This window comes from Stegostoma tigrinum, chromosome 20 (assembly GCF_030684315.1).
Source record: "Stegostoma tigrinum isolate sSteTig4 chromosome 20, sSteTig4.hap1, whole genome shotgun sequence".
Classification (NCBI taxonomy): domain Eukaryota; kingdom Metazoa; phylum Chordata; class Chondrichthyes; order Orectolobiformes; family Stegostomatidae; genus Stegostoma; species Stegostoma tigrinum.
This window is the reverse complement of record NC_081373.1, coordinates 57,161,123-57,425,151: the sequence shown is the minus strand read 5'-3', so window position 1 is coordinate 57,425,151 and position 264,029 is coordinate 57,161,123. Positions and strand designations below refer to the sequence as shown.

Sequence of the window (264,029 nt, the reverse complement as noted above, 5' to 3'; positions counted from 1 at the left end):
TGAAACATCTGCTGGAATATATCTCTGATCACAATTTTAACCTCACTGCGAAGCCTCTTCCAGGATGCCTAACCTGAAGAAGTTACCCTCCGGACCAACCTCAGGGGATCTCTCTCCTCTCCACCTATCTTCTCCTCTATCCATCTTCGGTCTGCCTCCCCCTCTCTCCCTATTTATTTCAGAATTCTTTCCCCATCCCCCTTTTCTGATGAAGGGTCTAGGCCCGAAACGTCAGCTTTTGTGCTCCTAAGATGCTGCTTGGCCTGCTGTGTTCATCCAGCTCCACACTTTGTTATCTTGGATTCTCCAGCATCTGCAGTTCCCATGATCTCCCTTCCATACCTGCCAGGACCAATTCCAAGGTAGTGACCTCTGCTTTCTGTTATTTTACCATGAGGTTTTAATTTCAACAACAACCACTTATGTGGCACTTTATCAAACGGCTTCTGGAAATCTGTACAATACAGTCTGCTTCCCCATTATCCACAGCACAAGTTATTTCTTCAAAAGAACTTTAACAAATTAGTTAAAAGTGACTTCCTTTTGAGAAAATTATATTGCCTCTTCCTGATAACAGGGTACTAAAATAAGTTCAAGGTAATGACATCTTTAATTATATCTTCTAACAGTTTCCCTCTGTCAAATGCTAACCCAATTGATGCGCTGGTTCCTGCTTTCTGCCCTTTTCGAGTAAATAAGTTTTTGCCAGTCTGAGGAAAACTTCTCTGAATCTAGTGAACTTTGGAAAAGTAAAAGAAATGCAACTAACTCACTCTTCTTTTAAGATTTTAGAATGAAATCCATTAGGACCTGGAGAATTGTTTGTGTGCAATTTCTACAATTTATTCTATACTGCTTCCCTGGTAATTGTAGTTTTCTTGAGTTCCTCCTTCCTTATCAATTTCTGATTTACAGCTATTTCTGGGATGCTACTTGTATCCTCTCTAATGAAGACCAATGCAAAATATCCATTCATTTTGCTGCCGTCTCTTAATATTCCATTACTAATTTGCCAGACTCATTTTCTTTTGGACCAACCCTTACTTTCAAAGAACAGAATCCCTACAGTGTGGGAAAAGGCCATTCGGCCCAACAAGCCCACAACGACTCTGAACAGCATCCCACCCACACTCACCCCACCACCCTATCCCTGCATTTCCCTTGGCCAATCCAAGGGAATTGGATTGGCCAATTCTAATTGGCCAATCTACAAGCCCTGGACACTATGGACAATTTAGCATGGCCAATCCACCTAACCTGCGCATCTTTGGACTATGGGAGGACCCAGAGGAAACCCACGCAGACACAGGGAGAATGAGTAGAGTTTGCACAGTCGCCTGAGGCTGAAATTGAACCTGGGTCCCTGGCACTGAGAGGCGGCAGTGCCAGCCACTGAGCCACTGTGCCGTCCCAACTTTCTTGTTAACTGTCTTTTTAAATGTGTTATGGACCAGACCATGCTCCCTCAAAATGTTTTAAGAAGGTAACCCAGACCCTAACTTTTTCTTATTTTAAAGATAAATGTGAAGTGTGTATTCCAGATATGATGTAATACACAATCTATTTAAACACTATTGTTAAAATACAAACAAACGAAAGTGGAATTTAGGATAACTTAACTATTGGAAAATTTAACTAAATAATAGATACAGTACTTATTACTAATTAACTGATCCAGTATGGTAACATCTCATAAACACACTCCTTGGCAAAAAGGCAAGTTTGGATACAGATTCTTACATGCAGTTCTCAAATCCAGGAGGAAAAAAAGCATCAAGGAAAATTCCAGAGAAAATAGCAGCTAGGAATCATTCATTGGAGATTCCAACTCTTCTAAGACTCCAAATAATTTCTGATGCTCCAGCTAAAAACAAGTAGAAAGCAGAGTTTCAGACAGCTGGCCACATCCATTCCAGTTGCTTCCATTGTTCTAACAATTAAAAAAATACCTAACGGCCTCACACGTTATTTACTGTAGTGGGTCTGTTAGATTGCTTGGTGCCTCTACCTTACAAACTTATTTCAAAACAAAACCAGGACACAATCATCTTTTAAGGTGACAGCATCATCACACCTCCCGCCTTTAAAAAACCCATCAATATACAAAGATGGCTTCACATTAAAACCCTTAGTCTTAATCTACTAGTCCACGACAACGCATATAACGTTACACTTACTCTAAGCAGGCAAACATTCACTACTACATTCTATTTCAGTCCATTTACTCCCACCACTGAACGCCTCTGTTTTCTTCATCAAAGACACATTGATGCATCAGCAATAGTGTTTTCCCGTCCTGCCACATATATAATTTTCAAAATTAAGGCTGCAATAATAAGCTTGCCGATGTACTGGCCGAGGTTACCATGAAGATCCTGCAACTCAACCTTAACCCTCATCTGAAGCATGATGATCCTCAGGCTTAATTCACCACCAGTAGTCTTTCTTATGAGCTGTCTATGACAAGTTTACCTTTCAACACTTTTGAGGTTCTGCATCTTAATTTGATGTCTTGGTCCTTATCCAGGCGACACAAAACCTCTTTATGTGTCATTAGTGCTTACATGGACCACAACAACTGGATCCTCTCACTGCAAATTCTTCTCTAGCCCTAAGCAAATTAGGTTGAATTGAACTGAAATGAATTGAATTAGAATTAGAATTGAATTAGTGTTTATTATCACATATATTCAATGACTATTGTGAAAAGCTTATACGTCGCTACTTACAGCGTCATTTTGGTAAAAAGTGCCTAAGTACAGCTTCTTTAGTTACAAGATCTTACAAAACAGAGAAATAGAAAGTCCAACATTGCAGAAATAAATGTTCAGAACAATGGTCTTCCAGCCCAAATCACACCAGTGTTTGCGATTGTGTTTGCGTTTGTGTTTTTTTTTGTTCTAGTTTGTGATCAGTAATTTGCTGATTTTTGGATGATTTGAAACATCCCCAGATCCCTGGTACTGACGCTGAACTTAATTAGGAATGTGAAGTGAAGAAGGTATTAGACAAGTAGTTCAGGGGCAAAAGAATCTCTGTGTTTATTAAATACAAATGGTGAGTATATTACAAGAAATAAAAGGCAAATACAAAACAGTGAAATTGACACGAGGAAAAAGAAGATAGTACTTAAATACACTATTATATTAAACACAGGTTTAATACTATTAGAAGCTAAACAGTACTTTTAATCACAGAAACTTGAATCAGACTTCCTAACCTTGGGGTTCCCTGCACTGTCCCCACCCACCTTCCCCTCTCCGATAGCTAGGTGGGATACTTTGGGGTCTCGAGGAATTAAGTTCTCCAATAGATGCCATTTTGAATTACAGCTGACCGTTCCTGCTTGCCATAGCCAGTGCTTCAATGAGGACTTCAGATAGTGTAGGCTTTCAGTCTGGGTAGAGCCGCTAATGCAGTAAAATGTGTTGTGGATTTATCGGGTGAATACTTTGGTTTTCATGCTTATGGTGGTTTTTGCATGCCAGTTTTTACCTCAGGATGTGTCTGAGGCTTTGTTGATTATGTCGGTGGCTTTTTGAAGTAGTCAGGTCTGCTGGTCGAGGTCAGTCAATGGTGATTCGAGCTGGCTGTACAGATTGCTCTCAGGGCGGTAGCTCTCTGGAGTCAAACCCCTGCTGGGATAGCTCTCACGGAGAAAGCTCTTGGGTGGCTCCCCCCGCCCCCCAATCTCGGAAGACCTTTGTTGCAATGATGATCTTGGTTTGTGTTCCCGATTCAGCTTCTCTGTTCAGCCTCTGTTGTTCTTGATCGTGAAGCTGCTTGTTGGGGCTGGAGCCTGTGGCAAAGCTGTTTCTGCAGAAGTGATAATGGGAACTGCAGATGCTGGAGAATCCAAGATAATGAAACGTGAGGCTGGATGAACACAGCAGGCCCAGCAGCATCTCAGGAGCACAAAAGCTGACGTTTCGGGCCTAGACCCTTGCTGTGTTCATCCAGCCTCACGTTTCATTATCCTGTTTCTGCAGAAGCTTGCTGTGGAAAAGACTCTCCCTCTGTCTCATATCAGGGCTAGCAGTTATACAGACTGTGTGATCCGTTATCTCTTCTCACATCTGTATCATCCATTGTGTTCTGCTGCCCCCTTTTGAGGCAGTTGGGTTCCTGATAGTTCAGAGTAAGTGTAAATGTATTTTGATTAAGCAGAATGTCTGGTATTTCTTTGAATGAATATTAATTGAAGTTAAACATCTTGGTAACTATAAAGGCTTCATAATGTCCAGGTTAAGTTGGTTTCTTAGGTCTGGCTAATTGTTCTTTTAGAGTTGAGGTGTGAATTGGATTTTCAGGCTGAACAATGTTTCAGAGCAGCTATCTCTGTCTGTGTAATTTTCCCACAGCATAGCCCAGCTTTTAAAAGTTCAAGATTTTGGTCCAGTATTTCAGAATATGGGGATCTTTGCCCAATTCTACACTGGCCCAAGATGGCGGCAGAGTCGGATGCTTGAGGCAGAGCTCATCTGCTCTGCCTATTCTTCTTTTGCTTTTTGCTCTTAGTGTTTTTTCTTCTTCTCTCTTGGCTTCCAGCTCCAATTCCTGGCCGTCGATTGGCACAGCAGCCTCCCAGCCTGGCATGGCAGCCTTCCAATGTGGCACCCTCTCAACCCGGCACAGATCTCCAGCATTGGGTAAGCAACACAGTCAACTGGGTGCACTTTTTGTGTAGAGAAAAAGAAAAATCAATCTTCCAACTGTGCTATTGCCAAGTACCGCTACAATGTTTTTGCTTCCCCCCCCCCCCGCCAAATAGCTTGCAGTCCCATGATTGAACTTTTCCTAAATCCAAATGGTCAGTTCTGCTTTAAGATCATAAAAAATAGGAGCAGGAGTAGGCCATCTGGCCTGTTGAGCCTGCTCTGCCATTCAATAAGATTGTGGCTGATTTTATTTTTGGATTCAGTTCCATGTACCTGCCCGCTCACTATAACCTTTAATTGCTTTACTGTTCAAAATTTAACTTTACCTTGCAAACATTCAAAGAGGTAGCCTCAACTGCTTCACTGAGCATGGAATTCCACAGATTCACACTCTTTGGGTAAAGAGATTCTTCCTCAACTCAGTCATAAATCTGTTCCCACTTATTTTGAGGCTTTGACTCCAAGTTCTCATTTTACCCACCATGGGAAAAACTTCCCTGCTTCTATCTTATCTATTCCTTTCATAACTTTATACTTTTCTGTAAGATTCCAACTTCATTCTTCTAAATTCCAATGAGTATAGTCCCAGTCTACTCCATCTCTCCTTATAAGTCAACCCTCTCAACTCTGGAATAAACCTAGTGAACCTCCTCTGCACCCCTTCCAGTCCCAGTACACCCTTTCCCAAGTAAGGAAACCAAAACTGTACACAGTGCTCCAGGAGTGGTCTCAGCAGCACCCTGTACAGCTGCAGCATAAGCTCTCTGTTTTTAAATTCCATCCCTCTAGCAATGAACGACAATATTCCATTTGCCTTCTTACCTGCTGCACCTGCAAACCAACATTTTTTATTATTCATGCACAACAACATCCAGGTCCCCCTGTACAGCAGCATGCTACAATTTTTCACTATTGAATAATAGTCCATTTTGCTGTTATTCCTACCAAAAAGGATGACCTCACGTTTACCAACATTGTACTCCATCTGCCTTTCAATGTCCTCTGCACACTTTGCTCTACCACTCATTTTAGTATCATCTGCAAACTTTGACACTATACTTGGTCCCAACTCTAAATCATAAGACCATAAGACATAGGAGTGGAAGTTTCATCTATGTGAATTGTAAACAACTGCAGTTTCAACACTGATCCCTGAGGCACACCAACTCTTCATTAATCACCAACCAGAAAAACACCCATTTATCCCTACTCTTTGCTTTCTGTTAGTTATCCCTTTTTCTATCCATGCTAATACATTATTCGTAACACCAAGTATTTTTATCTTATGCGGCAGTCTTTTGTATGGCATCTTGCTGGATGCATTCTGGAAATCCAGATACATCACATCCACTGGTTCCCCATTGTCCATAATGTCCTCAAAGCATTCTAGTAAATTAGTTAAACATGACCTACCATTAATAATCCCATGTTGTGTCTGCCCAATGGGGCAATTTCAAGCTAGATATCTCTTTTTTTCTCTTGATTATAGATTTGAGCGTTTTCCCCATGACAGAAGTTAAGCTAATGGAATTATTGTTACCTGTCTTATGTCTACTTCCTTTCTTAAACAGTAGCATTACATTTTCTGTTTTCCAATCTGCCAGAACCGCCCAGAGTCTATCAAATTTTAGTAAAATACCACGAGTGTATTTGCTATTTCCTCCACCATCTCTTTTAGTACCTTAGGATGCATTCCATCAGGGCCAGGAGACTTCTCTACCTTTAGCCCCATTAACTTGTCCAACACTACCTCTTTAGTGATAATGATTGTTTCTAAGTCCTCACATGCCATAGCCTCCTTGTCATCAACTACTGGCATGTTATTCGTGTCTTCAACTGTGAGGACTGACAAAATACTGGCTCAATGCTTTGCCTATTCCCTCAATTCCCATTATTAAATTCACTTTCTCATCCTCTAAAGGATTATTGTTTAACTTAGACACTTTTTTGTTTTATGTATTTGCTATCTGTTTTTATATTCTGAGCTGGTTTACTTTCATAATCAATCCTGCTTCTCCTTATAGCTTTTCTCATGGCTTTGTTGGCCTTTAAAGATTTCCAAATCCCCTAGTTTTCCATTAATCTTTACCACTTTATACACATTTGCTTTCAATGTTATACTGTCCTTTATTTCCACAGTTATCCATGGCTTATAACCCTTTTCCTACAGCCCTTCCTTCTCACTAGTATATATTTGTGTTGACCACTGTGAAAAATCGCTTTGAAAATCCTTCACTGTTCCTCTATTGTGCCATCATATAGTTTTTGCTCCCAGTCTACCTTAGCCAACTCCTCCCTCATCCCATTGTAGTCCAATGTGTTTCAGCACAAGACATGGGTATTGGAGTTTACCTTCTCATCCTCCATCAGTACTTTAAATTCAACCATACTGTGATCGATCCTTCCAAGAGGATCCCTAACTAAGAGAGCAATTATTCCTGTCTAATTATGCAGGACCAGGTCTAGGATAGCTTGATCTCTCATAGGTTTCATTAACATTTGAGGAAACTTTTGTGATTACATTCCATGAATTCTTCCTTAAGGCTGTCTTGACCAACTTGGTTTGACCAATCAATACGTCAATTAAAACACCCCACAATAATTGTCGTACCATGTTTACATACATCAGTTATTTCTTTATTGCCCACCCGACCATGATGTTATTTAGTGGCCTATATGACAATGCATATCAGTGACTTTTTCACCTTACTATTTCTAATTTCTACACACATTGATTCATCTTTTTCTCTATAGAACCTATATTGTCTCTCACTACCGCCCTGATGTTGTCCCTAAATATCAGAGCTATGCCACCTTTCCTCCCTGTCTGTCCTTCTGAATAGTCTGATAACCCTGGATACTTAACTCCCAGTTGTGACCACCATGTCTCTGTAACAGCCACTAAATCATACTGATTTGCGATAATTTGTGCCATCAGCTCATTTATCTTGTTTTGAATTCTGTGAACATTTAGATAAAGTACGGGTATGCTAGTTTTTACACCTTTTTGAATTCTAACACCTCCACCAGAAGAACTGTTTTCCAACATTCTCACTTTTTCTGTTGCTACCTGGCTTCCACTCATCTTATTGCTACACTGCTCAGCTGATGCTTGCTTTTTATTCACTGTATTGATTCTCTTTCTCCTTAAGCCCTCATCCACTCTAGCTAACTCAGAGCCTCCCCTTAGGTTCCCATCCCCGCCAAACTAGTTTCAAGTCCACACAACAGTGCCAGCAGAACCACTCGCAGAATATTGCATCACTGCTTGGCTGAAGACCGTCCTTCTTGAACAGGTCTCACCTTCCCCAGAAATGGTCATGGTTATTCAGAAATAAAGGCTCCCTCCTACACATCTCCTCCAGTCATGTATTAAACTGTCTAATTTGCCAATTCCTAGTTTCACCGGCATGTGGCACAAGTAGTAATCCAAAGATTATCACCTGGGAGGTCCTGGCTTTCAATCTGATTCCTCACTCCCTAAATTAAGCCTTCCTATCTCATCCTTCATCTTACCTATGTCATTGGCAACAACATGTACCACAACCACTGGTTGGTTGCCTTCCCCCCTACAAAATGCCCTGCAGCCATTCAGCAACCTGCAGGACCCTTCCACCATGGAGGCACCACACCATCCTGCTGTCTCTACTTAGTTGTAGAAGTGCCTCTCTGTTCCCCTAATGATTCAGTCTCCTTTCACTACAGTCCTAACTGCCTTTTTCTCCCTTCTTTGCAACTGAGTGACCAGCAGTGCTACTGGGTTTGCTTTGGCTGCAATTCCCTGAGGCATTTTCATCATCACCAGAGCTCAGCACAGAGTACCAGCTGGCTATCAGCGTGGCCTTAGGAGACTCCTGCACTACCTGCCTTGTCTTATGCTTGCTCGTGATGGTCACCCATTACCTACCCTCCTGCATGCTTTTATATTATGGGGTGACCATCACCTTGTACTCATTATCCATGTATCTCTCACTTCCCCAGATGATCCTCAGTGCCTCCAGACCTCGCTCAAGCTTCATGACCCAGTGCAAGTTGGAGGTATTGACAGCACCTCCCACACATGTGTTGTTCACCGATGCAACCAGCATCTAAGAACTTCCATGCAATCGTTACTACTCTTGTTTAATTTCAAAACCTTAGTCTTGGACCCATACTTTTCTTCATTAAACCGTATGCAAAATTCAGTCACATTACGGTCATTGACTTTAGAGTCACTTTCAATATAAGGCCAATAATTAATTTCATCTTGTTGGTCAAAATCAGATTGAGTATAGCCTGCTGCCCGGTTAGCGCCATATCATGCTTGTTGAAGAAACTCTCTTTCAAACATTCGATGAATTCCTCATCCAGACCACATTTTCCCCATCTGATTTTTCCCATTTTGTATATAATTGTCATGGTCATGGTCATTTGGCTCATCCATCCCACAGTTCCAACTCTCATCCTAACAAGCTGAGAAACCCTCAAACCTAGTGGGAAATTGCAAAGGGTGACAGACCTGCATTCTGGTCCTCTGATAACAAAGTGTGAAGCTGGATGAACACAGCAGGGCAAGCAGCATCTCAGGAGCACATGGTTCTGTTATCTATTTTCATTGGCAGAAAGATCAAGAACCAGAGGGAACAAATTCAAGGTGACTGGCAACAGAGGGAATGGCAACACCAAGTAAAACCTGTTTAGGCAACTACGGGCTAGGAGCTACAATGTGCAGCTGAAGAATGTGCTGGGGGCAAATCAATCTCGGATTTCAATAGGGAATTGGATCATTATCAGAAAAGAAACAAAATCTAAGGCCTATTGCGGTAGCAGGTTAATTGCACTTGCAGAGGGCCATCATAAAAAAGATTAGCCAAATGACCTCCTGATAAGGTCCAATTATTCTAAGATTCTGCAACCTGTTGAACTCAGCCGTGCCAGCAGTATGGCAGTACAACTGGGTGTGAGTTAGCTGAAAAATCAGCTATAAGTACCACGCCCAAATACATTCTCAAAGCCAAGTTTGTAAATGTGCAGAATCATCCTTATTATGATTTCTTTCCTGTGATCAAATAATTTGTTTTCTCTGCCAAGATTCAGGAGATAATCCCTGTATTTATATACAAGAGGCTAACCATTCAGAATGAGAGCATACTGTTGAGAAAAAAAATGTTTTGCACATCTAACTGCAGTTTCACGTCACCAACTCAGCAGAAGAAGCAACCCAAGGCAGACCACATAAAAAAGCCAGTTCATCAAAGCTTACTTCAACAAATTACCCTTTTGTCATTGGTGCTATAGAGCTGTTAACTTCATAAATTGTTTGGCCAAAGCTAGCCGTGTACTTCTGTACACACAGTCCTTTAGACAGACGGTTCAAGAATTGTTTGCAGAATCTGCAGGGTCAGAAATGGCTGACTGTTAAATCTCTCAGAACCTCTTACACTCAATCTGTTCTTCCTAAACCTACTGTCCCAGTTGACAGGCTAGGGCTAGATGTACAACTATCTAATCGGAAGACCTTGGAGCAGAAATAGGCCATTCAGCCCATCAAGTCTGCACTGCCATCTAATGACATCATAGTTGTTCTGATAATCCCCAACTCCACTTTGCCCATAACCCTTGATTCCCTTACAGATTAAAAATCTGACTCTCAGCCTTGAATAAACCTAACCAACCAGTCTCAACCACTCAAAAAAAAATCTAAATTCACAACGTGCAGCAGAGAAATTCCTCTTCATTTCTGTCCCTTATTCTTCAGATTACGTCCTCTGGTCTTAGGCTGTCCCACAAGGAGAAACAACCTTTCTGCATCTACCCTGTTAAATCCCTGAAGAACCTTTCATGTTTTTTTTAAGTTATAGAGCTTTGTTTGTATTCCAATGAGTAGAGGCCCAATCTACTCAACCTCTCCTCACAAGATGATTCAGCACAGTGAGCCTTCCCCGAACTATTTCCAATGCCAGTATCTTGCCTTAGATGGAGGGGACCAAAATTGTTTCACAGAACCTCAACTGTGGTCTGATTAAAGATCTGAATACTTTCAGCAAAACCCCTTTTTTTGTTATACACCATGCCATTTGAAATAAAAGCCAACAGTCCATTTGCTTTCCTTGTTACTCGATGAACATGGATACTAGCTATTTGTGATTCATGAAAAAGGAGTCTAAAATCCTTCTGTTCTGTAGCTTTTTGCCAACTTTCTCTATTTAAGTAATATTCAGCTCCTCTATTCTTCCTGCCATAGTGCAAAGCCTCAAATTTTCCCACATTGTAGTCCACCTGCCTGATTTTTGCCCACATACTGAACTTGCCTATAACTTTCTCCAGACTCTTTGCCTTCCCAACTAGTTTTGCATCAGCTGCAAAACTTTGGTATACTACATTCACTTTCCTAATCCAAGTCATTAATGCACGCAGTTCTCCCTCCTCCAGCCCGTCAGCTTTCAGTTTCAGCACAGCACACAAATGGAAGAATTACTTATTAAAGAAAGGCAAAGGTACATAGTTAACCTCCCTGACTGACACATGATCAGCCATTAGAGAAGTTGTTGACAAAGTGCAGCAATCAACCAACTATTCCACCAAATACTCAGGCAAAATACAAGAAAACTCCAGTTGGTACAGTTCTTTGTGAACCATAGGCCTCAAGTTAGCAGATCCTCCCAAGCATGTTACACTCACCTTATCATGTGTCAAATTATCACAGAGTATTCTCAAAGGTGGTGGAGGAGTGTTGATTTTCAGACTGGAGGCCTGTGACCAGCAGTGTGCCACAAGGATCGGTGTTGAGTCCACTGCTTTTCATCATTTATAAAAATGATTTGGATGTGGACATAGGAGGTAATGATAAGTAAGATTGCAAATGGCATCAAAATTGGAGACTAGTGGACAGCAAAGAAGGTGACCTCAGAGTACAAGGGAATCTTGATCAGATGGAGTTTAATTTAGATAAATGTGACGTGTCCCATTTTGGAAATGCAAATCAGGGCAGGACTTATACACTTAATGGTAAGGTCCCAGGGAGTGTTGCTGAACAAAGAGAGCTTGCAGTGCAGGTTCATAATTCCTTGATAGTGGAGTCTCACGAAGACAGGATAGTGAAGAAGGCATTTGGTACACTTGCCTTTATTGGTCAGTGAATTGAGTTTGGGAGTTGGGAGGTCATGTTGTGGTTGAACAGGACACTGGTTGGACCACTTGTGGAATACTGTGCACAATTCTGATCTCCCTGCTATAGGAAGGATGTTGTGAAACTTGAAAGGATTAAGAAAAGATTTACAAGGATACTGCTAGGTTTGGACAGTTTGAGCTATAAGGGAGAGGATGAATAGGCTGGGGCTTCCCCCCCCCCAAGCATTGGATGCTGAGTGATGACTTTCTCGAGGTCTATAAAAGTCATGACGGGCATGGATAGGATAAATCGACAAGGTCTTTTCCTCGGGGGGGGGGGGAGGGAAAGTCCAACACTAGCGAGCATAGGTTCAAGGTAAGAGTGGTAAGATTTAAAGGGACCCAAGGGACAACTTTTTCAAACAGAGAGTGGTGTGTGTGTGTATAGAGAATGAGCTGCAAGAGGAAATGGGGAGGCTGGTTACAGTTACAACATTTAAAAGTCATCTGGATGACTACATGAATAGGGAAGGTGTAGAAGGATATGAGCTAAATGCTGGATAATGGTACTAGATTAAATTTAGGATATCAAGAGGGAGGCAATGGCCTCATGGCATTGTTGCTGAACTGTTAATCCAGAGACCCAGATAACATTCTGGGGACCTGGGTCTGTATCCTGCCACAGCAGATGGTGGAATTTGCATTTAATAAATATCTGGAATTAGAAATCTAATGATGACCATGAATCCATTGTCAATTGTCAGAAACAACCCCATCTGGTTCACTAATGCCCTTTAGGTAAGGAAACTGCCATCCTGTGACTCCTGACCCATGGTAATGTGGTTGAGTCTGAACTACCCTCTAGGCAATCAGGGATGGGCAGTAAATGCTGCCTAGCCAGCAACATCCTCATCTCGTAAATGAATAAAGGAAAAGAAAGTCAGCCTGGTCAAGTTGGACCAAAAGGTCTGTTTCTATGCTGTATATCTGTAAGACTGCTCTTCTTTAAAAGAAACCAATATGATTCCTTATAAATATGTCAACATGATTTCCCTCCACAATTTCTTTACACAGATTTTCTCCAGCATAGCATGCCTTCCTGCCATGACCTCTCCATGCCCTACAACCCTCAGGGCCATTTGCTTCTTAAGCCTTCCCCCACTTCCTTGTCTTTATCTCAGCCCAGTGCCATCCACTGATCACCTACCAACAGGGCTTTCTTCTTCTAATACTAGCTCAACAAGACCTCATTGATCTCCAGTAATCTTCTTTCTTTCCCTAGTCCTCCAGCTTCTCTGTTACCAGCCCCTTGACTCACCTCCCCCAATCCTCCCCACAGGGCAAACCTTACCATCACCTGAATACAACTTCACATACATTCCTCCACCCCATGTCAAGTACAAGACACCCTCAATCTGGTATTGTGGCTGGTGAGAGTTTGGACAGCATTTCCCAATGTTACACAGAGCATCCCAAGGGACAGAGGAGTGTTCCTGACTGTTAACTCTCCAGCAGAATCTAAATCCAGCTGGTAGTTCAGAGCCTGTACCTCAAGCCCAAGGCTTCAAGCAAAATCATTGAGCTTTACAGCAAGCAAAAGGCCATTTGGCACATTATCTTTAAGACAGTGCCTGTCACCTACCAAATCTTATCCTAATTTCCACATTTTTTTGAAGCTCTGTTACTGTAAACCATCTGAATTCTTCCTAAATGTTGTGATCATTCACCAACCTTTCAGCAGAGATGTCCAAATACTCACTTCCTTTTATACCCTGAAACCCCTCCTGCTCCCAGTAGGGGAATAGAGTCCTCCCATTGTTCACCTTTTTGTTGAGGGAAGGGGAGCGGCAAGGGGCGGGGGTTTCCGGATCACGTGTGATGGGCGGGGCCAGTTCAGTATCACATGGCGACGGGCGCGAAGAGCCGGTTCCCTGTGCTGTCGATGTGGGAGGAGGGAGAGGGCTCGGGTGGGGTCTGGGGCGCCCGCAGGCCCTGTGCCAATTTCAGGAGGATCTTGAAACAAGCTACCGTCTACAGAAGGTGAGGAAATACCAGTGGAATTGGGACCTGGCGTCGGGTAAGCATGACCACACCTCGTCTCGTGATGGGCTTACACAGTTTCAAATTGATAGGGCAGTTGTCAGTTAGTGTTTCCTGTCCATCATTCTGTTTGTAAACCTGTGAAATCGCATTGCGATGTATACACGTGTGCCTTTTAGCCACAAATAAAAACATAAACTGCTGAGAAGACTCAGCAGGCCTGCCAGCATCTGTGGAGAGAAGACTTGCGTTTTCTTGTGGCCCAGTGGCCCTTCTTCAGATCTGACCAGCCACTGAGTTTGTGTCTCTGAATGATCATGTATTTTGTGTTAAGTTTCAAACCTCATCTCAGCCCCCTTCCCCTCTTCTTTCCCCTCCTCTGTAATATTTAGGAATAATGAATGTTCTTATTCAGTTTCCTATACCCTTAAAATTGTTGGATGGACACAACTGTAATGTAGAATCAGGGTGAGTAGAGCTGGGCAATAAATGCTAACCCAGTCAATGAAGTCCTCATCCCATGAAGAAACTTTAAAAGATTTTTCTGTTGAATATTTTTTGTTGTCAAATTTCAACTTTTGGGAAGATGATGTGGATGATCCCGATGGAGTCTTTCCTCAGTCTTCACTAGATATGTGAAAGCATGTAGGTTTAAGGTGAGACAGGATAGATTTCAGAAGGACCTGAGGGGCAGCAACTTCACCCAGAGAGTGGTGCATATATGGAATGAGGTGTCAGAGAAAGTGGTTGAGGCAGATACAATGGCAACATTTTTTAAAAATTGGATAAGTAAGTGGGTGGCAAGAGTTTAGAGGGATATGGACCAAATGTGGGCAATTGGAACTAGCTGAATGGGCAGCATGGACCAGTTTGGTCTGAAGGGCCTGTTTCTATTCTGTATAACTCTGACTCTGACCTATTCTCTTTACAACAGCTTCTTTCACATCCTTCTCCTTGTCACCTCTCTAGCTATCCACCGTGAACTTGTTACCAGCAATGGACTGTGAACACTAGTTTTTTTTGCCTTTGTTTCATGACTGATCATTATAAGTTTAGGAACAGCAGTAGGCCACTAACTCTGCGCTGTCTTTTTCACAATCATGGCTAATCAAACATTTCAATGTCTCTTAGCCACACTAACAGCATATTTTTTTTCTCTTACTTTCTTATTGGTATCAATCTTAACAAAACCAAACGTGTCCTCTCCCTCTAAGCTGTGTGATGCCACTATAATGAGACTGAATTGCAGCATCAAATTCCAGTTCCAGAAATCACTGCTGCATATGCCCTTGGAGATCAAATGAAATTAGAAGGAATTCTGCGTCACAATGCATTTAATCATCAATACATAAGATGAGCAACAGGTTGTGAACTACGGGGTCATTTGTAATCGAACAGAGAATTGTCTAGCCTGTTCTGAAGAGAAACAACAATTACTGCCTAGATTGTCATTGAGCAATTATTTATGCAAAGACCTCTCAAAATCTGTGTAGTTCTTTCTGCAGTATATATTGATGTTGGGTGATGTCCGTTTGTTCAGAAATACTGTATTTGTAGCTCTTCAAGTAAATGGTGGAGTGCTGTTTGACAGCAACACTTCTGTTCACCCAAAAAGTAGAAACTAGCTTCTCAATCCTCAATTATAATTATGATTTCTGAAGGGCCCTGATCTGAAACGTCAACTTTCCTGTTCCTCCAGCTCCACACTGTGTTATCTCTGACTCCAGCATTTGCAGTTCTTGCTATGTCTCAATCTTCACCTGTTTTTATTCACAAAAATATGTCCTAGAGGAACCCAGCAGGTCGGGCAGTGTCTGTGAAGAGAGAAATGAAGTTATAACGTTTCCAATCAAATATAACCGTTCTTTGGAACTGAGTCAATTTGACATTTGTGGTATTCAGCATAGAATTAACATTTTTTCACTTTTATGATAAGAATAGCCTAAACTAAAGTATTCTGTGCCTTCCAGTACAAAAAAGTTGATCTGTGTTCATTTCATTCCTTTCTTAAATGTGACCTTGGTTTGATAATTTCATGTTCTAAGACATAGTTCCTATCTTTCCCTTAACTTTGGAAACCAAAATAATTTTCTGTTGCAGCCTTCATACAATTACTTGTTGAAATGTGGGACCCTTAAACACCCAGGAGATAATCTTAGACCATAAGATATAGGAGCAAAACTAGACTACCTGGCCCATCAATTCTGCTGCATCATTTGAGCTTTCTCAACCTCATTCTCCAGCCTTCTCCCAGTAACCTTTGCTTACCTTACCAATCAAGAACCTAGCTATCTCTGTCTCAGACACAGCCTTATGTGGCAGAGAGTTCCACAATCAGTCTTGGTCTTGTTTCATTTATGCGTTTGAGATACTCCTGCAGCTTTTTAATATCACACTTTTTATGCCATTCATAACATAATTCCGCGCTTTATCTTGTATCACTTCCGTGCAGATGTCTTCCCTAATTTCAATGACAGACTTTGGCTTTTTTTTTGCATGTGAAGTCATTCCTGGGTAACTCAGTCTGCATGGGAAATCTTGAAAGAACATCCATCTTTGCAGGATTCATTAATTTAGGACACTTACTGGCTAATTTTATCATTCAGACCACTTTGTCTTATCTTAGCACTTCCTGCATGTCAAACATGTGTAGTAACTCCTGCTATAAATAATTGGGCCTTGTTTAACTGTAATTAATAAAGCCAATTTCTTTCCATCAGGGGAACTTTGTTGCCCCTACTACATTCAATGGCAAATAAAAAGATGTCATTGTATTGCACGACAATGCAAAATTAGCTTTGTAGCAATTTTGCATAAGCGAATCGACTCTGGGAACTTGTGTACAACTGAGCCCTAGAGAAACAACCTCTCTGCATTTATCCTGTTAAACCCCTAATTATCCTGTGTGTTTCAATAAAAACAGAGAACATACAGCACAGGAACAGATCCTTCAGCCCTCCAAGCCTGCTCTGATATATTTTGCCCTTCCACATTAAAACCCTCTTCACTTAGAGGATCTGTATCCCTCGGTTCCTTTACTATTTCATGTACTCGTCTAGGTGTTTCTTGAATGCTACTGTTGTGTCTGCTTCCTCTGGTAGCAGGTTCCAGGTAATCAGTACCCTTGCTGTGAAAAACCTGTTTCTCTTATCTGTTTTAAATGTCCCCCCAACTAGCCAGGCATTTTGAAACTGTGTCCACTTCTAATTGCCCCCTCCAACCTAGAAAAAGCCTCATACTTTCTGCCCTATCCATGCGATTCACATTCTTTTAAACTTCTATTAGGCCACCCCTTCAGCCTCCTGCATTCCAGTGAAAACAAACGCAGTCTATCAAACCTTTCTTCATAGCTAAAATTCCCGACACCAGGCAAACTCCTGGTAGATGTTTACTGTACTCTCGCCAAACTCTCCCAAGCATCCACATGCTTCTAGTGTGGTGATCAGAACTGTACACAAAATTCCAAATTTGGCCTAACGAAAGTTCTATAAATCTGCAGCATAGTTTGTCTATCCTTTTATACTCTTATGAAAGTGAGAATGCCATAGGCCTTTGTTACTACCTTATCTGCCTGTGCTGCCACCTTCAGTGATCTGTGGATCTACACACCAAGATCTCTCTGCGCATCAATACTCCTTAGGGTTCTGCCATTCACTGTTTAATTTCCACCTGTACTTGACCTTCCAAAATGCATTACCTCACATTTGTCCAGTAAAACTCTATCTGCCATTTTTCTGCCCATGCCTCCAACTGATCTATATCCTGCTATATCTTCTAACAATCCTCCTCATTATCTGCAACTCCACCAATCTTTGTATCATTTGCAAACCTACTCATCAGACCAGCTACCTTTTTCCTCCAAATCATTTACATCGACTGTGAACAGCAAAGGTCCCAGCACTGATCCCTGTGGAATACCACTAGTCACAACCCTCCAATCTGAAAAGCATCCTTCCACTGCTACCCCCTCTCCTATGACTAAGCCAGTTCTGTGTCCATCTTGCCAGCTCATGCCTGATATTATGCGACTTCAAGGTCTCCTGTCATTTCTCCTAAACTCCAATGAGTATAAGCCCAACCCAGTTAGTCCATCCTCAAGAATATCCCATATCTGAATCAACTTATTGAATTTTGTCTTGATTACCTCCAGTGCTAGCGTATCTTTCCCTGTTTAAAGGAACCAAACTATTCACAATATTCTAGTTGTGATCTGACTACTGCCTTGTATAGTTTCAAGACCTCCCTACTCCCGTACTCCATTCCCTTTGAAATAAAGGCCACCAGTCAGTTTTTAAAATTTATATGCTCATGGGACATAGTCGTCACCAGCTAGCCAGTATTTATTGCCTCTCGTCACTTGCCCTTGAGAGATGAAAGGTGTGCTGCTTTCATGAATCACTGCAGCCCATGTGCTGTAACTGGATTTACTATGCCTTTAAAGAAGCAACTCCAGGATTTTAAACCAGCAACACTGAAGAAATGGTGATATGTTTCCAAGTCAGGATGGTGAGTGGCTTGGAGAGGAACTTTCAGGTGGTGGTACTCACTTCTAACTGCTGTCATCCTCCTTCTAGATGGAGGTGGTCATGGGTTTGGAAGGAGCTATCTAAGGATCCTTGGTGAATTTCTGCAGTCCATCTTGTTGGCAGTACATACTACTACCACTGAACATCAGTGGTAGAGGAAGTGGGTGCTTATGGATGTGTCCCAATCAAGCGTGCTGCTTTATCCTGGATGGTGTTGACTTCCTTGAGTGTTGTTGGAGCTGCACTCATCCATGGAAGTCGTGAATATTCCATCCCTGTCCTGACTTGTACCTTACAGACAGGGTTTGTGGAGTCAGGAGGTGATTTATTTGTGCAGTATTCCCAACCTCTGACTTACTCTTGTAGCCACTGTATTTATAAGCAATAGTAACCCTCAGGAAGTTGATAATGAAGGATTCATTGACAGTAACACCACTGAATGACGAGGCGGTGGTCAGATATTCTCTTATTAGAAATGAACATTGTCTGACATTTGTGTGTGTAAATACTACTTGCCAGTTGTCAACCCAAGGCTGGATATTGTTCTGATTTTGTTGCTTATGAACATAATTGCTTCAGTCTGACAAGACTGCAGAGACAGCGATGGACCATCCACTCAAACAGCTGGCTGAAGGTAGATAACAAGTGCTTTAGAATTGCCTTTTGGAATAATTTTCTAGGCATCATCATTATTATGGATAGGAATATTTGTGTGGTCACCTATCGGATGCTTGTCAGTCACCATTTGTGGAAGGACTGCAGAGTTTTAATGTGATCTAACCTGCTCATTGTCCACTGTAGTTTACAAGAGGCATTCCATTTCTAGGTATGCCTTATGCTACACTTGACGGGTTCCTCATTGACCCTTGGTCCATTGTGGCAGTTTAAGAATATGAGTTAACATGTGGAAGTAAGAAACCACAAAGCTGTTGAGCAAAATTTTGGCTGGTACTGTTGGAAATCTACTAGTCTTGCCTCACATACGTGGTCAACAGCCCTATGAAATGGACAAGTAAGCTACTCAGTTATATCAAAGTGCTGCAAGTCTTTCAGCAAATGGATGCAGCAGTTTGAAAGGGCAACCCATCACTACTTGCTACAGAGCTGAATTGTAAATCTGGCTTTATTAGCAATCCTATATCCTCAGAATTGAGAAAATTCCAGTAAGATGGCAGCAAAGTAGGCTGCTCCAGCCGGAGCGCATTTGCCTCAACTGTTCTCTTTATATTTTTCTCCCTCTTTTCCTCCCTTCTCTCAGCCTTGAACACCTGGCCCTGTCCTCCGGAGCAGGGATTCCAGCAAACAGCCTGGTGTGGAGAGTGACAGCAGCTTGTCGGACCATGTGAAGGCCCTGTGTGCTGATCTGGGGAGAGCTCTTGGAGAGAGACTGAGATTTTTTTAAGCGTTGCTTTTTGTTTTCTGATCTGATTGTACTGTGTTTTGCTGTAATATAACTCTCTTTTTGTTTTCTCTTTTCTGTAACTAAGGAATTTACCATGGAACTCTGTACCTAAGATGGTGACATTGTAACAGTAATGTTTTTCGTAAAAGATATCTTTGTAGACATACATCACCCCAAATGCAAGTCAGTTCTATACAGTAGCATATCAATGAAACAAATGTTGGAGTTTGATTCAATCTAAACAAACCAAAGACCCCTCTTATATAAAAACAAGAGCATATTTAGATGCATTTGAGGCACTAAGAGGATCTGATAACTGAATGGATTCCAAACTAACTTCAGCAGGAAGATCTCAGATAGTGGCCTTTCCCCAGTACACCTTGGCAGCAGCTGCCCAAGCTTTAGTGTACCCCTGTGCATGTAGTCTTGGACCTTAGAATGTGCCATTCTGCAATACATTGGGAGTCAATTTGATGGTCTTCAGAACAAGAAGTTTCAGGCAAAACAAAGAGTGTCTTTCATAGAGTAGATGATCCTTCAGGCACAGTTGAGGTTTGCCTATTTGTGCGTCTTGGTGAATAGATTGTAGAGCTGAGTCCCACATCACAGCTGCTTAGGATGAACTGCCACAAATCACTTCATCTTCCTCCAGACGTTCTTCTCAAAGGCATACTGCAGAAAGAGAGTTAAGACAGCCTCTACCCCTGCATCTGCATCCCCATACCCACCCCACTGCGTGTGGTGGCGCAGATCAGCTAGGCATATATGAGAGTTCACAGGTAGTGCCCTTCTCACCACCAACCATCTGATGTCTTGGTGCTTGTGAGAAAGTTCTAGTGATGAGGCATTCTGCCAAATGACTGTCAGTCTGCTCAGGGAGCCACGCGACAAGATCCACCATCTCCTTTTCCTGCAGGGTCTAGAGGATGCTGTGTACTGACCACTTCTGATGGACTGCTGGTCAAAGGTGTTTCTGTTTGCAAATTTCTTGACGAAGGATAGATATGGAACAGTCTGACTACTTGAAGCATTCTGTGGCAGAGAGGCCAGACCCATCCTTCACAACACCAGGGACAGAAAGAACGTCAGTACTTAGTGACACTTAGTGTTTGTGTACCAAGGTCTACACACAGCTTGACGCAGCTGCACAGAAATGTGTCCATCAGGTTGAGGTCAACATTGGGAATGTCATTACTTCCCCTGACCCCGCCAACCCAAAGTTTTGTCGATGGAGCTTCTGTAGGTCTGGTCTGTCTTCGGCTTCTTGTCACAGTCTGGCATAAAAGGATTTGCTGATCCTTAGTACGTCAGGTTGAGATGATGTTACCAACCTGTCGTCTTACTTTAGGCTGCTGTGTACAGAGCTTTCATTGTGCACCTTCTGGAGGAAGAAACACAAGCATGTTTCATTTCCTCTTGCTACACATTGTGGACTCTGGACCAGAAGATTATTTTGGATCCATCTGAGGCAAAGAGGGAGGCTTTCTGGCTCTTCACCTCCTGGAGATCCTCTGTGAAACTGACCCCCATCGTCTGCATCAGGAGTAGGTTCTGCATGCTTTTCTGGGGTTTGGACAGTTTTGGATGCCTCTTTCTTGCCTTCTGAACACCTTTTTGAGGATGAAAAACCTCTTCATGTTCACTTTGCTTCCCACCAGTCCACTGGAGACTCAGGAGTTTCATGGATCTCTAACCTATGCAGTCCTTTTTGAGTTACTTGATGTTTTGAGGTCAACAATTTTACATTCAGCTTCCACTTTCCTTTGCCAGCCCACAGGCATCCTGTATGTGAGAGTTGGCCAGCAGGAGGCAGTGGTCAGAGAAGAACACCATCTCTTTGAGGGCAGCATGTGGTGAAGCCGTACTTTAGGCACCTTTTGTACCTAAGGTGGCGATGTAAATAGCAACTTACTTTTCAATGCTGCACCCCCATTTCCTATCTACTAACCTCATCCTGCACCCTTGACCTGTCTGACCTATCCCCTCCCTACCACCCCACCTATACTCACCTCTACTGGCTTCATCCCCGCCTTTTTAACTTTTCTGTCTCCTCTCCACCTACCTCCTCCATCCATCTTTGATCCGCCTCCCCCTCTCTCCCTATTTATTTCAGAACCCTCTCCCTCTTCCCCTCCCCGATTTCTGATGAATGGTTTAGTGCCGAAATGTCAGCTTCTGTGCTCCTAAGATGCTGCTGTGTTCATCTAGCTCCACGCCTTGTTATCTTGGATTCTCCAGCATCTGCAGTTCCTATTATCTCTGATACAGTTTTAACCTCACTGCGAAGCCTCTTCTAGGAATGCCTAACCTGAAGAAGTTACCCTCCTCCCTCCAGACAAACTTCAGGGGATCTCTCTCCCACTGCGACTCTCTTGTAATCACTTCGGCTTTGAAGCAAACCAGGTACGACAGCCGCATCACCTTTCTTAGTACCTGCCTACAGAACCAGATCATCCCCAATGGACTACAGTCCACATTCAAGTCTTCCCCAAGTTGGCCCCAACCATGACAATATTGACATCCAGAACATTGAGACCCTTCGGAAATGTTTCTCCCTGCGACTCCTGAAACACACATTTGCAGCAATGCATTGGCATCTCCAGGCACTGCAATCAAGCCTACCCCAGCTCAGAGCCTCTCTCTCCCAGACCTGCAAAGGACCTCTCCTGTTTTTATTCTTCGTAGGAGCCACAACCTGAACTCTCCATTCTACTCAAGCTTTATTGGACACTAAAAACAGTAAGTACAGTAAACTCACTGGAGCCTGCCACCCAAAACAGGATTCTTCCACCTCCCAAATCCCCAGCTGTACCCAGGACCTTCCCCACAATGTATCCAGCACCATTGGCCATGAGGCCACTGTCTGAATACCCACACGTTATGTCACATCTGCCACTGCTGGGAACACCACTTCTGGGACAGCGAATGCCATCGCTGCTGAAGCCACCACCACCACTTGTTCTAAAACCAACACCATAGACATTACTGGCACTGCTGCCACCGCCGCTCTGTTCATCCCAGATGGGGATGTAACTCCGCCTACAGCTGATGCCGGTGCAACCCCGCCCACAGCCAGCAGCTGCAGAGCAGACGGCAACACTGAGCCCTGCTGAATCTTCACCATTCTTCCCCCCCCCCCCCCCCCCCCCCACACCCCCAACCTCCCCCTTACTGAGGGTGAACGGTCAATCCTTAGTAAATGGCTCACCTTTGTTCTCTCTCCTCCCTCCCCCTTCCCCACCCCCACCCACACATCAACGAATACCGGTCACGTTTGGATACAGCAGTTTTTCCTCCGCCTTTGCCTCCACGCTTACTACTTTTAACTGGGAGCCTAACCCTCCTTCCTCTGACCCCTTCACCAGCCTCCAACACAAGTCCTCCTCCTGGACACCACCCCGGGCCTCCTACCCTCCCTTGACCTCTGCATCTCTAACTGCCATCGAGATATTAATTGCCTCAATCTCACCACCCCTCACCCACTCCAGTATCTATCCCCGCAAAACGTGCAGTCCTCCGCTCCCAACCCAACCCAGCCATAAAACCCGTGGACGAGGGAGGTGCAGTTGTATATGGCGCATTGACCTCTACGTTGCTGAGGCCATATACCAACTCTCGGACACCACCTCCTACCACCCCCTGGATCATGACCCAACCCCCGAGCACCAAACCATCCACAACCTCATCACCTCAAGTGACCTCCCACCCACAGCCTCCAACCTCATTGTTCGCCAACCCCACACTGCCCACTTCTACCTCCTTCCCAATATCCACAAACCTGCTTGCCCTGGTCGACCCATTGTCTCCACCTGCTCCTGCCCCACCGAACTCATCTCCACCTATCTGGACTCCATTTTCTCCCCCTTTAGTCCAGGAGCTCCCTACCTACGCCTGTGACACCACTTATGCCCTCCAACTCCTCCAGAACTTCCAATTCCCTGGTCCCCAGCACCTCAGTTTTACGATATACGTCCAGTCCTTATACACCTGCATTCCCCATGCAGATGGCCTAAAGGCCCTCCGCTTCTTCCTGTCCCGCAGGCCTGACCATTCCCCCCACACTGACACCCTCATCTGCTTGGCTGAACTCGACGGCACCCTCAACAACTTCTCTTTCAATTCCTCTCACTTCCTACAGACAAAGGGGGTGGCCATGGGTACCCACATGGGCCCAAGCTATGCTTGCCTCTTTGTAGGTTACGTGGAACAATCTCTTCCGTACCTACACTGGCCCTAAACCTCTTCCTCTGTTACATTGATTGATTTGGCGCCGCCTCATGCTCCCACGAGGAGCTTGAATAGTTCATCCACTTCACCAACACCTTGCACCCCAACTTCAAGTTCACCTGGACTATCCCTAACATCTCCCTTACCTTCCTGGACCTGTCTACCTCCATCTCAGGCAACTACCTAGAAACCGATATCCATTTCAAGCCCATGGACTCCCACGGCTACCTAGAATACACCTCCTCCCTCCCTCCCTCCCTCCTTCCTTCCTTCCTGCAAAAATGCCATCCCCTATTTCCAATTCCTTTGCCTCCGCCACATCTGGTCCCAGGATGAGGCATTCCACTCCCATACATCTCAGACATACTTTTTTTTTTCAAGGACCGCAACTCTTCCACCCCCCCCAACCCCCCGCAGTGGTCGAGAACACCCTCAACCGTGTATCCAGCATTTCCCACAACTCATCTCTCTCACCCCGTCCCCACAATAACAACCAAAAGAGAATCCCCTTTGTTCTCACGTACCACCCCGCCATCCTCGGGACCCAACGTATCATCCTCCGACACTTCCACCATCTGCAATCCGACCCCACCACCAAAGACAATTTTCCTTCCCCACCTTTGTCTCCCTTCCGGAGGGACCGTTCTCTTTGTGACTCCCTTGTCCGCTCCACACTCCCCTTCAACCCTACCACACCTGGCACTTTCCCCTGCAACCGCAGAAAGAGCTACATTTGCCCCCATACCTCCTCACTTACCCCCTTCCCAGGCCCCAAGAAGCCTTTCCATATCAAGCAGATGTTCACCTGTACATCTGCCAATGTGGTATACTGTGTCTGCTGTACACGTGGCCTCCTCTACATCGGGGAAACCAAGCGGAGGCTTGGGGACTCCTTTGCAGAACACCTGCACTCGGTTTGCTGCACTTCGCAGTTGCGAACCATTTCAGCTCCCCCTCCCATTCCATAGAAGACATGTCCATCCTAGGCCTCCTGCATTGCCACAATGCTGTTCCTGCAACCTTCGGGTGGCATCAACTCGTATTCTGCTTGGGAACCCTGTAGACCAATGGTATCAATGTGGATTTCACAAGCTTCAAAATCTCTTCTCCCCCGCCCCCCCCCCCCCCCCCATCCCAAAACCTGCCCAGCTTGTCCCTGTGTCCCGAACCTGTTCTTTCTCTCACTTATCCCCTCCTCTCATCTCAAGCTACACCCCCATTTCCTATCTACTAACCTCCTCCCACCCCCTTGACCTGTCCGTCCTCCCCGGAGTGAACTATCACCTCCCCACCTACACTAACCTCCACTGGCCCCATTTCCGCCCCTTAACTTGTCTGTCTCCTCTCCACCTATTTTCTCCTCCTATCCATCTTCGATCCACCTCCCCCTCTCTCCCTATTTATTTCAGAACCCTTCTCTTTCCCCGCTCCCCCCCCCAAAAAAAATTTCTGATGAAGGGTCCAGGCCCGAAACGTCAGCTTTTGTGCTCCTCAAGATGCTGCTTGGCCAGCTGTGTTCATCCAGCTGTACTCTGTTATCTTGGATTCTCCAGCATCTGCAGTTCCTTCAGGCGGCACGGTGGCTGTGGTTAGCACTGCAGCCCCACAGCGCCAGGGACCCGGGTTCGATTCCAGCCTTTGATAACTGTGTCTGTGCGGAGTTTGCACGTTCTCCCGTGTCTGTGTGGGTTTCCTCTGGGTGCTCCGGTTTCCTCCCACAGTCCAAATATGTGCAGGCTAGGTGGATCAGCCATGCTAAATTGCCCGTAGCATTCAGGAGTGTTTGGTTTCTAGGGGGATGGGCCTGGGTAGGACGCTCCAAGGGGCGGTATGGACTTGTCGGGCCGAAGGGCCTGTTGCCACACTGTAGGGAATCTAATCTAATCTATTATCTCTGATACTTTTCAATGTATTCATTTGAGTACTTGCGTCAATAAAAGCAATTCAATTCATTCAGATTTGAAGGAAATATCTGCAGTTTCAGCAATTTATGAAACCAGTGCTCTGGTTCTGATTTTCCAAGAACTGGGTGCTGTACTGTCAAAATTGGAGCTAAGGCAGGGCAATCATCAGGTGGCTCTTGATTTGACAAGTAAGCTTCCATTAGGTACAAGTATGTGCTCCAGCCAGTCATTTCGGGACCATGGCCAAAACAGCAGAAGCTGAAGTGCCTGTGTAAATAGAGTGACAATCAATCCAACTATGACCCAACCTTAAATCACTTATTGAGAAACCATGTGCATGCAGGCTTTGTCCTGCATTGGCACCAGCTGGGTGTGTTAGCTGTAACTTTTGTTGGTGGGGGTGGGGGTGGTAGCACAGCAGGGAAAGACCGATGCCTGAGATCTTCCTGCCAAAGCTAAATGGGAGTCTGTTCAGTTCAGGCATCAAGAGGGCCCAATAAATGTGTGTAAATATAATCTTGTACAAATAACAGATGCGTTGGATTTGTTTGTTAGATGGCTAAATTTCAATGTTTGCTTGTTTTCACATAAGCTACTATACAGAACCGAACTGCTTCTGTGACACTATGTAAAGATATTTTTTATAAATAAAGTATATTTTTGAAATAGTGATATTTGAAGTGCATTTGTCAGTTAGCAACAAAGGGGGCTGTGCAACTTGAGTATTTGTGCGTCTCAAGTAGTCAGAAGAGTTTTACATTCCGTTTCAATGAAGCGGCGTGGAGTGTGAACTCTTATTGTTATTCATCGTATACTCCTGTAGTAAAAATAGGCCACGTGTGTAATGTTGCCTTGGCAACCTTTCTCAATTCAAAAACTTTCTTATCTAATCCTATGACCTGCAGATGTGGGAATTTGTATTTGTTCACCTCCATTCATGCATTTCCAACAGACCTTCTGTGTTCCCTGGAATAGAGGCAGTCCTTTTTTTTTGCAGTAGCCCTGCAACAGGACATATTCACTTTCTTATCCTTGTATTCTTCAATTTTTGACTGCAAGATTGTACATTTTTGCCTGTATGTTGTGCCTTTAACTCTGGTCAGGGCCGTGAGACACTGTTAATTTGCTGAGATCAGTCTTGCATTCTTTGCACATTTATGATATAATGCATTTTTCTACTACTGGCATCATGACTTAATCAGCTTATGCAGGATGATATATATATTGCATTTTTAATGTAGTTAAATGTCACAGCATGCTCCACTGGAGTGTTTTTACTGGCCCTTAGATGACTAAGAAATTACAACATCCAGTTAGTAGCAGGGAGGATAACATAATGATTTTTACAGTAACAAACTAGAAGGATCATTTGATTTAGCATTATTTCAGTGTGCAACTTATGTTCTAACCTAGAGAATAGAACTTATTCTTTATTCACAACAGAAAATCTCACTCCGTGGTTAGAACATAGAACATTACAGCACAGTACAGGCCCTTCAGCCCTCGGTGTTGCGCCAACCTCTGAAACCAAACTGAAGCCCATCTAACCTACACTATTCCATTATCATCTATATATTTATCCAATGACCATTTTAAATGCCCTTAAACTTGACGAGTCTACTACTGTTGCAGGCAGGGCATTCTGCGCCCTTACTACTCTGAGTAAAGATCCTATCTCTGACTTCTGTCCTATATCTGTCACCCCTCAATTTAAAGCTATGTCCCTTCGTGCCTGCCATCTCCATCGAAGGAGAAAGGCTCTCACTGTCCACCCCATCTAATCCTCTGATCATCTTGTATGTCTCTTATTAAGTCACCTCTTAACCTTCTTTTCTCTAACAAAAACAGCCTCAAGTCCTTCAGCCGTTCCTCATAAGACCTTCCCTCCATACCAGACAACATCCTGGTAAATCTCCTCTGCACCCTTTCCAATGCTTCCACATCCTTCCTATAATGTGGTGACCAGAACTATATGCAATACTCCAAGTGTGGCCACACCAGAGTTTTGTATGGCTGCAACATGACCTCATGGCTCCGAAACTCAGGTTCTACTGGTAGAGGGACTAACACGCCGTACACCACCTTAACAACCCTATCAACCTGGGTGGCAACTTTCAGGGATCTACGTACATGGACACAGATCTTTTTGCTCATCCACACTACCAAGAATCTTACTGTTACCCCGGCACTCTGTATTCCTGTTAGTCCTTCCAATGTGAATCACTCTCATTTTTCCGCATTAAACTCCATTTGCCACCTTTCAGCCCAGCTCTGCAGCTTATCTATGTCCCTCTGTAACCTGCAACATCCCTCCGCAGTATTCACAACTCCACTGAATTTAGTGTCATCTGCAAATTTACTAACCCATCCTTCTACGCCCTCATCCAGGTCATTTATAAAAATGACGAACAGCAGTGGCCCCAAAACAGATCCTTGCGGTACACCATTAGTAACTGAACTCCAAGATGAACATTTCCCATCAACCACCGCCCTCTGTCTTCTTCCAACTAGCCAATTTTTCATCCAGTTTTTGGTATATTTTATACCTATCCAGGAAACGTTAACTTTCTCTGACCCAGTCCATAATGATCCTTCATTACTAATGATTCAATTTCATTCTTTTTCTTTCCAAGCCTAGTGACTTTATTTATTTTGATAGTGTGGAGCTGGAGGAACACAGCAGGCCTGAAGGGTCCCAACACGAAACGTCAAATTTCTTGCTTCTCTGACGCTGCCTGACCTGTGTTGCTCCAGCTTCACACTGTATCGACTCTGACTTCCAGCAACCGCAATTCTCGCTATCACCCAATTTTTTAATTTATTTGCAGGGAGTACCATATGACTGGAGAAGAGCAAAACTTTGTGGATCTCAACAGGAGGCAGTCAGTTCATGTTGCTTGTACTATTGAAATATGGTGTAACAACATGGTGTATATGCATGCCTCTTCCATTTCTCTCTGTTATTTGGATTTGTATAATGCTTTTTGCAACATTAATCTGCCCAAAATCCTATTACAGCCAATGAAGCACTTTTGACATTTTTGTACAGCAGCCACTTTGCATACAGCTCGATCACAGTAACAAGCAATGTGATGGCAATCAGAAAATCTGTTTTACAACTAAATATAGAGGGCCAGTGTAGACAGGATATCTGTTCTGCTCCAACATTTCCTCAGTTTGTTTAGAAGACACTTGGACAGGTACATGAATAGGAAATGTTTCGAGAGATATGGACCAAAAGCGGGCAAATAATTAGTTCGGGAAACCTGGTTGGCATGTACAAGTTGGTCTGCACGGTCTGTTTCTGTGCTGTGTATCTATCTGTGTGGCTCTATGACTTGAACTCCAGTGTCAACTTTGTTTCTGTCTATCCAGAGATGCTGCCAGACCTAATGCATTTCTCCAGCAGTTTGTTTTTATATTAAATCTCTAACTGCCTCCCGTTCAAAAGGACCAATAAGATGAATTGTTCATTCTCTCTCTACACTTGCTACCTTGGTTTGCCAATTCCGGTTGGCTGTATTCCTGCAAGCTTTATCACTTGACCCCTTGCCTCTGGACAAAGTCAGAAATCACATGACACCAGGTTAGTCCAACAGGTTTATTTGAAATCACACAAGCTTTTGGAGCGCAGACCCTTTGGCAAGTGCAGTGAGAGAGCCGAGCATACAGACCCAGAGTTTATAGGCAGAGAAATCAAAAGATCAAACAACTGGTGTGAGTGGAGTGTCAGATGTGAAGTCCTTGCAGTTGACCAAGAATGTTTAAACAGTTAGTCAAATGTCAACAGCTGTATAACCAGCAAAGGGATGACCTATAATCCAATTATGTTAGGTAGAGATAATTACAAAAAAAAAGGTGGTGCTGGAGACAAACTAAATGACTGAAATTGCATGCCGAATTCAAAACTGTAAAAAAATTAGTTAAGGTAGAGTGATCATAATTTTTCAAGATGATGCTGTCAAAACATGTGTGTGATTCAATGTTGATGTCTGTCTTGAAGTCTGCTTTGGAGGATGCTTACCCAAAGATTGGAAGCTGAATCCCTTTGACTGCTGAAGTGTTCCCTGCCTAGTGGGGAACAGCCTCCATTCTTTGGGTAAGTGTCCTCTGAGGTGGACTTTGAGATGCACAACGTAGAATCACCAAGCAGAGACTGACAGCCAAGTTCTGTACCCTTGAAGATGGCCTCAACCATGATCCTGGGTTCAAATTGCGCTACAGGTGACTCCACTATTCTGCATCTGTCAAATCTTCCTTGCTAACACGTCAGCTTTTGTGCTCCTAAGATGCTGCTTAGCCTGCTGTGTTCATCCAGCTTCACACTTTGTTATCGTAAATCTTCCTTACTGTCCTGTTTTGACAGCGCCACCTTGATAAATTGTTATGATCTCTCTACCTTGACTAAGTTGTAGTTTTGAATTCAGCATGCAATTCCAGTCATTTAGGTTGTCTCCATACCACCATATTTTTAAAATTTTTGTAATTCTCTCTGCCTCACTTAATCAGATTATAGGTCATCCCTTTGCTGGTTATTCAGGTGTTGACTCTTGACTCACTGTCTAATACTATCGGTCACCTGAAGAGATTTATCATCTGATATGCCGCACACACTAGTTGTATGATCTTTTGGTCTCGCATAATCTCCTGGGTCTGTACTCTGCTCTCTCACTGCACCTATAACTAGGGGGCTGTGCTCCAGAAGCGTGTGTAATTTCAAATAAACCTGTTGGATGCAACTTGGTGTCATGTGACTTCTGACTTTGTTCACCCCAGTCCAACATTGGCACATCCACATTAGACCATATAGACCGTAAGACTATAAGACATAGGAGTGGAAGTAAGGACATTCGGCCCATCAAGTCCACTCTGCCATTTAAATCATGGCTGATGGGCATTTCAACACCACTTCCCTGCACTCTCCCCGTAGCCCTTGATTCCTTTTGAGATCAAGAATTTGTCGATCCCTGCCTTGAAGGCATCCAACGTCCTGGCCTCCACTGCACTCTGCGGCAATGAATTCCACAAGCCCACCACTCTCTGGCTGAAGAAATGTTGTCTCATTTCAGTTTTAAATTTACCCCCTCTAATTTTAAGGCGGTGCCCACGGGCCCTAGTCTCCCCGCCTAACGGAAACAACTTCCTAGCATCCACCCCTTCTAAACCATACATTATCTTGTAAGTTTCTATTTGATCTCCCCTCAACCTTCTAAACCCTAATGAGTACAATCCCAGGATCCTTAGCCATTCATCATACATTAAAACTACCATTCCAGGGATCATCCATGTGAATCTCCGCTGGATATGCTCCAGGGCTAGTATGTCCTTCCTGAGGTGTGGGGGCCCAAGATTGGACACAGTATTCTAAATGGGGCCTAACTAGAGCCTTATAAAGCCTCAGAAGCACATCGCTGCTTTTATATTCCAACCCTCTTGAGATAAATGACATTACATTCGCTTTCTTAATTACAGACTCTACCTGCAAGTTAACCTTTAGAGAATCCTGGACCAACACTCCCAGATCCCTTTGCACTTCTGATTTGCGAATTTTCTCACCGTTTAGAAAATAGTCCATGCCTGTATTCTTTTTTCCAAAGTGCAAAACCTCACATTTACGCACATTGAATTTCATCAGCCATTTCCTGGACCACGCTCCTAAACTGTCTAAATCTTTCTGCAGCTTCCCCACCTCCTCAGTACTACCTGCCTGTCCACCTATCTTTGTATCATCGGCAAACTTTGCCAGAATGCCCCCAGTCCCTTCATCCAGATCATTAATATATAAGGTGAACAGCTGTGGTCCCAACAGTGAACCCTGTGGGACACCACTCGTCACCGGTTGCCATTCCGAAAAAGAGCCTTTTATCTCAACTGTCTGCCTTCTGTCAGCCAGCCAATCCTCAATCCAAGCCAGTAGCTCAAATAAACCTGTTGGATGCAACTTGGTGTCATGTGACTTCTGACTTTGTCCACCCCGGTCCAACATTGGCACATCCACGTTACTCGTGCCTCAGAACGATCTTAACCTGTCAAATAGCCTTTTCTATTGCTAATAATTTAATAACTAACAATCAAAATTTATCAAAGAGAACAGAAGCACCATGTCACTGATTTCTTAGTGCCTTAAATATTTTGGGCATTTTCCTTGAGATTATTCTCCTAGCCAATCCTGAAGGTTAGGAACATTATTGTTGCCTTAACTAAATTTTCAATTTAATTTTGGATTTCCAGCATTTACAGTAGTTTTCTCTGTTCTTTGATCATTTTGTAATTAATTTTCAAATGACAATTCATGGTTTTTACCATCTCAGGTTCATAGGAATACACAGCAAACATTGTAGGTAGGGACCAGTGTGATAGGGAGGTTTTAAGAACGTGAAACACATTCTATTTGACCCTCTGATCATATTTTGTGGAATGATTGGATAAAGGTTGCTATGGTAATTTGCCAGAAGTGCTTGGTGTTGGATTGTAGGAAGGCATAAATGTTTAATTTATTTCTTTGTAGTAAGAGGCCTGTTTAAATTTGGGTAGCTTGAACACTGCTGATTATATATTGAACCTTTTTTTGGTATAAAGCCATGTATTAAGGTGTTTAAATTTGGGTATCTTGAACACTGCTGATTATATATTGAACCTTTTTTTGGTAGAAAGCCATGTATTAAGGTGGCAGTTTGACAGAGTACAAAGCTGTGGTCACAGTGTGTCTCTTCAGTGCATTGAGATAGGATTATGGGGGAGGGGAGGATTGGAGATTAACAATGAGAGTCAAAACAGAAGTTGGTTGACTGGTCACATGAGAATGAATTAGACCTGGGGTATGCTCAAATTACGGTGTGCTAGTTTTTAGTCCATGATGCACTTTATATTATAAATAATGGGTTAGTTTAATGTTGCAATCTCTGAGATGTTCTATATACTGCAGGAAAACATCTTCTAAAACACTCAATAAGATATCCTTCCCAGAATAGACATCATTTAGAACGAGGTAGAAGGAGTAACACAAATTATTTATGAAATGTTCTTCTATTCAAAGTATGTGTCAGGCGCATAGAAAAAATACTATTAATATATAAAAAAGAAGTGCTTGTGGCTGCGTCAAGTTCATTTTATTTCTTAAAATTCAAAGAATGTAATTAAATTGAATGACTTCTGCATCTCTTACTGCATGAATTAGAGGTCAAATCATTGATTTGAAGATGTGAAGAGCGTGCTATGATGCATCAGTTACATCCAGGACTCCCCACACCCACACAGCTTCCTGTATGTGGAAGGTGGGTACAGCCAGTCAGAGCTCAAGGGTTCTGCTCCTTTCCTTATGCAGCAAAGGCTGTCCCAGTAAGCTGATTACAACACAGGAAGTGGGCTGGCTCTACTGCATTACCGTATCATACTGAAAAGGTTACTGCATCACTCAACTTGTACACGAGGAGTAGCCCTGATGAGTATAGATTTTAGTTTAATTTTTTGAAAAGAGAAGTAAGTACATTCTCTTCAGGAGAGGTTAGAAGGATTGTATACTTACACAAATCTTCACAGAATTAACTGTAGCTACAGCCACCACTCTCTTTGAAGCTTCTGTGTGTGATTTATTTCCTGAATTCCAGGCAGGATGATAGCTGCACAGGTTTTGGCCTACTTCTTTACAGAATTAAAGGCTGATCAAGTCAAAAAGGTGAGCTTCTTTGTTCACATGTAGTTCGTTGATACTGTGTTATATAGATTGTTGGTGCTTTTTAAAATTTTAAACAGCTTGTGTAACATCCACTAAACTCAAATACACCGTTAGAAGCGAACAATTAAGGGACAAGTACAAAAGAGTTAAGGAGGTATACCTAGTGTGCAAAATGGGCCTCATGTTCTATCTGTGTGTCCTGATCTATAAATACATTTCTGAAAGGATTTGTAATGGCTTCCTTAATCTCTTACTGCAATGTCCTTCAAAACAGTACTGCAGTGTCATTCATATATTGTGTTTTTTATATTTGTGGATGTTTTGTTTAGTCTGGGAAGTGATGATACTCAATATTAATGTTGTGTCCATTATTATTTATTGAAATTTAAAATCTCTAAGATTTTTCTTCATTTTGGCTTTTGCTATCTCATCATTCTCAATTTTGTCTGTGCCCTGGGCACAGGCCTGACTGGATCCTGTTAGAGTTTAAAAGGAACCAAAATTATTTCAGCACTGGGTATGCAAGTAAGCATTTATTATCAACTAAATTAATTAATTGATTAATAAGCAATCTGATATAATACAACACAGGCTGATTTTTCCATGGCAAAGACATTATAGTCAGTAGTAGTAGTTAGTTTCACAATTTATGCTATAAACCTGAGTGTGAAATGCAGCTAGTCATTTATTTGAGAACTGCATTTACGAAGTACTACAACATAATAGGGAATATTATAAATTCGCAAAATGAGGTTCTCTGTTAACCAGCTGTTGGAGCAAGAAACCTTAATGGAATAGGTTTTCCTGATCTTTTTGCCATGGTTTCCTTTCCGCTGAACGATTACTTCAGTCAGCATCTCACTGCCAGATATAGAACATAGAACATAGAACAGTACAGCACAGAACAGGCCCTTCAGCCCACAATGTTGTACCGACCATTGATCCTCATCACTCTTTCAGGCCTAGCAGTCTCTTTGAAAATGAAGTTCTGTTTATGCATTATTCTGTGAAAGATTTAACAAAAATCCTTTTCCAATGTCCAGTAACAAGGTTACATTTATCAAAATCAGACAATTGTTAGTACTTCTATACAGAGCAGAATAGGGCTGTTTGGTTTAATAAACCAGTTCACATATGGAGAAAGGATTCGTCTCTAGTGTTTTAAACAGAAGTTTGGATTCAGATTTGTTACTCGGCCCTATTAGCCAACCCAACTGGTATACCTTGGCTTCTTCATCTCTCCATATCTCCCTGTAAAATAGCAGATTGCTTCAGCTTTCATTTAGCCTTTAAATGATATGTAGCCCCTATGCATAAAAAATTAAGCTACTTGAACTTTAACCTTGTTGGTACCCGAACTTGTCTGAATCAGTGCGTTCTGAATATGCAAAATCCAGTTGTGTTAACAAACATTTATATGTACAGTGTCAGTTCTAAGTAATTGTTTGTCCAGCTTTATATTACCCTGCCAACAACTGTTTGAGAGAGTGATGGTTTAAATCTGATTCTGGACTATGTGTAAATGCTTATGTTGGCAAAAATGGCAGAAATGAATGATCAGATAATCTGCCCTTGGAAGTGTTGATTAAACGTACTATGCTGGTCAGGTTAACAGTGTACTTACATGGAAAGTTTTTAACAAAATAAAACCTTGGAGGTATTTAACAGGCAAATAAAACAAACTGAAATACCAAGCCAAGGTCAACAAAAATGTAGGTAAAGGACAGTTTCTAAAACTTAGGAGAGAATTCAAGAACTTAAGGGTTGAGGCAGCAATCACTGCTGGTCAAGTGAATTAAAATCAAACGCCCAAGAGGCATCCACACCTTTTGAGGTGTGGGGTGGATGGAATTACAAAGGTAGGGAGGACATGGATGGTTTTGAAGACAGTTGTGTGAATTTTAAGATGAAGTGTTATTTTACCGGGACTCAGAATAGACCATTCAGTTATGTGGGTGATATTTTTAGGCTAAAGGGTGACAGATTTAAAACAATGATTATTTCTCTCGACCAGTTGTGACTGAGGAATTCACTACCCGACAGTGTGATGGATACCAGGACGCTAAATACATTTTAAAGAGGAGGTAGACTTTTAATTAGTAATGGGTTAAAGGTTTATGGGGAATGGGTAGGAAAGTGGCATTGAGGTCAAGGTGAGATCAGCCATGATTGTGTTAAATGGCAGAGAAGGCTCAAGGGGCTGAGTTGCCTACTCCTAGTTCTTGTGCCCTTACAAGAAAATAAAGATTTGCTTTGCATGCTGAATGACATGAGTGACAGTATTGAATGAGTAGAGAGGTGGCAGGATGGAATTACGGAGTTTGGCACTTGTATGTCTCCATGATTGGTGTTGATAGTGGAGTGATGAAAATGACAGAAACACAAGTGGCCTGGATTGGAAAAGCACAGAAATCTGCAATTTAGAGGGCTGGAGGAGTTCAGAAATGTTGAAGAATGAGTCTGTAAGGAATTTTACAAACAGAGAATTTTGCAATTGAGGCCTTGTTATGGGAGCCAATTTGTCAACAGCGAGTTGGCACTTCGACTGGATTTTTACACAGTTGTGAGAATCTCTGCATCTTTCAAAGTTGTGGCAAGACCTGGCTGCAGAAGTCTCCTTCTCATTTCTAACAGACCCTGTTTCTGTCAGGGGAAAAAGAGTGCTGTACATAACACACCCTTCATGATAACGGGAGTGCTAAATCTTGTTGGAATGATGAGTTGATATTGATGGCGTGAGGATTTAAGGACCCATTGAGCAGGTTGGGAGTTTGGGTGGATGGTAGTGTCAGGGCTGGAGGGCCTAGCAACCTGAATGAATGATTTATTGTCACATCTATGTATAGAGATACATCGTTTTGTCACCACAATCTGGCACCTTTAAGTTACAAAGAAAATAAAAAGAAAGCACTTAAATAGAGTTCATCTTCATTTGACTGGTGTCCCAAGCACTGCTTCAGGGCTTCTGCAATATCTATACAGGGTTGTCCTTAAGGAGTCCCTGCTCTGGGTACAGCAATGATGATGCCGATGCCTCAGGAGACCCTGGCTCCTCCTGCTGCCACTGTATCATCAACATCGCCAAGAGTTCACGCTCTGGCATTGACACAATTGCGACCTGTCACCCACCTCCAAGTTCCTTGCTACAGACCTATCAATGTCAAAAGTCCCTGCTCTGGGCACTGACACCGCAGTTGATGACCTGACACTGCTGCCAAGAGTAAAGATAACAAAGTGTGGAGCTGGATGAACACAGCAGGCCAAGCAGCATCTCAGGAGCACAAAAGCTGGCGTTTCGGGCCTAGACCCTTCATCGGAAAAGGGTCGAGGCCCGAAACGTCAGCTTTTGTGCTCCTGAGATGCTGCTTGCCCCGTTGTGTTCATCCAGCTCCACACTTTGTTATCTTGGATTCTCCAGCATCTGCAGTTCCCAATATCACTGCTGCCAAGAGTCCCTGTTCTTAGCCTACTGCAGCCAGGAGTCCCTGCTCCTCCACTGTTGCAGCTGCTGCCAAGAGTCCAGCCTGCAGGCCAGCTGTCGCAGTGTTATCTGTCTATCAAGAGTCCTGGGCACCTCCACAACAACAGGAAGATAAAGAGAAGAAAAAGACAAAGAGGGAGAGAATAGATGTAGCCAGCCTGGAGTAAGTGGGTTCAGTCGCCCAAACACTACCTATCATGATTTATTAAAGGGAGTCAGCATGGCTTTGTGAGGGGCAGGTCATGCCTTACAAATCTTATTGAGTTCTTTGAGGAGGTCACGAGACAGGTTGACGAGGGTCGAGCAGTGGATGTGGTGTACATGGATTTCAGCAAGGCATTTGATAAGGTTCCCCATGGCAGGCTCATTCATAAAGTCAGGAGGTATGGGATACAGGGTGATTTGGCTGCCTGGATTCAGTAATGCTTGGCTGACAGGAGGCAGAGAGTGGTTGTAGATGGTAAGTACTCTGCCTGGAGGTCAGTGCTAAGTGGTGTCACGCAGGGCTCTGTTCTTGGGCCTCGGCTCTTTGTAGTTTTTATAAATGACTTCGATGAGGATGTTGAGGGGTAGGTTAGTATGTTTGTGGATGACACAAAGGTTGAAGGTGCCCTTGATAGTATCGAGGGCTATTGCAGGCTTCAGCGAGACATTGACAGAATGCAGAGCTGGGCTAAGAAATGGCAGTTAGAGTTCAACCTGGATAAATGCAAAGTGATGCATTTTGGAAGGTTGAACTTAAATGCTGAATATAGGATTAAAGGCAGGATTCTCGGCAGTGTGGAGGAACAGCAGGATCTTGGTGTTCAAGTGCATAGCTCCCTCAAAGTTGCCACCCAGGTAGATAAAGTTGTTAAGAAAGCATGTGGTGTTTTGGCTTTCATTAACCGGGGGGAATCGAGTTTAAGAGCCGTGAGGTTGTGCTGCAGCTCTACAAAACCCTGGTGAGACCACACTTGGAATATTGTATCCAGTTCTGGTCACCCTATTATAGAAATATGTGGAGGCTTTGGAGAGGGTGCAAAGGAGGTTTACCAGGATGCTGCCTGAACTGGAGGGCTTGTCTTACGAGGAGAGGTTGACTGAGCTCGGACTTTTCTCTTTGGAGAGAAGGAGGAAGAGAGGTGTCCTGATTGAGGTGTACAAGGTAATGAGAGGCATGGATTGAGTCGATAGCCAGAGACTTTTCCCCAGGGCAGGATTGACTGCCACAAGGGGTCATAGTTTTAAGGTGTTTGGAGGAAGGTATAGAGGAGACGTCAGAGGGAGGTTCTTCACCCAGAGAGTTGTGAACGCATGGAATAGTTTACCAGTGGTAGTCGTGGAAGCGGAGTCAGTAGTGACATTTAAGCAACTGCTGGACGTGCACATGGACAGCAGTGAATTGAGGGGAATGTAGGTTAGGTTATTTTATTTTTGGATTAGGATTATTCCATGGCACAACATCGTGGACCGAAGGGCCTGTACTGTGCTGGACTTTTCTATGTTCTATGTTCTGTGCAGGCTGTGAAATGTCTGTTGCCAGCTTTGACAGACAGACTTTGACCAAACCTCCAGCCTCGTGAAGTTAACATCACATAGTTTATGATTTAGACTGGTCTGGTGATCAGAATTGAATGGAGATAGTCAAGATTTGGATTGTTATCTTAGCCAGCTGAATGAGCAGCCTTTGAGGTCTGCCACCTCTGATAATATGGCATCATTTCATTACTGTTCTGAAGTACAGTAATGAGCTCAAATTTACTGATTGGAACCAGAATCCTCACTAATGCTTGCTAAGAGTGACAATGGAAATGGAGCCCTTTCTCCCAGCTTTTCTACTCCAGTTTCTCAAATGAATTTTTCTGTTCTTTGTCAGTTTTCTGCCTTCCAGATTTGGTAACTTGGGGCTGTACAAAAGCTGTGTCACTTCTCCAATATCATATAAATGACCCATCATCGTTGAATCGCCTAGTTATGAACATTATAGTATTCAACTGTGAGGCATCATATCACCTGATGCTAACTATATAGCCCTTATCAACAAAGCTCTGCTGTCTTACTGAGATGGTTAAATAAAATGAATTAACATAAAGATGAGGGTTGCATGATTACTTTGCTATTGCATTCATCACAGTTAAGGGTGAAGTCACAGATATCCTCATGTACTGACTTCCAGATGGCTTACCTATTGAATTTTGAGGTTTTTAACATCACGCAACCTTGCCTGTAAGGTAAATGAATGCTGTTGTAACCCAGTGCTCAATAGGGCTGGCCCACTGTCATAATGTTCTTTGAGCAATCTTGAAGAGGCGAGGGTCAAACATCCACCCCTCTGTGGGGGAGTTCCTGCTCTCGAAAGCTGCTGGGAAATCTGATATTTTACAACTTTAGTAATCCTAGCCATGTCAGAATTGAGTAGTGGGCACTGCTGAGACTGAAGATTGAACCAAGAGAAAGACAGAAGAGATTGAACAATCTGTGTTATTGTGGGTTTCTGAGGCCAGGTGAGGAGGAGAAATCTCTCCTCAACTGGGGGGAAAAAATAGGCTACATTTTTGTAGAGAGCTATGAATCTGCACATTGTACACATGAGCATTCAATTCATATCTTAAACCTCGTGCCCTTCATACTGAGGGTCACAGTGAATACCTGTACAAAACATGTTGGCTGGATGCAAAAACAGAACTTGCTGAAGAAACTCAGATCTGGCAGTATTTGTGCAAAGAAAAAAAACCTGAGTTGATTCAGGCCCAGTGACCCTTCAGCAGATCATCCAGCCAGATCTGTGCTTAACTGCCTGGCTGGCAAGATGGACTGATTCATGTGGAGGTCATTGACTGTGTGTTGTATTTGCAGTCACTTGTTACTTCCATGTAGGGTTTCATCAACATTTGAAAATAAAGTTGATGCTATAATTTGGATTAAAGTTTACTTCCAGTTGCCATTTGTGCCTCAGAGATAGCAGATATTCATGAATTCAAGTCCTACTCCAGGGACTGATGCTTCTGCTCATTGCTGAGGGAGTGCTGTGTTGCTGGACATATCACCATTCCAGTGAAACATTAAACTGAGGCCTCCTTTACTACTGCAGTTAAATGTAAAGGATCCCATGGAATTATTTCAAAGAATTCAAAAGAATTTAATCCCGATAAGACTGAGCTGATGCACTTTGGGACGTCTTACAACGGAAGGATTTATACGATGACTGGTAAGTCCTGGGCAGTATTGAGGAACAAAAATCCTTAATGAACAAGCCCATAGATTCTTGAAGATGTCAGCACAGGTCGATAGAGAAGTGAAGAAAGCATAAGGGATGTTTGCCTTTATTGGCTGGGGTGTAAAGTACACAAGCAGGGAAGTCTTGCTGCAACTTTATATAGTATTGGTTAGGCCACAGATAGAATATTGTATGCACTTCTGATTGCAGCAGTTCTGATTGCAACACATCCGTCTGACAGTGATTGCACTAGAGACGGTGCAGAGGATATTCATCAGAATGTTGCCAGGGAAGGAAAGTCTCCGTTATGGAGAGAGACTGGATTGGTTGGGTTTGTTGTCCCTGGAGCAGAGGGGGCATAGGCGGGGTAGATCATGAGAATCTTTTCCCTACGGTAGACATGTATAAGACCAGAGAGCACAAGTTTAAGATGAGGAATAAGTGGTTTAGAGAGTTTCTGAGGAAAGATTTGTTTACCCAGGGGGTGGTAAAAATATGAATGCACTGCCTGAAAGGGGTCATGGGGGCAGGTAGTCATGCAACATTTAAGAAGCTAGGATACAGTAGGCTATGGACCAAGTGCAGCTTACTGGAATTAGTTTAGTTTGGTAATTGTTAGTTGGCAAACAGTTTCTTTGATGTATGACTCTGTCTATCTGTATCATTCTCTGTCCCACGCATGTTCTGTGAAGGAGCATTGAAATTTGTCACCAGTGTCTCAGGCAATATTTATTGGGAAATCTGCATTACTAGGAGCATGATCTGGCCATTATCGTATTGCCATTAGTAAGAACTTGCTGGTGAACAAAGATTTCCATGTTTCCTAAACTACAAAAGGTGTTTTTCCTCAAACTTTTTGATGTATCCATGTATGCAATAAAACAGAAAACAACAACCATAAGAAATAGGAACAAGAGTTGGCTGTTTGGCCCTTTCCTGCTCTTTTCCCATAACCCTTGATTCCCCTACTTATCAAGAATCTATCTCAGCCTTGAATATACACAAGGATTCTGCCTCTGCAGCTCTTTGTGGCAAGGAATTCTAAAGAGACTCAACTCTCAGAAGAAATTCTTCCTCATCTCAGTTTTAAATTTGCACCATTTAATTCTGAGACTACGGGGAGCCTGGATAGGCTGGGGCATTTTATCTTGGAGCATTAGTGTTTAAGGGGTGGCCTTATAGAGGTTTACAAAATCACGAGAGGCATAGATAAGGTGAATAGCTAAGGTCTTTGTCCCCAGGGTAGCAGGCCCAAAACTAGAGGGCACGGGTTTAAGGTGAAAGGGGAAAAGGGTACAGAACGGTGGTGCAAATATGGAGTGAGCTGCCAGAGGAAGTGGTAGAGGTGAGTACAATTACAGCATTGAAGAAACATAGAACATAGAACATTACAGCACAGTACAGGCCCTTTGGCCCTCGATGTTGTGCCGACCTGTCATACCGATCTGAAGCCCATCTAACCTACACTATTCCATGTACGTCCATATGCCTGTCCAATGATGACTTAAAGTTGGCGAATCTACTACTGTTGCAGGCAAAGCATTCCATTCCCTTACTACTCTCTGAGTAAAGAAACTACCTCTGACATCTGTCCTATATCTTTCACCCCTCAATTTAAAGCTATGCCCCCTTGTGCTCGCTGTCACCATCCTAGGAAAAAGGCTCTCCCTATCCACCCTATCTAACCCTCTGATTATTTTATATGTTTCAATTAAGTCACCTCTCAACCTTCTCTCTAACGTAAACAGCCTCAAGTCCCTCAGCCTTTCCTTGTAAGACCTTCCCCCCCCATACCAGGCAACATCCTAGTAAATCTCCTCTGCACCCTTTCCAAAGCTTCCACATCCTTCTTGTAATGCGGTGACCAGAACTGTACGCAATACTCAAGTGCGGCCGCACCAGAGTTTTGTACAGCTGCAGCATAACCTCTTGGTTCCGGAACTCGAAAAGGTGCATTGTTTGGGTCCAGAACAATTTGGAAGGGGATATTGGTCCTGGGTGTGCAGTGTACATTCAGCAGAATGATACCAGGGGCAGGAGCTTTTGGATCATGGCTTTTCCTGCTCCTACACTTGAAGAGTCAAGTAGGGAATAGATTCCTGCCAATGCAGGCTTCCTCATAGGAGCCCCTCGTTCAAGGGGAGGTGCTGCCTCCAAGAGTACTTTAGTCCCATTGTACAATGGCCAGGTCTGGAGCTACAAACCATTCCCTGATTCAAAGCCCAGGACACTCTGCATTCTGAGGAAGGGTCACTGGACCTGAAATGTTAACTCTGACTTTTTTTCTTCACAGATGTTGCCATACCTGCTGAACTTTTCCAGCAGTTCTCTTTTTGTTCCTGATTTACAGCATACACTGGTTCTTTTGTTTTTTACTATATATAAGCATTGGCCTCACGGTAGGAGGGAAGGTGAGGTGCAAGGCTTGGGGTCTTAATAGGGTGGAAGGAGCAATTATGAGCAGACATTTTGGATTACATGCATGTTAAATGTGGAAAGAGGGCTATTGCAGGAGGTTTCCTCATTTCTTGCTCTAGACATTAGCAGAGTCATTTTCTGGGCCTCTCCCTGCTCCTGAACTCTGCCTGTCAATGCACAAGTGGTGTCCAGTTAAGGGCCTCAGTTGGAACAGAGCTGAGTCAGTTGCAGTAGCAGGCTCTGTCAATGGACAAGAACCTTTTTTCAAACTTCCTCTTCTGTCAGTGTTTTCCACTATGAAACAACTCTTCACAGAAAATTTCACCTTTCTTCTCAACAGATTGATAAATATCTATATGCAGCTCGCCTCTCAGATGAAACACTGCTTGATGTTATGGCACGGTTCAGAACTGAGATGGAGAAAGGACTAGGACGGGACACTAATCCAACAGCAACACTTAAAATGCTGCCTACTTTTGTTCGATCAACTCCAGATGGAACAGGTGAGATATTCTGCATTTTGAACACATTTTACCAGTATGTTCAGTTGTTGTGTCAGCATTACTTTCATTTTTTTGTTGGAACTGAGGAAATTCAAAATTGACAATAGAATAAGGCCATTCAGAACAGTCTGTTATAAAACAGGATTTTCAGGTTACATTACCTTCACGTTTGCTGCTGAGAACCACTCCCACGAGTGAAACGTCCGTGTTTGTACTTGACATCTGGCATAATAATCATATTCTGATAAGAATATCATTAGTAATTTATTTGCATACTAGCTCCTTCCCCTTTGTTAGGCCATGATCCTTGTATTTAAGATAACAAGATGTAGAGCTGGATGAACACAGCAGGCCAGTCAGCATCATAGGATCAGGAAGGTTGACGTTTTGGGCCTAGAGAAGGGTCTAGGCCCAAAACATCAGCCTTCCTGATCCTATGATGCTGCTTGGCCTGCTGTGTTCATCCAGCTGTACACCTTGTTATCTCAGATTCTCTGGCGTCTGCCGTTCCTGTTATCTCTGATGCAATTATATTTGTATTTCATCAGTTCATCTTATATATTTAAAAGTAATCAGCACAGCAGATTTTGTCAAATTATAACACTTACATCATTGAAATTATACTTCTCAAGTCCAAGTACAATAAAACTTGGATATGTTTTCAGCTTTCTTTCCTGGTGGAACACTATGTAAGAACTAATATTTAGCTGTTTGTTTTTCAAATCAAGTTGATTTTTATTTCCGTGTGGAAGTTAAAGTTGGGATGTTTTGTAAGAATTTGTTTTGACTGTACTCAGCATGCAGTTAACACCACCTGATGAGGGTACTGAAAATGCCAACAGAAAACTCGGTGTTGTTGACCCCAGCAAGGTCTTCATCACAAAGATCTGGGGCTTTAGCTGACAGATTAGGCTCACAGACTGGTCCCCCCACCACACCAAACACAGGGTGACGAGGGTGCAGAATAAAGACTTAAGTGGCAATCATTAAGAGTGACTTGGCCACAGTGCTACAGAGCAAGCTGGTACATTCAAAATGACATAGGCACTAGACTGAATCTGTAGAAAGTAGCAGCAGAACCCACCAGGGGAGAAACTTACTTGGCCTAATCCTCAGCAATCTGTCTGCCACAGATCAATCTGCCCATGACATTATTGGTAGGAGTCACCAGCATCCAGTCCTTATGGAAACAAAATCCCATCTTCGCATTGAGAACACCCTCCATCATGTTAAAAACAGAACAGTTTAGCACTAGAACAGGCCCTTCAGCCCACCATGTGTGCTGACTGTGGTGCCATTCTGAGCTGACTGTGGTGCCATTCTGAGCTATCTGTGAACAAGATAAGTTTTGAACAGATTTAGCTACTCAAGACTGCACATTCATGAAGCACCGTGGGCCACAAGTAGCTGCAGAATTATATTTCAACGCTATCTGCAATCTCATGGTCATGCATGTCCCCCATTCTGTCAGTACGATCAAGCTAGGGGATCAGACCTAGTTCAGTGAAGAGTAGAGGATGTCGTGCCATACCTAGATATGAGGTGTCAACCTGCAGAAGCTGCAGAACTACTTGTGTGCTAAACAGCATAATAGTAAATGACGGACCAGGCTAAGTATTTCACAACAAAAAGATGATTTCTGCATTCTGTGGTAACCAATCCTAAATAATGGTGGACACTTAACTCACTGGAAGAGGAGGCTCCACCATCCTTATTGGGAGAGCCCGCCACATCAGTGCAAAAGACAAGCCTGAAACACTTGAAACAGTCTTCAGCCAGAAGTGTTGAGGGAATAGAACATAGAACATAGAACAGTACAGCACAGAACAGGCCCTTCAGCCCACAATGTTGTGCCGACCATTGATCCTCATGTATGCACCCTCAAATTTCTGTGACCATCTCGGCCTCCTCTGGAAGTGCCTAGTATCACAGATGGCAGGCTGCAGCCAATACAGTTCACTCCATGAGGTTAAGAAACAACTGAAAGCAGTGGATACTGCATAGGCTTTGGGGCCTGACAATAGTACTGAAGACTTGTACTTCAGAACTCTGAGCCTTTGGGGTGGCACGGTGGCTCAGTGGTTAGCACTGCAACCTCACAGTGCCAGGGACCTGGGTTCGATTCCAGCCTCAGGTAACTCTGTGCGGAGTTTGCACATTCTCCCTGTGTCTGCGTGGGTTTCCTCCGGGTGCTCCGGTTTCCTCCCACAGTCCAAAGATGTGCAGGCTAGGTGGATTGGCCATGCTAAATTGCCCGTAGTGTTCAGGGGTATGAGGGTTATGGGGGGATGGGTCTGGGTGGGATGTTCCAAGTGGCGGTGTGGACTTGTTGGGCTGAAGGGCCTGTTTCCACACTGTAAGTAGTCTAATCTTTAGCCAGACTGCTTCAGCACAGCTACGACACTGGCACTTATCTGACAGTGTGCAAGAGAAGTGCAACTTGGCCAGTTCCCACCCCATAATTTCTACTCTTGATCATCAGTAGAATATTTGAAGGATTTGTCAGCAACTCTGTAGACCAGCACTTGCATAGCAATAAACTGCTGACTGATACTCAGAATGGGTTCTGCTGCTGCCCCTTGGCTCCTGACCTCATTGCAGCTTTGATTCAAACTTGAACCAAAAAACTGAACTTGAGATCAGAAGTGAGAGCGACTACCCTTGACGTTAATGCTGTATTTGATTGAATATCACATCAAGAAGGTCTAGAAAAGTTAGCGGGAAATGGGAAAGCTCTCTTGTTGGAATAATACCCAGCACAAAGGGAGATGGTTGTGGTTATTGGAGACCAGTCATCTTTGACAGAGGAAATCTCTGCAGAAGTTCCTCAGGGAGTGGTGTCCTAGGCCTAACTGTCTGCTTCATTAATGGCCTTGCTCCATCATGAGATCAGAATTGGGAATATTTGCTGATGATTCATCACTATTTCTAACTCCTCTGCTACTGAACAAGCCTATGTTCAAATGTGGCAAGACCAGAACATATTTAAGCTTGGATTGACAAGTAGCAAGGAGCATTTCTGTCACCACAAGTGCCAGGCAATGACCAACAAGAGAGAATGTGACCATCACCCTTGACAATTAGTGCCATTACCACAGTTGAGTTCCCAACTTTGAACATCCAGAAACTGAACTGGGCTATGCATATAAAAACTGGAGCTACATGTGCAGGTAAGAGACTAGGAATTCCACAGTGAGTAACTCATTGCCTAACTCTCTCAAAACGTATTCGCTATTTACAATGCAAGAGTCAGCAGTATGATGGAATATCCCCATTTGCCTGGATGAGTGCAGTTCAAATAATACTCAAGCTTAACACCATCCAGGACAGATCTCCTCTTCCTTATCCACAAATGTTCACTCCCTTCCCCACTGACACACAACAGCAGAAGTGTGTGAACCATCTATAAGATGCATGACAGCAATTCACCAAGATTTCTTAGACAGTAGCTTCTAAACCCAAGTCCACTACCATGTAGAAGTATGAGGGCAACACATATAATAAATGAATAAAGAATATAAAGGTGGTATTATTCAGGAGACCCAGAATTCTGAAATAGTAACAATGGAGAAAGTGATGCTATTATATCTAAATGTGGATGGAATATGATTTAGATTTGATGACATTCCCATTACAATATTATTCAATTTTGTGACTGGTAGGGTCACATGGTTCAGTGCAATTGTTGTCATGTCTCCGGTAGATTGATCATACTGCAGTCACAACCTGCTGGCAATGGAGGGGGTGGCTATTTGACTCCAGTGAAAGGAGAATAGGTCTGTCCTGGATGGTGTTATTCTTCTTTGGTATTGGTGCAATTGCCTGCATCTAGCCAAGTACTCAGACTTGTCTGTTTTCACTGATTTGTGGTGCAGTAGTGATGGATCTGATTATCTTGTTGGAAGAACACAGGCAGCATTGGGGCTGTATGGTGAATAAGTTTGCCTCTTAGTGCTAGAGACATGGATTCATTTCCACCCTCTTGCATCTGTGTGGAGTTTGCACATTCTCCCCATGTTTGCAGGAGTTTCCGCTGTGTGCCCTGGCTGTGGAAACATAGGAATAGGAGAAGTAGGAGCAGGGGTAGTTTATTCGATCTTCAAGCTTGTTCTGTCATTTTGATATGATGACTGCTGATCATTGAACTCAATAACCTGTTTTTGCTTCTCACCCATGTGCTTTTGATCCCTTTAGTCCCAAGTGCTATATCCAACACCTTCTTGAAATCTTAGTGTTTTGTCCCCGACTGCTTTGTGTGCTAGCAAATTCCATAGGTGTACCATTCTCTGAGTGAAAAATATTCTCTCATCGCAGTCCTAAACGGCTTACCACATATCCTTTAGACTGTGACTCTGATTCTGGACTACCCTGTCATCAGGAACATCCTGCATGCACCTTGCTCTGTAAGAATTTTATAGGTTTCTACGAGATCACCTCTCATTCTCCTGCACTCTAGTGAAAAGATTTTGAGAAGTCAGGAGGCAAGAAGCTCACTGCAGACAACATAGTTGTAGCTGCAAGCTGGCATTAGCTGTTTTAGGAGCTATGAATACTGGCATCATCAGCTCATCTTAAAGCTGAGGGGAAAATCTGCAATGAAAAACTGAAGATGGCTGTATATTTTCTCTGAACAATTCTTGGATTTGTGCCCATGGGTAGTGATGGTTAGTCTCTGAAGCTATGACCGTTCTCTTTTATATCAATTCAGAAGCGCCTGCAGAGTTTTTTCATACATTCTCATGCACCTGAACTTTGCCTATGTTCCTTTGAGCCTTAATGCTGAAGGCAGCTTTCTCAATCTAATTCCCAGTGTGGACCAATGCAAGCAGACATTACATTCCAAATATATCAGCATTGGAGGGCGTATAGGATTTTAACATTATGCAACAAAACTATACTTAGACCGAAGTGTTGGCGCTTGATACATAGCTTGGATCGGGTACCGACTCAGTCAGCTGTAATGTGGAGATGGTGAGAGTTGACCTACTTTGCAGACAAGGGCAGTCAATTGATGCAACGTACAGAGTCCTAATACCTCAAAGTCTGTTGGACAGAAGTGCAAAAGTGGAGAGTGTTGACAATATTATTCAGTACTCATCTACTGATTATTCCATTTTCACTGATTTGTGGTATAGCAGTGATGAAACTGGTTATCTTGTTTAAATAACATGGGCTGCGTGGTGGCTCAGTGGTTAGCACTGCTGCCTGACAGTGCTAAGGATCTGGGTTTGATTCTACCCTCAGGTGTCTGTTTGGATTTTGAATGTTCTCTCCCTGTCTGTGCGAGTTTCCACTGGGTGCTGTAGTCTTTTTCCACAGTCCCGAGTTGTGCAGGTTCGGTGGATCGGCCATGCTAAATTGCCTGTAAAGTCTGGGGATGTGCAGGCTGGGTTGCCTGGAATTCTGTGACTCTTTGGAGTCTTGGCTATATTTGCAAGTTCCAATTCAGAGACTTTGACGTGTAATTTAGCTGGCAGCTTGGTGCTATATTGAGGGAGTGCTGCACTGTTGCAAATGCTATCTTTATCAGCTGGATGTAAATTTCTGATATCACCAACAAATTTTTGTGCCACATTCTACTTTGCAGTTATAATGCCATCACTCAATTTCTGTATTTACCTATAATAATTATTTTAATGTTTCTTTTCATCTGAAACATCAGAGCACCAGTTGTCTCTTGTGACCTTAATTCAACTTTTCCTGAAATGGCCTGCTTCCTTGCACCTTGTCACTAGGTGGTGAAGTAAGTGGGTAATGTATATACAGTCAAGTGGAGATTGAGTTTGGTCTGTCCTCCTCCCAAAAGGACAACTAATGTCTCATTCCATCTGACACTCCTCTTAAAGTCATGTAATTCAACTTATTTGGTTTTCACTACAGCTCTATTTGGACCATAGTTCAACAGTTGTTATCCTTCTGTCATCATCTTTTCTCAGACAACTGGCATCCATAGAGTGCAATGCCCCACAATAATGACTGGACTAGATGTTTTCTCAGCTTGATGCTGATGCTTTTGGTTGTTACTTAAATCAGAGATTACACTTCTTGACATAAATAATCTAAGTTGGATTTTATTTTTAAGTGTAACTGTTTGGTGTTAATCATTGAGCCAAAATAGTTTAGTGTGTCCGTTATCTCTACCTTGATTTTTGTTTAAAATTAACTTTAAGAACCATAACATTGGTCTTTGCCTCCTTTATCATAGATTCTTGCAGCATGGAAGCAGGCCAATTGGCCCATCAAGTCCATCCAGACCTACCCCGTAACCTTGCATTTCCTATAGCTAATGCACATAGCCTGTACATCCCTGGACACTATGGCTAAACCATCTAACCTGCACAGCTTTGACTGTGGGAGGAAGCTGGAGTGCACAGAGGAAACCCACCCAGAAATGGGGAGAATGTGCAAACTCAACATGCAGATGCTCAAGGGTAGAATCGAACCTGGGTCCCTGGTGCTGTGAGACAGTAATGCTAACCACTGAGCCACCATACCGTCCTTTATGTTCAGTCCAGGTGATTCACTGTGTCTTTTGACTCGGTCTGTCACAGTTTCCAGCTCTTCCTTTTTGTGCAGGTTTTGTGTATGGTGTTGTGTGCATATAATTTGACTCCTTGTTATGCTGTCACATCTCTCTAATAACAAGTCCTGCACCACCACAATTGTCTTCTTTCGCACAGCATTAAACAGCGTAGATTAATTTGTTCCAGACCAGAAGGCAAGCCTAGGATCAAGTTGTTTGTATTACTCAGTACCACGAAAGATGGTCCTTTGATTCCAGTATTAATAATGATGTTGTGATAAATCTAAACTTGATTTGGTTGCTTTCTGTAGAAATTGCTAAATGCCAAATTGAAAAGTAGGTAATTGAGAGTAGGGATAATGGATCTGTAACTAAATTGGTGGAATGTGACTGGAGGTGTGCCTCTAAGGGTCCAAACTAGAGTCCCAGATTATCACTAAATAAATGTCTTTGAAGGAATGGTGATCTGTGCATCTATACTTACTGGCAATATTTAAGTAAGGAGGTTCAGTAAATAGCGTGGATGGGAGACAGATGTTGCAAGATAATGTTGGAATAAATACCTGTACACCAGATCTGCAGCAGAAGGAATTCACTGTAGGGATGTAAGAGATGTTCCACTTTGAACCCAAAAAGACTAGATGGAGAATGTTCTATGTAAATTAAATTGTTAGAAGCCAGGAGCTGTTAAAGAGCAGATTTATTAAGAGCAAGGGGACGGTAACAAAATAATTAGGCTAATGGAATGCCTAGCTTTTATCTCTGGCTGAACAAGGCATTAAAGTTACATGATAGTTTTACAGATCTTTGTTCTTGACACAAACACGTCTCCTCCTGAACAATTTATTGACTGTGGAGTGCTAAATCTCCAGAATGTTACCACATCGAAAGTGTTGTGAGAACCGATTGCATAAATAAGGCGCGATTTTCTTGAGTGTAGAAGATTACAGGACGATCTAATTGAGTTTCAGATAGAAGGATTTAACAGGCTAATATTTCCCCTATAGGGAAGTCCTAAGGGGCCACAGCTTAACATTAGAGCAGGCTATTCGGGAGCGACTTAAGAATGCATGTTTCCACACACAGGACATTGGAAATCTTGAAGCCTCTCATAAGGTTGTTGAGGCTGGATCAGCTGAAAAGATCAAAACTACATGTATGCATACTTTAATAGAGGGATACGGATCCTGTAAGTGAAGACAGTTTTAGTATTGAAGGGCGGAATGTGTCAGCGCAGGTTTGAAGGGCCAAAGGACTTGTTCCTGTGCTATTTTGTTCTTTGTACTCTGTTCCAATGTGAGGAGAAGCACTGAAAATACATGTATATGGAGTGTCTGTAGAGGGATTGATGTGGCTGAGGGTGAGACAACATTTGAAACATGGAGTAAGTGAGCTGTAGGTTAAGGGGGAGAGGTGGCAAGAAGAGAAGCAAAGCATATGACTTACAGAAAGGGGAAGAAAGACTGTGCAAGAGAAGATCAAAACATGAGACTATGAGCAGACGTTAGGTTGTTTAACCATAGAGCCATATGGTGTGGAAATAGACTCCCAATCCAACTTGTCCACTATGTTCCCAAACTAAATTAGTCCCGCCTGTCTGCATTTAGCCCGTATCCCTCCAAACCTTTCCTTGTTACGTACTTCTCCAAATGTCTTGTAAGCATTGTAATTGTACCTGCATCGACCACTTTCTCTTGCAGTTCTTTCTACACGCTAACCACTTTGTGTTTTTTTAAAACATTTGCCCCTCAAGTCATTTTTAAATCTTTCTCCTCTCAACTTAAAAATATGCCCTGAAGTTTTGAACTCTTCCCATCTTCGGGGAAAAAACATTTGCCATTCATAATTTTATAAATCTCAATATGACCACCTCTCGACTTCCTATACTCCAATGAAAAAAGTCCCAGCCTAGTTTATAACTCAAAACCTCCTTTACTGGCAACACCTTGGTAAATCTTTTCTGAACCCTCTCCAGTTTAATAATAATCTGCCTGTAACATGGCGAGCAGAACTGCACACGGCTGACTAGAAGAGGTCTCACCAACTCCCTATACAACTTCAACATGGCGTCATAACTCTATACTCAAAGGACTGAGCAATAAAGGCAACAATGCTAAATGGATTCTTAACCATCCTGTCTATGTGTTATGCAAATTTCAAAGAAAATGTACCTGAACCCCGAGGACTTTTTTTTGCTCCATAACACTACCCAGAGCCCTAACATTAATTGTATAAGTCCTACCCTTGTTTGTTTTACCAAAATGCAATTTCTCACATTCACTTAAATTAAACACCATTTGCCACTCCTCCGCCCATTGACCCAGTTGATCAAGATCTCTTTGAAATCTTAGATAACCCTCTTCACTGTCCACTATACACCAATTTTGGTGTCATTTACAAACTTACTAACCATGCCTCCTATATTCTCATCCTAACCATTTGTGTAAATGACAACCAAAAGTGGACGCTGCTGGTCACAGGCCTGCAGCCTGAAAAACAACCCTGCACTCCTGACCCGAAATGTCAGCTTTCCTGCTTGTCTGATGCTGCCTGGCCTGCTGTGTTCCTCCAGCTCCACACTTTATCTCAGACTCCAGCATTGGCAGTTCTTACTATCTCTGAATAAAGCCAATACTGTTTGAATTCACTTCATCCTTCGTCAAAATCAAGACTGAGCTTTTTCCTAAACCCCACTTTCCAGGATTATTCTTAATCATGGAATCACGGAATTGTTAAGCAGAGAAGGCCACAGTGTCTGCACTGGTTCTATTACCTAGCGCCTATCTTCTGCCTCATCCCAATATCCCCGCACACTAATTCTATCTAAATAATCATCCAAAGCCCTCTTGAATGCCTCAATTGAAACTGCTTCACCAAATTTCTAGGTAGTACATTCCATACCCTCACTACGCATTGTGTAAGACAGTTTTTCTCATGTTACCATTGCTTCATTTGCGCATCCTCGGTCACCTCATTTTCTTTTATGAGCTTCTTCCTATCTATTCTGTCCAACCTACTCAATTTAGAAAACCCTCATCAGATCTTTGTGAGGCTTTGTGAGGGGTAGGTCATGCCTTACAAACCTTATCGAGTTTTTTGAGGATGTGACTAGAAAGGTTGATGAGGGTCGAGCTGTGGATGTGGTGTATATGGACTTCAGTAAGGCATTTGATAAGGTTCCCCATGGTAGGCTCATTCAGAAGGTCAGGAGGAATGGGATACAGGGGAACTTAGCTGCTTGGATACAGAATTGGCTGGCCAACAGAAGACAGTGAGTGGTAGTAGAAGGAAAATATTCTGCCTGGAAGTCAGTGGTGAGTGGAGTTCCACAGGGCTCTGTCCTTGGGCCTCTACTGTTTGTAATTTTTATTAATGACTTGGACGAGGGAATTGAAGGATGGGTCAGCAAGTTTGCAGACGACACAAAGGTCGGAGGTGTCGTTGACAGTGTAGAGGGCTGTTGTAGGCTGCAGCGGGACATTGACAGGATGCAGAGATGGGCTGAGAGGTGGCAGATGGAGTTCAACCTGGATAAATGCGAGGTGATGCATTTTGGAAGGTCGAATTTGAAAGCTGAGTACAGGATTAAGGATAGGATTCTTGGCAGCGTGGAGGAACAGAGGGATCTTGGTGTGCAGATACATAGATCCCTTAAAATGGCCACCCAAGTGGACAGGGTTGTTAAGAAAGCATATGGTGTTTTGGCTTTCATTAACAGGGGGATTGAGTTTAAGAGTCGTGAGATCTTGTTGCAGCTCTATAAAACTTTGGTTAGACCGCACTTGGAATACTGCGTCCAGTTCTGGGAGCCCTATTATAGGAAAGATGTGGATGCTTTGGAGAGGGTTCAGAGGAGGTTTACCAGGATGCTGCCTGGACTGGAGGGCTTATCTTATGAAGAGATGTTGACTGAGCTCGGTCTCTTTTCATTGGAGAAAAGGAGGAGGAGAGGGGACCTAATTGAGGTATACAAGATAATGAGAGGCATAGATAGAGTTGATAGCCAGAGACTATTTCCCAGGGCAGAAATGGCTAGCACGAGGGGTCATAGTTTTAAGTTGGTTGGTGGAAAGTATAGAGGGGATGTCAGAGGCAGGTTCTTTACGCAGAGAGTTGTGAGAGCATGGAATGCGTTGCCAGCAGCAGTTGTGGAAGCAAGGTCATTGGGGTCATTTAAGAGACTGCTGGACATGTATATGGTCACAGAAATTTGAGGGTGCATACATGAGGATCAATGGTCGGCACAACATTGTGGGCTGAAGGGCCTGTTCTGTGCTGTACTGTTCTATGTTCTATGTTCTATCTCCTCTGGGCCGCCTTCTCTCCAAAGAGAACAGTCCCAACTTCTTCAATCTATCATTATAACTGAAGTTTCTCATTTCTGGAACCATTCTAGTAAATCGCCTCTTCACTTTCTCCAATGCATTTACATCCTTCCAGAAATGTGGTGCCCACAATTATACATAATATTATCGTTGAAGTCTAATAAATGTTGTGTACAATTTCACCATCACCTCCTTGCTTTTGTACTCTATGCTCCCATTTTATGAAGCCAAGAATATCCTAAGCTTTATTAACCTGTCCTGCCACCTTCAATGATCTGTGTACGCATACATGTAGTCCCTCTGTTGCAAATCCCCTTTAGAATTGGACCCTTTATTTCTGAAGAAGGGAAACTGGACCTGAAGTGTTCACACTGCTTTCTCTCCACAGATGCTGCCAGACTTGCTGAGTTTTTCCAGCAATTTCTGTTCTTGTCCCTTTTTGTTTCTTATTGTCTTTTAGTGTTCTTTTGGCCAAAGTATATAACCTCACACTTCTCTGCATTGAACCCTGTGTCCACTCAACCAATTTGCTAGTGTTGCATTGGAGTTCCATGTTGCTCCCATCATAATTTGCAATTCTTTCATGTTTAGTGCCATCTGCACTATTCCCTAGAATCTATCCATCAGTCGCTGTCCTGAACATACTCCAATGAATGAGCATTCACTGCTCTCTGGCCAGAGCCCTGCTCTAAATGACAAACTTATAATTTGAAACTGTTGCCTGTATTTTCAGATCCTCCCAGCCAAGGGAAATATTCTAACATCATCTACCCTGTCAGGCTTCTTAAGGATTTTGTACGTTTGTTGGATCACCCTCGTTCTTCTAATTTCCAGAAAATACAGCCTCAGTGTACTCAACCTCTACTCAAAGGACAATTTCTTTGTCCCAAAAACAGAATGACCAAACAAGAATGAACAGGTTAGGGCTGTTTTTATTTTCTCTCGAAAGCTGTAGAGTTGAGCTGATAGAGCTTTAAAATGCAAGGAGTTGATAGGAATGCATTAGAAAATGTATTACAGCTTCTGGACAGATTAACACCAGTGACTAGAAGTATAAAATTAGCCACGAATAAATCCATTAAGGAATCAGGAAAAACCTTTGGAAGAAATGGGTGTGGAACTGGCTACCACCAGCAGTGACTGAGGTGAATAGTATGGATGCATTTACAGGATTACAAAATAAATATGAATAAGAAATATGCAGAAGGTTTGCTGTGAGAGTGGAAGACGTTTGATGGAGCTCAAGCAGCAGCATTCACTAGTTGTGCTGTAATTTAAGATAGACATTTTAATTTGGTAACAGTATTCTGGGAGATGAAGCCAAAGTGGATATTAGAATAGAATCCCTACAGTGTGGAAGCAGGCCATGTGGCTCATCAAGTCCACACTTACCCTCTGAAGAGCATCTGACCCAGAAACACCCCTCCACCCCGTCCCTGTAACCCTGCATTTCCTGTGGTCAGTCCGCCTAACCTGCACGGTCTTTGGACTGTCAGGGGAAGCTGGAGCACCCGGAGGAGACCCACACAGACATGGGGTGAATGTGCAAACTCCACACAAACAGTTGTTTGAAGTGGGATTCGAACGCAGGTCCCTATCATTGTAAGGCAGCAGTGCTAACCAATGAGCCACCATGCCACCAAAGCAGATAATTTGAATGGTTAAATAAACTCAAGTGGTTCGAAGACCTACTTCTATATCTGTTCCAAACAGCATAAGGAAGCAAACAAATCAAGATATCCTTCTTATTGTAAGACTAAGGAATTGTATCCCTGTATTATTAGATTCCCTACAGTGTAGAAACAGGCCCTTCAGCCCAACAAGTCCATACCACCCCTTGGAGCATCCCGCCTAGACCCATCCCTCTATAACCCACACACCCCTGAACACTATGGGCAATTTAGCATGGCCATTCCACCTAGCCTGCACATCTTTGGACTGTGGGAGGAAACCGGAGCACCCGGAGGAAACCCACGCAGACACTGGGAGAATGTGCAAACTCCACACAGACAGTTACCCAAGGCTGGAATCGAACCTGGGTCCCTGGCACTGTGAGGCTGTAGTGCCGCCATTCAAATGTCCTGCTGTTGGAAGGTTGATTTTACAGTGAAGGACTGTGTCAAACTGTTCAGACTTGTTTCCAACATTAGGTCTGACACTGGGCTGAAGCTTTGGGCCCTGCTGAGGGCAACAAAGGATGGAGATGGAGTCTGAAATACTGGTATTAGCCAGCATATTGGATTCTCAACCCTGTTCCTGGTAATGGCCACTTTTGATGAGGCAGGTTTAAGGTCAGAGGCTACCAAGAGGTAAGAAACAAAATGAGCTAATTCAAACCCTTGTTAGTTACAGTTAAAGGAGGCTGGGTCATATTTTGCAGTCTCCAGTTTCCTGACTTTCAAAGAGGCAGTTTAATTATCTGGATGCACGCAACATAGTGGTAGGCTGATTGATGACAGCACGTTGAGCAGGATTACAGATAGACCCTCCCTCCCTTCCCAAGTGCATGTGCTGCCAGTGGGTACCCTGCAGAGAAATGCCTGTCCACCATTGGTGGCCTGGCTGCTGACTGTTTTCTAAAGATTTAACAAAGTCCTTGAAGAAGACCTTCCATATTGAAGTGACCTCTGAGTTACTTAGCTTCCACTGTAGCCTTCTGCTCTCGAGCTGAAAGTCTCTGATTGGCCTTCCAACTTTGAGAGTTTCCCTGGTACCCTTAATTGAGCAGAACTCCTGTCTCTGTGCCAACCAAAGCAATGCCCCAGTCCACGTCAAAAGAATGACTTTGTTTTTCCAGGAGTGGACTGAGATCCAGGAAACAGTCTTTACTCCTGCTAACCACTCTGAGACACAAAATACAGGCCACTATCTCTTCCTGATACTGCTGAAATCTAGACAGACAGCTTTAACAGATGGACCATGCTCAGAGTTTGGTTTTAAAATATCCATTTTCAAGGGTGTGCAGTGCATACCAACTAATGTAGTCTCAAGTGAGTGTTTGATGTATATTATTATCTATCCACAATACGAAATGTTCGTCTGGTAATCTGATGGCTTCTGCATGCAGGTCTGCATGATGAAGCTACTTTGTGATCATTGGATGTGTAATCTATCTGTTACAAGTGTTGCAATACATGTACATATACATATACATATTTTTCATCACTTTCACACTTAGTTGTTTTCTAGTATATTTTCATTTTAAAGAGGATTTTCTCTTGTACAGTCAGATGGAGAACAGAAAAGGACTGAATCCCTGCAGCTTGCTGCTGTCTGAATGGCACAGCATTTTGACAATATGTTGCTTGAAGTGTTTACCTGACTAATTTGATAAAAGATTGACTGATATTGCTTGTCTACCTCTATCCTAAGGGTCGAGAGCTATATTTAAGTCATTAGCCTTCTAATCATATCCATGTTGTGCTTGTGCAAACAAATCAAGGATATCTGAGTTAGCTGCTGATTTTGTTCACTGATGCCCTCCACAGAAGGTTATAACTGAGTTAATCATTGACCATTCAGCATGGATTTTGAAAAGGAAGAGTAGATTCCTACAATCTTAAAATGATAGCTGTCTCCAGCACTGAAGGGAGAATGAGAGAATATACCAATTAGTCCCACTCCTTGGCTGTTTCCTCCTAGCCCTGCAATTTTTTCTCCATTTAAGTATATATCCAATTGTCCTTTAAAGTCAGTATCAAAGCTCCAACCATCACCCTCACTTAGGCAGTGAATAACCAAATACATAAAATAAATTCTCAGCTCATTTCTGAATATTTTCAATTCTTATAGAATTCTCCCAAAAAAGTGATTAAATAAATGTGGTTAAGTATTTTTTAAATCATGTCATATGATGTTCCATGTTGGAGCTGTATGTACATCAGACAAAACATTAACTAATGACATAGATTTGGCAGAGACAGATTATGTCTAACAAATCATCTGGTTGAATTTTTTGAGGTGACAAAGTGTGTGCATGAGGATTAATGTGAGTTACTTGGATTTCAGTTAGGCCTTTGACAAGATCTCACATGGGATATAGGTAAGAAGATAAAAGCATGTGGAACTAGGGTAACTTGAAAAATTGGATCTAAAATTGACGTACTGGCAGGAGACAGAGGGTGGAGGTAGAAAGTTGTTGTGTGACTGGAGCCCAATTTGAAGTGGTGTTCCACAAGGATCTGCACTGGGTACCTTGCTTGTGATATTTGCAAATGATGTAGAAGGGAATGTAGGGGAATGATAAGTAAGTTGCAGAAGACAAAGATCGATTGGATGGTTGACCTAAGATGATGACTTTAGGTTACATGAAGATACAGACAGATTGGTCAGATGGAAAGATCAGTGGCAAATGGAATTTAACCCTCATAAGAATATAGAACAATACAGCAGAGAAGTGAGAGGTTTTGCAATCTGGAAGAAGGAACAAGACAAGGGAGTACTTTATAAATGGCAAGACCCTAGAGGTTTAGAGGGATCTTGGGATGCTTGTACACACGTCCCTGAAGGTGGCAGGGCAGATTAACTGGATAATTATGCATACGGGACACTTGCCTTTATCAGTCATGACATAGATTATAAGAGGAGGGAGGTTATGTTGGTACTGTATAGTATTTTGGTTAGGCCACAGCTGGAGTGCAGTGTGCATTCCTGGTTACTGCACGATAGGAAAGATGTGATTATAGAAGCGGAAACTTGATAGAGGTGTATAAGATTGAGGGGAGTGGACAAGAATAATAGAAAACAGCTATTCTCCTTTGTCGAAGGGCCAATAACAAGGGGCCATAGTTTTAAGGTGGAGGGCAGGAGATTTAGGGGGATGGTAGGGGTCTGGAATGCACTACATAGGGAATAGGTGAAACCTTTTTGAAAAGTACTTGAATGAGCACATGAAGTGTCATTATAGTCAAGGCCGTTCTGCTTCTCCCAACTAGAAAGTGTAGATTGTGTATTTGTGGCAGTGCAGATTTGATGGTCTGAAAGGCTTGTTCTGTACTGTAAATCTGTGATACCTTTTGCCATTACCTTAATAGTTGATTACCAAGACAGTGCTTAGACGGTATTAATCAGGCTAGCTAATTTGAGTGGTTTTGGAACACTTTCTTGGGCTTACTTGCTTGGGGATGCTTTCTGTTTGCTGTACCTGCCCTTGCAGTTACAGTACTGTTATAATGTATTGAACTCTCTCATAGACAGTCATACAGCTCAGAATCAGACCCTTTGATCCAAATGTTCCTTTATTTAATGCTCATTTCTGAAGGACATTGAAATATTCAAATGTGATCGCAAGAGGATCTTTGATCAGGGCAGTTTATTGTGCGTTTCCTTCCGAAAAGAAGTTAATATGAATTCTGATAGAATTAACAACCACCAGATGTAGCAGCCACATGTTGTTAGCATGAAGGTAGCTGTTTTATGGTGTGCAGTATGTACTAATAAGTGAATTGGGTTTAGGAAATGATAGATCAAGAACTTCACTAATAACACCAAATTGCATATATGGCAAATTGTACGCTAGCCGGATGGATGGAGACATGACAGTTGTAAAGTAAGATAGAAAGGTGTAAAGTAATATATTTTGGAAGTGTGGTTAGAGAAAGCTTACAACAGTGGAACCTCGCTGTGTGGCTGCACAAGTAAATGTGGTAGCGCAAATAGGTACAGACTTAATTAGGGTACAGATGCTGTACAGTATTGGGCATACTGTTAGATAAATGATTTGAAATTGGGGACATAAATTCACTGGGGCATTTACAAAGATGATGAATTACTATTGTAAGTAACAATGCTGTTATTTATATTAATAACTTTAACATGACAAAATGTCCCAAGTGACCTTGTACAAGCATTATAAGTAAGCTGCAACACTAGGCCACATGAAGGGATGATAGAATGATGACTGAAAGCTTAATCAAAGATGTAGGCTTTAAGGAGTAGCTTAATAGAGGAAAGCAAGGCAGGGACAGGGCCGGTTGTATGTAAGGAATTCCTAAACCTGGATCTTGTCATCGGACAGTGTTAAATTTTATGATGGTGTGATTAATACTAGGAATTCTTAAAGTTAGAATTAATTCTGAGGAACATGAAAATCTCTCAGGACTGAGAGTCTGGTGGAGACTACAGAGAAGGCTGGGGTAGGTTGAGGGAGTGAGGACATGGAGGAATTTTGAAATTTCAGAATTTTACGAATTTAAAAGCAAGATGTTGCTTGCTTGGGTGCCAGTGTAGATCAGTGGTGACAGAAATGACAGATGAATAGAACTTGAATTATTTCAAGTTTAAGGAGTGTAGAATTGGGGAGTTTGGTCAGGAAATTATTGGAATAGTCATGTGTAAAGGAAACAAAAGTGTGAATGAGAATTTTAGCAAATGAATGGAGACAGAAATGAAGCCCTTAAATGGTACAAAGGTGGAAATAGGCAATTCTAGTGATCTCTTGAGTGGGCGGTGGTTTACCTCCGACAGATATGATACCAAGGTTTTAAACAGACTGGCATCTTATCAGACAGTTGTTCGGGAGAGGAATGAAGTCAGTAGGGAGAAAACTAAATTTGGAGTGTGAACCGAAAACAAGGATATCAAATTTTCCCAATATGTAACCGGAGAGAATTTCTACTGATCCAATAGGATTCGAGATGAAGAGTCTAATAATATAGAAACATAGAAAATAGGAGCAGGAGTAAACCCTTCAATCCTTCTCTTCATTCAGTATGATCATGCCTGCTCATTGAGCCCATGACTTGAGGGAAACTTCTGACGTCTTGGCATTTTCATAAGAGCTACAAAGATTGAACAACACTTGAGGAGATAAGTCAGAAAGGTTCAAAGCCTCAGAGGGACTTGTGGATTAGCTGTTTTAGGAGATGATGTATGCAGTAAGGCACTGATAAAGAGAACTTTGTCCAAACCTGGAACAGATGAAGAAATGATGACAGTAAAGCTAACCTATATTGTGGTAATGTGACTGAACAGTTGAAGGTACTGAAATCATGTTCTAGTCTCTGAGGAAGCTGTCGACTTTTAAATAGTGGTTAGATAGTGACATAGTGGTAATTTCACTGGGCAAGTGATTGAGAGATCAATGATTTGCATCCCACCTCACAGCCGGTGGAATTTAAATTCAGTTCTTTCATTTAAGAAGTCTGGCATTGAAAAGCTTGGTGATAATGAAACTGTCGTCAGTTGTTGATCACCTGATTCACTAATGTCTGAACTACAAATGTCATGTGTAGAGTTGTTTGCCATGGGTGTTAGAACAGAATCCATGCATTTTCTGAAAAGAGACTAGAGCCTTGCTTCAGGCAGAGGAGTATCAATGAGCAGGAAAATGGGATTAGATTAATCAAAACCTTGGAAAAGTACTGGCCCAAGTCTCCTGTTTCTCTGCTGTTACACAGCATGATTCTGTGATTAGCATATTCCCTCTCACTGTGACACAGGAGAGGCGTCCACCATTGTAGGCACCTACAGTACGAGGTCCCTCATTAAACTTATATTTTATCAGTAGCTTTTGGTTCCGTATAGTCCCCAAGAACAAACCTGTCTTTTTTTGTCTAATTTCTATTTTAAGGACTGGTACTGGTAGCGACCATGGATGATACTCACCTGGTAACTTAGCTATTTAAACACACCCTAATTATGTAATGAATCATTTTAATTAATCAGTGGCCTCATAAAATCATAGCTGTCTTCTGTTTGTTTATCCTTTTTAACTCACTTCACTCCATGTGTTATCTTTGTGGAACCCAGTCCCACTGACATACAACCGGAATTCAGTCTTTGAAACATTTTGGAATCTCAACTAATTATTTAAAGCCAAAGTAATGAGAAAATACTGCCATCTTATAAATCATCACTCTGTTTAGAAAACTTTGTACAGTCCTGGTCCCCAGATTCCCCGACAAGAAGTAAGGGTTTTGTTAGCTCCGTTGAATTGATGCCAACAGTATGGATTTGATTTGTGCACTGACTGAGGTTACTACCAATCCACAGACCTCCACCTTGGAGAGAACAGCGCTGTGGTCCTCTGAAGACTATGGTGACTTCTATTACAAAAGGAGTTATTGAAAAGATATATAAAAGAGTGGATGATTGAGTGGCTTGGGGAATTAGTTTGAGTAGCATTGATAGAAATTGGGCACGATCTCATTGGAACAGAGGAGATTGAGTGGTGATATAAATGCTAAAGAGATCTGTAATGTTTTATCTTGTCCAGATGAGTAGATTGAGGGGACAGAAGGGAGGTGAATTGGAACTGAAGCTTTAGAACTATTTTGATGAGAGGTCAGTCTATGGAAAAATTCCCTAAAGAAATAGTGGAGGGAGATAGTGTTGAGTTAATTAAAAGAAATTAAACAGGTTTCTTTAGAAAAGAGCAATTGATACTATATGTGATGATTTGAGGCATGACTGGGTGAGTGTAATGTGCTTGGGAGGAACTACTAGTTAGGGGCCTATAGCTGCCAAAGCACTGTACCACTGGTGCTTTTAATTCTTGTGTAAGTATTCTGTAGAATAACTGATAGTTGATTGCTTCAATTAGTCAAACTTGGCAGCTGTGGGAAACTGTGAAGTTGCGCACTTTGGCAAGAAGGGCAGGTGAATTGAATATTATGTGGGGAAAGTCTACAAAAACTACAGAACAGGAATTTGGGAGTCTTTGTCCATGAATCACAAAAAGCGAGCATCCAAATTCAGCAGGTAACAGGGACGGCAAATGGGATTTAGGGCTTTATTTCAAAGAGAATGGAATATAAAAATAGGGAAGTTTTTGCTAAAACTATAGAAGATATTAGTCAGATCACAGCTGGAATACTCTGGTCAGTTTTGGGCCCTTTATCTAAGACGTACTGAAATTAGGGGCAATCTCAAGTAGAGAAGAATTGCTAGGCTGATCCTTGGTATGGAGGGATTCCTTTATGAGGGAAGGTTGACTACTCTGGGCCTATACTCAGAAGAAGATAGACTAAGAGACAACCTTACTGAAACACATAGAATTATTAGAGGACTTTTCACAATAGATGCGGAAAAGTTATCTCGCCTTGTGGGAGATCCTAGGACCAGAGAGTGAAATCTCAGAATAAAGAGTCACACATTTGAGACAGAGATGAGGAATTATTCTGTCAGGGTTGTGAATCTGTGGAATTCTTTACCACAATGGCCTGTTGAGACTGGTGTCATTGAATATATTCAAGTTTGAAATGGACTGATTTTTATATTAGTAAGGGAATTGAGGATTGTGGGGGAGAAAAACAGGAAAGTGTAGTTAAAGATTATCAGATTGGCAATTATCTCATTGAATGGCAGAGCAGACTCCATGGGCTGAATGGCCTACCTTTCCTTCTATGTTTTATGGTTTTATCTTGCTGTGAGGCCTAGCCCTGTGAATTCGGTATAATAAATATTTCAGCAAGGTTTCAAAGAATAGCTAGACTATATTAATAACTGAAATAAATCTAAACACATTCTCGCCACACAACCAGATTGGACTAATTGCCCTTCGTGGCAATGTAGTAAGGCAGTCCGTTCCCACTTATCTATGTGAATTGAACCTTGTTTCCATAAGTCAAACTTAAATGGGTAGCACATTTCCTGCCCTTTCTTGATTCACTTTGTGATCTAATGTTGCAGCAAGCTTCCAATACTCCTCAGGAAATATCCTGAGAAAGACTGGTCACCAGTCAGCACTTAGGTTTTGGGATTTGTTACTGTAATGGGTTGTGGGAGTATTGGTTTCTCCTGTTTTGCTTGCAACCGTTGCACATTTGGTAGCACTCCCACCTGAGACTGAACCTTGTGAGTTTGTCCCACTACTGAACTTGAGAACCAACCTGTAATCTAATAACTTTCAGTACAGTACTGAGGGGTTGCACACTGACGAAAGTTCCATATTTCAAATGAGACTTTAAAACCAAGGTCCTGTCTGCCCTTACAGATGGACATTAAAAGATCCAATTATATCATCTCGAAGAAGAACAGGTGTTCTGACTGGTATCCAAACCAAAATGTACCCCAAAATAAAGGTTTGTGGAAACTTGCAGCATGCAGTTAGGAAATTTAGGTTGTGAAAGCCGTTTTTTTTTCCCTTTTATCGTTGTGGAGATGCTGCCACTCACCCCACACCTTGAAAACCATGGGATGAGGAGTTCGAATACCATCACATCTAAGAATTAGCCTGAGAGGCGCATTATCATTATGGAAAATAAAGAAACTTCTTCCAGTCTTGTTTACTCTTTGGCCAGATGAATTACATGTAATTTGTGTTTTAGTTGGACTGTAATGAAGTATTTAAATATAGTTTATGTCCTTGCATTATGTATGTTTAACTAGAAAAAAACATTTTAATGAACATGCTGTCCTTCTAGTTTATAGATACGCAGGCAATAATTGTTTATATTTCATTTGAGCAGGCTTGCATAGTGCACAGAAAGAAGCCACGCAGACTCAATTATAGCCTCACTAAATGTGTGGTCTTCAATTCACTGATCAATTATGTTCATTTGTTTACAGCTCAGTTTGGGATGGTGATTTTCGTAAATCACTTTTACTATTTTATATGAAATGCTGATGGCTTAGACATTACTATGTGTGAAATGAAAAATACTTAAAATGCTGAGTCACTATGCTGTTAGTCCTTTGAAGGAAATTTGAAAGAAAGTGTTTGAGTTCAGAAGAGGACAATTGGCTCACTGTCTGCTTTCCTTAATTCATGGGAAGCTGATGCGATTAAAATTACTGCTACCATAGATTCTTGAAGTGGCTGTCGAATTAATAACTGGAACCTTTGTCATTTGCACTATTACATGCTTGGGTACTGTTGGTTCTTCTGAGCGCTGACTTGTGTAATGATCTACGTTTGCTGCAGTGTTCTTTTTTCCTCCAACTATTAACAAGGTGTGTTTTTAGTAGCAAGCCATTAAAATCTGTGATCAATGAGGAAAGCAACAGTTTAGGGAAGAATGACCTATAGTCTGACTCTTGTAGCCATATTTCTCATTTTATAACTAAATATTCTGGGTACTGCACTGTGGTTATCCTTTCATAAAGTCGTGCCTTAGAAATGTATGTACAATACATCTATTCCGTTATGTTTCCAGAGTAATTCCTTGTAGTATCTTTTGAGGCAAGTCGTCTTCAAAGAACTCCAGTACGTTTGTTTGACAAACTATCCCTAGCATAAGTTTAAGCGAGCTCCCATTGCCATTGCACACATCATTAAATCGTTATGCTCCTCTTTATACCAATGTTATATCCACAGACATCAAGCATGAGATTTATGTTGCTGTTTTCTGTTGTGTTGATTTTTGGGATTGGAAAGATTGCAAAAGGCATTTATGTGAATAATAAGAGCTTTGTTATAAGGAGGCACATGAGAAGTCTCCATATAGCAGTGAAGATAGGTCATTAAATACAGGCATCTGATAAGAGTGCAACGTACTGCCACTGTGCTAATTGATTTCTGGTCAGGCAAAGTCTTGACTTTACACTTTCTTGTTTGTTTTCAAGCCCCCCCCATGATCTCATCCCTCCCTATCTCAAATCTTCTCATGCCCCAAAAACTTCAGAATTCAGCTGCCCGTGACATCAAGGAGCCTGAGCAAAACTGGAATCAATGGGGATTAGGTGTAAACTCTCCGCTGTTTGGGGTCATTCCTGGCAACGTCGGAAGATGGTTGTAGTTGTTGGAGATCCGTCATCTCAGCTCCAGGATGGGTGGCACAGTGACTCAGTGGGTAGCACTGCTGCCTCACACTGTCTACATGGGTTTCCTCCGGGTACTCCAGTTTCCTCTCACAGACGAAAGATGTGCAGGCTAAGTGGATTGGCCATACTAAATTGCCCGTAGTGTTTGGGGATGAGTAGATTAGGTGGGTTATAGGGGGATAGATGTGGTGGGATGCTGTGAGGGTCAGTGTGGACTTGTTGGGCCGAAAGGCCTGTTCCCACAATGTGGGGATTCTGTGATGACTCTGATGTCTCTGCAGGAGTTTCTCAGGACAGTGTCCTCGGTCCAGCCATCTTCAGCTGCTTCATTAATGACCTTCCCTCCATCGTAAGGCCAGAAGTGGGGATATTCGCTGATTGTGCAGTACAGGCTAGGGCTGACAAATGACAATTAACATACAAATACCAGACAATGACTACTTCCAATAAGAAAGAATCTAACTCCCATCTCGAGGTTCAAGTTATCAGTGTCACCATCACTGAATCCCCACTGACAATATCTTTGAGGTTATCATTGATCAGCAACTCAACTGGACTCACTACATAAACACAGTGGCTACAAGAACAAGGTAGAGACTAGGAATACTGAAATCAGTCACTCAGCCTTCTGATTTGCTAAAGCCTGTCCATCAACTACAAGGCACAAGTCAGGAGTATGATGGAATACTCCTTGCTTGCCTGGAGGATGCAGCCCCAACAACACTCAAGCTTGACCACCACTCAGGAAAAAACAATTACTTGACGGGCACAGATCAACAAACATCCACTGTCTCCACTACTGATGCTCAGTAGCAATGGTGTTTACTATCTACAAGATGCACTGCAGGAATTCACCAGAGATCTTTAGACAGTACCTTCCAAACCCACAACCACTTCCATCTAGATAGGAGATGGCAGCAACACGTGTAAACACTACCACCTGTAAGTTCCCCTCCAAGGCATTCACCATCCTGCCTTGGAAATATATCACTTTTCCTTCAGTGTTGTTGGACGAAAATCTTGGAATTCTTTCCCTGATGACATTGTGGCTCAGCCTACAGCATGTGGACCTCGGTGATTCAAAAAGGCAGCTCACCACCCACCTTCTCAAGCGCACCTAGGAATGGACAACAAATGCTAGCAATACTCACATCTTTAAAATGTATCATGGAATTATTGCAGCACAGAAGGGGGCCATTCAGCCCATCATACCTAGGTTCTATTAGTTAATGCCAATCTCGTGTCTTTTCCCTTTTTCATGAAGGCTCTCGAATGCTTCCATTGAACCTGCCTCCACCACATTTCCAGCCATTGCTTTCCATAACCTAAATACTGTGCGGATAAGTTTTTTTTCCTCATCTCACCCTTTCTTTGTTTGCACAACACTTTAAATCCGTGTCCTGCTATTCTTCTTCATTTGTGAGTGGGAACAGCTTTCCCAGCCTATGCTATCTATGTGAGCTCCCTCATGATTTTATTCCTTATTTTTCCCTCTGCCTGATTCTAATCTTTGGTTCATGACTTAATAAAAGATTTTGAACATTTCTATCAAATCTCCACTTAATCTTCCCTTCTCCAAAAAGAACAGACCTAATTTCTCCAGTCTGCCTACAGGACTTAAGCCCCCCATCCCAAGAATAATTCCTATGAATCTTTTCTGCACCTTCTCTAATGGTTCCCATCCACCTGACCTGAGCCCCTGGCCAAACCTTTGGTCTTGAAGTTGCTAGTTTTTGAGACACTACTTGTATTGTGCCCTTAAGCGCAAGTGAGTTGGAAACATGATTTTCCCTATACAAATTATTCTGGCTTTCTTTAATTAGTTTACTTTTGTCCAAATGACTGTGTTAATTTTATCCTGAATTCTAGTTTCTAAAGGTTTAAAAGTTGACAGACACTTCCTTCAAAGGATTGCTAAAATTTAACGTGAAATGCAGCTATTTTGTGAGCACGTAGGATGCTGTAAGTTCAAAGATATTCATTTCTCTTTCATTGAAATAGACTTTGATGCCTCAGCCTTTTAAGGAGAACATAGCTGATCTGTGACCTTATTCTGTATAACACCATTTGCTATATTCCTTAATATCTTTGGATGACACAGATAGCATCAATCTTTGATTTAATTTAGCAATTGGTCAGGATTAAATTGCTGTTTTGAAGAAGAGAGTCCCAGCCTATGTCCACCCTAGTTCGAAAATGCCTGATCTCATCTGATCTCAGAAGCTAAGCAGACACAGGCCTGGTTAGTACTTAGCTGGGAGTTGCCTGAGAATACCACGTGCCTCCCAATCCAGTTGTGTTCTGCTACACAATCCAGCAGCAGACTGTTTAGGTCTATATGGCACAGTGGTAGTATCCCTATCCCTGGGTTGGGAGGCCTGGGTTCAAGTCCCACCTGCTCCAGCAGTGTGTTGATTAGATGAATAAGTTAAATAACAATTTAAGAGTTCTAAACTTGTACCAGTCTTTGTATTTCCTTCCAATACATTTAGCATATTAAATTTGAAAAGGAGAACATGTGGAGGCAGTTTTGGTTTGCTGGCATGGATATTTGGTTCTTTCCTGTAAGAAAATTGCAGGGGGAGAGAATCTATTAGAGAGGATGTGATTGTTAGTAATTGTAATTGTCTGAGGGAGCAGAATTAACATGTATATACGAAGGGCAAATCATGTTTGAACTGGAGTTTTTTTGAGAATGTTACTAGCAGAGTCAATAAGTAGATGAAAAGGCTTCTGAAAATCCCACAGCGTGTTCGTAAACACAAATAAAGCACATAGGATTGGGAGTAATAAACTAGGATTGAAGACTCCTTATTGGGCAGAAAGCAGGAACTAGGAATAAATAGGTCATTTCAGGATGAAAAGCTGTGATTAGTGATTTACCAAAGAGATCAGTGCTTTATCCCTACTATTGACAATCTGTGGTTGGATGTTGGGGTGAATGCAAGATTGCCAAGCTTGCAGATGACACAAAATGTGGTGAGAATGAGAGTTGTGAAGAGGATGGAGAGAGGCAAGAAGGCATTTTAGACACAGACTGAGTGGGCAAGAGCATGGTAAGTGGACGATAATGTGGAGAATTGTAAACATATCTACTTTGTAAGAAGAATGAAGGTGCAGAATGTTTCTTAAATGATGTGAGATTGGAAATTGATTTCCAAAGGGACCGAAGTATCTTTGTTCATTAATCACTGAAATTGCAGCAATGAATGTTAGCCTAATCACAAGAGGATTTGAGTACAGAATTAAATGTCTTGCTTCAATTGTATCGAATGCTGTTAGATTGTACCTGGAGTATTGTGTGCAGTTCTAGTCCCCTTGCCTAATGAACGATATAGTTGCAAGTGAGGGAGTAGAGTAATGTTCACTAGTCTGATTCTTGAGGAGCGGTTAAAGAATCTGGGTCTATATTCTCACGTTTAGAAGAATGAAAAAAGATCTCAGAAATGTGCACAGTTCTTAAAGGGTTGAACAAAATAGATAGAGAAATGTTTTCCCACACTGGGAAAGAGGGGTTTAGAACAGGGCACACAGAGCCTGAGAATTAAAGGTAAGCTATTTAGCCCTAAAGTGGGGAGGAACCTCTTCACTCAAAGTGAATTCTGTACTCCAGAAATGGAAGTTCTATCATTTAAGTAAATTCAAGAGAGATTGATAGATATCTAGATACTAATGAAAACAAGGCGTATGGGAAAGCAGAAGGAATTATGGCATTGAAGTACATTATCAGCAATGATTTAGAAAGGCAGAACAGGTGTATGGAGTTGTGTCTTGCTGCTATTCTGTGTGCCCCCTGGATTTTCTTATAACAATTTCCTCTTAAAACTTCTAACTGGTAGCCACTCTAACCATGGATGTTATTTCTGATATTTACTGCAGAAAAGGGAGACTTTCTTGCACTGGATTTAGGAGGCTCCAGTTTTCGCATTCTACGTGTAAAAGTGTCTTGTGAGCGACAGCAGAAGGTGGAGATGGAATCCCAGATCTACCCTACACCAGAGGATATCATGCACGGCAGTGGTGCACGGGTATGAATTATTGCATTCATTTTTATAAATTTATTTGAAATGTTACTTTAAGGGAGAAACCAGTCATAGAATAAATTGTTTTCAGTTGTAACATTTCACAGCTGAATGCCCATCTTTGGAAAAAGCCATCTATTTAACCCCTGATATTGTCTAATTAAGTCACTCCTACACAGTTCAGGTAATGATCACATACACAATTTACTAAAACAAAACAAAAGAACCGCAGATGTTGAAAATCTGAAACAAAAACAGAAATTGCTGGATAATCTGGGGCGGCACGGTGGCTCAATGGTTAGCACTGCAGCTTCACAGCACCAGGGACCCAGGTACAGTTCCACCCTCAGGCAGCCATCTGTGTGGAGTTTGCACGTTCTCCCCATGTCTGCGCGGGTTTCCTCCGGGTGCTCCAGTTTCCTCCCACAGTCTAAAGATGTGCAGGCTAGGTGGACCAGCCATGCTAAATTGCCCGTACTGTTCAGGGGTGTGTGGGTTATAGCGGGGTGGGTCTGGGTGGGATGCTTCAAGGGGCAGTGTGGACTTGTTGGGCTGAAGGGCCTGTTTCCAAACTGTAGGGAATCTAATCTCAGCATGTCTGGCAGCATCAGTGGAGAGAAATCAGAAATAATTTTTTGGATCCAGTGACCCTCCTTCAGAACATTAACTTATGCCTTTCACTGATGTGACTGCCTTTAAAGTGTGTGAATAGCAGAAGTAGTTTAAATAAGGAGTACCTTAATGGGGATGGAAGCGCCATCAATTTAAAGTTGCTGTTGAGAAGTCAAGTTTGAGATGAATCTTTTATACATTTATTTGAGCATTAAACGATGGTTGAGATAGAAATCATAGCTATTTTTCTTCTTAAAAAGATGCAAAATGTTTGAGAGAAAGAAAGACATCAGGAGAGGGTGGGGTTAGTTGTGGATTGCTGTACTGTAGAATGAACGCTGCCATAATGAATCTGAAATGCCTCCCTAAATGCAAATCATAATTGGCAGTGAGAAAACCGAGAAGGAGAACCTGGGAAGCAAAACTCATGCTGCTGACATTTCATAGAAAAACTGTGTGTATAATTCTTTTATTTGGATGTCCCAGTCAGCTGGATGCGCAGTGACATAGGTAAACAGTTATCACTGGCAGTACTTGGTCCAGGAGCATGGCTTAATAAGCTTGAGCGGCCAGACAGACTTCACCCTAGATTGACAACAGTCGTGGAGGGTCCCAGTCTGCCTAATTACTTTCATTTTCTAATGAATCCATTCAAAGATATTATTTTGCACCTCTGGCGTAGGTGAGACTTGAACCTGGAAATATGGATTCTACCACTGCACTGCATGATCCCTTCTGATTGATCAGAGTTAAACCCTTCTATTGAGAACAGGTGCATAACAGACAAAGCTTACTGTTTCTAAAAATACAGTGTGTTGAAAAAACGTCTGTGGGTAGGTGATTGTTCATTTGCATAACATTGTTTTGCAAGCCTTCACTAGTTACAACTTTGTTCCAACAGCCCTCTGATATGTTACCTAAATAGTCATTCTTTGTCTGAGAGTTCGTGAGTATTCTAGGGCTCAAGCCCCACTTTCTCCAGTGGTGTATAATAACAGAATTGGTTAGAAATGCAGGTCAGTTGACATTAAAGAGCCTACACCTGCATATGACAGGGAAAAAAATACAGACAGAACTCTGGTATTTTTTGTTCCATTACTCGGCTGTATGGAGACTAATTATGTTGCTTTGACTGGTCCATTTCAGGATGTGGCTAATATGGTACAGGCTTGGGGTTGCTCTGTTCAATCCCTGAATTTAATGATATTGAAGGCAGTAATGATGGGAACTGCCAGGTGAATGCCCTGTTCAACTGAAGTTCCTGGAGTGTTAGAGTAATTTGCCCTCTAGATCTTCTAAGCAGCTAGAACTCCCCCTGACTATCACTCAGCGATCTAAGGCCACATCCACCTCAGTCTGTGTCCCCCTTTCAACAGTTGGAGCATCCATTCCTTTCGGTATAATTTGGACTAGGCTCCCTCAATCTGCAATACAGCTGGAACTGGTTCCAACACCAGCATCCATGTCTGTAGTGTAGAGGAGACATACCATAGAAAAATAGAAAGGTTATGTGCAGAAAGAGGCCATTCATCCCATGTGCTTGCTCTGGATGGGAGGGAAAAAGAAGTACTAGCTACCTATTCTATTCCCACCTTGCAGCACATAGCAATTCAGGTGCAGGCCCAGGTATCTTTTTAATTGAGCTTTCCCAGTGATTCACAAAATTCATAGAAGAATCTCATTAAAAATTTTAATTGACTTTATTGCCCAGGTTTTGCAGTCAGCAGAAGAGGGATAGTGCTTGCAATTAATCATGCCGACAGCTGCCCTGAGTTTTCACTTTGAGCATAGACTTGGTGTAATTGGTTATCTGATCCAGTGAAATACTTTCAACATTGGATCTGCAAAATTAGAAACCCAGCCTAACAACATGAATTTTCAACCATTAGATTTACTTTCTCATTTTATGCCACTTGCATACCACCACCACCACCATCACCCCCGTGCCCAACATAAAAAATGACTTGGGTTCTGTGGAGGTACATGAGTTTTGATACACTTGGTTGACCAACCCACTTCCAATTGCTGCGTTGCAATGTAAATATCACAGTGCAGCTGTCTTCCAAGTTTTATTTTGGCCAGAGAGATAAAGGGAGGTACAAAAAACTTTAGGAAAAGCCAAGTGTCTGACAAATCTACTTACGGGCAAGCTCTCTCATATTTCACCACACCTCTTCCAAACCATCATCCTGACTCCCAAGCTCACCACTTTTCCAGTCCATGGACAACACCACCTAAACCAAATGGCACCTTCCCTTTTCCCCAAGTTCCTAAACTCCAAATCCAGTTCACCCTCCCTGTAATGCAGAAACAGGCTCCCAAATTGCTGTTGGGGCCTTGTCCAGAACATTTCCCACACAATGGAGAGTCAGGCATGTGAACCAGCTAGATTTCAGGCACAAATTTTATTCACAGGCCTGATCAAAATTCCTCCTCTAGCAATTATAATACCTATTCTGGTTAATTTGAGGTCAGTTAGAATTCAGATTTCCAGCTGGTTCTTTGTATATTTATAAGTTTAATTTTACAAGTCCTGAATTCGTACCCTTCCAACCAACAAAAACACATTGATTATGCTTCTGTAGAAATTTTTAATTCAACTTATTCAGAAATCTTGTGACACTCCTGTGGAGCAGACAGAGTTTGAATTTAGGCCTTCTCATCCAGAGGTAGGAAATACTACTAATGAATTGCAGAGTCATTGTGCCTTGCTCCTGTAAATTCATATAGATGAATGCAAAAGAATTTTGTAATGAACTCTTTAGCTGACTACTTTTTCAAACGTATTTTCCAAATTAACCTGTTCAGAGATGTCATTTCACACCTCTGGAATAGGTGAGACTTGAATTTAGGCGTTTTCGTTCAGAGGTGGGGACATTACCATTGTACCATGAGTCCTAGCTAAGTACACAGAGAGAGATGTTTTTAATCAGCCTGCTCAGAGATGTTATGACGTGTCAAGATCAGGTGGACCTTGAAGCCAGGCTCTCTGGCTCAGAAGTTGGGACACTATTGCTGTGCCACAAGACCCTTTAGGCTTGGTCTGCTTTATATACTTCCTGATCATCCTGCTCAGTGTTATGACAGACCTCTGGACCAAGTGGGACGAGAACCCAGGTGTTCTGGCTTGAACATTAATACTTTGCCACTGTGCCTATAGATGAGTATAGCTTTCTTTCCCCCCTAAAAAATCTGCTGAGGTTTGCTATCATACATTTTTGGAGCAGGTGAGACTTGATCCTAGGCCTCCTAGTCCATTGTTAGGTACTCTAGCACTGCTTCACAAGAGACCCCTACATCAGTACAGATAAGTCCTCAATTAATGCCCAGCACCTGAGTACAATTAAACACTAAGACTCCCTCATCAACAACTTCCAAACTCATGACCTCTAACACCCAGAAAGATAAGGGCAGTAGATATTTGGGAACAAGTTCCCCTCCAAACCACAACATTCTGGGTCAGAAATATATCACTGTTACTTCGATGTTGCTGAGCCAGAATCCTTCCTACCAGCACATGTGCTATACATACACTACGTGGATGATAAGGGTTGAAGATGGCGACTCATCTCAGGGCAATTAGGAATGAACAATAAATGCTGTCAAGACGACAACACCCATTACCTGGGACTGTAGAGTTTAAATCAGGAATTGTATATTAGAGATAATTCATGTGCAGTAAACAAAATAAAGATTGAAGAAGAAAGATGAGACTGAGAGGTAATAAAAGCAATCAGTAAATGTTAAAATATAACCATTATTTTCTTTTAACATGTACAATTCCAATTAAATTATCAATGAGTGAAATTTCACCCACAGAATTGAAGCTTTCACATATTTTGCACTATGATTTATCTTTGTGCTGAAAATTCACTTACACCTGAATGCCTCAATTCCAATCTTTTGTGGAGAGTTTAGAGGAGATAGTGGATAAGAATCACAATTTCACATTCTTCTATTGATTACAGTGATGAATCAATCAGAGATTTACTGGTAATAGCGCTGCTTGTGCAGAATTTGGGTACTTAGACCACACATTTAGGACTTTCAGAATTTCATAGAATCCATGCAGTGTGGAAGCAGGCCGTTCAGCCCATTGAGCTCACACTGCCCCTCTGAAGAGCAACCCACCCTACCCTATCTGTAAATTTCCCACCCCAGATGCTATGGGCAATTTAGTATGGGCAATCCACCTAATCTGCACATCTTTGGATTGTGGGAGGAAACCCATGCAGACATGGGGAGAATGTGCAAACTTCATACAGACCTGAGTCATCTAAGGCTGGAATTGAACTCGGGTCCTTGGTGCTGTGAGGCAGCAGTGTTAACCACTGAGCTACCATGCTGCTGTAGAAGATGTTATCCTTAGTCTCTGTCATTCTAAATGGGAGGAGATGGTGTGATAGTATCCCAGGATTAGTGATTCAGAACCTTGAGCTAATTTTCTGGAGTCATGAATTCAAATCTCATTATGACAAACTTTTTGCATTTGGCATAAAGGAATAAAAAGATAGCCTGTTTGCAGCCTAGTAGCGACTGTCAATTATTGTAAAACCTTATCTGGTCCATTAATGCCCTTGGAAAATCCGCCATCCTTAACATAATCTGGCCTAAATGTGACTCCAGACTTTTGGGTTAACAGGTATGGGCAGTAAATGCTTGCTTTAGTCAGTGACAGCTGCATTAATTATTCCTTCAAGAACACCTTATGAACCTGACTGAAGTAAGAATCTGGGTCGTTATTTTCATAGCACTTAGTTTATCAATTGCAATGCTAAATTTAAGTTATAGCGAAATGCTGGAAATGGGAGAAATGCTTAGCAAAATGAAAGTATATTCTGAAGAAAATTATAAGCTGTAACTTTTTCGCTTGTATGCGATTGTGACGCTTTAGCCACTTCAAATACTTGACTATAAAAATAAAAAAATTACACAATTTTTTTGACTGTGTAAGACAGGAAAATTGTAAAGTCATATTTTGTTTCTCCTTCTGCCTTACAGCTTTTTGATCATGTTGCTGAATGCCTGGGAGATTTCATTGAGAAACAAGAAATCAAGGATAAGAAGCTTCCACTTGGCTTCACTTTTTCCTTTCCTTGCAGACAGAGCAGATTGGATGAGGTGAGAGTGAATGGACAAAGGCAGATATAGGATGATAGTACAATCTTCGGGACTAATGTCCTGGCAAATTGAATAACTGGGCACTGACAAATGTGACAAATGTATTGGAACTCTTTGAGGAGGTATCAGTTAGAATAATTATTAGGAAAAAAAAATTCATCTAGCAAGCAACAATTTGATTGGACTTAGTCAGCATGGATTCGTCAAGGGCAGGTCGTGTCTCACAAACCTTATTGAGTTTTTTGAGAAGGTGACCAAGCTTGTGGATGAGGGTAGGGCAGTTGATGTGGTGTACATGGACTTACAATAAAGCCTTTGATAAGGTTCCACATGGTAGGCTATTGGAGCAAATACAGGGGCACAGGATTGAGGGAGATTTAGCAGTTTGGATTAGAAACTGGCTTTCTGTAAGAAGGGAACGAGTGGTGGTTGATGGAAAATATTCAGCCTGGAGTCTGGTTACTAGTGGTGTGCCTCAAGGATCTGTTTTGGGACCACTGCGGTTTGTCATTTCTGTAAATGACTTGGACGCAGGCATGGGTGGATGGGTTAGTAAGTTTGCAAATGACACTAAAGTCGGTGGAATGGTGGACAGTGTGGAAGAATGTTGCAGGTTGCAGGGAGACTTGGATAAACTGCAGAATTGGGCTGAAAGGTGGCAAATGGAGTTCAGTGCGGATAAATGTGAGGTGATTCACTTTGGGAAGAATAATAGGAAGGCAGAATATTGGGTCAATGGAAAGATTCTTGGTAGTGTGGATGTGCAGAGGGATCTTGGTGTCCATGTACATAGATCCCTGAAAATTGCCACTCAGGTTGATAGTGCTGTTAAGAAGGCTTATGGTGTTTAAGGTTTTATTGGTAGAGGGATTGAGTTCCGGAGCCGTGACGTCATGCTGCAACTGTACAAAACGCTAGTGCGGCCTCATTTGGAATATTGTGTGCAGTTCTGGTCACCCCGTTACAGGAAGGATGTGGAAGCATTGGAGAAGGAGCAGAGGAGATTTACCAGGAAGTTGCCTGGTCTGGAGCGCATGCCCTATGAAGAAAGGCTGAGGGACTTGGGTCTGTTCTCATTGGAGAGAAGGAGGCTAAGAGGGGATTTAATAGAGACATACAAGATGATCAGAGGATTAGATAGGGTGGACAGTGAGAGTCTTTTTCCAAGGATGCTGACTTCAGCTTGTACAAGGGGGCATAGCTACACATTGAGGGGTGATAGATTTAAGACAGATGTCAGAGGCAGGTTCTTTACTCAGAGAGTGGTAAGGGCATGGAACGCCCTGCCTGCCAATGTCGTGAACTCAGCCACATTAGGGGCATTTAAACAGTCCTTAGATAAGCATATGGATGATGATGGGCTAATGTAGGGGGAGGGGCTTAGATTAGTTCACAGGTCGGCGCAACATTGAGGGCCAAAGGGCCTGCTCTGCACTGTATTGTTCTATGTTCTGCAGACTCTGCTACACTTGAGGCAGGTGGTGGTAACAGGAACAGCTGGGTGGGGCATTGCTGTGGCAGCACTTTGTTATTTCTGCCTGGCTTCCACTCTTCTTTTTTCCCCCCAACAGCGAGTCTTGAGGTGCTCAGTGCCTTCCTTAATGCACCCCTTTCACTTTGGATGCTCTTGGGTGAGTAATTCCCAGGCATCTGTGGGAATGCTACACTTCGCCAGGAAGGTCTTGAAGTGCTTCATCTGTCCACCTGGGCCTGCCTGCTATTTTGGAGCTGGAGTAGAGTGCCAGCTTAGGGAGTCTCGTGTCAATCATGCAGATGATGTGCCCAGGTCATTGTAGCCAATCAAGGGTGGTCAATGCCTCAATACTTGAGTTTTTGGCCTGGTCGAGAATGTTGGTGTTGGTGCATCTCTCTTTTGAGTGGATTAGCAGGATCGTATACAGGCAGCGTTGATGGTACTGCTCCAGTGCCTTGAGATGTCTGCTGTAGACTGTCCATGGCTCAGAACCCTACAGGAGGGCAGGAACCATCACATTTTTCTATACATGAGCTTGGTGTCAGATCTGATGTTGTCCTCGAACACCCTTTTTCTAGGCAGCCAAAGAGTATGCTAGTACATCGAGGCAGTGCTGGATCTCTTTGTCAATAACTGCTTTGGTTGACTGGATGCTGCATGGTCAGAGTTCTGTATGGTTTCCCCTTGGATCTTGATGATTGAGGGTTCACTCCACAATGCCAGGCCAGGCTAGTGGAGAACCTTCATCTTGCAGATAATCATATACTTCTGTAAAAGCCCTTATGGTGGTCTGGAGTTCGTCCTCTAAGTTTGCACATATGCAACCATTGTCTGCATACTGCAGCTTGATGACACAGGAGTGACCTTGGTTTTGGCTTGAACGTCGTGGAATTTGAATAATTTTCCACTGGGTCTGTAAGTTAGCTGCATTTCAATGGGGACCTTGTTGGCTATGAGTTGAAGCATTCTAGCGAGATAGATTGAGAACAGATCAAATAACCTGTTACTATGGCATTCCCACACTTATTCATGCTCTCCTCAGCTGCAGTGCTAACAGTGATGAAACAGATTTTGCTGTTGTTACTTTCCTTTAAAGAGGCCATTACCCCCGTCAGTATCCAAAGTATCTGTTTTGCAGCAGTATGTCCAGAGGGGCTGCACTACCTGCTGAGTCTGCTTTGTCCACCTGGTGGTCATCCATTCCCTCCCTGCATCTGGAGTGACCACTTCGCTGTACATGCTATCCATGATATTGTCATCATTGTGGATGCTCCACAGTGTCAGCCCTGCTGCTTCAGCTCCAAGCTCTGGTTTCCAGGAGCTGCAGCCGGAAACAATTCCTGCACAAATTCTGGTCCCAAGTACTGGAAATATGTTTGACTTCCCACGTAGACAAGGAGCTGCATGCCACGGCTTTGAGCTCTCTGTCCTTGAATTACACCATTAAGTTAAACCCTTAAGATTGTCTGTAAAATCAAATAACATAATTTCCCATAGGACCTTGCTTCACTAGATTTTTGACTATTGCCCTTAGAAACTATAAACTAAAAATGAAGACTTTATAAGCGATATAAGTAGTATAAATACTCACTTGGACCTTATTCACTTAATCAGTTGTTTCCCCGAGCCCGCCATCACATCTTGACACGCCTCCTGGACTGCCCCACCGCGACGCTGCCACAGGAGTCACCTCCCGGACTGCCCTACCGTGACACTAGTTGTATGGTGTTTTTCTGAATTAGAAGTTTTACACACAAGATGCAAGGAATCATCTCTTATCTGCTTCTAACCACCTGTCACCGTTGAGTTGCATACAATCAACAAACTTGCCCTTTTGTTCTTTGAATGGATGATACACATTGTTTCTACAGGGCCAACGCATTGATAGTGGTCATTGCAGGACATACCGGAGGGTAAAAGGGAACAGCCAGTGGTCATTGTGCATATTGGTACTAATATAGCTAAAAAAAAACGGATAAGGTCCTAAAAACAACACAGAAGAAGAAAGAAAGTTGAAATGTAGGTCTTCAAAGGCAGTTATCTCAGGATTACTACCATTGTCACAAGTTGGTCATAGGAGAAACAGCAATATATATAGGATGAATACATGTTTGTCATTTTTATAAATGACCTGGATGAGGGCGTAGAAGGATGGATTAGTAAATTTGCAGACGACACTAAGGTCGGTGGAGTTGTGGATAGTGACGAAGGATGCTGTAGGTTGCAGAGAGACATAGATAAACTGCAGAGCTGGGCTGAGAGACAAATTAAGTTTAATGCGGACAAGTGTGAGGTGATGCACTTTGGTAGGAGTAACTGGAAGGCAAAGTACAGGGCTAATGGTAAGATTCTTAGTAGTGTAGATGAGCAGAGAGATCTCGGTGTCCATGTACACAGATCCTTGAAAGTTGCCACCCAGGTTGACAGGGCTGTTAAGAAGGCATACAGTGTTTTAGCTTTTATTAATAGAGGGATCGAGTTCCAGAACCAAGAGGTTATGCTGCAGCTGTACAAAACTCTGGTGCGACCGCAATTGGAGTATGGCGTACAGTTCTGGTCACCGCATTATAAGAAGGATGTGGAAGCTTTGGAAAGGGTGCAGAGGAGATTCACTAGGATGTTGCCTGGTATGGAGGGAAGGTCTTATGAGGAAAGGCTGAGGGACTTGAGGCTGTTTTCATTAGAGAGGTGACATAATTGAGGCATATAAGATAATCAGAGGGTTAGATAGGGTGGATAGGAAGAGTCTTTTTCCTAGGATGGTGACGGCAAGCACAAGGGGGCATAGCTTTAAATTGAGGGCTGAAAGAATAGGACAGATGTCAGAGGTAGTTTCTTTACTCAGAGAGTAGTAAGGGAATGGAACACTTTGCCTGCAACGGTAGCAGATTTGCCAACTTTTTGTACATTTAAGTTGTCATTGGATAAGCATATGGACGTACATGGAATATTGTAGGTTAGATGGGCTTGAGATCGGTATGACAGGTCGGCACAACATCGAGGGCCAAGGGGCCTGTACTGTGCTGTAATGTTCTATGTTCTATGTTCTATGGCTGAAAAGATGGTGAGGGGCTAGAGTTTCTAATTTGTGAGGCATTGGATGAGTTCTGGGGGAGGTGGGACCTGTACAAACTAGATGGTTTACACCTGGGGAGGACAAGGACTGATGACCTTATGGCGGTGATTGGGGGGTGGGTACTTGGCCGAGTGTTTGGGGAGGGTTTAAACTAACGTGGCAAGGGGTTAGGAGCCGGAGGAATAAGGCAGTACGTGCAGAAACTGAGGAAGACGTAGAAACGAAAGTGAATGTGACTAAAAACAAGAATAGGTAGGGAAACGCTGCTGAAGAGATCGGGGAGGTGGTCTGAGATGCATGTGTTTCAATATGAGAAGTACCATAAGCAAGGCAGATGAACGTAGAGCTGTAGTTAGTGCTTGGAACTATGACATTGCAATTTGAGAGACTTGGTTGAAAGAGGGACAGGACTGGCAGCTGAGTGTCGCAGGATTTGTGGGTTTTGGATGTGATAGAAAGGGATGCAAAAGCGGGTGGGCAGAGTTGCATTAATGGTAAAGGAGTATCTCAGTTGTATTGAGGAAGGATACAACAGAGGACACATGCAGTAAGGCAAACTGGGTGGAAAGTTGAAATCACAATGCTGGGGGTATACTATAGGCCTCCCAATAGTCAGCAGGAGAGAGAGGAGAAATATGTAGACACATTTTGGAAAGATGTAAAAATAATAGGGCTGTTGTGGTGGGTGATTTTAACTTCTATGTTGACTGGGACTCACTTTGTGCTAGGGTCTTGGATGGTGCAGAATTTGTAAGCACCATTCAGGAGGATTTCTTGACACACTATGTGAACAGCCCAACCAGGGAAGGGTTATACTGGACCTGGTTTTGGGAAATGAGCCCAGTCAGATGAGTGAAATTCCAGTGGGTTCAGGAGTAGTGATCATAATACCATGAGATTTTAAGATACTCATAGTTAGGGATAACAGCCATCCTCGGGTAGTAGTGTTAAACTGGGAGAAGGTGAACCACTACAACATTTGGCAGGAACTGGAGAATATTGATTGGAGGCTGCTGTTTAAGGGTAAATCTACATCGGACATATGGGAGTATTTCAAACAGCAGTTGATAAGAGTTCCGGAGTGGCACGTTCCTGTGAAAATGAGGGATAGGTATGACAAGTTATGTGAACCTTGGATGACCAAGGATGTTGTGACCTTGGTCAAAAAGGAAAGGTAAGTATACATCAGATCTAAGGGATTGGAACTGACAAAACCATTGAAGCATGTCAGGAAAGTAGGAAAGAACGTAAATGAGGAATTAGAAGGGCTAAAAGGGATCATGTAAAGTTATTAGTAAACAGGATTAAGGAGAGTTTGAAGGCTTTTTATACATTTAAAAAGCAAGAGGGTAACTATGGAAAGGATTGACCCACTCAAGGACAGAGGAGGGAATCTGTGGAACCAACTGATGTAGGTGAGGTCCTAAACGAATACTTTGTCAGTATTTACTAAAGAGAAGGAATTGGTGGATGATGATCTCAGTGAAGGGAGTGATGCATCTATTAAAAAGGAAGCATTATGCATCGTAAAGCATCAAGGTAGAGAAGTCCCCAGGTTCTGAGGATCTATCCCAGAATATTGAGGGAGGCAAGATGACAAATTGCTAGAGCATTGACAGACATCTTTGTATCCTCTTTGGCCACAGGTGAGGTCCCAGAGGCCTGGAGAATACGCAATGTTGTCTCATTGTTTAAGAAGGGTAACAGGGGCAATTCTGGAAACTGTAGGCCTATGAGTCTCACGGCAGTAGAGAAATTATTGGAAAAGATTCACGGGGACAAGATCTTTACGCATTTAAAAGCAAATTGACTTTGGGGAAGGTCGTGTTTCACTAACTTGATGAGTTTTTGAGGTGGTGATGGGATGATTGAGGGAAAAGCAGTTGATGTTGTCTACAAGGACTTCAGTAAAGCCTTGACAAGTTCCCCCAGTGGCAGTCTTGTACAAAAGGTGAAGTCACATGGTATCAGATGTGAACTGGCAAGATGGATGTAGAACTGGCTTAGTCATAGGAGTCAGAAGGTAGTGGCGGAAGAATGTTTTTCAGAATGGAGGGCTGTGACAAGTGGTGTTCCACAAGGATCAGTGCTGAGACCTCTACTGTTTGTGGCCCATATAAATGATTTGGAGGAAAATGTAGCTGGTCTAATTAATAAGTTTGCAGACGATACAAAGATTGGTGCTGTGGATAGTTAGGTGGATTGTCAAAGGATACAACTGGATACAGATCATTTTGAGATGTGGGCAGAAAAATTGAGGATAGAGTTTAATCCAGACAAATGTGATGTGGTGCATTTTTGAAGGTAATGTATAAATGGAAGTTATACAGTGAGTGCAGAACCTTTACAATTATTGATATGCAGATGGACCTGGGTGTGAGGGTCCACAGATCACTGAAGGTAGTAGAGCAGGCCTGTGGTATGTTTGCTTTCATTCAAAGGGATGTTGAGTATAAAGATAGACGGATTAAATTGCAGCTTTATAGAAACTTAGTTAGGCTACGTTTGGAATATTGTGTGCAGTTCTGGCCACCACAATACCGGAATGATATGGATGCTTTGGAGAGGGTACCAGGAGAGATTCGCTAGGATATTGCCTGGTATGGGGGATTTTAGCTATGAGGAAGGTTGGTTGCACTGGGTTTGTTTTCACGAACATAGGAGGTTGAGGGGCAACCTGATAGCTGTTTATAAATTTGTTGAATGGCTTTGATAGAACATAGAACAATACAGCACAGAACAGGCCCTTCGGCCCTCAATGTTGCGCTGACCTGTGAACTAATCTAAGCCCCTCCCCCTACACTATCCCATCATTATCCATATGCTTATCCAAGGACTATTTTAAATGCCCCTAATGTGGCTGAGTTCACTACATTTGCAGGCAGGGCGTTCCACGCCCTTACCACTCTCTGAGTAAAGAACCTGCCTCTGACATCTGTCTTAAATCTATCACCCCTCAATTTGTAGCTATGCCCCCTTCTACAAGCTGAAGTCAGCATCCTTGGAAAAAGACTCTCACTGTCTACCCTATCTAATCCTCTGATCATCTTGTATGTCTCCATTAAATCCCCTCTTAGCCTCCTCTCCAATGAGAACAGACCCAAGTCCCTCAGCCTTTCTTCATAGGGCATGCGCTGCAGACCAGGCAACTTCCTGGTAAATCTCCTCTGCTCCTTCTCCAATGCTTCCACATCCTTCCTGTAACGGGGTGACCAGAACTGTGCACAATATTCCAAATGAGGCCGCACTAGCGTTTTGACCAGTTGCAGCATGACGTCACGGCTCCGGAACTCAATCCCTCTACCAATAAAACCTTAAACACCATAAGCCTTCTTAACAGCACTATCAACCTAAGTGGCAACTTTCAGGGATCTACGTACATGGACACCAAGATCCCTCTGCACATCCACACTACCAAGAATCTTTCCATTGACCCATTATTCTGCCTTCCTATTATTTTTCCCAAAGTGAATCACCTCACATTTATCCGCACTGAACTTCATTTGCCACCTTTCAGCCCAATTCTGCAGTTTATCCAAGTCAACCTGCAACATTCTTCCACACTCCACCACTCCACTGACTTTAGTGTCATCTGCAAACTTACTAACCCATCCACCTATGCCTGCATCCAAGTCATTTATAAAAGTGACAAACAGCAGTGGTCCCAAAACAGACCCTTGAGGAACACCACTAGCAACTGGACTCCAGGCTGAATATTTTCCATCAACCACCACTCGTTCCCTTCTTACAGAAAGCCAGTTTCTAATCCAAACTGCTAAATCTCCTTCAATCCCGTGCCTTTGTATTTTCTCCAATAGCCTACCATGTGGTACCTCATCAAAGGCTTTACTGAAGTCCATGTACACCACATCAACTGCCCTTCCCTCATCCCCATGCTTGGTCATCTTCTCAAAAAACCCAATGAGGTTTGTGAGACATGACCTGCCCTTGATGAATCCATGTTGATTATCTCCGATCAAATTGTTGCTTGCTAGATGATTATAAATCCGATCTCTTATAATCCTTTCCAAAATTATTCCTACAACAGACGTAAGGCTCACAGGTCTATAATTTCCTGGGTCATCTCCACTGCCCTTCTTGAACAAGGACACAACATTTGCAAACCTCCGGTCCTCTGGTACTAAACCTGTAGACAATGAGGACTCAGAGATCAAGGCCAAAGGCTCCGCCACCTCTTCCCTAACTTCCCAGATAATCCTCGGAAAAATTCGATCTGGCCCAGGGGATTTATCTGCCTTTCACACCTTCTAGAATTGATAACACCTCCTCCTTACTAATGTTAATCCTTTCAATTCTAGTAGCCCGTAACTCAGTCATCTCCTTTACAATATTCTCCTGTTCCTCAGTGAAAACAGATGAGAAATAATCATTTAGCACCTCTCTAATCTCCATAGGGTCCACACACAACTTCCCACTTCTGTCTTTGACTGGCCCTATTCTTCCCCTAGTCATCCTCTTATTCCTCACATACCTATAGAAAGCTTTAGGATTCTCCTTTATTCTGCCTGCCAATGTCTGCTCATGTCCCCTCCTTGCTCTTCTTAAATTTCCCACCTAGGATATTAGTGCCCCTCTGGTTCAAGTGGAGAGTGGAAAATGTGAGAGATTTTTTTTTCCCCGTGGTGGAGGGGCCAATTACTAGGGGACACAGGTTCACAGTGCAGGGGAGAAGTTTAAAAGAGCTGTGTGAAGCTGGTTTTTCACAGAAAGGGTGGTGAGTGCCTAGAACATGCTGCCAAAGGAGGTGGTGGAAGCAGGCACAACAGAAACACTCAAAAAACATCTGGATGAATACATGAATAGGAAGGGAATAGGGGAATATGGATCCTGTAAATGAAGACAGTCTTAGTATGGAAAGGCAAAATATGTTGGTGCAGGCTTGAGGGCTCAAGGGCCCCCTGTGTTGTAGTGTTCTTCGTTCTTTATACACAACACTCCAACTTGTGATTAAACTGCCACTTCCGTCTGAAAACATCCCCAGATCTTCCGAATAATCAAAAACAGGACATCAGCCTGAAAGATGTGTGTCAGGATCCTTTGGAAATTCTAGTGCATTGACTAAGGGGGGATTTTCCTGGGAAATTGAAACTTTCAATGGGCAATTTACTGCTAGCTGGACAGTTCGAGAAAGTCCCCAACTCTAATTTAGAGTCAGAGACTTCAGAGAGTTTGAATTACTTGCATTAATGTTTGATCAGGAAAAGCTAGAAGTTATAGACCCTGCTTAATTATTGGTTAACTATTAGTGTGTTCCCCGTCCACACTTGCCACACATCTCCAAATCATTTTTAATAGCTTCCCCAGGATCCAAGTAAGACTTGACCTATGTGCGCTCTCCCAATCCTGAACCCAACGCAAACCTCTGACCCTTTGACTAGTCCCCAGCCAGCTACCCACTCATCCATGTCATTGACCACTTACACTCATGTTACACATCCCTGCCCTTTACCCAATTCTTTAACTCAAACTTCATTCAGTAACGTACTATAAAACTGCTCAAATGCCCTTTACCTGTTTGGTGTGTAAGTAGATGAGTGACTGTACCAGAATATAGCAGTGATGGACAAATGGGGCATGGCCTGCTCTGTTTGCCATACCCTGAAAGGATTGAGGATGGTCTTGCACGTTTCTGCTGCCTGTAGCGCCAGAGATTAGTGCCAGAAATACAGATGATGGATACAGCGTATGAAAGCACTTGCAAGAGCAGCATTCTGATGAGCAGCTGCTGCTCTGGAAGATGCAGCCCATGATTAAACCTATCCTGAGATAACAAGGTGCAGAGCTGGATAAACACAGCAGACCAAGCCGCATCAGAGGAGCAAGAAAGCTGATGTTTTGGGCCGAGACCCTTCTTCATCCAGCTCTACACCTTGTTATATCAGATTCTCCAGCGTCTGCAGTTCCTACTATCTCTGAAACAATTATACCTAGCCTGCCTTCTTTCAAGGAGCAACATAGTGAGACGTGGTTGTAAAATAGCACATACTGAGTGAAGTACAGCAACATTTTAATGTGACACTAACATTCTGTGGCAGCAAGCCATGTAAATAGAGTCCATGGATGGAGGGTTGGCTTCTGTGAAGGCCTGGGCTGTGCACACCACCTTCTGTAGTTTCTTACAGTCCTGGGCAGAGCAGTTGCCATACCAGGCCATTATGCACCCTGACAGTATGCTTTCAGTGGTGCATCTGTAGAAGTTGGTGAGGGACCTTATAAACATGCCAAATATCTTGAGCTGCCCGAGGAAGAAGTGTTGATGTGTTGCCTTGACAGTTGTATGTATGGGTGAAGCCCAGGACAGGTGGTCGGTTATCATCACTCCAAGGAACCTGATGCTCTTCACCTTCTCAACCTGTGTTCTGTTGATGTAGATGGGGGCGTATTCTTCTCTCTTCTTTCTGAAATCAGTGAAAATTCTTCAGTTTTGCCAATGTTGAGAGAGAGGTTATTTTGTACAAGGTCACCAAACTATCTATCTCCCTTCTGTATTTTAACTCGTCATTGTTAGATATACATCCCACTATGGTGGTGTCGTCAATGAACTTGTAGATTGTGTTACCAAATTCCAAACAAATACAGTCATAGGTGTAAAGGGAGTACAGTAGGAAGCTGTGGATGCGTTCTAGCGGAGGTCTCCAGTGTTGAGTGTTATTGTGAGGAGGTGCAGTAGCCTACGGGTCAGAAAGCTGAGGATCCAATTGTAGAGGGCGGAACAGAGACCAAGATCCCGCAGTTTTGAGATCAGTCTGGAGGGGATAATGATGTTGAAGACAGAGCTGCAGTCAACGAGCAGGAGCCTGATGTAGGTGTCTTTTGTTGTTCAGATGTTCCAGGGATGAGTGCAGGGCTAGCGATATGGCACCCTCTATGGACCTGTTATGTCAGTAGGCAAACAAGAGATCAAGGGAGGCTGGAGTTGATATGGGCCGTGACCAGTGCCTTGAAGCGCTCATTGAAGCCAGAGCTATTAGGCAGTAATCATTAAGGCACACTGCATGTGTTGTCTTGGGTGCAAGGATGATGGATCCCCAACATTGCACATGTGATCATGGTGACATCCTGTGTTAGTGCCACGCTTGCATGGGTCAGGGTATATAAGGCTACTACACCACTGCTCCTTAGAGATTGGGTCTCCGGCAAGAGACTGGAGGACTTCTGAAAACTCTTGGCAGTGAGTCGTAAAGCACCCATGTATGACAAGCTGCATCTTACATATACTCGCAGTGCATGGTAGCTCCCACTTGCATCCTTTTGAAGTGACAACCTTTTGCTAGTCCACTGCAACTGTGAGATTGTGGTGCTAGTTATAATCCACACGATTGTGCTGACACTAAGCGTCCAGGATTGCCTGACCATTAGACGGAGCATTGCACTTGCTTACCAAAGTATGGCAAAGGCTATGATGTGAATAGGTTCCTGCATCACATGTCCTTCTCAGCTGAAGTCCTCAGGCAGCTCGGCCTTGCCAAATTCAACAGGTGAACGTTAGCCCCCACTGGTCAAGCCTCTGTCTGGGATGGAATTCTTAAAGTCATCATTGGTCTACCAGTTGCCTCAGCGGTCACTGTCTTCCTATGTGCAACTACATGAGTGCACTGCTCACCAAATTGAGACTCTGGATATGTGCTTGGTGCATTGTTGAAGCAGGCAGTTGTACCACTGCATTCTCATGCATTTAGACTGTTGTCCTCCAAAGTGTCAAGTAGAACAGAGGTGTCTCTGCAGCAATCAACCCTTACTGGAGTGATGATGTTAAAGGTGCAACAGACTGCTATGATAACTAGAGATGAGGGGTAAATGCAGTCCTTCACACTTCTCGCTTGCGCGCTGTCTCTGTATGTTAGCAAGAGTTGGTGTAGGAGGATTTGACAGATGAATGTGTGGTTTCAGAGCTGGTGCAAGGGGCAGGGATTCATATTCTTGGATCATTGGGATCTCTTCTTGGGTAGAGGTCTCCTGTATAAAAGGAACGGGAGATTAGTATCCTGGTGGGGAGATTTGCTAGACCCACGCAGGAGGGTTTAAATTAATCTGGCAGGAGGGAGACCCTCTTTGAGAAGGTGACCAAACAGGTAGATGAGAGTAAACCGGTTGATGTGGTGTATATGGATTTCAGCAAGGCGTTCGATAAGGTTCCCCACAATAAGCTATTGTACAAAATGCGGAGGAATGGAATTGTGGGAGATATAGCAGTTTGGATCGGAAATTGACTTGCTGAAAGAAGACAGAGGGTGGTAGTTGATGGGAAATGTTCATCCTGGAGACCAGTTACTAGTGGTGTACTGCAAGGGTCGGTGTTGGGTCCACTGCTGGTTGTCATTTTTATAAATGACCTGGATGAGGGCATAGAAGGATGGGTTAGTAAATTTGCAGACGACACTAAGGTTGGTGGAGTTGTGGATAGTGACGAAGGATGCTGTAGGTTGCAGAGAGACATATATAAGCTGCAGAGCTGGGCTGAGAGGTGGCAAATGGAGTTTAATGCAGACAAGTGTGAGGTGATGCACTTTGGTCGGAGTAACCGGAAGGCAAAGTACAGGGCTAATGGTAATATTCTTAGTAGTGTAGCAGAGAGATCTCGGTGTCCATGTACACAGATCCTTGAAAGTTGCCACCCAGGTTGACAGGGCTGTTAAGAAGGCATACAGTGTTTTAGCTTTTATTAATAGAGGGATCGAGTTCCGGAACCAAGAGGTTATGGTGAAGCTGTACAAAACTCTGGTGCAGCTGCACTTGGAGTATTTTGTAAAGTTCTAGTCACCGCATTATAAGAAGAATGTGGAAGCTTTGGAAAGGGTGCAGAGGAGATTTACTCAGATGTTGCCTGGTATGGAGGGAAGGTCTTATGAGGAAAGGCTGAGGGACTTGAGGCTGTTTTGATTAGAGAGAAGAAGGTTGAGAGGTGACTTAATTGAGACATATAAAATAATCAGAGGGTGAGATAGGGTGGATAGGGAGAGCCTTTTTCCTAGGATGGTGATGGCGAGCACGAGGGGGCATAGCTTTAAATTGAGGGGTGAAAGATACAGGACAGATGTCAGAGGTAGTTTCTTTACTCAAAGAGTAGTAAGGGAATGGAACGCTTTGCCTGCAACGGTAGTAGATTCGCCAACTTTAGTCGTCATTGGATAAGCATATGGACGTACGTGGAATAGTGTAGGTTAGATGGGCTTGAGATTGGTATGACAGGTCGGCACAACATCGAGGGCTGAAGGCCCTGTACTGTGCTGTAATGTACTACGTTCAATGAAAAAGGTTGTGAACAGTGCAAAGGTCATTGAGAACAAGTTAAATACTAAAGGCAATGTCAGTAATCGTAGTACTAGACAGGGCAAGCAAGAGAATGGCAAGAAGCAAGGGTAGTCTTGGTTAAATTGCATTTATTTCAATGCAAGAGGCCTGAGGGGTAAGCACATGATCTCAGGGCACGGTTGGGTACATGGGACTGGGATATTAAAGCTATTACAGAAATATGGCTGGGGGAGGGACAGGATTGGGCAGCTCAATGTTCCGGGGTACAATTGCAATACAGAGGATACAAGAGGAGGTGAGAGAGGAGGGGGAATTGTGATTTTCTTTTTTAGGGAGAACATTATAGCAGTTCTGAGAGAAGGCATTCTTAAGGGTTTATCCATTGGTTCTGTATGGGTAGAACTGAGAAAGGGGGAGATCACTTTGACAGCATTTTACTACAGAACCCTCAATAGCCAGCGGGACATTGAGGAGCATATGTGTAAGGAGATTGCAGATAGCTGCAAAAATAATAGGGTTGTAATATAGTGGATAATAATTGTGGCTTTTAACTTTCCTAACATTGTCTGGGACTGCCATAGTGTTAAGGGCTTGGCTGGAGAGAAATTTAAGTGTGTTAGGAAGAATTTTTCAGGCAGTTATGTAGAGGGGGCCTACTAGAGAATAGGCAAAACCTCACCACTTCTTGGGAAGTAAGGCGAGGCAAGTTATGGAAGTGTTAGTAGGGGACGGTTTTGGGACCAGTGACTATAACTCCATTAGTTTTAAGAAGCAATGGAAAAGGATAGGTCTGGTCCACAAGCTAAAGTTCTAATTGGAGACAAGGCCCATTTTGATGGTCTTAAGCAGGATCTTCCAAATCTAAGAAGGTTTATTAGACTAATACCTGGAATGGGTGGTGATAATGGGAACTGCAAATGCTGGAGAATCTAAGATAACAAAGTGTGGAGCTGGATGAACACAGCAGGCCAAGCAGCATCTCAGGAGCACAAAAGCTGACGTTTCGGACCTAGACCCTTCTTCAGAGAGGGGGATGGGGAGAGGGTTCTGGAATAAATAGGGAGAGAGGGGGAGGCGGACCGAAGATGGAGAGAAAAGAAGATAGGTGGAAAGGAGAGTAGAGGTAGGGAGGAGATAGGTCAGTCTGGGGAAGACAGACAGGTCAAGGGGGTGGGATGAGGTAGTAGTTAGGAAATGGAGGTGCGGCTTGAGGTGGGAGAAAGGGACGGGTGAGAGGAAGAACAAGTTAGGGAAGCAGAGACAGGCTAGGCTGGTTTTGGGATGCAGTGGGGGGAGGGGACGAGCTGGGCTGGTTTTGGGATGCAGTGGGGGAAGGGGAGATTTTGAAGCTTGTGAAGTCCAAATTGATACCGTTGGGCTGCGGGGTTCCCAAGCGGAATATGAGTTGCCGTTCTTGCAACCTTCGGGTGGCATCATTGTGGCACTGCAGGAGGCCCATGATGGACATGTCGTCTGAAGAATGGGAGGGGGGAGTTAAAATGGTTCGCGACTGGGAGGTGCAGTTGTTTATTGTGAACCGAGCGGAGGTGTTCTGCAAAGCGGTCCCCAAACCTCCGCTTGGTTTCCCCAATGTAGAGGAACCCACACCTGGAATGAGTGGGTTGTCTTGGGGAGAAAGATACAAGCCTAGCCCATCTAATCTCCCGGAATTTAGAAGAGCAAAATACAACTTGATTGTAATACGTGCGATCCTGAATGATCTTGATGGAGTGGATGTGGAAAGGATCCTATGTCTCTTGAAGGAAACAAGAACTAGATTTAAGACACAGATGAGGATTTTTTTTTGTCAGAGAATTGAGAGATTTTGAATTTCTTCCTCAATAGGTGATGGCAGCAAGTTCCTTGAATATATTTTAAAAGCAGGTTCCTGCTCCTAACTTATATGTTTGTCTGTTGAATTTGTATATCAGAACCCTTGTGCCACTTGTCTTTTTATTATTAATGAGGACAATTGCTCCATCTGTATTTGTAATTTCCTCCTCAAATCTGTCAATTCTCAGCAATAAATGCCACAATTTTATTAAGCAATTTTTATACAATAATAGAAGAATTCAGTTTGAAACCAGATAGCATGAAGCAGGGATTTATCAAAAGGATGCTTCAAAAATGAAACTGTCATAGTTTACTAAGGCTAACAGGCCTTCAGTTATTTATTTTTAAATTTATTTCACTATTTCACTTTATAAAGTTTGATTTTAGTGTGCATTGCTGTTCCATGAAACTTAAGTATTAGCCACAGAATTTTTAGATAATGTTCACGTAGTCAATTTTCTGTTACAGAGTGTTCTGATCACATGGACAAAAGGTTTCAAAGCGAGTGGAGTGGAGGGTTCAGATGTGGTGAAGCTACTTCGCAAGGCTATTGACAAGAGAGGGGTATGTTTAAGAGTGAATAAGATCAGATAAACTATTGTGCCCTTATTGTGATTTCTATTTCCAACATTTGCATTGATCTGGATATTGCAGCATGAATTTTAAGAAACACGTAATAACAAGGTCATTATATTCATTGAATGATGTAACTGCTTATTACTTTTTTGCAGTACTATTCAATGGACACATGTCATGTTCTGATCCCTGGGCAAATCTTGAACTCTGGCCCTAGAAGCTTTTTAATTGTGAGAGTGCCTTAGAGTCTCAGAATGATTACAGTAAAGAAAGGTATCAGTTAGCATTTGTCTTTGCTGGCTCTCCAAAGAAGCAGTTCACCCTGTGCCACTCCTCAGCATCTCATTACAACCTTGCACTTTCTTTTTTAGCTGAATTCAGATCATTCATGAAAGCCTCAATCAGAACTGTCTCCATCATGTTTTCAGACAGTCCATCCTAGATTAGGTGAGATTACCTACAGTGTGGAAACAGGCCCTTCAGCCCAATAAGTCAATACCACCCCTTGGAGCATCCCACCCAGACCCATCCCCCTATAACCCACACACCCCTGAACACTATGGGCAATTTAGCATGGCCAATCCACCTAGCCTGCACGTCTTTGGACTTGGGAGGAAACCGGAACACCCAGAGGAAACTCATGCAGACGCAGGGAGAATGTGCAAACTCCACACAGACAGTTGCCCGTGTCTGGAATCGAACCCAGGCCCCTGGTGCTGGGAGGCTGCAGTGCTAATCACTGAGCCACCGTTCCGCCCCGTAACTCTGAGGAATGTTTCTTGGTTCACCATTACCTTCGTCAGTTGCCTTACATCTGTGCTCTTTCATTTTTTGGTCCTTTAACCAATGGCAACAGTTTCCCTTTCACTTCTGTCCATAAGCTTCATGATTTTGAATACCTCTGTCAAATCTCCTGTCAATCTTTTCCAAGGGCAACAGTCTAGAATTCTCAAATTTGTCAATGTAACTGAAGTTTTGCATACCTGGTACCATTCCTATGAACTTTCTCTGCATCCCCTCTAATGGTACCTCACCATTTCCAAAATTATAGCAGTCGGATCCGGACATAATGTTCCAATTAAAGCCACACCAGTTTACAACTTTATCCAAGTTTTAACATAACTTCCTCGCTTTTGCATTGTCGACCTATTAATGAAGCCTAGGATAGTGTATGCTTTGTTAACTAGCTCTCAACCTGTTGATGCACCTTCTGACTTATGCACCTGCACACTTAGATCAGTATGCTCCCATCAACCTGTCACTGCTCCTCACACTTCTCAACACTTCTAAGCTTTGTAACGTCTCCACATTTCCAGGTTGTTCCCTCTACAGCAATGATTCACGTCATTAATGTGGAAAGAACAGGACTTCTAACAGCAACACCTGGGGAACTCAACTCACTCCGCAACATCCTTCCTCAGTTCAAAAAAAGTCCACTAACCATTGCACTCTGCTTCCTGCCACTGGGTTTAAAAAAAATCACTCAACCAATTTCATGTCACTGTTGCTCCCATTTCTTTTATGCTATCTCTTTTATTTAAAGTTGCACATAAATCTGTTGTATGGCATTGTATCAAATACCTTTTGGAAGAGCCCATGTACATCACACCAATAGCTTTACCTTCCCACCCCTTTTTATTGCTTCAACAAAAAGCACACAATTTGCCTCTGACGGATGGTGTGGTTTTCTGTAATTAACATCCACTTTCCTAAGTAGCTTTTAGTTTTGACCCATATTATTGCTTGATGTTTCTCTACCGCCGTAGTTAAACTGATTGGGCTTTAATCACTTCGTTTATCTTTGTACCCTCCCTTTTTTTCCCACAAAAATGTGTAATACACAGATTTCTTCAGTCTTCCTGCACCATTAATGCGTCCAAATTATGGACAATGCCTACACAACTTCCCCTGTTACCTCTGTTTCCTTAGATACATTTCTTCTGGTCTTAGTACCATATCAACTTTAAGTATAGGCAACTTCTCCGATAGCACCATCTCGTCAGTTTAAACCCTTCAGTGTCTTGGCCTGAGCAGCAAATGTTTGATTAAGACAGATGTAAGGAATTTATTTAATACCTCAGTTCTGCATTATTCCTCCAATAAATAAATCTCTTTTTAGTCCCTTATCAGTCCTTGTAGTCTTCTTGCTGGCTTTTTGCTGTCAGTGTGCTTGTAAAAGACTTTTGAATTTCATTTTGTTAGCTGCCAGTTACTTCTGATACTTTGTCTTCATTGCTCCCTATTTTTTATTTTGTCAACTCCCCTCTGAACTTCATGTTCGGTCTGGTTTTCAGTAGCATTATTCCATCTCACTCCGGAGTGAGTTAAGAACTATACTGACAACCAAGTTAATTTTGGCACTCTTCCAGTATTGTGCAGTTGAGCATACTGGAATTTGCATATATTAATACACAGAGCCCTGTTCTTTGCAAAAGAAAAAGTATTGGACTCGATGGGCCAAATGACCTTACTTTCACTCCTATGTCTTATGGTCTTATACATAATGCACTGTGTTTCACCATAGTAAAATAGTTGATAACCATTCTTTGTTGGTATAAACCTGGTGGGCTGAGGGCCCTATTCTGTGCTTTATGGTTCTGTGATTCCCGAGAGCAATGCCTTGCCTGGTTTAAATTTGTACAAAGCTTAGAAGTTAACTGTTAATCATCATCTAATTAATACGTATACTTAATGGCAACACACCTACCAATCAGCACTCATTTCTAATACTGTGTGAAATGTTTTGGGTGATATTCCTATGATTGTTATGGTGAGGGCAAGATGAAACACTTCAGCAAAATGTGTCTTTTTCCATCAATACTCAAATTCTTGTCTATAGTAATACAGGATTAGAGTAGGAATGTAAGGAAGTGGTACTAAATCTTAGTTTGTCCAATGGACATTCTTTACCTGCGTTTCGAGTGTTGCTGGAATATGATTGGGAGCAGGATGCTGAATGGATTTTAGTCACTGGGATATTGGAGCTGCTTCTCCCGGCTGGGATCCACGTAGGTCAAGAGCAGGATACTTTACTCCAATCCTCTGTCAGGGAGCTGTGGAACCTTTACTGCTGGTGCATTCTCATGAGTGAGTCGTAGACACAGTATTAATGTTTAATTTGCTTCATTTCAATGCTGAAGGCAACAGCATCACTTTTTTTTTAAAGAATCTCTGGCCGGGTAGTACAATTAACTTCATCTTAGCCCAAGACATTTTGGGAATATGCATAGGGTTGGATGAGATTTCCTAAATTAGAATGATTCATTTTGAGGGGCAGATCGAATGATTTAAAAATAAATGGACTGGATGACCTCCTTTTGCGCTCTCATGGGCAGTCAGGAAATATGTTTTCATTCAGTGGTTCCCTTTGATGTATAGGGATCACTATTCTGAGCTCATTTAGGTCTAGTCCGGACCTTGAGCTATGCGCCCAATGTTTGTGAAGCCTCAGAGATTTACCCTGGGAGTACGAGAAGCTGTCAGATCCATGCAAACTTCAAATCCGTAAGTTGAGGGCCCGTGCCGTATCAATGTCCGCTATGTTCAATTTATCCATAAATTGTTTATTTTCCTGAATGTCTGTGGCTAAGAGTTGCTTTCTTTCTTAAGGACTATGATGTGGACATTATGGCTGTGGTGAATGACACTGTTGGCACTATGATGACCTGTGGATTTGATGACCAGCGCTGTGAAGTTGGTCTTATTATAGGTAGAGACTTTTTATTTAATAACTGTCAATTGTAACTGTCAAACTCTTTGCCCAATGTGAGAAATACTGGAAAATCCAAGGGTCAGTTCCTAAGTTACTCCACTATTTAAGATACAAAAGCTATGAACTGATGTCATGCAGTTTTGAGATAATATTAGCCATGAGGCTTGGGGATCCCACACTTCACAGCTACAGAAATGTGGCTGGTGATTGGCGAAGGCAACATAAAAATTTTTTTGTTTTCGCTTCCTTGAGACGTAGCAGTTGCCACACCCCCCCACCCACTGATCACGAGGCAATCACCAGCCCTGATCATATTAATTTTCATACCTCCCTCCCACCAACCCCCATCACAGACCATTGCAGAATGCACTCAAATTCCTGACCAAATTGGAATTACTCCATTCCACTCCACTCCATCCACCCTCTCCCCAGTCCTAAGCACATGGGAAATCTATTCCCTAACCTCCCATTGAACCCCAGGCATGAGGAAGTGCTCCTCTTCTCTGAACAGCAACACCGTTTCACCCTGGAGCCCTTTCTTCCCACGGAGTGCAAAAGATCCTTCTCAAATGTCTCCAGTTTTGTTTACCTGCTATCAAATCTCTGCTGCTATCTGTCAGTTGCTGAAATTGTTAGAGGCCTAAATTTATCAGAGGCCTAATCGCCAAGTCACTTGAGCCTTATGTGTTTTACCCCCTACCAAGCTAGTGTGCACCCTTGCCGCTACTGATCAGGGCTCCCGCAGAGAGAATGATATGTGTTAGCTGTTGGAAGTCAGCCTGTGGTTTGTACCCCATCCAGAGCCAGCATTGGGAGGGGAACAGAAACTTGAAATTTTGTTTTTAAAAAAATTTGCTTCTGAACTGAGAATACTTATCTTTGGATTGATGTGCAGGTACCGGCACTAATGCTTGTTACATGGAGGAGCTGAGACATATAGACTTGATGGAAGGTGACGAAGGACGGATGTGCATAAACATTGAGTGGGGAGGTTTTGGAGATGATGGGTCACTTGAGTCTATCAGAACAGAATTTGATCGGGAAATAGACCGTGGTTCCCTCAATCCAGGAAAGCAATTGTAAGTTCACATTTTGTTTGTTTATTAACAGAATAGCTACATTTTCAAGGTGGCACTTCTGAATGGTAGGAATGTACCTCCAACTTATTAGTTGCCTGACCACCTGGTACTGTCATTTACCAAATAGACGATTAGGCATCGTGTTATCGAGTGAAAGTTGGCCCCATTCTTTGAAGGCAGTGCTTCATTTTTGGGCATCCTGAGAAAAGTGCTGTAGAAAATTTCAGGCTGTATCTTAGCAGAGATTCCTAGCTGGAGTTATACAATGAAAGCTGCTACACTCTGCCCTTGAGCAAGTTGGAATGCTGGCCATTTTAATGCTGAGGTTGAATTTAGTTTGCTGTTTGCCAGTACCTCAGATTTAAAGTGCTGAATACCACAATAACGAAATGGAATTATTTGAAAGCTTATGATTATTGCAAGAGCAGAGAATTTACATATTTTACTGATGCCCAACCAGAAAAGAATTGATACTTAGTTATTAGAAAGTGAAACTAATGAGCTTATATCTATATAAATTAATTGTGCAGGTTTGAGAAAATGATCAGTGGAATGTATATGGGAGAACTTGTGAGGCTCATTCTTGTCAAGATGGCCAAGGAAGGACTGATCTTTGAAGGAAACATCACGCCAGAACTGCTTACCAAAGGAAAATTGGAAACAAAGCACGTATCTGCCATTGAGAAGTAAGTAACACTTGGAGCTGTGCTAATTCTATAACAGCATTTTCTTGCACAGCCTTTGCCTCAGTCTCAAATTGTGAGGATGGCATGTCATTTTTATCCTTCCCACTTCCTTCTGAATATTACTTGTCTACAGCTGCACAGGAATTGATGCTGTTTTCACTTCAGGAAGAGTTTCCTTTGGCATAAGGCTAATAACTTGATTGAGATCAGTATTCTAAGTAGTATTCTGAGATCAGGCAGCTGCTGGAGCCTTGTAGATTAGGCAATCACATTTCAAGTGATACGTGTTATTCATCTGGCATTCACCAGAATGCAGAGGCTCATACAGGAAGATTGAGCTCTGACCTTTTGAGAATGATCCCCTAGATGTAATTTTTTTGAAAATTCACTCGTTGCATGTGAATGTTGCTGGCTGGCCAGTATTTACACCTGTCCCTAGTTACCCTTTAGAAGGCAGTGGTGAACTGCCTTCTTGAACCACTACAGTCTAAGCGTAGTACTGATTAATGCTTCTCAGAGATGAATTAAATGCAGTTTATTTCATAAAATATGGTAAAGTACATTCCAACTCATTTAATCCAAAATTACTTACCAATTTTCACAACTCTTTCCTCCAAGGTGATTTGGTTGCAAAAAAATTAACCAATAATATATATGCTTTTGAACATAACTTTAAATTGTTAAACTAAAATTTTAAATCGTGAATAATGGAGGCATTTTGGGAAATTGGTCAGCACCCTGGAAGTAAATACAGTTTTACAAGATTGGAGTGGGTTGCATTTATAATCATAAAATCATACGATACGGCCCATTGTATCAATGACACCGAAAACATACCACCACCTATACCAGACCCATTTTCTCACATTAGGCCCATAGCCCTGAATATAATGGCATTTCAAGAGCTCATCCAAAAGGTTTATTTTCTTTAAGGTTGTGAGGCTTCTCATCTCCAACTACCTTCCCAGGCAGAGCATTCCAGACCCCCAACATTCTCTGGGTGAAAACATTGTTCTTCAAATCCTGTCTGAGCCTCTTGCTGTTCGTCTGAAATTTATGCTCCCTTGTTATTAGATTAGATCAGATTAGATTATCTACAGTGTGGAAACAGACCCTTCGGCCCAACAAGTCCACACTGCCCTTGAAACATCCCACCCAGACCCAGCCCCCTTATAACCCACACACCCCTGAACACTACGGGCAATTTAGCATGGCCGATCCATCTAGCCTGCACATCTTTGGACTTTGGGAGGAAACTGGAGCACCGGGAGGAAACCCACGCAGACACTGGGAGAATATGCAAATTCCACACAGACAGTCGCCTGTGGCTGGAATCTAACCCGGGTCCCAGGTGCTGTGAGGCTGCAGTGCTAGCCACTGAGCCACCGTGCCGCCCCCTTGTTGACCCTTAGACTAAGCAGAACAGCTGCTTTCCATTCACCCTGTTCGTGCCCCTCATAATCTTGTACAGGATCCCTCCTCAATCTTCTCTGCTGCAAAGAAAACAACCTGAACTAAACTGCTGAGATTATCCAGCTTCATAGCTGAAATGCTCCATTCCAGGCAACATCTTGGTGAATCTCCTTTACACCCCTTCCAGTGCAATAATATCCTTCCTATACTGTGATGGCCAAAAGTGCACACAGTACTTCAGCTGTGAGTTAACCAAAGTTCTGGACACTTCCAACATGTGAGCAGTTCCCTGCTCTTATAATCTGTGCCATGACTGATAAAGACAAGCATCCACTGTGCTGCTTTTACTATCCTGTTAACCTGTCCTGCCACCTTCAGGAATCTGTGGACTAGCACCCCTAGATACCAGTGTTCCTCTAAGCATTGTAATGTCGGACCATTCATTAAATAATGTGGTCTCTATTGGTCTTGTAAGATCCAAGTTGCCAGTGAGAACACTCGATTGATGAACAATCCATCGCTAAACTTGTTGTGGAGTGTCAGGATTTGAAGGGAGAGCAGATACACTCAATAGAAATCTAAATTATTCTTATAGGTTGCAAAATCAAGATGTGCTGAAAGTGAAATGGTTTTTATTTCTTTTTCAACATGCATCACTCTGTCATAAGAATAGGCATTTTGGGCAGTGCCTTGATTAGTTTTATTTTGCTACCAGAGGTAGGCAGTTCAATTTGGATTTTGAGAGGAAAAGGTAGCTGGAAGGTTGCTGCAGCTTGTAAGTCATGGATGAAATTGCCAATGGTCCCCTCAACATAATTAGCTTGGGAGGAGCTGTACAGAATCTGTGGGTGCAGAATAGAATAAAGAAGCCTAGGTACTTCTAAGGCTAGGCTAAACTGTTAAGGAGTCCACAGTCATGAGGTTTTTAAAGAAAATTGCAGGATTCCCTAATTGAAAGTTAATGGAAGGACCCCCACATAATTTATACCTTGAGAAATAACTGGAATGGTGAAGAAAATTTAAGTATGTTCAGGAGGACAGTTTCCAAGGAAATGTGAATGAACCTTCAAGATTTCATAAGATGAGGGAATCCTGTCAGGATGAAGTAAAGCTTAGCTTACAAAGTTGTGTTATAAATTAGTGTTAAGTCAGTTATGCTTGCTTTTGTAGAATCCCTACAGTCCAAACAGCCTATTGAATCCGCACTGGCCCTATCCCTGTCACTCTGTACTTCCCATGGCTAATCCACCTAGCTTACACATCCCTGGACACAATGGGCAACTTAACATGGTCAATCAACCTAACCAGCACATCTTTGCACTGTGGAAGGAAACCTAAGCATCCAGCTGCAACAGCAGGAATGTACAAGTGCCACAAACGGTCACCCGAGGATGGAATTGAACCTGGGGCCTTGGTGCTGTGAGGAAGCAATGCTCATCACTGAGCCACTGTTCTTTGGTAATTTTTGCTTGAAAAGTGTAATTTTGAGGCTGCTCCGGTGATTATTTGCTACAATTTCAAATCTTTTCTAAAGGTCCACCAAAGATCCTTAACAGATTGATAATAGAACTGAAGTCTCTTGGCATATCTTTGAATCCTTAAACTTGAATAAGATTGAAGCTAACGAGATTATTAGGTAGTCTTTTATTATACATAAAAGGAGAAGTAACAATTATTCAAAGAGATAGCATGAACTGAATATGAGAGTCTGCCAGAGTCCTGATGAAAGATGTAAATCCAAAACATTGACTTTCTTGCTCCTCTGATGCTGCCTGACCTGCTGTGTTCCTCCAGCTCCACACTATTGACTCTAACAATTATCCAAAATTAGATTAATAGAATTAGCTTAAGCATTAACTTGGAGATAGATTAACTTGCAGAAGCCAGAATATTTGTTGCAATTGTATTGCATTTGGAATTAGAAGGAAGAAAGGTTAAGCCAGGTAAAATATAAACCAAAAACAGAAGTTGCTGAAAATGCTTAGCAGATCTGGCAGCATCTGTGAAGAAAAATCAAGAGTTAACATTTTGAGTCTAGTGACACTTCGTCAGAACATATTTTGGGGGGAAATTCTGAGGAAGGAACACCGGATCCGAAACATTAACTGTGATTTTTTTTCTTCTTCACAAATACTGCCAGACAGTCTGAACCTTTTAAGCATCTTCTGTTTTTGTTGCTGATTTACAGCATCTGCAGTTCTTTTGGCTGTTATAAAATATAGATCAAATTGTCTAGGATTCAGATGCAGATGAAGCAGTATGAATTTGAAGAGAAGCAAGAGAACTGAAATTTCAAACTAGAAAGCGAAAAGAAGTATACAAAATGGGGAGGAAAAGTAAAAACTAGAAACAAAAGCAGAAGAAAAATCTGGAAAAGCTTAGCAGGTCTGGCAGCATCCATGAAGAGCAATCAAAGTTAACATTTGGGTCTAGTGACTCTTCCTCAGAACCCCAGGCCACTAGTGCTAGGGATATTTAAAGCCAGAAAATGGACCTTAAAGTCCACAATCATGAGCTGTTTAAAGAAAACTGAAGGAAGGATCCCCACAAAATTTATACCTTGAGGAATAACCAGCATTCTGAGGAGAATTAAATGACATACCTGAAGGGCTGTGGTACATTTTCTGAGTTGCTACCAGGAGAAGTGAATAAACTTTGAAGATTTCATAAGAGGTGAGAATTCTTGGGGTAGAGGTAAATGTTGACAGCTCTAGCCAGGATTTAGCAATTCTATGACCTTTGTTTTACAGAAGCAAAGGTGGTTTGCTGAAAGCCAAGGAAATTCTGACACGCCTGGGCCTGGAGCCATCAGATGAGGATTGCATTGCTGTACAGCATGTTTGTACAATTGTTTCCTTCCGTTCGGCCAATCTGTGTGCTGCTGCCCTTGGAGCCATCCTGACCCGACTTCGTGATAATAAAGGAGTGCCAAGACTCCGCACCACAGTGGGAGTGGATGGATCACTCTACAAGATGCATCCACAGTAAGTCATTGCCATCAATTGCCTTACTTAATTTTAAAATAGACCATCAAATTGAACTGCGCAGTCTGCTTTCAAGAATGACCAGCTGACAGTTTAAAGGAATGAAAAGCCAGCTGCTTTCCAACTACTGAATTTAACACCCAGCTCTGTGCACATGTAGGTAGGACAATTTTATTTGAGAGAGTGAATCAATCCTACATGTTTGTTGAATTATTGTATAAATACTTGAGTGAAATCAGATTTCTGTTTTACATCTTTCCTCCAAAGTGTGTAATTATGATACTGGCTATAATCCCAGGGGAAGGTTTCAAATTTTGGTCTAGGACGAGGTGCTGTGGGCGTTAGAAACAGGAATAGGCCATTTGGCCCCTCAGGCCTACTGCATCACTCAGTATGATCATGGCTTATCTGGTAGTATTCTCATCTCCACTTTCTTGCTGCACATCGGAATCCTGCAATGTCCTCTAATTTTTGTATTTCCCTCAAGGTTTAATAAAGTCTCTTTTCTCATTCTTCTAAATGCCAATAGATGTAACCATTCAACTTTTTTGTAGTAAGATAAGCCTTTATGTCCCAGAAATAAATTGAGTGAAGCTTCCTTGAATTACTTCTAAAAGAGTTATTCTTTTTCAAATTAGGAGACCAAAACTGCACACAGTACAGATGTGGTATCAACAGTACTCTCTATTGCTGCAATAAAACTTCCATAGTTTTATAATCCATTCCTCTTGGAAAAAACACCAACATTATATTTACCTTCCTTAATCACTTGTTGTAACTGCACATTCTCTGTCTGATTCATGTACCAGATAACACAGATCCTGTATCACCAATTCTGCAATTTCTCTCCTTTTTGAACAGTGGACTCTGTTCTATACACGCAATATCCTGGCATACTAAAAGACCTCTTGCAAGTCATTGCAGCAACTGAATTTGCTGGGATGTATCCGGAGGACTGATGTCTCCGTGCATATCAAATTTCTAGATGTGGTGACTGCACAGCTTAAGATGTGCACACAGACAGAATGGCTGATTGCTGAACAATCCCCAGGAGCAACAAGTTACTCATGTAGCAGTCCCCACAGTGCAACATGTTCAATTATTAGTGAGAATGATGGTTCCTCTCAGAAGTGCAGCCAGAGCTACTTGGCACTATCTGGTTCAGCTATATTAGAAGGCAGAGGAAGATACGTGGACGGCGCTTCTGAATTATGAAAAGAACAGAAGTTGAGACCACCCATTGACTCACCAACACCATACTTGCAGGGATCAAATTTACAAGAGAAGAGGAAAACAACAACAAACTTCCATTCCTGGACGTGATGGTGGGAAGAAAAGAGAACAGTGACCTCACTACAGAAGTATACAGGAAATCCACACATATTGACCAGGTCTTAAACTATCACAGCAGCTACCCCAAATCACACAAGAAAAGCTGCATTAGGATCCTGTTCAAAAGGACCCACTGCAGCACACCTGATCTGCAGGAGCAAGAAGAACACCTCAACGAGGTCTTTACCAGGAATGGATACCCCCTCAGCTTCATCCACAGATGCCTGGCCAACAGGCACACAACCAGGACACACTAAAACCTGAAACAGTAGCCACCATACCATAGATAAAAAAACATCCTTAGAACTGCCAGCGAGACTACTCAGAGATAATGGGAACTGCAGATGCTGGAGAATCCAAGATAACAAAGTGTGAAGCTGGATGAACACAGCAGGCCAAGCAGCATCTCAGGAGCTCAAAGGCTGATGTTTCGGGCCTAGACCCTTCATCTAAGAGGGGGATGGGGAGAGGACCGCAACTTTCCCCCTGCAGTGGTCGAGAACGCCCTTGACCGCATTTCCCGCAACACATCCCTCACACCCCGCCTCCGCCACAACTGCCCTAAGAGGATCCCCCTCGTTCTCACATACCACCCCACCAACCTCCGGATACAACACATCATCCTCCGACACTTCTGCCATCTACAATCCGACCCCACAACCCAAGACATTTTTCAATCCCCACCCTTGTCTGCCTTCCGGAGAGACCACTCTCTCCATGACTCCCTTGTCCGCTCCACACTCCCCTCCAACTTCACACCTGGCACCTTCCCCTGCAACCGCAGGAAGTGCTACAATTGCCCCCACACCACCTCCCACACCCCCATCCCAGACCCCAAGATGACTTTCCGTATTAAGCAGATGTTCACCTGTACTTCTGCCAATGTGATATACTGTATCCACTGTACCCGGTGTGGCGTCCTCTACATTGGGGAAACCAAGCGGAGGCTTGGGGACCACTTTGCAGAACACCTCCACTCGGTTCGCAATAAACATCTGCACATCCCAGTCGCGAACCATTTTAACTCCACCTCCCATTCCTTAGACGACATGTCCATCATGGGCCTCCTGCAGTGCCACAATGATGCCACCTGAAGGTTGCAGGAACAGCAACTCATATTCTGCTTGGGAACCCTGCAGCCCAATGGTATCAATGTGGACTTCACAAGCTTCAAAATCTCCCCTTCCCCCATTGCATCCCAAAACCAGCCCAGCTTGTCCCCACCTCCCTAACATGTTCTTCCTCTCACCTATCCCCCCCTCCCACCTCAAGCCACACCTCCATTTCCTACCTACTAACCTCATCCCACCTCCTTAACCTGTCCGTCCTCCCTGGACTGACATATCCCCTCCCTACTTACCCACCCATACTCTCCTCTCCACCTATCTTCTTTTCTCTCCATCTTTGGTTCGCCTCCCCCCTCTCCCTATTTATTTCAGAACCCTCTCCCCATCCCGCTCTCTGATGAAGGATCTAGGCCCGAAACGTCAGCTTTTATGCTCCTGAGATGCTACTTGGCCTGCTGTGTTCATCCTGCTTCACACTTCGTTATCTAGCGAGACTACTCGGACAGCTAGGAATCATGACAGCACACAAACCAGCAGCCACACTAAGACAGCAACTGACCAGGGTTAAAGACCCAGTAGATACCATGGACAGAACGAATGTGGTTTACAAGATACCACGCAGAGGCTGCACGAAACACTACATGGAGCAAACAGGCAGACAACTAGCAACCTGCATCTGAGAACTCCAGCTAGCAATGAAACAACACGACCAGATGTCCTTGGTTTCAATACACGCAGATGAGAAAAACCACTTTCAACAAGGATAACAATATCATTGAACAAGCCATACAGAGGACAGCCAGGTTGCCTTGGGTTGGCATTCATCCATGGACTCCATCAACAAACACATTGTATTAGACCCAATATACCAACGATTACAGCACAATCGGAACTGGCACCTACCGGAAAGCAAAAACCAGATCGTATAAATCAAACTGGCACAAGACAGCAGCGCTTTTCACACCAGGTTCCACAGCACGGAGAACATCACCTAGTAAGGCGACAAAATGTTTGCTATCAAACCTCCCAGCAGAGCAAACGCACCAACGTCTATGAAAAGCAATAGGGATGAATGTTTCATAGTTAGGACAATAGACATTCATATCTGAAACAGTGGACCTAAATCTAAAATGGTATCTTAGTTGCTATGGTACTATGGTCAGGCAATGTGATGGAAGGTGGACAGCCAAAGGTAATTGTTCATATTAATGTAACAACATTGAGCATAACATTTAAAAAATAGTAGACAATTTGGCCCATCATTCGTGTTGCATCATTCGTGTTGCATCATTCGTGTTGCACCTTTCCATATGATCCTAGTCGATTTGATTATTCAGCCTTAATTTCATCTATGTGTTCCTCCATAATCCATCACTCCCATGCAGATCAAAAAGAGCCTAACTCAGCCTTTAGCATATTTAATAACTCAGTTCCCACTGCTTCCTGACAGCATAGGGGTGGCACAGTGGCTCAGTGGTTAGCATTGCTGCCTCAGCTCCAGGGACCCAAGTTCGGTTCCACACTTAGGCGATCTTCTGTGTGGAGTTTGCACATTTTCATTGTCTCCATGGGTTTTCTCGTACAGTCCAATGATATGTAGGCTAGGTGGATGAACAATGGAAAATGTAGGCTTACAGGGATAGGATAGGGATATGGGTCTGGATGGGATGGTCTTTGGAGAGTCAGTGTGGAGTAAGTGGCCTCCTTCCACACTGTAGGGACTCTATGGTTCGTATTAGAAATTTCATTAGAGGCAGAATGCTCACAGTACCTATCCTGTCAAGTCCCCTCATAATCCCTAAATAAGATCACCACTCATTCCTTTGAATTTTAATAAATAGGACGTTTCATCCCACAAGTAAACAAAGTGAATGTTCTGGGAATTGCTTCCAATGCAAGTGTATATCTCCTTTAAAAAGGAGATCAAAACTATACACAGTACTCCAGTGTGTATTCCCACAATACCTTGTACAGTTAACGTAAGAATTTTTGTTTATGTTCCATTCCCTCTTGTGTTTCAGGCCAACACGTGCCTTCCTACTTGCAATTACTTGCTTCACATGCATGTTAACTCTCATTGTGCAACCTCTCCCCAGGGGGAGACGTGGTGACAGAGTGGTTAGCACTGCTACCTCACAGCACTGAGGACCCAGGTTCAATTCCAGCCTTGGGTGACTGTTGGTGTGGAGTTTGCACATTCTCCCTGCGTCTGTGTGGGTTCTTGCCAGGTGATCAGGTTCCCCCCCCCCACAGTCCAAACGTGTGTTTTAGGTGGAGTTGCAGATAGTGAGGAGGATTGTCAGAATACAGCTGGATACAGATCAGTTGGAGGCATGGGTAAAAAAATGGCAGATGGAGTTTAATCTGGACGAATGTGAGAGAATGCATTTTGGAAGGTCAAGTACAACTGGAAATTATGCAATGAATGGCAGAACCCTTAAGATTATTGATATGCAGAGAGTTCTGGGTGTGTGGGTCCACAGATCACTGCAAGTGGCAGCACAGTAGGTAAGGTTGTAAAAAAAGGCTTATGGCAAGCTTGCTTTCATTGGAAGGGCATTCTGTATAAGAATAGACAAGTTATGCTGCAACTTTATAGAACTTTTATTAGGCCGCACTTGCAATGTTGTGTACAGTTCTGGTCACCACACTATCAGAAGGATGTGGATGCTTTGGAGTGGGTACAGAAACGGTTTACCAGGATGTTGCCTGTTACGAGGGATTTTAACTATGAAGTAAATTTGAATAGACTGGATTTATTTTCACAGGAAATCAGGAGGTTGAGCGACAACCTAATAGAAGTTTATAAGATCATGAATGGCATGGATAAGGTGGAAAGTATGAGGCTTTTTCCCAGGGCAGAGGGTTCAATTACTAGGGGACACAGGTTCAGAGCTGGGCGGGGGGTGGGGGTGGGGGGGCGGGGGGGTGGTGGGTTTAAAAGGGATGTGCGAGGCGCATTTTTTTTTTGCACAAAAAAGTGGTGAGGGCCTGGAACGCGTTGCCAGAGGAGGTAATGAAAGCAAACACAATAGCAGCAGTCAAGAAGCACTTGGACAAGTACATGAATAGGAAGGGAATAGAGGGATACGAATCCTGTAAGTCAGTTTCAATATGGAAGGGCAAAATGTGTAAGCATAGGCTTGTAGGGATGAAGGGTCTGTTTCTGTGCTGTATTGTTCTTAATGCAAAGAACAAAGTTTTGCCCAGTCAAGCTATCTATATCCATTTGACTTGATGTGTTTTTGTCATGTACCCAAGCACAGTGGAAAATTTTATATTGTATGCAGTACAGGCAGATCATAACATAAAAGGACATATAGATTGCAGGTTGTTTAGACAGCGTGAGGCATACCAGGTTACAGCTGCACGGAAAGTTGAACATTAGATTTGAAATTACAGATGTCTATTCAGCAGTCTTATAACAGTGAGGAAAAAGCTGCTCCTGAATCTGTTTAAGCTTCTATATCTTCTGCTTAACTGAAGAGGTTAGAAGAATGGTATTTGCAAGAGTGTCCTCCTCCCTATTCTTGTATAATCATATTTGGCTTCAGTACAATCTATCTTTTTAAACAAGTTTTTGCTAAGGTTCTAGCACTGATCCTGTGATACTCCACTTTTTACAGCTAATAGACCATTTATCTGAATCCTCAGTTTCCTATTAGTTAAATAATCTTTCCATCCTAATATTTTGACCAACTATATGAATTCTTAGGTTGTGCAGTAAATTTTTGAGGCGCCTTTTTGAATGTCTTTTTGGGTTTACCAAATTACAATATCTACTGGTTTCCATACATCTATGTAAATCCTTAATGAACTCAAATATATATGTCAACCACTTTCTCTTTCACTGTCAATGTGGATTATGACTTCATAGAATCCCTACAGTGTGGAAACAGGCCCTTTGGCCCAAGAAGCCCACATTGACCCTCAAAGCATCCCACCCAGACCCATACCCCTAAAACCCATGTAATCTACACATCCCTGAACACTATGGGCAATTTAGCATGGCTGTAGGAGGTAACTGGAACACTTGGAGGAAACCCACACAGACATCAGGATGATGTGCAAACTCCACACGGACAGTCACCCGAGGGTTGAATCGAGCCCAGGTTTCTGGCACTGTGAGGCTGCAGTGCTAACTACTGGGCCACCATGCCACCCCTTTCTTGTTCTTTGCTCGTGACAGGGAGCTATTTGGCAAGGCAGCAAACACAACAGCATCTCAGTCTGCATCAACATCATTATCTTGTTGCCAGCACTTTGAGGTCCTAATCTGTTTACGCTCTAGTTGAACCTTTTTGGTTATATCATCCTCTATAAAGCAGACCTAAGCTGTTCTTTCCCCTTGGCTTGACTACAGCTCACTTGTGTCAGGTGAGTTTGAGTCAGTCTCCTGCACACTAAACTTTAACACCAGTACTGTGCCAGAATCTGAGGAGCTGCCTCAGAAAGTCAGATCAAGTCTTGAGGCCTCTTCTTAAGAACTCTGTTTCCTTTTTCTCCTCTACTGAGTGTACTGTGGCTGGGCACATTGCAGTTCCTCATTATCTGAAAGCTAAGAAGGGTTGGGATAAGAGGAGGAAAACAAGACTTTCATGGTAATTATTTACAGCTGGCATATTATGCCATGCAACAGGACTGTGGGTGTGTCGTAGTGAAGTAAAATCATCTGGCAATTAACAAATATGTCAGTACCAAAGGGTTAACCAGTACTGTTTCACTTCAGTGATATGTAATATCCCAGTGTCACTGCATGCCACAACTGTCATAGTTGAGTTATGATGCATGACAGGCATGTGGAGGTGCATAGAACCTATGGGAACTGGGTGTGAGACCACCAGCATTTGTATAAGGGAAGAGTGGTGAAGTGTCTGGATGTCAGATATGGAACTTGATTGCCAGGGGTTAATGATGGCGGCGTGGTGATTGAGTAGCGTAAGATTTTGGTTTGGTGGCTAGATGTTAGTTGAAGATGTATTTGCTGTGAAATCATTAAACACCTTGTAATGCTGCTGCTGAGTTCTCAAGGCTGTATATGAGAATTAACCACTTTCTTTCACTTCTCACGTTCCCTTTTGAGGGTGCTGTTGGCAGCTTTCTGACTAGAAAGTAAGGCAGTACCTCTATCCAATGTACTACTGCATCCATGAACCCAAGTGCTGTCTTCCCGTTCCTGATTTTAACGGCACATCATGGCTGTCCTGAATTTAACAGTAGTCTTCTCTGATTCAATGCAACTTTACTTTATAAGGGCCAGAGCTCCTTTAAGAGGGGCACACTGTCTGTGATTTGTACTCATTGAATTGTGCTCAGTGCCTAGTTGAACTGACAGGCAAACAGCAACTTGTACTGCACTGAAACCAACAATACAACAGGTATGACAACAACTGCTGCCTACCTCCACATCACCAACTAGGGCACAAAACACAACTTTCTACCCCAAAAAAAGATTACTAAAGCTTATTAATGCTTAAGATATGAACTAGTGCTCCGCATAAAATTCTGTTTCACAGAAAATATGAAAAACTTAGGCCTGAGCTAAAGTGTAATAAACAGATTGACCCATCAGTTTAGAGGATAGGACTTGGATCAAAAATCATAATCCCCAAAACTTCAACTTTCGTCAATTGGTCATTGATCCCAATAAGCTTTTCTTTATGTAACCACTCAACATTTTAAATGAACTAGATGTTTTCTGTCATGTTGCTCGATCTTTGATAATTGTAGATCATTAAAATTTAAGACCTAATTTTGCTTTATTTAACCAAGTGAGAAAGTACCGGTAAAGGAGTCAAAAACCCCGCAATCTGAATGTTAAGCAGTGAATACACCTTGTATACTTTCCTTGTGTTCCACTTTATTGTAAGGGATGATTCATTCTGAGTGCTGCAGCCTCAAATTCCAAACAAACTGGGATTTAATCAACTCCATACCTTTAAATATCCTGAATGCAGTTTACAGGGCTTCTCAGATTTGAATTGTTGTTGGACCCTTCGCTTGAATCTCATGTGCAAATGAATAAAACATCGTCCCTGTTCTAAAGTAGCTGAATCCCTCCCTCGCACTGAAGAGAACCAACATAACTTACATTTGTATCAAGTTAAGCTCGCAAAGGTTCTGGGTGTTCTGTGTAAGAGGGACACTCCTTATAAGTCAACAAATAGTACAGTTCTTTCAGCGAATTAATCCTATCAGTTGTGTTTCTGTTCTTTAGGAAACATTGATACAAAAGTATATAATGACATCAGTAAGTATGGGCAAATCTTTGTGGGCTACACAAGTATAATCTTTCAAACTGAGCAGAATTCTGAACAATTAGTAGCAAGAACATTGGGTGATCATAGCCACCCTGACAGAAATCAGCTAAAGCACCAGGAGTTCAATCTGGGATTTGTATTTTACAGCTGGTTGCCCAACAGAAGTACAGGGCAGCAGTAAGCATTTTTCTTATGTTCATGTTCGTTAAAATTATGATGGTAACATTCCTTTGTGTGCAGAAGGATTCTTAGTTGATCTGTATCTGATCTCTTTTACAGATTTGCCAGACGCCTCCAGAAAACAGTGAGACGCCTGGTTCCCGACTGTGAGGTCCGATTTCTCCTTTCGGAAAGTGGCAGTGGAAAAGGTGCTGCCATGGTTACTGCAGTGGCCGCAAGGCTTGCTTCGCAACGCAAAGAAATAGATGAAACATTGGCTTCGTTCACACTCACGCAAGAACAACTGTTTGAGGTGAAGAAGAGAATGAGAACAGAGATGGAGCTTGGTTTAAAGAAGAAATCTCATGAGGCTGCAACAGTGAAAATGTTGCCAACCTTTGTTCGTAGCACCCCAGATGGGACAGGTACTCAAGTTGTACCTAAAATTTTAGTCTGTGTACTTACTTTTGACTAATATTCCAACAGCCAATATGTATTTATCCAGGCCTAACAGAGTAAGACATCCTAAGACATTCTAAATGAGAGTCATAAAGCAGTATTTGATACAAATGAGAGCTGTAAAGCACTACATATTAGATAACCTTGGAAAAAGATGTAGGTTTAAAGGAACCGATTTAAACGAAGAGATTTTGGGAAGAAATTCTGGCGTTTAGGGCTTGGCCGTTTAAGGCATGGCCAACAACCTTGGCGGGATTTAATTTTCAGACTTTTGAAACTTTAAAGTAAGATTTGGTATGCATATACACCAGGCCATTAAGCTATCAGGCTAGATGGATAAAGTGGTAAAGACGATTTAAGGTAAAATTGCCGTTGTTAGTCAAAACATTGTTTGAGAGCAGAGAGGTAATTGCTGGAACTGTATAAAACATTGGCTGGCCGCAGCTAGAGAAATTATGTGGATTTCAGAACCGCACATTTTGGAGGGGTGTGATAGCATTGGAGAGGAGATTTACCCAGGATATTGCCAAGACTTCAGGGCTTCAGTTATGAAAAGAAATTAGACAGACTGGAGTGGTTTTCCCTACACTAGAGGAAATTAAGAGGGGGAATGATTGAGAGAGAGATAATTGAGGGGTATAGCTAGGGTAGACAGAAACTTTCCCCTGATGGAGACATCATTGACCAGAGCATAGATTTATGGTAAGGAACAGTAGGTTTAGAAGAGAGGTGAGGAAAATCTTTTTTCACTGATGAGTGATGGGCACCTAGAACTCTGTCTGTTCAGTGTGGTAGAGGCAGAAACCCCAACATTTAAGAGCTATTTAGATGTGCCCTTATGATTCCAAAGCAAACAAGGCAATGGGCTAAGTACTGGAAAATGGGATTAGAATAAATAAGTGGTTATTTTTGATTGGCATTGGCATGGTATGCTGAAAGCCCTTTTTCTACGCTGTAGATCTCAATGTCTGTGAAATGAGCACAGATATTTCCAAGGTTGTGTTGTTGGAAAGAAAAAATAGGGAGGAATGAAGCCACAGAAGGATTTAAAAACAAGAATAATAATCTTAAAATAGAGGCATTGTTGAACTGGGAGTCAATGTAGATCAGGGAAAGTGGGTGAGCAGGATATAGCGAGAATTAGAACGCAGGCAACAGAGGTTTGCTTGACCTCTGGGTTCCAAAGGGTGGGATGTGGGAAATCAGCCAGGAGTATGTCGGAACAGTCAAGTTTAGAGATTGTGAAGGTACAGAAGACGGTTTTAACAGCAGGTGCAATGTGGCAGCAGTGTAGTCAGGCGATCTTTTAGAGGTGGAAATAGTTGGTCATAGGTGACGTAAAGGTTTCGTTGGAGGCTCATCTTGGATGAAATGTCACAGACTGGCTCAGCTTCAGACGTAAAACAGGGTGAGAGAGAATCGTTTGTCGGGGATTAAATTTTGTCACAGGGATCAAAGAAACGTCTGGTTCAATTCTGGATGTCAGGAAATTATTCTGCAAATTTAAAGAGTAATTGTGAGTTGGTGGTGTCAGCCTGTGTGGATGATGACAGCACATAAATGAGAAATAAAGCTCCAAGGATAGAACCATGAGGGACATCAGAGGTATGGGAATGGGGGAGAAACCACTTAACCAGTTACATCGTCTTAAGATATTCTTGGGTCACATCCAAAGCAGTGCCATGTCTCTCTAAAGAAAAACTAAGTTCAAAGCCTGTCTTCCCAGGCCTCCTCCAGATTTTACAGACTTGGGCTCCAAAAATCCAACTTGAGTTGAGGCACCTGACTTGAATTTCTGGCTGCCACTGTGACCCTAATATGCATGAGAAAAAGTCAACAGGCATTTGGAAAGGTTTGAGTTTAATGAAGAGAACCAATATGGATTTATGGAAGGGCAATCATGCTTTGCTAATTACACGTTTGGTAAAGTTACAGAGAAGGTTAATGGAGAGTGTGTGGTGGGATATAGATTTTAAGAATGTAAGCTTATTTTCAAAAACTACATATTGATAATAGAGATAACACGGTGTGGAGCCGGATGAGCACAGCAGGCCAAGCAACATCAGAGGAGCAGGCAGGCTGACATTTGGGGTCTAGGCCCAAAAAATCAGTCTTCCTGCTCCTCTGATGCTGCTTGGTCTGCTGTGTTCATCCAGCTCCACACCTTGTTATCTCAGCTTCTCCAGCATCTGCAGTTCCTACTATCACTGAAACATTGATAAACTGGACCACCAAGCAGAAACCCACACAGACACAAGGAGAATATGCAAGCTCTATACAGTCACCTAAGACTGGAATTGAACCAGGTCCCTGACACTGTAAGGCAACAGTGCTAAACACAATGCTACCTTGGTGCCCAAAAACAAACAGCAGCTGTTGGGATGCTCGTCTGACTTTTAGTTCGTCTGCATTTTAACATCCGCCATGGTTATTGTAATAATGCCTTTCTGACATGTCTTTTTTCTGTCCTGATCTATTTTCTTCCCCAGAACCTGACTACTGCTAGAAGGCCTACACATAACTCCCTATCAAGGTCTTTATTTAATTTTGCAGTTCCTCTACTCTACCTGCACCGATTCCGCATATTTCAACCCTGTATTTCTTTTTATTCCTAATTGTTTGCGGTATGTGGGTGTCGCTGGCTGGCTAGCTTTTCTTGCTTAGCCCTGGTTGTCCTTGAGAAGATGGTCGTGTGCTACCTTCTTGAATCGCTGCAGACATCTGTTGTAGTTTGACCCACAATGCTATTAGGGAGTGAATTCCAGGATTTTGATCCAGCAACAGAAAAAGCAACAGCAATATATTTCCAAGTCAGGATGGTGAATGGCTTGGAGGGGAACCTGAAGGTTGTGGTGTTCCCATATGTCTGCTGCCCTTGTCCTTCTAGATGGAGTTGGTTGTGGATTTGGAAGGACCTATCTGAGGATCTTTGAATTTCTGCAGTACATCTTGTAGATAGGACACACTGCTATTACTTAGTGTCAGTGGTGGAGGGAGTGGATGCTTGTGGATGTAGTGCCAATCAAGCGGGCTGCTTTGTCCTGGATGGTGTCAAGCTTCTTGAGTATAATTGGGGCTACACTTGTCCATGCAAGTGGGAAGTATTCCATCACACTCCTGATTTATGCCATGTAGATGGTGGGCACTCTTTGAGGAGTCAGGTGAGTTACCCGCCATACCAAGCTTCTGGCCTGCTCCTGTAGCCGCTGTTTGTGTTGAGTCTGGTTGAGTTTCAGGTCACTGATTTACACCCCCCCCCCCCCCCCCCCCCCCAAGGATGTGGATAGTGTACTGCACTGTAATGTTCTATGTTCTATAGCAAATTTCCTGAGCTACCTGAGGAAGAAGAGGTTGTGTCGTGCCTTCTTGACTGTCTCATCTACCTTTTTGAATGCCTCCTGTGTTGTAAACTGAGTGTAGAATCTAGATAGCCTTTATAATATACAATTTTTGTCAATCCGCATTGTCTGATTGGTATGTGGGTTGATTTTGTGAGTGATGATGATGGCCGTGGTAACAGTGGCATGGAGGGGGGCAGGGGGTACCAATTTCTGTTGTTCTGTTAATGTCACTCCAAGGAGTTTGATGCACTCCACCCTCTCAACATCAGTTTTGTTGATGTGGATGAGTGATAGGTGTTCTCCTCCTTTCTTTCTGAAGTCAATGATCAGTTCTCTAGTTTTGCCATCGTTGGGAGATTGTTCTCATTGCACCAAGCCCTCCATCTGTCTTCTGTATTTTGACTCACTGTTGTTAGACATCCGTCCTAATATAATGGTGTCGTTTGTACAGGGATACAGTAGGGTGCTGAGGGGACATCCTTGGGGGGTCCAGTGTTGTGTATTTGTGGAGGAGGTACAGTTGACTATCTTCACTGATTTGCGGTCTGTGGGTTGGAAAGTTAAGGACCCAGTTGCCGAGGGCAGAGCCAAGATCGTGGTCATGGAGTTTTGAGATCGGTCTGGCGGGGATAATAGTGTTGACTACAGCTCCGCCTTCAATGAGCAGGAGTCTGATGTAGGTGTCCTTGTTGTACAGATGTTCCAGGGATGAGTGCAGGGCTAGGGATATGGATTCCACTAAGGACCTGTTATGTCGATAGTCAAATTGTAGGGGTTTGTGGGATCTAGGGATAGAACAGTTGCAAAAACACTCTCAACTACATTCCCAAGGTTACCTACCTTGCTTGTCTTAACAGTCCCAGCTGTTATCTGTTTACATTTTCAGTCTGACATGTTATTATTTTTGCTAAATCAAGGGAGACATCCAATTCATGATCAGCTTCATCATCGAAAACTGGTTTGTCCTGTCACAACCCTGGGTCTACCCGCAGCTTTTTCTTCACATTATGCATAATAGGCACGTTACAGTCCTGCTGGTAATCATTTTTACCCTGCTGACTTTTTATCAGTTCCTACAGCTCTTAATTTTCCTTACCTAGGTATAAAACATACAAATGGGGACTTTTTCTGGATTCTTTCTAAATAGATTGTTCCTTTCATAACCCCTTTCGAAAGCCTATCAAGGACACTCATAATTACCATTGCGTATTTGTATAATTTCTAGTACAGCTCTAGTCGATAATCCTAATTTTTCCCATTAAACTATCTATTGGCCGCATTTTAGAATATCTCAGTGATGTGGTAACTTCAGTCAAAGGCTGCTGCTGCTTCTTCCAACTTCTTAAACCTAAGGTTAATTAGACCCTAACTGCTGTCGTCCATCATCCTTCTCAGTTGTTTATTTTATGGGTTTATGATTGTTTAGTCAATTATTTGAGTTATTTTCCGACTGTTTATTGAGTCAGCAATTACTGTTATATTGTAATTCTAGGGGCAGGTAACTTGCACTGTGTAAGACTTAGAATATCCCAGCGATATGGTATCCTTTTTATCTATGGGACAGCCATTCATGACGTGGGTTACCCATTATCCTCTTGCCATCTTCATCTAAGAGTTAGTTTACATTCTTTCTCAGAACGAGACCTTATTTTTGAAAACAACACACTGATATCAAAGTGCCAGGGAAAAGGGACACATTTTATTTATTAAGATTTTTGGCAAGAGACACAAAGACAGTATGAGGAAGAACTTCTTTAAGCAGCGACTGCTAAAATGATAATTACCTGGAACTTGCTGCCCATTAGTGTGGTGGGAGTGAGAGACAATCAGTGATTCAAGTAGATTGTGCACTTGAGGGAAAGAAATCTGAAGGGCTTTGGAGACCAAATGTGTGGGTGGGACTGACTGGATTACGCCTCAGAAAGCCAGCATAGACATGATGTGCTGAATGCCTCCTGTGTTGTAAACTGAGTGTAAGAATCTAGATAGCCTTTATAATATACTATTTTTGTCAATCCGCATTGTCTGATTGGTATGTGGGTTGATTTTGTGAGTGATGATGATGGCCGTGGTAGCAGTGGCATAGAGTGGGGAGGGGGTACCAATTTCACCACCACCATCTCTTGTATACACTATAGACCACTATAAAAATGGAGTTTTGAATTTTTTGTGCCAGAAATCATGGGGTTAGCTTTACCATGGTGATGTTTTGGGAGGGGAGGATGCTTGATGTGTTTGATTTGGGCCCAAGTGAAATCCAAATAAAACTATAATAAATTGTAGGAATTAAAAATGAACCATAAGGATAATTAGTAAGTAACTAATTATTACAACACAATTTCTCATTTTGATCTGATCATTTATTATAATTTGAATAAATAGACAAAACATAAATGCTGGTGGATTTTAAATCACTTATTTACTAGTACTTCATTTTCGTTAGTATTTATACATTTACAGATTTGCTGAGCCTCTGCTTCCTCACCTTACCCCATGTTTGTGGAATTACTCTCAAACTGTAACTGATCAATTGTTTCAACCTAATAGGAAAATATGGTTATGGCCCCTTTTGTGGACTATAGCTTCTTAATAGACGCATTTACAATAAAGTCTGATCAGTAATGTTCCCTGTGTTATACAGGTGCATTGATCCCTGTAACATGAATGTTAACTATTACTGCAAAGTCTTTTTTGCTTAGACCAGGTGTTACAGGGTTTAATTTTGCATGGGCTCAACTTCTATGTGAATGTTTAATGAGGTATATAAACACAAGATAGCATGAAAACAGAAGCATGAAATAATTTTCAAAAGCAATATGACTAAGAACCTACCTAATCATAGAATCCTCACAGTGTGAAAACAGGCCATTTGACTCAACAAGTCCTTGCAGACTTTCTGAAGGCCATCCCACCTAGACCCATCCCCTAACTCTCTTCCTGTGTTTCCTATTGCTAATGCACCTAACCTGCACGTCCCTGAATACTTTGGCAATTTACCATAGCCAATCTACCTAACTTGCACATCTTTGGACTGTGGGAGGAAACCAGAGCACGTGGCGGAAACCCATGCAGACATGGAAAGACCATGCAAACATCACACAGACAGCTGGAATCAAACCTGGATCCCTGGTGCTGTGAGGCAGCATTGCTCACCACCATGCCACCGCTCACGCGCACGCACCACTGTGCCACCCATACAACTGCATGCCTGCTACAACCACCGGTTGCTGCGTTAGCTTTGACGATGCGACCGAAGCCGTAATTAGTTCATAAACAACCAGTTGGATCCTACAATAAGCAGGTGTGAAGGCATATGCAGTTTGTAGTCTGCTCATCCCTAAGAAATACGTTGGTGTTGGCTCCACCAAAATGGGTTCCTACTTTAGGAGCATGTCAGAAAAGCTAGTCAAGGATGTTTCAGGGCAGTGTTTATGAAAGTACACGAACTATGCAACAGGTGACTTGAAATAATTCTGTGTCAAATGTCACAGATTTGCATGATGGGCCTTCCACTTTTTTAATGAGGTCATTAACATCTACTTTGAATGAATGACATTGTTTTGAAAGGAGATGAAATGCAGCCTCGGTTAGAACATAGAACAGTTCAGGACCTTCATTCCACGATGTTGTGCTGAACTTTTACCCCAAACCAAGGGTCCATCTAACCTCTAGCTATCTAATACTATCATCCATATGCCTTTCTAATAGCTGCTTAAATGCCCCCAATGGGGCTGACTCCACTACCCTCTCCAGCAATGCATTCCACGCCCCGATCACTTTCTGAGTAAAGAATCTAACTCTGACATCTCCCCTATAATTTACCTTCACTCACTTTGAAACTATGCCCCCTCGTAATAGCTACCTCCACCTTAGGAAAACGTCTCTGGCTGTCCACTCTATGTATACCTCTGATCACTTGGTACACCTCTACCAAGCCAAGTTCTTAATTATCTTCTGACTTGACTTGGGAAATCACTCTGTGGTCACGTTGTCAATCTGCTACAAAGTGACCAGTGAAAAGTCAAATAAGAATTCAAGAGAATAGAGTACCCAACATTAAACTAGGTACTGGATGTGATATAAGCAGCCCCCACTGTAAACCTGCAAATCCCTCCTCACCAACCTGAAAAAGACAAAAAGTGAAAGTAGATTTCCCAGCATCAACCTTCTGCTGAACTAAACTTTTGCTGTCGCACTGCCATTTCAAAACCTAAATTGTAAATCAGGTTTGAAAACACTAACCACCAGACCCACACTAAATACCTAACAGATGTTTGTTTCAAGTAAGTAGATAAATGAGCATTATAAATTGTGCATTCTTCCATCACTAGAAAATTAAATAAAGTAACTCTTCTACTATGCTTTAAAACAAGCTGAATTATAAAGCCTAGTTCAATTTCTGTACAGCTGTCTGGTGATAGTGTTCCCATGCACATGGTACCCTTGTTCTTCTGGTAAAGATTATGGATTTGGAAAGTGCAAAAGAGGAGCTGCTGCAGTGTATCTCATAGATGGTACAAACTGCTGCCACTATACATTAGTGGAGGGGGGAAGGTATGATTCTGAGAATACTGGTGTCAGGCTGTTGTTATCTAGTCTATGTGACAGTTTTTCCCCAGTTTTGTTACGATATTTTGACTGGCTTTTAGGAATGAATGAAAGCTTTTTTTTCAGTATGAGGTATATTTGAATGACAACTCTGTTAGATTGTCAGTTTGTAGCACAGAGCGTAGTATTGCTGAATAAAGAGACATTGGGCCAAAGCTTTGGGTATTCCACTCGTCAGGACAGGTGCAGGAATACCACCTTTCAGGGACAACAACAATTTATCTGCATAAAAGCAGGATGTTGATTAGATGGCAAGTGGAAGCTATTTGATCAAGGCATTGCCGCAGAGAATGTAGCAGGAAGCACCTATCCCAAAACTTTTATTTAAAATCAAAGAAGACGAGTCAACCCTGTTCCCTATTGCATTCCCCATGATACATCTCGATGAACCAGAGTCCCCTGTGTTATTTCCTTTTGTGAGATGATATTCTTGTGTCTGTCTTGATGAGTGCAAGATGTGAAACTTCAGAAAAGTCTCTGTATTTTTCCAGCAACTGGAGCTCCTTTGAAACAAAAACAGAAATTGCTGGAAAAGCTAGCAGTTCTGGCAGCATGTGTGAAGAGAAATCAAAGTTACCTTTTCGGGTCCAGTGACCCTTCCTCAGAACTTCAGATCACCAGACCCGAAACATTAACTTTAGTTTCTCTTCACAGATGCTGCCAGACCCGCTGAGCTTCTCCAACAGCTTTTTAAAATTCTGATTTTAACGCATCTACAGTTCTCTAGTTTTATTTTATAGATTCATTGAAGTTTTTAATGTCAATTTCAATTTATTTCTGCTATTTGTGAATTCCGGCCAGGTTTTGAAAGTTAACAATGGTCCTGACTTGCAAATTCCTTGCCTGCCACAATAATCCAGGTTAAAACTGGATAAAACATAAAACGGGTTAAAGTAGAATTGGATCATTAATTGAGAAGGGGACAAAATGAGAACGGAATGGCAGTAGGGCGGACAGCTGTAGTGGGAGAGCTGGATGACTGACTTTTGAACCATTACAAGGTATTTTATAAATGTCCTCCTGTCTGTCTGTCTTTATTGTCATGTGATGTGTGCATTGTCGGCAAGCAGTTTTGCTAATTGCCCTTGACCCGAGTGTGACTCGAGGACTACTTCTGAAGACAGTTAAGAGTCAGCGACATTACTAATTGTGTGGAGTCACATCTAGGTCAGAATAGCAGATTTTCTTCCCTGAAGGACATTGACAACTACCATTACTCCACCATCTCTCTCAATAATGTGGGTATTGAGAATCATTGGATATTACTTTGAAATGCAGTGAAAATATCTGATTACCAATCCAAGATAATAACCAAATAAATACTGAGATTATTTTTAATACTAGTAATGTAAATCTATATTTTTATGATAGCAATGATCAAAAGTATTTACTTGGTATCTTCAATTTTTGTTTACAGAAAATGGGGATTTTGTAGCCCTTGACCTCGGTGGAACCAACTTCCGTGTTCTACTTGTGAAGATTCGTAGTGGCAAGAGACGAACAGTTGAAATGCACAACAAAATCTATGCTATTCCCTTGGAGATAATGCAAGGGACCGGCGAAGAGGTAAGTAATTTTCTTGGGTGTTTAGTGTGTTTCTCGAGGTACATCAATAGGAAATAAATGGTAAGAGGTGGGTGGGAGCAATTAGGAATCAAATGTCTGATTTACACAAAGCAGGGCATTTTTGAGATATGAAGAAGATAAAAGAACAATACAGTACAGGAACAGGCCCTTCGACTCACCAAGTCTGTGTCAATGCATGATACTCTTAAATTAAAAAACCTTTTGTCATTACGTGGCCTGTTTCCCTCTATTCCCTGTCCATGTATCTGTCAAAATGTCTGTTAAACATTGCTATTGTATTTGCTACTCCCACCTTCGCTGGCAGTGCGTCCCAGGCATTTAACTTGAGTCTCTCATCTTTCCCTTTTTTACCTTAAACTTATGTCCCCGACTAATTAACACTTTCTTACCCTGGTTAAAAGACTCTGACTTTCCATTCTAACTATATCTCTCAAAATTCGGTAAACTTAATCAAGTTTGTCCAATCTCTCCTTATAGCTAATACCCTCCAAGCTAGGCAATATTCTGGTAAACCTTTTTCTGTACCGTCTCCAAAGCCTCCACATCCATCTGCTAGTATAGCAACCAGAACTATGCACAATTCAAAATGTTGCCTAACTAGAGTTCTATATGGCTGCAAAATGACTTGCTGATTTCTATACTGTATGCCCCGACTGATTGAAGGCAAGCCTTCCTGACCACCACCTCCAGTTGTGTTGCTACTTTCAGAGAACTGTGGACCACTATGCCTAGATTTGTCTGTATGTTAATGCATCTAAGGGTTCTGCCATTTACTGTATATTCCCCTCCTGCATTAGATCTTCCAAAATGCATCACCTGGAATTTGTATTGATCAAATCAATGGTTTATATTTGCCTTGGAGTCATACAGAACAGAAGCAGACCATTCAGTCCAACCAGCTTGTGCCAAATACAAACCCAAACTAAACTAGTCCCACCTGCCTGCTCCTGACCCACATCCCTCCAAACCTTTCCTTTTCATGTTCTTATGCAAGTGTCCTTTAAACATTGCAATTTCTACCCAGAGGTGGCCAAGATATTTGAAGGGCTTAAAATTGATATTGGATTGCTTTCTGCATGTGAACTTAAGACAGCTGGATCAGATGTGATCCATCCAAGAATTCTGAAGGAAGCATGAGTAGAAATTACAGGAATAGTTGGGACCTGTCTTCAGAAATGTTATCTGGAAATTATGGAGGTTCTTCCAATCTTCCTTAAAGACTGGTGGTGCCAGAGGACTGGAAAAATGCAAACATTACACCCTTGTTCAGAAAAAGAGTACAAAGATAATCCCAGCAACTACTGACCAGACAGTTTAGTCTTAGTGATAATGGGAACTGCAGATGCTGGAGAATCCAAATAATAAAGTGTGAAGCTGGATGAACACAGCAGGCCAAGTAGCATCTCAGGAGCACAAAAGCTGATGTTTCGGGCCTAGACCCTTCATTAGACCCTTCATCACCTCTCTGATGAAGGGTCTAGGCCCGAAACGTCAGCTTTTGTGCTCTTGAGATGCTGCTTGGCCTGCTGTGTTCATCCAGCTTCACACTTTGTTATCTTAGTTTCGTCTTAGTGATGGGTAAGTTTTTTGGAAACAATTAACAGTACCCAAAATGCCTGATCCTAGATACTTTAAGAGAAGTGAATTTCACCTTATCAGATGGATAAGATACAGCTATAACATTCCTTTGAAATATTTGGCAGTTTCGAACTTGAATATTGCTGATAAAAAGGCACATTTTGTCAAAGGTTTTCATCTTGCACTCATTAAGAGGCAATTCACAAGAAATACCAATTTGAGAGAAACTAACATTTATACCACATGCTTTTCCTCAAATGCAGTCTGAATGTTAGTTTTCCATTGACTTGGTAGTTTTTGCAAATCTTGGAATGGAGCAGACATTCTCCAGGTGCATGCCTATTGCAGATATCTTCCTGATGCATTGGGAGAGAGCAGAGGAAAAACAAGTGTTGCTGAGGATTGAGAGCCCATTGAGGTGGGTTGGCCCAAGAGTACCTGTGGTGATGCTCATTGTTGACCTGAGTTGCATACTGATAATTTTGGTGTCACCTGATTAGTCTGCCACAGTTCTGCAGTTCAGTACGTGCTGCAAGAGCCAGAGATCTTTAGGGTCTTGGCCTGAGATTTCCATGAGGGACGGGCCAATTTATTAAGGTGATGGTTGTGGGTTTTAATTTATTCTGCAGCCTCAAATAGTGGTTGGCTGTATGTGAGGGTTCTGTCAAGGGTGACCCCAAGTTAAACAAGGTGGGGATTGTGCCTCAGTTCCATCTTTACAGATTGTGGAAGTGGAAAATTCTAGAGGCTGTTTTATTGGCGCTCATATTTAATTATGTGCTGATAACCTACCAATAATATAGTAATTATGATTTTCTTTTGATTTTCAGCTGTTTGACCACATTGTTCATTGCATCTCTGATTTCCTCGATTACATGGGAATGAAAGGTGCTCGGCTCCCTCTTGGTTTCACCTTTTCCTTCCCTTGTGAGCAGAAGAGTTTAGATGAGGTAAGCTCAGTTACATATAAATTTTCTTTAAAAAATTCAGTGTTTCTTGTCCTAATTAATATTATCACAGCGTAAAGCTGGAGGAACACAGCAGGTCAGGCAACATCAGAGGAGCAGGAAAGCTGACGTTTAGGGTCAGAACCTGCTGTGTTCCTCCACCTCCATGCTGTGTTCCTCCACCTCCACACTGTGTTATCGTTGACTCCAGCATTGGCAGTTCTTAGTATCTCTAATTAATATTAACATTTGTTTAATATTAATATGTAATGCATATTGTTTGTAACAGTACGCTGTTATTTTAAGTGCTTTTCTGTCAATCTGTGTACTTATTGAATTTTTTTTTCCTCCTCAGGGTATTCTTCTTACATGGACCAAAGGTTTTAAAGCAACTGATTGTGAGGGAGAGGATGTAGTTACTATGTTAAGGGATGCCATTAAAAGAAGAGATGTAAGTTGTAGTTTTGTCATGTTTTCTATATCATTATTTGATTATTATGTGGGCCATGATGACATTGAAATGGGAATAAATCTTCAGTACTCATCCAACCGTTTGTGTCACCTTTAAAATTCTTTCTCCCGTACATGTTAGTCTTGTTTCCTTTTATATGCATTCACACTAGTCACCTTAATGACTTTCAGTGGCAGCAGATTTTCCATTCTAACATCTCCTGTTTTTAAAAAAAATGTTTGTTCTGATTTTTAAATGATTTCTTGTTACCTGTCTTCTACATTATTTTTGTTAGTGAACTGGAAATAGAAGACCATTCCCATCAATGTTTTCTTTTTCCCAACAGTATTACAAATGTCTGAAGAATTTATCTCTCTTTAAAGCATTTTCACTTGGCCCATGGCCTTGAACATTATGACATTTCAAAAATTCTTCCAGATACTTTCTAAAAGTTCTGAGGATTCCCACCATCTTGTATTTTCACTACCTTCTCAGGTGGTGCATTCCAGATTCTCACTGTCCTCATGCATACTGAAAGCATTTGGGGATCTAAGGTTTTAGAGTAGATCTCTAGCTCGGGTTGTGGGTCTTGAGGTTGGTTGGCTCGCTGAGCTGGTTTGTTGTTCCACAGATGTTTCATTACCATACTTGGTAACATCCTCAGTGCAGCCTCTGATGAAGTGTTGATGTGTTTTCCAGCCTGGTTTTTAAACTCTGGGGTCCATTGTGATGGATTACCTCACTTCCGGGTTTCCTCCGTTGTGGAATGTGTATGGAGTCGAGTTCAACATGTTTATTAATAGCATGCTTCGTGGAGTGCCGTGCTTCCAGGAATTCTTGTGCTTGTCTCTGCCTAGCCTGTCCCAGGATCTTGGTGTTGTCCCAGTTGAAGTGGTGGTTCTCCTTGTCCATGTGGATTGAGATGAGTGAGTATTGGTCAAGCAAATCAATGGAACACCCATGGGATCGCCTATCTCTGGACTCATGGCAGAAGTCGTGATGCAAAGACCGGAAAGGACTGCCCTTCCGCAAATCCAACCTAAACTATAAATACGCTACGTAGACGACACCTTTGTCATCATTAAACGGACCAAATTAGAAGAGACACATGAACTCATAAATAGCACCTTCACCAGAATAAAATTCACCGGAGAGCAGAAGAACAAACAGCACCCATTCCTGGACGTCATGGTAGATCATAAGACAAATGGGGAACTGCAAATGAAAGTACACCGAAAAGCCCCACACACAGACCAGGTACTGAACTTCAATAGTAACCATTCTAGCGCACACAAACGAAGCTGCGTGTGAACCCTATTTAAAAGGCAACAACACGCTGCAGCAACATGGAACTACACCAAGAAGAGGAGGAATACCTCTTCCAAGTGTTCAAGGATAATGGATATCCAAAGAACTGGCTCAGGAGATGCCTACAGGAACCACATCAGAAAGATTCTACACGCCCTGACACACTCATCCCCCTACCCTACATCAGGAACATGTCAGAACTCACCACAAGACTCCTACAGCTGCTGGGCATCAGAGTAGCACACAAGCCCACATCAACCCTATGACAAGTACCCCCAAAACTAAAGACCCACTCCCTGCCATGGACAGGACCAATGCCATCTACAAGATCCCCTGCAGAGACTGCAAGAAACACTACATCAGACAAACAGGAAGGAAACTAACAACAAGAGTACATGAACTCCAACTGGCTACAAAAAGACACAACCAATACTCACTCACTACACAGCTGTTGAAGGTTCTTGGAATATCCCCACTTGCCTATTTTAAATCCAGTTGATAGACAACAATTAATCCTTCCCATGATTCTTGAGTCTTTAAAATTAATATCACAAGGAAGATCTAGAAATATTTTATTCTAGACCTCAAAGAATTCCAGAACGTACAGAGCATTTCAACTCTGACAAATGATACACAAATGAAATACAGCTTGGATTTTCACACTAAAAGTGCTCATGGCATTTTCAAAACTTCACTTTTATCTTTTTTACTTTAGTTAAGGGCTTTAGGGTGTATGATGAATAAACGTGTTTAATCCAAACCCAGCTTGTTAGCACACTCAAGTCAGAAGATGATAAATGACGAAAAGTCAGATAAGAGATCCCAGCAGAACGAAGTAGCATCAATCACCATCAGGCCAACGCTGTTCACCTGTACTAACTGTGGACAGGAATGCAACTCCTGTTTAGGGTTCTACAGCAGCAGTACACTTTGATTAATCCAGAGCAACATGCTCAGCAAGTGCAGCCCGTAGTCTTCTGAGACAGACAGAAGGCAGCGCTAAGCCAAGGAAAGCTAATGCTGAGTCAGTGCAAGCAGTTCCCTTAAGGGTCGCACCCCCGCCCCCCCACAACCACTGTAGAGCTGCTTCAGTGGGTTTTTTTATGACTGACAAATAATACTGAAGGTTTCTAACATATTGAAGAAAAACTATTTGCTTTAGTAAACCTTACAATCTTGCAGTAAACTGTCAACGCCTTACTTTCTCTTGCCTAGTTGGGGGGGAAAGCCAGCATGGACCACAGATTCTGGTTGTTCTCTGATAAAGCACTCACCCTGATGCAGTGTGTAACATGGGATAGTGACCCAAAGATCATTTGTTAACAGTCAGAAGTTGAAACTTTTGTTGGCTTGACCTTGGCCAGACTAATAAGGAAGCATATCTCCTTTCCTAATGGATATTAGTGAGCCAGATGGGTTTTTATAACTATTGTTCATAATTATGGCAACTTTACTGAGGGTAGTTTCCAATTCCAGATTTTAAATTCTACTAACTGCTGTTTTGGGATTTCAAGCAAACCTTGTCAGCCGCCTGGGTCTCTGAATTAAGTAGTTCAGTGACAGTATCACTATGTCACCATCTCATAGTCGTAGTCCCCCACAGGCTTGGGGAGATTCCCTTCAATACTGTGGGATTCAAAGCAGAATTTCAAAAGTCGAATTGGAACTAGTGAATCCATAGTGCAGGATGGAACAGCTAACTTTACCTGAAGCAAGTTCTTTTTTTCAAAGCATTTGTTAAAGTTACAACCTGCAGATGTTATATTTCAGAGCTGATCATTTCCATCTAACTGACACAGTTTAAACAATGTGTTGTCAAGTTTGATACTCTAGTTCCTGCGTAAATTGTTAAACTCTTCAAGTCTGTTAACTGGTTCCCTGTTCATGTATGATTTCTTAAATGCTCCCCTAGGAGTTTGAACTTGATGTTGTATCAATTGTGAATGACACCGTTGGGACAATGATGACGTGTGCTTATGAAGATCCACATTGTGAAGTTGGAATGATTGTAGGTGAGTACTGTGCTGAACTTCCTAAAACTTGCCATATACAGCTGGTTTACAGCCCCTGTGTTTGATGAAAACTTGAAGTGGTTCTGAAACCTTGAATGAAATGTTAAAATGTAACAGCCATGATTGGAGCTGTGCACAGTGCTCAATAAACTAATAAGCATCACCATTGTACCTAGTGACTTGTCCGAGAATGTCATCAGTATGCATATACAAAATGCTCATATGCAGTACCCTTGCCAGTATTGTCAGTGATGTCATTCTACCCCATTCACTCATTCATTGTGCTTATGTGAGCGCCACCATGTATTTTACTGGCAAAGTGTTTCACAGGGTGTGTATACACAATCTTTCACGTGTAATGGGAACAATTTGGGGTGTCAGGAGACAATATATTTATCTCAGTGATTTTCAGTGAATAACATTTATGATTAGAACATTAGAAAGCTTGCAAGTTGTCAACAATGAAAAGCTGTAAAGTGTTGTCATGTGATGGAGATCTTGTGATTTTTTTTATTTGCTTTGTGTTTTTGGTAGGTGCCTGGTCTGCCAGGTGCAGAAAACTTGCCAGTCCTCACTCAAGCTTCTGGTATCCCCAACATAAAAAGAGCAGAGTTACAAATGAATTTATGTAGTCCACAAGTCATAGTATTCATCCTGTGAAATTAAATGGAATCTAGTTTTGTCAAAAGAGAACAAATTTAAATGAACTCAAAGTACTAATTGATATTAATTGTCATTCTGCCATATCTCCATCTCCCTCCTCCTGCTCCCCTCACCCCCTCAGATCCACCACAGCTGTCGGGTAGTAAAATCTCATCTGAGTCAGAAGTCTTCAAGCTTAGTCACAGTTATGACCATAAAATAAGGGAGTAGGAATAGCTCTCCAGCAGGTCGTGCTCACTCAATAATGATTGTCTGATCTGACTGAGTGGCCTTGACTCCATTTTCCTGCCTGAACGTTTAACTTCTGATTATCAATGTCTATCCAGCTCCGCTCTAAATATATATTTTAAAACATCTTTTTTCACGCATGGGATGTGATCATTGCTGGCTGGTCAGCATATACTTCCTGTCCCTAGGTGCCCTTAAGGTGATGGTGAGCAGTTTTCTTGAACTGCTGTAGGTAGACCCACAATGTCTTCAAGGGGGGGATTTCCAAGATTCTGCAATGGTGAAGGAACAGTGATGTATTTCCAAACCAGGATGGGGAGTGTTTTGGAGGGGAACTTGGAGTTGGTGGTGCTTTCATGTATCTTCTGCCCTCTTTATCCTTCTAGATGGCGATGGTTGTGCATTTGGAACATAATATCAATGGGCCTGATCACCACTGCTCCACTGCACCACTGCAAAAATTAGTGACCTCAGAGAGGATCTGCCTCATGATCTCCATGTTAAATAGGAATCCCTTTATTCTGAAACTATGCCCCTTAGTTCTTAGATTCCCCCAAAAGGGGAAACATCCTCTCAGCATCCAGTCCCCTCAGTCATTTTTTTTAAAAGGTTACCTGTCATGCTTCTGATGAATATGGGCCCTAACCTAATCAATATTCCTGATGTGGAGATGCTGGTTTTGGCCTGGGTGGACAAGGTCAGAAATCTCGCAACACTAGGTTATAGTCCAACAGGTTTATATGTGTTTTCAAATAAATCTGTTGGACTATAGCCTGGTGTGGTGTTATTTCTAACCTTACTCAATATTTCCTCATTAGAAAGTCCCTACATCCCAATAATCAGCCAAGTGAATGATCCCTGAGCAGCTTTCAGTGCAACCATGCTGGTTCTCCACCAACCCCTATCCTTTTAAGTAAGGGGACTAAACCCATACATAATAATCTACGTGTGGTTTTCACCAATACCCTGTACAGTTGTAGCAGACTTCACTAATTTTGTACTCCATCCCTGGTCTCTCATACCACATTTTATACTCACCTAACCTATTTATTTCTTTTTGAAGAATCTGTGTCCTTATCATTTTTTCCTGTCTATCTTTGTATTGTCAGCAAATTTGGCTGCAATACAGTTTGTCATACTATCCAGATCATTAATATAAGCCATAATTGAAGTCCATACTGATTCCTGTGGTACTTCATTTGTTACAGTTTGTCAGTTCAATACAACCCCATTGGTCGTAATTTTGTTTCCTGTTGGTTAGCCAGTCCTGTATTCATGCTGATGGATCACTCCCAACAAAGACTTTAATGTGAAATCTAGTCTAATATTCCAATATACTGTCAGAGATTAACCTTTAGATAAAATTTAAACCAGTCCCTGCCTGTTCTCTCTGCAAACAAAGGAAAAAAAGTCCCATGGGCTAAATCTTGCATTACTTTGAGTCCACGTTACATGGAGTTCTTTGGAGGGTTTTGCTTGGCCTATGAGCCAAGTGCATGGAGAAGTATGCAGGGACAGCTGATTATGTGCTCTTAAGATTAATGACAAGTAAGGAAAATTAAATCTAAGAGGAAAAGAATATTTATCTGAATATATAAAAATCTTCTGAGGAAAGGGCAAGAGAAGAAAACTAAGCAGAATGTTGTGCCCAAAGCAGGGCACTGGCTCATCTCTGTAACCAAACTTATCTCTATCTGTCAAAGCATGTGTGATTCACCCCCAACTACTCAACATCACAACTATATGGCTGTAGCAACTCCATTTCCTCAAGCTGTCCCATTGCTACTGCCCTGGCTTCTCTGTTAGCAGCAGGACCCACTCTGACCATTAGCCAAATGGGCCTGAAACCCTGATTGCTGTCTCCATCCCAAATCCCTGTTACTTCCTTTCCAAGATCTCAGCACTAAGTACTCAGCATGTGCTGTTATTTGCCTGCTGTCCGAACAAATTCCCCACTTCTTCCCATTCGGCTCTGACAATCATTCCCTTAAAGTCGCACCATTTTGTTACTTCAGATTTAAATCAGCACTTAGTTCACATTGTTCTGCTTAATCTAAATCCTGTCCCCTTCATCTTTTTCCTTAGAGCTGCTCTCTTCACTTCTGAGTCCTGTGCTATATCAAATTCAAAATCCCCCATAGCACAGGTCTTCAACCTTGTTGTGAGTAACTCTCAACTGTTTGCATGTTGACAACACTTCAAAGGTATTTATTAGCTGCTTCTGAGAAATCAAAGGCTACTAAATGTGCTACATACATTGAAGTTCTTTCTTTCCAATTGCTCTGGAGATACATTCTGCTCCCTTGGGCATCTCATGACATTTTTAAATTTCAAAATTTCTGCTTTCCAAATGTTGTGTTCTCCGAATCCAAGGTGGAATTCTGAAAGTGAATTCCGAAACTTGTGCTTCATATATATTTGATAAATTTAATTTTAAAACTACAAGGCTATTTGTTACATTATATTTTGATGCAGCTTTTGACATTCCTGTTTGTGCACAGGGACTGGCAGTAATACTTGCTACATGGAAGAAGCAAGAAACACTGAGCTTGTAGAGGGAGACGAAGGGCTCATGTGCGTTAATATGGAGTGGGGTGCCTTTGGTGACAATGGATGCCTTGATGATATCAGGACAGAGTACGACAATGCTGTGGATGATCTGTCATTAAACCAAGGGAAACAAACGTGAGTTGATGGATTGGAGGTACACTGGCCTGAAATATTTGAAATACAATGGGTCGCAGATGCTGAAATTGTTTCATTTTTGACTTAACATTCAGGAAGTTTTGTTTATGTTTAAGATAAACAACACAGGCATCAGGCTGGAGTTTCATTGCTATTAAGCTTCCTAGAGCAGTGGTCAGCTGCTACTGTTCGTACAGTAAGCTGTATCGGTATCTGTGAGGTTTGTGTTGTACATACTAAGTGCACCGTTTTCAATTATTGAATTTACTTTTGTGGAGTAAATATTTATTGGGATATAGCAGAAACAGATTACCCAGATTTTCCGGTCAGTGTGAAGTTGGGACAATTAGCCTGACTGCAGTCATTGTTACACATCGTCATTACATCCTTCCAACCTGATCTTTCTATCCTAGCTATAGTATTGATGCTTCTGCACAGTCATCTATAGAGAACACAGGAGCCATGTAGAGCATATGATGCAGTCAGTAAAGTGTTTAAAGATCTTATTGAGTGGAAGAGACGGGTGTACTTAAGGGATTTTGGACAGTGTGGTTGATGGGAGAGTGGAAGGTAGAAGGCTGTGGGAGTGCAGATTTGGACTGTACGGCCATTGGAGATGTGATTGGGGATTACTTGGACGATGAGTTAAGTTCTGCTATTCATCATTGAGTTACACCAGCGACCAAATGGTGTAATATTTATAAGGTAAATATCTTAGGATATTAAATTAGGAGGTATTATTGATAGCAAAGAAGGTTATCAAAAATTAGAGATATCTTGATCAGATGGGGAAGTGGGCTGAGGATTAGCAAGTGCAATTCAGTACAGATAAGTGTGAGGTGTTGCACTTTGCAAACCAAGGTAGGACTTGTACAGTAAATGGTATAGTCCTGAGCAGTGTTGTGGAACAGAGGGACCTAGAAGTACAAGTACAAAGTTTGTTGAAAGCGGTATCATAGGTGGACGGATGGTGAAGAAGGCATTTAGCATGCTGGCCTTTGTTGGTCGAGGCATTGAGAATAAGTGTTGGGATGTTATTTTAGTTGTGTAAGTTGGTAGCCACAAATGGAATTTTGTGTACAATTTTGGTCGCTCTGTTATAGGAAAGACCATTGTTAAACTGGAAAGTGTGCAAAGAAGACTTACAAGGATGTTGCCAGGCATGTGTTATAGGGAGAATTTGGACAGGATAGGACTTTATTCCTTGGAACGTAGGAGATTGAGAGATTACCTTTATTGATGTATATAAAATCATGAGGGGCATAGATAGGTTGAATGCATATAGTTTTTTTTTCCCCCAGGGATGGGCAATTGAAAACTAGAGGGCATAGGTTTAAGGTGAGAGGGGAAAGATTTAAGAAGGACCTGAGGGGCAACTTCTTCACTCAGAGTAGTGCATATGTGGAATGGATTGCCAGAGAAAGTGGTTGAGGCAGGTACAGTAAGCAACATTCCAAAAACATTTGGATAGGTACATGGATAGGAAGAGTTGAGGGATAAGGACCACATGCTGGCAGTTGAAACTACCAGAGTGGGCACCATGTTCAGCATGGACTAGTTTGGGCTGAAGGGCCTGTTTCCATGCTGTATTACTCTGTGACTCTCAATGACTATAAATAGTGTGTTTCGAACTCAAGTTTGCAACACTGATATCAGTATAAAAGTTATCTGCAGAGGGTTGCGAAGGCTGTGCGAATTAGACCATCAGCAGGTTAAACTTCCTGAGATAGCACAATGCACATCCATGTGTCACCAATTTTATTGATTCCTAAATTGCAACTGCAACAGCAACAGATATGTCAAGATTCACACTATTGACATCAGACCATCTAGGCCAATGTCTAGCAATAATTGGGGTATAGATGGGCTTTAAATGAAAGATGTTGCACAAATAAACAAGGGTTTCTTGATTTTTTTTGTCATGGCAGATATGAAAAAATGATCAGTGGGATGTATTTGGGTGAAATTGTGCGAAATGTGGTCATCGATTTCACCAGACGAGGATTCCTGTTCAGAGGACAGATCTCTGAGAGACTAAAGACAAGAAGCATCTTTGAAACCAAGTTCCTGTCCCAGATAGAAAGGTATGCAGCTTTTTCTTTAGTTTACTCATCCAGTTTGACAATGCTGACATTTGTGGTTGACATCCCATTTTATTTCTATTTGTGAACAGTGACCGCCTAGCTCTGCTCCAAGTCCGTGCAATCCTTCAGCAACTTGGCTTGGACAGCACTTGTGATGACAGTATCATCGTTAAGGAGGTCTGCGGAGCTGTTTCTAAGAGAGCAGCCCAGCTCTGTGGTGCAGGAATGGCTGCTGTTGTTGACAAAATAAGGGAGAACCGGGATTTAGATCACCTGGAGATTACTGTTGGTGTAGATGGAACTCTCTACAAACTTCACCCACAGTAAGTGGTTTAACTTGGTAAAGTTATTTTTGTGATGATTAAGATTAAGGGTAATGTGCTGAAGAATGGAACACTTATCAGTTCAGGCCCAATCTCTAGAATATTTAATGAAAGTTGAGGAATGCAAGCAGATGTAAAATAAAAGTACCGCTATGTTGCTCCAACAGTTTACCTCAGTAGATATCCAATATTGAACCACTAATCCTTTTATACGATGGTCTTAAATGGAAACATCCTCTCCATATACACTCTGTCAAGGCCCCTCAGGATTTTGTATGGTTCAGTCAAGTCACCTGTTAGACTTCTAATATCCAGCAGCCACAAGCCCAACTTGTCCAACCTTTCCTCATAAGATGACTTGCCCATTCCTGATATTAGTCTGATAAGTCTCCTGCTCTGAACAGCCTCCAAAACATTTACATCTGCCTTTAAATAAGGTGATGTATATTATGCACTGTAATCCTGATCCACCTCACCAGTATCTTGTATCACTGAAGCATAACCTCCCTACTTTTGTATTCAATTCTCATTGCAATAAATGGTAACATTTTAATAGTTTTCGATTTAATTGCTGGACCTGCATACTAACTTTTTATGATTCATGCACAAAACAAATCTGGCTGCATCTAAAAGCTATGGGAGCCCTCACCATTTCGATAAAATGCCTTGTTTTTTCAATTTTTCTGGCCAAAATGGATAGTTTTTCACGTTTTCATGTTATATTCCATTTTCCACATCTCAGCACTCATCTAACGTATCGATATATTTTGGAAATATTTACGTCTGCTTTACAACTCATTTCCCTGCAAATCTTGTGGCATCAGCAAATTTGGCAACCATCTTTTTTGTTCCTTCATAGAACATAGAACTCTAGGGCATTTTAAAATTTTATAAAGAGTTGATTCCCCAGCACCAGTTACTGTGTGGCACCACTCATTGGATCTTGCCAACTTCAAAATTACACATTAATAGGGCTCTTCTAGGTTACAAAGAGACATTGATAGGATGCAGAGTTGGGCTGAGAAGTGGCAGATGGAGTTTAAAGCTGAAAAGTGTAAGGTGATTTTTGGAAGGACAGATTTGAAAGCAGAATACAAGGTTCAGGGAAAGATTCTTGGCAGTGTGGAGGAGCAGATGGATCTTGGGGTTCATGTCCACATTTCCCTGAAAGCTGCCACCCAGGTGGATAGAATTGTTAAGAAGGCGTATGTTGTGTTAGCTTTCATTAATAGAAGAATTGAGTTCAAGAACCCGTGAAGTTATGCACCACCTATTACAAAAGCCTGGTTCGGCAACATCTGGAGTATTGTATCCAGTTCTGGTTGCCTCATTACAGGAAAGATGTACAAGCATTAGTAAAGGTGCAGAGGAGATTTACCAGGATGTTGCCTGGAATGGAGGGAAGGTTTTATGAGGAAAGGTTGAGAGAGCTAGGGCATTTCTCTTTAGAATGACAAAGGATGAGACTTGATAGAGGTGTACAAAATGATCAGAGGTATAGATAGTGGATAGCCAGAGACTTTTTCCTAGGATGGAGGTAGGTATTAGGAGGGGCATAGTTTTAAAGTGAGTGGAGGTAGATATAGGGGAGACATCAGAGGTAGGTTCTTTACTCAGAGTGGTTGGGACGTGGAATGCGTTGACAGAGAGGGAATTGGAGTCGGTCTCATTAGGGGCATTTAAGCGGCTATTAGATAGGTGTATTGGATGATAGCATAAGGTAGGGGTGGAGGTTAGATAGTCCTTAGGTTTAGAGTAAAAGTTCGGCACATCATGGGCCGAAGAGCTGTACAACACAGTTACAGTCCTTATATTCTAATACCTACTCACTGCTTCATTGCGTGGCTGACAATCTTCTATTCATGCAAATATGTTAAACCCTGTACGCCATCAGCATTTAATGTCTATCCATAATGCCATGATGGTGAGCAGCCTTCTTGGATTGCTGCAGTTCACGTGTAGGGACAACAGTGTGATGAGGAAAGTGTTCCAAGATTTTGAGCCAGCCATAGTGAAGTAATGGTGATATTCCAAGTCAAAATAGTTTGAGAGTTGTAGGAGAGAGCCAGTAGGTAGTGGTGCTCCTATGTATCTGTCGTCTTCAGTCCGTTTTAGAAGGAGAATTCGAAGGAGCCTTGATAAGCGAGTGCATCTAATAGATGGTATACACAGCAGCTACTCTGTGTGCTACTGTGAAAGGGACTAATGTGTTCATAAGAGTACTCTGCAAGCAGGTGCTCTTGGGTGCGGATCAGGTGTAATTCCAGATAACAAAGTGTGGAGCTGGATGACCGCAGCAGGCTGAGCACAAAAGCTGACGTTTCGGGCCTAGACCCTTCATCAGAGAGGGGGATGGGGAGAGGAAATGGAGGTGCGGCTTGAGGTGGGAGGAAGGGATGGGTGAGAGGAAGAACAGGTTAGGGAAGCAGAGACCGGCTGGGCTGGTTTTGGGATGCAGTGGGGGGAGGGGACGAGCTGGGCTGGTTTTGTGATGCAGTGGTGGGAGGGGAAGAACTGGGCTGGTTTTGGGATGCAGTAGGGATCCCAAGCGGAATATGAGTTGTGGTTCCTGCAACCTTAGGGTGGCATCGTTGTGGCACTGCAGGAGGCCCATGATGGACATGTCGTCTGAGCAATGGGAGGGGGAGTTGAAATGGTTCGCGATTGGGAGGTGCAGTTGTTTGTTGCGAACCGAGCGGAGGTGCTCTGCAAAGCGGTCCCCAAGCCGCCGCTTGGTTTCCCCAATGTAGAGGAAGCCACACCAGGTGCAATGGATACAATATACCACATTGGCAGATGTGCAGGTGAACATCTGTTTGATATGGAAGGTCGTCCTGGGGCCTGGGATGGGGATGAGGGTGGAGGTGTGGGGGCAAGTGTAGCACTTCCTGCGGTTGCAGGGGAAGGTTCACCTGGGCCATCTCCAACACATCCCTCACCTTCCTGGACCTCTCAGTCTCCATCTTAGGTAACCAGCTAGAAACTGATGTCCATTTCAAGCCCACTGACTCCCACAGCTACCTAGAATACACCTCCTCCCACCCACCCTCCTGCAAAAATTCCATCACCTATTCCCAATTCCTCCGCCTCCGCCGCATCTGCTCCCAGGATGAGGCAATCCACTCACGCACATCCCAGATGTCCACGTTCTTCCAGGACCGCAACTTTCCCCCTGCAGTGGTCGAGAATGCCCTTGACCGTGTCTCCCACATTTCCCGCAACACATCCCTCACACCCCACCCCGCCACAACCGCCCCCAGAGGATCCCCCTCGTCCTCACATACCACCCCACCAACCTCACATACCACCCCACCAACCTCCGGATACAACGTATCATCCTCTGACACTTCCGCCATCTACAATCCGACCCCACCAACCAAGCCATTTTTCCATCCCCACCCTTGTCTGCCTTCCAGAGAGACCACTCTCTCCGCGACTCCCTTGTCCGCTCCACACTCCCCTCCAACCCCACCACACCCGGCACCTTCCCCTGCAACCGCAGGAAGTGCTACACTTGCCCCCACACCTCCACCCTCATCTCCATCCCAGGACCCAGGATGACCTTCCATATCAAACAGATGTTCACCTGCACATCTGCCAATGTGGTATATTGTATCCGTTGTACCCGGTGTGGCTTCCTCTACATTGGGGAAACCAAGCGGCGGCTTGGGGACCGCTTTGCAGAGCACCTCCGCTCGGTTCGCAACAAACAACTGCACCTCCCAATCGCGAACCATTTCAACTCCCCTTCCCATTCCTCAGACGACATGTCCATCATGGGCCTCCTGCAGTGCCATAATGATGCCACCCGAAGATTGCAGGAACCGCAACTCATATTCCGCTTGGGAACCCTGCAGCCCAATGGTATCAATGTGGACTTCACAAGCTTCAAAATCTCCCCTTCCCCTACTGCATCCCAAAACCAGCCCAGTTCTTCTCCTCCCCCCACTGCATCACAAAACCAGCCCAGCTCGACCCCTCCCACCACTGCATCCCAAAACCAGCCCAGCCTGTCTCTGCCTCCCTAACCTGTTCTTCCTCTCACCCATCCCTTCCTCCCACCTCAAGCCGCACCTCCATTTCCTACCTACCACCTCATCCTGCCTCCTTGACCTGTCCATCTTCCTTGGACTGACCTATCCCCTCCCTGCCTCCCCACCTCTACTCTCCTCTCTACCTATCTTGTTTTCTCTCCATCTTCAGTCCGCCTCCCCCTCTCTCCCTATTTATTCCAGTTCCCTCTCCCCATCCCCCTCTCTGATGAAGGGTCTAGGCCCGAAGCGTCAGCTTTTGTGCTCCTGAGATGCTGCTTGGCCTGCTGTGTTCATCCAGCTCCACACTTTGTTATCTTGGATTCTCCAGCATCCGCAGTTCCCATTATCACAGGTGTAATTCCATACAGGTTTTAGGAACTTGTGCTTGCTACAGCGTATATCAGAAAATAAAACATCTGCTCATGATTGAAATGAGTGAATAGTGCTTGGAGAAGGTGAATCTGAATAAACAAAGCACAAATTTAAAAAAACATTTTAAATAAGACAAAAGTGTGAACTGCTTTTTGATGCTTTGATGTTCTTACCTGAGATCAGTAAGTGAGTCAAGACTGTAGGACTACCTTAGTTCCCATTCCCAACCAATTGCTTGAACCTTCCTTCTACTTGCAGTCAGAGGGGGTTTGTAATGGGCTGTAATCCTTAGTTTATTGTATGTCCTGTCAACTAACCCATGCTCCTCATTTCTTGCTGTGTTTTATGGGACAAGAACTAGACAATGTGTGCTCTTACAATAACACAGATATTGTTTCTTTGCTCTCAACAGTTTTTCAAAGATCATGCACAAAACGGTAAAAGAACTGGCCCCAAAATGCAATGTGACGTTCCTGTTATCAGAAGATGGTAGTGGAAAGGGCGCTGCTCTTATTACAGCAGTGGCATGTAGACTTCGTGAATCTGGACAGTAAGAACTCTCGTGAACAGCGCCAACTCCTGGGACAGGGGTAGTATTGCATATTCCCTGCACTTTCCTTTTTAAAACAGCTATGGCTCCATTGTCATAGTTGAGGTTTTCAGTGTGTTCTGCTGAGCCCTGCATAGATAAACGTGCAAAAAAACTTCCATATGAAATGCCAAAAAGACCAGTAGCAACACACAGGTTAACTAGAAACTGCTGGATTTGCAAAAGTCCTGATTCCAAAATTACTGTGCTCTGTCAGTTCCAGTTTTGTGCTTTCTGTCATCACATACACTAGCTTCTAAACTGTCTGTTCATGATTTTCTTAAGGCTGTTGAAGGAGATAAAACTGGATTCAAGCTCCATCTAGCCTGTTTTGTTGTAGTGGTACAGCATTCTCTCAGTAAAAAGGGTATCCTGATTTACCCGTCTGTTACATAATTTTGTGAAGTATTGTGTCGTGTCTTAACAAAGGTATATATATTTGGTAACTTAAAATTCCCCTGAAAAATGAAAACAGCTGTTAAAATCTGAACTGCATTTTCAGAAAATATAGTTGTTTGTTGTGTTACACATTGCTGTCACCTCTTGTAGATGAGTTTAAGATCTATGTAAAATGCATGCCTTATTGACAAAGCAGAACCTTTAATTTTATACTCTCGTAGAGGCGCACGTGTTTTAAAGTGACTTTGTGAATACATTAAACTTGATCTAATGTGCTTCATTTAGAACACAGAGTTCTTTGGCAGAATTTGCTAGGGAAGAAACCTGTTTGCAAAATGTGGGCAAGGGTGTGGGGGAGGTGGGTGGCAATAAATCGATTATTGAGGTGGGCTGAGGTCTGAAATGGCGATTATAGTAGGACTGAACATGGGAATGGCCGGTGCTCTAATGAAGCTGATAGAAATGATATGTAGCTTACACAACAATGAATTTTTAAATTCTGAACACTGTACTTGACAACCCAGGAAATCAAATTTTACTTATTAGCCTCAATGCAAGTTATCTTCTCATTAAAAAAAGTGTTCTTGAAGTGGCACCAATGAAAACTTCATCTGCTTCATCAATGACATGCCTTCCATCAAACAACCAGAATCCACTGATGACTGCACAGTGTTTAACAACATCTGAGATATATCACATCTGAACCAATCCCTGCCTAAGTGCAGCAAAACCTGGACAAAATCCAGGCTCGGTTTGACAAGTGGCAAGTAAAATTCACACCAAACAAGTACCAGACAATGACCATCTCCAACAAGAGAATCTAACCATCGTCACTTGGTATTTTGTGGGAACTCCATCAGTCACTGTTAACGTCCTGAGGTTATTACCATTGTCCAGTAACTGAACTGGTCCAGCAATACATACGTACAATGGTTATAAGAACAGGTCTGAGGTTAGGAAACCTGCAGCAAATAACTCCCCTCCTGACTCCCTGAGCTTGTATACCATCTACAGTGTTCAAATCAGAGGGTTGATGGAGTACTCCCCCACTTGCCTGGATAAGTTGCAGCTCCAACAACACTCGAAGTTTGGCACTATCCCAGGACAAAACATCCCACTTAATTGGCACCACACCCTCAAACATTCTCTTCCTCTACCACCAATGCTCAGCACTGTAATATCTACAAGATGCACTACAGAAATTCACCAGACTCCTTATACAGCACTTTCAACCTTTTCAAGATCGCTACCCTCTAAAGAGGGGAATAGATGCAACGGGAACACCACCAATTGCAGGTTCTCTATAAACTACTCACCACCCTGACTTGGAAATGTGGGCTAGATTGTCTAAGGAGTGGCAAGTTTACTACTTCTGTCCATTTTATTTTTTCCTACAAGTGATTTGATCTTCATGTAGGGTAGTTTGAGGAATGCAAGTCACATCTTATTCACAAGTCAGTTGTCATATTCTGTAATGTAAATGTCTAGCTACACAGCCTTTGTAACAGGGTATGTCAGGTAAGAGTCACATTAGACAGTAGGTAGAATGCCAAGCTGCAAGCTGGAGAGTCCCAGGTAAGTGACTGAGTGTTTAGGATGGTCAGAACAGGTGAGGAGATATTGGTCTTTGGGGACAGGGTGAGGACAGCCTCAGGTCCAGCAGTGAGGATAAGTAGTATCAGGTCAGCATCTGAGGGCTGTAAGGAGTCTAGAAATGTGTAATTTGCAGTTGTTTGGTACATTGGGGAATACTAGGGTGATAGTTACCCAGGGGCTATACTAGATATTTAAATGCCTGACTTCTCCTCCATAACTGCTTACTTAACTGCAGCAGAACTCAAATTCTCTGACTTAAATAGATACTTGCAAGGGGTTCAGGTTATAAGGAAGCTGCTCATCAAAGTCTTCAACTTTCTTGGCAATTCCTTTAGTATTGGAAATTCTAGTTTTCCATGTGCAACTCCCAGCTGTGTTGCAGAAATAATCTGGCCATTGGAAAACCCAGGCCTTTATTGCAGTTCCTTCTCTGTCCTGGAGCTCCCTCCCCAACTTACACCAAATGGACACAACGGTTCAAGAAGGCAGCCACCACCATCTTGCGGGCACTTAGAGGTGGGTAATAAATATTGGCCCTGTTGGTCACGCCCATTTCCCATGAATGAATGAAACAAAAATGTTGTCATTGAAATCTGTTCTTCACATTGCTACCTGTGAATGCTCAGCTTGTAATTGAAGGAAGTAAGATCATAATGAAAGCATACACTACAGAACACTAATTCCAACAAATCACCACATGTAAGCAAGTCAGAAGTTTACAAAGATCTGCCTATCCCACTTGATTTTTTGATTTATTGTTGTCACATACCTAAGTACAGTGAAAAGCTTTGTTTTGCAAGCAGTACAGGCAGACCATAACAAACAAAGACATGCAGCTCACAGAGTAAAGTGCAGAATGGCTGTAAGAAATGTGAGAATAAGATCTACTGTAGGAAGCTAGCAGAGTCACCAGGTGTCAGCACTGTCTTGAATATGTTTGCTGATCCTCGACCGAATAGCCAACAGGAGCTGCACTCGGAGGTTCTGTGAAAGCAACTCTGTTATGCTTTGCTATAATTCTTGTCATGAAGCTTTTAATAACAATGGAAATTGCATTGTCAGTTTGGTTCACACCCTCTAATTGGATGTTTGGCCACCACAGACATGCCTGTACAGTGGAAGTGGAGCAGAATCTCTGGGAGATAGAAAAGGGGGTAAGGAAGACTATGGTAATAAAATGTGAGGCTGGATGAACACAGCAGGCCAAGCAGCATCTCAGGAGCACAAAAGCTGACGTTTCGGGCCTAGACCCTTCATCAGAGAGGGGGATGGGGGGAGGGAACTGGAATAAATAGGGAGAGAGGGGGAGGCAGACCGAAGATGGAGAGTAAAGAAGATAGGTGGAGAGGGTGTAGGTGGGGAGGTAGGGAGGGGATAGGTCAGTCCAGGGAAGACGGACAGGTCAAGGAGGTGGGATGAGGTTAGTAGGTAGCTGGGGGTGCGGCTTGGGGTGGGAGGAAGGGATGGGTGAGAGGAAGAACCGGTTAGGGAGGCAGAGACAGGTTGGACTGGTTTTGGGATGCAGTGGGTGGGGGGGAAGAGCTGGGCTGGTTGTGTGGTGCAGTGGGGGGAGGGGATGAACTGGGCTGGTTTAGGGATGCAGTGGGGGAAGGGGAGATTTTGAAACTGGTGAAGTCCACATTGATACCATATGGCTGCAGGGTTCCCAGGCGGAATATGAGTTGCTGTTCCTGCAACCTTCGGGTGGCATCATTGTGGCAGTGCAGGAGGCCCATGATGGACATGTCATCAAGAGAATGGGAGGGGGAGTGGAAATGGTTTGCGACTGGGAGGTGCAGTTGTTTGTTGCGAACTGAGCGGAGGTGTTCTGCAAAGCGGTCCCCAAGCCTCCGCTTGGTTTCCCCAATGTAGAGGAAGCCGCACCGGGTACAGTGGATGCAGTATACCACATTGGCAGATGTGCAGGTGAACCTCTGCTTAATGTGGAATGTCATCTTGGGGCCTGGGATGGGGGTGAGGGAGGAGGTGTGGGGACAAGTGTAGCATTTCCTGCGGTTGCAGGGGAAGGTGCCGGGTGTGGTGGGGTTGGAGGGCAGTGTGGAGCGAACAAGGGAGTCACGGAGAGAGTGGTCTCTCCGGAAAGCAGACAGGGGAGGGGATGGAAAAATGTCTTGGGTGGTGGGGTCGGATTGTAAATGGCGGAAGTGTCGGAGGATAATGCGTTGTATCCGGAGGTTGGTAGGGTGGTGTGTGAGAACGAGGGGGATCCTCTTGGGGCGGTTGTGGCGGGGGCGGGGTGTGAGGGATGTGTCGCGGGAGATGCGGGAGACGCGGTCAAGGGCGTTCTCAATCACCGTGGGGGGAAAGTTGCGGTCCTTAAAGAACTTGGACATCTGGGATGTGCGGGAGTGGAATGTCTTATCGTGGGAGCAGATGCGGCGGAGGCGGAGGAATTGGGAATAGGGGATGGAATTTTTGCAGGAGGGTGGGTGGGAGGAGGTGTATTCTAGGTAGCTGTGGGAGTCGGTGGGCTTGAAATGGACATCAGTTACAAGCTGGTTGCCTGAGATGGAGACTGAGAGGTCCAGGAAGGTGAGGGATGTGCTGGAGATGGCCCAGGTGAACTGAAGGTTGGGGTGGAAGGTGTTGGTGAAGTGGATGAACTGTTCGAGCTCCTCTGGGGAGCAAGAGGCGGCGCCGATACAGTCATCAATGTACCGGAGGAAGAGGTGGGGTTAGGGGCCTGTGTAGGTGCGGAAGATGGACTGTTCCACGTAACCTACAAAGAGGCAGGCATAGCTGGGGCCCATGCGGGTGCCCATGGCCACCCCCTTGGTCTGTAGGAAGTGGGAGGAGTCAAAAGAGAAGTTGTTGAGTGTGAGGACGAGTTCCGCTAGGCGGATGAGAGTGTCGGTGGAGGGGGCCTGGTCGGGCCTGCGGGCCAGGAAGAAGCGGAGGGCCTTGAGGCCATCTCCATGCGGAATGCAGGTGTACAGGGACTGGACGTCCATGGTGAATATGAGGTGTTGGGGGCCAGGGAATTGGAAGTCCTGGAGGAGGTGGAGGGCGTGGGTGGTGTCACGGACATAGGTGGGGAGTTCCTGGACCAAAGGGGAGAAAATGGAGTCCAGATAGGTGGAGATGAGTTCGGTGGGGCAGGAGCAGGCTGAGACGATGGGTCGACCGGGGCAGGCAGGTTTGTGGATTTTGGGAAGGAGATAGAAACGGGCCGTGCGGGGTTGGGGAACAATGAGGTTGGAGGCTGTGGGTGGGAGGTCCCCTGAGGTGATGAGGTCATGAATGGTGTTGGAGATGATGGTTTGGTGCTCGGGTGTGGGGTCATGATCGAGGAGGCGGTAGGAGGTGGTGTCGGAGAGTTGGCGTCTGGCCTCGGCGATGTAGAGGTCAGTACGCCATACTACCACTGCGCCACCCTTGTCTGCGGGTTTGATGGTGAGGTTGGGGTTGGAGCGGAGGGCTGCCCGTTCTGCGGGGGAGAGGTTGGAGTGGGTGAGAGGGGTGGAGAGGTTGAGGCGGTTGATGTCTCGACGGCAGTTGGAGATGAAGAGGTCGAGGGAGGGTAGGAGGCCTGGGGGTGGTGTCCAGGAGGAGGACTTGTGTTGGAAGCGGGTGAAGGGGTCAGTGGAAGGAGGGTTGGGTTCCCGGTTGAAGAAGTAGGCATGGAGGCGAAGACGGCGGAAAAACTGCTCTATGTCCGACCGTGACTGGTATTCGTTGATGTGTGGTTGTGGGAAGACTATGGGATGGGAAATTTTAGGAAAGAGAGGGAGACTGTAGAATTGCACGTTAGCAAGTTGCAATTATTTAAAGATAAGGGAGGTGGGAGGCACTTTACTTCTGAGGTGGAAGATGTGGTATTTTATGAAGCTATAGAAAGTGGAAAACGGAGTGGAGGGGCTGACTTTGAGATGTGGATTTTTTGATTTCGTGACGGCAGGTTGAGATAAAGTCAGTGGTGTGTTTGCATGTATCAAGCCTTGTGCCAGCCTGTGGCAGGTTCTTATTGCACATAATATTCATACTGTGAAAGGTCATTTTTAATAGAATCACACTAATGATTAATCTTGAGCCTGGGCAATTTCAAAGCTGAGCTAGATAGATTTTTTTTAATCAATAAGGAAATCAAGGATTAGAGGGAAAAGGCAAGAAGGTAGAGCTCAGAAATATCATCAGTCATGGTCCCACTGAATACATTCCACCATTCAGTGTATCAAATGATCTACATCTTACAGTCTCTTAAAAGTTAGCAGCACATGAGAATCTCATTGCAGCTAATCCATATTTGTTTAAAGGAGACATGCACTAAAACAGCCTCCTGCAGTTGTCTGGCCAGTGATATTCCTTGTTGAACACTGTGGTATATAGTACAAGTGAAGAAGAATGGCTGCTTGCGAAGAGTAAGAATTGGCAAGAGTGAATCAGTGATGACAAACAGATATGTTGTTCAGCTATTAGCCTTTAGAATGCACAGAAAGGTGGACCAGCTGTGCCTGCAAATTCACCACTGGACGCCAACATGAATATTCCGATGAGGCGTGTACATGAAACCACATCATTATTTTTCAGAATAACTGAAATGCCTCTAACCTCCCTGTCGTCATCAATGCATGCCATCAAAATTAGAAAACATTTTTCCCACCTTTGTGCACCCAATGCACAAACAGCTTGAGTTTGTCATGTAGCTAAGCCCTTTCACATCCTCCTTCTAATTTTGTATTTGGAATTGAATTTAGGATTAAAAAGTTGTCAGGTCATGCCTGCCCCTCTTCTGTCAAGGTTTTAGCATAACTTCTTCAAAAGCTCATGCTTCGGTCAATGAAGTGAAAGTGTGAAATTTTGTGGCCTCCTGTGCAGTGAGTTTAGTGCTGGAGAGGTAAGTTAGTTAGGTGAGAATGTGGATAGGCAGCCTATCACTTTCCCACCTCCACCTGTTTAAGTCAATTCAGGAAGAATTTCTCCTGGTGCTCTGGGATAATTAAGGCTGTTATTAGGGCAATTAATGCCCAGTCAATAGTCTCATCCTGCTTCTGCCGGTATTAACCCAGTAAAAGGGCAGGTACGTATGCCCTATGTGGGAAGCACAGATAGCAAACTCTTTCAGGGTTCTTCTAGCTTTCCAGGGAAGGGGTAGGGGTTAGTCTTGTTCAAAAGCATTTGGCTGACAGCAAATTCTCTCCTCCCATCATTCTTAGCCCCCTCCCAACCCCTTACTGTGATCCCAATTCCCATATCCCTCTTCCCACCCTCAGACACTTGTGCTTCAGTCCCTCAGTCTGATGTCTTGGCTGGATTCATAGAATTTTGCAGACTAGAAAGAGGTCCCACAACCCATTACGACTCTTCTCACTCCCAAAAAATCTACCAAACTAGTCCCGTTCTCCAGCCCTATCTCCATAGCCCTTTAATTTCATCCCTTTCAAATATATATGTGGCTGTCCTTTGAAACCTGCTATAGAATTAGCCTCCACCATTCTCCCAGGCAGCACATTCCAAATCCTAACAACTCTCTGAGTAAGGAAGTTTCTTCTCTTCTCAATCTTAGCTCTCTTGCTGACAATCTTGAAATTGTGAAGCCCTAATTGCTGACATATCAACTAATGGAAACAGAACATCTTTCTTCAACCTGTCAAAATTGTTCATAATTTTGAACACCTTAATGAGTTCACCTTTTAATCTTCTCTGCTCCTCTCAATCTCTCTGATCTTTCCTTCTATCTAAAATCCTTTATTCCTGCTATCATTCCAGTAAATCTCCTTTGAACTATGTCCGGGGTTTTAATATCCTTCCTTAACTAAGATGCCAGAAGTGAGCATAATACTCCAAATATGGTCTGACCAATGGTTTGTACAGATTCTGCACCAATCAAAACTAACCACCTAACTACTCTAATCCCATTTTCCAGCACTCAGCCTATTATCTTGAATACCTTGACATCGCAAGTGCACATCTAAATACTTCTTTAATGTTACGAAGGTTTCTGCCTCTACCACCCTTACAGACAGTGAGTTCCAGGTTCCCATCACCTCCTGGGTGAAAACTGTTTTTCCTCATATCTCCTCTGAACCTCTGCCCCTTACCTTAAGTCTATAACCCCTGATCATTGATCCCTGCACCAAGGAGAAAAGTTCCTTTTTTTCTACCCTATCTTATGCCCCTCATAATTTATTACACCTCAATCATCCCTTCATTGATTTGCTCTGCCCCAAGAGAAATAGTCCAGCTTTGTCCAATCTCCCTTCATAACTGAAACTCTCAAGCCCAGGCAACGTGCTGGTAAACCTCTGCTGCACCCCCTCCAATGCTGTCGCATCCGTCCTTTAATATGGATTCCATAACTGCTCACAAACCTGTGCCTAAACATCATCATATACAGTTCCAGCATGACCTCCCTGCTCCTAAATTCTGTGCCTCAGCTAATAAAGACAAGTATTCCATATACTTTCTTAATCATTTTATGCATCTGCCCTAATACCTTAAGAAACCAGTAGACACACATCAAGGTCCATCTGAGCCTGTGTTTCCCATGGTCCTATCAGTCATCATGTATTCCTTTGCCTTGTTTGTGCTGCCTAAGTGCATCACCTCACATTTATCTGGATTCAATTCCATTTGCCACTGATCCAGCCCATCTAACCTAATCCCTGTCATTTACCTTGTAACCTAAGGTTATCCTTCTCACTATTCACCTCCCTGTCAATTATCGTATCATTCGTGATCAACCCTCCTATAGTCAAGTCTAAATAATTTATATATACCAAAAAAAGTGAGGGCTCCAATGCTACTCCCTGCAGAACCACACTGGCTACAGACTTCAGAAACACCCTTTGAGGGCAAGGGCATAGTTCTCCCTTATGTGTGATAGTTATCTTGCTAAATTCTGTAGCTTTCTACTCAGGGATATAAAGGAAATGCTACTTCAAATGTTCATAGATATTTTAAAATTTCTTACTGTGACATTATTTAAATTTAAATCTGGCTTCTCTTATTTGAAAAAAGATTATACTTGATTTTCCTATTATTATTAATGCTACAATTGACTCTCCCATCAAATATGAATTGCAGATAATAGTGTGAAGCTGGATGAACACAGCAGGCCAAGCAACACCATGTTATCTCAGATCCTCCAGCATCAGCAGTTCCTACTATCTAAATATGAGCTGCATATTTGATTGTTTCAACAATTTTGATATGATATAGAAAACATATAATATAGATTGTATGTAATATACACTTGTGTAATTTTCTGTATTAAAACTCGAGTACCACTTTGTCTACATTTCTATAGGGTGGTACATTATTGAGGAGATCCTCAGGTCTGTACAAAACCCAGGTTGTAATAAACTGGCAAAAACTAATGAAACAGGCAATCTGAAAGAAGATTAAATTCTCAGCTAGTTCCTTGCTTTCAGAGTGAGTTGTATCAGCTTCTCAAACCAAGTCAGTCATCTGAAGCATACACCTGATCCAGGATTGTCCCAAGAATAATTTAGGATCATAATCCTCTTTAAAGAATCTTTACTGCGTGTCTAACCTGTGCTGTACTGTGCTAGGAGTGTTTGATGAGAACAGTGTAAAGAATAATTCAGGAATACAATATTCACAAAATTAAGTAAATAATCTATCAGTTTGTGATTAAAGCAGTGAAAGGCATCAGAATCTTGCATCCTGTACCATTTGCTAATCTTTCCATTGAGTAAATGACTTTCAATAGCTTGGCTTTGTAATCAGAAACACAGAGCACTCCATTATATCAGATATGAAAACATTTACTTTCCACTCTATAGCTGCGTTAATGTGATTTTAATCCAGCTTTGTTTGATGAAGCGGCTGATTATGAGGCTGGGAGCACCGGCAGCTGGCACAGATTGAGCAAGTTAACTACATGTTATCAAATGACCCAGTGTTTGGGCTGATTCCACCTACTGCCCACAGCCTCAAGTTGCAACCAACCAGGTGTTAAACAATTGGAATCATTACCTCCTCTTGTTGAAACATCACAAAAATAAATTGAAATATTCTTCACCATCATTTATATATTTGCATCATGCCACTGCTTAATTCTCACCTCTTAAGCTGAGTACCCTCTTCCAGAAAATTGAGCACACCATATTAACTGACACACCAGCCTGGAGCACAGAGCCTTGAAAGGCATTTCATCTCATCCATTAAAAACTGTTTCATCACGAATTGAAAATTTAGCATTAGGCTTCAGTGCTGATCTGAGAAGTGAGTTTATATAGCACCTTTATTTTAAAGGAATGGAGTATAAAAGTAGGAAGTATTTGCTAAAATGATGCAAGACACTAGTTGGAATTCTATGAACAATTTTGGTCCCTTTTCTTATAGAATGATATATTTACATTGGAGGCAGGCAAGAGAAGGTTCACTCAGCTGATACCAAGTATGAGCTCTAATGAAGAAACATTGCTTAGTTTAGGCCTATACTCATTAGAATATAGAAGAATAAGCAGTGACCTTATTAAAACATATAAGATTTTTGGAGACTTGACAGGGTACATGTAGAGAAGTTATTTCTGTGGGAGAGTCCAGGACCAGAGGATATAATCTCAGAATAAGGAGTTGCACGCTTAAGACAGAGAGGAGGAAGAATTTCTTGTCTCAGAGGGTAGTGAATCTCTTGAGATTTTTTATGACAGAGGGCAGTACAGGCTGCGTCATTGAATGCATTCAATGCTCAGAGAGATTTTATTCAGTAAGGGAATAACGCTTCACAGGAAAAAGACAGGACAGTGGAGCTGATGCTTATCAGATCAGTTAGAATCCCATTGAATGGCAGAGCAGATGGGTTGAATGACCTATTTCTGCTCCTATGTTAAGAGAAACACAATAAACCAAAGGCTGACACTGAGTCACAGAAATTAGGTTAGGTGACCAAATACTTGGTCAAACATGAAGGTTTGAAGGACTGTCTAAAAAGGTAGTCTAAGGATGGGATTCCCCAGCTTAGGGTAACGAATGGTTGAGCAATTATAATAGGATCAAGTGGCCAGAAACGGAAGAGCACAGAAATTACAGCAAGTTATTGGAAGAGAGAAGATTACATAAACAAGGAGTGATGAGGCCATGGAGTGATTTCAAAACGAGGATCAGAATTTTAAAATCAAGCATTGCTATTAGACGTCACCATAGATCAGTCAGTACAGGAGGGACAGGGAAATGAGTTAAGACATGAACAGTGAAGTTCTGCATGATCTCCATTTTACAGAGGGTAAAGTGTAGGAGATCAGCCAGGAAAGCATTGAAGTAGACAAGTGGTAACGGAGACATGAATGTGTTTAATTTTCTAAGACACGCAATGTTACAGGGGTAGAGTCTTACAGATAGCACAGTGTCACACCAGAAACACATCGCATGATTAGGTATAACACAAATTTTGGAAACAGACTTGCTTAATTTCAGCCTGTTGCCAATGACTGAGGTGAACTCAGAAGTTAGTGTTTGAAAAAGAAACCAGCCGCTACGGCTTCAGTCTTCCTAATTTTCAATAAGAGAAAATCTTCTCCGGAAAAAAAAAGCTGTCAAACAAGCTGTCTGACAATTACCAGCAGTGGTCAAAAGAGCAGGTAGTGATTCAGACCTGGGTGTTATCATGTTACACAAGGAAACTAAAATCATAGAACCCCTAAAGTGCAGATAGAGGCCATTCAGCCCATTGAGTCTGCACTGATCCTCTGAACAGCATCCCACCCTATCTCTCTAACCCTGCATTTACCATATTTAACCAAAACTAGCCTGTCTCTTGCACACTACAGGGTAATTTGGCACAGCCAATCCACCCAACTGTGCAGGCAGAACATGCAAACTTCATACAGACAGTCACGCAAGGCTGGAATCCAACCTAGGTCCCAGGCAGTTGAGGCAGCAATGCATGAATGAGCAGGGAGCAGAGGGATACAGATCGTTCGAAAATATGCAACAGGTTTAGATAGAGGATCTGGATCTGCACAGGCTTGGAGGCCCAAAGAGCCTGTTCCTGTGTTGTAATTTTCTTTTTCTTTTTTCTAAGCATTGTGCTACCCTTTGGATCTTGTCTTTGGATGATGTTGCTAAGGAGCAGCATGTGCATGAGAAACAGGAAAGGGCTGAGGATTGATCTGCAGGGGACTCTGGGTAACAGTGTGAGAACAGAAAGAAAGGTCATTGCAAGTGATTCCCTGGCTCTGTTTAAAGAGGTACCATCTAAGTGGATAATGGAGGTGAGGTATTGGAGCATGATGCGGTCAGCAATGTCAAAGACTGCAAACAGATCAAGAAGGATGTGGTCAGAAAACCACAAAAGATATCATTTGTGTCTTCTACAAGAGCCCTTTCAGTACTGTGGCTGGATAAAATGCCGCATGGAGTGATTTAAACTTGGCTTCTGAGAAAGATGGGAATGGATTTGGGACACAACAACACATTCAAGTACTTTGGGAAGGTAAGAGAGATTATAGAACCACAGAATGTGATAAGGTTACAGTTCAGAAGTTATTTGCTCATCATTTCTGTTACACTTCATTGTTACAGTAATTCAAAACTGAATCCCATTTGCCTCCTCACCTCACCTCTGTATATTCTGCTTCTAAGATTGCCACATGGAAATATGTTGCAGCAATTATGGGAAATATCTGGATGTACAAAGTTGCAAGGAAAATGTGAAAAGTCTGACATAGTAACAACATAAGGGCAGGGAAGGAAAGATCTCCGCGTGTACATTCAGCCTGAATCATCCCCATCCACTACTACCGTCCTGTGCCTGGCCGAGCTCATCCTCACTTTGAACAACTTCTCCTTTAACTGCTTCACTTTCTTCAGGTTGCAATGGGTACCCTTATGGGCCCCAGTTATGTCTATCTCTTTGTGGGATACATGGAACATTCCTTGTTCCAGTCCTACTCTGGCATCTGACATCACCAGTGTGGCTTTCCTTTCTTATTCTGAAGTGGAAACATTAATCAATTTTGGTTCCACTTTCTACCTCGCTCTCACCTTCACCTGGTCTGTCTCTGATTCCTCCCTTCTCTTTCTCAATATCTATATTTTCATTTCTAGAGATAGGCAGGCTACCAAGATTCACTAAAAATCCACCGACTCTCAGAGTTACCTTGACTATACAACTTTACACCCTGCTTCCTGCAAAGATTCTATACCATTCAACCAAATTTTACCGTCTCAGCATCTGTTCAGATGATGCCAATGTTAACAAGAGAGCCTCTGAAATGTCCACCTTCTTCTTCAACCAAGGACTGCCCAGCCTTCAGCCATCTCTGACCTATCTCCCACAATTCGGCCCTCATCCTTTCTCTTCCCTCCCATAACAGTAATAGGGTCCCCCGGCACTCACTTTTCAACCCATTAGCATCCACATCCGAAGGATCATTATTTACCATTTCCACCACCTCAAGAGAGTTTCTACATATTCACACATATTCCACCCCTCCATTGTCTGCCTTCTGCAGGGACTGTTCTCACCAAGACACCCTGGTCCATTCTTCCTCCACTCCCAACTGCAGTCCCCAGCCTCACAGCACCTTCCACTGCAATCACAGAAGGTATAACATGTGCCCATTTACTTCCTCCCTTCTCACCATCCAAGGCCCGAGGTGAAGCAATTTACTCAATCTAGCCTACTATATCTGCTACTCACAACCTGGTCCCCTCTATTTTGGGAAGACAAAATGAACACTGGGTGATGGCTTTGCAGAACACCTATGTTCTGTCCACAAAAATGTCATCCAATCACCAGTTGCCTGCCAAAATCTCTGGTCAAAATGTCTTGTTGTGGGCTTGCTGCAGTGCTCCTGTGAAGCTCAGTGCAAGATGGAAGAACAACATCTCATTTTCTGCATTGGGTCCCTGCAGTCCTCAGGACTCAAGATTGAATTCAATAATTTTATGGCCTGAGAACCTTCTCCCATGTCTTTACCCCAAACTCCACACACCAGGCTTTGTCACCACATGTTCTTATACAACCCATTGTCAGCTACTGATGGTCTCCATAAGCAGCTCTTCATTTTCCTGACAAGTGACAAAGTTGATTGATGAGGGAAGGGCTGTGGATGTCATATATATGGATTTCAGTAAGGCATTTGATAAGGTTCCCCATGGTAGGCTGATGGAGAAAGTGAAGTCAAATGGGGTCCAGGGTGTACTAGCAAGATGGATAGAGAACTGGCTGGGCAACAGGGGACAGAGAGTTGTAGTGGAAGGGAATTTTTCACAATGGAGAACTGTGACTAGTGGTGTTCCACAGGGATCTGTGTTGGGACCACAGTTGTTTGTGATATATGTAAATGATCTGGAAGAAGGTAAAGATAATCTGATTAGCAAGTTTGCAGATGACACTAAGATTGGTGGAGGAGCAGATAGTGAAGGATACTGTCAGAGAATGAAGCAGAATATAAATAGATTGGTGAGTTGGATGGAGAAATGGCAGATGGAGTTCAATCCAGGCAAATGCGAGGTGATGTATTTTGGAAGATCCAAATCAAGAGTGAACTGTGTGGTAAACGGAAAAGCTCTGGGGAAAATTGATGCACAGAGAGATCTGGGTGTTCAGGTCCATTGTACCCAGAAGGTGGCAAGGCACATCGATAGAGTGGTCAAGAAGGCATATGGCATGCTTTCATTTGTCGGACTGGGTATTGAGTACGTGAGTTGGCAGGTCATGTTACAGTTGTATAGGACTTTGGTTTGGCCACATTTAGAGTACTGTTTCCAGTTCAGGAGAAACTCCTGCACATTACCAAAACGGTGTGGATGCTTTGGAGACGGTGCAGAGGAGATTCACCAGGATGTTGCCTGATATGGAGGACACTAGCTATGAAGAGAGGTTGAGTAGATTAGGATTATTTACATTAAAAAGATGGAGGTTGAGGGGGGACCTGATTGAGGGCTACAGAACCATGAGAGGTATAGACACAGTGGATGGCAAGAAGCATTTTCCCAGAGTGGGGGACTCAATTACTAGGGGTCATGATTTCAAGGTGAGCGGGGAAAAATTTAAGGGGGAAATGCTTGGAAAGTTCTTTCCGCAGAGGGTGGTGGGTGCGTGCAACGCGTTGCCAGCGGAGGTGGGAGAGGCGGGTACAATAGCGTCATTTAAGATGTATCTAGACAGATACATGAATGGGCAGGGAGCAGAGCGATACAGATCCTTGGAAAGCAGGTGACAGGTTTAGATAGAGGATCTGGATCAGCGCAGGTTTGGAGGGCCAAAGGGCCTGTTCCTATGCTGTAATTTGCTTTGATCTTTGTTCTTTTCTCCCACCCAACTTCAGCCTATATACCAACCTTTTCCAACCTACAATCAGTTCTAAAGAAAGATCACTGGACCTGAGACATTATCTGTACTTTCTCTCAACAGATGCTGCCAGACCTGCTGAGTTTTCCCAGCAATTTCTGTTTTTGTTCCTGAAAACTTGACTTTGTTACCTCACATTTCTCCACATCAAACTGTACTCCCCTTTTGGCCTATTTCGGAAACGTGTCTATCCATGCCTACCAACTGCCCTCACCATCTGCCCACTGCCCTCACCAGCTGCCCAACTCTCTGTCCACAGACAGAACCCATGCCTTCTTCTGCTCTCCCTGTAAAGAAGTAAGAGTTCTATGACAGGCGTAGCATAACACTATCAAAAACATACCAGAGTATTCCCAGACATTGGAGAAAGATCCAAAAATATGAATTTACTTGCAACAAGGCTGCCTAGCCTCTTAAATAACACTGCTGGTGCGACTACTTCACGCTTCCTCTTTCAGGAATGAACCAAAAACATGTTGCCACGACCTGCCTTTATCTGAATGCGGTATCATGGTGCCACAGCCAGTGGATGGTTTGTGGATAGCAGCAGTTCTTTGTTTGGTGGGGGGATGTAGTAGTGGCAGTTCTGGGGTAGCCAGGGAAACATGACTAGAAAACTCCACAACTTCTGGTTCCTGTTCTCCAAAATCATCTGTGTGCTAGCAGCAATTCACATTTGAGGTGCACCTCTGTTTCTAAACAATGAAGGGATGGACGGTGAGGGTGGAATCAGGCTGTAACTAGTAACTGAAAATCTGAGACCAGGGCTACAGCTCCAACATACAATTAAAACAAGAGGACAGGAGAAACTCCTGCACAAGGCAACACTCTGTTTTTAAATATAGGTTTGTGGTTGAGGCAGAAACAATATCAAAGCTCAATATGAGATTAGGCAAGAGTAGTTAGATTAAATTAGTTGGACGAATGACAAAAATGAGATAAGAAATGGGAGTAGAGTGAATAATTACTGACATGCATTGAATAGGCCAAATGACCTGTTTCCCAGGAATATCATGATTGTATTTCAATGTTGAATCTAGTGGGACCAGTGGCCAGGCCAGTTGGGTATAGTAACCGATCTCAACAGGAACTCAGTTTGAAAAGGCGTGGAACGAAACCACTGCCAATACTGTCACTCTGTGTAACTATCTGTCCAGTCCTTACTATTCCTAAGCACTTACAGGTGTGAGTGTAAATAAAATCATGTTAACTTCATTCAGCTCTGGTGCACATAGGATTTGGAAACAGCGTTCTGCTTAATGTTGTTCACGCTCCTTGGGGTCCTGGAGATACTAGCAGCCTTGTGACAGCTCACCTGTTTCTGGATCCAATTGCTCTGTTCTGAATGATCCTCAGTGCCAGCCTGACTGCTTTGTGCTATTGCCCCCTACTCTATGCTGCACCTCTAATCTCCTAAATGCGCTTTCTCTTTTCCAGAGTGAGAGACAGAGAAAGAAGGGCTGTGATTTTCTTCAGATTTGGATGGATGGTCCTGTTTTCTGTGCTTTGTGTTGCCATTGTCAAAAAAAGATAGAAATGGGAGGTGGCTATTCAGTTTATTACATCTGTTCTGGCTTTTTAAAAGATCTATTTGATTACTCCACTTTCCCTGCTCTTTGCCTACGCCCTTGAAAAATGTCCCTTTTCAAGACTTTATTCAATTCCCTCCTTTAGTTTACAATTGAATGTGCTTTTCCCACTCTTCCTGTGCCTTTCAGATCATAATGGCGCACTATGTCTATTAAATTTGTATTATTTCCAATTGGATTTCTGTCAATTATTAGAAACTTGTGCCCTCTGGTTACCAGTCTTCCTGCTTTCTCTCTATCTAATCTGGTAAAATTTTCCATACTGTTAGATATCTTGATTCCATCTCCCCTTAAAACTTCTCTGCTCAAAAGATGACACTAATGTATAAACTTTTAATCATGCGTTCAGTTCACTCCAGTTCTTCTTGCTGCAACTAGAATGACATGCTTTCTCAGGGGTTATTTCGGAATTTCTGTCCTTTCTCGCTGTTCAAACTCTGATTAGTGGAAGGATGAGTTAGAAACAGGATTATTGCCTCTTGGTCCACACCAGTCACTAATTGATTCCCGCGTCCTGAAATCTCCTCAGCTCAAAGTTAAACTGAAAACAGTAATAGACAAATATAATCATTAAATACAAATTTTAACCATGATTAACCTTACACTTTAACAAAGTTATTTTTCTATGATAGAATAGCTCATTCATTCAATTGTAAATCACAATCCACATACACAGACAACTGAAACTGCTTCGTGCACAGACTTATTATAATTACAACCTTATTCACGATGACATTATCTGCATCTAAGAAAGTACTTCATTTACTGAAAAGAGAAACCCTGAGGCTGTGAAAGGCACAATGTAAATGCAAGTATTTCTTTTCTTTATCTTGTATTTACACAACTTACATTCTTCCTGCACATTCGTGATGATAAGGTGGAAGGCCCAAAATATAGACATTGGAATGAAGTTTACATGAAAGGACTGTAACTTGCCAAGGTACTCAATCAGCCTGAAGAAGTGGTTGTTTTGAGCCTCAGCAGGTCTAGTGTGGTCAGCTCTCAAGAGCTTAGATTACTAGGTCAGAGATGCAGGAATCTGGGGGGAACATGGACAAAGAATCAGGACCCAGTTTCGGGGAATCAGGAGCTAGGATCAGAAAATTGGAACCAGAACTGGAGAACAGGAGCAGGTACAGAAGATTCAGGAACAACAAATCAGATGTCTGCATCAAAGAATTCAGAGCCAGCACTGGAGAATGGCTCACTGTTTCTTCTCCTTGAGCCCAGACAGTGTAACTCGCTCCATGTGGGAGCTAACAGTCTCAATATTAGTCCTCAGCTCTGAAGAGATCCTATACACAACCAGCTGTGTTTCAAAGAATGGTCTGTGAACTGATGAATTTTGCCTTTGCCTCCTCAGTTTCATCATGATTGGAATCAATGCGACTATTCAGTGTTGACTCCATCCTGTTTCCAGTGTAAGTGCTGCTGCGTGTCATTCGGAAGCTTACCGCTGTCGTTAACTCCTGTTGATCATAGCGACTGACATGTACAAAGGGGCACCAGCGGAAAGCTCGCTTAAATCCAATGCGGAATCTAAGCAACAACACCATAAAAATGATTCATAAAGCACTGTGGGACAATATTATACACTTTCGCACCCATTCCCCTCCAGAGATTGAACAAATCCAGGGAAGTGGACAAACTGTTAGAGCAGAGAAAGCTACAGTGCCAATGGGACCACATGACCCGCCCCACTCCACCCCACCCCAATGTAGGTCAGTACCCAATCATCCATCCACCCCCCCACAATCCAGTCTTGGCAATTGCCCTCACCTCAATTACACAACCCACTTCCTGATGATATGTAACTCCCACTTGGGATACAATGGGTGAGGAATATAAGGCGTGACATAGTGATGTATGGTTTTTAGGAGAGGCAGATAATGTAGAAAGCACTCAGCCACTGTAGTTTCCTCATCTCTGTTGTACACAAACCAGCAGGAATTGAATCCTGTGATTAGACAACAAGGCGCTAGTGAATAGGGTATCCAGGTGACTGGTCATTCTGGACCCAGCAATTCTCATTTCCTAACTTCTTGCCTTATAAATCATGCCCTTGGGATTGGCAATATTCTTGGGAGCCATCACAGAACTGCCTAGTCTCTATAATAACTGCTGCTTGTGAAATGAAGAGTCTATTTGAAGTTGAATAATACAGGAGGTGTACTCTAACCCTTCTCTGATCTGTATCTTAGCTTCAGTAACTCATCCTGGTTCTGCAACACGTATAGAAGAAAAATCAACCAATGTTAGTTCTGAAATATTCAATTAGCCTCCCTGTTAATGTTTAGTTAATCTCATTGTTAAGATTATTTACTGTAAAGAAAAAGCAGCTAGTGGCTGTTAATTATCTAAATGTATATATGAAGCCACCTTTTTAGTGATATGAGAAAACCTTTTGTTGTGCTTTAAGTTGCACTTCAGCCCCACACTCCTGACCTTTTGATTTGGCCCTTTCTCAGTCTCCCAAACTCCCCCTCACACTCCAATGGTTAGCTTTGCCCTTAACGGGCTTTGTAAATATCCAATTGGCTACATGGGGGTGATACATTGGTGGTGATTAATGGGTGATTTGGGGATGGGGGATTTAAAAAAAGGGTATACTGCTTCAAGATATAAAAAAAAGTAGTATATACAGGGAATGTATGGAAGGAGTTGTAAGACTGAGTAGTAAATAAACTCACATTATGAACATAGATTACTCCTACATCAGAACACGGACTCTGCCTGTCTCTGTATACCTGCCTGGAACCTGCTTACCTGCCATTTGTCTTGCTTTGTACCTGTATTTGCCTGCCAACCTACCTGTTCCTTCATCTGTCTATATACAATTGGCAGCATTTGATGGTTAATATTGATCTTGCTCTGCTTACCTCCCCACACATGTTTAGCCTTTTTGATTGCCTGCCCACCTCCTGCTGCCTTGACTCTATTCCCATTGAAATATTAGCACCCTGACCCCATGCAAATTATCTGACATCCTTTTCAAGTACCATTCCATCCTTTACAATCATCAAATCCCTGCTCAGCTTCTGAATACCCCATCCTTCCATCAACCTTACTTTCCTTTTAAATTCCACGAGTTTCCCAAGTCTGAGCCCCACTTTGCTGGAACTCCATAATCAAACCATTTGGACAAGATTCTTCCACAGTCATAGGACTGAAATAGCTGCTCTCATACTCACCAATGACATCCTGTGTGACTGTGATGAGGGTAAATTGTCCCCACTCTTCCTGGCTGACGATCATACCATTCTGCTCTGAAGCCTCTCTATTGTCATCTATGTGGGACTGCATTGACCTACAATCACTCTATCTACAATTTCTAACTGATTACTCTGCAGCAGTTTCTCATCTCAATCTTTGATCATTACCTCTGGCGTTTCCCAAGAATCTTCATCCCAGCCCTTACACTTGGTCCTGTCTCTGTCGACCCTTCCAGGAGATCACGGTATTTCCCTAATTCAAGTCTCTGAATTTTTGTCACACCACCATTTGTGGTCAGTGCTTTCATTGTAAGCTCAAGATTTCTTTATCTAATTCTTTTTAGCTCCCTGCCCTATTCTTTGTTCAAAAGACAATATAACAGAGTTCATCAATCATTCATGTCTCCTGACAGGACTCGATGACAATTGTTTTTTGATAACGCTTCTTGTGTTTTGGACATTTGGCTATGTTAAAGTCACTACGTAAATGTACATTTTTGTTACGATTGTTGGCACTATCAATCCATCTGCCCTTGTTAGCCCAGTTGCATGATAATTACTTTCCCTGTTGCCCTTGCCACCACCTGCCTCTATCTGTTCTCAGCCCCCCGCCTGTCTATTTACCAGCTGACACCTGTCCGTCCATCTGTCTCTGTACCTCGCGACACCACCTGCCCTTTTCGATACCCAGCCTCCAGCCTCTCTCTAGTTATAAAGCAGAGGTCAACCCCCTCTGATAACTAAAACTGAAACATCCAGAGAGCTCTGCCTCACTCTATAATCTGTTAAAAGAAGTGTGAAAAGTGGTATAACTTACCTCTCACCCCCAATCTGTTATAAAGGAGTGCTTAAATGAAATAAACTCCTGACACTCACTCTATAATCAACGCGTAATAGTTTATTTATCTAACTCTAGCTGTGAACAAATTAACTAACCAAACAATCCCCCCTCTAACTACTAACTATTCCTGAACAAAACAAAACTTTAATGGTATGCTGTTCTAATAAATACAGGTCCCACTAATGTAAACCAAAATAAAAAAAATGTAGAACTTAGTCTCTTAAAATTACAGCGAGGTTACATATTCCAGAATGTTCAGTGTCTTCTCCATTGATCTTCTGTCAGGAACACCTCCATCAAATTATTCTGTCAGGAATTTAACTAAGAGTGCCATGGTACCTTTATTTAAATGATGCTCTGTCTAAGAGCTGATTTCTTAGTAGATGGCAGTTCACTCTCTGCTGAATTTGCAACTGTCTCCGTCTTCTACACCCTTGATGACATATCAGTTTATTACAATAGGTTTTGACAACATAGGACCAATCCATCAGATTTAAATTTAATTGTTTTTTAGTATCTCAGTTCTTGGTTTAAATTACTTGGTTAAATCAAAATTTATTGTCTTGATAACAATACAAAACTGCAGGTTAGCCTGCCAACCATCCAGCCTTTTGATAAAAATGTTACAATTCCGATGCTCTGTGCCCTTGCAAACTCACAAGCTGCTCACAGACATTTTTAAAACTCCAAGCCTAGAAAATGTGCATCATCTTTTAAAGTGACCACACACTGCTTTCCTCCCAATCATTTTATAAACATCAATATTTACAAACACCAAATTGTAACATCCTGCCTTCCAAGCCACAAGTACTCTACCTAACTTCGAAATACCTCCCCCTTTAGAAAAACAAAAGAACCATCATGATGATTTTTCTGAAGAAGGGTCTCGACCCGAAACGTCAACTTTCCTGCTCCTCTGATGCTGCTTGGCCTCCTGTGTTCATCCAGCTTCACACTGCTAACTAATTCACCTACTCTGTTTAATCTTTCTCTCACATCAGATATATAATCCAACTGTGAGATCTCTGACTTTGGACCTATCAATTTTTCCTTATTTAATTTTACAGGCCCTCTTACTTCGTGTCCAAATATCGATTCAAATGTAGTAAATGGAGTTGATTCATTTAGAGCATCTCTAATAGCTAATAATATAACTAGGACATCGTTATCCCAATTATTTCGGCAATCCTGACAATAAGTCCTCAACACTGTCATTAGAGTCTGATGCCACCTTTCCAAAGCTCCCTAGGATTTCAGGATGGTACGCACTTGATTTAAAGTGTTGGATGCCTAAACTATCCATGACCTCCATAAATAGTTTTTCAGTAAAATTGGACCCTTTGGCTGACTGAATCTCCCTGGGTAGTCCATAGTGGGTAAAGAAAGCAAGCAACTCCTCCACAACCTCTTCTCTCTTGATATTCCGTAATGGAATTGCCTCCAGAAATCTGTAGACACATCCATTATGGTTAGTAAATACGGTTCCCACTTTTGGTTTTAGAGAGGGGACCTACACAATCAATCATTACCCACGTGAAAAGTTCTTCAAATGTGGGAATTGGCATCAAAGATGCTGGCTTTATTACTGCCTGCTGCTTTCCTACCATCTAATGTGTTATACGTATGGCAAAATTCAACCACACCTTTATGTAATCCAGGCCAATAGAAATGCGTTTTTGTTATTCCTAGATGAGCTCCTACAGGTAATTTGTGTGCTACCCGTAATACTTCCTGTCTGTATTCTATGGACCAAACAATCTGGTGAACTTCTGCCCATTTCTCATCTGCCCAACCTGCCAGGGTCTCTATTTCTGCCTTAAGATTTTACCCTTAAGGAGAATAATATTCTGGAATACATTCTGATTCCTTTTCAGAGTAGGCTTTATGATATAAATCCTTTATCATCTTATCTTTTTGTTGTAAGTCCATAATCTTTCAGAACAAAACACTTCTGCCTGATCCTCTACCTGCTTAAGATTTTCCTTTACCATTCCATCAAACAGGGTGTCAGCTAACTGGACCTCAACTCCTTTATCTTTCTCTTTTGTTTTCCCTTCTTGTCTTGTCTATATGTTTCTGTTACCAATTTGTAGGTACTCAAATAGTCTGTTTTACTTCTTTATACTCTCTTGACACCTCTGACAGCGCTGCAAACACCTCATTAGTCCTGCCTACCAACTTGGTCAGAATTAGCATTATCCACACAGTCTCTGGCAAGTCCATCTGTTTAGCCATTTTCTCAAAGGAAATGAAAAAAGGCTTCTACACCTTTTTCATCAAATTTTGGTAATGTTTTGACATATTTGTATGTACCATGTCTTTGGCAATAATGGGTTTGCACATCATCACGCTCCTCCTCACTAAATCTATCTTCTAACTTCATTTCCATCAATTTTAAGTCAGCTAGCCTGCCTAATTTACAACTTCTGAAGTTCAACTCTCTCTCTTTCCCCTTTCTTCTCTCTGTTTTTCCCTTTCTTCTCTCTTTTTTCCTTCCTTCTACATCTTTCTTTCCTCTGCTTGTAACCGTAATTGATAGAAACATAGAAGATAGGAGTAGGATGGAGGCCATTTGGCCCTTCGAGTCTCACCATCATTCATCATGATCATGGCTGATTGTCCAACTCAATAGCCTAATCCTGCTTTCTCCCCGTAACCTTTGGCCCCATTTGCCCCAAATACTATATCTAGCCACAACTTGAATACGTTCAATGTTTTGGTTTCAACTACTTCCTGTGATAATGAGTTCCACATGCTCACCACTTTTTGATTGAAGAAATATCTCCTCAGCTCCATCCTAAATCGTCTACCCCGAATCCTCATACTGGGACCCCTGGTTCTGGACACACCAACCATCAGGAACATCCTCTCTGCATCTACCCTGTCTAGTCCTGTTAGAATTTTATAAGTCTCTATGAGACCCCCAGCCCATTCATCTGAACTCCAGTGAAAACAATTCTAACCTAGTCAATCTCTCCTCATATGTCAGTCCCATGATCACCGGTCAGCCTGGTAAGCTTTTGTTGCACTCCCTCCGTAAGAAAAGGAGACCCAAACTGCACACAATATTCCAGGTGTGGTCTCACCAAGGCCCTGTATAACTGTAACAACACATCCCTGCTCCTGTGCTGGAAAACTCTCACAATGAAGGTCAGCATACCATTTGCCTTCTTTACCGCCTGCTGCATTTGTATGCTTATCTTCAGCAAGTGGTGCACACTCCCCTCTCCTAATTTACAACCATTCAGGTAGTAATCTGCTTTCTTGTTTTTGCTTCCAAAGTGACTAACCTCACATTTATCCAAATTATACTGTACCACTCACCCAACCTGTCGAGATTATGTTGAAGGATCTCTGCATCCTCATCACAGTTTACCCTCCCACCCAACTTGGTATCATCTACAAACTTTGAGATGTTACAGTTTGTCCCCTCACCCAAGTCATTAATACATATCAACAATAGCTATGATCCTATCACCAATCCCTATGGCACTCCACTAGTCATTGGCTGCCAATTTGAAAATAACCTATTAATTCCTATTTTTTGTTTCCTCTCTGCCAACCAGTTTTATACCCATCTCAATACACTTTCTCCAATCCCATGTGCTTTAATCTTGCACAATAATCACTTATGTGGGACTTTGTCAAACACTTTCTGAAAGTCCAAATATACCACATTGACTTAGCTCCCCCTTGATGATTCTACTGGTTACACTTTCATAGAATTCCAACAGATTTGTTAAGCATGATTTCCCCTTCATAAATCCATGCTGACACAGTCTGAACTTGCCACTGCTTTCTAAATGCTCCACTATAAAGTCCTTGAAAACGGATTCAAAAAATTTCCCCAGCATTGATGTTAGGCTTACTGGCCTGTAATTCCTCGTTTTCTTTCCACCTCCCTTTTTGAATATTGGAGTGACATTAGCTACCCTCTAATCTGCAGGGACTGTTCCAGAGTCGAGAGAATCCTGGAAGATGAACACCAATGCATCCACTATTTGTAGAGCCACTTCCTTAATACTCTGGGATGTAGATTATCAGGCCCTGGGGATTTATCCACCTTCAATCCCTCATCAATTTTAGTGGAAACCATTTCTCTATTAATATTGATCTCCCTCAATTCCACCTTCTCACTAAATCTTGCATCTTCCAACAATACCCCATATCTGATTTTTGTCCTCTTTTGTGAAGACAAAACCAAAATATGAACTTAGCTGCTCACCCATTCCTTTATTCTCTATTATACATTCCTCAGTTTCCATCTGTTGGGGACCTACGTTTGTCTTCACCAATCTCTTTCCCATCACATACCTATAGAAATTCTTAGTGTCAGTCTTTATGTTCCCTGCAAGCTTACTTTTATACTTCCCTTCTTAATCAATCCCTTGGTCCTTTTATGCTTAATTCTAAACTACTCTCAATTCTCAGGCGTGTTATTTTTCTTAGCCAATACATATGCTACTTCCTTGGATTGAATGTGAGCTCCAATTTCCTTTGTAATCCATGGATTGGCCCTCTTACCCATTTTGTTTTTGTGCCATAATAATAAACAGTTGTTACAATTCCCCCATGCGTCCCATGAATGTTTGCCATTGCCTATCCATTGTCATTCCTTTAAGTAACTCTCCCCAAGCTATCAAGGCCATTTCTGCCTCTTATCTTCACAGTTTCCTTTATTAAGATTCAGCACCCTAGTCTCTGAATCAAATGCCTCACTCTCCATCTTGACAAAAATTCTATCATGTTAAGGTTGGTCATCCCCAAGGGGTCTCGCACAGCGAAACTGGCAATGATTCCCTTCTCATTACATAGCATCTAAGATGACCTGCTCTCTACTTGTTTCTTCCACACATTGGTCAAGAAAACCATCCTGTTTATGGTCCAGGAATTCCTCCTCTATGGCGTTTTGACTAATTTGATTTTCCCAATCTATGTGCAGATTAAAATCACCCACGATCACTAATATTCCCTTATCACATTTATCTCTAATTTCCTGTTTAATGCCATTCCTAAAATCACCACTGCAGTTTGGGAGTCGATTTATCACACTCACTAAATGTTTTTTTACACCTTGGTATTTTTCAAATCTACCCATACAAATTCCACATTGTCAGAGTTAATATCCTTTATCACTGTTGTATTAATTTCCTTTTTAACTAGCAATGCCACTGCGCCACATTTTCCTTTTTGCATGTCTTTCTTAAATACCAAATACCCTGGGACATTCAGTTCACACGCCTGGTCACCGTACAGCTATGTGTCTGGAATTCCAAATATATCATACCCATTTACATTTATCTGTGTAACTGCTTCATCATCGCAAATGCTCTATGCATTAAGGCACAAAGCCTTTAAGCTTGTCTTTTTAACATTGTTTGTCTTGCTCTTATTTTTCTCAAAATCCCCGTTTGAATTTTGTCCTTTGTTTCTCTTCCAGTCACTGTTCTTATTGCCTTTTCTACCTTTTGCTTTTGTCCTTGCTCCTTCCTTCTCTGACTCTTTACATAGTTTCTATGCTGTTGGCATATTAGTTTTAACCCTCCCCAACCGCTCCAGCAAACACACCCCTAGGACATCAGTCCCATTCCTGCCTAGCTGTAACCCGTCCAATTTGTACAGGGCCCACGTCTGCCAGAACTGGTCCCAATGCCCCAGGAATCTGAAAACCTCCCCCAACACCATCTTTCCAGACACATAGTCATCCGATATATCCTGTCATTTCTACTCTGACTAGCACATCACCAGTAATAAACCCGAGATCACTACCTTTGAGATCCAATTTCTTAACTTTCTTCCTGGCTCCCTATATTCTACTTTTAGGACCTCATCCCTGTTTTTTACCTATGTCGCTTGTACCAATGTGTACCACAACTACTAGCTGTTCACCCTCCCCCCTCCGGAATGTTCTGCACCCATTCTGAGACATCCTTGACCCGAGCACCAAGGATGGAACATACCATCCTGGAGTCTCGTTTGTGGCCACAGAAACGCCTGTCTATTCCCCTTACAATTGAGTCCTCCATAACTATTGCCCTGGCACATTTTTTATCCTTCCCCTCTGCAGCAGAACCAACCGTGATGTAATGCATTTGGCTGCTGCTGCTTTCCCTTGAGATGTCATTCCCCTCAACAGTGTCCAAAACAGTAGAGCTGTTTTGCAGAGGAATGGCATCAGGAGATTCCTGCCCTACCTGCCTATTTCTCTTGCTCTCTCTGGTGGTCACCCATCCCCTTTCTGCCTGCAGAATCTAAGCCTGCGGTGTGACCACCTCTGTATACACGCTATCCACAATACACTCCGCCTCAAAGAAGCTCCACAGTGAACCCAGCTGCCACTCGAGCTCTGAAACTCGAGCTTCCAGGAGCTGTAGCTGAAGACATTTCCTATGCACATGCTGACCCAGGGGAACTAGAACTATCCCCAGCCTGCCACACGGAGCAAGAGGAGCAAACCCAGACTTTGAGTTCTCCTGCCATGGTTTACCTCATTAGATTATACCTTGGAGAGTATTTTGTATTAGATTATATCAAATCCAGTTATGTGTTGCCCTCTTTACCTAGTCTGTGTACTACCCTTCCAGGTTAGAACCCAAAATAAAGTACTATAAGTGATAGAAGTTGTAAGGCCTTAACTACTTTACCTGCTACTCACCAATCAGCTCGCTCCATTGTAGTCACCTACAGTAGGGCAAGGCCATGCACTTTCCCTTCCTTGTGGTCCTCACCATGACTTTTTTCTTTGGTAGAAAAGCATGGAAACACTTAAGTATTGTTTCCAGTTTAACTGTCCCTTGAGAACACCTCCTGCAGAAACCACTATTTGGTAGCGGCAATTGCACCATGCAAATCTTCACCCCAACCACCAATCAGTATTGTCACAGCCCTCTGCTTCAAACAGTTCCCTTTCCTGTTCAAGCTGTTTCTTCTTCGATTGAATTCTAGCCAATTCCAAAGATTCTAATGGCCTTTCCAGCAAATTTAAAAATCGAGCTACTGCTGCAATTACCGCTTCTTTTCTCTCAGACAAAGGCAACCCCAACTCTAGCTAACAGAGCTGGATGAACACAGCAGGCCAAGCAGCATCTTAGGAGCACAAAATCTGACGTTTCAGGCCTAGACCCTTCATCAGAAAAAAAAGCTTTTGTGCTCCTAAGATACTGCTTGGCCTGCTGTGTCCATCTAGCTCTACGCTTTGTTATCTCAGATTCTCCAGCATCTGCAGTTCCCATTATCTCTGATACAATTTTAACCCCAACTGTAGCTTGTCTGCCAATTCCACCAGCTTTTCCTTGCTCACCATTTGTAAAATCCCCAAAGTCACTTCTTCTACTCCCAGAAAACTCTTAGCGACTGAAAGAGCCCTTACCTCACTTTTGATTTAACCAACAACAAGCAACCTAAATTACACAGACTTCCCACTTCTCACCTAAGTTTTATTTAAAGATCTAGGATGCTGGTCCCCAAGGCTGTTTAAATCCGCTGGGATCTTTCATACCCTAAATCTGTCCAAATCTGTGCAGATCCTGGGCCTGAGCCTCCCATCTGTCATAGATCGACCCCCGCTCTGATAACTAAAACTGAAAAACCTAGAGAGGCTTGACTCGCTTTATAACCTGTTAAGAGAAATGTGAAAAGTGGTATAACTTACCTGTCACCGCCCCCCATCTGTTACAAAGACTGGTTAAATGAAATAAACTCCTGATACTCACTCTATAATCAACAAGTAACTACTTATTTATCTAACTCTAACAGTGAACAAATTATTTGAACTATTAACAAACCAAACAATTCCTCTCTAACTACTAACTACTACCAAATAAAACAAAATTCTAATGGCATGCTATTCTAATAAATACAAGTCACACTTATATAAAGGAATTTTTTTTTTAAATCGACAACTTAGTATGTCAGAATTACAGCCAGGTTACATCTTCTGGAATGTTCAATGATTTCTCCATTGATCTTCCGCCAGGAACACCTTCGCTGTCGAATTCTTCTGTCAGGAATATTAACTAAGAGTACCGCAGTACCTTTATTTAGATGATGCTTTCTCTAAGAGTTAAGACAGCTGATCTCTTAGCAGAAGGCAGTTCGTTCTCTGCCAATTTTTCAACTGTCCCTGTCTTTTATACCCTTGATGATATACCAATTTCTTACAATAGGATTGGTCCTTTGTTGATAAAACCATCAGATTTAAGCTTAATTAACTTTTAGTATCTAAGTGTCGAGTTTAAATGAATTGGCTAACTCAAAACTTGTTGTCTTGATAACAAAACAAAACTATAGCTTGGCATGCTAACCATCCCGTCTTTTTATACAAATGTTACAATTCAGGTGTTCTGTGCACTTGTAAATGCACAACCTGCCTACAGACTTTTTTAAAATCTCCAAGCCTAGAAAAGCGCACCGTCTTTTAAAGGGACCATACACTGTTTCCCCCACCACCCCCCCTACCATTTTATAAACATCAATTTTTTTTAATTTTGAAAAGGTGGCACGGTGGCTCAGTGGTTAGCACCAGCCTCACAGCGCCAAGGACCCAGGTTCGATTCCAGCCTCAGGCAACTGTCTGTGTGGAGTTTGGTCTGCGTGGGTTTCCTCCGGGTGCTCCAGTTTCCTCTCACAATCCAAAGATGTGCAGGCTAGGTGGATTGACCATGCTAAATTGCCTGTAGTGTTCAGGGGTGTGTGGGTTATAGGGGAATGGGTTTGGGTGGGATGCTTCAAGGGGCGGTGTGAGCTTGTTGGGCCAAAGGGCCTGTTTCCACACTGTAGGTAATCTAATCTAATCTAAAAAAAAGTTTACAAGCACCAAATTCTAATGTCTGGCCTTCCAATCCACAAAAAGTACTCTACTCAACTTTGCAACACTCTGTACCAGCTGACACCTGCCCCCTGCCTGTTTTTGTGTCCACGACCACATGCCCCTCTGCCGGTCTCTGTACCCAGTGCCACCACCTCCACTCTGCCTGCCCCTATACCGATTCCCACCAGCTGTCCCTCTACCTGTCTTTGAAACTGTCTCCCAGTCACAGTGTTGTTGGGGTGTTGTGCTCACCGGTTGTTAAGGCAGCAGTAAATGATGGGGTTGTACATGGTTGAGCTCATGGCCAGCCAGAATATGCCCAGATACACCTGCTGTATGTAGGTTTCATAATAGATGTCCTTCTTGAAACTGGCCAGAATGAAATACAAATGGTAGGGCAGCCAACAAATGGCAAAGGTCAGAACAACCACAATCATCATTTTCACCACCTGAAACAGAATAAAGAACATCAGGCAATTTGTTGAAAAGTGATCTTAGAGATGTGTAAGAAGGTTCTATCAAAGCAAACTTTTAATGTCAGTCAGATATACCAAACATAGATCTTGAGAACAAAGGTCCTGTCTATCAATTTTGTTGAGCTATTTGACTTACGAATTTTGTGTTTTTATTTTTCATGGGCTGCTGGTAATACTAGCTAGATCAGGATTTGCTGCCCATCCCTAATTGCCCTTGAGCTGGTGGTGAGCTGGTGAGTCTATGTGCTGTAGGTTGGCCTACAATGCCCTTAGAAAGGGAATTCCAGGATTTTGACCCAGCCATATTGAAGGAATGGCGATATATTTTCAAGTCAGCTGGGTGAGTGGCTTGGAGGAGAACTGTTATGTGGTGGTGTCTCATGCATCTGCTGCCCTTGTACTTCTAGGTGGAAGTGCTTGTGGGTTTGTAAAGATCAATGATAAGTTGCTGTAGTGGAGCTTGTAGACGATACACATTGCTGCCACCGTATATTGATACTGATGGAGTGAATGTTGAAGGTGGTGCATGGAGTTCTGATCAAGCAAGCAGCTTTGTCCTGGATGGTGTCAAACTCCTTGAGTGTTATTGGAGCTGCACCTAAACAAGCAAGTGGGGAGCATTCCATCACCCTGCTGACTTGTACCTTCTAGATGGTGTACAGGCTTTGGGGAGTCATGAGGAGAGTTACTCGCAGGATTCTAGCCTCTGATCTACTCATGCAGCCACTGTATTTGTATATCAAAACCCAGTGGTCCAGACCCTTGAAACCTGAATAAATATAGATTGGAACAGATCCCTGAATCCCAAATAATGCCCCATTAGGAAGATCCCCGATACATGAAAAATTCTGCACCGGAACATTTCTGAGACATGAATCAATCTACCCTGGAAAATATCCTTAGGTTGTGAACGCCGGAGTAGATCACTTTAATATGAATGATTTTATATTGGAATAGCTCCCCAGAACATTCTACAAGGAACATTTTCATGAAAACTGAAATATTTTAAACTGGAACAAACCTCTGACAAAAATCATTCCACACTGATTTTTGTTCTATGTGACGTCAGATCTCTAAAACTTGAATCATCTATATTGGAATAGATTCCTACAATATCAATCATTCCAAACTAGAACAGATCCCAAACAAGAATGATTCTGCACTGAGGTAGATTCTTAAAACATGAAATATTGTAGATCATAAAATATGAATCTTTCTACATTGAACTGAGCTCTGAAATTTCAGTCATTCCACACTGGAATAACTCACTGAAACAAGTATCATTGTACACTGGACTAGATCATCAAACGTGGATCATGCTTGTTTGAAACAGATCACTGGAACATGAGTGACCTACACTAGGATAGATAATTGACATATGAGTCATTTACACTTGAAAAAATCATTGAAACATGAGTCACTTTACACGTGAATAGAATATCAAAATGCAGTTCATCTACACTGAAAATGATCACCAAAATAAGTCATTGTACATTGGAATTAATCCCTGAATCACAAATCATTCTGCAGTGGATTAGATCATCAAAACATAGGTCATTCTACACTTGAATAGATTACTGAAACATGAGTCTTTCTGCACTGTAATGGATCATCAAAAGTTGGGTCATTTTACATTGGAACGGTTCACAGAAACACAAGTAATTGAACACCAGATTAAATCATCGAAACACGAATCATTATCCACTGGAATATACCACTGAAACATGGAATAGGTCATCAAAACATGAGTGACTCAATTCTGGAATAAACCCATGAAACATTAGTCGCTCTATACTTGAACAGATCACAGAGACATTAGCCAATCTACCCTTGGATAGATCACTGAAACAGGAGTTATTCTACACTGTAACAGATTATTAAAATGGGTCATTTTTCACTTGAAAGATCACTAAAAGATGCATCATTCTGCACTGGAATAGTCCAAAACAATTGATCACTCTACACTGAAATCGATCACTGAAACATGAGTCAATCATTCTACACTGCAATAGATTATCAAAAGCTGGGTCACTTTTCACTTGAAAGATCACTGTCATTCTAAACTGTAAGGATCATCAAAATATTCAGCAATCTAAACACTGGAATACATCACTAAAAAAATTAGTCATTCTATACTTGAATGGATCACTGTGACATGAGCCATTCCAAACTGGAATAGATAATCAAAACATGAATCATTCTACACTGAAATTGATGTCTGAAACATGAAGTCATTGTATATTTGAATAGGTCATGGAAACATGGGTCATTCTACACTGGAACAGATCGTCGAAATGTGAGTAATTTCACACTGGAATTGGTGACTGAACATGAGAAATTGAACTGTGGATAAACATTCTACACTGGAATAGGTCACCAACACATCATTCTACAGTGTAATAGATCCCTGAAATTTAAGTTATTCTACACTGAGATGGATCTTTGAAAAATCAATCAGTCTACCCTGGAAGAGATTACTGAAACATATTCATTACAGGCTGGGATAGATCTTCCACATTGCAAGTGTCCTTCTACACTGGATTACATCATCAAAACATCGGTAATTCAGTCCTGGAATAGATTATCAAAATGCGAGTCATTCTACACTGGAATTGACCACACAAAAATCAGTCATCAATTAATGAGAATTATCACTGAAACAGGAATCATTGTACACTGGAATAGGTCATTCAAACACGGTACAATATGCACTGGAATAGATAATGGAAGCATATGTCATTCTTCACTGGAATTGGTGTCTGAAGCACAGGTCACTTTGGAATAGAACATTGAAACATGAGTCACTCTGCACTGGATTGATCACTGAGAATCATTGTACAGTTTCATCAAAACATGGATCTTTCTACACTGGACAGATTATTGAAGCAGGAGTCATTCTATATGGCAAAGATCACTGAGCAGATCTCAAATCATGGCATTCTGTACTGGAATAGATCACTTGGAAATGATTCAGTCTATTACTGGAAGGGATCACAACAACACGTGAATAGATCATTGAAGCCTGAGTTATGCTACACTAGGATAGGTCAGTGAAACATGGAGTCATTCTAGACTGGAATGGATCATCAACACATAAATCATAGATTTGCACAGCATGGAAACAAACCCTTTGGTCCAAATCATCAATGCCAAGCAGATATCCCAAATTAATCCACATGCATTTCTGCTACAACACATGTTTTGTTAATGTGAATTGCCTGTAACACGATTGATGAAGTGGATGGATGCTGTTTGGATAACATAAATTTTCTACTGTAAGGTATAGCGATTCCCAATGGCAATTTTCTATAGCATGAGGTCGCACAAGAACTACCTGTCTTGGAGTTATTGGAGAACTACCTGTAGTCCCATTTGTCAGCAATTGACCCATATCCCTCTAAACCCTTCCTATTCACACACCTCTCCAGATGCCTTTTAAATTTGGTAATTGTACCAATCTCCAGTGTGCCCAGCGGTACGGATTTGAGTGGGGTCCAACAGTGCAGACATGATGTGGGCCCCACAGTGCGGACTCGGTGGACCCAGCAGTGCAAATTTGAGGTGGCCCCATAGCGCGGACTGGGCCGAGCAATGCTGACTCGAGTGGACCCAGTTGCGCTGAATCGAGTGGGTCCAGCAGCACAGAGTCAAGAGGACCCAGTAGCACTGACTTGAGTGGGCCCAGCAGCACTGACTCAAGTGGGTCCCGCAGCAAAGACTCGAGTGGGCCCTGCAGCAGAGATTCAAGTGGGCGCAGCAGCGCAGAGTCAAGAGGACCCAGTAGCGCTGACTCGAGTGGGCCCCGCAGCACAGATTCGAGTGGGCGCAGCAGCGCAGAGTCAAGAGGACCTGGTAGCGCTGACTCGAGTGGGCCCAGCAGTGTGGATTTGAGTGGGCCCCACAGCGCAGACTTGAGTGGACCCAGCAGTACAGATTTGAGTTGGCCCAGTAGTGCATTGACAAGGTCCATCAGGGACTCATTGTGGTGAGGGTGTTGGTGGAGGTGTAAAGAGGTGCGAACTTGCGTTCCAGTGGTGCTGGCGCAGCAAAGAGACTCATGCACATTGCCCTTGACAGAGCGCTTAACAAGAAGGGCTGTAAAGTTGCACACTTTTTCTTTACTTCAGTTTTCTGCCTTTATATTCAATGTTTTGGTTTATATTTCTGTATTTTAAGATGTCACCAGAAAGTGGCGACTCTATACATACTTTTCACTGTGTTTTGTAACATGACACACATGACAATAAATCAAATCAAGTCAATCTGAAGTATGATGTAAATTACTTGAATACTTTTCCTAGACCCAGTGACAGACATTTGTCCAGACTGGCTTCAATCTGTGGCAGCGCAGTGCTTGATATTGAAGATATCGAGGAGAATATTTGGTCCCTGAGGTTTGGATTAAAAGGCAAGATTGATGTAACAGCGCCTGTTAAAATTCACCACCAACCCAGGATACAGACTAAAGTCAGCAAGGCAAAACAGACTCTTTGGCCCAAATTATCCATGCTGACCATGATTTCTAAACTGAACTAGTTTTACTTGAAGGTGTGTCAGAAGGAGTAACATATGCCCATTTACTTCGTCCCTCTGCAGTGTCCAAGGCCCCACATAGGTGAAAAAGCGATTTACCTGCACTTCACTTGATTTAGTCTGCTCAGAAGAATGTTATTAAACTGGAAAGAGCGCAGAAGAAATTTAAAAGGATGTTGCCAAGACTGAAGGGATTGAGTTATAAGGAGAGATTGGACAAGCTAGGACTTTTTTCTTTACAGCATAGGAGACTCAGAGGTGATTATGGAAGTGTATAAGATCAAGAGGGGCATGGATAGGGTGAATGCACTCTGTCTTTTTCCTAGGTTTGGGGAATCGAGGACTACAGGGTGTCAGTTTAAGGTAAGAGGGTAAACTTGTTTTTACACAGAGGGTGATATGTGTATGGAATGAGCTACCAGCAGAAATGGTTGTGGTGGGTACATTAACAACACTTAAAAGGCATTGAGACAAATACTTGGGCTGGAAATGTTTAAAAGAATATGGGCCAAATGCAGGGAAATTGTGTAAACATGGATTTTGGTCGGCGTAGACCCATTTGGGCCAAAGGGCCTGTCTCAGTGCTGCTCGACTCCATGACTCTACAGCATCTACTGCTCCCAATGTAGCCTTGTCTACATTCAGGAGATGAAATGCAGACTGGGCAAGCGCTATGTTCTATCTGCAATAACTCAACATAATCCCACAACAACATTTCTGACTTGCGCCTGCGACAGTATTCTTGTGAGGCTCAGCACAAGCCCAAAGAACAGCATCTTGTTCTCTACTTGGGGACCCAGCAGTCTCTGGGCCTCAGCATCAAGCTCAGAAACTGTAGAGCTTGATTCCACCCTTCCATGTTTTTTTACTCAACCCCAAACCGAGTCCTATTATGACATTGGTTGCTTTTAACATAGTCACCTATTCTCACTCACTATCAGGCCAATTATCACATTATATAGATTGCTTTCAGTGCACCTCATCCACACTCTCCTACTCTTAACACTTATTGTTACTTTTTCAGCTTTTCTTCAATCACAGAATCATACAGCATAGAAACAGGTCCTTCAGCCCAATTCATCCATGCTGACCAGATTTCCTAAACCAAACTAGTCTCATTTGCCTGATCTTGGCCTACATCCCTCTAAACTTTTCCTATCCACGTAGCTGTCCAAATGTCTTTTAAATGTTGTAATTGTACCCAACTCTACTACTTCCTCTATATACACACCACCATCTGTGAGAAAATGTTTCCCTTAGGTCCCTTTTAAATCTTTCCCCTCTCACCTTAAATCTAGTTTGGGACTCCCCTACTCTGGGGGAAAAAAAAACTTGGCAATTCAACTGATCGGTGTCCTTCATGATTTAATAAACCTATATAAGGTCATCCCTCAGCCTCATACACTCCACAGGAAAATGTCCCAGCCTATCAAGCCTCTCCTTATAATTCAAACCTTCCAGTCTCTGTAACATCCTTGTCAATCTTTTTTGCACTCTTTCCAGTTTGATAACTTCCTTCCTATAGCAGGGTAACTAGAATAGTACACCATACTCCAAATGCGGCCTGACCAATGTCTTGCACAACTGTAACATGGTGTCCCAAATTCCTGTACTCAGCATGCTGACTAATGAAGACAAGAATGCCAAACATGTAATTCACCACCCTGTCACCTGTGATGCTAACTTTGAGGAAGTATGTACCTGCACCCTTACATCTCTCTGTTTGACAACACTTCCCACGGCCCTACCATTAACTATGTAAATTCTGCCCTGGTTTGTCTTACCAAAATGCAACACCTCACATTTAACCAAATTAAACTCCATTTGCCATTTCTCGGCCCACTGGCCCAGTTGATCAAGATCCTGTTGTACTCTTAGATAACCTTCTTCGGTGCCCATCATACCACGAATTTTAGTGTCATTTGCACATTTACCAACCATGCTTCCTATACTTTTATCCAAATCTTTTATATAGATGCTGAACAGCAATGGACCCAACGCTGATCCTTACAACACACTGCTAGTCACACTACCATCACCCTCTGTATCCTCTCATCAAGCCAGTTTTGTATCCAGTTGGCTAGCTCTCCCTAATCTCATATGGTTTAATCTGACTGAACAGTCTACCATGCGGCACTTTATGGAAGGCCTTGCTAAAGTTCATGTAGACAATGTCTACCATTTGCCTTCATCTATCTTCCTGGTCATCCCTTCAAAAAACTCAATCAAATTCGTGAGACATGATTTCCCACACACAAAGTCATGCTGACTATCCCTAATTGGTCGTTGCCTTTCCAAATACTTGTAGAACGCCTCTCAGGATTTCCAACAACTTACCCATCACTGATATTAGGCTCACCAGTCTGTAAATCCCTTGCTTTTCTTTGCAGCTTTTCTTAAATAATGGCACAACATTAGCCACCCTCCAGTCTTCCAGCGCTTTGCCTGTGATTGTTGATGATACAAATATCTCTGCTAGGGGACCCACAACTTCTTTCCAAGACTTTCACAATGTCCTGGGATGTACTTGATCAGATGCTGGGAATTTACCTAGCTTTAACATTTCTCGAGCCTCCTCTTTGGTAATGTGGACTGTTTTTAACAGATCACCATTTACATCCTGAGTTCCCTAGCTGGCATAACTTACCCCATCAAAAATACTGACGCAAAATATTTGTTTATGATCTTGCTAATCTCCTCTGGCTCCACAAATTGATGGCCTCGTTGATCTTTAAGTTGTCCAATTCTCTCCCTAGTTACTGTTTTCCCCTGAATACACTTTGGATTCTCCTTAGCCAAATCTGCCAAAGCTGTCTCATGTACCCATTCTGCCCTCATGCCTTTCGATCTTTAACTGGGAAAACTGGGTGGTTCTAGGTGCTGACTGTCACTGGGGAACAGTACGTGACAATGCTCACTCCCACGGGATACAGTTCCTAAGGTGCTGATTCTCACTGGGATATAGCTCCTGAAGGTGCTGACTCTGTCTGGGATACAGTTCCTGAAGGTACTGACTCTCACTGGGATACAGTTCCTGAAGGTGCTGACTCTCACTGGGATACAGTTCCTGAAGGTACTGACTCTCACTGGGATACAGTCCTTGAAAGTGCTGACCCCTCACTGGGATACAGTTCGTGAAGGTACTGATTCTCACTGGGATACAGTTCCTGAGGGTACTGACCCGTCACTGGGATACAGTCCCTGAGGGTGCTGACCCCTCACTGGGATACAGTGCCTGAGGGTGCTGACTCTCACTGGAATACAATCCTTGAAGGTGCTGACCCCTCACTGGGATACAGTTCCTGAAGGTACTGACACTCACTGGGATACAGTTCCCAAAGGTGCTGATTCTCACTGGGATATACCTCCTGAAGGTACTGACTCTCACTGGAATACAGTTCCTGAAGGTGCTGACTCTCACTGGGATACAGTTCCTGAAGGTACTGACTCTCACTGGGATGCAGTTCCTGAGGGTGCTAACCCCTCACTGGGATACAGTCCCTGAGGGTGCTGACCCCTCACTGGAATACAGTCCCTGAGGGTGCTGACTCTTATTGGGATACAGTTCCCAAAGGGGCTGACTCTTGCTGAGAGATAGTTCTTGAAGGTGGTTGCTCTAATTGTGGGGGAGAGAGAAAGGGAGAGAACACCTTCCCATTCCACTGCTGACTATTTTCTACTTATTTAAGCAGCCTTCCAAAATGTTGCCACACTCCCTCATATAGCATGCATTTTGTTGAAATGTTCCTGCCTCAAACATTTTTTTTAAAAAAACTTCCATCTCCTTTAGACTCCACAAACTTCATTAATCATCTGCACAAAGATATTATTTTTTCAGCTGCAACTGGCCCTTTATTGAGCTTTGTTTATGATTTATTTTCCAATTTCCTTTTATATCCCCCATCAATCTTTCTCCATATGACCATACAAGCAGTGAGCAGGCCATTCTGCAACTTAAGACTGATACATTATTCAATAAGATCATGACAGATATACTGGAAACTTCAAATCCACACTGCCCCTGACCACTAATAATCTTTCATCATCTTGAAAATATTCAAGGACTCAGATTTACCAGAAGTATTTTCCAAATACTTGACCTTCGACAAAATTAACTTCACCTTTGATTGAAATAAATGACCCTTAATTTTTAAACAGTGAACTCTCGATCTAGATTCTCCCATAAGAGAAAACTTTATCTCCACATCCAACGTGTCAAGACCCCTTAGTATCTTGTGTGTTTCATTCAAGTTGCCTCTTATTCTCATAAATACCCATGATACAAACATAGTATCTCTTCTTTTCTTCATAAGTCTATACATCCATACCAGCTATTAGTCTGGCAAATCTTCTTTGAATTGTTTCCAACACACTTAATCATTTTGTAGTCTTCTCATGTCCACTTTGCAACAGAGTTGGAGAGGGTTCAGAAATAATTTACCAGGATGTTGCTGGGAATGGAAGGTATTAAAAAGTTAGGCTGGGATTTTTTCCACTGGAGCATTGACAGGTGACCTTATAGAGGTTTATAAAATCATGAGGAGCATGGATGAGATAAGTAGCAAGAGTCTTTTCCCTAGGGTGGGATAGTTCATTAAATGACATTTTGTAGGTGACCGTAGAATGTTTTAAAGACGATATGAGGTACAACTTTATTAGACAGGGAATGATTCGTATGTGGGCAAGGAAGTGGTGGATACAGGTACAGTGACAACATTTAAATGATCTTTGTGTAAGTTCATGAATAAGAAAGGTTTGAAGAGATATGGGCCAAACACAGGCAAGATGGACTAGCTTAGTTTCGGAGCATGGTCGGTATGGACTAGTTAGCCCAAAGGGTCTGTTTCCGTGCTGTATGACTCTATGGCTCTTTGTATCATCAGCAAATTAGGTGACTATGCAATCCGTCTCTTCATCCAAGTTATTTATATAAATTGTGAACAGTTGAGGTCCTAGTTCTAATCTCAATGGTACACCACTGATTACATCTTGCTAACCTGAAAAAGACCTGTTTATGTCTATTCTCAGCTGCCCGTTAGCAAGCCAATACTTGGACAAGGTCCATGAGGATCTGAGCATTTGGCGGTCTGCTGCTCCAACAATTTCCTCAGTACCTCTTCTCTGTAAATTGTGCTTTTCCAGAGCTCTCCCTCCTTTCCATTTGTTAATTTATAGATGCTTCTGGGATGTTACTTGTATTCCACATCATGAAGACTGATGCAAAATACCCATTCAATTCCTTGCCATTTCCTTATTTTCCATTATTAATTCCCCAAGCTCGCCTTCATTTGGACTATGGTCACTTTGTTAACTCCTCTTTACAATATTTAAAGAAACTCTTGCTCTCTGGCCACTTTTTCTTTGTAATCTTAATTGTTCCCTTTTTTGGTCATTGCTTACCTTTGCTCAAACTTCTGATCTGTCATCTCTCTTTACACAATTATGTTTTTCTTCAAGTTTGATGCTATTGTTAACATTTATAGTTAACAATGGACGGTGATACCATCTCTTGGAAATTTTCTAATTCTTTGAAATGTATTTAGTCTGTGTGTTCTGAAATATCCTCTTAAATGTCTGCTATTACATCTCCACTGACCTATCTTTTCACCTAATTTGCCCATTCACTTTAGTCAGGCCTATTTTCACGCCTTCATAATTGTCTTACTTAAATTTTTGGAAGGTAGCCTCAGACTCAAACCTCTTTCCCTTAAATTGAAGGTAATCTCAATCTTATATTAGTCGCTGCTACGTGGTCTGCTTTCATTGAAATCATCAATCCATTTTTGTTAGGTTTTTTTAAACTTTTGGTTCACTCAAAGTTCTGCTTGATTTTATTTTACATTATTAGAGGCATGTTTGTTATGTCTCATTGATGTCTCCATTAATCTGAGGAACTCCAACTTTTCCTGAAGACTCATTTCCATTTTTTAGGAGCTGGTTCAACACTATTTTCCATTTTATGGCTTTCAAATTTATTGCAAAATTATTTGGGCTGGTTCCCTTTTAAACGCTTCAAAATTGGCTTTTCTTCCAGTTTTTTATCGTCAACTTCCCTGTTTATAATTTTGAATTCAGTTACGTTCTGCTTGTTATTCATGAGATCCTAGTTACTTGTCCTTATCTTGAGGTAGCTTCTCCATTTCTGGAGATGCGTCGGGGGCAAAATTCAAGGAATGCGGGCACTGAAAATTCCTTAGTTTCTCTCTGCTATGGTCAATTTAACAAAGGGAGCCTAAAACAGGTCTTAGGCAAGTTGTTTACATCTGCTACAGTTACTTAAAGTTTAACAAGTTACCTTATCCACTCTGAAGTTGGGCTTGGGGTAAAAGGTTGCATATGTTGCACCCATGTTTCATCTCCTGTTAGTTCAATGTTTAAACTTTGTGAGTCTTGGGAATAGGTCAATTTGACTCCCTCATTGATCAATATAGAACATAGAACATAGAACAGTACAGCACAGAACAGGCCCTTCAGCCCACAATGTTGTGCCGACCATTGATCCTCATGTATGCACCCTCAAATTTCTGTGACCATATGCATGTCCAGCAGTCTCTTAAATGTCCCCAATGACCTTGCTTCCACAACTGCTGCTGACAACGCATTCCATGCTCTCACAACTCTCTGCGTAAAGAACCTGCCTCTGACATCCCCTCTATACTTTCCACCTACCAGCTTAAAACTATGACCCCTCGTGCTAGCCATTTCTGCCCTGGGAAATAATCTCTGGCTATCAACTCTATCTATGCCTCTCATTATCTTGTATACCTCAATTAGGTCCCCTCTCCTCCTCCTTTTCTCCAATGAAAAGAGACCGAGCTCAGTCAACCTCTCTTCATAAGATAAGCCCTCCAGTCCAGGCAGCATCCTGGTAAACCTCCTCTGAACCCTCTCCAAAGCATCCACATCTTTCCTATAATAGGGCGCCCAGAACTGGACGCAGTATTCCAAGTGCGGTCTAACCAAAGTCTTATAGAGCTGCAACAAGATCTCACGACTCTTAAACTCAATCCCCCTGTTAATGAAAGCCAAAACACCATATGCTTTCTTAACAACCCTGTCCACTTGGGTGGCCATTTTAAGGGATCTATGTATCTGCACATCAAGATCCCTCTGTTCCTCCACGCTGCCAAGAATCCTATCCTTAATCCTGTACTCAGCTTTCAAATTCGACCTTCCAAAATGCATCACCTCGCATTTATCCAGGTTGAACTCCATCTGCCACCTCTCAGCCCATCTCTGCATCCTGTCAATGTCCCACTGCAGCCTACAACAGCCCTCTCCACTGTCAACAACACCTCCGACCTTTGTGTCGTCTGCAAACTTGCTGACCCATCCTTTAATCCCCTCATCCAAGTCATTAATAAAAATTACAAACAGTAGAGGCCCAAGGACAGAGCCCTGTGGAACCCCACTCACCACTGACTTCCAGGCAGAATATTTTCCTTCTACTACCACTCGCTGTCTTCTGTTGGCCAGCCAATTCTGTATCCAAGCAGCTAAGTTCCCCTGTATCCCATTCCTCCTGACCTTCTGAATGAGCCTACCATGGGGAACCTTATCAAATGCCTTACTGAAGTCCATATACACCACATCCACAGCTCGACCCTCATCAACTTTTCTAGTCACATCCTCAAAAAACTCGATAAGGTTTGTAAGGCATGACCTACCCCTCACAAAGCCGTGTTGACTGTATTTGATCAAGCCATGCTCTTCCAGATGGTCATAAATCTTATCCCTCAGAATCCTTTCTAACACCTTGCAGACGACAGACGTGAGACTTACTGGTCTATAATTGCCGGGGATTTCCCTATTTCCTTTCTTGAAGAGAGGAATTACATTTGCCTCTCTCCAGTCCTCAGGTACGACTCCAGTGGAGAGTGAGGATGCAAAGATCTTCGCAAGTGGCGAAGCAATTGCATTTCTCGCTTCCCAAAGCAGCCGAGGACAAATCTGGTCCGGGCCTGGCGACTTGTCAATCTTAATGTTTGACAAATATCTGCTGGTGGAGGAGCAATCTTTCCCAATCAGGGAGCCCACAGAGGTAAAGCATCAGCTACTAAGAAATGATAACACAGTGTTGAGCTGGATGAACCCAGCAGGTCAAGCAGCATCTCAGGAGCACAAAAGCTGACGTTTCAGGCCTGAAACGTCAGCTTTTGTGCTCCTGAGATGCTGCTTGGCCTGCTGTGTTCATCCAGCTCAACACTTTGTTATCTTGGATTCTCCAGCATCTGCAGTTCCCATTATCACAGCTACTCAGAGATGTTTCTGGAGACTGGTAGCAGAACATAATATATAGGCCTAGAAACAAGGGCTTACTGACATTGTCTTGGACTCTTTGGCCACGGGTAAAGCTCCTATACACCTCACTGGTTAAGTGTGAAAAAAGCAATACTGTGGTTCTTGTTTCTCATTGCTATCTCAAGATCTTGCTTCAGAGAGATTTGTGGGATTCTGATGAGATTTGGATCAGTTTGGTTCTGGAACTTTAGAATCTCCAGCACGGAAACAGTTATTTAACTCAACAGTTCTTCGTAGGTGCCTAAAATTCATTATTCCAATATTTCACTCAAATTGCCACTTCCACTTCCCAGGCTGTTGGATCACTCTTTCCTTCTTCCTTGTCTGTTCATCAAATACCCCCTTAATCTTTCTTGCTTTTACAGAATTCCTTGATCTCCGTTTTAAAATCAACAACCAATCAATCAACAGTTGGCAGAGTTCCAAACTTCTTCTAGCTTTTGTGTGAAAATAGCATAGATGATGACATTGTGGTATTATTTTTTGGACTGTTAATCCAGAGACCTGGGTAATGCTTGGGGGACCTCTGCTTGAATCCTGCCATGGCAGTTAGTGGAATTTAAGTTCAACAATAATCTGGACGTACGAATCTAATGACGTCTTTAAATCATTGCTGATTGTTGGAAACCCATCCAGTTCACTAATGTCCTTTAGGGTAGGAAATCTACTATTCTTACCTGGTCTGTCTTAAATGTGATTTCAGACCCGCAGCAATGGAAATGGCCTAGTAAGCCCCTCACTCTTAACTGACCTCTGGGCAATTAGGATGGGCAATAAATGCTGGTCCAGTCAGTGATGGCGATTAGGATGGACAATAAATGCTGGTCTAGTCAGTGACAACCACATCCCATCAACCAATAAAAAAAACTGTTGTTTTATATCTTTCAATGATCTGCTTACATTTCTGTTTCTCTATCTCTCATTGGCTATTGGGAGGCCCTTAGTATAACCCCATCATAGTGATTATACCTTTTGTATTCCTAAGCTCTACCCATATGGTCTCACTGGATGAGCTCTGTCTTAGCCCTCTCTGAATCCTCTCTTAGTACAGCTGTGACATTCTCCTCCATCAGTAATACAACTCCTCCATTCCTTTTACGTCCCTCTGTATCTCACCTGAAACACCAAAACCCTGGAATGTTGTGTTGCCCTGCCCTTCCCGGAATCCAATTTCTGTAATGGCTACCATGTAGTCCCATGTACTAATCCAGTTTCTAAACTCTTCTGCTTATCTGTTCCATTCTTGCATTAAAATAAAAATACTTCAGACTGCCAGTGCCACCGTATTCACTAACCTGGCCCTGCCTGTTCATTGTACTGAACTTAACTTGATTTAGCCCCTCTCTTCTCCTCAATCATTCCACATGCTGACCTACTGCTCTAGTTCCCACCCCCTGCCACACTAGTTTAAACCCTCCTGAGTGGCACCAGCAAACCTGGAATTGGTGCTCTTTTAGTTTCGGTGCAGATCCCATCTGCCCTGAAGAGATCCCAATGATCCAGATATCTGAAGACCTCCCTCTTACACCAGATGTTTAGCCAATGAAATATAAGTTATTCCACACTAGAAAAGATAATCACAAAATGGCAACTTGGGTCATCCTACAAGTCATCAAAAACTGAGTCATTCTACACTGGAATATGTCACTAAAATGCGTCACTCTACCCTAGCATAGATCATTGAAAAATGAATCCTTCTATGTGAGAATAGATCACTGAAACATGATCCATTCTACACTGGATTAGATCATCAAGGCATGAATTGTTCTACAATGGAGTAGACCCTGAAACATGAATCATTTAATGCTGGGATAAATTACCAAAACATGAGTCATTCAGCAATGGAACAGATCACCGAAAGATAGAAGTTTGTAAGATTGCGAATGACACGATTATAGTGGAAATTGTGAGGCTTTCTCCCACAATGGACATGGGTTCAAGGTGAGGTGGGGGAATGTCTAAAAGAGATGTGCGAGGCACATTTTTCACACAAAGGGTGGTGTGGGCCTGAAATGTGCTGCCAGAGGAGGTGGTGGAAGCAAATACAATAGCTGTATTCAAGAAGCACCTGGGTGAATACATGAATAGGAAGGGAATACAGGAATACAGACCCCATAAGTGAAGACAGTATGGAAGGGCAAGATGTGTTGGCACAGACTTGGAGAGCCGAAGGGCCTGTTCCTTTGCTGCATTTGTTTTGTTTTCTGTATGTTATATTTCATTCTACACTGGAATTAATTACTGAAATATTGGTCATTCTACACTGGAACAGATCTTTAATTCATTACTTATTTTCCCCTGGAATGGATCACTGAGACATGTGTCATTCTCTACTGAGATAGATGATTGAAATAAGAATCATTCCCTATTGGCAATATATCACTGAAAAATGAATCATTTTACATTGAAATAGGTTACTGAAGCATGAGACATTCTAGACTTGAATAGATCAGTTAAACATTAATCATTCTACACTGGAATAGATCATCAAAACATGAGCCTTTTTACACTGGAATATGTCTGAGAAATGAATCATTTTGCATTTGAATAGATCACTAAAACATGAATCACTCTACACTGGTATAGATCACTGGAACATAAATAATTCTGTGTTGAAAGGGATCATGCTTTCCCATTCAATACAATAGTTGCTATCATCCACTTCAATGTCTTTTTCCCCACACTGTACCAATATGGCTTTGTGTCAATATCAGATATTTAAAGAGCAGTCTCAAATAAAAACACACTTAATGATTGAGCTTCCACAGCCCTAGAGAATTCCAAAGATTCACAACCTTCTAATTAAATACTCTTCCCATCAGCTGAATCCTCAGCAGTTTCCTCTTATTTTAAAAATCTACTCCCTGGTTCTAGGTTCTCCCCCAACAGCGGTAACATTGTACCTGCATCACCCCTGATTATCTCTTTCAATATTTTCTAATTTTCAATTAGATCATCTCTTATTCTTCAAAACTCCAGTGAATATAAGCCTAGTTCATCAAACAAAAACAGAGTGCTGGAGAAATTCAGTAGGTCTGACAACCTCTGCTGAGAGAAAAACAGCTCAAGTCCAGTGACTTTTAGATTAGATTAGATTACCTAGTATGGAAACAGGCCCTTCGGCCCAACAAGTCCACACCACACTTGAAGCATTGCACCCAGACCCATCCCCCTATAACCCACACACGCCTGAACACTACAGGCAATTTAGCATGGCCAATCCACCTAGCCTGCACATCTTTGGACTGTGGGAGGAAACCGGAGCACCCGGAGGAAACCCACGCAGACATGGGGAGAATATGCAAACTCCACACAGACAGTTACACGAGGCTGGAATCGAACCCGGGCCCCTGGCGCTGTGAGGTTGCAGTGCTGACCACTGAACCACTGTTCATCAAAATTCCAGCTCTTTCTGTTTTTGTTTCAGATTTCCAGCATCCACATTTCTTTGGGTGTATTCCAGTTTGCCCAATCTCTCTTTCGTTCCATTATCCTAGTGCATCTTGTGAGCCTCTGTTGCACTATCTCTATAGCAATAATATCCTTCCTACAGTTTTCATTGTAAAGTAAGGGTATCAAAACTGTATACAGTATTACAGGTGCACATTGTATGAAAATTTATTCAAATCATTGCCACTCCTGTACTTAAATAATCTCACAATAAATAAAAGTTAATTTACCATGCACTTTTTTCATTACTTTCAGCACCTTCGTGTTAGTCTTCAGAAACTCATGGATGAAGACATCCAGGTCCCCCTTGTACGACTGCATATTAAATCTGTCACCATCTAAGAAGTACTCTGCGCACCCTTTCCTCCTATGAAAGTGGAGAACCTCGCATTTTCTCAAAATTTCTATTCCACCAGTCATGTTCCTGTCCACTCGCTAGTTTTTCCTATTGCTGTTAAAGCTGCTTCGCATTTTTCCTACAACACAATTGCCACCTAATTTTGTGTCATTTGCAAACTTGAATTTGTTATATTTAGTCCCCATGCCCAAATCATTGATGTATATTGTGAACAGTTGGGACCGATGTAACGATCCCTGCATTACTCCATGTGTCGCAGCCTGTCAATGCATGAATCAATTTATATTAACTCAATTTTTCTTAGTCCGTGCCAACTCAAACCATGTGCTTTAATTGTGCTAACTCTTTATTCTTTATCAAAAATCTGCTGAAAATTTAAACATACTGCATCCATTAAATCCCAGTTATAAATTCTGACGTTAGCATCTTCAAAAATTCATCGATCAGACATGATTTGCCATTCACAAATCTGTGCAGACTATGCCCAATCAGATCTAAGTAACCACTTATCATAGCCTTCATCATTTTAGCATTTCCTTGTTACTGATGTAGGACTATTATTAGATTAGAGATTACATTATTAGTATTTACATTCTTTGTGGGATAAATTACCAGTCAGAGGCAATTCCATCAAAAATAGGTTATCAACACAGACAGTCATTATTCTTTGGATTTTTAAAAAAATTCACTCATTGGAGGTCTGTACCTCTCCATTTTCTCTAAATGCCCCTAACCTGCATTGTGACAACCTGTCTAAATGTATTATCCACATAATTCTGTCCCTTGCAGATGCACAACAGTGATTCAAGTCAATGCTCAACAACCTGGAGCCCAAGGATTCGCAGCCAGTGACAAGCAATTTGCTTGTTCATGCAAGCGGACAATATTCCATTACACACCTGATTTGTGCTCTATTTGTTGATGGTGGACAGGCTTTTGGGAATTAGGAAGTGAGTTACTTGCTGCAGTATTCCTGGCCTCTGACCTGTTCTTGTAGTCACTGTAATTATGTGGTAAGTCTAGTTGAGTTTCTGGTCAATGATAACTCCCAGGATGTTGGTAATGGGATATTCAGTGATGGTAACTCATTAACTGTCAAAGCGCAATTGTTAGATTGTCTCTTGTTGGAGATGGTCTATTATCTGAGGTGTGAATGTTAAGTCACTTGTCAGCCCATGCTGTTATCCAGATGTTGTTGTATTGGACATGGACTGCTTTAGTCTCTAAGGAGTTGTGAATTGTGCTGAACATTGTGCAGTTATCAGTGAACATCTCCACTTCTGACCTTGTGGTAGACAGAAGGTCAGTGACGAAGTAGCTAAGATGGTTGAGCCTAGGACATTTCCCTGAGGAAAACTCTTGCAGAGATGTCCTGGAGCTGACTTGACTAACCTCCAACAACAACAACCATCTTCCTATATGCCAGATAGGATTACAACCAGCAGAGAGCTTTTCCTCGATTCTCATTGACTATAGTTTTGCCCTTGAATCTACACTCGGTCAAATATGGCTTTGATATCAAGGGCTATCAAACTCATCTCACCTCTGGAATTCAGCTCTTTTGTCCATGTATGAACCAAGGCTGTAATGAGGTCAGGGGCTGAATGGCCCTGGTGGAACCCAAACATGGTGCCACTGAGCAGGTTATTGCAGAGTAGGTGCTGCTTGTTAGCACGGTTTCTGACACCTTCCATCACTTGCCTGATGATCAAAAGTAGACTGATGGTGTGGTAATGAATAAGGTTGGATTTGTCCTGCTTTTTACATGTGGGACGTACCTGGGCAATTTTCCACATCGTTAGTTATTTGCCAGTTTTGTAACTGTACTGAAACAGCTTGGCTTCTGGTGCAGCAGTTCTGCAGCACAAGTGCTCAGTGCTTTTGCCAAAATGTTGTCAGGACCCATAGACTTTGCAGCAACCAGTGCCTCCAACCATTTCTTGATATCACGTGGAGTGAATCAAATTTGCTGAAGACTGGTATCTGTGATGCTGGGGATCACAGGAGGTGGCCGAGATGGATCATCCACTCAGCTCTTCTGCCTGAAGATTGTTGAGAATACTCCCCACTTGTCTGAATGAGAGCAGGTACAGCAACATTCAAGAAGCTTGACACCACCCAGGATGGAGCAGCCCACTTGACTGGCACCATAACATAAGCATTCACTCCCTCCACCACTGATGCTCAGTAGCAGCAGTATGTAGAATCTACAAGATGCACTGCAGAAATTCACCAAAGATCCTCAGACAACACCTTCCAAATCCTCAAGCACTTCCATCTAGAAGGACAAGGGCAGTGGATACAGGGAAACACCACCACCTGCAAGTTCCCTTCCAAGCCACTCAACATCCTAGCTTGGAAACACATTGCTGTTCCCTCACTGTCACTGGGTCAGAATTCTATTACACGTTGTCTGCAGTGTTCAAGACAGCAACTCACCACCATCTTGTCAAGAGCAACTAAGGGTCGGGCAATAAATGCTGGCCCAGCCAGCAATAACCGCGTCCCGTGACAGAAAACAAAAGAGTGGATCCACTAATGGAATAGATGAATCACAAACAGTCTCAGTAGCCTCTGGAGCTCATTACCAAAACAGAGTCCATGCTCCCTGGAATAGTTTATCAGTGCAAGGTTAATAACTTTTGCAATAGATTGTGATCACAGTGAATCCATATTCCCAGCATGCAGGCAGTCCCCTCAAGATTAGATCATGAAGGCATAAGGCTGAATCTTCTATAATTGGGCTGTCACTTTCAGCAAGTTTCATGGAGGGTTCTCATATCTATGGAGTGCCATAGTTAAACTCCAGCTGTGCACTAGTTCAAATTCTGCAAACCAGGAACAACCATTCCAAATTTATTGCAACCCCCATCACAAAAGGAAGATTTGAGAAAGGAAGGTTGGCTTCCTGCTTCATTTTCAGGGACCCAGAGATCCTGGTGGAGAGGAGTGTCATCCTCTTCCCTGAGGCCGTCCAGCAGAAGCCATGGCACTAGACCCTGCCAGTCTGGTTGGAGAAAGCCACCAGAGTCAGTGCCATTTCCATGGACTGGAGAAATCCACAACACTTCCAATGCACTTCTGTGCCTCCAATTTTCACCTGTCTGTTGAACTGACATATTAGCTGCAGGATCAGGTGATGTGGATATCATCACAGAGTTAAATTGCCTCTTCATACATCCCAAGAAGAATAGAAATTATACTGATGAGGCATGGCTTCTGTCTGAGAAGCTTCCTGGATAGCTACAGACTGACCACAGCATCACAGAATCATACAGCACAGAAAAACTGACCCTTTGGTCCAACTAGTCCACACCAACCATGTTCCCAAACTAAACTTGTCTTACCTGCCTGTGTTGGCCCAAATCATCCCAAACATTTTTTATTCATGTATTTATCCAAATGTATTTTAAACATTGTAGCTGTATCTATGTCCACCACTTCCTCTGGCAGTTCATTCCACACATGTGTAAAAAAGGTTGCGTCTCATGCCCTATTTAAAACTTTCTTCTCTCATCTTAAAAATATGACCCTTAGTTTTGAACATAGAACATAGATCATAGAACATAGAACACTACAGCGCAGTACAGGCCCTTCGGCCCTCGATGTTGCGCCGACCTATGAAACCAAACTGAAGCCCATCTAACCTACACTATTCCATTGTTATCCATATGTTTATCCAATGACCATTTAAATGCCCTTAAACTTGAACTCCCAACCCTCAGGCATGAGCCTTGCTACTCATCTTATCTCTGCCCTTCATGATTTTACTAATCTCAATAAAGTCACCCATGAGCCTCCTACACTCCAGTGAAAACCGTCACAGCCTATCCAGCCTATTTGTAGAACTCAAACCCTCCATTCTTAGCAACATCCAGGTAAATCTCTTCTGAATCCTTTCCAGGACCAGAACTGGACGCAGTACTCCAGAAGAGGCTTCACCAATGTCCTGCACAACCTCAACATGATGTCCCAACCTCTATACTCAAAGGTCTGAGCAATGAAGGCAAGCGAGCCAAACACCTTTTTAACCACCTTGTCTATACATGATGCAAACTTCAAAGAATTATGAACCAAACCCCTAGGTATGTTTGTTCTAGAACACTACCCAGGGCCCTATCATTAATTGTGTATGTCCTGCTCTTGTTTGCTTTATCAAAATGCAATACCTCACAATTATCCAAGTTAAACACTACCTGCTGCTCCACAGCCCATTGACCCAACAGTTTCCAGTTCAACCTTTTTCAGGTCTCACTGTTCAAGATATAGCTGTCATATCCTTGAACTCGTATAGTCACGACTGTAGCCAAGAATGACTATTTTATTGAGAAGATTACAGATTGCAAATTTAATACTTTGCCTTCATTCATGTTTCACACTTATGGCCATTGTGTGTAAGTGCTTATTCATGGGTGCACACTTCTCTGCGGCAAAGGTTTATTTAAACAATTTAAAGAGCAGCTGATGGACAATGTCCCCAATGCCTACTAAACTCTGCTCCACACTGCTTGTTCTAGTTGGAGAAGAGCTTTTAAGGACTAACTGTAGAAATTCAGCTGTTGTAGTGAAGTCAACGAAAGCACTACACGTTCATTTAGCAGAGTGCAGCATGTGAATTTACAAGCACCAAATAATGATGAGTGGATGAATAGAATGTGCACAGGATACTTCCAAGACTGATCATGGTCATGGCAGGACTCAATGCATATCTGTCAAATCCACAATTATTAAGGATGCTTCAGAAGCTGATTTTACTGAGTGCGAGATGATGTTCAACCATGTCTGAATGAGAGCTAATCTGTCCCCAGTGCCATTCAGGACAGAGGACACAATAGCCTAGTGGCATTATCGCCAGACTGTTGATCCAGAGACCCAGGTAATGCTCAGCAACATAGGTTCAAATCCTGCTGTTGCAGATGGTAAAAGTTAAATTCAATTTTAAAAAAATCTGGAATTAAGAATCTAATGCTGACCATGAATCCATTGTTGGGGGGGGGGGGCAGGGGCGGGAAGAAACTTATCTGCTCACTAATGTCCTTTAAGGAAGGAAGCTGCTATCTTTACCTGGTCTGGCCTACATTTGACTTCAGACCTACAGCACTGTGGTTGACTCTTAACAGCCCTCTGAGCAATTGGGGATGGGCAATAAAAACTGACCCAGCCAGTAACACCCACATCACATGAATTAATTTTTAAAAAAGGCAATATTGTCCTTCTTTAGAGCGGAGCAGCAGATGTTGCAAAGCCTTCAAACTGTTGAAAACAGCAACTTTTATTGTACAACAAGAGTCAAAGAAAGAATTGACGGAGAAGCTGCATTTGCTTTCGCACATGAACAGGAGCTGCTTACCTTTATACAACATAGAACATGGAACAGTACAGCACAGGAACAGGCCCTTCAGCCTATCATGTCTGAGGTAACCATGATGGCATTCTAAACTAAACTAATCTGCCTGCACATGGTCTGTATCCCTCTGTCTGTTCATGCGTCTCTCTAAACACCTCTTAAACATTGCTGTTGTATCTGCTTCTATTACCTACCCTCATACTGCATTGCAGGCACCCACCACCCTCTGTGTAAAAAAAAATTCCTTGCACATCCCCTTTATAATTTCACCCCTCCCTTTAAAACATTCTAAACGTACAACATACAATCTAGATGGCACTTTTAACATTTATGCTGGTTTTGGTAAAGCATCCAGTAGGGTTCTAGCAGACTGCCTAAGATCATTACCAAAAATGAAAGCAGGACACTAGTGCATCCTTCACCAGTATGTCTATGAGGCAGCACAGTGGCTCAGTGGTTAGCATTGTTGCTTCACAGTGTCAGGGACCTGGGTTCAATTCCACCCTTGGGTGACTGTCTGTGTGGAGTTTGTACATTCTCCCTGTGTCTTCACGGATTTCCTCCAGATGCTCTGGTTTTCTCTCACGGGCAAAGATGAAAGAACTCGCAAATAAAGATGCAGACACCAGAACTTTTCAAACAGAGATGCAGAGTTAAAACAGGAACATAGAAAACAGGAGCAGGAGTAGGTCACTCAACACTATGTGTCTGCTATGCCATTCAATCTGCTCATGGTTGATCATCCAACCCAGTACCCTGTCCTGTTTTCTACCTATACCCTTTACTCCCTTTAGTCCTACATTTAGAACTACATTAACTCCTTGAAAGCATTCAAAGTCTTGGCCTCAACTGCTTTCAGTGATAGAGAATTCCACAGGTTCACCACTCTCTGGGTGAAGAAATTTCTCCTCAACTCAGTCCTAAACAGCCTACCCTGTATTATTAGACAGTGACCTATTAGAGGAAAATCTGAAGGCAAGATTCATTGGTCTGTATAAGGTAGCTAAGAAGGCCAGTAAAGTGAATGATCTGATGGACACTCTAGATCACAGGAAGAAAAATCAATTATACCATGTTAATATGTTGAAATAATATCATGGCAGAGAACAAGGAGCAAATATGTCTGACATAGGGGGGTTAAAATTGTTTCAGAGATAGTAAGAACTGCAGATGCTGGAGAATCTGAGATAACAAGGTGTAGAGCTGGATGAACACAGCAGGCCAAGCTGCATCATAGGAGCAGGAAAACTGATGGTTCGGGCCTAGACCCTTCTTCAGAAAATTCCTATGATGCAGCTTGGCCTGCTGCGTTCATCCAGCTCTACACCTTGTTATGCCTGATGTAGGATTAGCCGAGGATGGCAGACACAGTGAGAGTGAGGTAGAAGAAGACAGCCAATTCACAAATTGAACATCTTACTGTCCAATTAACCAATATTTCAAGCAAAGTCATAGGGAGGATCTATTAAGTTTGTTTATGGAATTCAGGGAAATCTGTTGAGATAAATTACATCGTCCAAGTGAAGTACACAATTAAGTACACACGTTACTTCTTTCATTAGTCTTTGGAAAGTAGCTGAACTATTTATAAACTTGAATGATATGACTTAACATTAATATAACCCACCTGACATAGACAAAGTGGATATCTTATTAGCTCTGGATGTCAACCTACCCATAATAAATCAATCTTAGTAAGGAATGATACACTGTAAATCCTATTGATACAGCATTCTAACTGAGGGATTGGGTACAAATTTGTTTCTGCCATGTAGCAAGGTGTGAAGCTGGATGAACACAGCAAGCCAAGCAATGCTGCTTGACCTGCTGTGTTCATCCAGCTCCATACCTTGCTATCTCGAATTCTCCAGCATCTGCAGTTCCTATTATCTCTGCTTTTGCCATGTATTTATTTTGCAGGATCCAGTTGACTCCTCAAGTTTAGGTACTAGTATCTGAGGGGTTATCACATTTTATCCTTTGTTCCTAGATCTTTGTCCAACATGAGTTTTTTTTTTCATCTGTCCTACTTTTTAAAAAAATGTTTGCCAAGACGTGTCTTGTTGTGTGAGCATGTCTGTGCATGGAATTAAGGGGGTGTAGTTTTAATTCTTGTTTATAGCTTAGTTATTGAGCAGAATTTAATACTTGCTTTCAGAATAAGCTTTATTTGCAGCAGACAGGAAATATTCAATTCATTTAAAAAGACTGGTGGATGTTTCTTTTATCCTGGAGATCATTATGACAAGAAAAGTAATGAGCTATTTTAGTAACTGAATCAACACATTTACATTAATGGTGCGACTGTTGGAATAGTGGAGTTTGATTATAAGCAGATTCTTTTCCTTACAGTCATAACACAAGAGTAGAATAGATTACCTGTAGAATAGATTACCAACACTGAGTCAACCCCTGCAGGAATAGATTATCAATAGACTCAATCAATCCAGGGAATAGATTACCAACAGACCCAATTCCCACAGTGAACAGATTAATGACAATTTTAACACCCCCTAACACTCATGAAATACATTCCCAACATAGGATTAACCGCCTCACTCCCACCCACTGCCAGGGAATAAATTAACAACAGATTCAATCCCCCACAAAATACATGACTGCACAGGATCAATCACTTTGGGAATAGATCACCAACAGGGTCAATTCTATCTGGAATGTATGGTCAGAATCAGTCCCAATGGAAAACATTAACAAACACAGTTAATTGGTTCAGAAGTAGATTACCAACAAACATTTAATCCACCCTAGAATAGACAGTAATTCACCCGTGGAGTAACACTTTGAGTTATTCTAATGGAATACAGAGACAGCGACCTCTAGTACATATTACCAACTCAATCTCTCTATATTCTCTGGAATCAATTCCCACATTATGTCAATTTTCCCTAAGAAGATCAACAACTCAGTGATCAACTTTATCAGAATAGATTACCATCCTAGAGTCAATCCTCCCTGGAATGGATTACCAACAGAGACAATGACCCCTGGAATAGACTACCAACACAATAATATGACCCCAGAAATAAGAACAGGAGTAGGTCCATGAGGCTGCTCCAGCATTCAATATAATCACAGCTGATCTGATATTCAGCAAGTCCACTTTCCTCCTTTATCCTCATAACCCGTCACTACCCTACTGATCAAGAATCTAATTCATTCTTAAATTGATACAAGGACTCTGTCCCACACCTCTCTGTGGCAAGGAGTTCCAAAGACTCTTAAAGCTCTGAGAGAAGAAATTCTTCCTCATCTCAGGCTTAAATTGGTGTCCCTTTATTCTGAAACTATGCCTTCTAGTCCTAGACTCTCCCATGAGGTGGAAACATCCTCTCAGCATTTACCCTGTCAAGCTCTTTAAGAATCCTCCATGTTTCAATAAGACTGTTTCTCATTCCTCTAAACTCCAGTGAGTAGAGTCTCAAAGTGATTAGCCTTTGCCCATAAGACAATCCTCCATATCAAGGATCATCTCAGTGAACCTTCTCTGAACTGCCTCCAATGAAATTATATCTTTCCCTTAAAAATGGGACCAAAACTGCTCAGTTTTCACAATGCAGTAAGACTTGTCTAATCTTATATTCCAATCCCCTTAGAATAAGGGCTCAACATTCCATTAGCCTTCATGATTACTTGCTGTACCTGGATGCTAGCTTTCTGTGCTTCATGCACAACTACCCAGTAGTGATTGGACCCAGGTAGATCTTATTGACTATGAGATCCTTGATTAGGGCTGATAACCTGTTCCAATCAGGGATCCCTGGATGACAGATATAAACAGGAGATTCAGAGACTCTCCTGACTCGAGGACTGGCTTGGAGCTGGCCAGCCACACCAAGTGTACTGTGCACATGCAAATAAAGGGTGACTTGGTGACAGGATACCAGCCTCTGCACAGTTACTTCAGTGCAATGGAAAAAGGCAGGACGTACCTGAAGAATATTCTTTCGCAACTGTTGTCTTTGAGTTGCGGTATGCATTTCTGACATCATGCCTTTATTTGGGATGCTTGACTCATTCGACCCTGCTGTCAAAGATTGGGCCCAGCATGTAGAAAGAATGCCAGTTTTTTTTCCAGGCAAATGACATTGGGACAGATGAAAAGCAATGAGTAATCCTTCTGATTGCTTGTGAACCTGCAGCATTTTTAGTTATTAGGGTTATTAGGGTCTTCTCCAGAGGCACCAGACACTAAAACCTTCCAGGAGTTGATGGGGATGGTTAAGGAATATTATGACCTCAAACCTCTTCTAACTCTGAAATGCTATTGATTTTATTTGGCTCTTCAAGAACCAGGGGAATCTGTATCTGGATTTTTGATACGGTTAAAACAACTGGCATAGTAATGGACCACAAATCCCTGCTAGGTCTTCTTAAAGGAGATAAGGCAATGCCGCCCATAGCTCCTGGTTGAATTCAGTAGTGAGCCCTTATTCTCAGTGCTTACAAAGAAGCCAAGTTACAAATGTGGATACGTTGAGCCACCTCCCACTTGCAGATACCCCACCAGTGGTACCTCCCCTGGAACAGTCTGTTCTGGTTTTAAACATTCTGGACTCACAACATCCGACTGTGACGACAAAAAGATCACACCATGAGAAAACTAAAAGTGCTGGTGGCTATGGGGGAAACAGAAGGGCCATCATAACCAGGATTGAAAGCTTTTTGGACCTGGCAAGACCAGATTTCCATAGAGAACAGCATATTTTTATGGGGAGCAAGAGTGATTGTCCTCAGCAAAGGTCACTGCTAGATACTGGCTGAACTCCACCAGGGTCATCCAGGGGTTTCCAAAATGAAGAAGTTGGCAAGTTGTTATATCAGGATTGGATGCCAACATAGATGTGATAGTGGGGCAGTGCCCAGAGTGCCAACAAAAGCAAAAATTGCTGCTATCAGCAGCTTCCCCACATTAGTGGGAATGTCTGGGTAAATGCTGGACTTTGTTACATGTTGACTATATTGGTCCTTGCATGGGTCAATGTTCCTAGTCATTGTGAATGGTCATTCAAAGACTCTGGATGTGCGGAGAGTTCACTTGGCAAACACAGGGATTATGATTTAAAAGCTGTGATGATCATTCATGATACAAGGACAATGGGAAGTCATTTACCAGCAGGAATTTGAGTACTTCCTAAAGCTGAATGGCATTTGGCATTTTCGGACAGTTCCATACCATCCATTATCTAATGGTCTGGCAGAAACAGTGATCCAAACGTTGAAGGCAGGCTTAAAGATACAACCTACAGCTTCACACAATACCAAGCTGTCCCAGTTCCTATCTGATTACAGGACCACCCCTCATGCAATAACAGGGATAGGTCCAGCGGAATTGCTGATGGACAGAAACCTAATCACCAGATTTAACCAGATATTCATGGGTCCGAGTGATAGGGGAGGAGGGTGAGACAGCAGCAGGTGTTTGATGACATGTGGTCTTAGAACCATGGAAATGGCCCTACATGGCTAAGAGGCATGATCAATGTAAGGTCAGGTCCTGTGACAAATTAAGTTTGGGTAGGTGAGATGGTTCTGAACAAAGCTGTGGATCACCTGATAGCTACTACCTTGCAAATGGGGCAGAAGCAAAACATACCTGGCCCCTCAGAACTGCCAGAAGGCCTGTCAGAAACTGTGGGTTCTCCCTCTCCATCTAGTGTTGAGGAAAACTCAAGAGTTCAAGATGGATGCATCCTCAATAATGTTATCACCTGAAGAAGAGGAGGAAACCTTCCTGACATACTCCAGACGCAATAAATTGACTACGGTCAATTATGCTGCTCGCATCCAAGTCTAGGTCAGAGGAAGTGGACCTGGGGTAAAAAGTCCCAGGAGAATCTACAAGAGAAAGACCAGGCCTACATCCCCGGACTTAGGTGGGGAGGATGTAGCGATCGGAAACAAGTGGATCACATTGACTGAACTCCCTGATTGGTGTTGTTAACCTGGGCCAATCAGAAAGCCCTGGCTGACAGATATAAACAGGGGATATGGAGAGTCTCCTGACTTTAGTGACTGACTTTGAGCTGGCTGGTCACAGCCAGTGTACTGTGTACCTGTAAATAAAGGAAGATCTGGTGATGGGATACTGGCATCTGTGCCAGTATTTTATATCCCAAGTCCCTTTTTGCAGTTTTTTCTTATTCTTTGTAATATTCTGTTCTCCCTCCCAAAATGAACAACTTTACATTTTCCCATATTACTCCATTCTTCCGCCATTTTTCCCACTTTCTTAGTTTATCAATATCTCTCTTTAAACCGTTTGTGTCCCTTGCGCAACTTGCCTGTCCACTCATTTTTGAGCCTATGCAAATTTGGCTACAAACAGTCATTTCCTTCCTCCAAGTCATTAAATACATGTTGTAAATAGTTGTGGTCCCAGAACAGATCTCTGTGTAACCCTACTAGTTACAGGTTGCCAACATGGTAAATAGCTCCACATCCCCATTTGTTGTTTCCTGACCATTAGCCAATTCTCTATCTACACCAATATACTCACTCCAACACAATGGGCTCTTATCTTCGGACTTAACCCTTTGTGAGGTATCTTGCCAAATGCCTTCTGGACATCCAAATGCAACACATCTAATGGTTCCCCTCTGGTTGAGACTTCCTTAAAAAATTCTAATAAATTAGTTAGACATTCATGAACCCATGCTGACTCTGTTTGATTAGTTTATGATTTTCTAAATATTGTTACTTTCTTAAAAATTAATTCTAATACCTTTCCAACAGTAACGTTCAGTTAATCAGCCCATAGCTACCCACTTTCTGCCACCTTCCCGTTTTGAATAGGGGTGTCACATTGGCAGCTTTTCAATCATCTGGGATTTCTCCAGATAATAGGATTTTTAAAAAATTACAACTAGTGTATCCATTATCTCAGTAGTTACTTTTTTCACAATCCTACAATGCAAGTTGTCAGGGCCTGGAGACTTATCTGCCTTCAGGTCCATTATTTTATCTAATATACCTCTTTAGTGATGGTGATGATGGTTAGCTCATCCCCTATATTCTTTAGTGTTAAAGGAATATTTGAAGTATCTTCCACCATAAATACTGATGCAAAATATCTGTTTGTCTCCTCTGCCACATTCTTGTTCCCCATAAGTGTCTTTCCACATTCAATTTCTGTGGGAACGATGGCCACTTTGACTTCTCTCTTCCGGTTTATATGTTTAAAGAAGGTCTTCTTGTCAGTTTTTATACTCTTTGCTAATTTGTCCTCATAGTTTATGTTCTCTCTCTTCATTATCTTTTAGTGCTTCTTTGCTGGATTCAACTTTAACCCAGTCTTTGAGGGATATCATTGACTTTTGCCTCCTTATATGCTTTTTCTTCCAATTTAGTACTCTCCTTAATTTGCTTGGATAGCCATGCTTGGTTTATCCCTCTCAGAGAATTTTTCCTCCTTACTAGTATGTACTTCTGCTGAGGCTTGAAAATTACTTCCTTAAATGATCATCATTGCTTGCTTATTGTCATGCCTGTTAATCTATCCACCAGTTCACTTTATCCTCATTTCATTGAAATTCCCTTGTTAAACGCAGTTGTTTCACATCCAAGTCTCCTACGCTCAAACTGAATATTAAATTCTGTCATGTTATGATCACTACTTCCTAGGGGATCTTTTACTCCAAGGTTATTTATTAAACTTGCTCATTACCTATAACCAGATGTGTAACAGCTTGTTCCCTGTTTGGCTGTGTGACATAGGAAACTATCCCTGATATAGTCTATGAATTTGTTGTTGTAGCTACCCTTCCATTAACTTTTGCCTCCTTATATGAAAATTAAAGTTACAATAATTATTTCTCTATTCTTTTTACATGCTTCTACTATATGTTGATTTATAGCCTTTTACAGTGTTGCTCCTGTTTGGGGTGTACAAACTACTCCTGTCAATGTCTTCATTCCCTTGCTACTTTTTGTCTTCACTCAAATGGTCTCTACATTATCAAAGCCTGGATCATCTCTCACAACTGTCTTCACTTCATCTTATTTAAACAGTGCTACCTGACCACCTTTTACTTCCATACTGTTTTTACTCAAAGATCAAATATCCCTGAATGCTAAGTTCCCAGTTTTGATCTCCTCGTAACCACATCTCCATGATGACTATGCAACCACATCCATTTCTCTCAAATTGTGCCATCAGTTTGTCTACCTTATTCCGAAAGCTTCATGTGTTAAGATACAAAGACTTTAAGCTTGCTCTATTACTATATTTCCCTACACTTTGATGGTTCTTTGGTGCAACTTGACATTCATACATTCTGTCACATCCTTTTATTTTCTGGTAATGATCAGCCCTGTTACTAACCTGCACTCCTGTCTTCTCCGTTACCTCTGATTTTCTAAGCTTCAGTGCAACTGAACCCACCCCTCCCACCATTCTCATCATTCCTTCAACTCCTTAACTTAAAAGCCCTCTCCACAGCTCCAGTATGTGATTTACCAGGACTCGGGTCCCAGCTTGATTTAGATGGAGCCTGAACCAAAGGAATAGCTCCCTCTTTCCCTAGTACAGGTACCAACGTCCCATGAATTTAAACTGGTTTCTCCCTCACCAATAATTGAGCCATACCTCTTTAATCTTGTTGACCATGTGCTAATTAGCTCAGGTAGATTTTTTTTTGCTTCTGCCTCTTAATTTAGCCTCTCGCTGTTCACATTCCCTCAGCAGAAATGCTTTCCAATCTCTACCTCTATCATTGGTGCCAACGTGAACTATAACTGAATCATTCCCCTCCCACATCCAAGTTGCTCTGCAACTCAGATGAGGTATCCTAAACTCAGTGACCAGGCAGGCAACACATTCTTTGAGACTCTCGATCCTGGCCACAAAGATCAGTGTCTATTCTGCTGAATGTACCACCCCAATTAGAACTACATTTCTCTTCTCTCCTCACTCTTGAATGGTTCTCTGTATCACTTTGCTATGGTTTGTTTGCTCATCCTCCATACAGCCGCCATTCTTGTCCACACAGCGAGCAAGAATGTCATGGCTGTTAGACAAACTCAGGGGCTGAGACTCCTTTAGCACTACCTCCTGGATCCCTCTACCTGCCTCGTTTGTAGTCACACCATCCAGTCCCTAACCACTGACCAAATTTGAGGTGGTTAATCCAAGGAGTGTGACTGCCTCCTGAAACACAGCATCCAGGTAACTCTCCCCCTCCCTGATGTGTAACAGTGTTCAAAGCTCAGGCTCCAACTCACTATCTCTGAGCCAGAGTTTCTCAAGCAACCAACAACTTGCTACAGATGTAGCCAACACAAACCACAACGGGGTCCACCAGGTCCTATATCATGAAGAACAATATATTGCCTGGCCCTGCTCTCTATTTTCCAGCACTTGGGCCATAGCCTTTGTATGCCTTGGCATTGCCAGTACACATCTGAATACTCTTTAACCATTATGAGGGTTTCTGCCTTTATCACACTTACAGATTCTCACCAACCTCTGGATGAAAAAGCTTTTTCTCACTTCTCATCTAAATATTCTACCCCTTCCCTTAAATCTATGTCCCAAGTCAATGATCCTTTCACAAAGGGAAAAAGTTTCTTCCTTGTCTATCCTACCTATACCCCTCATAATTTTATATATCTCTATTACGTCCCCACTCAATCTCCTCCGCTCCAAGGAAAACAACCCCAGTCTGTCCAATATCGGTGGCACAGTGGCTCAGTGGTTAGGTCTGCTGCCTCACAGTGCCAGGGACCCGGGTTCTCTTCCATTCTTGGGTGACTGTCTGTGTGGAGTTTGCACATTTTCCCCATGTCTGTGTGGGTTTCCTCTGGGTACTTTGGTTTCCTCCCACAGTCCAAAGATGGGCAGGCTAGGTGGATTGGCCATGCTAAATTGCCTGTAGTGTTCAGGGATGTGTAGGTTAGGTCGGTTACAGGGGGATGGGTCTAGGTGAGATGCTGCAAGGGTTGGTATGGACTTGATGGGTCAAAGGGCCTGTTTCCACACTGTAGGGATTCCATGATCTATGATCTCTTCATAATTGGAACTCTCAAGCCCAGTCAATACCCTGGTAGATTTACAGCTTTACAAAACTTTGGTTAGGCCACAGATAGAATACTGTGTGCAGTTCTGGTCGCCACACAACCAGAAGGATGTGATTGCCCTGAAGTGGGTGCAGGGGAGACTCACCAGGATGTTGCCTGGGGTGCAACATCTCAGCAATGAGGAGAAACTGGATAGGCTGGGGTTTGTTTTCTTTGGAGCAGAGGAGGCTGAGGGGGATCTAATTGAGGTATATTATGAGAGGCACAGATAGGGTAAATCGTCAGAATCTCTTCTTCACGACAGACATGTATATGATCATATATTTAAGGTGAGGAAGTGGCTTAGAGGAGATCTGAGAATTTCTTTTTCACACAGAGAACTGTAGAGATATGGAACATTCTCCTAAGAGTGTGGTAGTGTGGTAGAGGCAGGTACTCTCACTACATTAAGAAGCATCTGGATGAGTACTTTAAGATGGCATAGCATAGCAGACTATAGACCAAGTGCAAGTAAATGGGATTAGTGTAATTTCGTATTTGTTGGTCGGTGTAGACTTGGTGGGCTGAAGGGCCTACTTTAACCTGTATGCATCTCTCTATGATACCCAATTTCCTCTGCATCCTCTCCAGTCTTATCATTTAACTCCTATCATGTGGATTCCGGAACTTCACACAATACTCAACCACTGTTTTATACAGTTTCAGCAAAAGGTCCCTCCTCTTAAACTCAACACTTTAAGTGATAAAGGGCCCATATACCATATGCTTTGTTAACCAGTTTATCCAACGGTCCTGATACCTTAAGGGAACAGACATGCACACCAAGTTTCCTCTTATCATCGATACTTCCCAGGATCGTAGTTTTTATCATATATTCCTTTGCCTTGTTTGTCCTGCCCAAGTACATCATCTCATAGTTAACCCTCCTACACTCAAGTCTAAATCATTTATCTAAATCACAAACAGCAAGGACCACCCAACAATGACCCTGTGGTACTCCACTGGATGCAGACTTCCAGCCGTAAAAACACCCCTTAACCACCAGCACACTCTGCTACCTGCTACTCAGTCAAATCTGGATCCAATTGGCAATTCTTGCTGCCCTGTCCACTCCCTCCCCACACCCCATTCACGGTCTAAAACCCCCAGCACCACCCGCCCTCTCCATTCTCCTTTCCCACCACATCTCCTGTCCCCACCCGGCTGTCCACATTCTCTCCCCACCAACTTCTACTCTCTCTCCCCAACTGCTGGAAATGCATTGGTTTAAGTGGCCAGCTCACCACCACTTTCTCCAGGGCAATTAGAGATGGGCAAAAAATGCTGGCCTTGCAAGGAATACCCATATCCCATGAGTGAATTAAAAATTAAAGAAATCAAAAAATAAAGACTTAAACTTGCTATCACATTGAGTAACAACCATGCCAGTGAGTTTAATTGAATGAATGAACCCCATTGGTCTATAGGTGCTTGTAAGCATTAATCACGGTACATGTCCACCTCTCTGATTCAAACTAATGACGGATGATTTTCTTTGTTTTGCTACAAACCTTTCGTTTTGCATTCAGGTGCTCACTATATCTCTCTGTTGAGTCTCCGGGTATTTCGCTGGCCCACAATGTTTTCCCCACCTTTGTATAGGCGACTCCCATCACCGTCAATGGTAAGAGGTATGTCAGTACAATCACCACAAGTTGGTATCTGGAAGACACAATGATTGGTAATACAATCTGTGCATTTTCAAAAAAAATTCAAAGAAATTTAAAAAAAGGAACAGGTTTTGCTCAATTCAACATGAAAATATTATTCGAAAGGAATTTGAATTTTGAAAATTCTAAAATATAAAGCCAGTCTCAGTAACAGTCATTAAACACCAGCAGTTAAAGGACTGAGTCTAGACATATACCTTTCCAACTATAGGCCAGTGAGTTTAACATCTGTTATTGGGAAATTGCCTCTACACATTTCTCTGACTCCAACCTTTCTCCCAATGCTCATTCTTGTTGGATGTTTACTATCCATTCAGACTTTCTGCTCTCTGATGCTGAATGTTCTATACTCAGCAAAGGGCTGTGTTTTATTCCCACCTCAATGAATTTCAGGCTGGGCTTGATGTTGAACTCTTCTTGTATCGCCCCCACCTCCGTGCCCATTTCTGTGGGCAGGAGTTATCCCCCCAACATCAAAAGGATACCTTCACTTGCGTTCAACACTTTCCTGTGACAGTATTGTGCCTTTAAGAGAGATCTGTTGTGTGCTATTGCTCTTACAGACAGGTGGTACCACAGTGGAGCTGAATGTCTGCTTCAGAAGAAGTTGGTAAACAGCTTTGCACTCCCTGTGTGATTTTGAAAAAATTATACAAAAGAAGCATGAGTGGGTGGAGTAAAACCCACACAGACTCAGGGTCTTAGTTTTGCTTTCAGTTGGGGATTGAAGTTGGATGTTGAAGCTGATAGATACAGCTCTCTCTCTCTGCTGCTGCAGCTAAAAGTGAGAGATCTCTTTCTGCAGTTAGATTTTTTCAGTGTTATTTTCTCCTGTACTGGAAGAGAGATAGCATGAGATCTGGTTTTGCTGAATTTGCCTTTGCCAAGGGTATGTTTATGGAATGCTGCAATATTGGTACAGTTGATAATTAGTTGTTAAATAAGACACTATTTCATTAAGTATTTCGATAGAGTCAAAGTTATGCCTTTTTTTATTTGTTTGTATTTTAACTGTGTTGTAAGAATAAAATGTGTTTTGCTTAAAGCTAATATTGAACCAATCAAATTACATCTGGAATATTGCGCCTTATACTTGTCTTTGAAAAAGATACAAATTAGGGTCTAGGCTCTCTCCTTGATATGTTGAGGGCGCTTTCTGGTCCATAACCGTCCCTCTACCTGGGAAAGTGTTAATATCAATTATCAAGGAAGCAATATCAGGTAATTTGGAAAGTCAAAATGCTATCTATCAGAGTTAGCACGGTTTTATGAAAGGAAAATCATGTTTGACTAATTTGCCAGTGTTCTTTGAAGATGTAACGAACAAAGTGAATTATGAGGGGATCCTGTAGATGTATTATATCTGGACTTCTAGAAGGCATTTGGTAAGGTGACACACAAAATGTTAATTCACAATATTGGATCATATGGGATTTGGGGTAATCTATTAACTTGGATAGATGCCTGGCTGATGGGCAGGAGACAGAGAGTCAGGATAAATGGTTTTTTTTTCTAGATGGCAAGAAGTAACAAGTGGGGTGCCACGGGGCTTGGTCCTTAGACCCCAGCTATTTACAATCAACATTAACAACTCGGATACAGGGATAGATGGCTCTATAGTCAAATTTGCGGATGACCCAAAATTGCCCAGACAGTAAATTGCAATGAGGAAATAAGAACCTTTCAAATGGATATAGATAGGTTAGGACAGTGGGCCAAAATGTGGCATAAGGAGTTTAAGGTAGCTAAGTGTGAGGTCATGCATTTTGGTCAAAAAAAATGGGAAGGCGACCTATTATCTAAATGGGGAGAGACTTCGGCTTGCCTCAGTGCATGTCCTCATTCATGAGTAATAGAAAAGTAGTAAGCCGGCACAGCAGATAATAAAGAAAGTGAATGGAATGTTGGTTTTTATAGCAAAAGAAATAGAATATAAAGGTAAGGAAGTATTGTTGCAACTATACAAGGCATTGTTGACATCACACCTGGAGTATTGTGCACAGTTTTGGTCTTCTTATTTGAGGAAAGATGTGGTGGCATTGGAGGCAGTTCAGAGGAGGTTTGCTAGATTGATCCCAGAGATGAGGGGTTTGTCGTATGAAGAGAGATTGAACAGTTTAGGCCGATACCTTCTGGAATTTAGAAGATTGACGGGAGATCAAATTAAGGTATTCAAGATGATAAAAGGTATACATGAAATAGACATGGAGCGAATGCTTTCTCTTGTGGGCATTCTAGGACAAGGTGTCATTGTCTTACGATGAGGGATAGCAAATTTAAAACAGAGTTGAGGAGAAACTACTTCTCCCAAAGGGTTGTGAATCTATGGAATTTGCTGCTCCCAAGTGTGGTGGATGCTGAGACAGTCAGTAAATTTAAGGAGGAGTTAGGTAGATTTTTAAATTGGTAATGAGTTGAAGGTAGGAAAATGGGGATGATGGGCATACCAGCCATGATCAAATGGCAGGGCAGAGTTCAATGGGTGATTGGCCCAATTCTGCCACTATATCTCATGAACTTATGATCCCTCCCTCTGACTTTTTATCCATAGTTGACTTATTTATTGAGAACTGTCGACGTGACATCAATCATCTTAACTTCTCTGCCCCTTCACCCACTCAAACCTATCTCCCTCTGACTGACTGCACTCCATGCTCTCAGGTCCAATCACAACGTTGTCATCAAGCCTGCTGACAATGGTGATGATTCTGTTGTCTGGGGTACTGACTTTCACATTGAGGAGGCTGAGCATCAGTTCCCAGAAACCTGCTGCTACCTCCCCTGGGCATGACCCCATCATGAAAACCAAGCTTTTGAGTCCACGGCTGTCATCAGCTTCATCTCATCTGGGGATCTCCCCATGACATCCTCCCAGGTCATAGATCCCCAAACCCCTACCACCCCTTCTATCTCCTCCCTAAAATCCACGAACAGGACAACCTGGGCAGACCTACTGTTTCTGACTGTTTCTGCCCCACGGAACTTATTTCTTCTCATTTTGACTCAGTTGTTTTCTCCCCATTGTCCAGTCCCTCCTCACTTACATTGACAATTTTTCTGACGCTTTACGTTAGTTTCAAAATTTCCAGTTGGTGGGCTGTAGCCACCTCCTCTTTACCACAGAGGTGCAATCCCTTTACGCGGCCATCACCCCATCAGGATAGTGTCTAGGCTGTCCGTTTCTTCCTGGAAAAGGCCTGAGCCATCCCCATCCATCACCAGCCTCCACCACCTGGCTGAGCTGTCAACACTTTTAACAATTTCTCCTGTACCTCCTCCCACTTTCTTCAGTTCAGAGGAATGGCCGTGGGTACCTGCATGGGTCCCTGTTATGCCTGTCTCTTTATGGGATACATGGAACATTCTTTGTTTCAGTCCTGTTCCAGCCCCCACCCATAACTCTTTCTCCAGTAATACCAATGACATCATCAGTGCTGCTTCCCTCTCGGAACTGGAAAATTTTATCAATTTTTCTTCCAATTCCCACCCCTCTCTCACCTTCATGCGGTCCATTTCTGACTCATCCTTTCCCTTTGTCAACATCTGTTTCCATTTCTGGGGATAGACTGGCCACTAATATCTGCTACAGAGCCACTGCTTCCCAGCACTATCTTGACTATACATCCTCTCACCCAACTGCCGGTATGGACTCCATCCCATTCCTACAGTTCCTCCATCTCCATCACATCTGTTCCAATGAGCTTTGACAGATGCTACCAGGTCTGCTGGGTTTCACCAGCAAATTTATGAGAAGTTTCTGGGGAGGTTAGCAAGTAGGATGATAAAGAAGAAGCAGGGATAAAATATATTTGGATTTTCAAAACGTGTTTGAGAAAGTTCCACATATTAGGCTACTTAATAGGATAATAACCCATGGGTTAGAGGTGGGATATTAGCATGGAGAGAGGATTGGCTAACAAATAGAAGACAGGGAGTTGGAATAAAGGGAAGATTTTCAGGATGGTGACCTCTAAATAGTGGAGTGATCTAGGGTTCAGTGCTGAGACACAATCTTTTACAATATATATTAATGACTTGGATGAGGAAAGTGAATGTACCATTGCTAACTTCGAGGATGACAGAAAAAAAATGGCAGGAAGGCAAGTAGTGAGGATGAGACAAAGAGTCTGCAGAGGGATACAGATAGATTAAGCAAGTGGGCAAAGAACTTGGTAGATAGAATATACCATAGGGAAATGTGAGATTATGCACTTTAGCTGGAAGAATAGAGGAGGTGATATTATTTAAATAAAGAAACACTGCAGGAACCTGCCACATAGAGGCGTTTGGGAACACTCATGCATCAATCAGAAAAAGCTGGAATTCTGTGAATAGTTTTGGGTCCTTTATTGAAGGAAAGATATTTTGGCATTAGAGACAGTCCAGAGAATGTTCACTTGGTAGTGGGATTGTCATATGAGGGGAGTTTGAGTCCTGTACTAATTGGAGCATATTAGAAAGGGTGGCACAGTGGCTAGCACTGCAGCCTCACAGCAGCAGGGACCCAGGTTCAATTCCATCCTCATGTGACTGTCTGTATGGATTTTGCACATTCTCCCTGTGCCGGTTTTCTCCAGGTGCTCTGGTTTCCTCCCACAGTCCAAAGATGTGCAGGCTATGTAGATTGGCCATAGTGTCCAGAGATGTGCAGGTTAGGGTGAGTTATGGGAGATGGGTCTGGGTGGCATGCTGCAAGGGTTGGTGTGGACTTGTTGAGCTGAAGGGCCTGTTTCCACACTGTAGGGATTCTATTAAAAAAAGCATGAGACAAGACCTTATTAAAACATACTAGACGATTTGACAGAGTCGATGCAGAATAGTTGTTTCCCCTTATGGGATAGTCTAGGACCAGAGGATTATCTCAGAATAAGGGCTTGCACATTTAAGACAGCGATGAGGAGAAATTTCTTCTCTCAGAGAATAGTAAATCTATGGAATTGTTTCACACAGAGGCCTGTCAAGACTGGGTCATTAAATATATTCAAGGCTGAGACAGAAAAAGTTTTAGTCTGTAAAGGAATCAAGGGGAATAGGCAGGAAAGTGGAGTTGAGGATTATCAGATCAGCTGTGATCTCCTTGAATGGCAGAGCAGACTCAATGGCCTCCTGCTGTTCCTATGTCTTAAGGTTTTATATTAAAGTTTTATTCCGATTCACAACAGGGCAAAACTTCGACACACTGATCATTTGTTCCCCAGATATATTTATGTATGCACACACATTTACAGAGCCAGTGCTCACCTAATGATCTATTAATTGACATTTAACCATCACCTTTGCCTTGTTTTGTCTGTGCTGCAAGGGGTTTAATAGTCAACTACATTGCAGTAGAGTCACGTGATGGCCAGGCCAGGTAAAGACTGCACTTTCCTCCTCTAAAAGGCTCCAGTGAAGCAGATGGGTTTTTCTCGACAGCTGAGAATAGTTTCAAGGTCATTATCATACTCCAGGTTTTTATTGAATTCAAATTCCACCATCTGCAGTGGCAGAAATTAAACCCAGGTTCCTGGAACATTACCTGGTTCTCTGGATTAAGGGTCTAGTGATAATACCTTTCAGGAAGGAAACCTGCCATCCTCATCTGGTCCAGCCAACATGTTCCTCCAGAACCATAGCAATGTGGTTGACTCTTCACTGCCCTCTAAAATGGTTCAGCAAGCTACCCAGTGATATCAAGTTGCTTAAAAGTCTCAAAGGAATGAAACTGAATTGAACACCTGGCATCAATCCAGAAACTAGAAACAACATTGGCAAACACAGCCCTACCAAGTAAGTCCTCTTTACCGAGATCCAGGCGCCAGTGACAAAATTGAGAGAGCTGTCTCACAGACTAGTCAAGCAAACAGCCTGACATTGTCATTCTCACAGAATCATACCTCAAAGACAATGTCCCAGACACCACCATCGCAAACCCTGGATTTGTCCTGTTACACCAGCTGGACAGACCACCACAGGTGGCAGCACAGTGATATAGAGTTGGGAGGGAGTTGCCCTGAGAGTCCTCAACATTGACTCTGGATGCAACAGAGTGTCATTGCACCAGGTCAAACACGGACAAAGAAACCGTCTGCTCATTTCCACATATCACAAAATCCATCCCCACCTTGGCTGATGAGTCGGTACTCCTCCATGCTGAATAACACTTAGAGGAAGCACTGAGAATGGCTAGGGCATACAATGTACTTCTGGGTGGCGGATTTCAATGTCAACCACGAAGAGTGGCTCAGCAGCATTACTACTATTTGAGCTGGTGGGTCCTAAAGGATGCTTTTTAAAATTTATTTGAGGGAGGTGAGTTTCGCTGGTTGGACAGAATTTATTGCCTATTCCTAGTTGCTCTTGAGAAAGTTGTGGTTAGCTGCCTTCCTGAACAGTTGTAGTCCATGTGCTGTCAGTTGACAATGCCTTTAGAGAGGGAATTCCAGGATTGTGACCCAACGACAATGAAGGACATCACGACGGTGAGTGGCTTGAAGGAGAACCTGAAGGTGATCATGTTCTCATGTATCTGCTGCCTTTGTCCTTTCAGGTGGAAGTGGTTGTGGGTTTGAAAAGTGCTGTCTAAAGATCTTGGTGAGTTTTCCACAGTGCATTTTGTTGATAGTACTCACTGCTGCTACTGAACATCAGTGGTAGAGAGATGCTAGACTGGGTCAGGGCTAGTTAGTAAGGGAACCACAGAAGCATTGAAAATAGCAGCAGAGTAAGTCATTCAATCTATCAAACCTTCTGTGCTATTCAACATGATCATGGTTGGTCCTCTTCTCTCAATGACATGCTCCTACACTCTCCTCCTACCCCTTGACACCTTTAGCTTCTAGAAAGCCAACTATTTCTTCAATATATGCAATGGTTTGACCTCCACAGCCTCATATGGTAAAGAATTCCACAGGTTCACCACCCTTTGAGACAAAAATGTTTCCTCATCTAAATCCGAAAGTCCCACCATGTATCTGGAGGCTGTGGTCTTTAGAAGCCCAGAAAATCATCTCTACACCCATTCTGTCCAGCAGCATCATCACTCACAATCCCACCTAGTTTTGTGTTGCCAGCTAGCTTGGAAATATTGTATTTTATCCAAATCATCGATATATATCACGAAAAGCTGGGGCCCAAGCACTGATCTCTGCAATATCCCACTAGTCACTATCTTCCACTCTAAAATTGACCCATTTATTCCTAAACTTTTCTGGTCATAGTTTTATTTCAACTTACATACCATTGAACTCCAACTGCACTGACACATGTTCCTTCTATGACCAGTATTTGCCAAATCATCTCTTCGGTAATAACTAACCATTAATTGTTCTCTAGTTCCATTGACTCTCGTCCCTGCCAGATTCTACTAGATGATAATAATGGTGACCACAAAAATACCATTGATTATTGTTAAAATCCATCTGGTTCACCAACATCCAGGACCAGCTCACTGGCTCAATGACCCTCAGTCTCTGACACTCCAGAAGAAATAGCCCTAGCCTAATCAGCATCTCCCTTAAACCGGTGAACAAGTATACTTTGATGTGCCTTTGTACATCAACATTTCCCATCCTATCACTATTTAAATAATAAGCAGCCTTTCTGTCTTCCCTCCCAAAGTGAACAACTTCACACACTTGGGGCCAGGACTAGTCTCACTGGCTCGATGACCAGTCATCCTGGGGCCAGTTCCAAATGCCAGAGTAGACTGGTCTTTTTCAGATCATAGAGTCATACAACACAAAATTCTCCCTCCATGGGGAAGGAAATCTGCTGCTCTCTTCTAGTTTGTTCTACATGTGGCTCCGGGTACTCATCAATGTAGCAGACTCTTAACTCCCCTAGAGAGCCAATCAGTTCAAAGGCAATTAGGGATGGCCAGCAGATACCTTTTTCAGTAAGGTCCACATCACATTAATTTTTAAAATATGTCAAAGTGTTGTAGCTTTCAGGTTAACTCTGGGGATGACTAGGAAACTGGATAAAGGATAGGAAGTGCAAGACCTGGACATCATAAGCTGATCAGTGTTTTCTCAATAGCGAGGCGCCTTTGCTTTCCTTTTTTCTAGAACTTGCCCACTTCCTTAACTCCATTGTCTGCCACATCATACAGCCAGGAGCCCACCCTTTATAGCCGCCAGCCTCTGCTCAACTGAAGCAGAATATTACCCTCCTGAATGACTCAGCCCTTTTCCAAAACATCACTGAACGTAATCCACAGGACTTCTATTACCATGGGAACAAAAAGAGTGTCAAAAGAATCTCACCTGAAAGTCAGTTGCTGTCTTTTAAATTACATGAATGTAGGAATTTCTCTTGGGTAATCGGTAAAGAAACATATATTGACATGCTTAGTGAGACCATATTCAAATCAGTTGGTATGGCTGCCTGATGTCATGTTTCAACACATAGTCATAGAGATCTACATAAAAAGCCCCTTCAGCAATTCATGTCTATGCTAGTCAAAAGAAACCACCTAACTATTCTAATCTCACTTGTCAGCCCTTGGCCCATTGCTTTGTATGCCTTGCCATCAAAAGATTTTTCTTCACATTTCCCTAAAGTTTCTGTCCCTTACCTTAAATCTAAGCCCCTGGTCATTGATCCCTCACCAAGGAGAACAGTTTCTTTCTGGTCTACCTAGTTTCTTATCTACCCAATCTATGCCCCTCATAGTTTTATAAATCTCGACTATGTCCCCTCTAAATCCCCTGTACTCTAAGAAAAACAACCCAGTCTGTCCAATCTCTCTTCATAACTGAAACTCTCCAGCCCAGGCAGCATTCTGATAAATCTCTGCACCCTCTTCAGTGTTTGTCATATCCCTTCAAAAAAAGGATTCCAGAACTGCACACAATACTCTAGCTGTGCTGTAACCAACATTTTTACAGTTCCAAGTTTAAACTTGCTCTAAAACTCTGTGACTCAGCTAATATAAGCAATCATTTCACATGCCTTCCTAACCACTTTATCCACCTGCGCTGGTACCTTAAGGGACCAGTGTACATTCACACCAAGGTTCCTATGATTCTCAGCACTTCCTACCAGTCATCGTGTATTTCTTTGCCTTGTTTACCCTGTGCAAGTGTAGCACCTCATATTTATCCAGATTGAGTCCATTTGCCACTGATCAACCCATCTTGTAATGTTAGACTATCCTCCTCATTACTTACCATTCGACAAATTTTTATATTGCCTCCAACCTTAATGATGAGCTCTTCTATATTTAAGTCTAAATCATTTATATAAACCACAACCAGGAAGGGTCACAACAGTGAGCCCTGTGGGACCCCACTGAATGCAGACTTTCAGTTGAAAAATACCCTTGAAAGTCACCCTCTGCTTCCAGCCCCTCAACCAATTGTGGATCCAATTTGACAAATTTCCTTGAATCCGAGGAGCTCTTACTTTCACTATCAGTCTGTCATGTGGGACCTTATCAAAAGCCTTGCTGAAGTTTAAGTAGACTATATCAAAAGACTAGGTTTGACCTGATAGACGTGTACAAAATGATCAGAGGTATGTATAGATACAGCAGACAGCCAGAGACTTTTTCCTAGGATGGAGGTAGCCATTATGAGGAGACATAGTTTTAAAGTGTGTGGAGGTAGCTATAAGGGAAATGTCAGAGGTAGGTTCTTTACTCAGAGAGTGGTCGGGGCTTGGAATGCATTGCCGGAGGGGGTAGTGGAGTCGGCCTTATTAGGGGCATTTAAGCAGCTATTAGATAGGCATATGGATGATAGTATAAGGTAGGGTTGGAGGTTAGATAGACCTTAGGATTAGGGTAAAAGTTCGGCACAACATCATGGGCCGAAGGGCCTGTACTGTGCTGTACTGTTCTAAGTTCTATGTAAAAGCATTGCCCTCATCGACATATCTGGTCACCTCTTTTAAACATTCAGTCAAGTCGTTTAGACATGACCTCTCCTTAACAAAACCATGCTCACTGTTCTTGATCCACAAATGCAGATTAATTCTTTCCCTCAGAATTGCTTCCAATAGTTTCCCCACCACCGAGATTAGACTGATCGGCCTGTAGTACCCTGGTTTATCCTTTGCTCCCTCTTGAAGAACAGTACCACATTGGTTATCCTCCAGTCCTCTGGTACCTCTCCTGTTGCAAGAGAGGAATTGAACATTTTTACAAGTGCCCCTACCTTACCTCACTTCATCCACCCCTGTTTAAACCTGCCAGACCACTCATATAGCAATAAAGTCATAATGTTATATAGCATGGAAACAGGCCCTTCAGCCTAACTTGTCCATGCTGACCAGGTTTCCTAAATTTAACTAGTCCCTGTTGCCTAATTTTGGCCCCATATCCCACCAAACCTTTCTTATCCATGTACTTGTCCAAATATCTTTTAAGCCTTTTAATTGGGGTCGCCCCCTACTACTTCCTCTGGCAGCTTGTTCCAAAGATGCACCACTCTCTGCGTGAAAAAGTTGCCCCTCATATCCCTTTTAAATCTTTCCCCTTTCACCCTAAATGTATGCCCTCTAGTTTTGGACTCCCCTACCATGGGGAAAAGACCTTAGCTTTTCACCTTCTCTATGCCCCTCATGATTTTATAAATAAGGTCACCTCTCGACATCCTGCGGTCGAGGGTAAAAAGTCCCAGTCTATACATTCTCCTCAAAACTCGAACCTTCCAGTCTCTGTAACATTCTTTTAAATCATTTTTGTACCCTTTTCAGTTTAATAACATCCTTCCTTTCACAGGGTGACTGGAATTATACACAGTATTCCATGTGGCCTTACCAAAGCCTTGTACAGCTGTAACTTGACGTCCCAACTCCTGTACCCAATGATCTGACTGATGAAGTCAAGTGTGCCAAATGCCTTCTTCACCACCCTGTCTACCTGTCTTTCATTTTCACTATATACCTCTAGCCCTAATCTCTAATTGGAAGCACTCCCCAGGGCCCTAGCATTAACTGTGAAAGTCCTGCCCCAGTTTGTCTTGCCTAAAAGCAAACATCACACTTAACTGCATTAAATTTCAACTGATACTCCCTGGCCCATTGGCCTATTTGATCGTAATCCCACTGCATTCTTAGATAATCTTCTTCATTGTACCATAAATTTAGGAGCCATCTGCAAACTCACTAATCTCCTATATTCTCATTTATGTAAATGACAAAAAACTGTGGACCCAGCACCGATCCTTGTGGCACACTGCTGGTCACAGGCCACCAGTCTGAAAAAAGACCCTCTACCATCACCCTCTCTCTCCTACCATCAATGCAGTTTTGCATCCAATTGGCTAGGTCTCCCTGGATCCCAGGTGATCTAACCTTACTAACCAGTCTACCATGTGATACCATGTCGAAGACAATGTAGATAATGTCTGGCACCCTGCCCTCATCTATTTTCTTGGTCGCCTCTTCAAATACCTCAGTCAAATTTGAAAGACACGATTTTCCACACACAAAACTATGCTGACAATCCTTAATCAGTCCTTGCCTTTCCAAATGCATATAGATCCTGTCTCTCAGAATCCCCTCCAACAATGATGTTAGGCTCACCAGTTTGTGGTTTCCTGGCCTTTCTTAAATAATGGGACAAATTAGCCACTCTCCAGTCTTCTGGTTGTTGATGATACAAACATCTCTGCTTGGAGCTCTGCAGTACATTCCCTAGCTTCCCACAATGTTCTGGGATTAACTTCATCTGATCCCAGGGATTTATTTACCTTTGTGAGTTTTAAGATGCCCTGCACCTCCTCTTCTGTCATGTGGACTCTTCTCAAGACATCACTATTTATCTCACTGAGTTCCTTAGCTTCCGTGTCTTTCTCCACAATAAATACTGACATGAAATATTTGTTTAGGATCTCACCAATCTCTTATGGATCCACACATAGATGACCTCGTTGATCCTTAAGGAGCCCTATTCTCTCCCTTGTTACTCTTTTGCTCTTACTATACTTGTAGAATCTTTTTGGATTCTCATTTACCTTACCTGCCAAAGCTGTCTCATGTCCCCTTTCTGCCCTACTGATTTCCCCTTTAAGTGTGCTCCTACACCCCGATACTCCTCGGGGATTCACTTGGTTCCAATTATCTATACCAGACCTTCATTTAAAAACTTCTCTCTGTCTATGTTAATTCATTTAATTATATCACACACTTTCTCCCTGATTTCTACACCCATATCGTCGGCCTCACTAGTGAACACTGACAGAAAGTACTCATTTCGAAGCCTACCTCCCGTGGTGCTTAATGGGACCTACTCTTCCCATGGTTATCCATGGTTTTACCCTTAATATACCTGAAAAACAACTTCTAATTTTCCTTTATTTTACCTGAGTATATTTTCACATCCCCTTTGAGCTTTCCAAATCTTTTTAAGCTCCCTCTCACATTCTGTAGACTTCTCCACTTATTCTAGTTATCTTCCTTAATACTCCTTTTTTCGCTTAATCTAATGCTGTATATCCCCAAATATCCAGGTTCACAGAACTTGACGATCCCATCCTTTATTTTTGTTGGAATATGTTGACTGCATTCCACTGCTCTGAATAGATTTATCTGAAAGAACCCGCTGGCCTAATCATATCTGATCTTATTAAAATTAGCCTTCCACAAGTTGCAAAATTTGATTACAGGCCCATCCCTGAGATTTTCCATAACAATCTTGAATCTAAAGGAGTTAAATCTCTGTCTGCAAATGCTCTCCAGTTGATGCTTCAACTACCTTCTGTCTTCATTATCTAAAATTGAGTCCAGGGCCACCTCCTCTCTTGTGTACTCAAAAGGCGCTGTTGATGCATTTTAAGAATTCCACACCCTCTAAACCTTTCAACTATGACCACACCAGTTAATGTCGGAGAAACTAATATCCCTATTACTTTTATCTATCACTTTTCATTTCTCTGCAATTTCTACATGGTTAAGAAGGGGTTTAGTACACTTGCATTCATCACTCAGATCTTTCAATATAGGAGTTGGGATGTTATGTTGAGGTTGTACAGGATGTTGGTGAGGCTTCTTCTGGAGTACTGTGTTCAGTTCTGGTTGCCCTATTACAGGAAGGATATTATTAACCTGGAAAGGTTCAGAAGAGGTTTACCAGGATGTTACTAGGGGTGGAGAGTTTGAGTTATGGGGAAAGGCTGGGACTTTTTTCACTGAAGCGCAGGAGGTTGAAGGGTGACCTTGTAGAGCCTGATAAAATCATGAGGAGTATAGAATGAATGATACGTGTCTTTTCCCTAAGATGGGGGGTTTCAAGAATAGGAGACATATTTTCAAAGTGAGAGGAGAAAGATTTGAAAAGAACACAAAGGGCAATTTTTTCATACGAACAGTTGTCCATGTGTGGAATGAGCTTTCAGAGGAAGTGGTGAAGGTGAGTACAGTTACAACATTTAAAAGACATTTTGATAAGTACATAAATGAGAAAGGTTTGGCAGGATATAGGCCAAGTGTACACAGGCAAGACTGATTTAATTTGGAATTATGATCGGCATGGGGACTAGTTGGATCAAAGGGTCCGTTTCCATGCTGTGTGACTCTATGACTCTCTAATCTTACATTTCTCTCAGCACAACATGGCATGTCCATACGATGGCCTTGCCAGAAGTGGACAGAAGCACAGGTACCACCATTTTCAGAGTTTCTAAGTCACTAGCATCAAATGCAATGTGTCAGCCTGAATTCTCAAGCTCTCCTGAGCCCTGTCAGATCTGTTACTCCCACTGAAATCCTGAGTTTGAAAGTGACAAATTGCTGAACAAGTGGTGTTCCTGGATAGTTCTCAGACTGACCCCTGCATCTGAGACATGATCATCAGAAATTCGCTGGCGATATAAAACAGTTTGATTTTTGTTTATAAGCCCAAACAGATTTGATTAAGGATCCTCATCTGAAAATATATTAAGTAATAAAATGAATTCTGCCTTGATAAATGTGTTTTATGATCGACAGTAAGAACAGATGTTTGTGTACAATATAAACTCAGCACATAAGACAGTACAACCAGCAACTCGGAAATCAACGTTAATGCAAATGGGAATGGTTATTGCTGTTTCAACAATGTATAGAGTATAGAGCAAATATTAGAGAGCAAATAAGGGAGAAATGTTTCCTGTACTAAAAGGGTCAGCAACAAAATGACTCAGATTTAAGGCAATTGACCAAGCAGCCAGAAGCAATGTGAGAAAACGCTGTCTTGCACGGGAAGGTATTACGTATAATCCTCCCTGCAATGACTGGAAGGCCCAGTAAGGATGATCCAATAGTATTGGCTGATTACTGGTTTGGGAAAGGGAATCAGAGGGCTACGCAGGAAAAAGCAATGGGAGTAAAGTGAAGTGGATTGCAGTACTGGCACAGTAATACTAGACCTAATACTGAAGTCAGGACTGACCAGAACTGGATATGTGTCTGACTGAAACACTGGACACAAGGCTCCATTGGGTATAAATAGGATGAATAGGAAAGCACGTTTGACATTAGTTAAGAGGTCAATAACCAGGCATTATAAATTTAAGTAAGAGGTAAAAAGCTAAGAATTGAGAGATTGTTTTTCACTCAAAGGATGATTGGAGTCTGGAACTTATTGCTTGAAAGTGTAGTTGTATTAGAAACTCTTGTAACATTTATTCAGTATTGAGCTAGTCACCTGTATTGCCATAGCTTCCAGAGCTATGAGCCAAAAGCTAGAAAATGGGATTGGTGTAGTCAGATTTTTGTTGACTGGCATGGTCTCAATGGTCTGAATGGCTTTCAGGTGTGTTGTAACCGTTTATGAATCTCTGACTATTGGGGGACTTTGATTCAAATTAGTGGAAGATTATTTCAGGTCTGATATAAGTGAATCTTCACCTAAAGTATTATCAAAGTCATGGAGTCATAGTGGGAGTGATAGTGGGAGGTTTCAACTTCCCTAACATTACCTGAGGTAGTCATAATGTGAAAGGCTTAAAATGTATCCAGGACAGAATCCAAGGATCTTTGGAAAACTACAACCAATGCATTCACCATCTTTGTAGCTATTTCTTCCTAGGATGCAAGCCACCAGGACCAGGGGACTTTAGCCCCAGTAGTTGTCTAATTGCTACTTCTTTAGTGATGGTGATGGTACTGAATTCCTCCCCCATATTCTTTAGTATTAATGAGATGTTCAAAGTATCTTCACAGAATCACAGAAAAAGTTCACTTCCGTTATAAAGTCTGATGCAAAATATCTGGTTATCTCTTTTAATATTTCCTTGTTCCCCATAACTATCTCCCTACATTCATGTTCTGACAGACCTATGTTCACTTTCACCTTTTGTTTCCTTTTTATATACTTAAATAAGCTATTTTTATCAGTTTTTAAATTCCTCAACAATTTGCCCTCATAAATTATTTATCTCTATTACATTTTTGTCCTCCTTTTCTGAATTCTGAATTTATCCCAGTCTTTGGGGCTATTGCCATCTTTTGCTTCCTCATATGTTTTCTCTTTCAACTTAATACTTCCTTTTACTTCCTTGGTCAGCCATGGCTAATTTATACATCCCTTAGAATCATTCATTCTTACTGATGTGTTTTTGTGCTGAGCATTATGAATTAGCTCATAGGGTCATACAGCATAGAAACAGGCCTTTGGTCCAACCTATCCATGCTGACCATGTTCCCAAACTAAGCTCGTTCCACCTGCCTGCATTGGGTCCATATCCCTCCAAACCATTCCTATTCCTGAACTTAACTAAATGTCTTTTAAACATTGTAACTGTACTTGCAGCCACCACTTTCTTTGAAAGGTCATTTCACATATGAACCAGTCTCTGTATAAAAAAGTTGCTCCTCATGGCCTCCCACCTTAAAAATGTGTCCCTTGGTTTTGAATTACCCCCACCCCAGGGGGAAAGACCTTTGTCATTTACCTTATCTACGCCCTTCGAGATTTTATAAACCTCTGTAATGTCACCCCTCAATCTCCTATGCTCCAGTGAAAAAAGTCCCAGAACTTCTAGTCTATTTTATATCTCAAACCCTCCATTCACAGCAACATCGTAGTAAACCTGGTAAAGCTTCTTCAGAGGCCTTACTGATGATGTCACCTAGCATGGTGATGAAACATCTGAACGAAAACAAGCCAGCTCGGCCAGCAAGTCAACAACCTCATCCTGGTAAACGTTTTCTGAGCCCTCTCCTGTTTAATAATATTCTTGCTATAACATGGCAACCAGAAGAGCACACAATGCTCCAAAACTAGCCTCACCAACATCCTGTATAAACTTAACATGACATTCCAACTCCTACACTCAAAGATGTGAGCAATGAGGGCAAGCATGCTAAATGTCTTCTTAACCACCCTGTCTACCTGTGACGCAAATTTCAAAGTATTACATACCTGAGCCTCTAGGCGTTTCTGTTCTACAAAACTACCCAGGATCCTGTCATTAATTGTAAAATCCTACACTTGTTTGTTTTACAAAAATGAATACCTCATACTTATCCAAATTAAACTCCATCTACCACTCATCAGCCTCTTGATGCAATTGATCAAGATCTCTTTATAGAACAAAGAACAAAAGTCGATACAGCACAGGAACAGGCCCTTCAGCGCTCAAGCCTCCACCGATACATTTTGCCCTTCCATATTAAAACTGTCTTCACTTATAGAATACAAATCCCTCTATTCCCTCCCTATTCATGTATTTGTCCAGGTGCTTCTCGAATGCTGCTATTAAGTCTGCTTCCACTATCTCCTCTGGCAGTGTGTTCCAGGCATTCACCACCTTTTGTGTGAAAAACTTACCTCACATAACTCGTAATTGATCCCTCCACCCTGGGAAGAAGCGTCATACTTTCCACTCTATCCATGCCATTCATAATCTTATAAACTTCTATCAGGTCACCCCTCAACCTCTTGCATTCCAGTGAAAACAACCCAATCTATCTAACCTTTCTTCATAACTAAAATCCCCCATACCAGGCAACATACTGGTAAACCTTTTCTGTGCCCTCACCACATCCTCTTGGTAGTGTGTGAACCAGAACAGTTTGCAATATTCCAAGTGTGGCCCAACTAAAGTTCTTTAAGGTGCGGCATAACTTGTCTACCATTATACTCAATATCCCTTCCAATGAAGGCAAGCATGCCATAGGCCATTTTTTACAACCTTATCTACCTGCGTTGCCATCTTTAGTGATCTGTGGACATGCACACCCAGATACCTCTGCATATCAATACACCTCGGGGTTCTGCCATTCACTATATAATTTCCACCTGTACTTGACTTTCCAAAATGCATCAGCTCACACCTTAGATAACTTTCTTCACTCTCCAGTGTGCCACCAATATTGGTGTCATCTGCAAACTTACTAACCTAGGCTCCATATGTTTTCATCCATATCATTCATGTAAATTACAAACAAAAATGGACCAGTACTGACCCCTACGGAACACCAAGCCTCCAGTCCAAAAAAAAAGCCTTCCACCTCACCCTTTCTCTCCTGCCATTAAGGCAATTTTGTATCCAAATGGCAAGCTCCTCCAGAAGCCCATGTGATCTAACTTTAATAATTAGTTTACCATGTGGAACCTTGTCAAAAACTTTACTAAAGTCTTTACTAAACAATGTCTGCCCTTGTCAATCTTTTTGGTTACTTCATTAAAAAAACTCAATCAAGTTTGAGAGACACAATTATCCTTGCACAAATCATGCTGACTATCCATAATCAACCCTTATCTCTCCAAATGCATGTAAATCCTGTCTTTCATAAACATCTCCAACAACTTACCCACCACCAGTATCAGACTCACAGGTCAGTTGTTCCTGGGCTTCTCCCTACAGCCTTTCTTAAACAATGGCACATTAGCTGCCCTCCATATCTCCAGTACTTCACCAGTATATATTTCCTTAAATGTCTACCACTGCTTGTTTACTGTTTTTCCTGCTAACCTATTCATTCCGTTCACCTTAGCTAACTCTATCCTTATTTCACTGTTATTCTCTTTATTTAAGTTAAAACTGTTGTTTCTGCCTCATGATTCTCACACTCAAACTGCTACATTGACAAGTTATATAAGTGGCTAAAAAGTTGGCAAATGGAGTATGATGCAGGAAAATGTGAAGTTGTTCATTTCGGAAGGGAGGACGAGAAACAGAATATTAGTTAAATGGAGAAAAGCTACAGAAAGCTACAAAACAAATGGGTTAGATGTCAATTGTGCAAAAAAAATCACAGAAAGCTGGCATATGAGCAGCAGGTAATCAGGAAGGCTCATGGAATGTTGGCCCTTATTTCAAGACAGTTGGAGTCTAAGAGTAGGGAAGACTTACTGCAACCATGCAAGGTGCTGGTGAGATCACCTCTGGAATACTGTGATAACAACGTGTGGAGCTGGATGAACACAGCAGGCCAAGCAGCATCTCAGGAGCACAAAAGCTGATGTTTCGGGCCTAGACCCTTCATCAGAGAGGGGGATGAGGAGAGGGAACTGGAATAAATAGGGAGAGAGGGGGAGGCGGACCGAAGATGGAGAGAAAACAAGATAGGTAGAGAGGAGAGTATAGGTGAGGGGGTAGGGAGGGGATAGGTCAGTCCAGGGAAGATGGACAGGTCAAGGAGGCGGGATGAGGTGGTAAGTAGGAAATGGAGGTGTGGCTTGAGGTGGGAGGAAGGGATGGGTGAGAGGAAGAACAGGTTAGGAAAGCAAAGACGGGCTGGGCTGGTTTTGGGATGCAGTGGGGGAAGGGGACGAGCTGAGCTGGTTTTCTGATGCAGTGGGTGGAGGGGAAGAACTGGGCTAGTTTTGGGATGCAGTGGGGGAAGGGGAGATTTTGAAGCTTGTGAAGTCCACATTGATACTGTTGGGCTGCAGGGTTTGAACAGTTCATCCACTTTACCAACACCTACCACCCCAACCTCAAGTTCACCTGGGCCATCTCCAACACATCCTTCACCTTCCTGGACCTCTCAGTCTCCATCTCAGGTAACCAGCTAGAAACTGATGTCCATTTCAAGCCCACTGACTGCCACAGCTAACTAGAATACAGCTCCTCCCACCTGCAAAAATTCCATCCCCTATTCCCAATTCCTCCACCTCCGCCACATCTGCTCCCAGGATGAGGCATTCCACTCCCGCACATCCCAGATGTCCACGTTCTTCAAGGACCGCAACTTTCCCCCCGCAGTGGTCGAGAACACCCTTAACCGCGTCTCCCACATTTCCCGCAACACATCCCTCACACCCCGCCCCCGCCACAACCGCCCCCAGAGGATCCGCCTCGTTCTCACATACCATCCCACCAACCTCCTGATACAACGTATCATCCTCCGACACTTCCGCCATCTACCATCCGACCCCACCACCCAAGCCATTTTTCCATCCCCACCTCTGTCTGCCTTCCAGAGAGATCACTCTCTCCGCAACTCCCTTGTCCGCTCCACGCTCTCCTCCAACCCCACCACACCTGGCACCTTCCCCTGCAACCGCAGGAAGTGCTACACTTGCCCCCAAACCACCTCCCTCACCCCTATCCCAGGCCCCAGGATGACCTTCCATATCAAGCAGATGTTCACCTGCACATCTGCCAATGTGGTATATTGTATCCATTGCACCCGGTGTGGCTTCCTCTACATTGGGGAAACCAAGTGGAGGCTTGGGGACCGCTTTGCAGAACACCTCTGCTCGGTTCGCAACAAACAACTGCACCTCCCAGTCGCGAACCATTTCAACTCTCCCTCCCATTCCTCAGACGACATGTCCATCATGGGCCTCCTGCAGTGCCACAATGATGCCACCCGAAGGTTGCAGGAACAGCAACTCATATTCCGCTTGGGAACCCTGCAGCCCAACGGTATCAATGTGGACTTCACAAGCTTCAAAATCTCCCCTTCCCCCACTGCATCCCAAAACCAGCCCAGTTCTTCCCCTCCACCCACTGCATCAGAAAACCAGCCCAGCTTGTCTCTACTTCCCTAACCTGTTCTTCCTCTCACCCATCCCTTCCTCCCACCTCAAGCCGCACCTCCATTTCCTACCTACCACCTCATCCCGCCTCCTTGACCTGTCCATCTTCCCTGGACTGACCTATCCCCTCCCTACCTCCTCACCTATACTCTCCTCTCTACCAGAGATAATGGGAACTGCAGATGCTGGAGAATTCCAAGATAATAAAATGTGAGGCTGGATGAACACAGCAGGCCAAGCAGCATCTCAGGAGCACAAAAGCTGACGTTTCGGGCCTAGACCCTTCATCAGAGAGGGGGATGGGGAGAGGGAGCTGAAATAAATAGGGAGAGAGGGGGAGGCGGACCGAAGATGGAGAGTAAAGAAGATAGGTGGAGAGAGTATAGGTGGGGAGGTAGGGAGGGGATAGGTCAGTCCAGGGAAGACGGACAGGTCAAGGAGGTGGGATGAGGTTAGTAGGTAGCTGGGGGTGCGGCTTGGTGTGGGAGGAAGGGATGGGTGAGAGGAAGAACCGGTTAGGGAGGCAGAGACAGGTTGGACTGGTTTTGGGATGCAGTGGGTGGGGGGGAAGAGCTGGGCTGGTTGTGTGGTGCAGTGGGAGGAGGGGACGAACTAGGCTGGTTTAGGGATGCAGTAGGGGAAGGGGAGATTTTGTCCAACCTGTCTCTGCCTCCCTAACCGGTTCTTCCTCTCACCCATCCCTTCCTCCCACACCAAGCCGCACCCCCAGCTACCTACTAACCTCATCCCACCTCCTTGACCTGTCCGTCTTCCCTGGACTGATCTATCCCCTCCCTACCTCCCCACCTATACTCTCTCCACCTATCTTCTTTACTCTCCATCTTCGGTCCGCCTCCCCCTCTCTCCCTATTTATTCCAGCTCCCTCTCCCCATCCCCCTCTCTGATGAAGGGTCTAGGCCCGAAACGTCAGCTTTTGTGCTCCTGAGATGCTGCTTGGCCTGCTGTGTTCATCCAGCCTCACATTTTATTATCTTGGAATTCTCCTCTCTACCTATCTTGTTTTCTCTCCATCTTTGGTCCGCCTCCCCCTCTCTTCCTATTTATTCCGGTTCCCTCTCCCCATCCCCCTCTCTGATGAAGGGTCTAGGCCCGAAGCATCAGCTTTTGTGCTCCTGAGATGCTGCTTGTCCTGCTGTGTTCATCCAGCTCCACACTTTGTTAGCTTGGATTCTCCAGCATCTGCAGTTCCCATTATCTCTGGAATACTGTGTGCAGTTTTAGGTCCCTTATCTAAGGAAACACATTGTTTCATTGGAAACAGTTCTGAGAAGGCTCACGTGGATGATCGCTGGTATAGAGGGCAAAAGTTTGGGATTCTACTCATTGGAGTTTAGAAGAATGAGAGGTGATGTCATTGAAACAGATAGGATTCATAATGGGCTTGACAGGGTAAATGCTGAGAGGATATTTTCCCTCACGGAAAAGTTCAAGAGTTCTGAATGAAGGGGTGCCAATTTAAGGCTGAACTGAGGAAGGATTCTTTTCTCGGACAGTTGTGAGTCTTTGGAACTCCTTGCCACAGAGAGCTGTGGGGGCAGTTTCTTTGTGTATATTTAAGTCTGAGATAAATTCTTGATCAGATGGACTCAAGGGTTGAGGGGAAAAGGCAGGAAAGTGGATGTAAGGAATGTCAAAGCAGCTGTGATCCTACTGAATGGCTAAAGGGGTCAAATGACCCACTCCTATTCCTATTTTTAGTCTCACAGTCTAATGCATTGCTTTTTAAGCCCTTGTGCAGAAGGACCTGCACTTAATTTTAGGTAATGAAGCTGGGCAAGTTGAAGTATCAGTGGGGGAGTATTTTGCAAACAATGATCATAACTCCATAAGATTCAGGATTGTTATGGAAAAGGACAAGGATCAGCCTGAAATCAATGGTCTCAACCACGGAAAAAGTTGATTTTAATAGGATCGGATATGATTTAGCCAGCAGGCTGGGAGCTGATACTTTAGATAAGTCTGTGTCATAGCAATAGGATGTATTCAAGACTGAAATATGGAGATTACGGGTAAACATGTTCCACTAATGATAAACGGTGAGAATATCAAATCCTGTGAACCCTGGATATACAGCAGTGGATTAGAGAAATAGGGAGGTTCATGGCAGATAGCGAGGACTCAATCAACAGAATCCCTAGAGGAGTATAGAATGTGCAATAAGGAGCTTAGAAAGGAAATCACGACAGTAAAAAGGGCGCAAGAAAGAATAATGGCAGGGAAAACAAAATAATAGATAATCCTAAGTTATTTTACAGTACATTAAGGTGAAAGGATAACTGGGGAAAGAGTAGGACCCATTAAGGATAACAGTGGTAACTTGTGTGTGAAGCTGAATGATGCAGGTAGAGTTGGAAATTAATACTTTGTATTGGTTTTCACTACTGAGAAGGGTGACACGAATACTGAAATCAGGGTAAAGGTCTGTGTTACAATTTTTAAAATGCGTATAGACTGAGAGCAGGTTCTGAGTGGCAGGAAATCTCCAGATCTGGATGAAATGTAACCCATGTTGTTGAGTGAGGCAAGGAAGAGGCACTGGTGAAAATTTTCAATTATTCTCTGGTCACAGGTCACCTCTTCAAAAGACTCAATCAAACTGGTCAGACATGATCTCCCCTAAACAAAACCATGCTGACTGTTCTTGATTATTCCTTGTCTCTCCAAATGCAGATTAATTCTGTCCCTCAGAATTGTTTCCAATTGTTTACCCATCACTGAGATTAGACTGACTGGCCTGTACCTTCTGGTTTATCCCTCGCTTCCTTTATGAATAACAGTACCACAATGGTTATCTTCCAGTCCGCTGATACCTATCCTATTGCCAGAGGGAAATTGAAACTTATTGCCAGTGCCACTGCTATTTCCTCCTTTGCCTCACCCAACAGCCCTGGAGATTTATCTACTTTTAAGCCTGTCAGACCACTCGGAACCTCTTCTCTGTCTGTGGTAACTTCTTTAATTGTATCACAGACCTTCCCCCTGATTTCTATATCCGTATCTCTGCTCACACTGGTGAACTCAGATGCAGAACATTCATTTGGAACCCTACTTGCATCACCCTGCTCTAGATACAAATTACCACTGCAGTCCTTAATATGCCCTACTCTTTGCCTCATTACCTTTAATGTCTTTGAAAAACAACTTGGGAATTTCCTTTACTTTACCTGCCAGTATCCTTTCATATCCCCTTTTGGCTCTCCTAATCTCGTTTGTAAGTTCCCAGTTCAGATTTTGAGCATCTGCAGTATTTGCTTCTGCTTTTGCTTTCATCTGTTCTTAATTCTCTTTCTCTAAGCCAATTGTAATCTTGAGCATGTTTCGCAAAATCTTTGTCTTACTCATCTTTACATGCTAGGAGAACAATTCCATCCTCGCCAATAAACCCCATCCCTGAAAACAGTTTGGTAAATTTCCTCTGCATCCTCTTAAGGGCACTCTCACAGTTCCTGAAATGTAGTGACCAATGCTGGATGCAATACTTGAGTATTTATGAAGGTTCAGCATAACTTCCGTGGTTTTTCACTCATTGCCTTTATCTACAAGGGCCAAGCTCACATTTACTTTGCTAACACTCTCTCAATATGCCTTGCTGCTTTCAAAGATTAATATACATCCATTTCCAGGTCCCTCTGTCACTGTGCACTATTTAGAGAACTGTCATTTAGTCTATGTCCCCTCCAGTTATCTATTCTTGCTTGATAATCCAGAGCAGTTCTGAGGATGTCTTGCACTAAGGTGCACTAAGATTATCAGATGTTAAACAGGGCCATATTGCATGGTATAAAAGATCCCAAAGCAATAACACTGGCCAATATTTAACCCTCAGACAACATCACAAAAAACAGATTATCAAGTTATTGCGATGTTGCTTTAGGTGGGATTTAATCAACCGGCAAAAGTTGAAATTGGAAACATTTCAGAATTTTCCTCAATTCAGAACAGTCCATTTGTACTTGACCAATCAATGTGCAGATACCAAGCCCAAGGTAGTACTCTTAATGACAGATTCGGCACCTAAAGGCTTGGAGAGCTGTCAGTACACACAGTGTGGATCACATAAATGCACAGGCAAACAAAGCGACCATGTCTCACTCTGACAGGGAAAAGCCAGAATTGTGATAATTTAATTCCACACAAATGACATAGCTGGAATTTCAACCAATGGCTGGAAGTACCATCAAATCCATTCCTAAATCCCAGGGATAGGATCTTTCTAATATCCAGAGCCAATACTCCATGACTACAGATGCTCAGCAGAGACTCCTTTTTTCTGTCTGCTCAATGAGGAACATCATTTCTTGATATTTTTTCCCTAAAATCTAAATAGAAATATCAGCTTCCAAGTTAAGGGAGCTTTTGCTCCTTCACATCAATTTCCTTCACTCTAAGCTCACTGAACCCATGTCTGCTCCCAAGAAAGGTAGAGAATGAAGTAAAAAAAGCTCCTACTGCCTCTTCCTTTGCATGTTCTCAAATGAATAACAACTGAATTCATGCTTCCATTGCCATGTCTGGAAACAAATAATTGGAATGTTGGGACATTGAGGGAGGTGCTGCTGCATGCTAGATTCCTTGGGATTTTCCTCTTACCTCCCTTCTGCCATTTGGAGGGATTTTGTTACAATATATTGAGTGCAATGGTTTCAGTACTAGGAACAACCTGTGCATAGTGTTAATGCATTTACGTAGCTCAATTTTTCTGTGCTCAGCATAGCAGGGGGGTCACCAGCATTATGTACCTCAGGCTTCCTGAAACCCAATCCTTCACCTGCATTCATAAATAGTGGAACAATAGAGGCCTCAAAAATGAAGGAATTATGAATAATCAAATTACCTACAACAAAGTTATTGCAGTATTTTGTTTTCAAATTTCATAACCTTATAAATAGTTCAACTCTGCAATTATCAGATGATGCAGCTGTACCAGTTTTTAATTTTCGAATTTGTTGCTGTGCTTTTGTAGGGTGGCATGGTTGTTCAGTGCCTCACAGCACCAGGGATCCAAGTTTGATTCTACTCTCTGGCAATTGTCTGTATGGAGTTTGCACATTGTACTTGTTTGAGTTTCCTCTGGGTGCTCTGGTTTCCTCCCCAGACCAAAGGTGTGCAGGTTAGGTGGATTGGCCTTGCTAAATTGTCCATAGTGTCCAGGGATGTGTAGGATAGTTGGATCATCTATGAGATATGCAGAGTTATGGGGATAGGATAGGGATGCAAGTCTGAGTGGAACATTCTTTGAAGGGTCAGTATGGGTTGCATGGTCTGTTTCCACCCTGTAGGTATTCTATGATGTGGAATACACAATTAACTTGCTTTGCCTAAATACCTTTTAACGTCGATGTAGTTAGATTTTTATTAGGGATTGGGATTAAAGGAATATTTGGAGTTGATGGGAATGTGGGATTTGAAAAATCTTCCATGATTTTATAGAATGGCAAAGCAGGTTGATGGTTTTTCTCTGCTTCTAATTTATGTGCTTTTTTAGGCTCCTCTAAAGTGAATTCCCAATAAGAGGAGTAAATTCCTCTCAATAACATGGCTAGCTGCCGAATTCAGCTTTACTCCAAGGGTTGGAGATGGGCAAGTGATCTGCAACAGAGACCTCAAGCTGCTGATGCATTGTGTACCTGGGGCAATGTGTTGTGTCACTGCCCTAATCATCTTTAAGACAGCAGCAGAGAAGTGGCTATGTGCAATTTCCAAGAGACAGTTCGTAATGGGAAAATACACAAAGCTTATAACATAAAACAGGCTTTTTGGACCAGCCATTCTATATCAGCACTTACCATGGACACACACAGTTTGAAACATGACTCCTGCTTTGTTCATATTCCTTCATCCACGATGGAATCAAAACTAGAATTTTGACAGCTTCTGCCACCATCATTGGCCCAGTACCATTTTCTGCTGTTCCCTTTCTCCATTCTCTAACTCTGAGCAGTGACCTCAGAACAACAATGACACAGAGCTGAAGCTCTGTCTCAATCAGATTTCCCTATAAGGACAGCTCTGTGAATTGGCATCTTGCTTAGTGTAAGAGATGATAAGAATGCCACGAAAGGTTTTAAAATAGTGACCTAGTGTTATCTCGCAAGGTCAATTCACTCACAGTACACAGACAAAATGATAAACACTATATGCAATTCACATTACCAGTCCTTACGAATGAGCAGAACATTACAAAGCAGAAAATGAAGTCCCAGCACCAGGCTGCTGGAGAATGTTCTCCAACTCCTTACAAACGACACTGTGGTACAGGGAATGGCATGCTGCATTAAGAATTGTTCACCCTCATGCAACCAGACCAAATATCACTCCTGGGTATGTTCTTGATCATCTGAAAAATAATGTTTGGATTTGTTGGCAGTACTCTCAAGTGGTATTAACACATCAATAACCTACTCATTAATGTTCAATTTGCATTGTACCAAGGTCACTCAGCTCCTGACCTCATTACAGCCTGGATACAAACATGGACAAAAGAGCTGAATTCCAGAGTGGAGAAAAGAGTGATTTCCCTTGACATTTATACAACCTAGAACACAGAACATAGAACAGTAAAGCACAGTACACATGATGTTGTGCCAAAATTTTACCCTAAACCCAAGGTCTATCTAATCTCCACCCCTACCTTATACTATCATCCACATGCCTATATAATAGCTGTTTAAATGCCCCTTATGAGGTCGAATCCATTACCTGCTCGGCAAAGCATTCCACGCCACTACCAATCTTTAAGAACCTTCCTCTGACATCTCCCCTATATCAACCTCCAGTCACTTTAAAACTATGCCCCCTTGTAATAGCTACCTCCACCCGAGGAAAAAGTATCTGCCGTCCACTCTATCTATACCTCTGATCAATTTGTACACCTCTATCAAGTCACCTCCCATCCTCATCGTTCTAAAGAGAAAACCCCTAGCTCTCTCAACCTTTTCTCGTAAGACCTTCCCTCCAATTCAGGCAACATCCTGGTAAATCTCTCTGCATCTTTTCTAATGCTTCCACATCCTTCCTGTAATGAGGTGACCAGAGCTGGACACAATACTCCAGATGTGGCTGAACCAAGGTTTGTATCACTGGAGCATAACTTCACGGCTCTTGAGCTCAATCCCTCTATTAATGAAAGCTAACACACTACAAGCCTTCTTAACAACTCTATCCACTTGGGTAGCAGCTTTCAGGGAACTGTGGACATGAACCCCAAGATCACTCTGCTCCTCTACACTGCCGAGGATCTTTCTGTTAACCCTGTATTCTGCTTTCAAATTTGTCTTTCCAAAATGAATCACCTCACACTTTTCAGGGTTAAACTCCATCTGCCACTTCTCAGCCCAACTCTGCATCCTATCAATGGCCCTTTGTAGCTTAAAAACAGCCCTCCGCAGTATCCACAACTCTACCCACCTTCGTATCATCTGCGAGTTTACTAATCTACTCTTTTACTCCTACATCCAAATCATTTACAAAAATCACAAATAGAAGACGACCCATAACAGATCCTTATAACTGAGCACCACGTTGAATAATTTCCATCCATTACCACCCTTTCTCTTCTAAGGGTCGGCCAATTCTGAATCCAATCTGCCACACTTCCCCCTATCCCATGCCTCCTTACTTTCTGCACAAGCCTACCATGGGCAACCTTATAAAACGCCTTACTTAAATCTATTTACACCACATCCACTGCTCCACCTTCATCCACGTGTTTGATCACCTCTTCAAAGAATTCATAAGGTTTGTGAGGCATGATCTACCCCTCACAAATCCACGCTCACTATCATGAATCAAACTGTGCCTATCCAAATGATCATGAATCCTATCTCTCAGAGACCTTTCCAATAATTTGCCCACCACTGAAGTTAGGCTAACTACCCTGTAATTTCTGGGGATATCCCTATTCCCTTTTTTGAACAAAGGAATGACATTTGCCACTCTCCAATCTTCCAGCACTATACTCATGGACAGTGAGGACAAAAAGATCATCGCCAAAGGCCCTGCGATCTCTTCCCTCACTTCCCATAGAATCCTTGGATAAATTCCATCAGGCCCGGGGGACTTATCTATCTTCAAGTTCCTCAAAATTCGTAGTACATCTTCCTTACTAACATCCACCTCCTCTAGCCTACCAGCCTGTTTCGCAGTGTCCTCCACTACAACTAGCTCCCTCTCAGTTGTGAATACCGAAGAAAAGTATTCATTAAGGACCTCTCCTATCTCGTTAGGCTCTGTGCACAAATTCCCTTTTCAATCCTTGATTGGCTACTACCAATCACTCTCTTATTCCTCATGTATGTGTAAAAAGCCTTGGGGATTTCCTTGATACTATCTGCCAAGGTTTTCTTATGCCCCTTATAGCACTCCTAAGTCCTTTCTTCAGCTCCTTCCTGGATAATTTGTATCCTTGTTAGCTGAACCTTACATAAGCATCTTTCTTCCTCTTATCTAGTTGTTTGACCTCTCTTGAGAACCAAGGCTCTCCCACTCAATTGCATCTTCCCTGCCTGCTAGTGACAAACATATCGAGCACACACAGTATGCATTCCTTAAACAATCTCCACATTTCTACTGTGCTCTTCCCTGACAGCATCTGTTCCCATTTTATGTTACCCAGTTCTTGCCTAACAAAATTATAATTACCCTTCCCCCACTTATAATCTTACCCTGCTGCATGTACTTATCTTTTCCATGACAATTGTAAAAGTAACAGAATTATCATCGCTAACACCAAAATGCTCTCCTACCAACATTTGGCCCAATTCATTGCCAAGCACCAAATCCAAAGTGGCCCCTCCTCATGTTGGTCTGTCTACATACTATGTCAGGAATCCTTTCCGAACACGCTGGACAATATCCGCTCCATCCAAACTATTACAACTAAAAAGTTTCCAATCAATATTTGGAAAGTTGAAGTCACCCATGACTACACCCTGTGACTTCAGCACCATTCCAGTATCTGCCTCCCAATCTGCTTCTCCACTTCTCTGCAACCATTAGAGTGTCTATTAAAAAAACCCCAACAAAGTTACTGCTCCTTTCTTGTTCCTTACTCCAAAGACATATCGTTCTTGAACTGCCTTTCAGTAGCTGTGATAGCTCTGACTAGCAATGCCACTCCCCTGCCTCTTTTACCACCCTCTCTATTTCTTTTAAAGAATCTAAATCCCAGAGCTTCCAACAACCATTCCCATCCCTGAGTTACCCAAGTTTTTGTGAGGCCACATCAACATAGTTCCAAGTACTGACCCATGCTCTAAGTTCATCCGCCTGAGACTTCTAGCATTGAAGTATACATGCTTCAAACCATCCCTGTGTCCACAATTACACTCCATCGACCACATTTCATTATTAACAAGCTCGCTCCCTGTTGTCTCTGTAGGAAGGCTAAATACCTCATCGTCTGTATTACAAATCTGGTTCCCCACCCCCTGCCAATCTAGTTTAAACCAACCTATATAGCTCGAGCAAACCTCCCTCCCAGGATACTTGTGCCCTTCTGGTTCAGGTGCAACTCATCCTTACTGTACAGGCCCCACCTTCCCCAGTATGTACTCCAATTATCCACATAATGGAAGCCCTCCCTCCTACAGCAGCCCTGTAGCCGTATGGTTAGCTGCACACTCTCCCTATTTCTTACCTTGTTATCATGTGGCACTGGTAGTAATCCAGAGATAACTACCCTGTTTGTCCAGGACTTCAGCTTCCACCCTAACTCCCTGCACTCGTTTTTCACATTGTCAGTCCTTTTTCTACCTATGTCATTGGTACCCATGCATACCATGACTGCTGTTTGCTCACCCTCCCCCTTAAGGATCTTGAAGACATGATCCAAGTCATCATGGATCCTGGCACCCAGGAGGCAACATACTATCCATTCGTCTTGTTTGCATTCACAGAACAGCCTGTCTGTGCCTCTAACTATTGAATCCCCACTACAATTGCTCTCCTATTCTCCCCGCTTCCTTTCTGAGCCACAGAGACAGGCCCTGTACCAGAGGCCCAGTCCCTGTGGCTTACCCCTAAACCTGTCATTGCTCCCCCCCACCAACAGTATCAAAAACAGTATAATTATTGTTGAGGGGAATTACCACAGGGGATCCCTGCACTGACTGTTTCCTTCCCTTCCCTTTCCTTCCTGTCACCCAAGTGCCTTCGTTCTTAGGGGTAACTATCTCCCTGTAACTCGTTTCTATCACCAACTCAGCCTCCTGAATGATCCCTAACGCTGCTTTTGAGGAGCTGGAGCTGGGTGCACTTCCCAAAGGTGAAGTCAGTAGAGTCAATTCTGTTGACTCTTACCTCCCACATCTTGCAGGAGGAAAATTGCACTGCCTGGCTGTGATCCCCTTTAAATTTAAACTTCCCTGAAAGAATTGTAAAAAGTAGAGAATAACTTACTTACTCTTTCATTTGTTTTGGTTAGAGGAGGTGGAAAGTTGGGCGACACCAGTCTTGTGCTCTCGCTCCCGGTCTACCCCTTCTCCACTGCCAAAAATGAAGGCCCCAAGCACTAACTGCGTGTTGTTATATTCGCCACTTACCTTTCCAGCAGTCCCCTCACACTTTTTCCAAATTCGGCAGAAATCATTGTGCTTATTGAGCCTCCACACAGAGTCTTTTTTATGGTTAGATGAGGAGGGCGGGTGGGAGACACTATACATGTAGCGTTTTGGGTTTAGCCACTGCTAGAATATATGATTTTACCTTCCCAGCAATCCTGACTTCCGCTGCTGAACAAATAGGGAACATTTGTAGAACACCTAAGGTCTGTCCTTAAAATGACCCAAAACTTCCAGCTGCTTGCACTTTAACACACCTCCATGTTCCCTGGTCAACATCTCTGCAGTGCTCCAGTGAAGATCAGTGCAAGCTGGAAGAACAGTTTTGCATTTTCCACTTAGGGACTCCTACTCAAGTCAAGTTTAACCATTTCAGAGTGTGAACACCCTGCTCTATATATGTTACCCTTCCTCCACACCCCAGGTTGGTCCTAGCACAGCCAATCAATTTTCAATCACTTACACCTCTTGTTACCTACCATTTCCCTCTTGGTTTATCATCAGAACCTCTTCATTTAAAATCCCTATATTTTATCTCTTTCTGGGCACTGTCTCTTTGAGTAATATTCAATCACCTCACCCCATCATCAGCATAAATACCAGCCTTTCCAGCTATTTTTGGTTCTGGCAAAGGATCACTGGACTCGAAATGTTAATTGCTTTTCTCTCCATAGATGCTGCTTAACCTGGTGAGTTTCTCCAGTAATTTCACTTAATATTATATAAGAGCTTTAGGACCCTGGGGCAATTTTATGTTGTGGTATGTGATAAAGTTTAGGACAACATGCCTTGTAAGATGTGCTCCAAATACTCAGCTAAATGTCCTTTCTGCAAACTCTTTTGGGTCAGGTTGGCATGAGCTAGCCACTTTTCTTGAGTGACATATCAGCCATGACTGGGATTCTATATTCAATATGTTCATCTCCATAGTGAAGTAGAGTCCAAGGAGATTAGGAAAGAGATGGGGCCAGTTAAAATATGGCATCCACTGGAGTGCCTGATTTCCCTTTGTGCATTGTATTCACTCTAGATGCAGTTTCAGAGTGAATATCAAGAGTCTCAGGATTGTTGCTAATTACAGGCATGACATCAGGCCATCTAGGCAACCAGTGATTTTCGGTGGATATGGTCCCAGTCATAATTGCAAGTGAAAGAAGATAAATCACTCAGGTGGTGTTCCCTTGCATCTGCTACATTTGTCCTTCTAAGGGGTAAAGGTTACATGTTTGGAAGATAATGTCAAAGGACCCCCAGGTAAACTTTGGCAATCCATCTTGTAGATAGTACAAAGTGTGGAGCTGGATGAACACAACAGGCCAAGCAGCATCTCAGGAGAACAAAAGCCTTTGTGCTCCTGAGATGCTGCTTGGCCTGCTGTGTTCATCCAGCTCCACACTTTGTTATCTTGGATTCTCCAGCATCTGCAGTTCCCATTATCACTTGTAGATAGTACACATTGCTGTTATTGATCATCAGCAATGGAGAGAGTGAATGCTTCTGAATGGGATGCCAATCAAGCCAACTACCTTGTCCTGAATGGTTTGAAGTTTCTTGAGTGTTGTTGGAGCTGCACCCATCCAGGCAAGTGGGCAGTATTCCATCACATTCTTGACTTGTGCCTTGTAGATGATGGACAGGTTTCGGTGAGTCAGGGATTGAGTTACTCGCTGTAGTATTTCTAGTGTCTGACCTGCTCTTGTTGGTGCCATGCTTAGTGGCGAGTCCAGTTGAGTCACTGGTCATTAGTAACCCAGATATTGATAGTGGGGGATTCAGAGATGCTAACACCATTGAATGTCAAGAGGCGGTAATTAGATTGTCTTTGGTTGGAGATGTACATTTCTTGGCATTTGTGTGGCACGAACATTACTTGCCACTTGTCAGCCCAAGCCTGGGTATTGTCCACCTCTTGTTGCATTTGAACATGGACTCTTTCAGCATCTGATGAGTAGCAAATGGTGCTGAACATTGTGCAATTATTGGTGAACATCCTGACTTCTGACCTTATGATGGAGGGAAGGTCATTGATGAAACAGCTGAAGACGGTTTGGCCTAGGACACTACCCTGATGTACTCCTGTAGAGATGTCCTGGCGCTGAGGTGACTGACCTCAAATAACCATGACCATCTTCCAAATGCTGGATACAATTACAACCAGCAGTGAGTTTGCCCCGATATCCATTGATTCCAGTTTTGCTAGGGCTCCTTGATGCCACACTCAGTCAAATGTGGCCTTGATGTCAAGGGCTGTCACTCTCACGTCACCTCACCTCTGGAATTCGGCTCTTTTATCCATGTTTGAACCAAGACTGTAATGAAGTCAGAAGCGGAGTGGTCCTGACAGAACCCAACTGGGCATCACTGAGCAGGTTATTGATGAGCAGGTGCTGTATGATAGCTTTGTTGATGACACCTTCCATCACTTTCCTGATGATCAAGAGTAGACTGATGGAGCAGTAACTAGCTGGGTTGGATTTGTCCTGCTTTTTGACTACAGGACATACCTGGGTAATTTTCCATATTGCTGGTAGATCCCAGTGTTGTAACTGTGCTGAAAGAGCTTGGCTAGGAGAGCGGCAAGTTCTGAAGCACAAATCTTCAGCACAATTGCCAAAATGTTGTCAGGGCCCATAGCATTTGCAGTATCTTTGACGTTACATGGTGTGAATCAAATTGGCTGAAGATTTGTGTTGTGACACTTGGGACCACTGCAGGAGGCTGAGAAAGATAATCCACTCTGCACTTCTGGTTGAAGATTGCTTGAATGTTTCAGCCTTATCTTTTGCAATGACATGTTTACGGTTTTCCATCACTGAGGATAGATTTATTTGTTCAGCCTCCTCCTCCAGTGAGTCATCCACCACCATTCACGACTGGACGTGGCAGGAATCCAGAGCTTAGATCTGATCTGATGCCTGTGGGATCACTTAGTTTTTTCTGTCACTTGCTCTTATGCTGTTTGGTGTACAAGTAGTTCTGTTTGGTGCTTCACCAGGTGGACCAGATATCTTCGGGTATGCCTGGTTCTGTTCTTGGTATGCCCTCCTGCACTCTCCATTGAACCAGGATTGATCCCTTGGCTTGATGGAAATGGTTGCATGGGGGATAGGTCAGGCCGTGAGGTTACAGATTGTGCTGGAGTATAATTCTGCTAGTGTTGAAGGCCTGCAGCACCTCATGGATGCTGAATCTTGAGTTTCTAGATCAGTTTGACGTCTGTCCCATTTCAAACGGTGATAGTATCAAATGATGCGAAGGCAAGACATACAGTATCACTCTGAAATGCTGAACTATGACAAATACTGCACCCATTGTTTCTGGCAAATCTTAGCTGGATTTTACTGAAACATTCCCCGGACCTAGAAAAGTACAGAAACTTATCCTGGGAATCAGGTCAGCAATGTCAGTCACAGGTGTTCGTATAGGTAATGGAATCATGTTGGGGCATTACTGATCATAGAGTGTGTTATGCTGCAATGATAGCAACAATAACAGCCTGGATGTAGCTAGAACCCAGCAATCAATTTGGATAACAATAAAGCAAATCCTTTTCTCCAGCCCAAATCAGCTCACAGCTTTCAAATCACAAGACCCTTAGTTAAAGCACAATTACCAACTCCTCAAACCAAGAAAAGTTCAAGCCTATGTTATCCTTATCAATTCTTCCAATGAAGCACAGTTATTTGCACATAATTTCTAATTACAAGTAGCTCATGGTCTTGCACCATGAGTTATATGTTGCTTGAGAGGAAGCTTTCTACACATTTGTGACTATTATTTCCCCCAAGAAACTGTGGAAATTATTTTTGGATAATTGTCCTGATTTGAAAATGTACACAATTAGTAATATTTGTAGCAGTAGAGTTAACAATGGAGGGAACTGATAACATATTCTTACGTCAATTGATGTTGTCCTCCGACATCCCCAGGCCAGTCCACCTTACAGATCACTCGGCTTTCTAATTGCACAATGCGGGCATAGAAACACTGTGGGAATGCTAGAGCCAGGGCCAGGAACCAGATAAACCCAATCACTAGCTTAGTTGAGCTGGACGACAGCCTGGGCTTCAAAGGGTGGATGATGGCAATGTACCTGTGTAGTGAAATACAGCAAGTGTCATATCACAGATAATCAGATCTCAGTCCACCATATTATCCTCAATCTCTAGTAACAATTACATTGAAAGTTCGGAACAGCCCATTCGGTCCAACATATCTGAATCAATGATCACTCTCGACACAAGCATTATCTAATCTTCCTTCATCCAACCCTTTCCCTCCATTCTTTTCTCCCCATGTGCTTTCCTAGCTTCCTTTTAAAAGCATCTAGGAAGTAATAAAGCTTCCACACCCATTCTGTGCAATCTGTAAAGCACACTGGGCTAGGAAAATAAACTACACAGTTACTTCAGGTCGTCTTCTGAACTGTGAGACTCAGAGTAACGTACAAAGTTGTTTAGCAAATCTCAGTGTAATAATCTAATCAACTGAGTTATGGAAAGATGCATCAGTCCTTGTAAATGTACATCCTGTAGCATGTATAGGCTCCAGAACAGCTCTCGTGTCCTAGACAGTCACATGTGCAGGAAGTGTCATCAGTTCAATGAGCTAAAGCAACAGCTGGCATCACTGCAATGTATCCAGGAAGCTACGTTCTTCTGGAGATGGCCACCTCACAGATTTAGGGGGTTCAGAGAGTGATCATGTGACTACCAAACAGTCAAGAAGGTCAAGGCAGGTAGTTCAATTTTAGCTAAGCAAGGCAGAAGTTTCAGAATTCCTTTTTAAAGTTGACAAAAGCACAGCAAATGAGGTTGGCATGTAGACACTTGGTTCACTTTTCTAGTAAATGTAAGGTTTTTGGAACTAGGTTTCAAGGAGGCTTACTTGGACTTGAGGCATGCCTGGAGTCTGGCTGTTTTGTTGATGATCTTGTAGACTTAAGTGATTTGGATAGTAAAAGCAGGTTGGGTGTTATCAGCTGGTTAGATTATTAGCAGCCTGCCTTAACGCTAATAGCAGAATGATGCTTACCAGACTGCAAAAAAGGGTCCAGAAATTATGAATAAACTTTTCAGAAATAATGGAGATTTTGGTCATTTGGCAGGGTTTTGAAATGAGTTGATTTAGTTAACTGGACAGCTTCTCTGCCTCTGGTCACAACCATTGTACATTGTATGAGCTAGATGATGGGCTGTTGGTGCCATTTCAAGCGTAATGTCTATATAGTGCACTTTTTTTAACCTGACCCTGATGGAAAGATATGTCTACTATTCTTCTGCCTTTGTTGACTGTGAGGTCTAGACATTGCAAGAGTGTGAGATTCCAGGAAGATGGTGTTTGAGTTCTGTCTTAGTATTTACTGATTGGAACTTTCCAAAACTTGTAATCCACTTGCATTATGTGATTGGCACAGGCAAACTAAAATAATAAAACATCTTTAATAAAGAATTTATGATTTATTTCAGCTATAGTGGACCTGACAGAATATAAACAGAATGAGATGAATTCAATTGTTCTTCCTGACTTGTCAGGTGTTTGGCTGGTTAAAATGTCTTTCACATTAATAAAAACATGCAGACATTGAAGGCATTTAAAACTGAACAGAATGATTTAAAGTCTATGTTGAAAATTGAAAACCCTGCCGATAATTTGTGTCTGGCTTTATAGAAGGATAAAGCAAATTAATGCACCCAGAAAGTAGACAGAGGGTTTCTCCTTTGATTACAATTCACAGCCACCAGTTTTCAAAAGCCAGATGGCTTGCCAGCAATTGCGAAAGTTGCTGTTGAGAAACCAGACCTAACAACTTGTGAAGAATTTGATTCCATCACATATTATCTCAGGAATTAAACTGTGCCTTATCCAATACATATTTTGGAAAACAACATTAAAAATGTAGAACCACAATACAGTCTTCTAGCCCAGGATATGGAGAAGATGTATTACCTATGCAAAATGTGAATCAAGATCTTTTACAGATATTGAGAGAAAATCAACTAACCATCAGTAAACTAAATTTTCATTTGCAAGACAATTGAGACTCTAGGAATTCACACTGGTTTTAAATTTAAATTATCGCATGCAGTTAGTTGCTATGGACTAAGACATAGAATATTCTCAATAGAATATGAATAATTCCAAAATCTGTCACAAGAGGAAGAATGTTACAGGATGTAATACATTGGTTCATTTGTTTATAGTGGTGCAATTTGTTATATTTTGATATCATTATGGAATAAAATCATTATTACTATGTTTTTAGAATCCCAACAGTATGGAAACAGGCCCTTCAGCCCAACATGTCCACACTGACCTTCAGAGCATCCCACCCTATCCTATCCCCCTGTAACCCACCCAATCCACACATCCCTGTTCATTACGGGCAATTTAACATGGCCAATCCACCTAGCCTGCACACTTTTAGACTGTGGGAGGAAACCCACGCAGACATAGTGAGAACGTGCAAACTCCACGCAGACAGTCGCCCGAGAGCGGAATCGAACCCAGGCATCTGGTGCTGAAAGGAGGTAGTGCTAACCACTGAGCCACCGTGCAATGAGTGGTTGACTTTTAGGGGGAGATGTCACGAATACTGACCTTTACAAGACAGTTATGTTTAAAACAGAACTGAAAAGAGAATGGGGATGGGGTCCTGATAAAAACACCTTTGCTCCAAGACATGAACTTGAGATCTGGTTGCCAACAGGAAGAACTCAAACAAAAATCTGAAAATTTCCTTCCAACTGTTTTATATCCTTCTTTAAATAAGCTGACTAATACTGTACGTGGTGCTTCAGATGTGCTGTCACCAGGGCCCTCTGTAACTGAAGATCAACTTCTTTACTTTTGTATTTAATTTCCCTAGCAATAAATGCAAACATCTGATTAGATTTATTCAATACTTGCATGCATGAGGACATCCAGATCTCTACAAATTCTCACCATCTATTTATTTTTTTTTAATCCTTCCTGCCAGAATGGACAATTTTATATTCTTTATTCAATAGACAATAGACAATAGATGCTGGAGTAGGCCATTTGGCCCTTCGAGCCAGCACCACCATTCATTATGATCATGGCTGATCATCCACAATCAGTATCCTGTTCCTGCCTTATCCCCATAACCCTTGATTCCACTATCTTTAGGAGCTCTATCCATCTCTTTCTTGAAAGTATCCAGAGAGTTGGTCTCCACTGCCTTCTGGGGCAGGGCATCCCATATATCCAGCACTTTCTGGGTGAAGAAGTTTTTCCTCAACTCTGTTCTAAATGGCATACCCCTTATTTTTAAACCGTGTCCTCTGATTCTGGATTCGCCCATCAGCGGAAACATGTTTCCTGCCTCCAGAGTGTCCAATCCCTTAATAATATTATACGTCTCAATCAGATCCCCTCTCATCCTTCTAAACTCAAGTGTATACAAGCCCAGTCACTCCAATCTTTCAACATATGATAGTACCGCCATTCCAGGAATTGACCTTGTGAACCTACGCTGTAGTCCCTCAGTAGCAATTCATGCGTGGGGTGAGGATACTCCATCTGCCATACCTTTGCTCACTCACCTAACCTATCTTTACCCCTCTGCAGACTCTCAGTGTCCTCTGGACACTTTTCTGTACCATTCACCTTAGAGTCATCTGTGAACTTTGACACACTACACTTCGTCCCCAACTCTAAATCATGTATGTAAACTATGTAAGGTTTTTGGAACTCTAGGATGTAGGTTATCTGGGGATAAATTTGAGGATTTATCAGCCTTCAATCCCATCAATTTCCCCAATATCATTTCTCTATTAATATAGATTTTCTTCAGTTCCTTCCTCTCAATAATACTTGTGTTCCCCATCATTTCTGGTACGTTATTCCAGTCCTTTATGAAGACAGAAAGAAAGTATAAAATTAGTTCATCAGAAATTTCTTTGTTTCCTGTTGTAAGTTCACCCATTTCTGACTGTTAGGGGCTAATATTGGTTTCCATCAATCTTTTCCTTTTTACATACCTGTAGAAACTTTTACAGTGGATTCTTGTGATCCCTGTTAGCTTGCTCCCATACGCTTTTTTTCCCCTCTCTTTATAAATTCCTTGGTCCTGCTTTGCTGACTTCTAAAATTTTCTCACTCTTCAAGTCTGATAAAATGTGCAGCTGGAGGAGCACAGCAGATCAGACAGCATCTGAGGAGCGGGCAAGTTGACTTTTCAGTCAGGGCCCTTCATCAGGACAGGGGAAGGGAACTCAGAAATAAAGGGAGGGGTCTGGGGCTGGTGGAAGGTAGGTGGGATGGTGATGGGGAAACATAGAACATAGAAATTGGAATTGACAGTTCAGCTCACCAAACCTGTCCCCCTACTCCATAAAATTTTGGCTATCGACCTTAATGCTTTTTAACCACACTATCTCCATGATGTAAACCACTGGTAGTCAGAAATCTATCATATTCTACTCTAAACATACTCAAAGGCTGAGTGTCCACAGCTCTCTGAGAATTCAAAAGATTTGCCATCACCCTCTGAGGAAACAAATCTCTCCTCATCTCAGTCCTAATTGGAATCCTTCTAATTTTAAAATTTTCCCCTGGTCCTATATTCCAGAAGCAGGGTAAACATCTTACTTCACCCACCCTGCCTATCCCTTGAAGCGTTTCCTAAGTTTTAATTAGATCCCTTCCATTCTTTGCCCAGTCTCTCTTCAAAAGACAGTCCTACCATCTGAGTACAAATCATGGGAACCTTCACTACAACTGTCCTTACAGCAATAATCTAAAACTAGACTGCCAAGTTTAAGATGAAAGGGAAAACGGTTTAAAAAGGTCCTGAAGAACCAGCTCCCCGGGGAAGTGACGGAGGCTGGTACAATTACAATTTCAAAAGTCATCTGGAAGGCCAATGAGTCGTAAAGATTTAGAAGGATATGGGCCGAATGTTGGCAAAGGGGACCAGATTTATTCAGGATACCTGGTCGGCATGGATGAGTTGAACCGAAGAGTCTGTTTCCGTTCTCTGTGACTCTATACCCTATGACAGTCTCAGGTGGAGAGCTGTCCCGGGTGAATGCTATCCTGCGTAAGTGTCGGGTAGAAAGCCGTTTTACCTGTCCAGGGCAATGGCTGTCATTGAGTAGATGCTGGCGAACACGGCAGTGATGGGCAACAAGTTTTGGAAACGGCAGTAGTGCGGCCCGAAATACCACTCATTGTGCACGGCGTAGATGAAGTTGAAGGCGGTGTTGAATGCGGCCATAGAGGCGTCCCCCACCGCCAGGCTCAGCAAAAAGTAATTGGTGACAGTCCGCATCCTCCGATGAGCAAGAATGATCCAAACCACGATCACATTGCCAGAGACGGCGGTCAGGATGATTACTGAGTAAGCGGCTGCCCAGAGAACCACCTGCCAAGTTGGCTGGGCAAACGCACTGGCGAAGGTGCCATTAGCACTGGCCTCAGTCTCATTCAGATCCACTTCCGTCCCACTGTTCATCCCCAACAACTTCACGCCAAGCCTGAACTCTCACCGTCTCCACGCTTCCCTGAGAACTCTCACTAGACAGACCAAAGCTCCTTTCCCTATACAGACCAAAAAAACCCAGCCCTACACAGACCCAAACACCTCCGTCCCTATACTGACCCAAACTCCTTTCCCTATACCAAGCTAAGCCCCTCCGTCCCTATCCAGACCAAACCCCTCCGTCTCTGTGCAAATCCAACCCCCTCCGTCCCTATACAGACGCAACCCCTCCCCCACCCCGGACATATACAAACACAAACCCAATCTTTCAGTACCGTGACCCAGCTCACTATGACTGAGATACCCAGCTCACTATCACTGAGAGACCCAGCTCACTAATACGGTGGTCCAGTCACTATCCATGAGACCCAGCTCACTGGCAAAAGACCCAACTCACAATCACAATGAACCAGTTCACTATTACTGAGAGATCCAGCTCACTATCACTGGGACCTAGCTCAATAACACTCCGATACCCAGCTCACTATCACTGAGACCCAGCTCACTATCGCAACACTTAGAAATGACCTGTTAGATTTCCAGCGTCCTTTCTCACAATCCCAAGCCCTGCAAAGTCCGAGGTCACGGTGGCGAACACTTTCCCAAATGTCTAACCAGCGACTAGCGCTGTTTAAGGTGATATTTGCAGGAACGGTTTCCCGGTCAAACTGCTGGGGGTGCAGCGTGTGTATATCCGAGGGGTGGAGCTGTGGACTTGGTGTCACTCACTCCGGGGAGAGCGACTGGGTAGGAGACTGTAAAATTGTCAGAGGCTGCTTACACAGTCTTTTCCCAGGACAGCCTGTCAGCTTGACCAGACCCCTATCAATCAGTGCAGATATCATCTTTTATTCTGTTTGTTCCCACGTTAAAATTACCTCCGACAGATTTTCATCATTGGAAATACAATACTGGTAAGAACAATTGGCGACATTTGGACAACTAGTTGTTCTTTGAACTAGTGTTGTTTGATTGGCCACATTTATTTCGGGTTTTAATTTGTGAAATTGCTGGTCGCTGTCTTGCGGCGGCGCCCTTTGTACGGTATATTAGCCTGTCCCTCACTTTTTTGGGAAAGTTATTGGGGATACTTAGGCCTTGTCCGAACCATTCTTTTACTGTAATAGCGCCTGGCCTTCGGTTTGAAATGAACTAATCAGCGTCAAGGAATAACATGAATAAAGTTTCAATTTGAAAAATCCACATTGTAAATGACTTCGTGATTAACACAGAGAAACTGCTCAATAGAGCATCTCAGACTATTTGCCTGTCCAGGAGTGGTGCTCACATGGTGCAAAGGGAATAAGGTGTAGAGATGGATGAACACAGCAGGCCAAGCAGCAGAGGAGCAGGAAGGCTGACGTTTCGGGCCTAGACCCTTCTTCCCGAAACGTCAGCCTTCCTGCTCGTCTGATGCTGCTTGGCCTGCTTGTCTTCATCCAGCTCTACACCTTGTTATCTCAGATTCTCCAGCATCTGCAGTTCCTACTATTTTTGGTGCAAAGGGAACGCTGCTCAAATTTAACCTGATCCTGAAGAGCGTGAGAATTTTTTTTAAAAAATCATAATTTGCAACAAATATACATTCCTTGAGGAATAAACATAACTTTTGTGAACATAACTAACAAGAGAGGTTTAAGGCCTTAGAGGCCTTTAAGGAAGATGTTTATAATGTTGGCTAAATGGGAGAATTTTATAATGCAGCAAAGGCTGGCCAAAATTGATCATTTTTAAAAACAATATATGCCATTAAGTTCGAGGGTTAGCTAAAAGCAGACTCTCTGCCAATCAGTTACTTATAGAGAAAGCGTAAGCATGGATCTCATTGAGGCAGAAACACGTGAAAGATGAGAAATGCAGAGACTTGTGCACATGCTGTCTTTATGAGGTCACAGCAGTTTGTAACTAACCCATTACAGGATGTCCCTCTTGGTCTGCCTGCTCACAATCCTTGCATTCTTGGCTCTGATTAGTCCCAGCTGGATTTCTGCAGAATTCTAGCATTGGATTAGATGATGGTCAGCTCATATGTTCACCTTGTGTGTGTGGTGCATCATTAGTTTGCCATGATTCCATAATAACAAGGAGTTAGTAAATTGTGGATTGAACACTGGTGATGGGTTTGCAGTGTATTGGGTTTGGTGACCTGTCTGTTGGGATGGAATTGTGTTTCTACAATGCTAACACTCAACCTGAAATGTTAACTTTGACTTCTCTCCACGGATGCTGCTGCTAGGAATTTCTGTTTTTGTTTCTGATTTACAGCATCCACAGTTTTTTCAGCTTTTCTTTAGCTGTTGATGTACCTTGTGGTGGGGCTGCTTTGAGGCAGTTGTCAGACTAGATCTTTGAAAGTGAAGAGTTGGAAGCCCTGAGAAGGAGGAAATATTTTGGTGACTCAACCTCACTGTTATTTGGGTGGATTGCTGTGAAAGCTCTGGTTTTTGACTTGATTGCATCTGTTACTTGATGTGTTTAACCATAATTCTTTCAGTTAATCCATATTTAAATAAATTGTATAATTATCAAAATCAAGGGAGCCTTCAACACGGAGACAAACAATTTATCAGCTTAAAGAATGCTTTGAAATTATTAAGGAAAAAATGTCTGGCATCGATTAAGTTAAAAAAAGAATGCCTAAAAGCACTCAAGGAAAGGAATTAGTAGTGATGATGGTGATGAGGGATCGCTGATTTATATGTATATTCATGCTAGTTTAAGCTATGATTTTTAAAATAATGCCATATGGGATTGGTTACTTTTCTGAAGGGTTTAAAAAAAATTGTCCTTTCAGAACAGTGACCTAATCCAGCATGTGTCAAAGAACAGGGACTGCCTGCAGTATTATTGGAAGATTGGTTTTACTCTAAGAGTTTACAAGGGCTGGAGTAAACATTAATGGCTCGTTTTAGTTCAGCACAATTAGGAATTGATTTTATCCTAGAATACCCAGAAACTGGAGTCAGAGCAAAGATAATGGGAACTGCTGATGCTGGAGAATCCAAGATGACAAAGTGTGAAGCTGGATGAACACAGCAGGCCAAGCAGCATCTCAGGAGCACAAAAGCTGAAGTTTCGGGCCTAGACCCTTCATCAGAGAGGGGGATGGGGAGCGGGTTGTGAAATAAATAGGGAGAGAGGGGGAGGCAGACTGAAGATGGATAGAGGAGAAGATAGGTGGAGAGGAGAGTATAGGTAGGGAGGGGATTGGTCAGTCCAGGGAGGACGGACAGGTCAAGGAGGCGGGATGAGGTTAGTAGGTGGGAAATGGAGGTGCGACTTGAGGTGGGAGGAGGGGATAGGTGAGAGGAAGAACAGGTTAGGGAGGCTGGTTTTGGGATGCAGTGGGGGAAGGGGAGATTTTGAAGCTTGTGAAGTCCACATTGATGCCATTGGGCTGCGGGGTTCCCAAGCGGAATATAAGTTGCTGTTCCTGCAACCTTCGGGTGGCATCATTGTGGCACTGCAGGAGGCCCATGATAGACATGTCGTCTGAGGAATGGGAGGGGGAGTTGAAATGGTTTGCGACTGGGAGGTGCAGTTGTTTATTGCGAACCGAGCGGATGTTTTCTGCAAAGCAGTCCCCAAGCCTCCGCTTGGTTCCCCCAATGTAGAGGAAGCCACACCGGGTGCAATGGATACAATATACCACATTGGCAGATGTGCAGATGAACACTTATTTAATATGAAAAGTCATCTTGGGGCCTGGGATGGGGGTGAGGGAGGAGGTGTGGGGGCAAGTGTAGCACTTCCTGCGGTTGCAGGGGAAGGTACCGGGTGTGGTGGGGTTGGAGGGGAGGGTGGAGCGGACAAGGGAGTCATGGAGAGAATGGTCTCTCCGGAAGGCAGACAAGGGTGGGGAGGGAAAAATGTCTTGGGTGGTGGGATCGGATTGTAGATGGCGGAAGTGTTGGAAGATGATGCGTTGTATCAGGAGGTTGGTGGGGTGGTATGTGAGGACAAGGGGGATTCTCTTAGGCCGGTTGTTGCGGGGGCGGGGTATGAGGGATGTGTTGCAGGAAATGCAGGAGACACGGTCAAGGGCGTTCTCGACCACTGCGGGGGAGAAGTTGCGGTCCTCGAAAAACGCGGACATCTGGAATGTGCAGGAGTGGAATGCCTCATCCTGGGAACAAATGCGGCGGAGGTGAAGGAATTGGGAACAGGGGATGGAATTTTTGCAGGAGGGTGGGTGGGAGGAGGTGTATTCTAGGTAGCTGTGGGAGTTGGTGGCTTGAAATGGACATCAGTTTCCAGTTGGTTGCCTGAGATAATTTTCCATATTAAGCAAATGTTCACCTGCACATCTGCCAATGTGGTATACTGTATCCACTGTACCTGTTGTGGCTTCCTCTACATTGGGGAAACCAAGTGGAGGCTTGGGGACCACTTTGCAGAACACCTCTGCTCAGTTCACAATAAACAGCTGCACCTCCCAGTCACGAACCATTTTAACTCCCCCTCCCATTCCTTAGGCGACATGTCCATCATGGGCCTCCTGCAATGCCACAATGATGCCACCCGAAGGTTGCAGGAACAGCAACTCATATTCCGCTTGGGAACTCTGCAGCCTAATGGCATCAATGTGGACGTCACAAGCTTCAAAATCTCCCCATGCCCCACTGCATCCCAAAACCAGCCCAGCTCGTCCCCTCCCACAACTGCATCTCAAAACCAAGATAACAAAGTGTGAAGCTGGATGAACACAGCAGGCACCTCAGGAGCAGAGGCCTCTCTGATGAAGGGTCTAGGCCCGAAACGTCAGCTTTTGTGCTCCTGAGATGCTGTTTGGCCTGCTGTGTTCATCCAGCTACACACTTTGTTATCTTGGATTCTCCAGCATCTGCAGTTCCCATTATCTCTGCATCCCAAAACCAGCCCAGCTCGTCCCCGCCTCCCTAACCTGTTCTTCCTCTCACCTATCCCCTCCTCCCACCTCAAGCCGCACCTCCATTTCCCACCTACTAACCTCATCCCGCTTCCTTGACCTTTCCATTCTCCCTGGACTGACCTATCCCCTCCCCACCTATACTCTACTCTCCACCTATCTTCTCCTCTATCTATCTTCGGTCCGCCTCCCCAGCTCTCCCTATTTATTTCAGAACCCTCTCCCCATCCCCCTCTCTGATGAAGGGTCTAGGCCCAAAACGTCAGCTTTTGTGCTCCTGAGATGCTGCTTGGCCTGCTGTGTTCAACCAACTTCACACTTTGTTATCTCAGAGCAAAGATAGTTTGTCACCTTGAAAGGAGTGTCGATCAGTTCAGGGAAAATACAGTTACCTCAGTAGAAAAGTTTAGCTTGTAAAAATTCCTAACCAAGTATGCTTGGTTAGAAATGTTTTGATTATTAAAAGCAGAGCAAGTCTAAACTTTCAGTTTTGTGCTTATTTATGTCAGAAGACTTCACAGTTTACATGGAAGGACTTTAAAGATTCACCCAGAGTGAACTTAAAGATTTGATAATCAAGGGGTAATTTTTCTGGATTTGACTCCATAAGACCATAAGACATAGGAGCAGAAATTGGGCCATTCAATCATGGCTGATGAGTTTGTCAACTCCATTCTCCAACTTTCTCCCCATAACCCTTGCTCCCCTTGATATACAAGAACCTATCTATCTCAGTCTTAAATGTACTCAATGACCTGGCCTCGACATCCTTCTGTGGCAGTGAATTCCATAGATTCACCACTCTCTGGGTGAAGAAGTTTCTCCTTATTAAAGTTTCTATGGATAATTTCTGAAGAAGGGGCCTGACCCGAAACGTCAACTTTTCTGATCATTTGATGCTGCCTGGCCTGCTGTGTTCCTCCATCTCCACACTGTGTTATATCTCAGACTTCGACTTTGTCTTTTAAGGTCTTTCAGTCTATGTTCTGTACTTAAATGGTATTCTTTTCCTTTTATTATAAGAAACTAGTACTCAGTTGTAAGAGAAACTCTGTGGCATCATATGACTATGATTTGGTGATCAACAACCACTTTAAATAAAATTTTAAAAAATGATTTGTCAGTCTAGACTTAATTCTACTATATGATTTATTCAATAGCTCCATCAGCTAGGATCATAACAATGACAAAAAATTGTGATCAATATATGTCAAAGGATGCATTCCAAGTGGACTGAGACATTCATTGTTCATTGTTACCTAAAAAACCTAAGGCAATGGAGCACAATCATTTTACAATAAGCTTAATAAGCCATTTCATTAAAATAATCCTGCACATCATAATTGAAATAAATAATAACTTTTTTTATTCGCTCATGAGACATGGGCATCGCTGGTTGGGCCAGCATTTATTGCCATCCCTTGCTGTCCTTGAAAAGATGGTGGTGAGCCACCCAGGTTATTGGAGATGGTCAATGCCTGATATTCATGTGGTGCAAATGTTACTTTCCATTTGTCAGCCCAAACCTGGATATTAACCACATCTTGCTGCTTACGAACATGGACTATTTCAGTATCTGAAGAGTCATCAATAGCACTGAATACTACATAATCACTGATCAACATCCCCACTTCTAACCTTATCATGGCGGAACTGTCACGGATGAAGCAGCTGACGATGGTTGGGCCTAGGATTTTACCCTGAGGACTGACCTCCAACAACCACAATCATTTTCCTATGTGCCAGGTATGATTCCAATATGTTGAAGTACGGATTGATGCATGTTTTTAACTGGAGTAGAAACAAGAGAGGGAACATAGAACATTCTTCTATAAATATCCAGAGTAAACAAGAACATTTATAAATGCATTTCAATGAAGGAAAAACATTTGATTGTGTTCATCACCAAAAGCTAATAAGCATGCTACTGAAACCTGACCATCGGTGGTAAGGAAATTAGATTGAAATAATTGGGACTGACGCTAATATTCATTGTCCATTACTCTACACTTACAAACAAGGAACAAGAGCAGGCCACGTGGCCTTTCGAGCCTGTTTCACCATTCAAATAAGTTATGGCTAGAAACGGAGAAACAGACTATTCAGTCCCTCAAACCTGTTCCACCATTCAATGATGTCATGGCTGATATGTGGCCTAAATCCATATACCTACCTTTGGCCCATATCCCTTAAGAACTTGCTTCAAAAAAGTCAATCTATTGCAGATTAAAAATTAACAAGTGAACCCCATATCCAAATCCAGCTCTATGGCTGTTCTGATCTTCGTCAGAAATCACACAACACCAGGTTATAATCCAACAGGTTTATTTGAAAACACAAGCTTTCAGAGCTTCGCTCCTTCTTCGGGTGTTAGTGAGGTGGTATCAGACACAGAATTTATATGTAAAAGATCAAAGGGTCATACCACTAATGAGGATGTATTAAACAAACCTAAGATGCTGTTAAGCAGCATCAGAGGAATAGGAAAGTTGACATTTTGGGTCAGGACCCTTCTTCAGAATTGTGGAGGGGGAAAGGAGCTGGGAAATAAATAGCAGGAGGAGGGGTGGGGTTGGGGGAAGTTAATTGGGATGGTGATAGGTGGATGCAGGTAGGGTGTAGTGGGTATTGGTCAATGGGAAGGGTGGGGCAGATACATGGGAGAGAAGATGAACAGGTTGTGTCAGGTCAAGAAGGTGAGATGGAAGACGGAGAAAGGTAGGTGGGATGGTGATAGGTGGATACAAGTAGGGGATAGTGGGAATTGGAGTGGTTAAGTGGGGCAGAAGATGGACAGAGATAACAAGGTGTAGAGCTGGATGAACATGCAGACCAAGCAGCATCAGAGGAGCAGGAAACCTGATGATTCGGGCCTAGACCCTTTTCTGAAGAACACACGTGGACCTATGGGGTAAATTTGTATTTGCAGATAAATTCTACTTTATTCAAAAAGCACACAATTTGCATGCTGTCAGTCATTATAGAATAGAATCCCTATAGTACGGAAACAGGCCCTTCAACCCAAGTCCACACTGACCCTCGGAGTGTATATCTCTGATATTACGGTTCTTAGCAGAGGCAGTAATGCAGAGACTCGAACAAACAGCTCTGCCAACCATCCAACCCGAACTTTGGGTGCACTACGTGGATGAAACCTTTGTCATCACTAAACAAAACAAATTAGAGGAAACCTTCAAGACCATCAATAATACCCTTACTGGCATAACATTCACAAAAGACGAGGAAAACAACAACAAACTGCCATTCCTAGATGTCACAGTAGAGCGAACAGTCAATGGGGAACTTCAAACCAGCGTCGACAGGAAAACAATACACACGGACCAAATACTGAATGACAGGAGCAACCATCCCAACACCCACAAACGAAGCTGCATTAGAACATTATTTCAATGAGCCACCACACAGTGCAGCACAGAGGAACTACGAAGAGCAGAAGAAAATCACCTATACAGCGTATTCAAAAAGAACAGGTACCCAATGAACACAGTCCGCCGATTTCTCAGCAACAAACTCAAACAAACAGACAAAACGGGCCCAGAAACCATAACCACTCTCCCCTACATCAAAGACATTTCCGAAATGACTGCCAGACTACTCGGACCTCTTGGCATCAGGGTAGCCCACAAACCCACCAACACACTAAAACAGCAGCTAATGAACTTAAAAGACCCTATACAGACAACAAGCAAAACGAACGTCATCTACAAAATACTTTGCAAGAACTGTGACAAACACTACATTGGACAAACAGGCAGAAAGCTAGTCACCAGGATACATGAACATCAACTAGCCACAAATTGACATGACCCACTATCACTAGTATCCTTACATACAGATGAGGAAGGACACCACTTTGATTGGGACAACACATCCATCCTAGGACAAGCCAAACAAGAGACATGCACGAGAATTCCTAAAAGCATGGCATTCCAACCGAAACTCCATCAACAAACACATTGACTTGGAGCCAATCTACCATCCTCTGAGAAAAAGAACAGGAAATGACATCACCAACACAGGAAATGACATCACCAACTCAAGGAAAACGAAACAGATAAATAGAAAGTGGGACAGAACACGAGCGCTTCATTGGAGGCTCACTGATGATGTTATCTAGAATGGTGATGAAACGTCTGAAAACGGACCTTCCAGCTCAGTGAACCAGCTTACGTCCAGTACAAAATAAAGACCCACTCTTTTGTGGACTGAGAAGAGGAGAGCGCTGTGTTGGAGGTGGAAGGAAGACGTCGGGTTGGCTGTGCACCCTTGCAACCGATGGATCTTAATACTGGCTTTGGCCTAACGCTGGTTCAGGGGAGCAGCCAACCTGCAACGATAGCTGCGGCGAGTGCTCGTGCCCCAGGTCAGGGGGTCCGGAACACCATCCGCGTTTCCGTGAAGTAGGTGGATGAAGGTGCACCTGTGGACCGCACCTTTCTTCATGAAGAGGGTCCTGTTGGACTGTTGTGGGTTTGCTGCTGCGGACATTTACTGCCTACAGGATTTCCCTGGAGGAGGTTTCTACGATGTAACCTTCAGGAGTGCCAAGATTTGCGAGCGCTTCTTGGAGGTTTTCAAGGAGAAAGGAGGTGAGGGCCCCCTCTCCGTACTGACTGCTGTCCCGCTGTTCGTGATGCCGGTGCAGAGGAGCCGTATGGTGACTGTACACATGTACAACCCACATGTGCCAGCAGCTGATGTCCTGACCTTCCTCGGAAGGTACGTGAAGGTGGAAGGAGACCTAACCAACATCATGCACCCCTTCGGGGGTAAGAGGCAGGTCAGGGTGACGCTGAGGACGGGCGCGGACGGGAACATCATACACCCATCATCCAGCTTCGCGATCGGCGGGAGCAAGGGCTACCTGACCTACGCAGGGCAACCTAAAGTCTGCCATGCCTGTGCTAGGTCAGGTCACGTGGCGGCCGACTGCAAAGCCACCATCTGCAGGAATTGCAGGGAGGAGGGACACCTTGCAAAGGATTTCCCACAAGAAAAAAGCTGCAACCTTTGCGGGGAAGCGGGCCACCTCTATATGGCATGCCCGCGGCAGGGGACCACCTACGCCCAGGTCGCCGGCAGGGGCAATGTCGGGCCAGCACCCCCCGGAGGAGAGGAAGGCACCAGGGCCCTGCAAGGACCCCACTAATGTGCAGGAGGGCCAGGTCGTGCAGGAGGGCCCAGCCCCGCAGGATGGACCCGAGGCCAGCAAAGCGCCCCTGCAGGCTCCGCTCCCCCCCGACAACCCAGAGTCGATGGAGGCGGCGACAGGTGACCCAGGGAAGTGGACGATGGTCCGGAAAGCGAGGAGGAAGGCGCGCCGGCGGGCCCAGGCACCGCAACCATCAGGCGGGAAGAGGCAGCTATAGGGGGGCTATAAGAGCTCTTCTGACGAGGGGGATTTGGAGGAGGCCCGCCCAAAGCAGAAGCTAAAGATCTCAAGGGAGAAGGAGTGCAGCACCCCGATTCCAGGTGACGGGAGGCGTCCTGAGGCTCCCTCCGACACCCAGCCATGCGCCGGAACCTTCAGGCGGGAAGCAGGAAACAGCGTGTCCCCAGCCTGACCCAGAGCTGGACTCTCCAGCCTCCATACCCCCGAAGGGGGGATGCCACCCGGAAGGCAGCACAGATGGTTTCCTGAGCCCGGACAGCGTCCAGCAGTTCGCCCGGGCAATGGGCATGAAGGGACAGATGGAGGGGCTGGACCTTGGGCTCGGGGAGGGTACTGCGGTCACTGCCCACAATGGGGGTATGAGTGGTGAGCATTAATGTGTGCAGCGTCAAGTCCACCACAAGATGTGTGTCCACGTTGGCCTACCTGACCTCCATCAAGGCAGACCTCCTGTTTCTGCAGGAGTGCGGGATACCGGACCTCAGCAGGTACGGGAAATGGTCGGGTGCCTGGACCTGTGGGCCTTCGATCTGGTCGGGGGTAACAACTGTCGCTCCTCGCGCCTGGCTATTCTGCTGCAGGGGCGCAACTTCACCATCTCTCAAGTTCAGGAGGTGGTGGGGGGGGCGCCTCCTAGTGGCTGATGTCACCTACAGGAATGCTCCCCTGAGGCTGATCAACGTGTACGCCCCAGCGGTACGGAGTGAGCGGTTGGCCGTCCTGCAGCAGCTTCCACCCCTGCTGGCTACGTCCAGGCCGGTCATCCTAGGCAGAGACTTCAACTGCATCATCGATGCAGATGGAAGATCCGGTGTGGGGACAGCGGGTGGAGGGAGTCAACTGGACGTCACGTCTGATTCCTGATGGGCACGGTGAAAGACGCTAAGCTGCTTGACGTCTTCAGCACCCCTGCAGACGGAGCGCAGCGGAGATACACCTGGTCATGGCCAGACGGGTCTATCCGCTCAAGGATGGACTTCCTGTTCGTGTCACGGGCGTTCTCGGTCAGGTCCACCGGCGTCGAGCCAGTGTTCTTCACTGACCACTGCCTCCTGCTGGCCGACTGTCACTTACAGGACGACCAGCAGGCTGGCAAGGGGGCGTGGAAGCTCAACACGACTCTGTTGACCCCAGAGAACGTTGAGGAGCTCAAGAGGGAGTACGCCGGGTGGAGAACCGTGAAACCCCTCTTTGAGTTTCCGGCGACTGGTGGGAGACGGTGAAGGAGAACATCAAGAGGTTCTTTGTCCTCAAGGGTGTTCAGAAGGTGAGAGAGAGGCGGGAAAGCTGTCGTGACTCCAGAAAAGGATGCAGAACCTGCTCCTTCTGCAGTTGATGGGGGTCGATGTCACGGAGGACCTCCAAGAGATGAGGAGCCAGCAAGCCTCGCTCTTCGCCACGGAGGCCTCCAGGATAATCTTCCAGTCCAGGGTCTTCTCCGTGGAGCAGGACGAGACGTGCTCGCGTTTCTTCTTTCAGAAGGTGCACAAAGAGAACTCTGTGCTTAGCCGGCTGAAGGAGGACGATGGCTCGGTGATGTCGTCTCGTCCCGACATTTTGAGGATCAGCAGATCCTTCTATGCCGGACTGTATGACACGAAGCCCACGGACTCCGAGTCGTTCCTGTCGTCTATCACGGAGGTCTTCGACGACAGCACGAGGGATTGGCTGGACCGGTCGATATCCCTGGACGAGCTGACCAGAGCCCTCAAGTCCTTTGAGAGGAATAAGACTCCCGGGAGCAATGGCTTACCGGTCGAGCTGTATTCCGCTCTGTGGGACCTGGTCGGCCAGGACCTGCTGGAGGTGTACGATAGTGCGCTTCGGGCAGGGGAAATGTGCAAGTCCATCAGGAAGGGCATCATCACGCTCATTTACAAGAGGAAGGGGGAGAGGGAAGAAATTAAGAATTGGCGTCCCATCTCATTATTGAACGTGGACAACAAAATCCTGGCCAAGGTCATAGCCAACCTGGTCAGGTCAGTCCTGGAGTCGGTGATTCACCCTGATCAAACCTGTGCTGTGCCGGGCAGGAAGGTTGCTGAGAGCCTCACGCTCATCAGGGATACGATCGCCTACGTGCAGGACAGGCGGGTGGACACCTGCCTCGTCAGCCTGGACCAGGAAAAGGCCTTCGACAGGATCTCTCATGCTTACATGAGGGACGTCCTCTCCAAATTGGGGTTTGGGGAGGGCATCCGCAATTGGATCCGGCTGCTCTACACCAACATCGTTAGCGCAGTCTCGATCAACGGGTGAAAATCGGACAGTTTTCCCATCAGATCTGGAGTCAGGCAGGGCTGCCCACTCTCTCCTGCCTTGTTCGTGTGCTGTATGGAGCCCTTTGCCGCATCCATCAGGAAGGACGTGAGCCTGAAGGGCGTGACTATCCCAGGCAGTGGACGCCTTCAGGTCAAGACCTCCCTGTACATGGATGACGTCGCCGTCTTCTGCACCGATCGTTGGTCGGTGAGTAGGCTGTTGGACATCTGCGGCCAGTTTAAACTGGCCTCGGGTGCCAAAGTCAATAGGGGTAAGAGCGTGGCCATGTTCTTCAGGAGCTGGGACGACTGCTCCTTCATCCCCTTCACCATCAGGACAGACTACCTGAAGGTGCTGGGTGTTTGGTTCGGTGGAGCTGGGGCATGCACTAAGACTTGGGAGGAGCGTATCACCCAACTGAAGCAGAAACTGGGCAGGTGGCCGCTCTGGTCCCTCTCCATCGCATGTAAGAACCTGGTTGTCAGGTGCGAGGGGCTTTCGGTACTGTTGTATGTGGCGCAGGCCTGGCCTATTCCCGGACCTGCGCCGCTGCGGTCACCCGGGCCATCTTCCACTTCATTTGGGGGTCGAGGATGGACCGGGTCCGCAGAGACACCATGTACAAAGACCTTGAAAACGGGGGAAAGGACGTACCGAATGCCACCCTCGCCCTGATGGCTACCTTTGTGTGCGGCTGTATCAAGCTGTGTGTAGATCCTCAGTACGCAAACACCAAGTGTCACTACTTACTGAGGTGCTACCTGTCCCTGGTGTTGTGAAGGATGGGCCTGGCCTCATTGCCGCGCAACGCTCCGAGTAGTTGGACTGTCCCGTACCACCTGTCCTTCGTGGAGAAATTTTTGAAAGGAAACACCTTTGACCGTCAGGCAGTGGTCAGCACATAGTATCCTCGAGACCCTTCAAGAAAAGGAGAGGGTGGATCCCGTCATGTGGTTCCCCATGCAGACTGCCAAAGTCGTTTGGCAGAATGCCTCATCACCAGAACTGTCAAACAAGCACAAGGACATTGCTTGGCTGGCGGTGAGAGGGGCTCTGCCAGTGAGATCCTTTATGCACGCCCGAAATCTCTGCGCCACCGCACGGTGCCCTCAAGGCAGCTGCGAGGGGGACGAGACTGTCTATCACCTCCTTCTGGAGTGTGCCTATGTGCAGGAGATCTGGAGGGGGATGCAGTGGTATTTGTCAAGGTTCGTCCCCAGCAGCTCCGTGACACGGGACTCCATGCTGTACGGGCAGTTTCCCGGGACGCACACCGAGACCAACATCAACTGCGCCTGGAGGACCATCAATGCGGTGAAAGACGCTCTTTGGTCTGCCCGCAACTTGCTAGTCTGCCAGCTGAAAGAACTGACCCCGACCGAGTGTTGCAGACTGGCGCACTCCAAGGTGCAGGGCTACGTGCTAAGGGACGTGCTAAAGCTTGGGGCAGCCGCTGCCAAGGCGCGGTGGAGAAAGACCACCGTATGAAACTCCTCATCCAGAATAGCAAAAAAGGCCCTATCTGGTAACTGAGCCCAGCTGGTGCCTTCCCCAAATGGTCAGGGGGCCAACGGGGACTGTGCAGGGAGACGACTGCCGGGTATTTTCTTTGTTTTTTTTCTTCTTTGTTTTGTTTTTTTCCTTTAGTTGGTGTATGTACCCCCTGGGTAACCCGGAGCGGCTTGCATGACTGGGTAGGTGTATAAATGTTTTATTTTTTGTACATTCTATGAATAAAGTATATTTTTTCAAATTAAACAAAAGTGACGAAACGTCTGAAAACTAACCTTCCAGCTCAGCGAGCAAACTCACGTCCAGAAACTCAACCTGAGCTACAAATCTTCTCAAAACTTGCTAACCCTCGCAGTATCCCACCCAGACCCATCCCCAACCTAATTTTCACATCCCTGAACTGTGCGGGCAATTTAGCATGGCCAATCCACTTAACCCGCACATCTTTGGACTGTGGGAGGAAACCAGAGCACCCAGAGGAAACCCACGCAGACACGGGCAGAATGTGCAAACTCCATACAGGCCACCCGAGGGTGGAATTGAAACCAGGTCCCTGGTGCTGTGAGGCAGCAGTGCTAACCACTGAGACACTGTGCCACCCCTTTTTAAATATCAAAATGTCAATGTGGCAGTTTATAAATTCCTACTTTAGGAATAAAACCAGTCTGACTCCCGATCAAAACACAAACACATTCTAAACAAGGTCTCACAGTTAACATGCATTGTCTGACCTAAAATGTCACCTCTTCTTTACGCTGATAAAACCTTTAGTTTTCTCAGGAAAGGAATTCAGAATTTATATGTACATATTACTAAATTAAAACCTTCTATTTGATTAAAGATTTAGCAGCATCTTAGGTTTGTTTAATGCATAGTCATCAGTGGTGTGACCTTTTGATCTTTTACTTATAAATTCTGTGTCTGAATTTACCTCTCTAACATCTGAAGAAGGAGCAAGGCTCCAAAAGTTTGAGTTTTCAAATAAACCTATTGGACTATAACCTGGTGTTGTGTAATTTCTGACCTTGTTCTCCCTAGTCGAACACCGGCACCTCTACATCATGATCTGATGTTAACCTCAATTCTATATTCCAATATACCCCTGATAATCTTTAATCACCTTAGTAATCAAGGATCTACCTACATCTACCTTAAAAAACCCTTTGGCCCAACAAGTTTCGTGGGTTTCCTCCAGATGCTCCGGTTTCCTCCCACAGTCCAAAGATGTGCAGGCCAGGTGGATCGGCTATTCTAAATTGCCTGCAGTGTTCAGGGGTGTGTGGGTTATAGGGTGATGGGTCTGGGTGGGATGCTTCAAGAGGCGGTGTGGACTTGTTGGGCCAAACGGCCTGTTTCCACACTGTAGGGAATCTAATCTAATCTAATCTAAGTCCATACCGACTCTCATAGCATCCCACCCAGACCCATCTTCCTATAACCTTCCCAATCTACACATCCCTGAACACTATGGGCAATTTAGCATGGCCAATCTACTTAGTCTGCGCATCATTGGGCTGTGGGAGGAAACTGGAGCACCCAGGGGAAACCCAGGCAGACACAGCGAGAATGTGCAAACTCCACACAGACAGTCATCCCAAGGACAGTATCGAATCTGGGTCCCTGGCACTGTGAGTGAGCAGTGCTAACCACTGTGCCACCGTGCTGCCCCAAAATTTAAATTCCACCTTTCGCCCTGGCAAGATTCAAACCCAGGTACTCAGCTGATTATCCAGGTCTCTGAATTAACAGTCCAACGATAATACCACTAGGCCATTGCCTCTAGAAATTACCTCATTTCCAATTTCCCTAAGTAAAATAAATCAATTCCCAATTTGTCTAACTGAAAGCAAACTCATTCTATTTAATGAAATAACAAGGTGGAAAGCTAGATGAACACAGCAGGCCAAGCAGCATCAGAGGAGCAGGAAAGCTGACGTTTTGGGTCTAGACCCTTCTTCAGAAACCTAATTCTATTTGATATTTGTTCTGTCCACTCATAAAACCAACAAAATGCAACTTTCCATTTTCACCCCAATGTGACAATACTATGACTTTAAGAGATGTATGTTGTCCTGGTTTTATTTTTAAGAGAGTTTTAAGGCAGAAGTGACAAGCTGTCTATTTGACTCCAATAAAGTAAAAGCTTGTGATGCCATAGTTGTTTTTTTAAAACGTTGGAACAATAGCAGCAGCCTGAATTGATGAGGTCAGGCTCGAATAGAACTAGGATTTTTAGTTTTAGTTCAACAGTAACAGTTGCCGGGGTCTTGAAGCTGGGTTCAGAAGTTGCAGCACATCCCTCCCTGCATCTCTTTCTCTCTCAGAGATTTCTGATCATGTTTTTCCTCCTGGATCAGAGAATTGTCTGTGAGGCAATCTATTTTTCTGAATTTGCCTTTGCCAAGGGTGTGGTTGGGGGCTGTTACTATATTGGAACAGTTGCTGTTTAATACTTAAATAATCTATTATTCTGTTAAATTTTCCAATAGAATTGTTATTCCTATTTCTTTCTTTTGTTGTATTTTAACCACAGTGTATGAATAAAGTATCTTTTGCTTCAAGACTGGAGGTTTGACCAATTGAATTACATCTGGAATGCAATGCCTCGTACTTGCCTTTAAAACAAGAAAAATGTAGGGTTTCGGTTATCTTCTTAAAATACTTTGAGAGGACTTAGTCTGGTCTATAACAAATCAGGGGCTTGTCCGGGATCGAAACCTCTAATTTTAGACTATTGCCTTGTGTAATATGGCTCTTTCAGTGACTAACAGTTTCCTGGGGAAACTCTTCAGAAGCTTTACAGTAAGTGAGCAAGCCAACATTTTTAGAATGGCAAACAAGTTGGAGTTGGGGGCTGCCTGTGTTGGTGAGGAAAGGGGAGATAATTGTGGCAACTGCATAGCATTTACAATTGCCAGGAATGCCACTGGAATCTTTGGAAAAGCTAAAATTCAATTGAAAATGAAGTAGCTTGAACATGAAATGGAAATGAAACAATTTGAATTACCATTAAAAGCAGAAGAAAGGGAGAAAGAGAGAGTTTTTGAACTTCAGTGGTTGGAACTGAAACTCAAAGTTGACTTAAAATGGCAGAGGTTGTGGTGAGAAGTAGGATGAGTGATGAAGACAGTGATGACAAGCAATCCTAGTTTAGCCAAAGGCCTGGAGAGGATCTGTTTAAATATTTCCAAGTGTTGCCCAAATTTGACAAAAAGGATATAGAAGACTTTTTCATTTCATTTGAGAAAGTGGCTAAATAAATGAAGTAGCTAGTGACCATGTGGACAATGCTGATCCAAACAAAGTTGGTAGGAAGAGCTAGTGTGGTTTTTGCATCACTATCCAAGGAGGTATCTGGGGAGTATGAGGAGGTGACAATAGCCATCATAAGTGCATATGAACTAATGTCAGAACCCTACAGACATTTTAGGAATCTAAGGAGGGAACATGGTCAAATGTGCATTGAATTTGAAAGTAAATTTCAGCAAGGCGTTCGATAAGGTTCCCCACAGTAGGCTATTGTACAAAATGCGGAGGAATGGGATTGTGGGAGATATAGCAGTTTGGATCGGAAATTGGCTTGCTGAAGGAAGACAGAGGGTGGTCGTTGATGGGAAATGTTCATCCTGGAGACCAGTTACTAGTGGTGTACCGCAAGGGTCGGTGTTGGGTCCACTGCTGTTCGTCATTTTTATAAATGACCTGGATGAGGGTGTAGAAGGATGAGTTAGTAAATTTGCAGATGACACTAACGTCGGTGGAGTTGTGGATAGTGATGAAGGATGTTGTAGGTTACAGAGAGACATAGATAAGCTGCAGAGCTGGGCTGAGAGGTGGCAAATGGAGTTTAATGCGGACAAGTGTGAGGTGATGCACTTTGGTAGGAGTAAGCAGAATGCAAAGTAGTGGGCTAATGATAAGATTCTTAGTAGTGTAGGTGAGCAGAGAGATCTTGGTGTCCATGTACACAGATCCTTGAAAGCTGCCACCCAGGTTGACAGGGTTGTTAAGAAGGCATACAGTGTTTTGTCTTTTATTAATAGAGGGATCAAGTTCTGGAACCAAGAGGTTATGCTGCAGCTGTACAAAACTCTGGTGCGGCCGCACTTGGAGTATTGCGTACAGTTCTGGTCACCGCATTATAAGAAGGATATGGAAGCTTTGAAAAGGGTGCAGAGAAGATTTACTAGGATGTTGCCTGGTACGGAGGGAAGGTCTTACGAGGAAAGGCTGAGGGACTTGAGGCTGTTTTCGTTAGAGAGAAGAAGGTTGAGAGGTGACTTAATTGAGACATATAAGATAATCAAAAGGTTAGATAGGGTGGATAGGGAGAGCTTTTTTCCTAGGATGGTGATGGTGAGCACGAGAGGGCATAGCTTTAAATTGAGAGGTGAAAGATATAGGACAGATGTCAGAGGTAGTTTCTTTACTCAGAGAGTAGTGAGGGTATGGAATTCTTTGCCTGTAACGGTAGTAGATTCGCCAACTTTAAGTACATTTAAGTCGTCATTGGACAAACATATGGACATATATGGAATAGTGTAGGTTAGATGGGCTTCAGATTGGTATGACAGGTCGGCACAACATCGAGGGCCAAAGGGCCTGTACTGTGCTGTAATGTTCTATGTTCTACGTAAATTTTGATAGATGGATAAGGGCATTGAAAATAGGTCAAACATCTTAGATGATTCTTTTGGAGGAGTTCAAACATTCACTTCCTGAAATCGTGAGAACACATGCAGAAGAGCAAAGAGTTAAAACTGCAAAAATTAGAAGCAGAAATTCATAGATCAAAGTCTGGCTTCCGACATCAATTTCACTCTGTGAGGAATGGAAATTGGGGAAAGAGAAACCCTCAGGAGATACAGGAAAAGGAGCTCTCATTGAAGGTAGTAAAGATAGTTTACCACAAGTTAAATAGGAAACCCATGAAGGGGGAAAGAGATGTAAAAAAGCTAAGGTGTTTTCACTGCAATAAAGTAGATCACACAAATTTGCAGTGTTGGAAAATGCACTGGGAAGATGGATGTGGGAAAACAAGATAAGCTAGTGAGTTTTGTTGAAATGGTAAAGGAAAGCACAACTTTCCTTTCCTGCAAAAGAATGCACAACCTGATCAGAAGTTGGTTGAGAAGGAAGTGCCAGATCCCCTTAAAGACGTTTCTTGTATGGGAATGATGTACTTATATATGCCTGAGGAGCAGGCAAAGAAATTAAGATTTTAGAGATACAGGAGCAAGTCAATCTTTGATGGTGAGAGATTAGGAGAATGTTATTCAGAAAGAGTGTTGCTAGAAAATGTGGTAGTATGTAGAATTCATGGTGAGAAGAGCAGCATTGCATTATATAAAGAGAGGTTGGAGAGTCTGGTGAAAAGTTGTGAGATGGTGGTAAGAATAATGGAGAAATTCTCAGTTCCAGAAACAGTTTATCCTTGGTAATGATATAGCTGGAACACAGCTGAAGTGATATCTACTGTGGTTGAATAGCCAGTGGAAAATCAGGCAACTGAGGTATTACAGGAAGTATATCCTGGGATTTTTGCAGGTAACAAGATCACAAAGCCACCAATTGAAACAGAAGGAGAAATCAAAGAATAAAGCTAAAGAAGTTGAAGTTCAATTATCAGACTCTATATTTTATCAAATGGTTGAGAAAAAAGAAACCAGAACAGGTGGAAGACAAAGTGAATATTTTTAGTTCAGAGAAATTAGCTGAATTATGACAGAAAGACGAAAAAGTAAAACAGGTGTATCAAACACCTGTATGGAAGAAGAATCTGAATGCATCCCAGAATGTTACTATTTTAAAAAAAGATGTCTTGCTGAAGAAATGGAGACCATCTCGTGGTCAGGTGGAACAGAAATGGGCAGAAGTTCATCAAGTTGTATTACCATTGGGTTATAAAAAGGTATTACAGAGGCACTTGAATTACCATTAGGAGGTCTTTTGGGAGTAAGGAAAATACAAAGCCAAAATACAAAGAACATTTTATTGGCCTGGACTGCATAAGGTTGTTGTCAAATTTTGCCAGACATGTAATTTGTGTCAGGTAATTGGAAAATCTCAGGTAGTGATAAAACCAGCACCCTTAGTACCCATTCCCGCACTGAAGAACCTTTCACAAGGGTCTTAATTGATTGCATAAGATCCCTACCTAAAACAAAATGTGGGAATCAGTAGTTGTTGACCATTTAGGGAAGGAAACTGCCATCCTTACCTTGTCTGGTCTACATGTGACTCCAGACCCACAGCAATGTGGTTGATTCTGAGTTGCCCTCTGCACAATTAGGGATGGACAATAAATGCTGCCTAACCAGCAACATCCTCATCCCACAAGATATAGGAATGGAAGTAAGGCCATTCGGCCCATCAAGTCCACTCCGCCATTTAAATCATGGCTGATGGGCATTTCAACTCCACTTCCTTGCACTCTCTCCATAGCCCTTGATTCCTTCTGAGATCAATAATTTGTCGATCTCTGCCATAAAGGCATCCAACGTCGCGGCCTCCACTGCACTCCGTGGCAATGAATTCCACAAGCCCACCACTCTCTGGTTGAAGAAATGTCGTCCCATTTCAGTCTTAAATTTACCCCCTCTAATTTTAAGGCTGTGCCCACGGGTCCTAGTCTCCCCGCCTAACGGAACAACCTCCTAGCATCCACCCATTCTAAACCATACATTATCTTGTAAGTTTCTATTAGATCTCCCCTCAACGTTCTAAACTCTAATGAGTACAATCCCAGGATCCTTAGCCGTTCATCATACGTTAAACCTACCATTCCAGGGATCATCTGTGTGAATCTCCGCTGGACACGCTCCAGGGCTAGCATGTCCTTCCTGAAGTGTGGGGTCCAAAATTGGACACAGTATTCTAAATGGGGGTCTAACTAGAGCTTTATAAAGCCTCAGGAGCACATCACTGCTTTTATATTCTAACCCTCTTGAGATAAACGACAACATTACATTCGTTTTCTTAATTACAGACTCTACCTACAAGTTAACCTTTAGAGAATCCTGGACCAACACTTCCAGATCCCTTTGCACTTCTGATTTGCGAATTCTCTCACCATTTAGAAAATAGTCCATGCCTGTATTCTTTTTTCCAATGTGCAAAACCTCACATTTACTCACATTGAATTTCATCAGCCATTTCCTGGACCACTCTCCTAAACTGTCTAAATCTTTCTGCCGCTTCCCCAACTCTTCAGTACTACCTGCCTGTCCACCTATCTTTGTATCATCGGCAAACTTTGCCAGAATGCCCCCAGTCCCTTCATCCAGATCATTAATATATAAGGTGAACAGCTGCGGCCCCAACACTGAACCCTGCGGGACACCCCATTAATAAATAGAGAGAAAAAACCCTCCTGTAGCAGGGGGATCAGAACTGAACGTAGTATTCCAAAAGTGGCCTAACCAATGACCTGGGATAACAAGGTGTAGAGCTGGACGAACACAGCAGGCCAAGTAGCATCATAGGAGCAGGAAAGCCGACATTTCGGGCCTAGGCCCCACTGTTCTGTACAGCTACAATATGACCACCAAACTCCTAGACTCAATGCACTGACCAATAAGGCATGCATACCAAATGCCCTTTTCACTATCCTGCCTATCTGCGACTCCATTTTCAAGGAACTATGAGCCTGCACTCCAACCTCCTTTTGTTCAGCAACACCCTCTAGTACGTTAACATTAAGTAGAAAGTCCTGCCCTGATTTGCCTTTCCAAAATACAGCACCTCACATTTATCTAAATTAAATTCCACTCTGCTACTCATTGACCCACTGGCCCATCTGAACTATATCTCATTGAGCTCTAAGGTAACCGCCTTCGCTGTCCACTACACCTTCGATTTTGGTGTCATCTGCAAACTTACTAACCACACTTTCTCTGTTCACACTCAAATCAGATTTGAGCAAGTGGACATCAATGAAACAATTATAACAGTACAAGCAGAAAAGAGGAAATGGACCTGATAGTGTTAGAAAATGCTTCTAGTTTATGCTTAAAGGATGACTTTATTGAAGCAGGAATGACAGAGTGTTGATTTGAGTTCGAATTACATGAAGAACCAGGAGCAATGATTTTGGAGCCAGTTTAACTCAATGTAACTTTGAATACTGATGCAGAAGAATTCACTGTGGAATCAAATGAAATTGATTTTTCTGCTCCAAGTGGAGATTCAGGTATAGACAGTGAGTGTTTCTATCTAGGATGAGCACTATTTTTGTTTGGAATGAGAGGCTCAACGCTCAAAATTAATATGCCAGCAGCATTCACAACAGTGTAAGGGCTGATGGTGAAAATGTCACCATAGCACATTAATTGCCAAAATGTAAATGGTAGAATAGGTTAATAAGAAGTAGATTACAAAAAAATTGTTTAAATATTGTGTAAGCAGA

General features: G+C 42.9%; 2 protein-coding genes across 4 annotated transcripts; one reads left to right on the top strand and one right to left on the bottom strand.

The window, feature by feature from the left end:
• The first annotated feature begins 33,204 nt into the window (after positions 1-33,204).
• hk1 (hexokinase 1) lies at positions 33,205-138,295 on the top strand. Its single transcript, XM_059653199.1, has 18 exons — positions 33,205-33,521; positions 42,960-43,122; positions 69,553-69,701; positions 75,309-75,428; positions 91,553-91,648; positions 95,270-95,369; positions 96,268-96,451; positions 96,982-97,137; positions 101,301-101,534; positions 110,473-110,777; positions 120,178-120,326; positions 122,756-122,875; positions 123,228-123,323; positions 126,544-126,643; positions 130,036-130,219; positions 132,148-132,303; positions 132,393-132,626; positions 137,445-138,295. Exons 1-18 carry the CDS (start codon positions 33,459-33,461, stop codon positions 137,584-137,586), a joined length of 2,751 nt encoding a protein of 916 aa, XP_059509182.1. The 5' UTR covers positions 33,205-33,458; the 3' UTR covers positions 137,587-138,295.
• A 15,503-nt stretch (positions 138,296-153,798) lies between these two features.
• On the bottom strand, positions 153,799-241,716 carry tacr2 (tachykinin receptor 2). 3 transcript variants are annotated; one of them, XM_048551588.1, is made up of 6 exons: positions 241,135-241,716; positions 235,941-236,135; positions 201,403-201,553; positions 167,605-167,801; positions 155,945-156,029; positions 153,799-155,031 (listed from the first exon to the last, which is right to left on the bottom strand). In XM_048551588.1, the coding sequence occupies exons 1-6, from the start codon at positions 241,518-241,520 to the stop codon at positions 154,987-154,989; spliced, it is 1,059 nt and encodes a 352-aa protein (XP_048407545.1). In that variant the 5' UTR covers positions 241,521-241,716; the 3' UTR covers positions 153,799-154,986. The 3 variants fall into 3 exon arrangements, with proteins under 3 accessions (XP_048407545.1, XP_048407544.1, XP_048407546.1); XM_048551587.1 differs by lacking the exon at positions 153,799-155,031 and having other exon boundaries at positions 155,062-156,029; XM_048551589.1 differs by lacking the exons at positions 153,799-155,031; positions 155,945-156,029 and having other exon boundaries at positions 167,601-167,801.
• Positions 241,717-264,029: the final 22,313 nt, after the last annotated feature.

What these genes read in the sequence shown, in the direction of transcription:
- hk1 (XM_059653199.1), top strand. Translation starts at nt 33,459, where the DNA reads ATGATAGCTGCACAGGTTTTGGCCTACTTCTTTACAGAATTAAAGGCT. An exon ending in TGAAGTTGGTCTTATTATAG is followed by an intron (nt 95,370 to 96,267) that starts GTAGAGACTTTT and finishes ATTGATGTGCAG; the next exon opens with GTACCGGCACTAATGCTTGT. An exon ending in TGAAGTTGGAATGATTGTAG is followed by an intron (nt 126,644 to 130,035) that starts GTGAGTACTGTG and finishes GTTTGTGCACAG; the next exon opens with GGACTGGCAGTAATACTTGC.
- tacr2 (XM_048551587.1), bottom strand. Translation starts at nt 241,520, where the DNA reads ATGAACAGTGGGACGGAAGTGGATCTGAATGAGACTGAGGCCAGTGCT. An exon ending in ACAGCCATTGCCCTGGACAG is followed by an intron (nt 236,136 to 241,134) that starts GTAAAACGGCTT and finishes TTCACTACACAG; the next exon opens with GTACATTGCCATCATCCACC. An exon ending in TACTGCTGCCTTAACAACCG is followed by an intron (nt 156,030 to 167,604) that starts GTGAGCACAACA and finishes GTTGTTGCTTAG; the next exon opens with ATTCCGCATTGGATTTAAGC.